Source organism: Eptesicus fuscus, chromosome 15 (assembly GCF_027574615.1).
Source record: "Eptesicus fuscus isolate TK198812 chromosome 15, DD_ASM_mEF_20220401, whole genome shotgun sequence".
Lineage (NCBI taxonomy): Eukaryota > Metazoa > Chordata > Mammalia > Chiroptera > Vespertilionidae > Eptesicus > Eptesicus fuscus.
In genome coordinates, this window is record NC_072487.1 from 50,108,790 (window position 1) to 50,386,784 (window position 277,995).

At 47.2% G+C, this 277,995-nt stretch overlaps 15 protein-coding genes, 1 non-coding gene and 1 pseudogene across 30 annotated transcripts; 9 read left to right on the top strand and 8 right to left on the bottom strand.

The window, feature by feature from the left end:
* The first annotated feature begins 13,027 nt into the window (after positions 1-13,027).
* LOC103286612 (phospholipid-transporting ATPase FetA-like) lies at positions 13,028-69,494 on the top strand. Its single transcript, XM_008142162.3, has 27 exons — positions 13,028-13,073; positions 14,871-14,929; positions 18,253-18,366; positions 19,191-19,289; positions 21,461-21,522; positions 24,430-24,502; positions 24,819-24,889; positions 25,910-25,992; positions 27,520-27,678; positions 29,702-29,790; positions 42,105-42,301; positions 44,506-44,714; positions 46,563-46,606; positions 48,876-49,041; positions 51,286-51,474; positions 52,085-52,200; positions 56,382-56,546; positions 57,844-57,955; positions 59,136-59,241; positions 59,626-59,773; positions 60,311-60,494; positions 63,129-63,352; positions 65,505-65,588; positions 66,937-67,182; positions 67,358-67,499; positions 68,278-68,408; positions 68,509-69,494. Exons 1-27 carry the CDS (start codon positions 13,028-13,030, stop codon positions 68,692-68,694), a joined length of 3,504 nt encoding a protein of 1,167 aa, XP_008140384.3. The 3' UTR covers positions 68,695-69,494.
* Positions 69,495-79,128: 9,634 nt separating this feature from the next.
* Positions 79,129-129,532, top strand: RUSC2 (RUN and SH3 domain containing 2). Of its 3 annotated transcripts, none has more exons than XM_054727124.1 (12): positions 79,129-79,380; positions 116,915-119,005; positions 123,559-124,185; positions 124,686-124,871; positions 125,026-125,166; positions 125,958-126,034; positions 126,226-126,400; positions 126,490-126,595; positions 127,291-127,337; positions 127,735-128,551; positions 128,631-128,768; positions 128,851-129,532. In XM_054727124.1, the coding sequence occupies exons 2-12, from the start codon at positions 116,983-116,985 to the stop codon at positions 129,050-129,052; spliced, it is 4,539 nt and encodes a 1,512-aa protein (XP_054583099.1). In that variant the 5' UTR covers positions 79,129-79,380; positions 116,915-116,982; the 3' UTR covers positions 129,053-129,532. The 3 variants fall into 3 exon arrangements, with proteins under 3 accessions (XP_054583099.1, XP_054583100.1, XP_008140153.2); XM_054727125.1 differs by lacking the exon at positions 79,129-79,380 and adding an exon at positions 102,037-102,063; XM_008141931.2 differs by lacking the exon at positions 79,129-79,380 and adding an exon at positions 108,153-108,177.
* Positions 129,533-129,664: 132 nt separating this feature from the next.
* Positions 129,665-131,461, bottom strand: FAM166B (family with sequence similarity 166 member B). Of its 2 annotated transcripts, none has more exons than XM_054727126.1 (6): positions 131,400-131,461; positions 130,821-131,044; positions 130,524-130,732; positions 130,282-130,333; positions 130,009-130,206; positions 129,665-129,753 (listed from the first exon to the last, which is right to left on the bottom strand). In XM_054727126.1, exons 1-6 carry the CDS (start codon positions 131,459-131,461, stop codon positions 129,665-129,667), a joined length of 834 nt encoding a protein of 277 aa, XP_054583101.1. The 2 variants fall into 2 exon arrangements, with proteins under 2 accessions (XP_054583101.1, XP_008140155.2); XM_008141933.3 differs by having other exon boundaries at positions 130,009-130,138; positions 130,477-130,732.
* A 10,060-nt stretch (positions 131,462-141,521) lies between these two features.
* Positions 141,522-147,134, top strand: TESK1 (testis associated actin remodelling kinase 1). Of its 2 annotated transcripts, XM_054727114.1 has the most exons (10): positions 141,522-142,931; positions 143,055-143,176; positions 143,306-143,354; positions 143,829-143,975; positions 144,282-144,364; positions 144,532-144,622; positions 144,874-144,957; positions 145,109-145,198; positions 145,334-145,448; positions 145,994-147,134. In XM_054727114.1, the coding sequence occupies exons 1-10, from the start codon at positions 142,722-142,724 to the stop codon at positions 146,872-146,874; spliced, it is 1,872 nt and encodes a 623-aa protein (XP_054583089.1). In that variant the 5' UTR covers positions 141,522-142,721; the 3' UTR covers positions 146,875-147,134. The 2 variants fall into 2 exon arrangements, with proteins under 2 accessions (XP_054583089.1, XP_054583090.1); XM_054727115.1 differs by lacking the exons at positions 141,522-142,931; positions 143,055-143,176; positions 143,306-143,354; positions 144,282-144,364 and having other exon boundaries at positions 143,836-143,975.
* On the top strand, positions 145,037-145,117 carry MIR4667 (microRNA mir-4667). The gene has a single exon (NR_129055.2). It is a non-coding gene; the product is annotated as a microRNA mir-4667 (primary transcript).
* A 73-nt stretch (positions 147,135-147,207) lies between the features above and the next one.
* Positions 147,208-154,432, bottom strand: CD72 (CD72 molecule). The gene is made up of 9 exons (XM_028146116.2): positions 154,351-154,432; positions 154,121-154,228; positions 153,538-153,609; positions 152,931-153,020; positions 152,263-152,628; positions 149,360-149,493; positions 148,475-148,590; positions 147,680-147,817; positions 147,208-147,410 (listed from the first exon to the last, which is right to left on the bottom strand). The coding sequence occupies exons 1-8, from the start codon at positions 154,430-154,432 to the stop codon at positions 147,685-147,687; spliced, it is 1,101 nt and encodes a 366-aa protein (XP_028001917.2). The 3' UTR covers positions 147,208-147,410; positions 147,680-147,684.
* A 16,781-nt stretch (positions 154,433-171,213) lies between these two features.
* On the bottom strand, positions 171,214-172,314 carry SIT1 (signaling threshold regulating transmembrane adaptor 1). The gene is made up of 4 exons (XM_008142158.3): positions 172,184-172,314; positions 172,039-172,097; positions 171,867-171,928; positions 171,214-171,772 (listed from the first exon to the last, which is right to left on the bottom strand). The coding sequence occupies exons 1-4, from the start codon at positions 172,264-172,266 to the stop codon at positions 171,539-171,541; spliced, it is 438 nt and encodes a 145-aa protein (XP_008140380.3). The 5' UTR covers positions 172,267-172,314; the 3' UTR covers positions 171,214-171,538.
* A 38-nt stretch (positions 172,315-172,352) lies between these two features.
* CCDC107 (coiled-coil domain containing 107) lies at positions 172,353-179,712 on the top strand. Of its 3 annotated transcripts, XM_054727425.1 has the most exons (7): positions 172,353-172,829; positions 172,953-173,026; positions 177,487-177,632; positions 178,955-179,018; positions 179,108-179,198; positions 179,273-179,385; positions 179,467-179,712. In XM_054727425.1, exons 1-7 carry the CDS (start codon positions 172,477-172,479, stop codon positions 179,694-179,696), a joined length of 1,071 nt encoding a protein of 356 aa, XP_054583400.1. In that variant the 5' UTR covers positions 172,353-172,476; the 3' UTR covers positions 179,697-179,712. The 3 variants fall into 3 exon arrangements, with proteins under 3 accessions (XP_054583400.1, XP_028001916.2, XP_054583401.1); XM_028146115.2 differs by lacking the exons at positions 172,353-172,829; positions 172,953-173,026 and adding an exon at positions 177,223-177,404 and having other exon boundaries at positions 179,467-179,711; XM_054727426.1 differs by lacking the exons at positions 172,353-172,829; positions 172,953-173,026 and adding an exon at positions 177,223-177,404 and having other exon boundaries at positions 178,958-179,018; positions 179,467-179,711.
* LOC114231745 (U6 spliceosomal RNA) lies at positions 176,344-176,461 on the top strand (annotated as a pseudogene).
* Positions 179,713-179,882: 170 nt separating the features above from the next.
* Positions 179,883-183,299, bottom strand: ARHGEF39 (Rho guanine nucleotide exchange factor 39). The gene is made up of 9 exons (XM_008142156.3): positions 183,141-183,299; positions 182,886-182,980; positions 182,524-182,644; positions 182,150-182,268; positions 181,603-181,673; positions 181,226-181,354; positions 180,830-181,059; positions 180,484-180,572; positions 179,883-180,304 (listed from the first exon to the last, which is right to left on the bottom strand). Exons 1-9 carry the CDS (start codon positions 183,297-183,299, stop codon positions 180,289-180,291), a joined length of 1,029 nt encoding a protein of 342 aa, XP_008140378.2. The 3' UTR covers positions 179,883-180,288.
* Positions 183,300-191,312: 8,013 nt separating this feature from the next.
* Positions 191,313-196,868, top strand: CA9 (carbonic anhydrase 9). The gene is made up of 12 exons (XM_054727041.1): positions 191,313-191,631; positions 192,130-192,132; positions 192,429-192,458; positions 192,706-192,876; positions 193,043-193,185; positions 193,270-193,362; positions 194,383-194,449; positions 195,370-195,527; positions 195,718-195,862; positions 195,990-196,016; positions 196,451-196,526; positions 196,668-196,868. Exons 1-12 carry the CDS (start codon positions 191,313-191,315, stop codon positions 196,732-196,734), a joined length of 1,299 nt encoding a protein of 432 aa, XP_054583016.1. The 3' UTR covers positions 196,735-196,868.
* Positions 196,869-197,844: 976 nt separating this feature from the next.
* On the bottom strand, positions 197,845-205,550 carry TPM2 (tropomyosin 2). 4 transcript variants are annotated; one of them, XM_008141925.3, is made up of 9 exons: positions 205,238-205,550; positions 204,696-204,821; positions 201,455-201,588; positions 201,245-201,362; positions 201,079-201,149; positions 200,864-200,939; positions 200,302-200,364; positions 200,063-200,132; positions 197,845-197,993 (listed from the first exon to the last, which is right to left on the bottom strand). In XM_008141925.3, exons 1-9 carry the CDS (start codon positions 205,349-205,351, stop codon positions 197,911-197,913), a joined length of 855 nt encoding a protein of 284 aa, XP_008140147.1. In that variant the 5' UTR covers positions 205,352-205,550; the 3' UTR covers positions 197,845-197,910. The 4 variants fall into 4 exon arrangements, with proteins under 4 accessions (XP_008140147.1, XP_008140149.1, XP_008140150.1 ...); XM_008141927.3 differs by lacking the exon at positions 200,864-200,939 and adding an exon at positions 200,543-200,618 and having other exon boundaries at positions 205,238-205,548; XM_008141928.3 differs by lacking the exon at positions 197,845-197,993 and adding an exon at positions 198,738-199,067 and having other exon boundaries at positions 205,238-205,548.
* Positions 205,551-210,133: 4,583 nt separating this feature from the next.
* TLN1 (talin 1) lies at positions 210,134-240,602 on the bottom strand. The gene is made up of 57 exons (XM_008141924.3): positions 240,469-240,602; positions 234,897-235,059; positions 234,556-234,653; positions 234,175-234,304; positions 233,934-234,086; positions 233,531-233,673; positions 233,312-233,439; positions 232,531-232,591; positions 231,788-231,892; positions 231,314-231,469; positions 230,439-230,540; positions 230,195-230,271; positions 229,784-229,964; positions 229,496-229,609; positions 229,275-229,383; positions 228,840-229,048; positions 228,577-228,675; positions 227,418-227,585; positions 226,949-227,243; positions 226,294-226,460; positions 225,333-225,461; positions 225,040-225,156; positions 224,825-224,938; positions 224,487-224,621; positions 224,203-224,331; positions 223,919-224,021; positions 223,588-223,796; positions 223,093-223,212; positions 222,730-222,927; positions 222,423-222,562; positions 222,144-222,237; positions 221,968-222,057; positions 221,734-221,856; positions 220,560-220,703; positions 219,968-220,129; positions 219,591-219,731; positions 219,316-219,497; positions 218,991-219,123; positions 218,697-218,798; positions 218,438-218,608; positions 218,199-218,348; positions 217,987-218,088; positions 217,788-217,907; positions 216,914-217,060; positions 216,617-216,783; positions 216,330-216,513; positions 216,115-216,240; positions 215,899-216,015; positions 212,946-213,131; positions 212,718-212,825; positions 212,122-212,227; positions 211,800-211,924; positions 211,566-211,691; positions 211,393-211,455; positions 211,100-211,282; positions 210,840-210,968; positions 210,134-210,711 (listed from the first exon to the last, which is right to left on the bottom strand). The coding sequence occupies exons 2-57, from the start codon at positions 235,024-235,026 to the stop codon at positions 210,586-210,588; spliced, it is 7,626 nt and encodes a 2,541-aa protein (XP_008140146.2). The 5' UTR covers positions 235,027-235,059; positions 240,469-240,602; the 3' UTR covers positions 210,134-210,585.
* A 68-nt stretch (positions 240,603-240,670) lies between these two features.
* On the top strand, positions 240,671-244,669 carry CREB3 (cAMP responsive element binding protein 3). Of its 4 annotated transcripts, none has more exons than XM_054727199.1 (10): positions 240,671-240,722; positions 241,146-241,283; positions 241,370-241,517; positions 241,592-241,659; positions 241,774-241,863; positions 242,632-242,738; positions 242,847-242,915; positions 243,818-243,905; positions 243,989-244,073; positions 244,154-244,669. In XM_054727199.1, exons 2-10 carry the CDS (start codon positions 241,155-241,157, stop codon positions 244,456-244,458), a joined length of 1,089 nt encoding a protein of 362 aa, XP_054583174.1. In that variant the 5' UTR covers positions 240,671-240,722; positions 241,146-241,154; the 3' UTR covers positions 244,459-244,669. The 4 variants fall into 4 exon arrangements, with proteins under 4 accessions (XP_054583174.1, XP_008140145.2, XP_054583173.1 ...); XM_008141923.3 differs by lacking the exon at positions 240,671-240,722 and adding an exon at positions 240,902-241,065; XM_054727198.1 differs by lacking the exon at positions 240,671-240,722 and adding an exon at positions 240,902-241,065 and having other exon boundaries at positions 242,632-242,714.
* Positions 244,538-256,843, bottom strand: GBA2 (glucosylceramidase beta 2). Its single transcript, XM_008141922.3, has 17 exons — positions 256,247-256,843; positions 252,875-252,966; positions 252,466-252,581; positions 249,482-249,700; positions 248,503-248,742; positions 248,165-248,267; positions 247,870-248,023; positions 247,654-247,779; positions 247,285-247,457; positions 246,947-247,051; positions 246,640-246,747; positions 246,391-246,542; positions 246,169-246,275; positions 245,877-246,019; positions 245,680-245,795; positions 245,401-245,592; positions 244,538-245,109 (listed from the first exon to the last, which is right to left on the bottom strand). The coding sequence occupies exons 1-17, from the start codon at positions 256,579-256,581 to the stop codon at positions 244,834-244,836; spliced, it is 2,757 nt and encodes a 918-aa protein (XP_008140144.2). The 5' UTR covers positions 256,582-256,843; the 3' UTR covers positions 244,538-244,833.
* Positions 245,756-261,074, top strand: RGP1 (RGP1 homolog, RAB6A GEF complex partner 1). Of its 2 annotated transcripts, none has more exons than XM_028146109.2 (9): positions 245,756-245,817; positions 257,630-257,764; positions 258,297-258,433; positions 258,708-258,791; positions 258,883-259,032; positions 259,310-259,456; positions 259,665-259,792; positions 259,984-260,173; positions 260,671-261,074. In XM_028146109.2, the coding sequence occupies exons 2-9, from the start codon at positions 257,649-257,651 to the stop codon at positions 260,892-260,894; spliced, it is 1,176 nt and encodes a 391-aa protein (XP_028001910.1). In that variant the 5' UTR covers positions 245,756-245,817; positions 257,630-257,648; the 3' UTR covers positions 260,895-261,074. The 2 variants fall into 2 exon arrangements, with proteins under 2 accessions (XP_028001910.1, XP_008140141.1); XM_008141919.3 differs by lacking the exon at positions 245,756-245,817 and adding an exon at positions 256,945-257,236.
* On the bottom strand, positions 261,017-262,323 carry MSMP (microseminoprotein, prostate associated). Of its 2 annotated transcripts, XM_008141921.3 has the most exons (3): positions 261,982-262,323; positions 261,671-261,779; positions 261,017-261,300 (listed from the first exon to the last, which is right to left on the bottom strand). In XM_008141921.3, exons 1-3 carry the CDS (start codon positions 262,109-262,111, stop codon positions 261,120-261,122), a joined length of 420 nt encoding a protein of 139 aa, XP_008140143.2. In that variant the 5' UTR covers positions 262,112-262,323; the 3' UTR covers positions 261,017-261,119. The 2 variants fall into 2 exon arrangements, 1 of the variants encoding a protein (XP_008140143.2); XR_008558294.1 differs by lacking the exons at positions 261,671-261,779; positions 261,982-262,323 and adding an exon at positions 261,438-261,518 and having other exon boundaries at positions 261,212-261,300.
* Between the last annotated feature and the right edge of the window lie 15,672 nt (positions 262,324-277,995).

The following is a 277,995-nucleotide window of genomic DNA, read 5'->3' on the forward strand; positions in this document are numbered from 1 at the left end:
AATGGTAGAAAACTTCCCTAACCTGGTAAAGGAAAAAGTCGCACAAGTTCAGGAGGCACAGAGAACCCCAAACAAGAAGAACCCAAACAGACCCACACCCAGACACATCATAATTAAAATGCCAAAAATTAAAGACAGAGAATCTTAAAGGCAGCAAGAGAAAAGAAAACTTACCTACAAAGGAGTTCCCATAAGGCTGACACCTGATTTCTCATCAGAAACTCTACAGGCCAGAAGGGAATGGCATGAAGCACTCCAGGTAATGGAAAGCAAGGATCTGAGACCAAGATTATTATATTCAGCAAGGCTATCATTCAAAATAGACAGTCAAGTAAAGAGATGCCAACACACACACACACACACACACACACACACACACACACACAAAGGCTAAAAGAGTTCACCACCACCCAGTCAGCATTACAAGAAATGCTAAGGGATTGCTGTAAGGGACTGCTGAGAAGAAGAAACAGAGAGAGAAACCTAGCCATACAGAATTAAAATGGCTATAAATAAGTACCTCTCAATAATAACCCTAAATGTAAATGGATTAAATGCTCCAATCAAAAGGTGTAGGGTAGCTGAATGGATACAAAGCATGACCCAACTATATGATATCTACAAGAGGCCCACCTCAAAACAAAAGACACACACAGGATGGAAAGTGAAAGGATAGAAAAAATTTTCCATGCAAATGGAAAAGGAAAAAAAAAAAAGCTGGAGTAGCAATACTCTTATTCGACAAAATAGACTTTAAAAGCATCATGCTAAGCAAAATAACCCAGTCAGAGAAAGATAAATGTTATATGATCTCACTCATTTGTGGAATATAATGAACAACATAAACTGATGAACAAAAATAGATCGGGGCGGCGGGGGGGGTGGATATACTAGAATATAATAGAAGTAATTCTGTTATTTGCAGATTTTTAATATTTCCTATAACTTGTGATATAATACTAAGTATAGTTTTGGCAGTATTATTATACTTAAAATCCTTTTATTCTTGAAATATTAAGGTTTATTGCATGTAACATTATATTTAAAATAGTTTTTCTTGAAATTAAAAAAAAAACTGGAAAAATGAAAGACTAGTAAAGTAAGGAAAAGCCAGATTATGAAGTGGAATTTAGATTTTTTTTCTCCTGAAGGCAGTGGTAGATTTTTAAGCAAAAAGAGTAACAAAAAGACAGTATTTTAGAGAGATCACTCTGTCTAGGTAATAAAGTTATTTGAAGTGGTGTTGCAATGGAGGGTGAAAAGGTGCAAAATGAGACAAGGCTAAAGATGGTAGCCTGAACTTAGGGAGAAACTTTAGGGATAGAGGGAAGTAGATGACTATTCCAAGTTAACTCTATTAATGAAGGAGAATGTACAGAATTTCATGATTCATTACAAGTGGGAGAGTGAAAGAGCATTGTCAAAGATAACTCTCAGATTTCTGGCTTGGGCACATAGGTAAATCGTAGGACTAGTAACTGATATTAAAGACCAGAAATATAAAAGCACAGATTTTGGGTATATGACAGGTGGGAAAAGAGATGGTGATTTCAGTTTTGTAAATGTAATTTTTTTTTATTGTGGTAAAATACACATTAAGTAAACTTTGCCATTTTACCATTTTAAAGTGTACAGTTCAGTGACATTAAGTATATTCACAGTCTTGTGCAACCATCACTACCTAGTTCCAGAATGCTTTCGTCATCCTAGCCCCATTAAGTAGTCACTCATCAGTACGTGTAGATTTTGAGGCATTTATGTGACATCCAAATATAGATGTTAAGTAGACATTTGGATATGTAGTATTGAAACCCAGGATAAAATGTTAGGCTCAAGGTATGGATTTTTGAATCATTAGCATGCAGATAGGGAGCTCTTAACCTGGGGCCACCATTGATTTTATATATATATATGTATATATATATTAATTGAAATCATGGGGGTAATTAACAAAACTCAGAAAAAATGACCAGTGAGGAAACAAAAAGAAAAAAGAATGAGGATGGAACCCTGGATAATATTGAAGAGGTTCAATGGGTGTTATCTTGAGTATAAGAAATAAAATTCATGTCTGCCTCAAAATAGGTAAAGGCTTTTGAAGGGCAATGGTATTTCCTACTTGTTAGTTTTACCTCACTTGGTTGCCTCTGCCCAACACATATTTCACAAATTCATTCATTTGTACTCTTAAATAAATTATCTCCTTAGTTTACTAGTCATACCTTTTTTCTTACTTAGTCTTAATTGGCCATTAGGTTGGTGGGGTATCATTACAAGGTCAATAATAGAGTTAGCTAAGTTGTCAACAAATGTGTGTGTATCTTGTGGATAAAGCAGCAGTTCTCAAAGTATGAGACTAGAACCAACAGCATCAGCATCACCTGAATTTGTAAGAAATGTAAACCGTTGAACCCCACCACAAGAATGAGAAACTCTGGGGTTGGAACCCAGCCTGTCAGGTGATTCTGACGCATTCTAAAGTTTGAAAACAGCTGTGCTAGACTTCTTGGCCAATTTTTTCAGTCTATAAATAAAACCGGGGTTCCTAGTTCTGTCTTTAACTTTTATATAATAAAATCTGGATGCAACATTTTGCAATGTCTGATGAATTAATTATTCATGAAAAAGTTGTCTTGGAACATTCTTATCCATCTGTGACCTTCACCATTCTGAATTATAGATACAAATATTATTTCCTGCATATTATTTTCCCTTTTGGTGTACAATAGTCATCTTCAATAATATACATTCTAAACTGTGAAAAGGAAATAATTATTTCTGTAAACACCCTTTCTTACCCATCCAGTTCTTTGTTTTGGAATCTCCCAGTCTTATGCTGAGTCATATCCTTGGCTTTGGAGAGTATGAAATGAACCTCACTGAAATTACATCATTCTCTCTTCTCTACCACCATCAAGAATTTTTCAACTACATGGCCTTGCTTAGAGATGCAGTGATTATATACAAATCTCTTAGGTTCAGTAGCCATAGTCATGAAGAAACTAGAAGCTACAGACTGAATTTGGAAAGAATTGATCTTGGTCATCAAGGCCAATTGAGGGAAGTTTTCAGCTTTTGCTAGTCCAAGGGATAAGCCAGGTAATACAGTATTCTATTTTTTTATATATATATTTTTTATTGATTTCTTACAGAGAGGAAGGGAGAGGGATAGAGAGCTAGAAACATCGATGAGAGAGAAACATCGACCAGCTGCCTCCTGCACACCCCCCACCGGGGATGTGCCCGCAACCAATGTACATGCCCTTGACGGGAATCGAACCCGGGACCCTTCAGTCCGAAGGCCGACGCTCTATCCACTGAGCCAAACCGGTTTCGGCAATACAGTATTCTAATTGTCTCTGTCTTTCCACGAAGTTTGTACACGAATTGAGGGCATGGATGATGTTTTATTTATTTTTGCATCTTTGACCATGTCACAACAATACATACTCTGCACTCAGTAAACACTTGCCAAGTTTAATTCAGAAGTTAGATAAAGATTTTAATTGTGGCTCTACCTCTAAGCCACTTCGAGTTAATTGACCTCTGATTTCCTCATCTCTAAAACAGATCTAATAAGTTTTGCACTGTCTCCTTCCCAGTGTCTTTATAGGAATTTAAAGATAGAATATATATGAAGTACTCTTTAAAAGTCTAGAGAGCTCTGTAAAGGTGAAATTACATAACAGTTTTGATTCAGATGCTCTCTACCTTAGAGGAATAATTGGTTCATTCTGAATTGTGGAGAGAAAACTCAGCACAGTGAGCTAGAAGTCAGGTGATCCTTATCCTAGTCCTGATTTCCTTTAAATTCTTTGGATCTTAGTCTCCTTTGATCTCAAATGAGGAAGCAGAGATCAGATTGGTTCCCAACCTTGGCAACACGTTGGAATCACATGGTACCGAAAAATACTGATGCCTGGAAGCCACTCCCATATATTTAATTTAATTGGTCTGGGGGAAATTCTGGGCCTTGAGATTTTTTTTTTTTAATTCCCTGTGTGCAGCCAAGGTTTTGCATTTTTTAAATCAGCAAAACCATGCAGTTAGATAAAATCTTACACAAAAATCCAGGCTACAACATACATACCAGTGAAGCTTCTGCAGTTGCTGTCTTAGGACATTAAGTTCCAACCGCCAATCCCTTTTTCTTGTGTCCCATTTTAGAATTCATGCTTCATGGAGCACTGTTAGAAAACCATTGTAATAGACAATTTTCCAAATAGTTTACAGGTCCAAACAATGTTATGATCTTTTGCTTTCTCACGAGAGCTATGTTCTATGTTTTTCTTAACACCAATTTGGTCCATTGTCAGACTGATTATTATGGAGGTTAGCTTTCCATTTACTTCCTTCTGATTACCCTAACTCTTTTGCCTGAAGATGATGAGTAGTCTAAAATTCTTGCTGCCACCCTCCCCAGAGAGTCTGATCCCATACATCCAGGGAAGGAGACAGGTGTCTATGTTTTCCATGTCTCTTTGAAACCGTTGGTCTATGGACCACACTTTTGGGAAAGATTGCTCTAAGAGTTTGTGGGTCAAACATAAATAAGGGATGCTGAAGTGTTGGGACAGATTAATGGATTCCCCCCTGAGCTCAGTGCCTGATCTATCAAAGAGAAGCATCTGGGTATTTAAGACTTTAAATTCTACTCCTTATTTGACCATAGTTCTCAGTTACTTCCCTAAAAACCTGCTTCACAACCATCTCTTCATCTGTGGCCAAGTCTATAAAGAGATGATATAGTATAGTAGTCAAGAGCAGTCAGGCAAGCAGGGATTCAAATCTACCACTGTAACTATCACGTTCTGATTGTATGATCGTGAGTAAATCACTTAATCTTAAGCCTCAGGGTATTTATTTGTAAAAGAAGAAGAAAAAGGGGAAGGGGGAGGGGGAGGAGGAGGAGGAGGAGGAGAAGAAAAGTGCCCTCTTTCTAGGCCCTGGTGTTAGTGAAAATTAAACAATTTAAATGTGTAAAGCACATAGTAAAGTGTCTAGTACACAGTAAATTTTGATAAATGGTAGGTATTATTATATCAGCAGGACCTGGACTGACAAGGAGTTTTTTGTTTTATTCTTAGGTGGTGTTTCTCTGAGATGAAATACATAAAACTTTATATTTCAGGTAAGTGCTCAGCTTATATCTGCTGAGATATCCGGAGTTCACCAATCAATAATGGTATTTGCTTACTACTACACTGTCCCATGTTCCACCCACAAAGCCAAGAAATTGACCGCTTGTGCTCTCAGAGCATTCATTAAAGGATTGAATGAAGCTCACCAGGAAACATTTTACAATTTTGGATCTCTAAGAAATTTCTTAGTGCAAAACACACTTCCCTCTGGATGGGCTTAAGACTATTTTTTTTGCTGTAAAGGTGTGAAGAAAAAAGTTATAATGTTGAACTTGAGATTATTATCAAAAGTGGTTATTACCACTGATGATATTACTTCACATTTGAGAGTAATGCTTGAATGTTCTTTTTAGAGGGAAGTGAGAGGAACATTCTACCTGAAGACTTGAGGCAGACAGGTATGTGATTTAATTTTGAAGTTGTTTAAAACAGAAAGCTATGATAACAATGGAGGAAGTGGTTTTTTAAAAATACATTTTTATTTTATTTATTTTTTAAAATATATTTTTATTGATTTCAGAGAGGAAGGGAGAGGGAGAGGGAGATAGGAACATCAATGATGAGAGAGAATAATTGATCAGCTGCTTCCTGCACACCCCCTAAGTGGGGATCAAGCCCACAACCCGGGCATGTGCCCTTGACTGGAATTGAACCCAGGACCCTTCAGTCCTCTCTATCTACTGAGCCAAACCAGTTAGGGCTCAGTTCTTTTGGATATGTACACACAAATGGAATTGCTTGATTATATGATAATTTTAATTTTTAGAGGAACCACCACACTGTCTTTCATAACAGCGGTACCATTTTACATTTTCACCAACAATGCATAGGCGTTCTAATTTCTCCATATCTTTGCCAACACTTCTTTTCTGTTTTTGTTTTTTTCAATACTACCCATCCTAATGGGTGCAATGAAGCATGTTTTGAACACAAAAACCTAGAAAGATACCCTGCAGCTATGGTACATTTTAAGAGCCTTTTAATGCAACAGTGTATGGAGAGGGTACTATTAAGGACACAGGGTAGAATCAGATACCAATAACCACCCATGCTGGATAAAGTTGGTAATCTCCTCATGAAAATTAAGGGACCTCCAGATATATAACCAATATACAAAAATCAATAGTTTTCTTAATAGCAGTAACCAATTAGAAAATATATTGGAATAAAAATTCTATTCACACTTGCAACTTAAAACATGTAAGAATAAATATAAAAAGAAATGCACAAAAGCTATATGAAGAAAACTGTAAGACTTTATTGATGGACAAAATCATGGCCTGAATAAATTGCAAAATATAGGCATTCTGGGTGGAATACAGAGTAAAAGCCAAGGTCCTTACATTAGCCTTTTAGACCCTATAGACCTTTCCCCTACCCTCCCTGACCTCCTCTTCTACCACTCTGCTCCTTACCTTGCTGTTCCAGTTAGTCTGACTGTTCCTTCCTAATGTTTGTTGTACTTATTCCTCTGATTTAAGCTCTTTCTACAGATAGCCCTTTGGCTAATTCTCTTTTTCAAGTTTTTGTTCAGTCTCAATATTTCCATAGGCCTACCTTGATCACCCTAGCACCTCCTCTCACCCTCATATTCATAATCACCCTTATCTTACTATTATTACCCCCTTTTAATATAGCATTTATAATTTTCCAACATAATTTATAATTGTTTATTATTTTATTGTTTCTTGCCTACCTTTACTTGCAAAATATAAGTTCCACAAAGATAAGAATTCTTTGTCTGTTTTGTTCACTGATGTATGTCAAATGCTAAAATGACTGGTACAAAGTAGGTGCTTAGGTGCTTAATATATATTTATAGAGTGAATGGTGAAAATTTTTGATGTTGAAAATATGTCCATTCTCTTCAAATTAATCTACAATTTGAAGGAATTCAATCTAAAAGTAGCACAGGAATTTTTAGGACATGACAAATTGATTTCAGTATTCTTTAGGAGAAAATGTAAGAATAGCATAAAATAAAATTTTTAAAGAAGGACAAGGAAATATTTCCTACTAGATATCAAAACATAACCATGAACAATGATTACCCCTGGAGGGAGAAGTGGGAAAGAGGGATGTGGTGAATATTGTGAAAAGAATCCCTAACTTAAAACAAAACTCAAGTTGCGGCACATTCTACAAAACAACTGTTCAAGTAACCTTCAAAAGTATTAAGATAACAAAAAACAAGAAAGAAATGAGGAACAGTCACATGTTGGAGGAAATATACAACTAAATACAATGTGGGATCCTGGAATTAAAAAAAAAAAAAAAAGTACATTAGTGGAGAGAATTGGTTAAAAAATAGTTTATGCACTTCAGTTAATAGCATTGTGCCAAGGTTAACTTCTTAGTCTGTTCATGGGTCTGTGGTTCTATAAGATGTTAACATAAGAGTAATATGGGTGAAAGTTATATGGAAATTCTCTATGCTATTTTTGGAAATCTTCTGAAAATTAAAAATTATCTCAAAACATTTTTTTTAAATACTACCCAAATTGTACTGACTCTTTCAATAAGGGTATTTTAAAAATTACTTTTATAAGTAATACAGGAAGAGTATTTCCTATACAGTTGATGTATTCACTTAAAATTTTTAGGCCTTTTGTAATTATATATATTTTTTTAATAAATATTTATTGTTCAGATTATTATAATTGTTCCTCTTTTTTCCCCCCCATAGCTCCCCTCTACCCAGTTCCCACCCCACCCTCTGCCCTTATCCCCGCCCACTGTCCTCATCTATAGGTGTATGATTTTTGTCCAGTCTCTTCCCACACCCCCGACACCCCTTCCCCCCCGAGAATTGTCAGTCCACTCCCTTTCTATGCCCCTGATTCTATTATATTCACCAGTTTATTCTGTTCATCAGATTTTTTATTCATTTGATTTTTAGATTCACTTGTTGATAGATATGTATTTGTTGTTCATAACTTTTATCTTTACCTTTTTCTTCTTCTTCCTCTTCTTAAAGAATACCTTTCAGCATTTCATATAGTACTGGTTTGGCGGTGATGAACTCCTTTAGCTTTTTCTTATCTGTGAAGCTCTTTATCTGACCTTCAATTCTGAATGATTGCTTTGCTGGGTAGAGTAATCTTGGTTGTAGTTTCTTGCTATTCATCACTTTGAATATTTCTTGCCACTCCCATCTGGCCTGCATAGTTTCTGTTGAGAAATCAGCTGACAGTTTTATGGGTGCTCCCTTGTAGGTAACTAACTGTTTTTCTCTTGCTGCTTTTAATATTCTCTCTTTGTCTTTTGCTCTTGGCATTTTAATTATGATGTGTCTTGGTGTGGTTCTCTTTGGATTCCTTTTGTTTGGGGTTCTCTGCGCTTCCTGGACTTTTAAGTCTATTTCTTTCACTGGGTGGGGGAAGTTTTCAGTCATTATTTCTTCAAATTGGTTTTCATTATCTTGCTCTCTCTCTTCTTCTGGCACCCCCATAATTCTGATGTTGGTACACTTGAAGTTGTCCCAGAGGCTCCTTACACTATCTTCATATTTTTGGAATCTTTTTTCTTTTTTCTTTTCTGGTTGGGTGTTTTTTGCTTGTTTATATTTCAAATCTTTGACTTGATTCTTGCGATCCTCTAGTTGGCTGTTGGATCTCTGTATATTATTTTTTATTTCAGTCAGTGTATGCTTAATTTCTAGTTGGTCCTTTTTCATATCCTCAAGGGTCTTGCTAAATTTATCGGCCCTTTCTAGAAAGTTCTTGAAAAACCTTATAACCATGGTTTTGAACTCTATATCTAGTCGTTTGCTTTCCTCCATTTCTTTCATTTGTGACCTGTTTCTTTGTCTCCGCATTTTGGCTGCTTCCCTGAGTTGATAGAGCGGCTTTGTGTGCTAGGTGTCCTATAGGGCCCAGTGGCTCAGCCTCCCCAGTTACCTGAGGTGGACACTCTTGGTGCACCCCTTTGTGGGCTGTGTGCACAGTCTTGTTGTAGTTAAACCTTGATTGTTGTTAGTATCACTGGGAGGAATTGACCTCCAGGCCAATTGGCTGTGAGGATCAGCTGTGTCTACGATGGGAGAACTTCTGTGCTGGAGACACCCTTATGAGACAAGACTTGCTTCAGTGGGGCTTTGGTGCTCATTGAGTCTGCCCCCTGAATATGTCCCTTATGGATCTGAGGAGTTGTAATCTGGATGGTCCTACTCTGACCCCTGGGTACACTGGCTCTTGGATCTCCAAGGAGGTGCTAATTTAGCCTCTGCCTGAGGCCACCCAGCAGGAGCTATGGAGAGATCTGCAGATTCCTCTTCTTTGTTTGGGTTTTGGAGGTGCCCAGACGAAGCCCAGATGTGAGCAATGCAAGCTGCTGCAGGGCCTTGGGCCTTCTATTGGATGTTCTGGGTCTCACTGACTCAGCTGCAGTTTGTTAGTTAAGTTTAGAATTAAAAGGACCAGGCTATTCATATGCAAAAGCCTCTGCGCTCAGCTTGGATGGGGTGGAGTCGCAGGGTGGAGCAAACAGCAATGGCTTCATGGAGCGGGATCTCAGGGTGGAACAAATGGCAATGGCTTCCCGTCAGCCCTGTCCTAAGAGGCCCCTGGGTCTCAGTGTCCCCCGGTAATCGCTGCAAGCACCTCTGAGAGAAAGCCACCCTCGAGTTCCACCTGCTGCCAGACAGTCCAGTTTCTCCCCGTATGAGTCTGGGTCCTCAGAGTCTCGCCCAGAACTGGAGTTCAGAGCAGTCAGGAGCTTTTGTCTCCCTCCCGATTGAGAAAGGCAGTCCTCTCAGTTGCCAGCCCTCTCCGTGCGCACACCTCCATACCTCTGCACTTTACTTCCACAGCTCCTGTGAGTCTCAGTGTGCTTTTCTCTTTCCTTCTAGTTGTAGAATTTCCACTCAGCCAGCCTTCCTGTCGTTCTGGATGATATCCATTTTGTCTTTTAGTTGTAGTTTTGAAATTGTTGTGTGAGGCAGCAGTTCAGGTGTTTACCTATGCCGCCATCTTGGTTTCTCCTCTCTGTTATTATATATTGAATAGATACAAAGTTTATAACGTGTGTAAATTGTAAAGGGCAACAATAAGATGAGCACAAGTGTGGCTGGAAGCTCTCAGTATGCTTTTCTCAATCCCTTGCCTCATCCCTCTCTCTAACTTCTATTCTGAATTCTATATGTTTTATTCTCTTGCTCCTTACAGGCTTACCATGAAAATATGTATCCCTAATGATATAGTTTTGCATGATCTTTAACTTTATGAAAATGAATTAGTACTGTACATCTTTTTTTGCAATTTGTTTTTCATAAATATTATATTCCTGAGATTTAACAATGTTAATGTGTATAACTGTAGTTCACTCATCTTCACTATTACATAGCTTTCATTGTATGAACATACCACAAGTTATTTCTCTATTCACCTTTAATAGCTATTTGGTTGGTTTCAAGTTTTGCTGTTATGATCAGTGCTACTGTACAACATCCTTGTATATGCCATTTTATGAGAGTTTCCCTAGGGTATATACCTACATTTTTAGGGTATATACCTAAAAATGTAGGTATATACCCTAGGGAAATATATGCCATTTTATGAGAGTTTCCCTAGGGTATATACCTAAAAATGTAGGTATATACCCTAGGGAAAAGGTATCAAAATAGGGTAAATGTTCCATCAACTTTACTAGGTAAGACCAAATTGTTTTCCAAAGTGGTTATCTGATTTTTAATATCACCAATAGTATGTAAGTGTTCTGGAAGTTACATTTTCTCTTTAACACAATATTATTAAGACTTTAAATATTTTGCCATTCTGGCAGGCATATATATTAAAATTATAAAGCACTGCCATTTATTGATTGACTACTTTGTGCCAAGCAAAGTGGCAGACATTTTAATACCTTATTTAATTTTATCCTCTCTCAACTCTTCCTCTCAACCCCATAATGGGAACTAATGCTGTTCCTAGTGTGTAACACATAATTACCCCTCAACCTCTTTCTGAAAATTTTATTTCTTAGTGGGTCTTTCTCTTTCATGTATCTGCCTAATTTTTTATTTCCTGTTTCTTTAAAAAATATATCTTTTTAGAAGAAATTTGGGGCACGAAATAGTTAATAACTTATCCCAAATCACATTATCATTATTTAGTAGCCAACTTTGAAATAAAACCCAGTTCTCTGGCTCCTAATCCTTCTCCCCCTCCCACCCCCCGCCCCTTTGTCTCTCTCCCCCAACCCCATCCCATTTGTTATCTCCCTTCCCTCACATTCTTCCATCCCTCTTCTGAGATTAAATGTACTTTCCAGTTGGCTGCTATGTAATGTGATGTGCCTGCAGAGAATGTCACAAGATTGGGTGAGTGTCTGATTCCAGCCAAACAGTCATTACTCATGTGCCCACTGGCTTAGTGCCTTCTAACCATTTCACATTCTAAGCTGTGCTACTGTGTGGATTTGGCCCGACTGCCCTCTCAAAACTGTTTGATGGCCCTGCAGGGATTGGAGAGAATCCAGAACTTCAAGACATCCCATCCTTGGCTCTCCTTTCTCAGCAGCAGTAGGAACCCCAAGCCTATCTCGGGAGTATAGGCAGCTGAGAGTAGGACTGGGTGCTTAGAGAATGGTGATATTAGAACTACTAACATTGGGTAGGAGAACACCGATTCTATCGACAGAAGAAATAGAAACCTTAGGTTGGGGTACAAAACTTGTAGCTAACAAGCACAAGTGAATTTTATTTGGCCTGCACAATGTTTAATTTTCTTTTTCGTATTTGGATACTTTTATAGAAGGCATGCACTCACCAATTTGTCACAATACCCAGCACTTTATTTTCTACTGTTTCACACCTAACTGCTGTTAACTCCCTGACTCCTGACGTTATTTGATGCAACTGTATCCTTAAGGAAGTCACTTGGGACTCACAGAGGGCAGAACTGGAATCTCATTCTCATTCCAAAGTGATCATAGTTGTCCAGGGTTTTGTTGTTGTTTTTCTGGCAGTTGAATATCTCTTGGTTTCCTGGGAATCCCTTTTACTTGGACTTTTTACACTTCCCTCAAGTGATTCCTGCCCCACCCTCCCCCATCTAATCTTGTTTGGGATGATTAAGATGAAAATGCCTGTACAGTTTTCTAGTCTTGGCTTATCCACACTTAGTGAATTAGGAGACCTGAAAAATATCGATTAACTAAAATATACTTTATTGGCCTTTTCTGAATTGGGTTAAGGATGGAGAGAAAGAAGGGATTTTCTGAGTAGCAAACTCAAGGGATTTGATAACTTTTAAGAGGTTAAGGAACATGACTCTCACATATATAAAATGAACAGGTATCAAAGATTTTATTAAACTCAATAATTTATGAGGAAGCAAGTAAGATGTTAAGACCACTTGAAGTGAAAATATAGGAACTAAGCATTTACAGTCCTAAAGTCCATAAATCATAACCTTTGGAGTTATCTTTTTCACCAGATTTAAATATTTGTATCTCTACTGAATAAATATATGTAAGTTAACCTCTGCCCTACAGAGTTATAGTATAGTCCAGGCAGTAGAAAACTAATCAAAGGTGTAATCCCAGAATCACACCGAAAGATCACCTAATAATTTCTTTCACCTGTTTCCACGGTTCAGATAATTTGTCTGACAGATTGTAGTCATCAGTTTAGACTTAGTTGCCAGGAACTGGAATCTGTTTCCCAAGCTTTGAAAATATAACTTTATGTTGAGGACTTATGAAATGAATTCTAAAATTTAGCATATCTATCTTAGAGGTAGATTATTTTCAATTTCAGAGATCAAGTTCCTTGTTACTTAAGAACATGTTTAAGTAAAATATTATTGGCATGAGAAATTCTCATTCTAAATATTTTTATTTCCTTTACAGAAATTGTATTGAATTATAGTTGGTACTACTCTGCAATGTCTATATATGAAAGCCGGAGTGAGGAAAGACAAAGTGGTGGAGGTAGGTGAACTCAGAGATATCTAATTCTGCATGTCATTATTATTGCCTCTAAAAAATGTGTGCTTGCATATAACAGATAAACAGACTATCCAGTCTACCAATCAAACTGCCAATCTACTAAACAACTGACGAGTAGAGGAAATATGCTTCACAAAAGTAAATACTTTGTACTTACTAGTGTAAGGTCTACTGTTTTGACATCTGAGAATTCTAACTGGAGTAGTTACAATCTCTCATCTTTTGTACTTTATTTGGAAGTTCACCAGGAAAGTATGTATTCCTTTTCCTCTCCCCACCCTTCCCAACCGCCTCCTGCTGAAAAGAAGTGGTCAATGTGAAAAGAAGTTGCCAAGGCAGATAAGGTTAAGCTTTGCTGCCTGTTTGTGGCCACAGCAAATGGATATGGCTATGGTGTCAGGAAGTATTTTCATTTACTTCCATGCTTTCCTTCGGTGAAGCCAAATACTAAAGGGAACTGGGGTAATCACACCCAAGCCAGCTTTCAGAATGAAACTGCCTGACATGGGAAAAGGTAAATTTTTTAACATAAAATTTTGAAAAAGCAAGCCAGAATGTAGTTATATATTTCAGCTTTCTTTTGAGGAATAGAGAAGGTGCAGATAATGAAATTAGGTCACTGATTTAAGGCCACACTCTATGTTTTTTACTTTCTGTCATTGTGCAGTTGTCTGATTCCTGGAGGAAGCCCATTCTAAGGGCACAAGCCTGAGTTACAGAAAGAAGTCCATTCCAAGTCACAGGCCCTAGTTTCAGGAAGAGAAAGTCAGTGAACTCCCAACCAAGGGAAAACCAGGCAGTTCTCTCCTATTCTCATACCTGCTAAAGGAGAAAGGGCTGAGGAAAACAAATGAACTGACCAATTTCTCCTGCATGTTCTTATGAACAGAATAATAGAGAGCAGAATACTGTGGGGAGTAGTAAATTCAAGGCAAATGAATTTTGTAATCATCAATAAAGACTGATTTATTTATTCATCAAATATTTATTGATCACAAAATGAATGCCAATGACCGTGTTACATGCTGGCAATACAGTGAGATGCTACTTCACATCCACTAAGATGGTTAGAATAAAAAGCAGGCACTAACAAGTGTTGGCAAGGATGTGGAGAAATGAGAACCCTCATACATTATGCAGGGAATGTAAAATAATGCAATTATAAAATAATGCAACTGCTGTGAAAAACTATTTGGTGGTTTCTCATAAAGTTAAACATAGACTTGTCATATGACCCAAAAATTCTACTCCTAGGTATATACCCAAGAGAAATGAAAACATGTCCACACAAAAACTTGCACATGAATGTTTATAACAGCCTTGTCCTGTTGCCTTCAGAAAACTGAAACCCTTGAGAGTTTTATTTTTATTGTATTTCTTGATTCTTTTTTTTTTAATTCTCACCTGGGGATATGTTGTTATTGATTTTAGAGTGAGAGGGAGAGAGAGAGAGAGAAACATTGGTGTAAGAGAGAAACATCAATTGGTTGCCTTCTGTAAGCACCCCTACTGGGGATTGAACCCACAACCTGGGTGTGTGCCCTAACCAAGAATCAAACACATGTCCACGTGTCCTTCAGTGCACGGGACAATGCTCCAACCAGTTGAGCCACACTGGCCAGGGTTTTTTTGATTCTTTGAATAAAGAGACAAAAATCCCATTTTTAAACAGATATCCTCAACAAGAAAGTGTGAGGTAGTGAATCTTCACTAGCAGCCAGCATCCCAGACTGATCTGCAGAGAAGCATCCTTCTCATCATTTCTCTCCTCTTTCTTAGAACAAGAGAGATATCTGCAAGCCAACAATGAAGAATTCAACAGTATGTTTGGATATCCAGTGAGTATCAGGTCTCTGGCTATTTCAGAAGGGTGCTGAAATCTCCCTCTAATATTCCCCTTTGTTGGTGGGGCAGGAACTTCATTGTAGATGTAGATCCTATAACTTAGGTTCTGCTTTTTTTCACATTCCTATACATTGAAGGCTGGTGCAGTGAGGGCTCAGAACCAAAATTAATCCAGTGACCTAGGCTCAGGGAATAATATAGCTCATATTTTGGGTTTTATATATAACTCCTGGAAAAGAAATACTTGTTGATTTTTCTAACACAGATGAAAGCATAGATCCACAATTTTTTTTTCTTTTAGACATCTATTATAATACATATAGATCTACCTAATTCATTTAATAGCAGCATAGTTTTCCATTATATTGATACTAGAAGCCCAGTGCATGAAATTCATGCATGGGTAGGATCCCTAGGCCTGGCCTGCAATCAGGGCCAATCAGGTTCCCTGCCTCCCAGCCTCCCCGCCTCCTCCTTCCCTCGCTCCACTCCGCCTCAGCTGCTGGTCGCCCGCCATGTTCCACGCCACCCCCTGGTGGTCAGCGCATGTCATAGCGAGTGATCGAACTCCCAGTCTCCTAGTCGAACTCCCAAGGGGACAATTTGCATATTAGCCATTTATTATATAGGATACCTTAATTTATTTTACCAGTTTCCTATTGATGAACATTTAAAATGTCTTCATCACCCTGGCCATTGTGACTCAGTGATTAGAATGTCGGCCCACAGACTTAAGGGTCATTGGCTCGATTCTCAGTCAAAGGCACATACCTTGGTTTCAGGTTCATTCCCCAGCCACAGTCGGGGCACGTCCAGGAGGCAACCAATAGTTAATGAATAAATAAACAGATTTGACTGATTCCATTTCCCTGACCCTTCCCAGTGTTCTTTCCTCCTATTTCTCTAATTTCTTCCATTCCTACACTGTTTCCTCTTCCAAACCCCTAAATACTGATTTCCATTATGTACTTGGCCTTCTGTTCTCCTCTATTCCCCCATTTAGCCATCAAGCAAGTACACTGCCCAAATAAATAAAGAGCCCAAATTCCACCACTACCACCTCTATCATGCTTAAATTTTATCACATGTGCCAAAATAACTAAACACTGAGGAAGTTCATAGTTAAGCAGATGTTCTACATTCTTGAGATATTGCTTCTGACTTGGCATTTAAGAGTAGAACAAAACACTCTAGTTGCCAAGTTAGTGAAGAAGTACTGATACTTCTGTCTTGAGACAGAATCAGCATGGCTTTTGTCTTCATTTGCTAAACAAATGCTACCTAAATGAAATATATTAATTAGCTATAAGATCAAATGAATAATCAATAGTAACAGTCAGCTGATTCAGTAAGGCAAGAGATGAAAAGGTCTTTGGGTCCAAGTATCAGAGCCATTTGGACTTAGACACCAAAAATCCAAGGTGTCTTATCTTACCTAATAATAGACAAACATGTAAATTGACCGTACCCCCGCTTGCCCACAGCCAATCAGGAGTGATTATGCAAATTAACATGACAAAGATGGTGGGTTAATTTGCATATGCAGGCATGGGAGCAGCCAGGAGGGGCGGGATGCTTGCTATGAGGAGGATGGGGGGGAGTGGAGGGAGTTACAGGAGTGGTGCTCTGGCCGGGAGTGAGGATTTGCAGGCTCTTAGGCGGCCGGGAGTGAAGCCAAGGGAAGGAAGGCCTATTCTTGCATGAATATCTTGCAACGGGCCTCTAGTAATAATAAAAGAAAACTATTTCTATGTTAGAATAACATACTCTCAGGACTAGAATGGCCCTTATAGATCATTTAGTTAGAACTCCATGCAAGACAAACCTCTGCGCTTCTCTGGGAATAGATCTTGTTTAGTTGTTTTTCAGCTTCTACTAGTATAGCCCAACATAGGGCTGTGAACAGAGCAAGCCTTGAGAAATGTATAGTGTGCAATTGATTGTTAATTGGAGAAATTATGGAGAAAATAAAGGAAAAACACCGAGGAAACCTTAGTTTTGGCTTGGATCTCTAAACTCCTAAGTGCTAAGCTATTTGACCAGTTTCTCTTCCCTTGGGAAATAGGCCTTGGGCAAGTCTTGGCTGGGTAGCCTATCTAGCCTTCCTGGGCAAGGTTTCCCTCAGGACTGAATGATTTTGGTTCTCCAAGAGGACGCTGATGTCTTCCCAAGGCAGGGCCCAGCAGGGTTCCTCATACTTGAGTAGTATCTGTACTCCAGGCCTGTAGGTGGGTTTATTCTTTTCTTTCGGCTTTATAGATGGAGGAGGTGGAGGAGAAGCCCTGTTCATAGGAAATTACTTGGTCTCATTCTTCTGCTTTTCTTGAGCGCTTATATTCAAGCTCTGACATCTTAGGTCAAATGACTGTAGGCTCAAAGATAGAAAGTAAGATGGTTCTGTCAACATCTTCAGATTGAGACTGAAGAGGTAGCAAGTTCCCATTTTCACTTAGCAAAATATAGCTTAGATGTAGGCCAAAACTATTCCATCCATCTCTCTCAGGACAATTAAGGGGCAGATGATTTTCTAATGCTGACAGCAACCAGTGTCGGAACCTTCAGTGAGCTAGGCGTGAAAGACAGTAATTTGCTTTTGGCATTGACATCCTTCAGCAATGAAACCAGCATGTAAAGACACACAAAATGAGTTTTCCAGACTAAGAAAACCTTCATTAGAGAGGAGTGGAGCAAACACAAATAACTTGCCTACTTAGAAGTGAGGAGGACCTTAGAGGCCAGAGGGTAAGATGAAATAGAAGGATTTGTGATTCTAAGAAAAGCAAGTATTTGGATGGCTACACAAGTGGACTGAATCTCAGGGGACAGCACGATCCCAGCTCTGCAACTAACAGTGTGATCTTCAGCAAATAACTTCAGTGCCTCAATTTACTCATCCTCAGGTGATCATATTGTATTCCCTCATAGGGTTGTTTTGAGGATTAAATAAGTGGCTACATATAAAAATGATTTAGAACACTGCCTTGTAGGTAATAAACATTCACTAAGTGTACGTTTTTATTGTTGGTTTTATCATTATCAATAGTGTCAATAAACAAAGAATTCTCTCCAGTGCAGAAATACCTTCTGCCTCCCAAAAAAACCCCATATCGATCAGCCTTGACATCTTTGCATCCTCTGGACCGCTCTAGGCCTCAAAGAAAACATTGCAGGAGGGGGAGACAACTACTTCTTTCCTTCCTTTGGTAGGGGGATTGTGGCTTTTCACCATTTCAGAATGGCCGTGGTCCTTTTTGTTAAGCCTGGGAGGTGGGGGTCTTTTGTTCCTCTAATTGTGCTTGTTTTCTTTTACTCACAGAACAATACCATCAAGACCTCAAAATATAATGTCTTTAACTTCTTGCCTCTGAACCTATTTGAACAGTTCCAGAGACTCGCCAATGCATATTTTCTCGTTTTGCTAATCCTACAGGTATTGCCTTTGTGACCTTTTCCACAGAACATTTTATCAGCCTCTCTGGGGTCAGGTTGTATAATCCGTCCTTCTCATCCCTAAACTGAGAAATGCCCTCTTGTCATTAAGTAACAGGCAAGTGGATGGCTGGGATCTTGGGCCAGTCCTCTAGAGTAGCTTTGGTCAGGATTAGCCAGGATGAAACAAGCCTCTCCAGGAGGAAGGAAACAAGGTCACTGGATCCCAAGGAAGGGGAACCCCTCATTATGGCTGCACGGCCACAGTTCAGCCTGACCATAAGAGGCTAAAGACTCTTCACCCAAACCGCAGCTACATCCCTATTCCTCCATCTTGTCCCAGCCTACCTGACAGAAAGTTAAAATGCACGCATGCTGCAGAAGAGCATGGTCTAGAACATAAGCATATCAGCACAGAGCAAGGAAGTAGGACAGGGTGGGCCCAAATTAGGAGAGAGGGACTGATCATCTCATTTCCTTGTGCTGAAGAAGTGTGGGAGGGTCTATGTTTTTCCCATGTCCACTCTTACCCGCCTACCCCCAGCACCCTCATTTTCACAGGAAAAATGGCCCTTTGCCATCAAGACAAATGTGGTAGAGTTCAGGACACATAGGTAGCAACTGATAGTCTCTTCTTTTTTCCTTAGTCCTTGGGAGATGTTTACTTATATTTGGGGATTATCTGAAGGCTGCAAACAGTGAAAAGCAACCAGGATAGTTGAATTTATTATGAAGCTATGGAGATGAAAATGGTGTTGTGGGAGGGGGAAGTATATTGTCCTTTAAGCTTTCTGACCCAAGTTTCTCTCTCCTCCCCTCTCACAGTTGATTCCCCAAATCTCCTCCTTGGCCTGGTACACAACTGTGATACCCCTGATAGTGGTGCTGTCCGTAACAGCAGTGAAAGATGCCATCGATGACATGGTAACATGGCTTTCTAGGCCTTTAGTTCCTCACTACCTAGTCAGGCTGGGGGACAAGGACTTCCCAGAACTATCTAGTGCTAAGAAGAAGTATTGAATGGAGAAAGGAATATGTAATTTCCATAGGCACAAGATTTGTGGTCTATGCATGGCCAGAAAGAGGCAACGCAAGGTCATTCTCTGTCTTCCTATTACCACCACTCAGCCCCTTTTCCAGGCTTCCTTCCTTTTTTTTTTAATAACTCACCTCTTCTTCCACTCCCCTCTTAGCTTTCTCTGGGTTTGCTCTCATCCTTCTTTCTCCATTCCCTCTTCTCTTGTTTTTATATCTATCTTCCCTTCATCTTTCGGTCTCCTCCTCCCTCTTCTTCCTGTTCTCATCTCCCCTTTGCACATTTCATTTCTCCTCTCCATCTCTCCCTATTTCCCTTTCCGACTTTCAAACTTTTTTTTTTTTTTTTTTGGTGTTTTTTTTGTTGTTGTTGTTAATCCTCACTTTTAGGGAGAGTGGAAGAGAGAGGGAAAGACAGAGAAACATTGATGTGAGAGAAACACATCCATTGGTTGCCTCCTGCACGAGTCCCAACCAGGGCCCGGGCCAGGGAGGAGCCTGCAACCAGGGTACATGCCCTTGATCGGAATCGAACCTGGGACCCTTTGGTCTGCAGGCTGACGCTCTATCTACTGAGCCAAACCGGCTAGGGCTCAAATTATTATTTTTTAATATATTTTTATTGATTTCAGAGAGGAAAGGAGAGAAAGAGAAAGATAGAAACATCAATGATGAGAGAGAATCACTGATCGGCTGCCTCCTGTACACCCCACACTGGGAATTGAGCCCACAACCCAGGCATGTGCCCTGACTGGGAATTGAACCGTGCCCTCCAGGTCAACCACTGAGCCACATTGGCTGGGCTCCCTTTCTGACTTTCAATGCTATTAAGTATACACCGCCAAGAACCCTCTGGTTTTAGAAAGCTTTATGACTCTTCCTGTCCTTGGAGGGAGAAACTCGCTCTCAGTGAGTGCTGCATGGCTTCCTCTTTGCTCCTTACAGCAGGTCCTGCATAGAAGGGTAGGGTGAGGACCCAGGACCATGTCTACTAGTGGGATTTGGGAAGCCAGTCCTGTTGACCTGCTTGCATCTTCCATAAGAAAGTTCTGATTTTACCAGAATAGATATTTAGAGCAAAGTTTGAGAGAAGGATGTTTCTCCAGCTCTTTAACTCTGTAATTCTTTAAACCCAGAATTAGCACATGGTTTAAATTTTGATTATGATTGAAGTCACAATGCAAAAATGTTACTTTTATTTTTCTATAACTAAACTCAATGTTGCTGGTAACAACCACCCTAGCCTTTTTAAAAAACAAAACACTTAACTTACCAATTCAGAATAACCCATTTACTTCTGGTTTAGAACTCAATCTCTTTAGGATAAATATTCTGACCAATTCAGGATTCTCTCTGCCTCCTTCCCAGTCCTACCCTTTTCTCAGGGAGAAATCTCAACTGAAAGGAGGGGATTCATGTGAGTCCTAGCACCAGGACATACCCTGTATTTGTCCCCCTTCTATTTGGTCTTTGCATAGATGACTGAGCAGAACTGCTATTGGAAAAGTTTGTGGAATCCTAATTGCATCCACTGTAGGCTTCTGAATGTGGACCATGGTTGGGGTGGGATGGGAGTATACTTAAGGATAATTAGCTTTCCCTGTACCTTCCAAGGAGTATGAGACTCCATTCTGCCCATGTTTTTCCATTCTCTCCTCTGTGGCCTTTGATATAAGCTGTTTGTTCTCACCCCCTGGGCTTTGGCTTTTGATCTTTAAAGCCAAGATTTTCTCTCTTTCTTCTCCCTTGGTTCTTTTTCAGAATTCCCTTTTCAGCTTCTCAGAGACAATCAGCCTCTCGGCCTGGTTTGTTTGTTTTTTAATGTTTTTTATTGATTTTTAGAGAGAGAGGAAGGGAGAGGGATAGAGAAATAAAAGCGTCAATGGATAATACTGGAATGACTTTGGGGGTTGAGAAAAATTACAAAGAGGGTGAACTACATTGGATAATATTTCAAAATATTAAGTTTCTACATGCCATTTGCTCAATTCTGTTACCTGAACTTTGTGTGTGTGTGTGTGTGTGTGTGTGTGTGTGTGTGTGTGTGTGTGTAATTTTAGAAAAGGCACCAAAACGACAATCAAGTCAACAACCGTTCTGTTCTGGTCCTGATGAATGGCAGGTAAGTCCTTCTAGGGAAGCTAGTTTAGGTAGGACCGGCTCGGGAGAGGGTTGGCCTTGTGAACACTTGATGTGCTGGGGGCTTTGGAAAGGTAGTTCAGGACAGTAAAAAGAACCTCAGATTGGACATAAGAAGAGTTTGTTTCTAGGTCTAGCATACCCTGAATGCACCATATGACCTCAGACCTCTCTGGACCTCATATTTCTTATCTATAAAGTAGAGATCATATTCTCTACCTTAGAGGATGTTTATGAAAATAAAAATGAAATAATATATATTACAGCAATTAATAAATTGTGACATGGTATTAATGTGCAAGTGGTTATTATTAGTGCTGTGGTCAGCATGGAGACCTCTCTCTTTAGAACCTCAGTGGATTCTAATATGCCTTATTGGCCATTCTTTCTGTAGCCTTTGGCCAGACCATCTTTTTTGTTAACCATCTAAAGGAAGTATTGGCACTGTCCCCACTGCTGTGGTGTTTGGTCATAGCTATCTCAAGTGTTAGGTCAATGTTTATATTGGGTGGGGTGTTGCAAAATTTGAGCAATTCACTTATGGAAGGAATGGAGAGAGGCAGGAATAATTCCTATATAAAGCAAAATATGAAAACTGTCATAAGAGGTACAAAAATTATTATAAGAATTAATAAAAATGAGGAATCATAGCTGGTTAAAGGAATCAAGGAAGACTTTTGGGAGGTGTTGTTTGTGCTAGGCTTTAAGAGATGGGGAAGAATTCAACAAATAGAGATTATATCAGAGGAAAACTGACCAGTGTGTGCAGAAGCAGGTTGCAAAGAAGTACAACTCTGAAGGTTCATGATTGAGGTCCAGTCTTTTTTCATGTAGGCCTTATAGAACACCCAGTAACTATCGTTTTAATCAGGTAATTCTATAGTGTGAAGTTCTTGGAGATCTAATCCTTTTATTTATTGTGGTTGCTGATCCTTACTCAAGATGGATTATTTCCTCAAGTGTTTTGATGTATTGAAGCCTTTCATAAGTACCACCAAAAAAGGCAGTAGAGAATCAAAAGAACATTTTAGAAGAACATAAATAGAGATAAAAAGAAAAGACAAAAGTGAGTGTTTTAGAAATTTACAAGGCTAGGGAGTTACTGATCAAATGAAGTAATTTGGGCGCTTGGGTTTTGTGAGATAATTGAAGAATTTGTCAGAGGGTGGTGTTGTGGTGGGAGTTCACAAGCAGACTTGACTTAGTCTCCCAGGGAGTGTCTGATTAATTGAATATTGGCAGTGAGGCTGGTTGTTGAAACAGTCTATATTCCAGAAGTAGCTTTCTTCAGAGCACATGGGTCTGAGCAGAGCGGCTACTGTAAAAGTTTGTCTGTTTTGCAAGTTGTGATTTCTGTTGTTTTTATTCCTCAATAATTTTGGTTAAAGCACATCTTAGTGGAACTTTCTTTATGGGAATTCTAAGTGGCCTGAGCTCAGGTGGTATCCCTCCGAGGGGTTTTTTGTTTGCTTTTGCAAAGTAACTCATGGGTATCACCTTCCCCCGTGCTTCATGAGGTTACAAATCCTCAGGGGAGTCCTCCACTCTCTGGCCCCAACCCTCCAGGGTAAAATAGACAAACTTTCTTGCCAATGAGTTGATTTTTTTTAGACCACTTTTTTTTCTAATGGTGTTGCCCTTTCCAGAGTCTTGGCTTATGAGGGGTTCTTAGTTCCAACCCTCTGCCTCTCAAGATCCTAAGGCTTAATCTCTTGGCCCTTTGGAGGTCTAAAGTAAAACTCAAGTTATTAATTATTAATACTGACTGGCAATCCCCTCCCCCACTCTGGGCAACAACAGCTTCAAAACATACTTCTGTTTTGAATTTCAATCCTGTTTTTTTTCCTGGCTCCTCACTTTGTGTTCAATATAGCCTTGCTTTTGAAAAAAAAAAAAAATGTTGGCTTTATTTTATCTAGCACTTCTAAGTATTTGTATTAGGAAAAGTACCAGAGTGTTACGGAACTCCAGGAAGTAACATTCACAAAAAACAGAGAACATAACATAAATGATCTCCTCTGCAGTCCAAGCAATGCCTTCCCTATCTATATGACCAAATTTTCTAAACCAAAAGTTAGAATGAAATGCTTGGAAATTTAAAATGTACTTATGGCACAATAGGACCGAATATTTTAAATTGGGAGGGACTGTCTCCTCCTCTCCTGAATCTGGGACACATGGTTGTTATAATATCCAGGAACAAAGTAGTAATAGTTTGACAGCTCCTGGTATAACAAAACATATATAACAATACGTAATATAAATATACATTATATACATGTAATATAAATATACATGATATAACATTTAAAATTTTTATTTTAAAAACATACATTTAAAAGGTAATATATGCAAGCTTTTATCTACAGGAGAAGCCCGAATTCTGTAGTGCTGTGTTCTACTGGTGAAAATCATGGCAGACAGAATGCCAGAGAACTGGCAAAAGTGAATGTTGAATCAAGATAAAATAAAACACTCAGATGTTTTTCTCCAAAACTTACAGCTACTACCCTTTAGTACTATTGCCCTGATTTGAAAATTAGGAACAAAATAAATAAACGTACTGAGACTTATCTGCATAGAGATGATACTTGAAACCAAAGGAAAAAGGTTCAAGGATATATAAATTGTGATTTTGTAACAACATAGTGATTATGTTTATATTATAAGATTAAAATAAAGTTGGATTTGAGTAAGATTTAAAGAAATATAACCCTGGAATTTGAAGAAAAAATTGGGCCATATTCTTGATTGTAGTAGCGATGCATCACAAACTGATTTGGTTGTCCTCTGAGCCTTAAGTTCATCTCAGCTTCTTTTTTCTTTGATTGTCAAAACCGAACTTTGGGAGAATTCTCAAAGCAGGTATTCAAGGGTTATTTTCTTATAGGATGGAGAAGAAAAAATGGATGAATATCCAAGTGGGAGACATAATAAAATTAGAAAATAATCAGCCTGTCACGGTGAGTATCTCTTCGGGCTTTTTCTCTTTTGGCTTAAGTGTGTATAAGGGAACCCTTTTAGCACTTGTACAGCCACTGCTTTTAGGGACTCTCATCTGCCTCACTTTGCATGCAGAGATCAACAGTTCCTGTGATAAGAAGCTTGTTCTTGTCCCTTCTCACCATAGCTACAGACAGTGTGAGACTAGTTCTGGGAGAGGGGTATATGGTAGCAGTGATGGGTCCTAGACAAAGAAAGTAACTGCTCTTGTCACATTGGAATGTTAAAAGTCCGCCTTCCTGCTTTCCTTATTTTCTCTGACTTTTCTGACCACAGGCTGATATACTATTGCTCTCTAGCAGTGAGCCCTACAGTATGACATATATAGAAACAGCAGAACTGGATGGGTAAGTATTCCCTCCTAATGGCCCATTAAGGTGATTGAGGCAGCTTAGAGGATTTTTCACTGAGGGAGAACATGATGCCAAGAATGAATTGTATTCTCAGGTGGAAGTACTAAAGAGGCTAGAAATATCCAGCCAAGAGAAGATAGGAGGCCAGACTCTTGGGACCTCAAGTCTAAGGCTAAGCTCTTGATAGCATTAACTGAGCATTCACTGGGCACAGAATCTGGGCAAATAAACTTCATATTCTATGCCTGTATTTAATAATGCTGAGTGACAGGAAAGAGGTTAACAGAACTTTAAATTTTCAGAATAGAGTTCCAAAGTTTCTGGGGCCAGTATGGAGGTAACTATTTACTGATAAAACACCATGTTCTATAAAGGATTTAAGGTAGAAATTCATTAGCATACAAAAGCTAAGGTCTTAGGATGATAGAGACCATCTTCAGAGAGCTTGCTCTATAAAGTTTTGAATGGATCTGCATTCTCACAACTATTCCTCTTGGTGCCCACAAGCTTTTTGAAATATGGCTTCTATTTTTGCTTCTGTCTCTGTGCATTCCTATATCAGCAAATGGTTAATTGGGATCCCCTCATGAGTTCTATAAATATTTATGAAGTGATTAGTTTGTTTACTTGAAGGTGTGTGCAGGTTTTTATCAGGGCATGCTCCTTATTCTTGAAGGGAGCAGGGGCCTCCTCCACATTGTTTTGTGATGTCTCTTCAGCTGCTCTAGAGCATCTATCTATTCAGCAAGATCTTATGGGTTGTTTAAAAGAATTGTGGTGTGTTGCAGTGAGAGAGGAGAGGGTGTGCTAAAAATAGCTTCCTTGTAGAGCCATTCCACCTCAATACTGTCATTGAGAGAGAATAGTAGGAGTGACTCTTACAGCTCAAACCTATAGCCCAAGTTCTGTTGGCATTATCTATTTTCTAAAACTCCATGAAGAAGTAGGAGAAACTGGACCTATACTGCTGTTGTGTATGTGTCCTGTATGCTGGTTCTGTGTGTTTTACTCTAGTGAAACCAACCTGAAAGTGAAGCAGGCCATCCATGTTACCAGTGAAATGGAAAATGACTTGAATCTGCTTTCTGCCTTTGATGGTAAGTTAGCATATAGGTTTGCCCGCCCAAATTTTTGTCAGTATAGGAATGGTTCAATAAAGTATTTATATTCATACAGTGAATTCTATATAATTTTTTAAAAAAACAATATTCAAGTTGGTATTTATTGACATGGAAAAATATTTGTAACACTAGAGGCCCAGTGCACGAAATTCATGCACTGGGGAGGGGGGTATCCCTTAGTCCGGCCTGCACCCCCTCGCAGTCCAGGAGCTTTTGGGGGATGTCTGACTGCCACAGAGGCAGAGGCTGGAGAGGCTCCCGCCACCACCACTGCACTCGCCAACCATGAGCTTGGCTTCTAGCTGAGCAATGCTCCCCCTGTGGGAGCGCACTGACCACCAGGGGGAAGCTCCTGCGTTGAGCATCTGCCCCCTGGTGGTCAGTGCGCATCATAGCAACCGGTCATTATGCTGTTTGGTCAATTTGCATATTAGCCTATTATTATATAGGAACTAGAGGCCCAGTGCATGATTGAATCATGCACGTGTAGGGTCCCCTACATGCTTTCGCTTTCGATCTCGGGGGAGCTAGGTGCCTGTTCACTGGTGCACCAGGTCTTTCAGAAACCTCCGCCCTGCCAGAGGCTTCTGAAAGGCCTGGTGCCTGAGCGGACAGGCACCCAGCTCCCCCGCTTTTGATGGTCCGCGGTGGGACGTGAGCTCGCTGCCCCAGAGGCCCTTTCTGTGCCGCAGCACAGCCATGGCGCAGACGCTGAGCTCGAGCTGCCGGCCCAATCAGCCACCCCGGCCACCCCGAGTCCCGCCCCCCCACGCCTCCTGGCCAATCGCGGGCATAGCGAAGGTACGGTCAATTTGCATATTTATCCATTATTAGGTAGGATAGCATAGTCATAAATGGAAAAATATTACAATAGACTGTGCTTAGTATATATAGCATAAATTTGTTGTTTGAAACATATGTTTATGAGTACAAGTGTAGAAAAAAGTTGAAGGATGTACTTCAAAAGGTTAATAGCACTTATCTCTAGGCAATTGGTGAATTTTACTTCTCCTTTCTTCTTATAATATTATATACATATTTACAAAGGGCATATTTTGCTTTACTAATCAGGAACAAGTCAAATTATTTTCATTTTGAAAATACTAGGTTTGATTTTGAGGTGGTGTGTTTTTTTTAGGTTTGCTTTAAGTTAAGTAGTTTTAATTTTTTTTTCAGATTCAGAGCTCATATGATCTAGCAGTACTGATAGTGATAAGTTACCATGTGGGTTTTTGTCATCTGTGACTCTCTCTGGATAAGCCATGTCACAAACAGAATTACTCTTCTCTGATGCCCAGAAACCACTGTCTGCCTTTCTAAAGGGAGCTGGTGAGAAATGGGCAGCATCTGAAATGGGGAGAAGATAGGGAAAAGATGTGTATGTATTTTGAAAGAGGGATATTCTTTCCTCTTTTATGTTAAGCCTCCTTCTATCCTATTAGGAAAGGCTTATTTATAGAACCAGCACTCTTACTCCTTTTTTTTTTTTTTTTTCTTTTTCAGGAGAAGTGAGGTGTGATGCTCCCAATAACAAATTGGGCAGATTCACAGGAGTACTAACTTATAGGGGGAAAAACTACCTCCTGGACCTTGATAGGCTGCTGCTCCGAGGATGCATCATCAGGAATACAGATTGGTGCTATGGCTTAGTGATTTATACTGGTACGTCTCCCTGAGCCACAGTTAGACCCCAGCCTGCTGGATGTAGATGTAGTACTCAGGTATATATCAGAACATTATGGCTTTGAGACAGATAGAAAGGGAGGTGGATGGGATGGATGGATGGATGGATGGATGGATGGATGGATGGATTTAAAAAGAAAACGTTTTCCCCCAAGCAATGAGTTGCCCGCATATCAACTCTTCCTTTGTTAGAGGAAGGCTTTGTGTTCCAAATCATAACTGGACACAAGAGAAGGAGTACATATAGAAGTACACATAGAATTGGCCTATGAAGAGGGAACTTGTAAAAGGGGAGAGTATACATGTGGACTACTCCCCTGAGGAGAGAATAAACACAGAGCTCATTATGGAGAGGAATGTAAACTCTGATGTGAAGGGTTCATGCCAAAGAAAAGGCACATGTGGATCATTAGCAGTGGCCTTTCTTGAGATGTCATTTAGGATCCAATCCCTTATACTTAATGAAGGATTTTCTCGGGTTATGATATGGTTCAGGAAAATGGAGGAACCTTCTGTGCTACTCTATGCCCTCGGTGACAGTGGGCATTGCTGACAACAACCATAGTGGGATAGCATTCTGAAGGTAGCATCAAGGAAAAGTTACTACAGTGAATTCTACTCAACTCAGAGCTCCCCTTCTAGAGAATTTACTCCTAGACTGGGGATCCTAGATGCCTCACTTCTGTGGAAAATAATGGGATCCAAGCCCTAGAGAGAAGCTTAAGAGTCCAGGGAGGCCTTGGTGGAACTGTCTTCATTGATTCTTGACATATAAGGGGCAGCTTCTAGGCTACCTAGTCCCAAACTCAAAAGATTTATAGACTTACTTTTTTCACTGTACTTAACTACCCACACATATTGCTATGCATAAAAAGCTCATTTTCAGCAGAACGTTTTTTCCTTAAAGCAACAGCTGTGAAGTTGCCAACCAGCACAAAGCTAGTTAAGATTTCCCTCTGACTCTTGGTTGCATGATAGTGAAAAATCTCTGGGGACTTTGGGGAGTTCAGAACAGAGGAGCACTGATGCCACCTAGAGCCTCTCAAGGTATGCAGGGCAGAACTGAATCGCTATTCCTGCTACATGATGTGTCAGTTCTACTGTGATCTCCACACTCCCCTTGAAACCTGGGGAAGGGGCAGTCTTTCTACGAACCCTTGGAAGGTACTGTCCTTTGTAGCTTTCATTCTCTCAGCCAACTTCTCATTAGTTCCAGCCCTTCAAGGAATGCTTAAGAGGAAAGAATGGCATAGCTTATGTACTGCATAAGTTTGTCCACATGCCAGGGAAGTTTCCGCTCCCTCATATGTAAACATTGATGAAATTCCTTTATTAGAATAAGTATAAGACTAATAATCAAATGGTAAAAGGCCAGAGAAATTGCTACTTACACTTCCTTCCAAACCTCTTATGTTTTCTCTGCAACCATATCGCTCTAGTAATATCCAATTCATATCCAGTAATATCCAATATCCAGTAATATCCAATTCTAGTGCCTGTGGTCATTAAAAGCTTTTTACTTCTGCTTACTATCTGCCCTGTCATGAAGAAATATGGACTTTCTGTCTCAGCTCCAAAGAAGGCTCAGATCCCCAGCTTCCAACTCAGAAATCATTGCCTTTTCCTTTCTCCCTTTCTCAAATAGAAACTTTAAATAAAACTTGGTTCAACAGTGGGTTTTCTAAAAATAAAAATCTCCTTATCAGAAAATCACTTTTTTAAGCTAAATAAACCAGGTGGCACTAAGAGAGAAGCTGTGACTTTTATTCTGACTCAGCTTATCTGTGAAAGATTACTTTGCAGAAATACTTGGAGTTATTCTTAGATACAAATTTTCTATTCTTTGAGTTACTGCACCAACTATGAGCCTTACCACAGGGCTTTCTCCCTGGCACTGAAAAGAGGTTTGATTAGATGACCATAAAGGCACATTCCAACCCAATGTCAAGCCTCTGGGTATATTCAGTAATTCTAAGAGCTGATGTCTCCCTGTTTCAATTAGGGCCAGACACCAAATTAATGCAGAACAGTGGAAAATCCTCTTTTAAACGGACACACATAGACCATCTCATGAATGTCCTTGTGCTCTGGGTAAGTTAAAGACTTTCTTTGTATTTCTTTATGAATAGACATACTTCCCTTCCTGCCGTGGGAGTAGCTGGTATTTTCAACTTGGGATTTAGTTCTTTGAAAGTCTCAAGCAATATTTGGGACCCCCACATACTAAAGTCTGAAGTAGAAAAGAACAGAGCCAATTGATAAGGAATTCTCTAGTATATACCTTTGTTGTGGAGGATAGTCATGATTTATTTAAGATGGATCAAGGGCCTCGAAATTAAGACGTGTTTTTATTTTCTCATAACCAGTCTTACTCATGACCACTTTAACAAAATCTTACATGGCTAATAGAACCCCTTACTTGAACTGATGATTTTCAAACTCTTAGATGAACCTAAGGCAGGGGTGGGGAACTTTTTTCTGCCAAATGCCATTTGGATATTTATAACATCATTCGTGGGCCATACAAAATTATCAACTTAAAAATTTGCCCGCTATATTTGGTTAAACATTTAATTAACTCACCCCTGATGGCTTGGTAGGGCCAGACCAAATGATTTCGTGGGCCTCATGCGGCGTGCTGGCTCCACATTCCCCACCCCTGGTCTGATGGCTGCTGCAGGGGGAAGAGAGGTGATCAGTTAAATTTTGTCCTGGCTTCCTCATTCTAAAGGTCCTGCTTCAAAAAGAGCAGCCTTATGTTTATCAGTTCTGTAAGGTTTTGGTTAGAAAATAGAGGATTCTGCTGCTAAGAAATTAAATCTGGAAAGCACGACAGTAGAAAATAATCAGCCTTGATAATAGAAGTTTAAATTGAAGACTAATTAATCAATTACTTTATTTCCATGCTACATATACAGGTTGCCTTTATTCTTGTCAGATATAGACAGATTAATGAAGAAATTCTCTGCATAACCAGGCAGTTCTAGTGCTGCCTATACTTAATTATATGACTTTTTAAAAATATATTTTATGGATTTTTTACAGAGAGGAAGGGAGAGGGATACAGAGTTAGAAACAGCGATGAGAGAGACACATCGATCAGCTGCCTCCTGCACACCCCCCACTGGAGATGTGCCTGCAACCAAAGCACATGCCCCTGACCGGAATGGAACCCAGGACCCTTCAGTCCACAGGCCGACGCTCTATTCACTGAGCCAAACTGGTCAGGGCAATTATATGACTTTTTGTTTTTAATTTTACTCTATTGCTTAGACTCTGAAAATTCAAAAATGCCTTTTCTTTCTGTACATTTCTCATAAATATCTGAATTATATAACTACCCGTCCTCCATTATTTATTATGAGAAATAGCACATTTCTTTTTCTAAATCCTTTGAATTTAGTAAATAGGTTTTAGAAAATTAGGAAAGTTTATTCAGCTTTGAGACCAAAAACTCATATTCACTATCTTTCTCTTTCTATTGCTGTTTACATAGCTTTCAGCAGTTGAAACAAAGTGACATTTTCTGGTTTCTTAATGAGGAAGACAATCACAGTTGAGAAATTAGAAAGGCGATGTAGGCAAATATGCCTTTGATAATATAAAAAACATATATCATTAGACACTTAACAAGGTCATTTACCCTAGGTTTGTCTTCAAAACAGCATGTCTCCCATATGCATAGGAAGGTTCAACTACCTGTTTACTTGTCTTAAGCGTAGTGATAATAATTGATATCTGTATAGAGGTATTTTATTTTAATTTTATTTTTTTTAAATATATTTTATTGATTTTTTAAAGAGAGAAAGGGAGAGGGATAGAGAGTTAGAAACATTAATGAGAGAGAAACATCGATCAGCTGCCTCCTGCACACCCCCTGCTGGGGATGTGCCCGCAACCAAGGTACATACATGCCCTTGACCTGAATCAAACCTGGGACCCTTCAGTCTGCAGGCTGACGCTCTATCCACTGAGCCAAACCGGTCAGGGCTGCATAGAGATATTTTAACTTTGTTTATAATATTTTCATATTACTCACTACCCACAGCCTTAATACATCCATAAACAATAAGCACGTGAAGAAGTGTTTTACCTATTTGACAAACGTGGAAATTGAGATACAGTAAAGATAAATATAATAAATAAAATCCCACAGAAAAGTAATGGCAAAGACAGGTCTATCTATGACTCATCAAGTTATCAAGTCATATTTACTGAGGATTTATTATATAGCTAATACATGCCAGATGTGGTGAGAATCATAAGGATGTATAAGACCTAGGACTAGGCCTCAAGTGTTTTAAGTTCACATTTGGGGGGAGGGGAGGGCATAAAAATGTGCCAGATACTTTACATACATAGTTTTATTTAATAGTCACATCTATCTACCTAGGCATAACTTTTCAGGGTCAATGCTATTTCTGCAATAGTTGCTGTCACCTTGAGGAGTCAAAATTAAAACACATAACAAGTCCTGTTTAACATGGCAGATTGACCACATGTGAAGAACATATAAAATGAACAGGAGGGGATGTGGGCTAATAGTCAGAATAGTTCATTTTAAAACTGCCCATAGCCCAGCTGGCCTGGCTCAGTGGTTGAGCATTGACCTATGAACAGGAGGTCACAGTTTGATTGCTGGTTAGGGCACATGCCTGGGTTTCGGGCTTAATACCCAGTATGGGGCATGCAGGAGGCAACCAATCAATGATTCTCTCTCATCATTGATGTTTCTATCTCTCTCTCCCTCTCCCTTCCTCTCTAAAATCAATTTAAAAAAAATTTTTAAACTGCCGATATAAAACAACATGGGCAACAATTGGCCCTCTGTACCATTCTATCACACCTATCACATAAATATAGCAATAAATGTATTTACCTTCCAGTACCAAATAAAGTGCTATCTTCTAATATGGGTGTCATTACTTCTGAGTAAAACCCACTTTATTTTAAACTTGAGGGCTCAAGTTTTCCTGCAAGCTCCTTGTGTAACCTAGGGTGCACCTGTCAAATCATACATACTGCCTACCTTTTTTTTTTTTTTTTAATATATTTTATTGATTTTATTACAGAGAGGAAGAGAGAGGGATAGAGAGTCAGAAACATAGATGATAGAGAAACATCGATCAGCTGCCTCCTGCGCACCCCCCACCGGGGACGTGCCCACAACCAAGGTACATGCCCTTGACCGGAATCGAACCCGGGACCCCCCAGTCCGAAGGCCGATGCTCTATCCACTGAGCCAAACCGGTCTCGCATACTGCCTACCTTCACAGAGCTCATGGTTCCATCCTCTCACTCAGGGTAGTGGCCTGTTGGGAAAGCAAAGTTATCCAAAGGAAGTAAAACCAACCAAAGGAACACACTACTCTTTTACTCATATTTTTAAGTGGACTAGAGAGAAATCAGGAACACAGGAGGAGGATAAGGATGAACAAATAGAATAACTGACCTCGGAATAAACACATTGTATTTCAGGAAATAGAAAAGAAAATAACTTTCAAACAATTCTTATTATTCTTAGAAGAAGCAATTGCATGAATAAAATAAGAATAGTTTGCTAGCCCTAGCCAGTTTGGCTCAGTGGATAGAGTGTCAGCCTGTGGACCGAAGAGTCCTGGGTTCAATTCAGGTCAAGGGCACATATCTTGCTTGCAGGCTACTCCCCAGCCCAGGCCCTGGTCAGGACTTGTGCAGGAGGCAACCAATCGATATATTTCTCTCACATGGATGTTTCTTTGTCTTTCCCTCTTCTACTCTCTCTCTAAAAATTAATGGAAAAATGTACTTGGGTGAGGATTTAAAAAAAAAAAAAGAATAGTTTGCTAAAAATAAGGGTGGGGGGAAGCAATCAGTGAACAACAGAAAAGAATTTTGAAAAGTAAAAATTGCTGAAATTAAAAAGCCAATAAATGGGCTGAAATAAAGAGTCCAAGAACTATCCTAGACCATAAAACAAAAAGACAAAGAGATAGAATATATGAGGTAAATACTTTTTTATTTTTATATATTTTTAAATATATTTTTATTGATTTAAGAGAGAGGAGGGGAGAGGGAGAGAGAGATAGAAACATCACTGATGAGAGAGAATCATTGGTCAGCTGCCTCCTACATGCCCTACATTGAAGATCAAGCCCGCAACTCCGGCATGTGCCCTGACGATCAAACCGTGACCTCCTGATTCTTAGGCCGACACTCAACCACTGAAGCATGCTGGCTGGGCAAGATAAGTACTTTTTTGAATGGCAGGCCAAACCAGGTGCCTCCAATTTATCTACCAGGAGTACCAGAAAGATACTAATAATTTCTTATGATACGACTCCTCCTTCCTTTGCCCTAGGGACTTCATGCTTTAATAAAACTGGTTATTTTGGCATATTTCTAGCAGGGTGCAAAACAAATGTGTACCGGTATAATTGTTATTTTATATTAACTTTATACATATGATTGACTTAGCTTAAAAATAGTTTTATGATTTTAGTTACTTAAGCCATTTGGTTATATAATTTGTGACAGAAAAATGTGAAGCTAAAGTCATTGCTAAGCTCTGAATGGAAATAACATGCTCAAGAAAATTGATTGCCTCTACTTTATTATGTGCTCAAAATAGATAATTAAAAGTACTAAGCATTGAACTTGGGGTTAAGTATTGTTGCTTTAATCTAGTATATTGTTTATAGGAAGCAAAGCAAAGGTGGAATGTTGAAGAGAAAGAAATATTAAGATGTTTTAAAATACTCTGTATTGCTACTGTTTGGGAATGTACCCATTTGTGAGGTCCAAAAATAAATTTTTAATGAAATAAAAAATAAGTAAAGTAGCCACCTCCACCCAACATCTTCTCTAATCTATTAAACTTTTATTTTCCTCACAGCACTTACCACTAATTACATTATGTTTTCCCATTTCTTAACGCTTCTGCGGTCCACCTGTCTCCACACGATTATAAACTCTCTGAGAGTAAGGACTTGTCTTTTGTCACCACTGTGTTCTCAGTCCCCAGAGCTGTGTCTGACACATACTAGGAACCTCATTTTTATTTGTTGCATTTTTGGAAATAGTGAATATCTGAGCTACCAAATTAATGAGCCTCTAAGGCAGAAAATGTGTCATACTCATCTCCATGTTCCTGGGAGTGCCTTGCATAAAGTAGAGCTCAGGAAATATCTTGGAATGGTTATTAAATGAAGATATGTCCTCTAATTAGCTAGGTTCTTAACAGCTTAGCAGTTTTGTTTATGTGGAATTTTTGCTAGGACATTGTACATGTAGTTAGATATAATACACTCACATTTCTCAAAGCTGAAGCAGTAAACCTTCCTGATTTAAACACTTTTCCCCATTTTTTGGAAATGTTTCTTAGGGGGAAATCTGGCAGACACCAGAAGCATGTTTAGCAAAGCGGCTTCCTGATGAACCCACAGCTAAGTGGGGTTTGACCCCTTTACCTCTCCCCAGTGACCACAGCTCACAGTGATAATGCTTTCCTGCACCCTAGTCTGTTAAGTAGGAGCGTATTTGTGGGGCAAAGAAGCAGAGTGGTTGAAATTAGAATGATGCCAGAAATTTAGGATATACTTCTGGGGTAAGGCACAATGAAAAAAGCACAGATGTGAAAGGCCAAAGAGATAAGGAGTACTTTCTTTTTACAGCCTGCCTGTGAAGCCTGGGAGCCTCACTGTGACAGTGATGGCTTTAGTCACCTTTGTCAAGAGTGACAAAACTGAGTGTAATTTCAGCTTTTGCTGGAACCACTTTTTGCTAAGTGAGAGGCTATCTGCACTTCTGGGGTCTGACTGGCCATTCTTGTTTCTTCCTATAGGAAGGGAGCAAAATGAAACACTAAGAGATAAGTACCAATAAACTCCATCACAGTAAGAAACTCAGAACATCTACGAGGGTTTAGAAAGCTTCAGGATAGCAGGAAAAGCTGAAGGAATGAGGGAAGAGCAGAATGTATCCTACCCCTGCGGGGCCTCATGCTGATGGGGAAGCCCTGCCCTCTGGGGCTTGGTCTGATAGTGGTGCTTTTCCTTTCTAGTGGCCTAATCTGAGCAGAAAGATCTGGTTCTGGGGAACTCATAGTCTAACAATGGAGACAGGGCACATCTCTGGAAACTATGGGTAATTGTTACCCAAGCAATAGGGATGGAGCAAAGGTGTTAAAGTCACCTTATAATCTTCTACAGCTTTGGAGGGTTTAAAATTATTTATCCTAATAATGTATAATAAATAAATTATAAATAAATTAATATTTATAAATATAATAATTTGTCCTAATCATTTTACCTTCCCCATTTTTTCCCAATGGAGCTGATGAAGTAGGCCTAACAAAGTGGCAGGTAGAGGAATATAGTCTCAGATTTCATATTGGCCACATAGACTATCCAAAAAGGAAGGCAAAGCCAGTAGAATTCATCACTGGGTTTTGATATGCACCATGAGGATACCCTTGCTTTCTTAAGACTCAATGAAGAGGAGGATGAACCTGGCCAGTAGTGTGGCTCAGTGGTTGAGTGTCAACCCATGAACCAGGAGATCAATGTTCAATTCCGGTCAGGGCACATACCTGGGTTGCAAGCTCTATTCCCAGTAGGGGGCATATAAGAAGCAGCTGATCAGTGATTTTCTCTCATCGTTGATGTTTCTATCTCTCTCTCCCTCACCCTTCCTCTCTGAAATCAATTTAAAAAAATTTTTTTAAAGAGAGAGAAGGATGAGGAAGTGGGAGTAAGATTGAGAAGGAAGGGCTGTAAAGGTCTCTTAGAGAGACCTTTATCTCAAAGAGCTGAACTACTCAGTATGAATCTGCATTAAGCTCGGAATAAAAGCAGATTTTCTTCCGTTTTATCTCAATCCTCCTCTGTTTTGTTCTCCCCATCCATCACCCATCTCTCAAATCTCATGTATTAAATGATTTCAAGGATTTATTGCTAATTTTTATGTAGTTATGTCTTTAAATAATATCCTTTAAAGGTATATATTAAACTGTTTACAGATAAAGTTATATAATGTAATAAATTTGCTTAAAACAAAAAGGAGGGCAGGAGAAAAAGAGGATTGGCTAAAATAAGACTGTCCATGAGGTAATAATTATTGAAATTGGGTAAAGGGATACATAGGGGTTTATTGTACTATTTATTAAAATTTTAATCTTATTTATTTATTGATTTGAGAAAGGGAGAGAGAAAAACATCAATTTATTCATTCATTGTATGAATTGTTGCTTCTTGTATGTGACATGACTGGGAATCCAACCCACAACCTTGTTGCAGCAGGACAATGCTCTAACCAGCTGAGCTACCTGACCAGGGCTTATTGTATTATTTATATACCTTAATATGTATTTGAAATTTTTTATAATAAAACGTTTTTTAAAATTTCATTTTCTGAGAATGCTCCCAGTTAGACCTGCTCCTCCTGCCTTTCTACTCTTGTCTTCAAATACTTTCCATAAGTGATTAAAAGATGAGACCTCTGGCCTTAGCCGGTTTGGCTCAGTGGATAGAGCATTGGCCTGCGGACTGAAGGGTCCCAGGTTCGATTCCGGTCAAGGGCATGTACTTTGGTTGCGGGCACATCCCCAGTGGAGGATGTGCCGGAGGCAGCTGATCGATGTTTCTCTCTCATCGATGTTTCTAACTCTCTATCCCTCTCCCTTCCTCTCTTTAAAAAATCAATAAAATATTTTTAAAAAATGAGACCTCTGATCACATAGCAGTGGGCATGGGTTATTTTCAGATCGTCACACTTTGTGCCAAAGGGCACAGGTTTGAAGATCATTCAATAGACTTAGACATGTTCACAATGTCATTCGTATATCCTCTAGAGGCATGAGAGCATGTAATGCTGGTAGAATATAAAATTGTATAACCAATTTGGAAAATGTTTGATAGTTTCTTTTTTTAAAAATTGATTTGAGAGAGAGAGGAAGGGGGAAAGAGAAACATCGATTTGTTGATCCACTTATTTATGCATTCATTCGTTGCTTCTCTTATGTGCCCTGACAGAGGTTGAACCCACAACACTCCAATCATCTGAGCCACCTGGCCAGGACCCGCTTGGTAGTTTCTTAAAAAGTTAAATATAAATTTATTATAGGACTCAGCAATTTCACTCCTAGATATTTACAAAGGAAATAAAAACAAATGTCCATGCAAAATCTGGTACACAAATGTTCAGTGCAGTTTTGTTTGTAATAGTCAAAAGCTGGAAATACCCAAATGTCCAATAAAAAATAAATTAATGAACAAATTGTGTGATATCCATACAATAGAATACTACTCAGCAATAAAAAGAAATCAGCAATTGCTGAGTGAAAGAAGCCAGACAAGAAAAGAGTACCTGTATATAAAAGGCTAAGTGACGGACCATATGTTTGTCCAACCGACCAGCTGGTACATATGATGCGCAATTTAAAAATAAACGTTGACTCACGCATGCACAATACATATAAAGCTCTCACTGGCATGCGTGTATTTTGATCTATCATTGTCCATTGTGAATTTGGTTGGCACTTCTATTATAGAGAAAGGGCGAGTAGGGATATTAACCCTTTGCACTTGCTTGCTTTTTTCTCCATTCCTTTATTCTACTCGGGATTTAATTTTTTAAATACCCCAGATTTTACAAAGCACAGCAGTAGAATAAAAAACTGGAGTTTATTTATTTGGATTTTTTTATATTTCAAATTATTGATACATTCAAAGAGTATAAAAAGAGCTGCTACCGATGCTAACCGTGTCAAGTCACACTCGACATCGAGTGCAAAAGGTTAAAATATTTCTTCTTATTAATTTCCTTTCAATGTGCACGAATCTGTGCACCAGGCCACTAGTATACTGTATTATTTCATTTATATAACTTTAACTTTTTCAGCTTTATTAAGATACTAGAGGCCCAGCACGCACAATTGCGTGGCTCCACCCACCCACCTGCCGTGCTCGCAGCCGGGCCTGCCTCATCGCACCCTCCTGCCAGCCATCTACCCGCCCACCGGCCACCAGCCTTGCTACAGGGGAGGGCCCGAGAGGTGCTCCATGCACCTCATAGTGACTGATGGTTTTGTCGTTTTGGTCGTGACGCCTCTTTTATCATTATGACAAGAGACCCATTGCATGAAGAGATTTGTGCAATAGGCCTTCCTTCCCTTGGCTTCCAGCACTGGTTTTCCTCTGGCACCTGGGACCCAGGCCTTCGCTCTGGCCGGAGCCTGCCATCTTTATCTTCGCTGCTTTGCTGCAGACTCTGGCCAAAGTCTGCCATCTTCACTGCAGACTGCTGTCTTCATCTTTGCTGCGGACTCCAGCTGGAGTCTGCCATCTTCATCTTCGCTGCAGATCTGAAGTCTGCAGTCTTTATCTTCGCTGTGGCCGGAGTGCCGCTCCTGTAGATCCCTTCATCCCCGGCCCTTCCTCTCATAGCAGGCGTCCTGCCCCACCCTGCCACTCCGCGCCTGGAGCAGCTGGACGGCCACCATCCTTGTCCTTCTAATTTGCATATTCCCTCCTTATTGGCTGGTGTGCGTAGCAGAGTGATGGTCAATTTGCATGTTTCTCTTTTATTAGTGTAGATAATTGACATATAACATTGTGTAAGTTTAAGGTATACCACATAATGATTTTATATATGTATATATTGTGAAATGATTATCATAGTAAGGTCAGCTAACACATCAAAATTATGATTTTTTGTGTGATAAGAACTTTTAAGATCTACTCTTTTAGCAATTTTCAAATATATAATGATTGTTAATTGTAGTCAGCATACTGTACATTACATTCCTAAAACTTATAAATAAAAGTTTGTACCCTTTTACTACCTTCACCCATTCCCCCTCAACTAGCCCTGGCCTCTGGTATCTACCAATCTGCTCTCTGTTTTTATGAGTTTACATTTTTTAGATTTCATAGATAAGTGAAGTTTTACAGTATTTGTCTTTGTCTGATTTATTTCACATAGCATAATGCCCTCATGGTTTATCTATGTTGTCACAAATGGCAGAATTTACTTCTTTTATAGCTGAATAATATTCCATTATATGTGTATATATAATACCACATTTTATTTATTCATTCATCTGTTGATAGACACTTAGATTGTTCGCATGTCTTTTTAAAAAATATATTTTTATTGATTTCAGAAAGGAAGGGAGGGAGAGAGATAGAAACATCAATGATGAGAGAGAATCATTGATTGGCTGCCTCCTGCACACCCCCTACTGGGGATCAAGCCTGCAAACCAGGCATGTGCCTTGACCAGAATCAAACCTGTGACCCTTCAGTCCACAAACTGACACTCTATCCACTGAGCTAAACCTGCCACAGCTGTTTTCATGTCTTGGCTATTGTAAATAATGCTGCAATGAACATGGGGGTATAAATATCTCTTTTTGTTGTTGTTAATCCTCACCTGAATATATTTTTTTCATTGCTTTTTAGAGGAGTAGAAGGGAGGGAGAGGAGGGAGAGGAAAGAGAGAGAGAGAGAAATATGAGAGACAGATTGATTGGTTGCCTCCCCACAAATGAGGCTAGGGATTGAACCTGCAACCCAGGTGTATGCCCTAGACCAGGAATCAAAACTGCAACCCTTGCCCCTGCTGGTTTGGCTCAGTAGATAGAGCATTGGCCTGTGGACTGAAGGGTCCCAGGTTCGATTCCAGTCAAGGGCACATGCCCAGGTTGCAGGCTCCATCTTCAGTGGGAGGTGTGCAGGAGGCACCGATCTCTCTCGTCAATGTTTCTCTCTCTCTCCCTCTCCCTTCCTCTCTGAAATCAATAAAAATATATATTTTTAAAAAGCTGCGACCCTTCTGTATGTGAGCTGACACTCTAAACATTGAGCCAGGTCGGCCAGGGTAGGGGGTAGAAGTGTTGTTTTTGTGCCAGTGCCATACTGTTTTGATTACTATAGCTTTGTAATACAGTTTGAACTCGGGAAGTTGTAATGCTCTGTTTTTCTTTGTCAAGATTGCCTTGGCTATTTTGAGTCTTTCATGGTTCCATACACATTTTAGGATTGGTTTTCTATTTCTGTAAAAATTATAACCTTGATGGGGATTTCATTGAATCTATAGATAGCTTTGAGTAGTATGGACATTTTAACAATATTAACACTTCCAATCTATGAACATGGGATATCTTTACATATATTTGCGTTTTCTTCAGTTTCTTTCAGTAATGTCTAATTCCCACTTGGTCATGATATATGATTCTTTAATGTGCTGTTGAATTTGCTTTGTTACTATTTTGTTGAGAAGTTTTGCATCTATGTTCATCAGGAATAGTGGCCTGTAGCTTTCTTTTCTTGTAGTGTCCTTGTCTGGATTTGGTATCAGGGTAATGTTGGCCTTGTAAAGGAGATCTGGGTGTTATCTCCTCTCACCAAAGTTCTTTTCTAAACATAGTTCTCAGATTTATCGTATTTCTTTGCTTCCATGCTCCTCCATGCCTTTCTCTCTTAACTTAATGGCATGAAAATTGCTGTTATCTGGAACAATACTCTTGGGTAAGAAGGTATCATCTTTAATCTCAACTTTGCCTCCAGGCAAAATTCAATTAGAAAGAATTATTGGGACTTGTGTGTTTAAGATCATAATCTTACCTCTTCCTCTTTACTTTCTAAAAGTAATAGGCTTTTTCAATCCTTTGATGACCCAAATTTCTCCCTCTTTTTTTTTATTTCTGCTTATAAATTGGCCAATTATTTCCCTAGTTCAGCTCTTTCTTTGGTACCTTGTCAAAGGCAGTCAACACACACTAGTATTCTAATTCTTTCTAGCCACCTTCCTTAGAAGCTATAAGGCTCAGCAGGTCTGTCTTCAAGTTTTACCAAAGTCTTTATTAATGTGATTGCCATATTTAAGCCTTTTATAACAGTATCTTACCACCTACCTAATCCCAGCTGTTAAGCCAGTGCCCCACATTTTAGACTTTTGTTAAAGCAGCATCTCACTTCAATAATGGAGTGATTTGGAGGTTGGGTTCTTGAACTGGTTCAGACCTATCTCTCCTAGATAGGTTTGCTAAATGACTTTAGGCAAAATAGTTTCCCACTCTTAATATCAAGTTCCTCATCTATTATTAAAAGAGGGGTATTATAAATATTAAATAAAATAATATATGTAAAGTACTTAGCACAGTTCCTGGCACTTAACTATTATTTAATATATTTTAGTAATTAAATGTTAAATATTATTTAATATATCATATCCCTTCAAAACCCCAAGGATAGCTCCTGCTGGGCTTTCTCCTGAATACTACCACCTACAGCACTTTCCCCATAAGCTCCCCCACCCTTCAAGAAGAGAGAGGAACTTTGTTGAGATATAAGGCTTCAAAGGGCAGAACTGAAGTAGCATATGCCTTGGATGAAATGTTAATTCTTTTCGTTTTTGTTTTCTAGATTTTCCTGTTTTTAGGCTGCATGTGTTTTATCCTAGCAATTGGGCATAGCATTTGGGAGAGCAAGAGAGGCTACTACTTCCAGGATATTCTGCCATGGAAAGACTATGTCTCTTCATCGTTTGTGTCTGCCATCCTCATATTCTGGTCCTACTTCATTATTCTCAACACCATGGTGCCTATTTCACTCTATGTCAGGTAGGCTTCTTTGATCACTTTGGGTTATAGGAGGAACTGACTCATAATCCCTGATGAACTCCCCAACTACAGTGTGAACTTTTAGAAAGCATAGACTGTGTGCTCTTTAACCCACTACTTTCCACAGTGCCTGGTGTACAAAACACTCTGAGAATCATCTAGAGGTTGCAGAAATGTTTTCTATGTCCAGAATACTGTGCTAGATACTATGTGGGTTATACAAAAAGAAATTTGTCCTGCCCTCAAATAACTTATAATGTAAGTGACTGAATTAGACATACAAGCACATGAAATAACTAGAAAAAAATACACACAAATTGTGTGATGCTAAAGCATAAACCAGGCAGCCCCTAGTTTATCAATGAGATAGAATCCAAACATTCATTAGCAGTGTGAATAACTGATTCATTTGAATCAGTCATTCAAAACTCAGAATCCGTTTCCTATAGAAACAATGTGAGAAATGGTAGATAGATGTAATTGTGACCTAAGTTCTGCTTCCTAAAAGTTGGAGAAGAGAAGAAGAAGGCTGTCTCCTCTCCCCTTTTCATTAGTACCGTGGACAAAAATTGAAACAGTTAAAAGTATTTACTCTGATTTCCTTTTTTCTATTTTCAACGTTTCCTCTCACATACACACATCTCAAACATTTTCTCATCCTTCTTTCCAGATTTCCTAAAACCTGCACTGTGGCATTCCAACCTGAAAAGCATCCTACATAATTAAATTATCTTGTTAAATTACAAATATTTGTTGAACACTTACTATGAGCCACATACTGTATTAGATGCTAGAGAAAGAAACATTAACAACAAGGCAGCCCTTTAAATAAACTTACAGCATAGCCATGGAAACAGATACTTAGATAAATAATTATGGTACAATATAAAAAATTATATAATAGTAATACGTATGTGAATGCTATGAGAGCCTTGAAAAGGAATGGATTAGTTCTGCCTAGAAAGGCTTAGGTGTTTACAGAAAAAGGTAATAAATTCATAATTGAGAAAAGAATAAAATTCACCAAGCAGAAAATAGGAAAAGAATATTGCAAGCAGAAATATCAGCATATACAAAGTTTTGGAGATTTTTTTAAAGTTTGATCTGGTCGTAGAACAGTGAACAATCTAAACTAAGATGTTAGATGGTAGTTTAGGATCAGATCCAGGAAATACTTAATTGTCAAGCCAAGGAGTTTGGATTTTATCCTAAAAGCAGCAAAGATCTTTCTAAGGAAAGAAATAATGAGATTAAATGTTTCTGTTTAGAGAGATTGTGGCTGCTATTTATGGCCGGTGTGGTGAAGGAAGTGGGGGTGACAACAAATGAAGAGAATAAAAAATGTGGGTCTGAGCACCTCCTCCCTCAAACAAACAAACAAAAAAATCCATGTTGCTCAATGCACCTCAGACAGGGTTGCTAATGAAGCAATCTAACCCATATTAAGTATGAATGATCATAGGAAGAAGGTACCTTGATAATTTTCACTGTTTTAAAATGAAGATGCTTTATGTTAACCATAAAGAATCTTTAAGGCATCTTATTTTTCTCTTTATTCTCATATCCTCTCTGTTACCTCTGAATGTGACAAAGGCAGTAGGGAAAAGTCAGATAAAATGAAAAGAAGGCGATTAGGGGGAGAAGCTACCCTATAGTTAGGTTGTTTCTGCCTGGAAATTTATCAGAGGGTCAGCTCCTATAAGCTGTTTCTGGTTTTCATTGATCCTTCCCATCTTCTTCTGAAACAACAAAGCTCTGAGTGTTTCAAGTTTCTTTCTCTCTCTCCCAACAATGGATTTACATGACAGCAACAATAATCATCTAATTAAGCCTGGGCAGCCTTTTATAAGTTAGCTCTTGCAGGCCTTGCATTACTGCAGAAGTTCAACATTTGTGACTTTTCCTAGGTATGTTTTGGAAGAAGAAAGAGTGAAAAGGGAAATGCCCCAGCAAAAGTAATCAGGTATCTCTGGACCCAGATGGTAATGCTTTGTGTGATAATGGTCAAACTCAGAATGACAATGGGTTGGCTGGTAGCAAGGGTCCTGTGATCCAAGATTGATTGTAAGTTCCCAAGGAAGACACTCTGATATGATTTTCAGATGCTGGCCCTGGCCTACCACAGGACTGGTAAGGAAACCAGGATAATGTATTTGTTTGTCCTACTCTGATCCAGGACCCTTCTTTTCTTGCTTTCTCCTTAGTGTTGAGATAATAAGATTGGGCAACAGTTTCTATATCAACTGGGATCAGAAGATGTTTTATGCGCCAAAGAACACACCAGCACAGGCGTGTACCACCACTCTTAATGAGGAGCTCGGCCAGGTCAAATACCTGTTCTCAGACAAAACAGGGACCCTGACTAAGAACATCATGGTTTTCAACAAGTGTTCTATCCATGGGACACTATATGGTATGCATGTCTTCTTGCTTTTCCTGAGTCCTGGAGAACTACTTTGCAGATTGTTTTCAAGAATAATCAAGCTCTAAATTCACATTTGCCTCTTATTCTCATAGCCTTCTCTATTCACTAGATAAAATGTAAAGATCACTTAGCCCATTCAGTTCTATTCAAAAGTATTTAATTAGTACCTTGTAGATGCAAACTATCATGTTAGACTTTGGAAATATCAAGATATACAAACTTAATCTCTGTCCCAAGGAATTTCTGATGTCTTGGAATGTCAGTTCACTCTCATATTAAATCAGATAGAGAAACCAGCATATTACTGTAGCTACTAATTTCGGATTCTCCCTCAGGCCAATAAACAGTCTTGAGAGAAGCCTTCAAAGTGTAGTCAGAGTTTGCTCAGTATCTTCCATGCCCCATACCTCGTTTATTTCATACCTTAATCATAAGCTTGTTTTTGTTATAGTATTAAGGCCTCATGTGTGTGAACATTCATGCCCAGTGCACTAACTAGCAGAGATAGGCAATCACACCTAAAAAGCTAGAGCCTGTGGGATGTCTTCTGGGATGATGAAAAAACTTTGAAACTAGAGAGATGTGGTAGGTACACAATATTGTGAATGCACTAAATGCCCCTGAATTGTACACTTTGAAATGATTATTTGTGTGTTACATGAATTTCTCCTCAACTAAAAAATAATTAAATTTTTTTCATTTAAAAGAAAGCTAGCACTCTAATATTTCCTATTACCCCTGTCAAACAAGGTTTATTTTTGGATGAATTGATTTGGGTGAGGATCTTATTCTCTGGCTTATTGTAAGACCATACCATTACTAGATAAGGTTGAAAAGGATCATAGGTGTTTCTGTGCTTGGCCTCAGAATGCCTCCCACCCCCATTCTGTCTGTACTATCGACTGACCTAGATCCTAAACATTCTAGCTCTATTTTCAGATCTCTCCTAGGTAACTTTTCTGATTGGAGAGCTTCCTGAGGTATGAAGTCTCTCATAGATCCAGTGACTAACCTCCAGCCTCCCCTCACTCTCACTTAAGGGAAAAGAGTTGGGACCCAAGCAGATACCTTCTTCTTACCGTGGGCTTGAGGAAGGAAGCTTACTGTAGCACTGAGGACTAGGTGGCCTGAGTGGGTTCCAGGCAGCTTGACTGCAAGTCTAGGATAATAGAATCAAAAGGAAAAAAAGAAAAAAAGAAAAAAAAAAAAAGCTTTTTAAAAATCCTTCTTTAAATTACCATGTAACCCGGTCACTTCATTCCTAGGTGTGTACTCCAAAAAGTTGACAACAGAATTCAAGCAGATAGATATATGTTAGTGTTCATTGCAGTACTATGCATAATAGCCCAATAGTAGAAACAATTCCTGTGTGCATCAACAGATGAATGGAAAACAAATTGTGGCATATCCATACAATGGAATGTTAGTCATAAAAAGTGAAGTCAGTGATAAAAAAAGGTAATGAAGTTCTGACACATGCTACAACATGGATGTTCTTTAAAACATTATGCTAAATGAAATAAGCCAGACACAAAAGAAAATATTGTATGATTCTTTGGAATCTATAGAATAGGCAAATGTATAGAAAATACATTAGAAGTTACCAAGGTCTGGGAATAGGGAAGAATGGAGAGATTCTGTGTAGGATGCTGAAAAAGTTTTGGATATATAATGGTGATAGTTGCACAGCATTATGAATGTAATTTATGCCACTGAATTGTACACTAGAAGTGTTTAAAATGGCATATTTTATGTTATATATATTTTACCACAAAAAAACGTTAAACTTTTCTTTAAAACCCTTGTCAAGTCTCTGCTCTTTTTACTTGCTAACAGGTACTGTCTATGACATGTATGGACAGAGGGTGGAAGTCTCTGAGGTGAGTGATTACAGTTCCCTGTGAAATGCATATGGGAGCTGAGAGAGGCCTTGGTACACGGTGGCATCTTAACACAAGTTGGGAGGCCCTTAGTCCCTGAAATATTAAAGCTTTTATTGGCCCCATAATATCAGAAAGCATTATATAAATGACCTATGTTTATTTGAGGAGATTTGGGTTTGTGTTTTAAAATGAAAATGGCTTTATTGGTGGGGGGGTTGTTTCTGTTAAAAAAAAAAATCTGCGCTCACTTAAAAAAAATTCAAACAATACAGAAATCTCTGAAGAAGAAAGTTAAAATCATTTAATCCTGTTTAGGTAACCAATGTAACATATGCTTTTCCTATGTATATATACACATACATATAAACCTAAATATGATAGATTGATAGATAGATAGATAGATAGATAGATAGATAAGAAGAAAGAGAGAAAGGGAGGGAAGGAGAAAAGAATCATAGCATACAGGCTATTTTCAGCCTCTTTCTACTCACTTAACACTATATTGTGGTCCTCTTTCCATGTCATCGTCATTTTGAATGAGCGTTGTATCCAATTGTATTGATATTCCTTCATTTAACCAAGACCTATTTTTGTTCCATTTTGTTTTGATATTATAAATAGCATTGTGGTAAGCACCCAATACACACATTTCTGTCTCCTCTTCTGATAAGTATGTCCTTGGAATAAAGTCTTAGAAGTGAAATTGGTTGATCAAAGGGTAGCCACATTTTTATTGCATTTAATATTACCATATTGCCCTTCAGATAGATGACATCAAAATATAATATATGAAAATCCATTTGTCCCCTATCTTTGTCAATACTGGCTATTAACAGTGTTTTAATATTTAGAAATTTAATTGATGAAAAATGATATCTCATTTAATTTACCTTTCTTTGATTAATAATCAGGTTGAACTATTTTTATGTTTATTTTCCTTCCCGATCACTTTATTGCCCATTTAAAGTTATTTTGTGAACTGCCTGTTCACATATTAATGCAGATCAGCCTCATGCCTCCCTCTTCAGTTTATCTCTCCTCACACACCAGCTTCTAATTTTAAAGAATGTGCCAGTACAAGAACCCAATTCTAGAAAAGCCTCAGGGGATGCTATGTAATGATTTATCTTAAATTACTGAACCCACAAACTTCCCAGAGTTATAACTGTAGTTGGCCAGGTCTAGGGCTTGGCATTGGACCTGACTATACTTCCTTACTGCAATGACAAAACTCTTTCTATATGGGATATAGAAAAAAGCCCATATAGCTCACTACAAACTCCTCTTACCCCAGCAGAGCATCAGCAGGACAACTGTGTCTGTATTTGACATATTGGATCCCAGCCCAAGTAGTACCACAACTATAAAGAACTGGAGAAATATCCTTGAGAGTTCTAGTATGGACTAGAGAAATCTGTTAATATCACACTCCGGGGGATAAAAGAACCTCAGAGTCAAATTAAACCAGAAAAAAAAGATAAGAAAAAGATGTTTACCCAAGGTGGCTACCAGCAGCCTAGCTGAAATGGAGAATGAGAGGCATGTCTATCTATAGGAGCCAAGGTCATAGCCAGGAAAATGGTAATTAATATTAAGTCCAAAGACTGAGGCAAAGTCAAAGACCATGCGGATTAGAAGCAGAAAGGAGTCAGATATGCTGGCAGGTCAAGTAAAATGGTTTAAAGTGAAATCTGGAACAAGTGGCATGTACTGAAGAGTCCTTGCAATGCAGCCTTGCCTGTATCTTGCAGTATTCTCCTCTAGCCTCCTTGTGGAGTTAAATCAGAATAATGTAACACAGTGATATCACTGACCTAATACCATAGTGATATCAGAACTCAGTTCTATTCCCAGCTCCCCAAATCAGGCAGAGGACAGCTACAGACAACACTTTTTTCAGATACCATTTACTAATAGAGCGCAGTTACCCCCTCCTGTCCTCAGGTTTGATTATCATGGATTTTGGGACTTGGAAGAGTAAAGACTGAAGCTGGCCATTGATCATTCGTGGTAGCTGAGGGAGAAAGGGAGTAAGAAGCGTCTGCCAAGCAGTGCTCAGCTTGTCTCCTGTGGGATGAATTTTTTCTGGCCCAAATGAATGGGTAGTCCAGGTCAGAGCTAAAAAGGCCTTAGAAACCAGTCATCTTGCTTTTCTCTTCCCATCTTCCTAAAAGTTCTTATCACGTTACAGAAATTGCTCCCAAATTGACCTTTTACAAAGTGTCAAGCTGCTGCTGAGAAGTTTGTTCTGGCTTATGTGTTCCAGAAAACAGAAAAGGTCAACTTCGGCTACAACAAACTGGCTGATCCTAAGTTTGCATTTTATGACAAGACGTTGGTGGATGCAGTAAAAAAGCGAGATCCTTGGGTGCACTTGTTTTTTCGCTCACTCGCATTGTGTCACACTGTCATGGCAGAGGAGAAAGTGGAAGGTGAGAAGGGGCCCGAGGCCTCACGAACTGAGAATATGTCATAGAGTCTAGGCTGGTTGGAGGTGGGGGTGGTTCGTTATCTTTCTTAGTCTAAGAAAGAACTTTCTTTTTTAATGTTTATTATTATTATTTTTAATCCTCACCTGAAGATATTTTTTCCATTGCTTTTATATGAGTGGGAGGGAAGTGGGGGGCGGGGGGGAGAGAGAGAGAGAGAGAGAGAGAGAGGTAAGAGAGAGACATAAATTAATTGCCATCTACATGCACCCCAACCGGGGCCAGGGATTGAATGGATAGTCAAGATAAGTAGTGAGCTCTTAGTCACTGGAGATATTCAAGTAGAAAACAATCTCTTGGTCTTAAAGAAGATTCAACCATTGGATAGAGGTCAGACTTGTTGCTATTTAGGGAGCTTCTAATGTTGAGACTAGGTGATATTCTGTCATAGAGTCCATCTGAATTATCCCCAAGATCAGTCCCACTGTCTCTGACAAGACTTCCTGAAAGGTGAATAGAATTGTCCTTTTGTTACTTCATAATTTAAAGGAATCCCCACATATCCTAGTTTCTTTAGTAATGAAATACAGGGTGGGGCAACAGTAGATGTGGATATGTGAAACACAGTTTATTCTTGTATTATCATTTATTATTGTATTATTTTCTACACAAACAACTATAAACCTACTTTTGCTTCACCCTGTATAACTATATTATCCAGGAATTTATCCAAACCTTTTTTAGAAAAAATGAGAAATGACCAGTTATAAATTAAGAAGACTTTTTTTCTTAACAAAAAAGAACTTAAGCAACTGAATAAATCACATCCTTTAAAGTTAATATACTCTTTATATAATACTTCTACTTGATTACTTTACAGTTTTATAAATTGTTTTCATTTATATTATCTCCTACAATCTTTACAACGGCCCTCTGAGGTAAGCAAAAAATGAAAAATGAACCCAGTTTTCAAGGAAACTGAAGCTAAAAGAAATTAAAGGACTTTCCTAAAATCCCATAAGAATGGCAGAGATGAGATAGGAACCCAAATTTCACGTCTCCTGACCCCATGAGCTCCCACCCCACCTCCCCAGGCCTCACATTACAAAAGCTGCTATTGCTTGGAGCATATTTGGACTTTGTTTACTATACCTTGAATGACAAAGAAATACAGTAGAAAATAGTCTTATTGTCCCAGAGATATACCTTATGGCTGACCTAAAATTATACTCCCCACCTACCTCATTCACAAGTATAAGACTCTGATTATTAATAACTTTTTTGTTTTTTCTAAATATATATTTTATTGATTTTTTTACAGGGAGGAAGGGAGAGGGATAGAGAGTTAGAGACATCGATGAGAGAGAAACATCTATCAGCCGCCTCCTGCACACTCCTTACTGCGGATGTGTCCGCAACCAAGATACATGCCCTTGACCAGAATTGAACCTGGCACCCTTGAGTCCGCAGGCCAACGCTCTATCCACTGAGCCAAACCGGTCAGGGCTTAATAACTGTTTTTAAAAATTAAGTTGTCCTTCAGAAGATAAATAATCCAAAATATATCTCAGGTTGTAGTGAAAGAGGAACTAAAAGAGGAACTCAAGAAATGTCTTGAGTAATATCAGATTGAAAGACTGATTGGACAAAGTAAGTCATTTAGCTAGTCAAGATGAGAGTTTCAAAGATGACAATACTCATTCATATATATTTTTTAATTGTTTATTAAACCATCAATATTATTACCATTTAGCAGTATTTATTTAAAGTTTGGCCAGTCTTATACAGGAGCACTTTATGCAGGACCATCTGAATGAAACTCACAGAGGAGATCTGTTGAAAATTCTATTTCTTGGGCCCTCCTCTGAGATTTTGTGAGTCTGGATTAGTAAGTTTGGGTAGGCCAAGGAACTTGCATTTTTAACAAGCCCCCTAAGCCATCTTTATCCACTAAAGGTGGAAAATAACTACCTATGTCTTTGTTCATCTGCATATGTTGCATGTACCATGTACCTCTGTAATACTAACTCAGGTCTGTGAAATGAGTTGAAAATATTGGAAAGAAAACAATTTGACTTGTTCTATACAACCTGGCCGTTTAGGGCCAAACTATGAGGAATTTTTAAAGAAAAATGTCCCCTCTTGGGCACCGTCTTTATGTAAACCCTTTGGAAGACAGTGTCACTTCTGGGTGGACTTCAGTTGCACCTCTCTGTGGGCTTTCGCTGCTCTCTCCTCTCCTGCCAGGTGAGCTGGTATACCAGGCTCAGTCCCCAGATGAAGGTGCCTTGGTTACTGCTGCCAGGAACTTTGGCTTTGTGTTGCGTTCCCGTTCGCCTGAGACAATCACGGTAGTCGAAATGGGAAAAACCAAAGTCTACCATCTGCTGGCTATTTTGGACTTCAGCAATGTGCGCAAGAGGATGTCTGTTATTGGTAGGTGCCCCTCCCACTAGGTCCTCTCTCCTTATTTGTCTTTCATATACTTTTACACATTGACTTTCTCTTTACACATACATGTTTTCTCCCACTCACATGCCTTCTCACAGGTACCATGCCTCAAATACTAACGCACAGCCATTTCCACTTTCTCTGTTACGTATCTTTATATTTAAACACAAAGGGGGCTTGCTACCATATGTAGGGGCCCTTCTTTAGTGTTCCTGAGTAGTGCCTTGTAAAAACCCTTAAAGCTAAGATAAAAACAGAATAAATCTATAAAGACTTAACCTGGAGTAAGAGATGGGGGCAGAAATATAGGGGAAATTTATACTATCTTTTGCTCAATTAGTTTGGGTCATTCTTCATCCTTGGTACTTACTAGGTGTGAGCCTTGGTATGGAACTCAGACTTGAGAAGCTAAATGTGCATCTGCATCAGTCTTCCATAGGTGATATTTAACCCATGGAAGAACTGATTTCATAAAGTGCTCTCTCATTCTCACCAACCTTCACCACATCACTTACCTGCTATCCCTCAGTGGCCCAGACAAGTTCTTCTAACAGTGGGCCTATATGGTTACTTTGCTTGGTTTGCTTATTCTTAGTGAGGACACCTGAAGATCGGATAATGTTGTTCTGCAAGGGAGCAGACACCATCCTTTGTCAGCTGCTTCTTCCATCCTGTACACCCCTCAAAGATGTGACCATGGAACATTTAGATGTAAGTGTGTAGGTTGTAGGGGAGGGAAGCTGAGGGTGGTTCTGTGTACCTGGATATGTGTCCACATGTGTCCCTCTGTCATATTTCTATATGGGTGTATATTGGTGTCTGTGTCTCTTTAATTGATGGAAGAATAAAAACTACCTCAATCTGTGGGATTATCACTGACCACATTGTCAAGGAGTTGGAGGCACAGGATCTCAGGAGCATAACAAGGATTATGTCGGTGGGACCACTTACCACAATCAGAATAGTTCTAATTCCTGGCTTTGGAGGTCTCATCGTCAGACCTATAATTTGCTTCAGAATAGGTCTGCTGGTATGGGAGGCCCCATCCCACCAGCCATGATGAGATTAGATTGTTTTTAGGGCACGAAGCAGAAATCACCAGGCCTGAGCTGTTTAGGGGACTGTTTTATACCATCCTCTGTTGACTACAGAATTAGAATCTACCTCCCCTCTACCTACCCCACTCCATATCCAACTTCTTGGATTTGAGATATATCAGAGAGTGGCTCCAGTGTGCTGGCACTGCGAAGGAAAGCTAAATCCTTATTCTCTGGGGTTTCTACCCTTATACCTGGATATATAGAGGGTTGGGGGAATAGGACATGGAATGGGATGAGGAAGAGGTAGATCAGAAAAAAATATTTAAAGAGGAAATATATTAGAGAACATGCTATTTGGGCCATTTTCGCTTGACTCTATATTTAACACATAGTCAGAAGTCTGAACAAATGGCCAATAAGCACATGAAAGATATTTAGTGTCATTAGCCATCAAAAAAATACAAATCAAAACCATAAGATACTACTTTACATCACTGGGGTAGCTAAAATAACAAAGATGACCAGACAATAGTAAGTATTGACAAGGACATAGAGAAATTTTAACCTTCATACATTGCTTATGGGAATATAAAATAATGGAGCCATTTTGGAAAACAGTCTGGCAGTTCTGGATAATATTAGGTGTTGAGTAATATATGACTCAGCAATTCCCGGCTAGGCATATTTCCAAGAGAAATAAAAATATACATCCACATAGAAACTTATACACAAATGTTCATAGCAGCATTATTCACAATAGCAAAAAAGTAGAAACAACCCAAATGCCCATCAATGGATGAATGGATAAACAAAATGTGGTGTATTCATACAATGAATTATTCAGGCACAAAAAGAAATGACAGCACCCTGGCAATTGTGTCTCTCAGTTGGTTGGAGCATTGTTACATACCCTGAAAAGTTGCAGGTTTGATCCCTGGTCAGGGTATGTACAGGAGGCAACCAATTGATGTTTCTCTCCCATTGTTTCTTTCTCTCTCCCTTCCTCTCCCTCTAAAATCAATATATATGTCCTCAGATGAGGATTTAAAAAAAAAAAAAAGGGGTGGGGATGGCATACTCATACATGCTACAATGTGAATGAACCTTGAAAGCATTGTGCAAGAAGCCAGTCACAAAAGGCCACATGTTGTATGATTTTATTTATATTTCATGCACCAGGCCACTATAAAACTAGTGGCCTGGTGCATGAAATTCGTGCAGGGCCAGGGAGGATCCCTCAGCCCGGCCTGCACCCTCTCCAATCTGGGATCTCTCAGGGGATGTCCGACTGCCAGTTTAGGCCCTGTGGGATTGGGCCTAAACTGGCAGTCAGATATCCCTCTTGCAATCCGGGACCTCTGGCTCCTAACTCAGAGCGCCAGTGGGTCTGTCTTTATTTATTTATTTTTTTAATTTTTTTAGGGCAAAAGTCTATGATTTTTTTAAATATATTTTATTGATTTTTTTTAAATATATTTTATTGATTTTTTACAGAGAGGAAGAGAGAGGGATAGAGAGTTAGAAACATCGATGAGAGAGAAACATCGATCAGCTGCCTCCTGCACACCCCCCACTGGGGATGTGCCCGCAACCAAGGTACATGCCCTTGACCGGAATCGAACCTGGGACCCTTGAGTCCGCAGGCCGACGCTCTATCCACTGAGCCAAACCGGTCTCGGCTATTTTATTGATTTTTTACAGAGAGGAAGAGAGAGGGATAGAGAGTTAGAAACATCGATGAGAGAGAAACATCGATCAGCTGCCTCCTGCACACCCCCCACTGGGGACGTGCCCACAACAAAGGTACATGCCCTTGACCGGAATCGAACCTGGGACCCTTCATTCCGCAGGCCGATGCTCTATACACTGAGCCAAATCGGTTTTGGCAAAAGTCTATGATTTTTTAATTAAAACTGAAAAACTGTCAGGGACAGGAATGACAGAGGACCCATCCTATGTGGATGGGATCCTGGGGGTGGGGAGTGGGGAATATTGTTGACACAGTTGTCAGAATTCAAATAGGGTCTGTGGATTGAACCTTAATACCATTTGAATGGAGATTTCCTCTCGTGGTTGGGTGGAGAATTGTTATGTAGGAGTGTCTGCTTTTGGTAAATACACAGGGGAGTATCCAGGCATCCTGTCATGTGTAGAGCATGCTCTCAAACAGCTCAGAAAAAGACTGGGGGAAATGGGCATATATGTGTATAAATGCACACACTCACTCACAGTCTAACCTTGCTATTTTCGACTCCACCTTTGTGCACCTTCCTACTTGCTAAGATCTGTAACTCCAGAATCAAGGCTTGCAGAGCTTCCTTGGCCTTTGGGCCACGGCCAGGGTGCAGGAACCCTGCAGACAGGCCTGCGGGCACAGTCCCAGCTGAGGTCCAACAGGTGCCACTGTTTTCTTGTTTCTGCTCCAGTATGAGAACTGGGGTCTGTTTCGCAACCGGTTCCATTGGGGCTTTGGCATTTCTGTGCTTCCTGGTGGCGTCTGGCTGTGTGGGATGGCCAAGCTGGGTTTGATTCCAGTCAAGGGCACATGCCCAGGTTGTGGGCTTGATCCCCAGTGGGGGGTGTGCAGGAGGCAGCTGATCAATGAGTCTTTCTCATCATTGATATTCCTCTCTCTCTCTCTCTCTCTCTCTCTCTCTCTCTCTCTCTCTCTCTCTCTCTCTCTCTCTCTCCCTCTCTCCCTTCCTTTCCCTCCCTCCCTCCCTTTTTCTCTGAAATCAATAAAAAATATATATTTTTTAAAAATAACTTGTCAGTGTATTGTTAAGCTTGCCAACTCCTGTTATCAGTATCCCATGCAAAATCAGTTTCTGCCATATTTTTTTCTTCTTAAGAAGTTTCTAAGATCTTCTCTCAGCCTCTGTTTCATAGCTTCACCTGCCAACAGTACAGAGATTTAAAAAATGGCATTCCTTACATATACTGCCTTATGTTAATTTCACCTGACAGCTAACATCAAGCACTGGGAGTTACACAGGGAACTAAGAGCAAAATATCAAGATGATAAATTCTATTTCTCTTTGTTCTTATAATGCAAAAGTGAATTGTTTTGAAGCTCGCTATAACAGTGATCATGTAGAATTGTTATTCATGTGCAATTCTCAGTACACAAAATCTGCTTCTGACCCACCCTCAGTTGAGTTCTACCCTAAACCACCCACATTCTCACCCAGCCCTCCTTGTGACCAGGACTATACTTCTGTAAGACAGCCAGCTATGGTTAGGATATATCTCAGTGGCCATGGAGTAAAAAGATGCTAGCTCACCCAGAAAGCATTTCAGCAGTGGCCTCACTAACACTGCTGAGTCAACCAGCTGTAGACAAATATGTAATATGTGTGCTATTTGAGATGTTCATTGAATGCTTAATGAAGGAAGTCAGAGACAGGAAAATAAAATGAATGTATGCTTGTCAAAAATAGAAATACCTTTTTATAACGACTTTTTTTATAAGAACTTTTTTCTTTTTACTCCCTTCATTTGCATATTGTAGACATCATTAACTTCTCTTTATGGGCTGAATTTTACAGGAAATAAATCTAGAAGACTTGGTTTCTCCTATGGTCGCACTGCAAATTAACTAATTACAGATGGAAGCTAAAACCTTCTGTCAGTACTCTCAAACTTTGCCCCCAACTCTGCTGGCTCAGTCCTTAAAGACATTTTGCTGAGAAAGCTCAGCAGTTGCTTTCTGGTTAGGGTAGGTACTTGCCCATGGTACTAACTATTAAACCCTATTTTGCAGATAGACAGGGCCTGTGGAGTCAGTTGCCGCTCCCTGGACTTAGCCCCAACCCAGCCCAGGTCCACTCAGTGCACATACATGTCTTCCAGGAATTTGCCAGTGAAGGCCTTCGCACCCTCATGGTGGCCTATCGAGAACTGGACAAGTCGTTCTTCCATACCTGGTACAGGAAACACAGTGAAGTGTCCTTGTCTTTAGAGGACCGGGAAAGTAAAATATCAAGTGTCTATGAAGAGATTGAAAAGGACTTGACGGTTAGTGGGAAGAAGCCAGGGACAGACACGGGCACGATGGGGGATGGTGGTCAGCCAACTGAGCGAGGGCTCTGAGAGTGGCTGCCAGCAAAGCAGTAGCTTCAGGCTCTCTCTGGATACTGGATACTGAATCCAAGCTAATTCAGAATATCCTGGATCTTTGAAATCCATAAATAATGAAAAATGCACTAGTTATAAATTTCATCTTTCTGGCAATGTTTCTTTTCTTTTTTAATCCTCACCCAAGGATATTTTTTCCATTGATTTTTAGAGAGAGTGAAAGGGAGAGGGAGAGACAGAGAGAAACACTGATGTGAAAGAGCCACATCGATTGGTTGCCAGGGCCAGGAGCCTGCAACCAAGGTACGTGCCCTTAACCAGAATCGAACCCGGGACCCTTCAGTCCGCAGGCCTACACTCTATCCATTGAGCCAAACCAAGTAAGACTCTGGCAATATTTCTTATCCCAAATTTGCTCACAGAAGCTAAGTCATCTGGGAGAAATCAGGATCTGAATAAAGCACAGATTATATAGTCCAGAACTAATTGATGGAAGACTTAAGACAAAAATATTCTCTCATTCATTTGGCATATTTATTAAATTCCTCCTGTATGCCAGGCAAGCCAAGCAGGTCTCTTTGGGATTAATTTGACAGAAGAAATGGCAAGAACAAAGATCCTGAAACAGGAGCAGGCTTATCTTGTTAAATGAACAGCAAGACAGCTAGGGTGGCTGGAACAGCGCAAGTAAGGAGAGACTTAAAGGACATGAGACAGAGAAGCATTTGAGGACCAGAAGCTTTTAATATAGCTCTTTCCCTTTTCATGGGTAAAGGCCTTAAAAACCTTAGAGGGCTGTAGTAGGTACAAACAAAAGAGGTCCATCCAAGCTCTTGTAGGGTTGAAATAAAAATTGGAATGGGATGTAGGGGGTCCTTTATCTGGAACCCACAGCTTTTGGAGACCAAAGGCAGGAAGCATGCTGTGAATCCAGAGAGAAGTGAAAGTATGTTGAGAAACAAATGGTTTAGAAGTGGCACACAGCATCATGTATGACTTGAGCAAGTCTTTTCCCTCTTGGTCCCTAATAGTCTGTTTCCAAATTTGATTTCAGTGTGTGGTTGAAAAGCTCCATCTGTTGAGAGGTAGAGTGTGCTGAGTTTTATATTATTGGGTTCCTCATGCCAGGACAGGGCCAACTTACTACAGAGGATGCTGAAGTGCCCGTTGAATTGTTGGGTAGCACTAAATGCTGTGACTCTCCTTTTTCCTCACTTGTTGCTATCTCTGTCCGAAGCTCTTAGGGGCCACAGCCATAGAAGATAAGCTGCAAGATGAAGTACCTCAGACAATCAAAATGCTGAACAAAGCCAAAATTAAAATCTGGGTTTTAACTGGAGATAAGCAAGGTAAAGGGGAGTACCTCACCTGACCAATCATGTTCCCTATCCACCTTAGCCACTTCTTCCTTTTCTTATTCATTTATTTGAAAAATACCTTATAACCCAGGTCAAGTCCATTAGGACAATTCCAGTCTTACATACAATTTGCTAACTACATACTAAATGCTGGTTACTGTATTAGGCAGAGGATACAGATGTCTGTCATCGAGGAGCTCACAACCTAAAAATCCTAGAGTTGTCTTTGACTATACCCTCTCTGTTGTCCCAAAGATTCATTCTCTCACCATGTCTCATCAGTTCCTCTGAAAATCCTCTTGGCGCTGTCACCACCCTAGTTGGGCCTTTGTCCCCCTGCTGGCTGAAACTTCTCTCTGTTTCTAGCCCTTATTCATTTTAGTATAACCTACAAACAACCTAAAACACTCTGCTTTTATGTTACTCCGCTGCTCATGTCCCTGCAGTGACTCTACATGGTAGGTGGACTCTACTGTCTGGCCCTGCAGACCTTGATAACCTATTGCCTACACATCCTTATCTCCATCCTAATGCAACCATTCCCTCCAGTATGTCCCAAAACAAACTAATTTCTCCTGTAGAGCCTCTGTTTGAGTTGTGTCCCCATTTGAAATGTTTTTCTTCCCCTAGACAAGTCTTATTCATCCTCAAAGCCTTTTCCAAGAAAGTTTTTCTGACAATTGCAACTCTCCTCTGACTATTAATACCACTTTCATCCAAGGTTCAGGACTTTTTTTTTCCTTAGTATAAATTTATTCTGAATTTCAGATTTCTTGATGTAAAGGAAAGACTACAGCCTAAACATCTCAGTCTCTCATAAAATCCAGCATAGAAATGTGCATAGTTCTATTCAAGGAAATACATCCTGATTGCCTGCAGAAGTGGATACAAACTGAAATTGCTTTAAGAAACAGGAAGGCTTTGTAGAGAAGGCTAAGCCAGAATAATTCTAGTTATCAAGAAATAACTCACAAGCCTCTACCAAGTAGACAGTCTTCTGTCTGACCATGTTTGAATATGGTCTTCACTGACTTGTGAAAAATGCACTTTGCATCCATGGCAAATGTGGACGAACGGGCTCGGTCGCCTACTGTTAGTGTCCGTGTAACTATATACTGTGAAAACACCCTGTTCCGGTGAAAGTGTGACCTGTGTTCCCCCTTCCCTGCAGAGACTGCTGTGAACATTGCCTATGCCTCTAACATCTTTGAGGATGAAATGGATGGGCTGCTTTTTGTGGAAGGCATGGATAATGAGACTGTTGAGAAAGAACTCAGGTATAGATGAGAGAGCTGCCACAGCCCATCCCTGAACACAAGAGTTCCCACCCACCTCTTCACCTAGTAAGACCCCCACACCACCAGAAGGAATAGAAGAGAAATGGAGGAGGGGGTAAAACAAAAAACCTAAAATACTTGAGAGAATTTTGTGAATAAGCATTAGGGTTCAAGAGGTTGGAGTGTGGGGGTAGGGTGGGGAGGTGAAGTGTGGTGTGTGAATGGTCAGGGACCTAAGGCAGTGGCAGGTCTCAAGTCGGACATCCTGGCTGGTGCTTTTCAGAGGCTCTATGTCCATTTTGCCCACTTTCACTCTGGGGTACATTTTCCTTCCTAAGTTCTGGGGCTTCAGGTCAGACACTGACCACTCCTCTTGGTTTTCAGGTCAGCATTATACAAGATGAAACCTGAGTCTCTACAGGAATCAGACCCAATAAACAGGTACCTCGCCACGAAGCCCAAAAAGCCTGTCAGGATACCTGAGGAGGAGCCCAGTGGCAACTATGGCTTGATCATCAATGGCTACAGTCTGGTGGGCAACACAGAACTACAGCTCTGTTCTCTTCCTCCAAGGAACTTTTCTCCTAGGTCCAGCCCACTTCAGGGAAATTTCAAGACCCATGAGTCACCCCATTCCCCCTCCTTTCAAGTGCCCTTGCCTGACAAACACCTTTCCCAAGCCTTCTCTAGGCTGGAATAATGGGGGGGCCGGGGGGGAAGCCAAGAGTACATTCCTTCCTTATCCAAATTCTTTACTACTGATGTGGCCTGTCACTTAGGGGAAGGGGGTAAGTGAGCAGAACCAGGTCCTCCAAAAGGAAATTTGGCTTTATAGCCCAGTCAACTGATTAGACCCAGTGAGAGACCCTGACTGGTTTCCTGCTGGAGGCTGGGTCAGATGTGAGGTTGCCTAGGATCCTTGGGATAGAGCACCTTGGGAACAGCTATGCCTGATTTCTCTCTGTAGTACAGGAGAGTATGGAGGGAAGGGACAGGGAGGGGCCTAGAAAGGTCCTGCCCTGAGAACCTTTTGGGCAGCCTGAAATGTGGATGTGCCCTGATGCTGCAGGCCTGTGCTCTAGAAGGGAACCTGGAGTTGGAACTGCTGCGAGCAGCATGCATGAGCAATGGGGTGGTCTGCTGCCGGATGACACCCCTTCAGAAGGCCCAGGTGGTAGAGCTGGTGAAGAAGTACAAGAAGGTGGTGACACTGGCCATCGGGGATGGGGCCAATGATGTCGGCATGATCAAAGGCATGTGAGCCCCCAGGCTTGCCCTTTCCTTCCTCTATTGGCAAAACTGATCTGGGTGACACCGTGTTACTGGCTCACACTCCTGTATATAATATACTATATTGTACATTGATACTGTTTTTCAACTACATTCATGCTCCTCTATACCTGCATTCCCATTTATTTACACACTAGAGGCACGGAATTCATGCACGGGGGTGGGGGGGGGGGGGAGGGACGGTGTCCCTCAGCCCAGCCTGCACCCTCTCCAATCTGGGACCCCTCAAGGGATGTCCAACTCCCTGATTAGACCCAATCCTAAACAGGCAGTAGGACATCCCTCTCACAATCCAGGACTGCTGGCTCCCAACTGCTTGCTTGCTTGCTTTCCTGATTGCCCCTAACCGCTTCTGCCTGCCAGCCTGATCACCCCCTAACCACTCCCCTGACAGCCTGATTGATGCCTAACTGCTCCCCTGCCAGCCTGATTGCCCCTAACTGCCCTTCCCTGCAGGCCTGGTCACCCCTAACTGCCCTCCCCTGCAGGCCTGAGTCCCCCACAACTGCCCTACCCTGCAGGCCTGGTTGCCCCCAACTTCCTTCCTCTGCCAGCCTGGTCACCCCTAACTGCCCTGCCCTGCAGGCTTGATCGCCCCCAACTGCCCTCCCTTGCAGACCTGGTCCCTCCCAAATGCTCTACCCTGCTGGCCATCTTGTGGTGGCCATCTTATGTCCACATGGAGGCAGCCATCTTGTGTGTTGGAGTGATGGTCAATTTGCATATTACTCTTTGATTAGATAGAATAGAGGCCTGGTGCACGGGTGGGGGCCAGCTCGTTTGCCCTGAAGGGTGTCCTGGATCAGGGTGGGGATTCCCTTGGAACGGCCTGGGCGAGGGGCCTGTGATGGTTTGCAGGCTGGCCACACACCCCAGTGACACAAGTGGAGGCCCTGGTATCTGGGGTTTATTTATCTTCTATAATTGAAACTTTGTAGCCTTGAGCAGAGCCAAGCCTCCTGCTCACTCTGTGGCCACAGCCATTTTTGTTGAAATTTATTTATCTTCTATAATTGAAACTTTGTAGCCTTGAATAGAGGCCTGGGCCAGCCAGGGCAGCAAGGAAGCTTGGCTTCCTCCATTGCCGGGGGCAACTCAAGCCTCCTGCTCTCTCCAGCTCCGTGGCCTCTGCCATTTTTGTTGGGATTTATTTATCTTCTATAATTGAAACTATAGCCTTGAGTATAGGCCTAGGCTGGCCAGGGAGGCAGGGAAGCTTGGCTTCCTCCATTGCCAGGGAAACCCAAGCCTCCTGCTTGCTGCAGCTCCGTGGCCGCAGCCATCTTGGTTGGATTAATTTGCATACTTGCTCCTGATTGGCTGGTGGGCATGGCCTGTGGGTGTAGCAGAGGTATGGTCAATTTCCATATTACTCTTTTATTAGATAGGATATATACATCAACCCATACCTAGAGGTATGCATGCACATTTAGATTCATTTCCTTAACACTTACACACATATAGATACACACAGCTCCCACAAGAACCCATGCATATATACACAGAACAGGCTGTGCTACTATACTACCACACTATCTTTCTGAGATGGCATCAAAGCCCACAGAAAGGACCCCTGGACAGGAGTGATAATCTCCCTTTTTTGAAGGCTTTAGGCCTGAGCAAAATTAGGCTGAAGACAGGGCCATCCAACCAGGAAATTAACTGAGAGGCCCAGTGCAGGGATCTTTTCCTCCCTAAGGCAGTGTTCTAGAGAGCTTGCCTTTACTCCTCTGGCTGGAAGAGAATAGCAGACTCACTGATTAATACTTTGGACCAATAGAAACAAATGGCTGAAACTGGTTTTAATTTCAGCTGAATATTGTTAGCCTCCAACAGCTTGTAGTTCTGTGAGATATGGACAACATCTTGAGGTCCTCCAGTCCAGCCTCCCTCCACACAGGAAACACTAGCAGATATTCTACTAGGAAGTGTTCTTTCTCTCTCCCCCAGTTTCTAGAATGTATCTGTTTTTTAGGACCTTAGAGTTTTTAATTATCCATTAAGCAATGCAATAGTTTTGTGCCAGAAAAAAATCAATGAATTTGACCTACACCACAACAGACTAATTAAAAGTTTTAGAAATTTCCATGTTATCTTTTTTATCCAGAAAAAGTCACCTTAGACTTCTTGAAGAACAGTAACAAAGTAGTAGACCACTTATTACTCCCAACAGTTGGATTTTAGCTGCTTAGATAAACTTAAATAATTAAATATTGTGTTAGATTGGCATCCATCCTGCATTTCTCATTGATTTAAGTGGCTTCAAGAGATATGAAGAAATGTTTACCTCAACATCTGGACAGTAAGACAGAGCCCAGATGGCTATAGCAGGTGGTAAAAAACCATTCAAGACCGTTTCTAAAACTAGACATGACAGGCGTTCTTGAGCAGCAGCATCCAAAACAGTGCAGATGAAGGAGCTGTTTTCTGACTTGTGGGGCAGTCCACTAAGGAGGAAAGGCTGCACAAAGTGCCATATGGAGCTGAGTCTAACTGTTTTCCAAATGTAAAATAAGGGACTTATACAACATGACCTCAGCCTTCCTTTTACACTTTCAACATCTGTGACTGAGAAGCTTCTGGGGTTTCTTTTGCAGCTGCCCACATTGGGGTCGGTATCAGTGGCCAGGAGGGAATGCAGGCCATGCTCAACAGCGACTTCACCTTCTGCCAGTTCCACTATCTTCAGCGTCTACTCTTGGTCCACGGCCGCTGGTCCTATAATCGCATGTGCAAGTTTCTCAGCTACTTCTTTTACAAAAACTTCGCCTTCACTCTGTTGCACTTCTGGTATTCCTTCTACAGCGGGTTCTCTGCACAGGTAGGAGGTCAGGTGGCATTTCCCACTTTGGTAAACTGGGTCTGCTCTCGTCATCCCCACTTCAGCCAGCTCAGACTTTTTCTCCTCTAGAAACCAAATGTCTGACATGCTGCCGTCCATCTGTAAAGCTCCTCACCCATGCCCACCCCATCTCCAAACCCTACACTTAGCCTTAGATTTCCAAACCCTAATTTATCTGGCCTGGCTCTGATTTGGCCATGACTCCTACCTTCAGAATTCTCCCATAAGATATTTTCAACTTTTTCCTGACAGAGACCTAGAGTTTCCAAACATATGTAATGGGAGTTTTTCTTTCTTCCTATTTTTTTAAGCATTCAAAGTAATCTTTATGGAACAGGCTAAGCCTCAAGGGGCCTCTGGGTCTTGCCAGCAGGCTGGTTATGTGTTCACCTATAGCCATACCTGGAAACACAGCTTCCCTTTATTTCTCCTTCCCCAACCCAACACCCCCCTCCAAAAGAAAAAAAAAAACACAAACCCACACCCTATCTTTGTTCTAATGATTTTTTTAAACTGTAAGGGAACGTTTATTTAGGATGCCTCAGAGGCAGAGGAGTGAGCCGTAGAAGTGGGCTCAGGATCAAGTTAGAGAGACAAAAGAAGGCCTCTTGGAGCACCTGGGAGAAGGGGGAGAAGGGAAGGGCTCAGGTGTGCTCCAGAGAGACCCCACTGGGTCCTCCATCCTGAAGGCTTTTATTGGAAGGTAGATGCATCAGCTTTCCAGGTGTGTCTCCTCAGCGTCATGGTCTCCACTGATAGGTCAGCACCAGAGCAGAGGTGGTCATTAGTCAATGCAGCTGGTCCTGATGTCAGCCGTGGCGTCAGTCATTCCATCTGGTTTTGCTACTTTTCTGGCTCTGAAACTGAAACACAGCTGAAGGCTAGATGTCATCTCCAGGGATTGATAGTTAAGGGAGTGGTTGTGCAAGGGCTTGTAGTTTTGCCCGTTGCTAGGCACCCTCTACACCTGGGCTATCATTTCTACTCAGCTTGTGCCTATCTAACTGCCTACAACAGTTCTGCAGATGAAAAGGGGGTGCTATAATAACTCATACATTTCTAACTGGGCAGATCATGGTGGTTAGTCACATCCCAGACCTATAGCTTCTTCAGTGAAATGTTGTTAAGCAAGCCCTGTGTATTTTCTTGTGCATCTAGGTCTGCTCTAATGAATTACTGTATTTTCTGGCGTATAAGACAACTGGGCATATAGAAGATTTTCCTGGGTTAAAAAGTCGTCTTATACGCCGGGAAATACGGTAATTCCCCATTTGAATATGAAATCTCTCCCACAGTAGTGGGGAGAAGTGACACCTGGATTTTGATATTCCCCAAGGAGTCCCTTTTCCTATGAGAAGTTTTCCTATAAGAAGTTTTTCAAGAGTCTCTCAAAAGATTCCCAAGAAAAACATCCTCGGGAACAATTCTCTTGGGAGAGCCCTACTACCTCTGTTGCCTTTGGCTCCAGGAGAAAAGGACTAGACAGCAGACAGTTGTAGACTTGTATACCTGCAGTGTCTAACAAAGCAGGTCTCGTTTGTGGGAGGTGTAGGTGTATGCATGTATGTGTTGCTGCTGACCTCTTGTGGCTAGTAAGGAAAGGAGCCCTCTCTAGGCCCTAGGATGGAGCACCTAGATAGGGAAGGGTCAGTAGGTCTATCCTATCCTGCTTGCCAATGTTAGAAAGTGTCCAGTGTTATAGAAGCTACTGAATGCCATAAAGCAGATAAAGAAAAAAAAACAAAGGTTTACATTCCTGAGGGGTATAGCTAGCATTCCCTAGCACCCTCCAGGTCCTTTCTGTGCAGGGAGGGGGCAGTGCCCGTCATGGTAGGGTTGGTCCAAATCAACCTCATAAGGTTGGCCACAAACAAACTTGATATAGCCTTGCCTTAGCCTGGTAGTCAGAGTTCTAGGTAGAGTAGGACCAATAGAGACTGGAGTCAGCCATCTCAGATTTCTGAAAGTCAAATCCTACTTTAAATTAGGGTAGTGATGGTTAAGTGGAGAGGGGGAAGGCAGCGGCGGGGGGTGGGGGGTGGGGGCGGGAAGGGCTGCTTGGGACCTGGGAGGTGGAGCAGGGACTTTGAAGAAGAGGAGAATCTAAGAAATCACCTTGGTATCCTTCCAGACAGTTTATGATACCTGGTTTATCACTTTCTACAACCTGGTCTACACCTGCCTCCCGGTCTTGGGCTTGAGTCTATTTGACCAGGTAAGACTAGCAACAAGCCTTAGTCAGAGCTGAAGCCCCTGGGCCCTTGAGGAATATTCCGAAGAGTGAAGAGGACAGAAAGAGCTGGGCTGTACATGTGTAAATGGAATAATTTCCAGAGCAAGGAAGGGGGCTCATCACTGGAGAGGTATCATGGGATAAAGAATCCTCCTCAAAAAAAAAAAGAAAGAAAGAAAGAATCCTCCTCCACATAGACTAATCATCAGTTTTAGAAATCCAAGCTTTCTTGTGTGCATTTTATCTTCGTAGAGAGTAACATGGAAATTGTGCTGTATAATAATTTGAGTATGTACCAAAGTAGTGAAAGGAAATAGTCATTGGGGCAGGACTAGATAAAGCAAGGGACTTTAAGAGAGGAGAGACCCATACAGAGATAAGGAGATAAGCCAATGCAGGGAGACCTAGATGAGGGTTCTTGAAGTCTAAGCATGGGGGTATGGGTATGATACCTTTGGATTATAGGGAGTCAGCCCAAGGGAGCCATCTGTCCCTGTCAGAAATATCCTGGGCATTGGAGGTCCTGGTGCCCTACCTCTCTCTCCTCTTCTACCTCAACCTCCAGTCCTGGGCACATGGAATAGAAAAGGAGTCTCCAAAGAGGAATAAAGTAGCTGAAAGAGGACATTATGGGATCATGGTTCCCAATCTCCAGCAGGGTAGGAAGGAAAATTCACCATGACGTAGCTGCCAGCCTCAGAGGAGCAAGAGGGATGAGTTGGGTCACTCAACAGTCCTAACTAGCTTTAATGGTCTAATTCTAGGGATCCACAACCTCTCAAAATAAGCCCCAAGCTTTGTTATCCAGAGTTTCAGATTTAGGAGAAGAGGATGATCCAATGTCATCCATGTAGAGAATCCTCTTACCTGAGTCACCAGTAGCCATGGGAATGTGAGAGGCATCACAGAACATGGATACTTCCCATCAACTCTCTGGTCCCCATTGGCTTCCCCCTCTCCTCCCACTGGAACACTTAAAACTGGGGACTCATATCCCAACTGCCTCCCCCACCCCAAGATCCAATCCTCCCTTCCAGCTATCCCAATCCTAATTGCCTCCTTTCTTAAAGTCCCCAATCCTTATTGCCTCTAGGTCCTTCCCACCATCTTGACCTTCTCCTAGCTTTCTTCCACCAGCTAGATCCTTGCCTAGAGAGTAGGACTTCAAGCAGTATCTGTGGTCACTGATCTGTACTCTGGTCCCACTTCTCAAGTAATCCATGAGGAAGCTCCTAGGCAGCTGGCAGCAGATTCAGTATGGGGAGAAGCCTCTACTCTGATGGAGATGGGACCTTCCTGAGCCTTCCTCCTTACCTTCTGGTGTTTCCAGGATGTGAATGAAACATGGAGCCTACGCTTCCCAGAGCTGTATGAGCCAGGCCAACTCAACCTCTATTTCAACAAGAAGGAATTTTTCAAGTGTTTAGTACATGGGATCTACAGTTCCTTCGTGCTGTTCTTTATACCTATGGGTACCATTTTCAACTCGGTGCGCAGTGATGGGAAGGAAATCTCTGACTACCAGTCCTTCTCCCTGATAGTGCAGACCTCCTTGCTTTGGGTGGTCACAATGCAGGTGTGGACGGTAGTGGTGGGGGTAAGGGCATTGGATGGGGAGGCTGTCTGGAAGAGAGGGAGGGAAGCAAGGAGGGAAGGTGGGAAGGGAGAATCCTCTATTATAGAATTGGAGAATGGAAGTGGCTGATAGGTCCCAGGTTATAGAATATTGCACATAAGAGGGTGTTTTTCAGATTGCCCTGGAGACAACCTACTGGACGATGATAAATCACTTATTCACCTGGGGTAGCCTGGGTTTCTACTTTTGCATCTTATTCTTCCTGTACAGTGATGATGGCTTGTGCATAATATTACCCAATATCTTCCAATTCCTAGGTAAGGCTCTGTCCAGTGTGTGTCTGGGGGGAGGGGGCGGGGAGGTAGGGTGGGACATTAATAAATGTTTACTAAGAAGCTATTACTATGCGCTAGGCTCTGTGGAGATAGACAGAAGCAAGACATGACCTTTGCCCTAAAAGGACTCAGAATCTAGCTAGGGGAACTATTTTACCTTATAGAGTTTGAAGACATTTTCAATTTCTTATCTAATTTGATCTTTACAAGCATCCTCTGAGGTAGTCAGAGCAAAAATTATTAGCACCATTTTAGAGACTGAAGGTTTTTAAATTTTAAATGACTCAAATCTAGGTCTCCTGGTTCCTAGTCCAATATTCTTTTCACTGTGGGATCCTGCCTTATTGTCTCCCATATTAATTTCCCTTCTCTCTTATTCACTCTGATGAGGACAGGGAAAGTATATACGTAGATGTAGCTGGCTCCCACCTCTATCAAGCCATTCATTTCCCTCCTCCAAAAGTCCTCTATCCCACTTTTGTGTCCAGTCCAATGCTCTATTATTCCTATAACCAACCTCCAATTCTCATGTCCTGCCCGGCCTTTAGAGGGAGACAAAGGCATGTGAATTCACAGTGACTTTGGTTGTAAAAAGGGCCTCACTGCAATCCTTTTGCATTTATATTATTTCTGAGGAGACTAAACTGTCCCCAAATCAATAACTTCCTTCTTTGGACTGTAGAGGTATCTAAGTTCTGGCTGACAGCCCCTTCCTCTATGCTCTGGTTCAGCCTTTCCCCTCCTGGCTCATTGTTTGCAGGTGTGGCAAAGAACACTCTGAATGTGCCACAACTGTGGCTGAGTATTATGCTCAGCGTGGTCCTCTGTGTGTTGCCTGCCATTGGGTACCAGTTTCTCAAACCACTATTATGGCCCTTAAGTGTGGATAAGGTGAGTGGAACAGGGAATCTACTGAGATATAATTCAATTCATGACCCTCTTTGCCTTTGCCTCTGTGGATAAAAACCCTGTCCCCCTGCTCTGGCTATAGGTTTTTGACACAATTCATGGCATGAGACATCCACTGACATACCCAGTCCGGAGTAAACTGAAAATGACAGGCTCTCGACGTTCTGCCTACGCATTCTCCCATAAACAGGGCTTTGGGCCCCTCATCACTTCTGGCATGTTTATGAAGTCCAAGTGGCCCAAGAGAAACATTCCTCATAGAAAGTAGAGGCCTTTAGGGAAACCCCAAAGGAGTCAGTCACTGCTCTTCCTCCCTTGTTTTCACCTAACTTAGTAAGGAGGGCTTAGTTCCCTGGGAAAGCAGCATAAACCTGTGCTTCCACTCTCACTCCACGGGCTCAGCCTCTTCATTCCCTAGCAGGCTGTGCCCAGGTAAGGCAAAGAAAGGTAAAGAAAGAGCTCCCAGATATCTGTCAGAGTTGCAGCATTTCAAGAAAAAAGTGACTTTAGGCCTCCCTTCTATCACCCCTTCTAAGTTTTAGTCCAGACAAGCAAATGTGGAAGTAGTGGGTTGAGAAGGGCAGTGTGAGGAAGGGAAAAGAAAATGGAACCTAAGAATCCAACTAGGGGTCCTGTTTTCCATACTCAGAACAACCATTAACCTTGCTAGAGCCCCACACAAACAGTCCTATTCAAGCACCCTTCTCAGGTTTATCTGGGGGACTCAGGAAGTCTCTTGTTGGCCTTGGGTAACAAAAGGAGGAGACATCTGTAAAAATAATGGTCATAAGAAGCTGAAGGAGAGTATCTGGACCAAAAAAATAATTCTTTAAATGGAGGTGGTTCTTGCCTTAAAGACAGTTCAAAATTTTGCCTTCTTCTCTCTTTGATGCCTTTGACCCAAAAACTGATACTTTTTTGGGCCTTAGAATTGGGAAGAAGAAATTTCAGAGGATTAAATCTTTTCTTGAGGGGATATAGCCATAATTGGTGAACATTTGTCTTCATTCATAAAATTATTTTGAGAATAAATTGTATTTACTTGTGAAATTGTTTGTAAAAAAGTTGGTGGAGCAATAAATTGCTTATTTTGGAGTGGAGAGGTTTGTATGGTCTGTTGGGGCCCCAGGGACAATAACATGGTCCAAGCAATATCATTGAACCACAAACACCCTTCTCCCCCTTCAAACTAAACCAGCATTTCCCTTACCCTTTTCTCTCCTTTTTAAAACTCCATGCCACTCTTCTGCCCCCTGCTGCTAAACTCTTTCTTGACCTCAGCATGACCACAATATTTCACCATACAGCTCTATCCCCTTAGCACACCTTAAATGAACCTAATGAGCACTAGGTTCCCTGCTCATCCTTCTCTGTACACTTTTCCTGACTGCTTTTATCCAGTCTCATGATACGTTTACCAACAAAAAGATTCTCAATGCTCTCTCTATCCAACACCTCTCTTCTGAAATCCGGATCCATTTACTAAACTGACTCTGAGACCCTTCACTTAGTTGAATCTCAGGAAACTCACACTCAACCCACCAACCTATAATTACAATCCCCCCCAAAAAAAAAAAAATTTCATCCCAGTGTGCTACCACCATCATTCCAGTCACCCAAGGCAGAATAATGGGAATCATCTTATAGTCTTCATCTAGTCTGATGTCTAATAAGTCATGAAGTCTTGTGAATTCTCCATCTTTATTATGTCTTGTTTTCCCTCCATTATTACTACCATTGCCCTTGGTCAGACTTTAATCCTCTCTCGCCTGTATTGTTGCATAAAATCTCCCAACTCATCTTCCTGGCTTCTTCCTGTCCAAAGCATCCCCAGATAATCTGTCTGAAAGGCAAACTTGATCATGTCAAACCCCAGCTTTGCATCCTTTAAGGGCTTCCCATGTCTTCTGGATCAAGTTAAAATTTGGGCATTTTATCATTGGGCCCTCTTTAGCCTTGTCTTTCACTACTCCCCCTTCTGCATTCTATTTCTGTCCTTCATGTTATCAAACATGCTGTTCCCATATCCCAAAATGCTTTCCCTCACCCCCTTCTTCATCTAGCAAACTCCTAATCACCCTTCAAAATTCAGAATAGTTGGAACTAGATAGAGGTGGTGGTTGAACAACACTTTGTACTAAATGCCACTGAACTGTATACTTTAAAATGGTTAATTTTATGTTATATGAATTTCACCTCAATTTTTTTAAGAAGCTCAGATTAGGCATTGTCTCCTCCAAGGGCTTCCCCTAATTCCTCAATGTGATTTATATACCTATCGTACTTATTCAATTGCTCCCCTGTGCATACCTCTATCATTGACACTTTTCACAGGGCATTTTAATCATTTATTTACGGTCTATTCATAGCATGTAATGGGCCTTTAATAAATGTCTGTTGAATGAATGAACAAATGAAAGAATTGAAATCTGCTTCTCTGCCTATTTTTCTCGTTTCCCTAAATAGCACCACCACCCAATAAATACCTCAAACCAGAAACATGGAAGTCCTTCTGGACTCCTCCCTGGTGTTCCTCTAATGCAGTGATGGCGAACCTATGACACGCGTGTCAGCACTGACACGCATAGCCATTTCTGATGACACGTGGCCGCATGCCAAGGATGAAACATTTGCTGCTCCTGAGGATGAAACATTTGCGACTAGAGTCTTGGAGTTAGTTTTTTCCTTAGAGTGACACACTACCCAAGTTATGCTCAGTTTTTTGGCAAAGTTTGACACACCAAGCTCAAAAGGTTGCCCATCACTGCTCTAATGCAATCCATTCTGTTACCAAGTTCCACTTACTCTGTCTTAGAAATGTCTTCAGATCTTTCCCTTCTTATTCATCTCCAGTTCCATTGCTTTCATCATTTCTTGCCTATTACATGGCAACAGCCTCCCCTCCGGTCTCCCTGCCTCTGACTCTGCTTCTTTTCAATTCATTATCCACACCACAGAGAATGAGCTTTCAAAAGTACAAATCAGATCATGCCATTTGCCAGTTTAAAATTCTTTAGAGACTCTTCACAACTTCCCTACCTTGGTGCTGCCTACCTCTCCATCTTTATACCCTCATTTCTGCCATACCAAACTATACACAGTTTCTCAAATTTCCCATTATCTTCAGAAGCCTTTATGCTTTGGATCTCTCTATTCTGTCCTGTTAGTATACACATCCCTCCTTCATCTAGCTAATGTCTACTGCTCTTCACTCCCAGTTTTGGCCGCTTCCTCTGGGAGACTTCACTGACACCCAAGCTCCTATTCACCAAATCACCTTGTACATCTCCCTTATTTTTATTACCAAGAGTTGAATGTATTTTCACTCACATGCCTATTTTAATTGTGGTTTACTTCTCTGCTAGGCCATGATGATCTCCTTGGGGGCAAGAACTTTGTGTCATTTTTGTATACCTATCACCCAGGAAACTGCTAGCACTTAGATTGCTGTTTTTCAATAAATGAGTAAATGAATGAAATCTACCACCCCTTATTTGTCCTAAACTTGTCTCTTACTCTGTTGTTGTTTTTGTGTTTTTTTTCAAAATGAATCTTATCCTTTGGCATCTCGTTTCCAGTTATACTTTAGGGGCCTTTTTTATGAAACATGGTTACTCATGGTCTCCCATTTAAGAAATTTGTACAAGTACAATTTGGACCAATAATATTCTCCTCAAGACCCTGAACAATTGGCATCCTCTCCCAGTGGTTTATATGCATCTTGGGAAATCTGAGTCAGTCTCTGCTGAGGATCCAAGACATTCCAAAGTGAGGTATGATGACCATGCAAGACTTGCAAAAAGGGGTCTGAGCCTTGGCCGGTGTACTCAGTGCACCAAAGGGATATGGGTTCAATTCCCAGTCAAGGGCACATACCTGGGTTGCAGGTTTGATCCCCAACCCTGGTCAGGGCACGTGGCACGTGCAGGAAGCAACTGATCTCTCTCTTTCTCTCTCTCTCTCCCCCCCTGCCACTCGCTTCCACTCTCTCTAAAGTCAATGAAAAAAAATATCCTCGAGTGAGGATTAACACACACAAAAAAAGAGGTGTGAGATTAAAAAAAAAATTGTAGCACTTAATGATCTCACCCACCTTGAGAAAAGGGCCAGAAATTCAGACATTAGAGAGAGATCTTTAGACAGACTTGCTAGAGGGCTTTGAGTCCCCCACCCCCACCCCAGTTCAATTCAAGTTGAGATAGTTTTAAGGAAATTACTTGGAGAGATTGATATGATTAATGTGTTTGAGGGGCTCAAGAGAATTCATACCTGACATAACTGGAAAATCTAAAAAGCAAGAGAACAATTAACTATTTGTTCTCTGGCAGAGCAAGTCAAGGTGGCTATCGTGAGATAGGCCTAATATTCCCATTGTCTTTCAGGACAAAGGGATACATGGGTGCTCCCCATAGACCAGATATGGGCCACATAAGAGACCTAGTAGGGTGTCTTTATCTTGTCAGAGATAGCATCTGAAAGGTCAAGGAGACCTCAGCAGAAGGAAACATGAGATAATGCTGTTAAATGCCTACAGATTTCTAATTAGATAGAAGGTTGTCTGAGGGTGGGGTTGATTTTCTGTAAATGAGGCATGGGGTAAATTTTCTATAAATATACTAGTAGCCTTGCGCACGAATCCATGCACCAGAAGCTCTCTGCGGGGTCTGGCTGCTCCACACCTGCTGTCCAGAGGCTCTCCGTGGCAGCAAGCATTCCGTCAGGCTGCTCACGCTGCCCGCTCTCAGTGGCTGCCTGCCCTTACCTCCCCCCTGGGACTGGGGGACTCTGGTGGGGCTGAGAGGACTGGGTGCTGCCATCTTGTGTCTATGGGCACCGCTATCTTTGTGACAGAATGATGGTTAATTTGCATATTACCCTTTTATTAGCTAGGATTTTTTGTATTTTTATTGATTTCAGAGATAAAAGGAGAGGGAGAGAGATAGAAACACCAATGATGAGAGAGAATCATTGATTGGCTGCCTCTTGCATGCCCCACACTGGGGATTGAGCCCACCACCTGGGTATGTGCCCTGACCGGGAATTGAACCATGACCTCCTGGTTCATAGGTTGATACTCAACCACTGAGCCACTCTGGCCAGGCAAATTTTCTATATCTTGATTTTATATCTTGTATACATTTGTCAAAACTTATCAAACTATACACTTAAAATCTACATTTTATTGTAAATTATATTTCAATAAAATTGATTTTTTTAATGCCTAGAAATTTCTAAAGGAGTTGTAAGTGACCAATTATGTAATACTGTCAATAATAAAAAAATATATTTTTTAAAATATATTTTATTGATTTTTTACAGAGAGGAAGGGAGAGGGATAGAAATTAGAAACATCGATGAGAGGAACATCGATCAGCTGCCTCCTGCACACCCCCTTCTGGGGATGTGCCCACAACCAAGGTACATGCCCTTGACCAGAATCGAACCTGGGACCCTTCAGTCCACAGACCAAACCTGTTAGGGCAATAAAAAATATTTTTTAAAATATATTTTATTGATTTTTTTACAGAGAGGAAGAGAGAGGGATAGAGAGTTAGAACATCGATGTGAGAGAAACATCGCTCAGCTGCCTCCTGCACACCTCCTATTGGGGATGTGCCCGCAACCAAGGTGCATGCCCTTGACTGGAATCGAACCTGGGACATTTCAGTCTGCAGGCCGATGCTCTATCCACTGAGCCAAACCAGTTAGGGCAATAAAAAATATTTTTAAGTAAATAGTAAGTGAATCCACTTTCTACAACTCTGAAATTAAATTTTTATATAAGCATAGGAAATTAATTTTACTCTTATTAAACCTTTATATATATTATGAATAAATATTATAAGCTCCTTAATAAAAAAAAAGAGTGTAGGTATTTATTTTTCTTGAATGAGTTATATTGAGCATTATAAACTAATAGATTTTACTTAAAGAGAATTGAAGTTTAAAACAAATAAAAAACCCAACTAACTGACAATCATAGACTTTAGAGTCTATGCATGAGTAGTTATAATACAGCAGAAGACTTCTGGGAAACTGAAGGAAAAGAAATTTGAAAATGTTTTATATAAGCTATTAAAATAGCTGGCTACATACTCCTTTATATTTAGAAAATGTGATTTTATTAGTGAACACTCTAATAGCAATGATTTTTAAAAGACTATTTTTCCTATTGGTAAAAAAGATAAAGGGAATAAATTCACCTAGGTATTTAAAGTAACTAGGTATAGGAGAAATCTCCACCAACAGGGAGGGACTCTCCGAAAAACCTCCAAAAGGGCTCCTTGAGAAAGAGTTGGCTTTAGATATCCACCAAGCACTAAAATTAGTTTGTGATACTATTAGTTGAGTAAGAACCTTCCTCATCTCTTCTTCCACCATGCACAAAGCCTGGAGAAAGAGAGATAGCAAGCTGGGAAAGGAGAAGAGATAGTGGGAGAAGGTAGACATCCAGGCGCCACCTCCATTTCCCACTCAACATGGCCATTTGCAGTAAGGTCAAGATGAAAATGGGAAAAGCCTTTATTTTATTTGTTTGTTGTTTTTAATCCTCACCCAAGGATATTTCCCCATTGATTTTCAGAGAGTGAAAAAGAGAGAGGGAGAGACAGAGAGAAATATTTATGAGAGAGAAACATATTGATTGGTTGCCTCCTGCACACACGCTGACCAGGGCCCGGGGCCAGAGAAGAGCCTGCAACTAAGGTATGTGCCCTTGATGGGAATCGAACCTGGGATCCAACGTTCTATACACTGAGCCAAACTGGCTAGGGCAAGCCTTAATTTTAAAGTCTGAAGTTTAAAAATCATTTCATTAGTCTGGCCACTTTAATAAAGTTTCATTCCTGGAGACAGCCTCACGAGGGGCTTTCTGAAGCTGGGTTGGTCCTCCTTACATCAAGTCCAAGTTTACATGGGCCAGGTTTACACTTGTTCCTCATCTACAGTCTCTCAGGAACAAGGAGAGATCACAGGACCATATGGTTCACCTGCACCTTTTTCTTTAAGAATTTGTGGGGGAAATAACCTTATTTATCACTGCCAGAAACAGGAAAACAAGGGAGCATTATCCTAGCCCCAGCATTTCCCTGCAATTCTGGCCCCAGGTCCTCTAAGATCCAAGCAGAGGGTTTTGGAGAAGACTCGGCATTTGAAGGATCCTGGAGTCATCCTAGACTATTGGCTCTACTCTACCCCCAACCCCACCCCCAATGACACACTTCATTAAAGTACTATAGATTCTATACCCTAAACTCCCTTGAATCTATCTCCTCTTATCTAACCCCTCAGACGCTGCCCTAATTCAGGCCCTCTCACTTCTCATCATAATTACCTAACTGGCCTCTTTACCTTCCTCTAATTCAATATTCACACTCCAACTAGATTGAGATTTCCAGATTGCAATTCTGTTCAAAATACTAGTAATAATGCAAGATGTTTCTGCCCATAACAATGCAAACAAATCCTGTTTCCAGTGCTGCAAATTAACTTTGGTAGAAAATGGACATTTCTGGAAGTCAAATCCTCATTTGAACTGATTTTAGTATCTTGCTGGTTCCCTCATTAATTAGTGAGTTTAATATGTGTTTATTTTACATTTGTATAAGACAAGATTTTACCTTTTTGGAAATTATCCCTTGACACAAATAACAGGAAGTAACCCACACTTGCTGCATGAGACTGTATGAATGGATAGAAGGATGTGTCATCAACCCGGGGCAGGAATCAAGTTGGGCTTCAGTAAGACATGGAACAGGCTGCTGGGAGGCCCCAAGAACCTGGGACCCGTCTTTTTGTGTCTTGACTGGGCTCCTCTTTATACAACCGACTGAGTCTTCTTAGCAAATAGTTTATTTGCTACTCAGGCCATTTGGCAAGTTAAAGATAGTCACACACAGTTTTCAAATTTCCATTATAAGTCTAAGCATGAGTAAGGGTGTAGTCTCTCCCCAAGTCCACATTCTCAGGGAAGGGATTCTAACTGGCCTATCATCATCATCATACCTAATAAAATGGTAATATGCAAATTACCATCACTCCACTACACCCACGATTGGGCCGGCTGGAGGCGCGGGGGGCGGGACTCAGGGTGGCCGATTGGCTGGCGGTAGGAGCGGGGGGCGGGGACTCACGAGTCCCCGCCCCCCGCTCCTCCCGCCCACTTAAATGGCCAGCGCTGCTTAGGCCTGCGCTGCGGAAGATGCTGGTGGCGGAGCTCGGGGTGACCGATTGCATGGCTGCCGGCACCAGTTTTCCGCCAGCAGCAGTTTTCCTCTGGCCACCCGCCCGATGGGAGCGCCTCCCGATCTGAGTTCCTCTGGGGGTGGCCGATCTTGCTGGCGGGAGGCGCTCTGATCGGCAGGTGGCCAGAGGAAAACTGCTGCTGGCGGATAACTGGTGCCGGCAGCCGGGTGAAGGAAAAGTCTATTGCACGAAACTTGGTGCAACGGGCTCCTAGTTTTGGGATAAGTCTCCTCCCTGAACCATTTAACTGTACAAGCGTGGCTTTTCATTGGTCCCCCTGCTGGTAGTCCAAGCCCTCTCCACCCTCAGAATTTTATTTCTAAAGTTTGTATTTGATTTGCCATTACTGCCTCCACATAAAGCCCTTCAGTGTCTCCACTGCTTACTGGTGAGTTCCTTAGTATGTCACAGGAGGCTCTTCAACATCACTCCCCTGACCATCTCTGCTGTGCCTCTCCATTGCACCCACACCTCCATCATATCAGTTATTTTACCCCTTTGTTCTTTGCTCAGGCTGCTTCCTCCACACCCTTTATCTCCCACTCATTCTTTAAAACTCAGGTCACATCACTTGGGTGAGGCTGGATGATGCATTACACAAAGTGACATCTGCTTTATTGACTGTGACCCAACAAGCCTGTGAGTGCCCAGAGCACAAGGCACAGTCTCTAACTCCTCCACGGAGCATGGTACCTGGCGTGCTTCTAATAACTATTTGCTGAATGACCACCTGCCCCCACCCCGCCTTTAGCTAGAGGGAGGAGACAGTAGGATCCTCGATGTCTCACACACACCCTGTCTACCTTACGGAGTGGGAAGCGCATGAGTTTTGTTAAAGAAAAATTATTCATGACACTTGTTAAAAATGGTAAGGCAGGCTTTATTTAAGGACTATTGTGGTAAGTTTTGGGACCACTGCAATGAAGTCTTGCAGTGGAGGAGAGATTGAGCTCAACTCAGATCCCAACAAGGACAAATAGGGATTTATAGCCAAGGAACAAGGGTAGGGGTCAGTGAATGAAAAATTAGTCTTGCGCTAGCCAGTTTGTCTCAGTGGTTAGAGCATCAGCCCACAGACCGAAGACCTGCAGGTTCAATTATGAACAAGTGCACATACCTCATTTGCAGGCTCAATCCCTGGCCCCTTCAGGGTGAATGCCAGAGCAACCAATCGATGTGTCTCCCTCACATCGATGGTTCTGTCTCTCCCACTCCCTTCCACTCTCTTAAAAAAATCTGTGGAGAAAATATCCTCAAGTGAGGATTAAAAACCACAACAAAAAAGAAAAGTAGTCTTCATCTATTCAGGCTGTTACAATACTACCAGATAGGGTAGCTTATAAGCAATAATAATTTTTCAGCTCTGGAAATTGGAAGCCCAAAATCAGAGTGCTGAGTAGGTTCTTTTCCCCCCAGGTTGCAGACTTCTTGTAGGATTGGACTAGGAAGCTCTGTGAGATTTTTTTTTTAAGACATTTTTTATTGATTTCAGAAAGGGAGAGGAAGAGAGAGAAACATCAATGATGAGAGAGAATCATCCATGGGCTGCCTCCTGCAGGCCCCACACACCCAATCATGTGCCCTTGACTGGAATCGAACCCAGGACCCTTCAGTCTATAGGCTGATGCGCTACCCACTGAGCCAAACCAGCTAGGGCAGCTCTGTGAGATCTTCATGAGCACTAAACTTACTCATGTGGGCTCCACCCTCATGACCTCATCACATCCCAAAGAACCCCATCTACAAATACTACCACCCTTGGGTGTTACGATTTCAACATATGAATTTTGGACCATAGCACTTGGTCTAACATTCATGTGGACCATAGCACCCAGACCATAGCAATCACTAAGAGGAAACGGTTTCCTGCTAGACTGATTCAACAAAATTCTCGCTGACGCCAGCCCAGGGCGCTAAGATATCCAGGGTGGTCAAATCTAAGGATGGGGAATCTTCACTAAACTGACTTACCAGGGTCCTTGCTCAAACTGGATTCTACAAGGCCAGCGAGGGAAGCCTAAGTCCAGCAGAGGTCTCAGAAGGGCCTGACACAAGTTTGGGTCAAAGGAGAGAGTTTTTGTACCAGGGCTTCTTAACCCTGGCTTACACATGGGGTGCTTTCAAAATTATCAAAGCCTGGGCACCACCCCAGTGATGTTGATTCAAATCGGTCTCAGCCGCGATCAGGCCTCAGTTTTGTCGTTTTTCAATTTTCCCCAAGAGCTCTGGCAGGATTGCTCGTCTCCGTTGGAGGCGGAGGTGGCTGAGCCGCGGCACCTGCCTTGGAAACCAGCGGGCCTGCGCCCGGGGTTCCAGGTTCCTGCCCACCCAAGCCCCGCTCCGGCGAACACCACCCCGAAGGGGCGGGGCGCGGGCGGCAGGAGGCGGGGCCCCCGCCGGAGCCCGGCCGCTCCCTCGCGGGAAAGCACTGCGCGTGACTCGCTGCGCCCTTCCCGGCCGGAGCCGAAGAGGTCGGCGAGCACCCGGAGCCTAGGGGGTCAGCCCCGCGCGCCGTCCGGAGGGGCGGCTGGAGGGCCGTCCAGAGTGGACCATCGGCCTCGCAGCTGCAGGGGGACCGGGCGTGACCAACCCGCCTGGAGAGGAGGGGGGCGCCGGCCTGCCCGGCTGCAGCGCAATCTCTGGAGGGTGCGAGCCGCCGCCGCCGCCGCCGCCGCCGCTGCAGGATCGACCACGTGAGACGAGAGACCAGGTAGGGAGGCCCCTTCGCGGCCAGCGGGGTCCGGGCTACCCTGCGCCCTCCCTCCCGAACGACCCCTTAGAAGAAGGCCCTCTGTCTGCCCGCTCCTCCAGCCCTCGGCACCGCCCTTCCCTCAGCGCCTCCCGCTCGTTCCCTCATCCCCATCCTCCCGTCCGCCCTGACCCTCTGGACCCAACCCATCCTCCGTCCTCTTCCTGACCCTTCGACTCTACCACCCACGGAACCTGCAAACACCTCTGCCTTTGGGAGTCACCCCAGGTCCGGCCCAACCGTCTCCTCAAACTGTCCCTTCGGAGCCACCCGCTCAGCTGACGCGCGCCCAGTGGCCGTCGTTGTGCCCGTACCTACCTCTGGTGCCGGCCTGGGCAGCGCCGAGGCCCCGCCTGCAGCGCCGGGACTGCGGCGGGACCTCCGCACGGCCAGCCCCAGCCGGTCCCCTGCGCTCCCCGCCCCGCGGTACCCGGTTCCCAAGTTGGGATCTGCCGGGATGGGAGCTCAGGTGCCTCCAGTTTACCTCGCGGAAACCTGTGGCCTGGCCGTTCGCCAGCCCCCGGCCACTGCGCTCACCTGCTGCGAAGGGCACCGGGATTCTGTTGCCCCGGACCGGCTCGGTACCGCCGGGCCGCCCCTGTGGACCCCGGGGGGCCGCCCTGGAGGCGAGGACCGCGCACTAATCATTTGTACCCCCAGTGCCCAGGACAGTGTGGGACACGTGGTGGCGCTCAGTAAATACTGGATGGTGGATGAATAAGTGAATGAGCCCGATGCAGAGGCTGTGAGCAGAGTGCTTGAGTGGGACAGGTGTCACTAGGCACAGGAAAGGGTAAAAAAGGAAGAGCTTTGGGGGTGGGGGGGGGGTACTTGCCGTGCTCATATTGGGAGCATAAAACGGAATATATTCAGTCTCTCAAGTCATGCATCTAATTTCACTTACATACTAGCTTCTGTGTATCAGCTGTTCCCACTTATGTTCTACTTACAAAAAGAAAAAGAAAAAAGAAAGAAAGTCAGGGCTGGGGCTGCAGAAATGTATTGGTTAGTGCCTTAGAGGCTGCCCAGATAATCTGGAAAGAGCTTTGCCCAGGTGAACCACTCCTCTTGCCAAGAGACTAACTGCTCCCTCTGGGGAAGGATTCTGGAGGCTGCCACCGCCTGTAAAGCGGACTCAGTGTAGCTGGTCAGCGGGCGCTTCGGGACAGGTCGGAGGAATGAAGAACCTTAGTTATTTTACCCTTTAGCTCCTGGCTTCCCACCCCGCACCACCACCACCCCACCCCCTATCTCCGTCGGGAGGGATAAACATCCCAGGCAGGCCTAGTGTGACAGATATCAAAGATTCCTAAATCCTGCTGGAGTATAATCAGCCCATATGGGCCATTTATATCTCAGCAGACCAGAGTCAGACAGGGATTACCACTAAATGAGCAGTGTCAGTAATAAACAAGAACACGGGCCTTTTAACGATGGAGTTCTCAAAGAACGAGAGCCTGGGACCTGTTTTTTACTGATTCCTGGGAAGATGACCTAAACAGATTCAGTTTCCTGAAGGTAAGACAGGGTTCAGACCTCAGTTTGGGCCCAGGTTCCGTGGGGGGAAGTAGATAACATTGCTGAGTGATAAAACAATAGCTAGAAAGTTGTAGGAGTTTATAAGCTTAGAAGTAGTTAGTTGCCTGACTAGGAGTGGCATTATTGTAATTAGTAGGTAAAAATAGTGATTAGAGTTCTTAGGCCACAGTGATATGGATTATGGGGGAAAAGAGGGATCCCACCACCTATCCCTGCTATTCTGTTAACTGTGCCCCATCTGCTGTATGGCCATAGGGCACTTACCACCATTGTTTCTCTTCGGCTTTGAGCCAAAGGCAAAATCTGATTTCCTCTGATTTTTTAGGTTACGTGTTTAAGGTCCCTCTTTGAGGCCAGGCCTGCCAAACAGGAGTCTGGGTATGTTCCCACCCATTTGTAGCTTTGATTTATCCCTCTTCACTTTCCCTTTTTCTCACCCTCTGACCCACCTTTATAAGTAAATCTTGGATCATAAAAACCTAAAGCAGGGAGGAGCTCCTGAGCTGGATTAATGGGCATGGTGTCTGGAAATCAATACCTTTTTTTGTAATCAATACATTTTAAAAAAGGTTTTTAATTGATTTTTAGAAAGAGAGAAACATCGATGTGAGAGCAAGACATCAGCTGCTCCCTGCACGCCCCCTACCAGGGATCAAGCCCATGGGGGTGGCGAATCAAACTGGCAACCTTTGGGTGCATGGGAGGATGCCCAACCAACTAAGCCACAAGGACCAGGGGGGTAATGAATACATTTTTAATGAGCTTTTCTGTTTTCCTGTGTAGGTTCCCTGTTAAGATCTCAGTATCCCCAGAATACTCAGGATTGTGTGACTTATTTTCTCTTCAACTTCCAGTACTTCAGAGCATTGCCAGATAAAATACAGGATGCCAAGTTAAATTTAAATTTCAGATGAACAACAGTGTGTCCTGTATTTTTATTTGCTAAATCTGGTAACCCTCGTTCATGAGGAGCCTTATGCATTCTAATTCTCTCTAGGACAGTAACTCACCCTTTTCTTCTGTTACTCATACACAATGACTGAGCACTCTATCAAAAGTCACTTGACTGAGATGGCTCATTTCATGTTAGAGTAAGGGCAGGCTCTGTAGACATAGTGTGATTGGTCTGTGTTGAGGTTACCCAGAAAACACCCACACAAACATTGGCATATGACATTGTAGTGCCTGTCAAATTAGTTCATCATTCAAAATGAGCATATTATTTTGAGTGGCCAGATATTAACATTGTTGTTGAGAGAGACAGCCATAGGTGAGAGTGGGGCGAGAGGTGGATTCTAAAGAAAAAGTATAACTTAGAGCAGAACCTCTCGTTTGCCACATTTATTTGTGTGTGTATGTGTGTGTGGTAAAATACAGAGTGTCCCCCCAAAATGTATATACACTTTTACAGCTGATAGCTCAACTTTGAAAATGAAATGTATTTTAATACACACTGCCTTTACAATTATTCAAAGTGTGTGTATACATTTTTTGGGACACCTATATACATAACATAAAAACTTACCATTTTTTAAAATTTCTTTACTGATTAAGGTATCACATATGTGTCCTCATCCCCCATTCCCATCCCAAACCCCTCCCCACGTATGCCCCCACCCCCCTGTTGTCCGTGACCACCAGTTAGGATTATATGCATGCATACAAGTCCTTTGGTTGATCTCTTCCCCTTTCCCCCACCCTCCCCTACCTTCCCTCTGAGGTTTGACAGTCTGATCAATGCTTCCCTGTCTCCGGGTCTGTTTTTGTTCATCAGTCTATGTTGTTCATCATTTCCTCTAGATGAGTGAGCTCATGTGATACTAGAAATACACTTATAAGAACCGAAAATGAGACAAGCAATAATGGTTATGCAGAGAGGCGAATGAATCAGTCTGTAGTGAGTTTCTTTCTGGGCCAACAGTTCTTTTGAGTCCTAATTTCAATGTCAAACAGTTCCTTATGTGTACATGTCAGCAATGATATTTCAGTTCTGGATGGTGGACAAATGGTCATGATGCAGGTCCGACCCTCTCTGGTTTGGTCCTGGGCAACCTGCAGCAACGCACAGCTGCTGACTGCTAGTATGGCAAGGCATCGTCAGCGTCTTCCATCTCTGGACTGTTTCTCTTCTGTCTTCATGGCTGGAGCAGTCCTGTCAATTCCTCTCTGTTGCAGGAATCCACATGGTCTTGGAGTTGTTTTCTGAAAATATACAAATATATGCTCGACCAAAAGTTAATAAAGGAATATTTTCTATAAATTTGACTTGGGATCCTTTTTCATTTTTTGCCCAAACGATTTTCCTTTGGCTTGTTTTGACACCATGTGCGTTTTTCATGGGTGTCTTGCTATTAGCATTACAAGTTAATTTTCTAAAGTAAAAATTTTCTAGATGTAATTTACTTACAGGATATTTTTCCTTACATGATATTCTTCAAAATTTACCATTTTAAACCATTCTCAAGTGTACAGTTTAGTGGCATTAAGTACATTCACATTGTTGTCCAACCATCACCACTATCCATATCCAGAACTTTTTCACCTTCTTAAACTGAAACTCCATACTCAATAAACAATAACTCCTCACTCCCTCTCCCCCAAAACCTCTGGCAACCACAATTCTACTTTCTTTCTCCATGAATATGACTACTCTAAGTACTTCATATAAGTCAAATCATATAGTATTTATCTTTTTGTGACTGGCTCATTTCACTTAACATAATGTCTTCAAGGTTCATCCATGTTGTAGCTTGTATCAAAATTTCATTTCTTTTTAAGGCTGAATAATATCCATTGTATGTATATACTACATTCTGTTTATCCATTCATCCATCCATGACATTTGTGTTGCTTCTGCCTTTTAGCTATTGTGAATAATTCTGCTCTGAACATGAGTGTGCAAATACCTGTTTGAGTCTCTGCTTTCTTTGGGGTATATACCTAGAAATAGAATTGCTGGATTGTATGGTAATTCTGTATTTACTTTTTTGAGAAACTGTCATACCATTTTTTGTAGTGGCTGTACCATTTTACATTCCCACAGCAATGTAAAGGTTTCCAATTTGTCCGCATCCTTGCCAACACTTTTCTTTTTTTTAATAATAGTCATCCTAATGGCTATGAAGTAGTATCTCATTACGATTTTGACTTGCATTTCTCTTCTGACTAGTGATTTTGAACATCTTTACATGTGCTTATTCACCATTTTTATATCTTCTTTGGAGAAAAGTCTATTGAAATCCTTTGGCCATTTTTAAATTGGTTCATATGTCTTTCTATTGTTGAGTGGTAAGAGTTTCTGGATAGAAATCTCTTTTCAGATGTGTGATTTGCAGATATGTTCTGTGGATTGCCTTTTCTCTCTTTGTATAGTCCTTTGATACACAAAATACCCCACTGACAAGTTTTAAATTTTAATGAAGTCAATTACCTATTTTTCTTTTTCTTCTTTTGTTACCTGTGCTTTTGGTGTTATATCCAAGAAATCATTGCCAAATTCAGTGTCATGAAGCTTTCCTCCTATGTTTTCTTCTAGGTGTTTTTATACTTTTATCTCTTATGGTTAGGTATTTGATCCATGAGTTAATTTGTATATATAGTGTAAGATAAAGGCCCAATTTCATTCTTTTGCATATGAATCCAGTTTTCCCAACACCATTTGTTGAAAAGACTGTCCTTTCTCATTACATAAACTTGGCATTCTTGTTGAAAACCATTTGATCATATATGCCAGGGTTTATTTCTGGGCTCTCTGTTGTATTCCATTGGCCTATGTCTGTCTTTATGCCAGTACCACACTCTTTCGATTACTGTAACTTTGTAGTAAGATTAGAAATAAGGAAAATGAATCCTCCAACTTTGTTTTTCTTTTTCAAGATTGTTTTAGCTATTCAGGATCCCTTGAGGTTCCATATGAATTTTAGGGTTGGATTTTTCTATTTTTGAAAAAAAAATCATTAGGATTTTGAAAGGGGTTGCATAAAATCCATAGATTGCTTGGGTAGTATTGACATCTTTTTAAAATTATTATTGTGGAAAGAACACATAATGAGATTTACCCTCTTAACAAATTTTTAAGTGTACAATATATTGTTGACTATTAGTACATTGTTATGCTGCAGATCTCTAGAGTTTATTCGTCTTGCTTGGCTGAAACTTTATACCCATTGAACAGCAACTCCTTACTTTCCTCTCCTCCAGTCCCTGGCAATGACAAAATAGACTTTAAAACAAAGGCTATAGTAAGAGACAAAGAAGGACACTATATAATGATAAATGGAGCAATCCAACAAGAGGATATAACCCTTGTAAACATTTATGCACCCAACATAGGAGCACATAAATATATAAAGTAGATCTTCATGGACATAAAGGGAGAGGTTGACAGGAATATAGTCATAGTAGGGGATTTTTCTTTTTTTAAAATCCTCACCTGAGCATATTTTTCCATTGATTTTTAGAGAGAGGGAAGGACAGAGAGAAATATCGATGTGAGAGAAACACATAGGTTGGTTGCCTCCTGTACGAGCCCGACCAGGGCCAGGGCTGGGGAGTAGCCTGCAAGGGGAGTAGCCTGCAACTGAGGGGCCCTTGACCAGAATCTAACCCCCCGGGACCCTTCTGTCTGTAGGCCAATGCTCTATCCACTAAGCCAAATAGGCAAGAGCCGTAATAGGGGATTTTAACACCCCATTGACATCAATGGATAAATTTTCCAGACAGAAAATCAATAAGGAAACAGTGGCCTTAAATAGCATACTAGATCAGATGGATTTAATTGATGTCCTCAGAGCATTTCACCTCAAAGCAGCAGAATATACATTTTGTTGTTGTTAATCCTCACCCGGGGTTATTTTTTCCATAGATTTTTAGAGAGAGAGTAGAAAGGAGGGAGGGAGGGGGACGGAGAAAGAGAAACATTGACGTGAGAGACGTGAGAGAGATGTATCGATTGGTTGGCTCCTGCATGCGCCAGACCAAACAGGGCAAGGGGTTGAACCTGAAACCCAGGTATGTGCCCTTCACCTGGAATCGAACCCAAGTCTCTTTGGTAATCAGGCCAATGCTCTAACCACTTAGCCAACACAGGCCAGGGCAGAATATACGTTCTTTTCAAGTGCACATGGAACATTTTCTAGGATAGACCACATGCTAGGACACAAAACAAGTCTCAGTAAATTTAAGAAGATTGAAATCATATCAAGAATCTTCTCTAAGAATCAGGGACTCACACTTTTAATCCTGCCTATCTATCTTGATGTGTGGGCAGTGGCTCTGGTCACTAAACTCTGTTTACCCTTCTAGAACTGAGGTCTGCAAACTGAAGCCTATAGCCAAATCTGGCCCACCACCTTTTTTTTTTTTTTTTTGTAAAGCCTGTGAGCTAGAATGGTTTTTACATGTTTTTAATAATTGAAACAAATCAAAAGAATAATGTTCTATGACAGGGAAAATGAAATTTAAGTATCTAAAAAAAACTGAAAAACACAAAGATGTGGAGGCTAAATAACATGTTACTAAACAATGAATGAATGAACAGTGAGATCAAGGAATAAATTGAAAGATGCCTTAAAACAAATGAAAATGAGAACACCACAACCCCAGGTCGATGGGACACAGTGAAAGCAGTCCTAAGAGGGAAATTCATAGTATTACAGGCCTACCTCAAGAAACAGCAATCTAACTACACTTAAAGGAACTAGAAAAGGAACAATAAACTAAGCCAAAACTGAGTAGAAGAAAGAAAATAATAAAAATCAAAGCAGAAATAAACAAAATAGAGTCTAAAACAACAATACAAAAGTCCCATGAAACCAAGAGCTGGTTCTTTGAAAAGATAAACAAGATTGACAATCCTTTAACCAGATTCATCAAGAAAGAAAGTGAGAGGAACCAAATAAATAAAATCAGAAATAAAAGAGGTGAAGTAACAACTGATACCAAAAACAAAACAAACCAAAAGAAAGGATTGTAACAATATATTACAAACGACTATATGCCAACAAATTCAACAATCTGGGTGAAATGGATAAATTCCTAGAAACCTACAATTTCCAAAACTGAATTTGGAAGAATCAGAAAATCTGAATATCAGATTACAACTAATGCAATCAAACCAGTAATCAAAAACCTCCCAACACACCAAAGTCCTGGACCGGATGGCTTCAAAGGTAAATTTTATCAAACATTCAAGAACTAACAAAAAAGAAAGAAAGAAAGAGAAGAAAGAAAAAGAAAAAAGAACTAACACCTATCTTTCTCAAACTATTCCAAAAAATTCAAGAGGAGGGAAGACTCCCAAGGTCATTTTATGAGGCCTGCATTAACCTAATTCTAAAACCAGATAAAGACACTACAAAGAAAGAAAATTACAGGCCAATATGTTCAATGAACATAGATGCTAAAATTTTGCTAACAAAATATTAACAAATCGGATTCAGCAATACATTAAAAAGGTCATACACCATGATCAAATGTGTTTTATTTAGGGGATACAAAGTTGTTACAATATCTGAAAATCAATAAATGTAATACATAAGCAAAATGGATAACTATCACATGGTCATATCAATAGATGCAGAAAAAAACATTTGATAAAATTCAAAACCCATTTGTGATAAAAACTCTCAGCAGAGTGGGAATAGAGAGAACATACCTCAACATAATAAAGGCCACATATAATAAACCTAATTTTAAAATGGGCAAAGGACCTGAATAGACACTTCTCCAAAGAGGATATACAGATGGCCAATAGATATGAAAAGATGCTCAACATCACTAATCATCAGAGAAATGAAAATTAAAACCACAATTCGATATCACCTCACCCCTGTCAGAATGGCTATCATCAATAAATCAATAAACAACAAGTGTTGGCAAGGATGTGGAGAAAAGAGAACTCTCAATGTACTTTTGGTGGGAATGCTGATTAGTGCAGACAGTGCAGAAAACAGTATGGTGTTTCCTCAAAAAAAGTAAAAACGGAACTGCCTTATGACCCAGCAATTTCACTTCTGGGAATTTATCCAAAGAAACCTGAACCACTAATTCAAAAGAATATATGCACCCCTATGTTCATTGCAGTGTTACTTACAACAGTCAAGATGAGTGGATAAAACAGCTATGAGAGGCATTTTTACAGTTTTGCTAGAGAATTTGGGAAAAATTGGGGACAAATACATAGAAATTAAATAAACCAAAAGAAAGCCAAGTATTAAAAGTTACAAATTAGCTCTAGTGGGTTTGGCTCAGTGGATAGAGCATAGGCCTGCAGACTGAGCATGGGTCCCAGGTTCGATTCCAGTCAAGGGCATATGCCTGGGTTGTGGGCTCAATCCCCAGTAGGGGCATGCAGGAGGCAACCAATCAATAATTCTCTCATCATTGATGTTTCCATCTCTCTCTCCCTCTCCCTTCCTCTCTGAAATAAATAAAAATACATTTTAGAAAAAAGTTACAAATTATCCTATCTAATAAAAGAGTAATATGCAAATTGACATCACTCCAACACACAAGATGGCTGCCCCCATGTGGACACAATATGGCCGCCACAAGATGGCCAGCAGGGGAAGGACCAGGTCTGCAAGGGAGGGCAGTTGTGGGTGATCAGGCCAGCAGGGGAGTGCAGTTGGGAGGGACCAAGCCTGCAAGGGAGGGCAGTTGGGGGCGATCAAGCCTGCAGGGGAGGGCAGTTAGGGGTGACCAGGCTGGCAGAGGAGGGAAGTTGGGGGCGACCGAGCCTGCAGGGAAGGGCAGTTGGGTGGGACCCAGGCCTGCAGGGGAGAGAAGTTGTGGGGGGGACCAGGCCTGCAAGGGAGGGCAGTTAGGGGTGACCAGGCCTGCAGGGGAGGGCAGTTAGGGGTGACCAGGCCTGCAGGGGAGGGCAGTTAGGGGCAATCAGGCTGACAGGGAAGCAGTTAGGCATCAATTAGGCTGGCAGGGGAGTGGTTAGGGGGTGATCAGGCTGGCAGGCAGAAGTGGTTAGGGGCAATCAGGAAGGCAGTCAGGCAAGCATTTGGGAGCCAGCAGTCCTGGATTGTGAGAAGGATGTCCCAGATTGGAGAGGGTGCAGGCTGGGCTGAGGGACATTCCACCCACCGCCCCCATGCACGAATTTCATGCACTGGGCCTCTAGTGTAGTGATAATAATGATAAGAATCCACAGATTACCAAGTCATAGTAAAAACTGGACATTAATTCTATCAGAAATTGTGGGTGTAAAAATGCTAACATTTTGTCTTCCATACTAGGAAGTCAAAAGAATGTTTTAAATCAAGAAATAATTAAATAAGCGTATTATTTATAAACATGGACATAAATACTAGATGAGACAGTTAAAAGATTTGAAAGTAATGGTCTCTGGAGAACAGGACAGAGGTGGAAAGAAGAAGAGCTGAGGATTTTTTTCTTCATAAACTTTATAGTACTATTTAACTTTGTAATCAATCATGTGCATATATTAATTTAATAAAATATATTAATTTAAAAATCCCCTGTCATCATATTATCCTCTAGGTACTGTCACATTTCTCTATTCTAACAGCCAATCTTCATTGGTCACCAGCTGTCTGTTCTAGTCTACATTCACTTTTAAAAAAAAATTTTTTTTAATTGATTTGAGAGAGAGAGAGAATAAGGAAGAGGGATAGAAAGATAGAAACACTGATGAGAGAGAAACATTGATCAGCTGCATCCTACTGGGGATTGAGCCTACAACGTGGCCATGTGCCCTGACCAGGAATCGAACCAGTGACCTCTTGGCTCATGGGTTAATACTCAACCACTGAGCAACACGGGCCAGGCTATATTTACTTTTGTGCACTCTCCTGTCTAACTTCATTTCCTACCACTCCCCTGAAATTGTTTATGTCAAGATCACCAATGAACTCTCAGTTGTCAAATATGATGGTCACTTTAGCCTGCATGCTTTCTTTCAGTTTTTCTAAGATACCCATCACTTTCCTGCCTCAGGGCTTTCAAATATGTCATGTTGTTCCCCACTCTTCTCCTGTTTAACTTCTTTCAACTCACCTTTCAAGGCTCAACTTAGCCATCATTTTACAAGTCCTTAATCAGTCTTAACTAGGTCCTCTTAACACCCTGTGCCTCCTTTCATGGCATTCATTAGACTTTGTAATTATATTTTTGTGTGTGTGATAGATGGTAAACTCCATGAGGGCAGGGATAATATCTATTTTGTTCACCACTGTAATCCTAGCAATAGCCTCAATTCTTTGCCCAAAGATTGAATTAGTAGCTCTTGAAAAAAGGTGTTAAAGGAGGACCTAGAATTAGAGCCCTGGTCGTAGGAATTAGAGGAGAAAATAGACCAGAGAAACTTTTCTGACACAGAAGCTGTGGGACGTGGGGAGAGGCACATGGTGTACATGTCTGGAAGTAATTAGACTTTTTAAGGAGAATCTTATCAGACGTTTAAAGGAGAATGTTTATGGGGAGGACTCACGTTCAGGTAGTCATGTACCTTAATTCACTGTGTTCACTGGGAAATTCTTGACTCACAGATAACTTGCACATTTTCTCTAACCTTCTTCCTATGTATTCCCTTGGGATGTTTCCAAGGGAATACATAGGATGTTTGCAATTTATAGGAGAACAAAGAACAGAGCCATGAAGATTAAAGAATTTGAAGTGGCATGCCTAATGGGGAAAAAAAAAAAAAAGGCACTAGGTGTGACACACAAGATTCCCTGGTGTAAATTGGTAAATGGAACAAGTGTGTGGTCTCAAAAAGGCCATAGGAGGGACTTCGATTCAAGAAAAGAGGAGAATCCTGATTCATATTTATCATAGTTGCCACTTACTGAGCCCTCACTGGACACCAGCTCAGTGTACTAGATGTTTTCTTTATCTTCGGACTCCCACCACCACCACCCTGTACTAGTAAGAGAGGTATTATTATCCCCATTTTACAGGTGAAGAAACCCAGGCTAAGGGGGATCAGATAACCTGCCCAGTGCTACAGAATTATCCCTGAAGAGCAACCTTTTCTTAGTTCTCTAAGTTGACCAGAAAGAAACAAAAAAAGTGAATGGCCTGAAGCCGGAAAGAGCAAAGGTTCTATGAACAGTAATTTGTTAGCTGAAGTGAGTTCATGGCCTTAACGTGTATGATGTAAATAGGGATTGAAATCCAGCAAAATGAATGGGAATAAAAATGGAGCTCAACTGAGAGCAGGTTATTGAAAGATTTTAGTGACTCCAAGGGCCAGAGATTTCAGTTCACATGTAGATCATTTCAGTTGCCAATTCAGTGTAAGCCGGTCCCTGATTAATAAACATGCTACTGGCCTCCCTGGACAGAGCTGGCTTTTATGGATGTACTGTCTTTCCTTTCAGTGTAGCACATTCCAAAGGCCTATTTTATAGTTTGTATAATCAGTTACTGAATTTGTTTAGTTTCCCCAGGTGAACTATAAGCTCCAGGAAGGCAGGCACCAGTTCTGTTTTGCTCACATATTCCAGTGCCTAACGTTTTGTGGGTGTTCAGTTAATAGCAAGACTTTGGTATCTGCTGGAGGTTCTCAGGGCCACGAACAAATTCCTCCCTACGTCTGCCTAAAGCTGGGAAGGAGGCCCTTCCAGACCCTTCCTTGTTGGTGTACTTCCGGGTTAGGCTTTTAGATTCCCCAAATCTACCTACTTTAGGTGGGGCCCCAAAGATTTGATGCCATGTGGCTCTGGTTTTGGCAGTGGGGCTTGTCCTTGTTCTGAGATTTTTAACAATAAATGTATTGTGCCCTAGCCGTTTTGGCTCAGTGGACCAAAGGGTCCCGGTTTCGATTCCGGTCAAGGGCATGTACCTCGGATGCAGGCTCCTCCCCAGCCCGGGCCCTGGTTTCTCTCACATTGATGTTCCTCTCTGTCTTTCCCTCTCCCTTTCCCTCTCTCTAAAAATCAGTGGAAAAATATCCTCAGGTGAGGATTTAAAGAAATAGATAAATAAAATAAATGGATTGTGCTATATCCTATCCCCAGGGGAGTTGGGCGGGGCCACAGCTGAGGGGCAGTGGGAACACAGAGTTACTGCTGTCTGTGCTAGAACCTCCCCAGAGATGCTCCCATGGAGGTTGGCTAATCAGGAAATTCCAATCCCTTTTCCTGAAACTCTAAGCAGCTAGAGGAATCTCTCCAGCTGGAGTTGGAAAAGCTCCCAGCGAGGAGAGCTGTCTTATGTAACTTTATAGACTGACTGCCCCTTTTCTGGGAAAAAACAAACTGTTTCTCAGCGAGTGCCGGGCTTTTTGGAGACATGTCCTGCATTCTTTCCTAGATGCTCATCAGCCCCATTGGAAGCCGAGTTGAATACTGGTGAGGCTGAAAGGGGAGAGATGAAGAAAGAGGGAGAGAAGGACGACTGTCATTCTGGCGGGAACCTTCCATTCTGGTTCTCACTGTGGCTCCCAGCTAGCAGTAAAGGGAGCGTCGTGTGGGGTGAAGGGAACTCGGGGAGAGGAGGTGTCCCCGGGCCCACTTGCCCTGCACATTCCAGGAGCCCACTGTTTGTCCTCTTAGCACCCCAACCAGGAGGACTGCAGCTAGGTGTGTGCAACTATGTCCACAGCTATAATGACTCAGATTCCGCTCTGGAAAACAATTTTTCCATTGTAGTTTGGTGAAAATTATTTTTGTCCTTAGTTTAGTGAACATTTTAAGCCGCGTGCCAGGCTCTAGGCTAAGTTAAAGGATTACAAAGATGAACAAGACAGTCTCTATCCTTAACATACAACCAAGGAGGAAAGAAAAAAATGTATATAAGTAGTTATAATATACTTCCTTGCTATATAGTCCTTTGCACCTTATGTAATTCGTGTATCCTTAAATCTCTTATAAAGGTGACCATCAGGTTGATGTCTACTGTGAACTTCCGTGCTAGCTAATTTAAGATAAACAAAGTTACAGAAAATCTCCCCTTTTTTAGGTGCGACCATTTGTTTCACTAAAGTATTCATGAAAGGGGCAGCCACAATTTTAAGAATATTCTCATTTTCCTTGCTTTTATTTCCATAATTTTCTAAAGCTAATAAGGCATTTTAGAACTTTGAGTGTAACTTGAATCTTTCAAAATAACAAATAGCTTTCTCAATGAATTATAATTTGCCCTACGGCATGCCTCTGTAGCCTTTGCTTCTTCCCTGAAATAGGGTGTTAGGCACTTAATATACATGTTACCTTGGTACAAGTATTTATCTTCTTTTGGGCTGTAAGTGTGTGTGTGTGGGGGGGGGGGAGTCCTCTCTCATCTACTGTGTTAAATATGATCCATGAGGCCTAGGCTTTTATGAGGATCCCAGATGGCCCAAAAGATTCCATTAGCCCATTTACTGCCAGAATATAAGATATTCAAAAAGAAGAAGAAAAGTTTGTATTTTAAAAAATAAAAATAGGATCCGTTTCATACCATGAAGTGTACTTTATAAATTGCTTTATTTAGAAAAACCTTTATCATGGACATAGTTTCATCTCAGCAACTATTCTAACACAATATTTTTATGTTTCATAGAGTATTTCATTATGTGAATTACCTCAATTTATTTAATCAATTCACTAAATTAAAATATTTTTAATTTTGCTTTTATAAATGGTATTTCAATGAATATTCTTATGTATATATCTCCATGTGCTTTTATCATGTTATTTCTTTCAAATATATTCCCAATAAGTAAACTAAATAGTATATTTATTTCAAATATTGATGCATATTGCTTTGCTTGCCCTCCTGGAAATTCCATTCATTCAGCAATAATAACCTACTATGTATACCAGACATTGTGCTAGGTTCTGGGGATGTAATCTATAATAATAAAAGCATAATATGCTAATTAGACTGGACATCCTTCCGGACAACCTTCCGGACGGAGCCCCCGCAGCTGCGAGTGCCGAGCCCCTTGCACGAATTTCGTGCATCGGGCCTCTAGTAGTAAATGATGATAGACAGGGTTTCTGCCTTGTGGAGCTTGCTTTCTAGCATTAGAATTAGAAGCTAAATAAACAGTTATAAAACCCAGTCCAGGGAAGTGCAAAGGGCTTTGGGAGCATATAACCAGGGCATATAATGTGGTCTAGGAAGAGCCATGAACTTGTGAGTTTCAGTTTAAAACCTGAAGGATGATTAAGAATTAGCCAGACAAATGGAGGGCCCTGTTCCAGTCAGTGTAGAAGTGATGGTGTGACTAGAACAAGGTAGGCGTGGCAAAAGATGAGAGTGGAAAGTTAAGTTATGAAGGTGAGAGTATATCTTTAAGGAGTTTGGATTTTATGGAAAGCCTTTGAAGGGTTTTTAAAAAACAAGAAGGTGATATAAATAGACTTCATTTTGAAAGGATGGTTCTGGGAAGGGAGACCAGGTTGGAGTTGATGTAGGAGTTCAGACAAATGATAAGTATAGCTAGGTCTTGGCTAGTAGCATTGGGGATAGAGAACAGTGGACATGGTTAGTAAGACTGTGGTTATTGGGATGTGGTAGGATGTAAAAAGTGGAAATAACCCAAAACTGGTAACTTAAATAAGATGAAAATTGATTTTCTTTCCTAACAAAAATTCAGAGGTAGACGATCCTGGGCTGGGATGGCAGCTCCACGGTCATTAGAAACCCTGGCCCCTTCCAGTTTTTTGTGTGGTTATATACCTAGTCCATCTTTATAGACCGAGATGGCCACAGCAGCTCCAGCCATCACCCCTACTTTCCTAGCATCAGGATTGAGGAAGGGAGGAAAAAGGATGCAACCTGTTTATCTTTTAAAAATTACCCAGAAGTCTCACAGACACTTCTACCATAACTTAGTCAAATGGCCACACCTACCCCAAGGAAGTTCGAAATTTGGAATTTTAGTTGGGCAAGCATTGTACCCAGCTGAATATCAGAGTTCTATTAATTTGAAAGAGAATGGATATTTGGCAACTAACAATCTGGGGTCTGGGAATATGGAAACTACAATTCAGCCAAATTGTTTACAAGATAACATTGATTACACAAAAAATACATATACCACTATTGAAAAGTGACTTCTTTGGCTACTAGGCAAAGATTTAACATATTAAAATCCTGTTTATTGTTGTTGTAAAGAATAAACAAGGGTTAGCTCAGATAAGGCCCCAGCTTAAGTGTGAATATGGCTGTATTGATTTTATCTGAATCACTACCATGCAAAGTTTCATGCTTGTAATTTGAAGCACCTTGTCATTCACTAATATTCAGACTATAGAAAAGAGCAGACCAACAGATTGGTGCTATCCTCCTATCTAATAAAGATGGAATATGCAAATTGACCATCACTCCGTGACAAAGATGGCAGTGGCCAGGCCTGGATGCAGGCATTCTGCCCCGCCCTGGCCGCTCCGGGCCACTAGGCAACGCGCACATGCAGGAGCGGAGCGGCCGGGCAGGGCGGGACGCCTGCTGTGAGGGGCGGGGCATGAAATGGAGGGAGCTACAGGAGCGCGGCAGGCCGGAGCGAAGGTGGAAGGCAGCGGCCAGAGCGAAGGCCCGGGTCCTGGGTGCCAGAGGGAAGCCAGTGCCGGCAGCCAGGGGAAGGAAGGCCTATTCTTGCAGGAATCTTCGTGCATCAGGCCTCTAGTTTAGAATAAAGTTTAAATAGGACCTAAATTTGCTTAGGCATTTGCTTATTGTTCTTCTCTACCAAGAATATTAGCAATATATTATAATGGAAAGAGCAAGAGCTTTGGAGTGAGTCAGAAAAGAGTTGCAAGTCCAACTCCCCTGCTTTCTAGCTCTGTGATCTTTTTTTTTTTTTACAAACCAAGAAAAGTAAATTTATTTAAATTACTAAAATAGCTTTTAAAGTCATTTACGAATCAGCTGCTATAATTATTTTTCCAGAGAGGTAAGCAAAATTAATTACTTAAAAATTATTTTGGTCAGTGAAACATTTAATAAAAACAATTTGTTTCTCCATATAAACTCTGTGATCTTTGATCAAGTTATCTCTGCAAGAGCCTCGGTTTCCTCAACTGCAAAATAGGAATAATAGTATTATTTTGCAGGGCTATTGTGAAGAGTAGAAATTCATTTATAACAAACATCTAATATAGTGGGTAGCATAGTAGACAATAAATAATAGCTATTATTATTATAAGTATTAGTCTTTAGCTACAAGTCATGATCATTTCCTTCTAGTCTGTGGTGTATGCAGAAGTATAACTCCAATGATTCCTGACACTTTGCACAATGTTCTTAGGTTGCTTCTATAGCAGTTTGATCCCTGTTTACAAAGCCTGTAACTATTTGTGGTAAATCCTAGATTTGCAGTCAGCCCGAAGTCTTTGCTCAAAATGAGTTTCCTTGCTATCCACAACCATACCACATATAGAAGCAGGCAGGGTGGGGAGGAGACAAGGATTTGGGACCTGAGCCAATTCAAGTGTGGGTTTGGGGAGGGCGGGGAGAAACCTGTTAGAGACATGGGGTAGTATTATTAAGCAAAAATAGATAAAGACTGTTTATGGCTCAGTCTGCACTCCAGAATGATAATGCAATAAACTAAATTCCACAGATGATTTTTAAGCATTTTATATGAGGGGAATTAGCCAGTCTGTCAGCTCCAATGCAAATAACCTCAGAATACCTCCCTCACATTCCTCAGTGGCTCCTTTGAGGGGACCTGCCTCTGAAATGCAGGCATCAGCCCTTCATGAAGAGGAAAGAGGATCTCTACACAGGCCCAGCAGAGTCAGAATTTTGCGTTAGAGATGTTGAATAGACAGGCCTTTAAGATCTAGTGTAGAGGTCAGCCCACAAACTGCGAATAGTATTTACATATTTAAAGAACTGTTTTATGTATATATGGCAGAACCGTGGCCCACAAAGCCTAAATATTCACCATCTGTCCCTTCACATATTTACTATCTGGCCCGTGCCAGATAGAGTTTGCTGAATGGAGGTGGCTCTCACCAGAGGCTGCAGGATGTCAGAACATCTGTTTTGAATCCCAGGTAGGCATTTGCAGAAAAAAGAGGCATCAGCATCAACAAAGAATAGATTTCTATTTCTCCTCTCCAAAAGCTCTGGAGACCTGGCAAACTAACCCCATACTGGGGATTGCTGGGCTAGAAAGAGTGAAGGCTTTTGTTGGGTTTAGAATACAGCATTCCTTTGTTCTAACTGAGCAGTGGAATGCATCCTTTCATTAACGTTGCTTTCTCGGGCCTGCAGGCTAAGTCCAGTCTGTAAGTACTGCTGCTGAAAGCCCTATCAATGGAATACAAGCCTCCGATCTGTGTCCTGGGCCGAGGCATAAGGGAGAATTAGGTTTGTCAATGGAGTAAGTAGGTAAGTGCAAGTGTTTCTTTTTGCTTGCATATTTCTACTTTCTCTATTGCACATTAGCAGAATTTAATATTTATGTCCATGGAAGCAGATTCCTAACTGCTTCAACTGTTCCTCCAACTGCAGGTGGGAATTACAGTCCTGAAAGACAGGAACTGCACCTCCAGGCCCAGGCCAGGTTCACTTCTCCACATGGCCACTATGACCCTGAAGAAGGAAAAACTGACAAGGCCAGGGCTTTCTACCGATATGCATGAATGACCATTGTATTTCTGAAATACTTTGGTCCAAAGAATTTACAGCATTCATTTACATTTCTTGCTACCTATTATTTTAATTGTCCAAAACGTTTCCCTTGCCACATTACCAGAAGGTGGATACAATTAGCCCCTTTTCTGACGGTAAACTGAGAGCTTTGAGAGGACAGTACCCTGCCCCCGGATGACCTAGCAAGTCGGAGAAAAAGCCAAGAATGAAAGCAGTGTTCCTCTCCTTGGGCATCCTGCCACTGTCCTAGGCATGGGTAGCTTCCAGATGGAGCTGAGATCAAACCCCATATCTCTCGTGATCAAATCTGGTTGTTTCTGAGGCTGTATTGTTGTTCTGATGACTGGATGGATAAGCCTTGAATGACAGGGAAAAATGTACTGAGTGAGTGGCTCACCAGCCTACCTTCCTTCCAGCACCCTGGCTCCTCAAGAAATGGATATGTTGTGTCACTGCCAATGGTTATGAGTCAGCCACAGGCAGGACAATGATGGAGTCACCCATTGGTCCTGAGCTCTAGAGCGTGGCTGCTTTCTTTGTACTTCAGCATTCCTACCTGGTGTGTGGGACATTTTTGTCATTCCATAGCAGTCTGCTGTGCACATGGCCCCTCAGCTGGCCAGTCTGCATCTATTTACATCAGCTGTCCAGCTGTCAGCCTCCTCACACCCGTCTGCCTAATGGGACGAGATGAAATCTGTGTTAGGAGCTGCCTTTCAGGGCAATGAGTGGGATATCCACAGAGTTCCAGGTACTGTTGTCAAAGTGTAAGGCCTCTGGGACCCCAGTGTCTAGGACTTGGGGGTAAAGAGGCTTTCAGGGAAAATTTTCTGGGCACTGGCTCCTGACCACATGAGGGCTGGTTTCTTGGTGTTTCTATCCTATTGAGTCATGTCTAGGAAAGAAGTTCTGGCCAAGTCAGTTTTCAAGGGATTTGATATACCTGCTAAAAACTCTGGGACTAATGGCTGACAAGGCAGAGCTTCTGGAAGTTTGCATACCAATCTTTCCTTGATTTAATTCAGATTCTTTCACTGCAACCAGTGTGTGTGTGTGTGTGTGTTTGTGTGTACGCATGCGCACCCTTCCAAAACAATGTTTTAGGTTTATGTACTATACAGGGCCTGCCTGACTCAGGAGAATGCTATAAACAACAGCTCTCAGCCCAGCTGGCATGGCTTATCGGTGGACCTGTGAATCAGGTGGTCACAGTTTGATTCCTGGTCAGGGCACATCCCTAGGTTGTAGGCTAGATCCCCAGTGTGGGGCGTGCAGGAGGCATCTGATCAGTAATTCTCATTATTGATGCTTCTATCTCTCGCTTCCTTTCTGGAATCAATAAAAAATATATTTTTTTTTAAAAAGCACTCACCTGACATCCAGCTGGTTCCTTGGGACCAGAAAACTAGACGTATGACAGCTCTTTCCCTTTCCCCTTCCCTGTCCCTGTTAATAGTGAACTGTTCTCAACAAGGCTCGCTTCCTCAGAATCCAACTTAGCATCCTGAAGAAGCCTGGGGCCACTCCTATAGCAGGAAGCTGCCCTAGATTTGGGCAGTAACCAGTAGAACTTGATACTGACGCCAGAGTGTAAAAATAAACACCTCCTACAGTGCTGTCTTAATCCATTGGCATCAGAGTTGCTATTATTAACCCATAGGCCTCACAGGCAGCTGTGATGGGCAGACAACAGCCTGGACAGACCTATCCTGCCAGCTTGGGATCAGACTGTTTCTTTGCTACACCTACTGGGATCTGATCTGGGGCCCCTGGAGAAGCACCATTAGTCTGGGAGCATGCCCCACAGCAGGTAATACTAGAGATGAATTAGTATCTTCGGTTTGGGAAAGCCTTCGGTTCCCAGGGCCAGCCTGGCAGTCCAGAATATAATTGACATGGGATGACTAATTCAGTCCTACTGCTGGGAAGGGAAAAAAGGAACATGACTCTTTCCATTTCCTTTGGCTCTTTTGTTTTATTTTATTTTTTTGTTAATCCTCACCCGAGGATATTTTTCCCATTCATTTTTAGAGAGAGTTGGAGGGAGGGAGAGAGACAGAGGGTCGGTAGATTGCCTCCTTCACGTGCCCTAACCGGGCCAGGTATCGAGCATGCAACTGAAGTATGTACCCTTGACTGGAATCGAACCTGGGACCCTTCAGTCTGTGGGCTGACGCTCTAACCACTGAGCAAAACCAGCTAGGGCTCATTTGGCTCCTTTAAAGAGATGTTGCCTGCTGGTTCCTTGGACCTAGAGCCTTTAGGTTTTCTGGGAAGTTGGGAAAGGAGAGAGGAAAGGAATCCATTGGTCCCCTGCCAAAGATATAATAATAATAGTTGACCATGACTGAACACTTACCATATGCCAGGCACTTTACATACAGTATCTTATTTGATTCTACCTCAAGCCTTTGAGGGAAAATACCATGACAGCTTTACAAATGAGGAAGCTGAAATTTAGTGAAGTTGAGTAACTTCCCAAAGTCTACTGCCAGCAAGCAGTGTGTCAAATTGGACCCAGACCCATGTGCACCGTGCTCTGAACATACAGAACCTAGGTTCCTGAGTGCTCAGGACCCAGGCCAGACTCCAGGCACCTGCTTTAAAACGTTTTTTGCTTAAGTAAACATCAGTTTACTCTCACTTTAGTCCTATAACTAAAGCAAACATCAAATAACGACACAGGAAGAGTCTTTGCTGCCACCTGCTAGTAAGGTAGCCCCAGTGCTGTTACGAACACGGTGAGCGGGACTTGGAGACGGTCGCCTCGTTAGGAGATATGTCACCTCTGGGAAAGGCTGTGACTCTGAGGAGTCTCAGGGACAGTGACTCCCCTGCTGGGAAAAAGTCCAGACTCGAACCTAGGAGAGCAAGGCTTTGAGGGTTTCTAGTCGTCACACTGAGGGAGGAGTGTGCTCGAATGAAAATATTTCCTTGAAGGGCCTCTCTCTTTTCTTTCTCTACCTCCCCACCCTGTCTCCACAACTGGCTTGTGTAATTCAATCTAGATTCTTCTCATACCCTACTCCACTGTGCACTTGTGGCCTTTTATTTACCGCTTTTGACGGGCTGATTGGATAGCGGCTTACCAACCCGCCTGCCTCTCAGTCCAGTGCCTGGGGGGAGGGGAAGCAAAGAACTTGCTTCCTGGAGCCAAAAGGAACAACCAAAGGAAAAGCAAGCTAGAAGCCACTGGCCCTCACTGAGTTGACCACCCTGAACAGGCAAGGAGAAGCATAAGGGCCTCTTGTGCCCCAGCTAACTCCCTCCTGCAAATACACACTTGAGAACTGCATCCAAGCACAGCAGCCCGTGGTAGGCCTGTCCGCACCCACTCCTGCTAATAGTCTCTCATCGCTTTGCTCACTACACCTAGCGTTAGGCGGCTTTCTCTCTCCATCTCTTTATCCTGTGGGCCTCATTCCCTGCTGCTTCCTCCATCCTCTCATCTGAAGAACTCAGTCTGTCAAGGCAGGAGCTAAATCTTTCCTAATTCTCTGTAGTCTTCCTCTCTCTCCCTAACATGCGTCCTCCATAGAAATGGGATTTACAGCAAATTCTCAACCTCTAGAGACTTATGACTGTACAGTTGGAAGCCAAGCAGTGTGTGTGTGTGTGTGTGTGTGTGTGTGTTTATGTTTATGTTGAAAGGGAGGACAATTATTATCACCCTGCATAAGAACCTTCCCTTGAGCTGCAGGTTTTAACCTGACTTGGTTTGTAAAAGAGTTTAAAGGGACCTTAGGAGGTCATCTGATTCAGCCCTCTGCCTCCAAACAGGTATTGAGTTGGGCTACGGAGGGAGTCAAATGGTTGACCTAATGGAGAAAGGCATACAGTGGCTGGCAGGATCAGTGGAAGAGAAGAATTTTTTTTCTAGGTATAATCCCCTTTTGAGCAGAGAGACCCTGGGACAAAGTTGAGTTTATTGTCAGATTTTTATGGAATCAAGGAAAGCAACCCTTTACAACTCAGTGAGGTCATGGCCTCTAGCTTATTCTTTTCCTGGGTGTAACTCCCAGTGATGCAGCCTCCATCACTGAACTGGGGTCTTTGGAGCTTTGGACATAGCTGAGCCTAAGAAATATAAGGCTTGGAACCTATTGGGGTTCCTCCCTGTTAATGTGAGAAACATTCAAATCTGTAAGGAATTCTTGAGAGTTTACTCGAGCCAAACTGCCTACACTTGGAGGAAGCAGAATCTCAACATCTTCAGAGAATGCTCCGAGAAAGACAGTTTTTTCACCTTGTTTTATACTTTACAATCAAAAGAGGAGCAGAAAGTGGGTTACATAAACGCAATTGGTGATAGATTAGGGAGGTGGGAGAAAGCACAGTGGGGAAACCTCTGGGATTGGATAAACAGTAAAATGATAGACACATACTTTTTTCTTAGGTGGGTGCAGGACAGTTGACAGTCACAATTACCAGATGACAGTAACAATGAGGGAATCTGTGGTCTGCACCTGGTGCCATTCATTGTGCCCTGAGGGGTCTGCAAAAAGGGAAGTTACACGTTACCCTGACGTTCCACAGGTGTGTTACCTTAGATGCCAAAAGACAGTAGGCTCGGGAAAGATCAAAGTTGATCTTTGTCAGGGAAGATAGCAGCTTAGGACATGGCTACGCACCATCCTTTGTGGTTACTTTAGGTCTCTGAGTTTGCAAGACCGCCATGTAGGCCTTCCCTGAGTTAGTCAGGTGAGCATGCGGCCCCTTTTTGTCCACATCCCCTGGATGTTCTCTGTCTGTGGCTCTGATGGCATTAAAGATGCCCGCATCTTTCCAGTTCATAAGAGAGGAGATAAACGTGGGGGAAAGAAGAGATGCCCAGACCATGTGGCTTTAGGAAAGAGCCCGTTCTACTTTAGAGCCAGGCTTCTTCCAGGAGGTTGGTAATTGACTTTTAGGAATCAACGTGTAGCTGAACCGTTCTGGAACACTGTTGAGAAGCCAACAGCAAAACAAGCTCTGTGCTTGGAAAGAGGACTCTGTATCCGAGAGGCCTGATAAGGAAGCAGCTGGGTGTGTCTAGGTCAGCCCTTCAGGCTCGGTCTCTTTCCACACTCCCAGCAGCTGGCTGGCCTCACTTGGAATCCACAATAACACAGCACAGTTCCAAACAGTGGCCTCCTCAGCTGGGAGCAGCGACACACAACCCGGAGGAAAGGCGGATGAGCTCCTGGAAGGTGGCCGCTGCTCCATTTGTAGACCCAGCCTCCCGGGGGGCCAGGTGCTCGCCGGCCTCTAACAGCCGGTTTGTTCTTTCCTTGCAACTCAGCCCAGACAGCCCCAGGGTCACTATTACCACGAATTCTTAAATCTCCACATTCTTTCAGCATCTTTCAGCACATTTCAGAGGCAAGTACTTGTCTCCACTGAATCTTACAGCCCATAAACACCTAGAACTTTGGTAGGCAGTTTACAAACTGATTTTCCAAATTCATGCAGAAAGATCATTTCTGTACTCAGGAGTCAGTGTTGTTATTAGTGCAATTAATCGACATCATTTCCCAAACATATTTGATTTGAGAGCCATGAGGAAAGAGAAGCGATGCTTTCTAACAGTTAATCATCTGTCCCAGTCCCCAGTTCTCCAACCCCAGCACACCATGCTCAGTCTTGCCTTTGTCCAGGTTTTCAGAATCTCTTCTGCTTGGAGTGTCTGGGCCTTTAGGCCTCCCCTCCTTCCACCAGAGTAGTTCTGTTTTGTGTTGGCGCTGAAAAAGTTTGAAACCACTGCACTAACCCTTATCTCACATCCTGAAACATCGTTCTTGTTGCCCTGGCCCAGTGGTCGGCAAACTCATTAGTCAACAGAGCCAAATATCAACAGTACAACGATTGAAATTTCTTTTGAGAGCCAAATTTTTTAAACTTAAACTTCTTCTAACGCCACTTCTTCAAAATAGACTCCCCCAGGCCGTGGTATTTTGTGGAAGAGCCACACTCCAGGGGCCAAAGAGCCGCAGTTTGCCGACCACTGCCCTAGCCCTCTCCAGAGGCACGTTGGCAATGATTTTAACAAAATTTTGAGCCACTCAAGTTGGGCTTTTAATCCTGAACATCCATCATGGTGCTTTATACACAGGATGAGCCAGACAGTACTTGTGGCTTGCTTGTTTATTTGATTGATTGACTGATTGACTCCTGAGGTGATACTAATTAATGACCTTGGGAAGCTTCTAGATCAGAGAAGAGTATATAATATATTGTAGTTTATTTTGATTTGTTATACTTTGAGCACTTCTGACTTTTCCCGTTGGAATCAATCATGCAGTCTGAGATGAAAACATGGCTAAAAGGAGTTACCTAACATAGGTTGTTGCTGGTGTAGAGAATACTAGGTCAACACAAGCAAAAGTACTTCCTGTTGATTTCCAAAGAACATCCTGACGTGAAAGGTAAGCAAAGTGATTATTGGGAAAGACTAGGGACAGAGGTCACCTAAGATTGCATAGATCATGTACTTTTTTAGTACTGTGCTTTCACTAAAAATTAGCCTGGGTGATTTTCAAAAATACTTCATGTGGGAAATGCAGATCTTTTTCTTTTTTCTTTTTTTAAATATTTTGTATTGATTTTAGAGAGGAAGGGAGAAAGAGATAGAAGCATCAATGATGAGAGAGAATCATTGATCGGCTGCCTCCTGCATATCCCACACTGGGCGTCGAGTCCAAAATCCAGGCATGTGCCCTGATTGGGAATAGAAATGTGTCCTCCTGATTCATAGTTTGATGCTCAACCACTGAGCCACACTGGCTGGGCTATTTTGTTTTTTTAATTAATGAACGTTTTATATACATTTAGATTTTTTTAAAAGTCAAATGATAGAAAAAGGACATTAGTGGGAAAACTGGCAAAATCCAAATAGCCTGCAAGTTTAGTCAATAGTAATGTACTTGATGTTAACTTTTTGTTTTGGCAAATGTACTATGATTATGTAAAATGGTAGCATTAGGGGAGCTGGTTGAAGGACATTCGGGAATGCTGAACTATCTCTGCAACTTTTCTAAAAATTATTCCAAAATAAATAGTTAATTTTGAAAAGGTCTTCACAATGAAAAAAAAAAAGCAAATAGTGCTAAATCTGGACAATTGGAACATCAAAATCAAGAATATCAGCAATAGATTATGACCCATTGAATTTTAAAAAAGGAACCCCAGAGTCTGGACTGATATCAAATAAATAATGGAAGGAAGGAAGGAAGGAAGGAAGGAAGGAAGGAAGGAAGGAAGGAAGGAAGGAAGGAAAATCTTTCTTACATTAGAATGCCAACTAATAAATGTAGAAGGAATAATAGAAAATCGTTATCTTTCAACCATCAGAGTAAATTACCAATTCAGTCAAAAATCATCAATGGATGCTAGCATTTCTGTAAAGCATTTACAGTTTGTAGAGCACTTTCACACACTGTTTTGAGTAGGCTACTGTTAGATCCATTGCAGGAGGTGTGATGTATCTCCCTTAGTCTCCACATCCTTTTTATCACCTAATGACTCCCCATAAAATAGGCTGGGCCAGGCATAGGAATGCTCAGTAACCAATGATTATATTCGTATATGTTTTATTTTCACTACCCCTGGATCTCTCTAATAATCTCTTGCTACTAGCTTATCTTTGAGATTTTTATCCTTTATTCAAAACATTTCCCATATAGCTGATATGTATTCTGTATCTGACATTCTCAGTATCTGAAATTCTTGCAATTTAAATGTATTATTTGCTGTTAGCTCTGTCACTTGATCATAGTATCTTGATTACATGTATATTCATGATCTTTGATATAAACTAATTTTTGCTTGCTCTTTAATTTTGAGAATCCCATCAACATAGTTGGGGATATTTTCCTCCAGAGAAGATCTCTTTCCGCCTCTGCCAAAAGTTGTAGGGAACCACCAATCCTGGCTCACTTGAGCTTATTTTGAGGGTCTCAGCTTAATGTGGAAGTCTCAGATTTAGCTGCCTCGCCTTGCTAGTGGTCCAAAGCTTGTCATTCTGACCACACAATTAGAATGCTTGGGAAATTGGCCCACGAGGAACTCTGGGCCTCCACATGATCTCACTCATCTAGGGGAAAATAATGAACAACATAGACTGATGAACAAGAACAGACCCAGAAATAAGGAGGCATGGATCAGACTGTCGGGCCTCAGAGAGAGGGTAGGGAAGGGTGGGGGTAAAGGGGAGAGATCAACCAAAGGACTTGTGTGCAAGCATATGAGCCTAACCAGCAGTTAAGGACAACAGGGGGGTGGGGGCATGTGTGGGGAGGGGTGTAGGATGGGATTGGGGGGATGAGGACAAATATGTGATACCTTAATCAATAAAGAAATTTTTTTTAAAAAGAAATGGTTAGGGGAAAAAAGAGTTAACATAGTTTGTTTTTAAAAGAATCTTGGTGTTGAAAACAAAAGAAAGGGGGAATTGTCTGAGGTTCCTGGGTTGACAATGTCAGTGATGGCTAAGATAAAATACAAAGTGATCACTCCATTTTAAAATCCTTACAGCAGTATATGAGGGTTCCAATTTCTCTGCATCATCAATACTTGTTATTGTCTGTCTTTTTTATTTTAGTCAGTCTAGTATGGTAAAGTGGTATCTCATTTTAATTTTGATTTGCACTTTCCTAATAACTAATGATATTGAGATTCTTTTAATGTGCTACTGACCATTTGTATGTTTTCTTTGGAGAAATGCCTATTCAGACCCTTTGCCCATATTTTAATTGGGTTGTGTTCTTTTTATTGTTGAGTTGTTGAATTTTTAAAATGTTCTGGATAGACTTTCCTTATCAGATATGTAATTTGCAAATATTTTCTCTGTGGGTTGTGTTTTCACTATCTTGATTGTGTCCTTTGATGCAGAAATGTTTTAAATTTTTTTGAAGTTAACCTTACTATTTTTTATTGTCTAAGAATGTGTTGCCTAACTCAAGGTCATGAAGAGTTATTCTTTTTTTTTCCTAAGCTTTCTTTTTGTTTTTGACATCCAATATGATTTTATTTTAGTTTCAAATGTACAACATAGTGCTTCAACATTTATATAATTTGTGAATCGGTCCCCCAATATTTAATGACACCTTTTTAAAATTGACCTTTTTTTTTTTTTACATGAACAGCAGGGGTCTTCTCGTCCAAGCCTTTTGAGTCAGAACTACCCACCACACATTCATTTACACTCAAGGCACATCTCTTTCTGGACTATTCTTCTTGAACAAGACTATGACTAACCACCTTCTATATACCAAGCACGATGCTAGGTTTTATAAGGAACACAAAATAAAAATTATACTGTCCTATGCACTGAATATTGGCTGCTATGTTCCTGGCCAGTGGGCCCAAGCCTTCTTTCTAGTGACCTGAAATCCAAGGGCATGGCTCTGGAGTCCAGATAGTGGTCAACGCTGGGAGGAGCCCTACGCAGGGCGAGTGCTTAGGCGAGCCCAGCTTGAGACCACCTCTGTGTTCAAGGGTGGCAGCAGGGGGCAGTGGCATGAAGTGGACAGACATGCTGCTACTGACTGTGTAACTGGCTGTGGCTGTGGCTTCTCTCCTGTTGACTGATTCCCACAAGCCTGGCCCAGAACCTGAGGAGGGAGAAGCAGGGAAGGCTTAAAGGGCTCTCTCTGTAGGTCTACAGGCAGAAGAGATTCTTTTTTTCTTTTCTTTTTTTCTGACCTAGGGGAGAGCACTTCCTTCCCCTAGAAAATCCTGTTGGCCTGGATGGATGCTGCCTCCCCACAGACCATACTCAGCACTGGCCAAAAACTGATTAGGTGAGAGGGGACGGTTCTTCTCATTTACATTAGCGGACCCTGTGTTAGGGAGCCCTGCAGCCATCGTGGTCCTAAGGCTCCCTACCGCCCTGTGTGTAGCGGAAGCTTCTGACCCGGTCTTCTCTCTGAGACGGACCCCATTGCTGAAGGGGCTGAGTCTAGGCGGGCATCCCCTCCGTAAAGACCGGACTTGGTGTGACTGCTTGTCCCCGCAGCCTCCCTGCAGGGCTTCGGGAACCCCGCCCGGCTGGCGGCTCCACCCCAGGCTAGTCTGGAATCCCAGGGAAAGGAAAAGGCTGGAAAACAAGAAGTCCCTTAGAGTGGACAAAAAGAGCAGGGAGAGGTTTCTGGCTAAAATCTACAAGGAGCGGCCGAAGGAAGGAAGGAAACTCTACGCCTCTGCCCAGGCTTTTTCCTGAGACTCTTTAAGGACGAGAGGAGCTAGGCCCCGTGCTCTCCCTGATTTCCTTTGCTGCCTGGAGAGTTCCCATCGTGCAGCGCCGACTGCCCTCGGAGGCCGTCTCCTTTCTCCAGCCTCCCCCTCCCCTAGGCTCAAGGCCCTCGGGGACTGACAGGGAGGGAGGCCGAGCGGCGGTGCTGTGGGCGCGCCTGCTCCTCTCCCCTCCTCTCCCTTCCCCCTTCCCTTAGCAGCAACGTCACCGCAGCACCAGCGGCGGCAGCAAGGATATTGGGGCTGGGATTGCGCAGCCTCCTTGCATTAGCAACAATGCCATTGTGTTAACAGAAATCAGACCTTAAGACACCAGCCCCGTCCCCGCTGTGTGGCCCCCGCAGCCGGAACTGTCAAGGTAGCGCTCGGTCGGAGGGCAAAAGGAACAGCTTGGGGTTCCGCGCGAGGCTCCGGACAGAGGTATGGCTCCGCGGAGCTGGGGGAGGGGCGGGGCGCGATCGAAGGATAACGGATCAGCACATTCGGACCCTAGTTTCTAGGATTGGCTTTGTCCTTCCTAAAAAGAGAGTGAGATGGAGCATGAGAAGCAGACATCAGACAAGCTCATCCATGCATAGATTTGGGCTGTGGTGCAGAGATGGGGAAAAGCAGGGGCTGGGCTAATGCATTGTGTGTGTGTGTGTGTAGAAGAAGAGCCTCTGCTTGCTTTCTGGGCTTTTCTAGTGAAGCTGCTGGAGTGTGGGTCCCGGTGGAGGGGTCAGATCTAGGAAACAGAGGCTTACTGGGAGGAGACAGCACCAGAACCATTGCAAGTTTATGATGGAGAAGAAGCAAGGATCCATGCAGCTTTCAGGAGGAAGGGCTGGGAAGCATGCAGCCCATCCTTTCTTTCCACGCAAGCACGCATGCACACCGACACACATACTGTATCGTCTGGCACTATGGGAACCACCAGGCTCCAGGAAGGATGGATGGAGTGAAAAAGAATGTTGGCCAAGAGGCTCCACAGCGTGGGGGAAGGAGGGGAAGGCAGGCAGTGTGATGCCTAGGGCACCTGACCTGTTATAATTAATCTTCTTATACAGACTTCGATTTCTAACAGGAAGAGACCTAAGCATAAGCTGACATTCCTGAATTCACCCTCCTGCTCTCTTCCCTCCGTTCCTGCCCAAGAGAGGACCCTGGCAGGAAAAAGGTTATCAGTCCTACTGCGGCTCCTCCTGGGACCTCAGGTCAAGGTCAGGTTGCTGCAGAGCAGCAGCTGAGTACCGCTGTCTTCCCCATCGTCCTTTAGGAGGCCAAGAAGAGAGGGGAGGGGTTCTATGACTGAAAATGCTGATGATCAAAGTCAGGGAAACCTGTCTTTGAAGTTTAGGAACATTTTCTTGCCCAGAGTTATCCTATTACTGAGCAGATAGAAAGAGTTCCTTAAATTCTCATTTCCTTTGACCACCTTAGTGGGAGATTCAAAAACATATGCTAAGCCCTGGCCGGTTGCTAAGTGGTTAGAGTGTCAGCCTGCAGATGGAAGGGTCTCGGATTTGATTCCTTGTCAAGGGCATGTACCTCCGTTGCAAGTTCTCCAGTCCCAATAAGGGCATGTTCGGGAGACAACCAATCGTTGTGTCTCTCTCACATCAATGTTTCTCTCTCTCTCCCTCCCATTCTCTCTAGAAATCAATGGGAAAAATACCCTCAGGTGAGGATATTGCATAAATTAACCTAATTATGCAAATATATGGTTGAGGAGTATACTGGGAAGTTGTAAGAAGGTGTTAGTTCCCAGGAAGCACTGAGGAATATGAACTTCAGAGCAGGGGAAAGGGTTTGGGGAACTGTGAACGGGGCAGAGACATGAGGGCTGGGAACTAGGGCCAGATGTGGGATTGAGGAGTGTTATTAGAGCCTGGGGCAGTGACATGAGAGGGACAGTTAGATTAGAAAAAAAAAAGCGAGTAAATGCAAATTATGTAAGACGCTCTTATGAAAAGAGCTCTGCCACCTTCTTGTTTCCTCTTCACCTTTATTAGGGCTCACGGGCCACAGTATGAAACTTGTCTTGTTATGGAACAGACAAGTCACTCCCAGGAAAGAAGTCAAAGGGATGTGTTCTTGCTAAATGTGGTATTTGAAATAAGTCAGCTGTACAATATATTCTCGTTACATTCTTAACCGAGCAAGAAAAAAAAGTCCAAGGTGAGGATTCCTGCGTCCCATCTTAATTGTGTCATTTATTCACAATGATCTTGGGCAAGTCATTTTCTTTTTCTGGGCACCGATTTCCTTATTTTTTAAAATGAAAGTGGTTCTGCCACTTTGGTGAGTTGTGAGGATCAGTGAGATGACATACGTAAAAAAGGGCATGTGAAAGTTTGAGGGTGGGGGAAGCGTGGATATAAAATCTCGTGAGATGCCTACAGAACTTCACCTTAGTTGGCTGAACTAGAGTTGTCTGTGGAGGAACGATTGGCAGGTATTTCCCTTGATTGTGTGGAAATCAGGAAGGAGTAAGACCCCTGAGATACAAAAATATAAAATAAAATATAATCAACCAGTGAAAGAGTTTTATACTTAAAATAGGATTTAGTACGACCTAAATGAAAAGCTAAAACTATACAGTTTTTAGGGGAAAAAACAGGAAATTTTATTTATGGTCTTAGGATTGGCAAAGATTTCTTAGATGAGACATAGAAAGCTTTAACCCTAAAAGAAAAAAGAAAAAAAGATCAATGAAACTGCATAAAATTAAAAGTTTCTTTAAAAAAAGTTTCTATTATTTTTAAAAAATAAAACCATTAAGAAAACAAAAGGGCAAAGCCACAGGCTGAGAGAAGATATTCTCAACACATAATGGGTGTCCCCAAAAAATGTATGCACACACTTTGAATAATTATAAAGGCAGTGTTTATTAAAATACATTTAATTTTCAAAGTTAAGCTATCAGCTCTTAAAGTGTGTATACATTTTGGGGGGACAACTTGTATACCTGAAAAAGACTTATATCCAGAATAATTTTTTTAAAAAAACTCCTAACTTCAATAATAAAAAAAAAAAGACATGTCAATTTTTAAATGGATAAAATAGGAGTCAACAAATAACAAGCACCTACTGTGTTCCAAGCACCTACTGTGTTCCAAGCACTATGTGTGGGTTCTGGGGACATAGAGTTAGCTGTATCACAGTTTTTGACCTCAAGGACAGTCTGGGGGACAGATATGTAAACATGATATAATAATACAACTGTCAGAGCCCTCCAGCCAAAGGTTCTTCATCACCTTCCATAGCCATTTGTTCCTTATCCCTGGTTGAGAAGATCAGCTTTCTGTCTAGACTCTGTATGTCACTATGTTTTTCCATTTGAATGCATGTATGACCCAGTAACAGTTTTGTGGGTCAGAATCATAAATTCTTATGTGTGTATACTTGTGAATGCCTCTTGAAAATGGTGCTTTAAAAAGGGGGGAAAATATTCATTGAAGATCAAGTGATGGCTATAGCCCATAGGTACACCCAAAATTACTGCTATATGTACAAGAAAGCTTTCTATGCTCCTGCTAGTCCAGACCTTGGATTATGGCCTGGGTCCTAGGGAAACCTAGTACCATATGTTAAGGGGAAACCCCTCCCCAACCCCTGAACCACGGTATCTGTGGTGTTTAAAGGAGAAAAAAACTGTTTGAATTATGTACGTAATGGGTGTTTATGGTATACAAATTAGAAAATACAGACGAAACAAAAGAATAAAATTAAAAATAATCCAAAATCACTCAACAGAGATAAGCATTGTTAACATTTGTTGTATATGCTTTTGAATTTTCTTCCATGCATACCACTGTGGTCTGAATGTCTGTGTCCCCCCAAATTCATATGTTGAATCCTAACTCCCAAAGGTAATGAGAGTAAGAGGGGGGCCTGTGGGAGGTCATTAGGTCATGAATGGGATTAGTGCCCTTATAAAGCAGGCTCCAGAGCGAGCCCTTGTTCCTTATGCCCTGTGGGGACGCAGCAAGAAGGTGCCAGGATGGACCAGAAGAGGGCTTTCACCAGGACACAACCAGGCTGGCCCCTTGATGCTGTGAGAAATAAATGTCTGCCTTTTATAAGCCACCCCGTCTGAGGTACTCTGTTATAGCAGCCTGAACTAAGACAGATTAGATATATTTATTTACAAAAATGGTGTCAGACTGTACGTGCTGTTTGTGATCTGCTGTCTTCACTTAATATTTTGTGAACATTTTCCTAAGTCGATAATCATATTAACACATTATTTTAATGATATCCTGTTCTGTACATTTTTAAGTTGACTATTATTGAAATTTTAGGGTGTTTACAACTTCCTGTTATCTTTGTGGCATATATATTTGAGCCCAAAGTTTTCTCGGCAAAGGAATAGAAAAGATGGGAGGAGTGAAAGGAAAATGATCTCATAGCAAAACTTTAAAAAATCCATTTTATCTCTCTCTACAAAACCCCACGCTTTAAGGTGGCTGTTCCTCTCTTTTCTTTTTTTTTATAAATCTTAAAACTTTTTTGTTTATTTGTTTTTTAATATATATTTTTTAAATTGATCTCAGAGAGGAAGGGAGGAGAGAGAGAGAGAGAAACATCAATGATGAGAGAGTATCACTGATTGGCTGCCTCTTGCAGGCCCCACACTGGGGATCCAGCCCGAAACCTGGCATGTGCCCTGACAGGAAATTGAACTGTGACCTCCTGGTTCATAAGTCAGCTCAACCACTGAGCCACGCCAGGTGGGCTGTTCCTTTCTTTTCTTTTCTTAAAAATATATTTTATTTATTTTTTTTACAGAAAGGAAGGGAGAGGGATAGTTAGAAACATCGATGAGAGAGAAACATCTATCAGCTGCCTCCTGCACACCCCCCACTGGGGATGTGCCCGCCATCAAGGTACTTGCCCTTGACTGGAATCGAACCTGGGACCTTTCAGTCCGCAGGCCAACACTCTATCCACTGAGCCAAACCAGTTAAGGCATGTTCCTCTCTTTTCTTATTCTCACCTTTCTCTCTGTAAATGCCCAGTATCCTCCACTGCTCAACACTGGTTCCCTCCCTCACCTCTCCTTACCTCTCTCTTCCCATAAACTCTACTCCTTTTTTCTATTTTAAAAAATGTTTTAAATGACAGCTTTATTAAGTTATAATTCATATGCCATAGAATTCATCCTTTTATAAAATAGAGAGATTATGACATACCATAAAATTCCTTTTTTATTTTATTCACAGACTTGTGTAACCATCACCACTGTCTAATTTCAGAGCATTTGAATCACCCCAAAAAGAACCTCCATGCCCATTTGCAGTCACTCCCCATCCCAGGGTTCCAGTCCCTGGCAGCTACTCATTTACATTCTGTTTCTGTTGAATTGCCTATTGTGGACATTTCATGTAAATGGGCTCATACAACATCATACAAAGAAGCCTTTTATGACTGGTTTCTTTCACTTAGCATTTTAAGATTCATTCATGTTATAGCATGTATTAGTATTTCATTCCTTTTATTGCTAAATAATATTCTTTTACATGTATATACCACATTATGTCCATCTATTATTAGTTGATGGACATTTGTATTGTTCCCACTTTTTTGGCTGCTGTACATATTTATAATGTTGCTATGAATATTCATATACAAGCTTTTGTGTAAATATATGTTTTAATTTCTCTTGGGTATATACCTAGGAGTCGGAGGGCTGTCTCATATGGTAACTTTATGTTTAACATTTTGAAGAACTGCCAGACTGTTTTTCCAAAGTGGCCACATGGCACCATTTTACACTGCTGCAGCAGTGTTTGGGGTTCCGGTTTCTCCACATCCTCACCAACATTTGTCACTGTCTGTTATCTTAGCTAACATAGTGGGGGTGAAGTGTTGTGATTTTTCTTTCTCTAATGACTAATGATATTGAGCATCTTTTCATGTGCTTATTGACCATTTGTAGGTCTTTGGAGAAATGTCTATTCAAATTCTTTACCCGGTTTTTAATTGGGTTATACATCTTTTTTCTATTTAAATTATTTATTGTTTAAAGTATTACATAAGTCTCCTTTTTCCCCCATTGACCACTCCCTGGCCACCCACTCCCCAGCACATCCTCCCCCCGCCCCATCTGTGTCCATTGGTTATGCTCATATGCATGTATACAAGTCCTTTGGTTGATCTCTTATCCCCTCACACACACCCCTCTGCCTTCCCTCATAGGTTGCACAGTCTGTTCAATGCTTCTATGACTCTGGTTCTATTTTTGTTCATCAGTCTATGTTGTTTATTACATTCCATAAATGAGTGAAATCATGTGATATTTTTCTTTCACTGACTGGCTTATTTCGCTTAGCAAAATGCTCTCCAGTTCCATCCATGCTATTGCAAATGGTAAGAATTCCTTCAGCATAGTAGTCCATTGTGTAAATGTACCACAGCTTTCTAATTCACTCATCTGCTGATGGGCACTTAGGCTGTTTCCAAATCTTAGCTATGGTAAACTGTGCTGCTATGAACATAGGTGTGCATATATCCTTTCTGATTGGTGTTTCTGTTTTCTTGGGATATATTTTGAGTTTATTTTTGTGTACGGTGTAAGTTGGTGGTCTAGTTTCATTATTTTGCATGTATCTGACCAAATTTCCCAGCACCATTTATTGAAGAGGCTGTCTAATATTTTTTTAAAAATATATTTGTATTGCCCGGCTGGTGTGGCTCAGCGGCTGAGTGTCGACCCAGGAATCAAGAGGTTGCTGGTTCGATTCCCAGTCAGGTTACATGCCCAAGTTGCAGGCTCAATCCCCAAATAGGGGGTGTGAAGGAGGCAGCCGATGATGAGATGTTTCCATCTCTCTCTTCCTCTCTCTCTCAAAATCAATAAAACCTATTTTTTTAAATAAAATATATTTGTATTGATTTCAGAGAGAGAGGAAGGAAGAGAGAGAGAGAGATAGAAACATCAATGATGAGAGAGAATTATTGATCATCTGCCTCCTGCACACCCCACCCTGGGGATCGAGCCCGCAACCCGGACATGTGCCCTGACCGGAATCGAACCATGACCTCCTGGTTCATAGGTCGACACTCAACCACTGAGCCACGCCGGCAGGGTCATTTTTTTTATTTTTTTATTTTTTATTCCTCACCTGAGGATATGCCCTACTGGTCCTAGAGAGAGGGAAAAGGAGAGAGAAAGAGAAATACCAATGTGTGAGAGAAACATTGATCGGTCGAGTCCCATACACACCCCCACCAGGGATGAACCCACACCCTAGATATTTGCGATGAACAGGAATCGAACCAGCAACCTTTTGATGCATGCATGGATAATGCTCCAACCAAGTGAGCCACACCAGCCAGGGCAGATTATACATCTTTTTTTTTTTTTTTTAATTGCTAGGCTTCTGATCAGAAACCTCTTATCAGATTTTGCAAATATTTTTTCCTATTCTGTGGGGTTGTCTTTTCATTTTATTTTCTTGATGGTATCCTTTGAGGCACAAAGGTTTTTAATTTTTATGAAGTTCATCTTACCTTACTTATTTTGTCACTTATCATTTATGTTTTTGGTGTCATATCTAAGAAACCATCGCCTAATCTAAGATAACAAAGATTTATTCCCATGTTTCTATAACTTTTAATATTATAGCTCAGTTTAGCCTCTCTAGTTTCTGCGTTCCTCCATATATACTCATTACCCTAATCCACACAAATAAGCTTAGAAGGCCAAAATAAAGGAGCCTTCCTCTCAGAAAGGAAGAAGAAAGATAAGTACTTGCTTTTAAATTTTAATGTAATTTAACCTAACACACATAGTTATATCATACTACTGTGTCCCTCACACATGTATTTATTAGCCATTTGAATTTTTTAATCTCATGTATTACCTGTTCATGTTTTTGAGCATGAACTTGCCTAGCTCTTTATTGTACTTTACATGAAGAGCTGTGATCCTATGATCTAAATGAGTTAAATTTTTAAGAATTGGTAGTATTAAGAGTTTAACTAAATGAGTCTAAATGATGGGGGATTTAGACTCATGGTGGATGAAAGGAAAATGACAGGAATAAAAGGGAAGAAAGAGAAATGAATGAATGAGGAGTCAGAGCAAGTAAAGACTGTTAGGATCTGAACTTGGTAGCACAGGAGACTAGAACTTGCCTAGTCTGGCCAGGAGACCAGAGAAGCTCAAAGGGGGCTCTGTGTTCTTGGAAACCTTGAACAAGAGAGAACCTTAGCCTATCAGAGGTAAAACTGGGGAGAGAAGATTTTCTAAAGGATCCCATAATGAAAGTTATAGGCTAAAACTGAGCAGAATTTGGATACTTCAGAAGATCTATATCCTGCGCTAGACAAATATTAAGAATGTATTATGCCTCTTATATTTGACCAGGTCTATGTGATGTTGTGCTAGATTGATAGAAAGGAGATAAAAATAGACCCCACCTCCATTGAGAAGGAAGAAGTTGGCATCAGCCATACTTGCAGTCACTCTAATGCCCACCTTGGCCTCTGCATTCAAGAAGCGTCAATACAGTAGTAGGGAGAGTGAGGATCTTAGCCCACAGTCATCAGAGAGCGGCAAGTATTCTGCGGTTTAGGAGAGGAGAAAAGGAGTCTTAAGATGACATAGGGGTCAAATGACAGAGTATACCTAAAAATACTTTTCTTGCAAAATTATAATTTATTGCTATTAGGACATGATTTAGAATTTGTGATTTTCTCCTCATCTGTAAAATTCCGTGCTGTAGCTGTGTCTAAGGCATCTCTGTATCCCCTTAGTGCTTAGCACCATATCAGACATCCTAGTGGTGTTTTCTTAGTTGCTTCACTATTCATACTTTTTATTTTTACTGAGGATTAGTCATTGTTTACAGCTAAGAATAGGGTCCTTGATAAGAAGAAAATGCTGTCCCTGAGATCCCCAGATCTTTGTATGTGGCATTAAAGAGGGCCTGGCTCACAGTGGACACATGGCAAATTAAAATGAAGGGGGAACTCAGGGCTGGACCTGTATGATGCAGAAAGTGTGTTGGGATACCCCTTGTCCTATTGGGCTGTGATATCAAGCTCCATCTGGACTCTGAGTCTTTTCTCCCCTTGGGCTTTTCTTCATCTGAAAATCATACGAGGAAGGGCATGTCTCAGACTTCCAGGGAAGTGACATTAGCTTCCCTTTCTTTCCCTCTCTCTCCAGGTGCCAAGCTCTCCTGATGAAATGCGTTCTGCCCCATCGGGCTCCGGGGGCAGTGTCTGGTGCTGTTGATGCCCTTGTTCGAACTTTCCAGAATGGATAGTCCCCCAAAGCTTACTGGAGAGACCCTCATCGTCCACCACATCCCCCTGGTACACTGTCAAGTCCCAGACAGGCAGTGCTGTGGGGGAGCAAGTGGAGGTGGTGGGAGCACAAGACCCAATCCCTTCTGCCCACCAGAGCTGGGCATAAGCCAACCGGAACAAGATCTAGGACAAGCTGACTCCCTGCTATACAACAGTCTGCACTCTGCTCCAGGGGGATCTGCACGGTCTGCAGACAGCAGCACCAAGAGCAGGGGTCGGGATGGAAGAGGCCCTGGGGCCCCTAAACGACATAATCCCTTCCTGCTGCAGGGGGGCGTGGCTGAGCCAGGACTTGGTGACTTATATGATGACAGCATTGGTGACAGTGCCACCCAGCAGTCCTTCCACCTGCATGGAGCTGGCCAGCCCACTTTCCATCTATCCTCTTTCCAGCTGCCACCACCTGGCCCCAGAGCCGGCAGGCCATGGGGGGCAACGCAGAGTCGGGCTGGAGTGGTGGAGGGGCAGGAACAGGAGCCGGTGACAACCTTGGATCCCCAGCAGTGCAGCAGTAACCACTGCTGCCGGCCAGAGCTGGAAACGGAGACCATGGAGCTGGATGAGTGTGGGGGACCTGGTGGGAGTGGCAGTGGAGGTGGAGCCAGTGATACCTCTGGCTTTTCCTTTGACCAGGAATGGAAGCTCAGTTCAGATGAATCCCCAAGGAACCCTGGATGCTCAGGCTCAGGACCCCAGCACTGCCGCTGCAGTAGCACATCCAGTCAGTCTGAGGCGGCTGACCAGTCCATGGGCTATGTGAGTGACTCCTCCTGCAACAGCTCAGACGGTGTACTGGTCACCTTCAGCACCCTCTACAACAAGACGCATGGCAACTCCCATGCCAATCTCAACTCTGCCCCACAATCTTGCAGCGACTCTTCCTTCTGCAGCCACTCGGACCCTGGCGCCTTCTACCTGGACCTGCAACCCTCCCCGGCTGAGTCCAAGATGTCTTATGAGTCCCATCACCCTGATAGTGGAGGAAGGGAAGGGAGCTACGGTTGTCCTCATGCCTCATCTCCTGAGCTCGATGCCAACTGCAACGCCTACCGCCCACACTGTGAGCCCTGCCCAGCGGTGGCTGACCTCACAGCCTGCTTCCAGAGCCAGGCCCGTCTTGTTGTGGCCACACAGAATTACTATAAACTTGTCACCTGCGATCTGTCCTCCCAGTCATCCCCGAGCCCCGCTGGCTCTTCCATCACCAGTTGCTCGGAGGAACACACCAAGATAAGTCCTGTGCCCAGCTCTGCCCCAGACCCTGGCCCTAACCAGCCCTCGGAGTATTATCTATTCCAGAAGCCGGAAGCCCAACCAGAGGAACAAGTGAGGCCCATGGAAGCTGAAGCTCCCACGGGCCCCACTGTGATTGAGGGGCAAGTCTACACTAACACTTCACCCCCCAACCTTGGCACTGGACGTCAGCGCTCTCGAAGCTACGATCGCAGCCTGGAGCGTAGCCCTCCTGTCCGCCTGGGCTCGCTGGAACGCATGTTGAGCTGCCCGGTGCGCCTGAGTGAGGGCCCTACAGCTCTGGCTGAGCCCAGCTCCCCCCCTAAGCGGGTCACCTCCTTTGCTGAGCTCGCCAAAGGCCGGAAGAAAGCTGCAGGCTCTGGCTCCCCGCCACTTCGAGTGAGCGTTGGGGACTCCTCCCAGGATTTCTCACCCATTCAAGAAGCCCAACAAGATAGGGTGGGCTCGCTGGATGAGGGTACTCACTGTAGCCATAGTCTACCACCCATGCCCCTGGGGCCAGGCATGGACTTAGTTGGCTCAGAGCCCTGGTCCACCCAGGTCTATCAGGGCCCCCAGTCCAGTGAGATGCCACCTGCTGTCCTCAGAGCTTCTGGGCAAGGCTCCCTGATGCAGCTGATGGATCCAGGCTCTGCTCTCCCAGGGAGCCCAGCCAACAGCCATGCCCAGAGGGATGCAAGAGCTAGAGCTGACGGTAAGGAACCTAAAGGATGGAGATTACCCGGATAAATGCATGGCCTCCTCAGTGACAGGGCCCTGTCAACCACCCCATCCATATCACTAGCGATTCCTCAGCCTAGACCAAGCATCTTTCCAGTCCAGGGGAGAAGGAGGTTAGAGGATAAAAAATGCACTGAAGAGATAAAATCGACAGAACTTAGAGGATGATTGGGAAAGGAAGCACTCAGAAGATTGTGATTCTGAGCCTGGATAACTGGAAAGATGATAGTGTGATTAGGGACTGCCAACAGAATTAGATTTACTGGAAAAGGGATGAGGCATGAGTTCAGTTTGGGACATATAGGGATTTGCAGTGCTTACGGGTTACGTCTAAAAGCCGAGGACAGTCCAACAGGCAAACCACACTGGGTATCAGTGTAGCTCATTCTTTGATCAGGCATTGTAGCCGCTCTTCAAAGAGCCTGAGAGCTGACACTTGGCCTTTAGGTCTAGTCCGGCTACTTCCTATTTATCTTATAATATGTAAGTAGTGATTTTATAAAGACTCTATGTTAAGTGGGTGCTGGTGATAGAGAGATGAGAGGGACAGTTTCTGTCCTCAAGGAATTCCAACCAAGGATGGAAACAGGAAAGTGAAATGCAGAGATGGCGGTTTACAGAACATCTGAATCGGAATGAAATGCCAGCGAAGGACTGCTAACACAGTTTACATTCAGGCACAGTCTGGAAAGACAATTAGGAGTTAGCTTTGTGCAGGTCTGTAAGGTCATCCTAGGTCATAGAGTAGTCTGCACAAAACCACAGAGGCACAGAGTAACTTGCTGCTTTCTAGAAACTACAAATAATTGAGGATAGCCCTAGTGGAAAGTGATGGAACCACTGAAGGATTTCAATCAAGAAAGTGGCTTGTTTGTTTGTTTGTTTGTTTGTTTGTAACAGCTTAGCCTGTTTTGATTTGCCTATTAGAAAGTTCATTGGTTGATTGGGTGAAAGGTAGATTGGAAAGGACCCCTGGAGGTCAGGAGATCACCATGATGTGGGAGAGTCATTGGAATAAAAGTGGTAGTTGAAGCTATGAGTGGATGAGAGCATCCAGGAAGAATGTGTGAAGCTATAAAGGGAACAAGGATAGAGCCCTGGGGATACCATGATTTAAGGGTGAGCAGAGCAACCCTCAAAGGAAACGAAAAAGCATTAGGCAGGAAAATATAAGGAAAACCAGGAGAGAGCAAAGTCACAGAACCAGAGGAGGAGAAAGTTTCAAAAAGAGTTAGGTTCAACCAAATGAGTTTTGAAGAGAAATCACTAAGAGTAAGGTTGATAATCCTAAAAGCAATATTTGGGAGCAGTGAGGGTGGAAGCCAGATCTCAGCGGGTCTGGAAGAAAAGGGAAAAGGCGGGTAAAGGGGAATTTTCTGTGCTGCAGCCTTAGCTTGGGTGTCTTAGCTTAGCAAAGGAAAGGGGTTAAAAAACCATAAATAGTATTATCTCTGCCATTATGGAGACACAGTCCAGCAAAAGACTTCATACCTAAACATACACAAAGGAGCTGCCCTTGGGAGAGGGAATAGAAGGGGAGGGAAGATGCAGGTCAGAAATAGAGGGATTAGCCAGTCCTTTGGAACCCATTCCCTTCTTAGACTGCAGTATCTGGTGGGCATATGTAGGCACAGGGGATCCTGTGGCTGGCATTCTGAGGGCAAGAATACTAGTAATCCTGGTCAGAGATGGGAGGAGAGGCATTGGAAGTGTTTTCTGTCAGATGACTTTTTGCATCAAGATGGTGTGCGTTCCATAAGTCTCCAGTGACCTACCACAGGGGTCTTCTCTTGATTCTGTAAAAAAAAATTAATAATAATAATAATAATAATAAAATGAGTGACAATTCAATGAATTCATAAATGACAAAAGAAGCTGAGATCTCTTTGAGATCCTGAGCAGCAAAATCAAGATTCAGAAGGATCTTACCACATCTGGAAAGAACTGATAAAGCAGGGACCCGCGTGAAGTTTGATGTGTGAGCTATACTTGAGTTATTTGGGATATTTAATTGATTGCATACTCAGAATGAATCAGCAGTTTTGAAGGATTTTCAGAAGTTACGACGACTGGATTTATTCATAGACTGCAGAGGGGAGCTGATAGTCCCCCACTCCTCTGAACCAGTTAGTGCTCACCTGGGAGTTCCGGGCCCTCCATTTTAAGAAGAAATTGAGACTGTGGGGTTGTGTCACCTACAGAAGAGCAGACTTGGGTGAATGTGGCCTGTCTCTGTCTCCAATTTTCTTAAGGGTTGTCACGTAGAAAAGTGAGAAAACTTATTCCCTGAGGGTAGAACTGAGACCCACTCCTCACAATAATCCTCCCCCTTCCCTCATCATATTCCTCTGCCTCAAACTCGATCCTGGGAACTTAGCAGGGAGGATGCTTAAAGAGTAGGATTAAGTAGTCTAATTAAAACAGTCTTTACATAGGAGGTATGTAATATAGGTAGGGTTGAGAGGGCCCAATCTGATAGCCAGGGTCAGCTCAGCCTTGAAATCTGATATTGGAATAAGTGGAAAGGAAGAAGACATTCCCAGCAGGAAAGGCAGCATGCTTGAAGATGGGCCTGCGGCGGGAGCGGTGGTGTAGATGAGGATGGCAGGTGTGGGAGTTTGAGCGGAAGAAGCCTAATCTGTGGCCGGTGTGGGCACCTACCTGACTGAGAAGGTTCCACTTTATTCTGAGGGCAGTTGTGGCCACAGGGGATACAATGAAATTGGTACTCTAGGAAGCAAGCTGATAAGAAGATTTTGGACGCAGTGAGGCTAGCCTTAACCGAAGGTTCAGTGGGGATTCACTCATTTAACAAATCTTTATTCATTACCCACTATGTACCAGGCTGTGTTCTAGGCACTAGGGTATAGCAATAAAAAGCTTTTTAAAACCTGCTTTTCTGGGGCCCTTACAAGAAGTAATAGACAATAAACAAATAAGATCATTTCTGGTGGTGAAAAATGCTGAAAAGAAAATGGCAACAGGGTATTGAGAGTTACTGTCCAGAGGGGCTGCGGTGTGGAGAAGGTCTTACTGAGGAGGTGGTGTTTGAGCTGATGCATGAACGATGGAAAATTTCAGGCAGAAAGAAGAGCAGGTGCAAAAGGCTCGGAGAAGTTAATAAACTTGACATGTTAAGGACCGAAGGCAGTATGGCTGAGTCTAGTGAGCAGGGGAGAGTGACGACGGTTGCTCTCTAAGCACTGACCGGGGATGACAGGAGAGTATCATTTGAAAGTGTCCCCTGGGAGTGATTCTGAAACACCTCCCTAATGGGGTTGTGGTCACGTCCCCTTAAGACTCACCGAAGTAAATTGATGGGAAAAGATGAGGGCTAGGAAAGCCCAGCCTGATACCATTCCATGGGCAGTGCAACGTGGTAAAGAGAACATCAGCCCCAAAGTCAGACTCTGGCTTAGGCAGAATTCTAGCTCCGCCACTTCCTAGTTGTGTGAACTTGGGCAAATGACTTAATCTCTTGAGTTTCCAGTATCCTGATCTGTCAAGTAAGGATGTAATTTCTGCCTCACAGAGTTGTTGAGCCACAGAGCTGTGCTAGTGAGCCACACCCAGGGGTTTAGGCCGTGTGGCTGCCTATAGCGCCACCTTGTGTTTGTTCAGATATTTGCAGCATGCGGTGTTTCATTAGAAGCACCACCCATGCACAAAGACAGTGACTGGAGTTTTGGGTTTCGTTCTGAGCCCCGTGTTTTGAGGGACATGGACCTGAAGATTGGCTGGAAGAGCAGGAGAGGACCACTCTCGGGAATATGTGAATGTGTAGAGGGAGCAGATATGCACTCTGAGGCTCCAATGCCTGGATCATGTAGGAGCGAGGTGAGGCGGGGTGACAGGAGGTTGATTCTGGCTGCAAGTAAAGAAATACTTTATTATGGCTAGATTTGCCCAAGAATGAGATGTGCCTACTTGGATGGAGATAGGGGATGCCGAGTGAAAGTTTGAGGTAAATAACATCTTGACCCTGGAAATCTGTGGCTTTGACTCCAAGTCTTTGGGCCTTAGAAACAGAGAAAACAGTAGTTCTGCCTAACAGAGATGGAAGTCGTCAGGAGAACGGTGATGGATGAAGTGTTCTAAAATAGCCAATTTTAAATGAAAGCAAAACCCTAAAGCAGAGTGATGGAGGGATCATAGGAAGGTGGGTTCGGGAGTATGAATGTCTGAACTTGAATAATACGGGGGAGAATGTGTAAAGTGAGATGTAAGAATTGAGCCTTCAGATATACCCACCTTTGAAGTCAAGAAAATGAAGAGTTAGTGAACAGCCAAGAATACAAGACAGTTCCATTTCATATCCAGTAGGAAAAGCTTGACAAAAGAAGGGGGGAGCCGTGTCATAGTCCACAATCCTGGATTACCCCAACCCCACTCAATTCCTACAACCCAGGTCTTGCCCACCTCTTTCCCCTTCCCCAGGGAGCGGCATCTCCTGTCTGCTTCTGTGCTTCCTCTCATGTGGTATCAGTGTCTGTCCGTCTGATTCCTTCTCCATCCATGTTGCCACAGGGGGTGGTGCTGAGAGCCGACCAGTCCTCCGCTACAGCAAGGAGCAGAGGCCAACCACGCTGCCCATCCAGCCCTTCGTGTTCCAGCACCACTTCCCCAAACAGCTGGCCAAGGCCCGGGCCCTCCACAGCCTTTCCCAGCTCTACGGCCTGTCGGGCTGCAGCCGTGCACAGCAGCCTGGCCCCCTGGCTGCCCCCACGGCTCAAGTCCCTGCCTCAGAACCTTCAGGGGAGTCACAGGCATCCACCAACAGAGGTGCCAGGAAAGCTGGACCTGAGCCAGAAACCTCACGACCGTCACCCCTGGGCAGCTACTCCCCTATCCGGAGCGCTGGCCCCTTTGGGCTCAGCACCGACTCTTCTGCCTCCGCTTCGTGCTCCCCTCCCCCGGAGCAGGCCATAGCCACAGAGAGCTCACCCCCATGGAGCCTCTCCTGCCCTGCTGTCCAGCCTGCCGCCTCCCAGCAGCCCCAGAAGGAGGATCAGAAGACACTGACCTTGGCTGAGTACCGGCTCCATGGAACAGGAAGCTTGCCTCCTCTGGGCTCCTGGAGATCTAGCCTCAGTCGAGCAGAGAGCCTGGCCCGGGGAGGTGGTGAAGGCTGCATGGCCTCCAGGCCCAATAACGGTATGAGCGTCACAGCCTGCCCCCAAACAAGTTGGCACCACCCCCCTCTTTGAATAGTTTCTTATACTCCAGCCTGGGATCTGAGGTTAAAATACTTGCATCTCGCCCTGACGTGTTTGGCTCCGTGGATAGAGCGTTCGCCTGCGGCCTCAAGGGTCCCAGGTTCGATTCCAGTCAAGGGCATGTACCTTGGTTGTGGGCACATCCCCAGTAGGGGCTGAGCAGGAGGCAGGAGGCAGCTGATTGATGTTTCTCTCTCATGGATGTTTCTGACTCTCTCCTTCTCCCTTCCTCTCTGTAAAAAAAAAAAAAAAAAAATTATTTATATATATATATATATATATATATATATATATATATATATATGTTCTTCCCCAACACATCTGTGGATAATATGTATTCCTAACCCTCATGTTATACACGGGCCCCCTGGGTGGGTATGAAATGCTGTCTCCTGCTAATTCTTTCCTGTCTCTTCTGCTAACCTGTTCTGCTTTCAGCCAACCACCTATCCCCTCAAGCACTCAAGTGGCGGGAATACAGGAGGAAGAACCCACTAGGGCCACCTGGTTTGTCAGGGAGCCTAGACCGAAGGCCACAGGAAGCTCGGCTGGCCCGAAGGAACCCCATCTTTGAATTCCCTGGCTCCCTCAGTGCTGCTGGCCACCTGAACTGCCGGCTGAATGGTGTGTGGGCAGGTCCCCAGGATACCAGGGCAGACTCTGCCGGAGCTGGGAAGGGCTGGAGAAGGGGTCAGTCTGCGGGGTATAAGGCACAGAACTGAGCTGCAACTGTTGGAAAGAGAGTTCTTGGGACTGATTTTTCTCTTTTTTTTTCCAGGTCAAATGGTGAAGCCGTTACCACTGACCTGCCCTGACTTCCAGGATCCCTTTTCCTTGACTGAGAAGCCTCCAGCTGAGTTTTGTCTGTCCCCAGACGGCAACTCAGAAGCCATTTCCATTGACCTTCTTCAGAAAAAAGGTGGATATTACCCCAGCTCAGGCCAGGAATTCTGTTGTCACTACCTATTTGTGCCTGTTGCCCTGCTGTCTGGCCCTCCCTACCTTAGAATTCCAGGTGCCAGGAAGGAAGTAGCACAGGCATTGGGGCGAGAAGTCTGTGTACCATGTGCCATGAGTGTGTACAAGTGAGAAAGGGTCATTGATCAGATGCTTTGGAGTCAGGCTCCAGTCTCTTCTCTCCGGGAGCTTAGTGAGGGAGCCTGCATGTCATAAATAAACGTCCATGTGCTCTAATGGGGGGGATTCCGTTACCACAGGGCCTAGAGGCCAGGGTAAATGTGATGGTAACATCTAGTAAGATACGGACTAACAAGGAATCAAGCTATTTAGCAAATCAGAGACCATAAGAGAGAGCAGTTTCAGTGCGATGATGTAAAGATTTGGCATGCCCTTGTTGGTCACCGGTGTGAGAGGCCCTGGATTTTATCCAGCAGTCAGTAGCCTGGTGTCTCAGAGTGGAGAAGACAGATAGATTGATCAGCATTGGAGTAAGATGGCAAGGAAGTTAGGACTTTGAGGGTCTCAGTAATGTAATCATTGAAGTGGGTCCCAGCTGGGGCGTGAAAACAGGAGGGGCTTGAGAACCGGGAAAAACAGGAAGTGGCCTGGGCCTGGTGCCTTGATGAGACTCGTGTCCAGGGACAGAGAGAGAGTGTAAGGAAGCCCTTCCTCCTCCCACGGAGGGTTCAGTCCCAGCTGAGTTGCTCAGGGACTCTTCATGGAGCTGTGACATCAGATTCTCTCTTGCAGGGCTGGTGAAAGCTGTTAACACTGCAGTGGACCTCATCGTGGCCCATTTTGGCACAAGCCGGGATCCTGGGGTGAAGGTAGGCAAGAAACCGTGGAGAGCCGAGCTCCACCTGCTGACCCTCCCCTTCTCTTGCTCTCTTGCATCTAGGACCCAGAGTTGATTCTTAGGAATGGGGATCACAAAGAAGCACCATAAGGGCTAAGAAGGTCAGAGAGGACCAGGGTTGGACTTCCAGTGATCCCCTGTACTTCCCTACTGCATCCACAGGCAAAGCTGGGGAACAGTTCTGTTAGCCCCAATGTAGGCCACCTGGTTCTGAAGTACTTGTGCCCTGCGGTCCGGGCGGTGCTGGAGGATGGGCTCAAGGCCTTTGTGCTGGATGTCATCATCGGGCAACGTAAGAACATGCCGTGGAGTGTGGTCGAGGCTTCTACACAACTAGGTAAGTGCTGTGTGCAAGATGGGGACCCCAGGGTGAATTTAGGGTCCCAGAGATTGGGCATGTGACCTGCAACTCTGGCTTCCTCCCAGGCCCATCCACCAAGGTCCTGCACGGCCTCTACAACAAGGTCAGCCAATTCCCAGAGCTCACCAGTCACACCATGCGCTTCGACGCCTTCGTCCTCGGCCTGCTCAAGTGAGTGTGGTGGCGCAGCGAGACCTGCAGCCACCAGCCCTCCCCCTGGTCGCGGCTGCCTCTGAGGAAGCAGCTCCCTACCTGAGACAGACAGGGGGCTGTGTGGGACCTGCTGCCAGAGCGCAGGCTCACTTCTCTCCACCTAGCTACAGCCTCTCAGTAGATCAGTGTTTTCCCGCCACACCCACGATCCTCCTGCACTGACACCAACATGGGCTCCTGCTTTTACAAATCCACAGTCTGGCTCCTTTGGAAATTAATCTGGTTCTGTTTCTCTGGATATTGTAAACCCTGCTCCTCTCAGTTCCAGCAGTGCTTCCAAATCCTGCTTGACCCTAAGTCCACCTTGGGATCCGTGTCATAGTATTCTCCTTTCTCAAGCATGGGCCCAGGTCATCCCCTTCGGCTCTGTACTCTCACTCAGGAGCTGCCCCGACTTCCTGGGTCTTGTGCAAAGTGACTCCATTCTAGGAGCAAGCGACTGGTTTGTGAACCACATGTTCACCCCCTCCCTACATCTTCACTGGCTTGTCAGAACTACATGACATAAAATGAACCAGGTAGCATCCCTGCCTAGAAAGGAGACATTCACCTGTAGTCTGCCCTGTGTCTGACCCCTGTGTCTGTCTCCTTTGCACCTTATGATCTGGCTATGCCCACATAAGACTCAACTCTCTTCACCTATCTCCCTACAGCATCCGGTCCCTGGAGTTCTGGTTTAATCACCTCTATAACCACGAAGGTAATGCCCCGAACCCTGCCCTGTCTTGCAAACTCATCATAGGCCAGGTCTCACAGGCTCAAGAGGGAGGCAACAGCTGTCTTTTCAGATGCTAGAGGTGGAGAGGGGGACCATGCAAAGCTTGGGCTTCTACCAGAGTCCTTCCCCACCTTCGGCTGTGGTAGAGCCTGGCAGTCAGCGGGACACTCGGGCCATCTGAACTCGCGGCTGCCACTTAAGGCCGTGGAGTTAATGCACCGCAGCACTTCGGGAACCGCCTACCCTGTGGTGCCTCTAAAGAGCACGTTACAGCCTGCGCAGCCCGATGCAGTGGCTCTGCCCAGGGTGCCTTTCAAAGGCCACCCCAGGCCAGGCTCTGTTTTCCTGTGTGGCTCAGTCCCTCTCTCTTTCTCCCTAGATATCATCCAGACCCACTACCAGCCGTGGGGCTTCCTGAGTGCAGCGCATACTGTGTGCCCTGGCCTCTTTGAGGAGCTGCTGCTGCTGCTACAGCCCCTGGCCCTGCTGCCCTTCAGCCTGGACTTGCTGTTCCAGCACCGGCTGCTGCAGAGCGGGCAGCAGCAGCGGCAGCACAAGGAACTGCTGCGCGTGTCCCAGGACCTGCTGCTGTCCGCCCACTCAACGCTGCAGTTGGCCCGGGCCCGGAGCCAGGAGGGCCCTGGGGACATGGACGGCGCCGCCCATGGGAAACGGGTGAAAGGTGTGGGTGCCCCAGAAGGGGGAGAAGATGAGGAAGAGGAGGAGACAGAAGAGGTGGCAGAGGCAGCTGGGGGCTCCGAGCGTGGCAGGGCCCGGAGCGGGCAGGCTGGTTGGTGGTACCAGCTCATGCAGAGCTCCCAGGTCTACATTGACGGCTCCACTGAAGGTTCTAGGTTCCCCCGTGGTGGCAACAATAGCTGCAGTGGCGGCAGCAGTGAGAAAAAGAAAGGGGCAGGAGGTGGGGGGCCACCCCCCCGAGAGGGAGTAGTAGAGGGAGCTGAGGCCTGCCCTGCCCCTGAGGAGACCCTTGGCCGAGACAGGGGCTGGCCCTTCTGGATGGGGAGCCCCCCTGATTCTGTGCTGGCTGAGCTGAGACACAGTCGGGAGAGAGAGGGGTCTACGGCGCCCCCAGCAGAGAGTGAGGAAGGAGCCTCCGGACCGTCACCTGGGGGCATCAAGTGGGGACACCTCTTTGGATCCCGAAAGGCTCAGCGAGAGATCCGGCCCACAAACAGGTGAGAGGCAGCCCATAGAGGCAGTGGGGAGCCTGGTCTAAGCCAGGGCTCAGACAAAGCCCTGACTGCTAACCCCTAGGCTACCCTCGGACTGGCTGAGTCTGGACAAGTCCATGTTCCAGCTAATGGCGCAGACAGTGGGTGCCCGCCGGGAACCAGAGCCCAAGGAGAGCCTGCAGGAGCCACATGCTCCAGCCCTGCCCTCCAAGCCTCCATGGTGAGCCTGGGGGACTGAAGGACTAGGGACGGGGTTTGGTTTTGGGTGGGGTTTCTCTGACCTCCATTTGTTGTTTCTCCAGCGAGGTAAAAGCACTGTGCCACCATCTGGCCACAGGCCCTGGACAGCTGAGCTTCCACAAGGGAGATATCCTTCGAGTGCTGGGGCCAGCCGGAGGAGACTGGCTGCGCTGCAGCCGTGGCCCTGACACTGGCCTGGTGCCTCTGGCCTACGTGACCTTGACCCCAACTCCAAGTCCAACTCGTGGAAACAGCCAAAACTGAGGTCCTGTGCATGCTGGTGGCCTCAGGGACCCTCATAACCATCAGACTCAGAGCCTGAGAGTCCCTCCCAAGCCCTCTGGCTTGGCTGTAGAGAGCAGACTGAGAGCTGGGGCCATGTATTCCTGTGCTCAGTATTAATTACCCCACCCCACCCCCCCCCACCCCAACTGTCCCATGACCATGTCCAGACCACCCAGGAAAGGAGGGGAGGGACGCAGCACTGGGCTGCCAGGGTTCCCCCGGCCCATCTGGGCCAGCCTTTCCATGGGTACAGACAGGCATGTCCCTGTGGATGGCGGGGACCAGAAGGCCCATCTGCAGGGCTCCCGGGCCAGGTAGTGAGGATGACGGGTGACAGTGTAGGGCCAGATCCCTAAGCTCCCAGATGTAAATAGGCTGTGGCCAGTGCCTGGTGGTCAGAAGAGGGAGGAGCAGCCCAGGCTTCTGTTTATGTATTTATTTATTTATTTATTACACCTATTAATAAAAAAGGTGCTTGGCCTCCAAACCATTCTCTCTGTGCCTCCCCCTACCCTCCAGCCCACCTCTCTTTCTTCCAAAAGCATGGCTGGGATACATGAAAAGGGAAGAAAGAACTTGAAGTCCAGGTACCTACGCCACGAGCTGCTTCTGGAAGGTGCTGAGACCCAGGGCATCATGGGTGAGATGGCCATATGTGCGGCCAAACTGGAACTTATATCCTGTGTGGTCAAGAGAGTCTGTCACATGTAGTCAGTGGCATGGAAAAGCCATTTATAGCTCAGCCAGTTGCCTAGACCCTCCAAGCTGTCCTCCAAAATCTGGTCCTAATTCCCCACTTTCTGCTCCCTCAGTTTTCTTTTCTGCCCAATGATAAAGCTGAACTACATGACCTGAGGTCCCCAAATCTATTCTTTCCAACTACCAAAACCACCTCCACCCGTCACACACACATGCGCGCGCACACACAACCTCACCTGGCACGTAGCCCCCGTAGTTAGGTAAAAGACCCAGGTTCTGAGGGTAGATCCTTGAAAGTGGGGGGAGAGGTTTGAGACCCTTCTGGGATTTGCCCTCTGAGCACATCTGTCCAAATTCCTGCAGTGCCTGGTTGGTGAGCACAGGAAAGCTGGAGCCGAAGAGGAAGCGGGCACGGGGCACATAGCCAGTGAAACCTGGGGAGTGGGGATTCTGGGTCAGGACCTCCTGGGGGCCTCCCCACACCTTTAGTCATTACCACCTCCCCTCACCTGACATGAAGAACTTGTGAGGATCTCCGTCATCCATCGAATAGGGGGAAGCCTTGTGAGGGGAGTTGACAGAAGAAAAACGGTGCTGTCAAACTTAGCCCCCATGCTCTGACACAAGCTCCCAGGGAGTGGAGCTGGCAGGCAAGCCCAAGTCCCCAGCCTACACAGAGGTACAGCTCCCCACTCCCACCACACTGCACCCTCCCCGCTCCCCCCAGCCTTCTCAGCCTCACTTGTCCTGCCTCCTGCCCCAGCTCTGCCCCCTGCGCCTCCAGCTCTGGCTTCGGCTTTGGCTCTGATTCTTGGTCTTCCTCCACTTCTTCTCCCTTGACCTGCTTTGACAGCTCCTGACTCCCTGGTTCCCCGTGCCACTGAGTGAACTCATTCAGAGCCTCAGCCCAGACCTGGTTGCAGTTCTTGGCAAAGATGAACTGTGCCTGGGGGATAAAACCTGGGTGGGCAGGGGGCAAAGAAGACCTCTGTTAGTGTTAGGGACACACATTCAGGGACGGGGCACCTGTCTATCTCTGTGTACATACCTGTGTACCCAGGGATCATGCTGGAGCTGAGCCTTTTGTGCCCACACCTGACAGGCAGGCGTCCACGAGGAACCTCGGGAGATCTTGGAGGCCGAATGGGAGGCAGAAGTGTGCGGTGGGCAGGGGGCCAGGCTATGCCAGGAGCTCCCCGAAGTAGCTGCCCCGTCATCTGCCCATAGGTCTGGCCCATGCCGAACCGAAGCAGTGGGCAGTGTCCAGTGTACCTGTAGCACAGGACTCACCCCCTCATCTCTAGACTCCCCTGCCCACCCTCCCCAGAGACAGAAGCAGAGAGCTCTGAAGCCCTGATCTTTTCTGGACTCGGCTGGTTGTATATTTGGAGCAGGCATCTCCCTCCGCTGCCTCCCTTGTTACCATGGAAAAGACAACACAGAGCTTTGTGGCAGCCCCAGCTACTATTCCTTGCTTTTCATTTTCTCTCCACCATAGAGATCCCAGCCCTGGGCCTCCTGCACAGGTGTGTCCACTTGGCCCCCAAGGTCCAGGTGCACGACTCCTAGATCCCTAAACCCCTGTTCCCAGAAGCACGCAGGGCTGTGCTCTGGGTAGAAGTCTTACCCCGGGATATAATGAGGTTTCTGAGGGTTCAGCCCCGGCACGAAGGTGCTGGCCATAGCCATGGGAACACAGGCAGTCTCTTTGGTTTCCCTTTGGGCAGAGGCTCTAGGCTGTTTACCCTGTGTCCAGGGCTGTGGGGCGGAGCCAGGGGCAGGGGGTGGAGCCAAAGGAAAGGGGCGGGGCAAAGGGAGGCGAGAGGGGAGGGGGCGCTAGTGTGATGATTGCCTGGCCTGGGCCAAAGCCCTCAGAACCTGAGAGCAGAGGCTCACAGGTCCCCAGAACAAGTGCAGTCCTGCCACATGGGGGCAGGGAAGAGTGGCAGTACAGCCTCCCCACTCCGGGACCCAAGGAAGGCCTGAGGTGGGAGAGCGAAAACTGTTAGGTCTCTTCAACTTTATCTCAAAAGAGGACCCTTCCTTCTTAAACCCTCATCTGAGCACCTGCCTGAGGAGACGTGGACTCTGCTCTTTGTGAGTCTTGACTGAAGGTGATGGATGGAGTTCATTGGAAAAGAGGGTCTCTGAGAGGAGCCCAGAGGGGAGGTGACAGGAGGAAAACGGAAACTAGAGACCTCTAGGCAGTGTGAACTCGTTAATTTTCACTAGTATAACTTGACATTTATTGAATACCTACTATAATCTGGATCAGCATCCATTCAACAAATATGCCTGCCACTCTCTGCTAGTCACACTGCATGGTGGCAGAATGTGTACTATGTAGGAGTCAGAAAAGCTAAGCTTCACGTGACTTTGGGCAAATCATTTACTATCTCTAAACCCCACTATCGTTTATAAAATGCAGATACCATAGTCACCCTGCCACTGTTGTGAGGCTCAAATTAATGTATGCAAATGTTTTGTAAAAATTAAGACCATGAAGCCAGATTGGGGGGGGGGGGTAGCGGGAGGGGGGGTAGGGGAAAGAACATGAACAGAAGGTCAGGCAATCCTGGGCTCCTAATATCTTGTGCCCTTGAGCTGACCTTACCTTCTCTGAGCAGGTGACTTAACTTCTTCTGAACCTGGATTCTCTAAACTCTAACATGAAGGTTAATATAACATAACCTACCAAGGTGCTGTTAAGGATAAAGTCAGATAGTGTGTGAGAAAGAACTTGGCACACGGCTCCTAAAATTTAATTTCCTTCCCTATTGTCTGGTGTTGTCTCTAAGCTTCTAATACATATGGGAAATCAATGAATGATTGGTAAATTCAGTGGATACAGGTTTTTGTTTTGTTTTTTACTGTGGGAGCTCAATGGACAGAGATATGAGGGTAATGTTGAGATTTAAGATTAGGGGGCAAATTATATGTTAAGAAAAGAATTCAGATTGTAAGAGAAGTACAGACCAGGAAGAAGAGATCTCAGAGGGAATGGAGATTAGAACTCAGCTCTGGGCCGGGCTGGTGTGCTCAGTGGTTGAACATCGACCTATGATCCAAGAGGTCACCAGTTCAATTCCTGGTCAAGGCACATGCCCGGGTTGTGGGCTCAATCCCCAGTAGGGGGCATGCAAGAGGCAGCCAATCAATGATTCTCTCATCATTGATATTTCTATCTCTCTCCCTTCCTCTCTGAAATCAATTAAAAAATGAAAATAAAAAAGGACTCAGCTCTGGGGCCCAGGCAAAGCCAGCCAGTCCACCTTTCCAGGAGCCTCTGTTCTTCTCCCTGACCCCAGACTGTGACAGAGCCTGGTCTGACTAAGCATAGGTCACTGACCTCTCAGGAATTGGACAAGAGCGCTGGGTCCCAAGGAATACATGTCATGTGCCCCACTGTTCTGCCAAGGACAGCCTTGGTATGTGTTGTTTAGAGCTAGAGTTGTAGGGAACTTGACACACAGTTAAGGAAATACAGCAGCGATTTTCAAACTTTTTCACTTCATGGCACATAAACTAATCACTAAAATTCTGTGGCACGCCAAAAAACACATTTTTGCTGAACCAACCCAAAAAATAGGTATAATTTTGATTCATTCACATTGGACATGTATTGTTGTGTTGGCTGTTGTCATTTTTTTATTTGACAATTTAAGGGAAAAGAGGTCAGTGCCCTGGATTAAGTAGCCAGGTATTGCATGTTTCAAAAATTCTTGTGGCACACCAGAGTAAGGGTGGGAGCTGAGAGGAGAGCCCAGAATAGCAGTACCGTGTCAAGGTTAACAACCTGGGCACTTGGATTCTGTAGCACACTGTTAGTTGCACACCACATACCTATTCTCACCCCCATCTTCATTTTTCCTGAAGGAACCTTACTTTTGTTCTACTGAGCAGCCAGAAACTTCAGGGAAGCTTGGAGCCAGCCCTAGGAATGAGTCTGAATGAGTCTTGATTAGTCGAAGCCCATCATATTGGTCCTGTACCTCTTGTCAATGATAGGCTAACCTGAGCTGTGGCATTCTGGCAATATGAAAGGAAGTCTGGGATGAGGGAAGGTCGTGGAAGAGTTTCTTTGCTCTTAAAAAAAGATGCACAACAAATTAAAAAGATAGAGATGGACAAGAAGGAATGATGGCCCTCGTCGGTTTGGCTCAGAGGATAGAGCATTGGCCCACAGACTGAAGGCTCCCGGATTTGATTCCGGTCAAGGGCACAGTTGAGGCTCAATCCTCAGCCCTGGTTGGGGCATGTATGGGAAGCAACCAATCTATGTGTCCCTTTCACATTGATGTTTCTCTCTCTGTCTCTCCCCCTCCCTTTCACTCTCTCTAAAAATCAATGGGAAAATATCCTCAGGTGAGGATTAACAACAACAATAAAAGAAGGAATGATGTATTTTCCTGCCTCTAGAAGTTCTGTGGATGTGATGATGGAGCTTTGGCAGGCATCATGAAACCGTATGGAAAGCTAAGCTAAGGATTTTTAGTGAATCAGGAATAGAAACACGATAAAGAATATTTCAAATGAACAGCCATGCCCTGGCCGGTGTGGCTCAGTTGGTTGAGTGTCTGCATGTGCACTGACTGGTTTAAGTCCCAGTCAGAGCACATGCCCAGGTTGTGGGTTCGATCCCATTTAGGGTGCATGCAGGAAACAAGCGATCAATATTTCTTTCTCCCTCTCCCTTCCTCTCTCAAATCAATAAAAACATTTTAAAAAAATAAAATGAAGAACCACTATTAAACTTCATCAAAGAGAAAAGCTAGAGCCAGGGTTGGCAAACATCTCACTCGATGAACCAAATCCAATTAATTGTAGTCACTTATGGGGGTGTTACTGTGAGGTTTCTGGAGTAGTGTCCTGGCTTAGCGGGGAAAAGTACTAAGGATTTGCAGTGTTTCCCAGGGTCATAAGATGGATGCCAGCATACAGCATTGATAGTCCTTCACGTTAGACAATCTTAGACTGATCACTATCACCTTTATATCCAACATTATAGATGGTGTACACATTGCATGAAATAAAAATAATCATAAATGTTAAGAAAAATGTTATCTGCTTAACTCTAAAACACTGAGAAACCACTGAAAAACAATGATAAGTAATCAGAGTACTGTAAGACATCTTATTACATGAAAAATATATTCAAATGTCAATAGCTTTCTTATTAACTATCATTGCCAATTAGATGACACATTGGAGGACTACTTCCAGCATTATGACAAGATAGGTGATCTTCAGAAGATTTGTTGAAAGCAAGTCAAATATAGGTCATTGTGTGTTTGCTTTTCAATAATTTTACTAGATTCTAATCCCTAGAGCAACCACTAAGGAATTATCTAAAACATAAATATTTTTAAAACTCAGGACAATTAGAATAGTATGTTAAAAGTATTTATTTCAACCAAAATAAGGTAATAAAGGAGGAACAGAGGAATAAAAACAAAGCTAAGAGGTCATGAGACAAAACATATGTCCACATGAAAACCTGTATATAATTGTTCATAGGAGCAACATGTATAACAGCCAAAAAGTAGAAACAACCCAAATGACCTTCAACTGATGAATAAACAATCATGGTATATTCAGACCGAAACATCAGCCATAAAAAGAAGTAAGTACTTTTCAACCAATGGTTGTTGGTGCCAGTTCAACGCCAACAGGAATGCCCAATTTGGGGTGTGGTGAAAAAGGAAACTTTTTCCAGTGCACACAGCTCAATTGTGATACAGCACAGCTGTAAGAACTGTTCAATAGTGTTACGGCTCAACTTGGAAGCAGCACAGGTGGCCCTGGAGCGAGGCGGCCCTGGGGAGGCGGCCCTTGGGTGAGGCCACTCTCTGACTAGATAGCTCTGCTCTGCTCCACTCTGCTCTGGCAAGATGTCTTTGATGTTTCAGCTCCAACGGGGGAAATACAGTCTTCAGTCTTTGGTGGAAAGAGAAAGTGAGCCACAGAGGAGCTGACTTGTAGAGAGAAGTCCTCACCCCTGATCCCTGATTGGTTCATCCTTCTGCAAATGAGGGCTCCAAATCTTCAACACAAGTTTGGTCCAAAGCCACTGTCCTGATTAGTCATAAATGGAGCCACTCTGATTGGTCAGTAAAGATGCTGATGGGGGATGTAACTTCAGTTGGGTGGGGTAAGCCTCAGTCCTATGGATTGAAATACAATCCTAGGATCTCTATCAGGCTGGCTCAGATGGCAGAAACACTGTGTAGGCAGGCACTTCAGTGTGGGAGGCAGTATGGAGTGCACTTTGTGAGAGAGACCCTGTTTAGAAATGGCCGCTAGGCTCTGCTTTAAAATTTGAGCAGTTAACCCTGGCCAGCATTGCTCGGTGGTTAGAGCATTGACTGTGCATTGGAGTGTCTTGGGTTCTATTCCCAGTCAAGGGCATGTACCTGGGTTGTGGGTCTGACCCCTGTTCCCCCGCCTCCCCTGCCCCCCGTTGGGGCCCATCTGGGAGACAACTAATCGATGTGTCTCTGTCACATCAATGTTTCTCTCTTTCTTCCCCCTTCCCCCTCTTTTCACTCTCTAAAACTCAATGGAAAAATATCTTTACTCCTCAGGTGAGGATTTTAAAAATTGAGCACTGTTAGCCACCAACTCTTCCTTTTTTTTTTTTTTAATTAGGTATGATATATAGTTATTTTTAATTCTTTATTGTTGCAAGTATTGCCGAAACCGGTTTGGCTCAGTGGATAGGGCGTCGGCCTGTGAACTGAAAGGTCCCAGGTTCGATTCCGGTCAAGGGCATGTACCTTGGTTGCGGGCACATCCCCAGTAGGGGGTGTGCAAGAAGCAGCTGATTGATGTTTCTCTCTCATCAATGTTTCTAACTCTCTATCCCTCTCTCTTCCTCTCTGTAGAAAATCAATAAAATATATATATATTTTTAAAGTATTACATATGTCTCCTTTCACCCATTGACCTTTCCCAGCCCGCTCCCTGCCTCCAGCACAGGCCCTCACTCCCTTACTATCTGTGTCCATTGGTTATTCTTATATGCATGCATACAAGTCCTTTTGTTGATCTCTTACCCTTCCCTCCCACCAACCTTCCTTAATAGGTATCTTCTGCCTTAACTGGTTTGGCTCAGTGGATAGAGCATTGGCCTGCAGACTGAAAGGTCCCAGGTTCGATTCCGGTCAAGGGCATGTACCTTGGTTGCAGGCACATCCCCAGTAGAAGGTGTGCAGGAGGCAGCTGATCAATGTTTCTCTCTCATCGATGTTTCTCTCTATCCCTCTCCCTTCCTCTCTGTAAAAAATCAATAAAATATATTTTTTAAAAATAGGTATCTTCTTCCCCCACGGTCCACATACTGGTACCTGCTATAACACGAATGAACCTTGAAAACACGTTAAGTAAAAGAAGCAAGATTCCCATACTAGCAGTTAGCAGCTGTGCATCACTGCAGGTTGCCCAGGACCAAACCAGAGAGAGTCGGACCTGCATTACCACCATTTGTCCACCATCCAGAACTGTAATGTCAGTGCTGACATGGACACATAAGGAACTGTTGGACATTGAAATTGGGTCTCAAAAGGACTGTTGGCCCAGAAAGAAACTCACTACAGACTGATTCATTTGCCTGTCACCATAACCATTATTGCTTGTCTCATTTTCGGTTCTTATAAGTGTATTTCTAATAGCACATGATCTCACTCATCTAGGGGAAATAATGAACAACATAGACGGATGAACAAGAACAGACCCAGAAACAAGGAGGCATGGATCAGACTGTTGGGCCTCAGAAGGAGGGTAGGGTAGGGTGTGGCTAAAGGGGAGAGATCAACCAAAGGACTTGTGTTGCAAGCATATGAGTCTAACCAGCAGTTAAGGACAACAGGGGGATGGGGGCATGTGTGGGGAGGGGGGTGGGATGGGAATGGGGGGATGAGGACAAATATTTGATACCTTAATCAATAAAGAAATTAAAAATAAATAAATAAGTAGAAAATAAATCTCTAAAAGCGAAAAAAAGAAGAAGAAGAAGCAAGATACAAGGTATCATATGTTGTATGAGTCTATGTATGAAATGTCCAAAAAGAGGCAAATCCATATAATCAGAAAGTGAAATAATGATTGTTTAGGGCTGGGGGTAAGGGAATTAGCACATCAAGTTTCTCCTTGGGATGACAGAAATTTTCTATAACTGATTGTGGTGATAGTTGCACAACTCTGTGAATAAAAACCATTCAATTGTACACTTTAAATGGGTGAATTATATGGTATGTGAATTATATCTCAGTATAAAGCTGATAAAAAATAAAATTGTAAAATACCCCCCAGAACAACCAAAATCTAATGTTAAAAGAAAAAGAAGGAAAGAGAGTGGAAGAAAAATCAAATGGGGTTTATTCTATAAATGCAAAGTCAGTTTAACATTAAAAAATTAGTGTAAAGTATCACTGTTTAGAAATCTTTTCTCCCTTTCTACCACCATCTCTACAGACAGGATAGTTGGGCGTGGCCCTATGACTTTCTTTGGCCACTGGAATGTTGACAGACATGGTGTGATCTAAATACATGAAAAGCAGTTGCTAAACTGTGTTTATCTTCTTGCCCTGCTTCTATCACCATGAGAAGAACATGCCCAAGCTGTCCTGCTGGTTCTGGGAGAAGTGAGAAACAGATGGAGCCCAATCCCAGTTTAGAATGCTGACCCCAGTCAACCTGCAGGTTTATGAGAATAAATAATTGCAGTTTTATGCCACTGAGTTTTGCTAGGGTTACTTACATGGCACTTAAAAAACAAACAAAAAAACAAACAGCTAATTGGTATAAGTAGCTACAAAAAAAAACCTACAGTAAACATGAAACTTAGTAGTGAAATGTTAAAAGCATTCTTTTCAAGATCAGGAACAAGATTCGAGGGTCTACTGCACTACTTCACTCAACATTATATTGATGCTCTTAAGCAAGGGAATAGAAATTAAAGGTACAAATATCAGAAAGAAAGAAATAAAACTATAGAAGATTTTCTATTTGATTCTGAGTGAGATGACAGAAGGTTTAAAGCAGAGAGATAAAGTGATCTGACCTGCACATTAAAAGGAATATTTGGCAGCTGTGTAGAGAATAGACTGGAGGGAGAGAAAGGTATAAGCAGAAAGACCAGAGAGGAGGCTACTGCAACAATCCAGGCAAGAAACTGGTGGACTAGGCTGGTTTAGAAGCAGTGGAAATGTGCGAAGCAGTCGGGTTATAGATAGATTTCAAACGGACAGCACATACAATTTGTTGATGGGCTAGATATGGGATAAAGAGAAAGAGAGGAGGCAGGATAACTGAATTGTCTTGCCTGAGCACCTAACAGATTGGATTTATTGAGATGGGGAAGCCTTAAAGAAAAGCTGGGGAGAGGGGCAAGATTCAAGAGTCCTATTTTGTATTCATCAATTTTGAAAAGCCAACTAGATAACCAACTGGAGATGATGAATAAGCAATTGGATATAGGAGTCTAGAGTTCAGGGACAGATTGGGTGGAGAGAGGAAAAGTGATAGTCACTAGAATATAAATAGTATTTACAGCCTTGGAATGATCTACCATGTATGTGTGTAGAGAGAAGAGAAGAGGTCCAATGATGGAGCTGTGGATACACCACTGTTTAGAGATCAGGAAGATGAAGAAGGAACAGCAAAAGAGACCTAAGAAGCCAATAAAACTAAATGAAGAAAGTAATTCAATATATGATAATGGTGTTATGGTTACATAGAAAATGATCTCAGCAGATAATGCTAATGAAGTGTCACAATGCCTGAAACCTACTTTCAAATGGTACAATAAAAATTATACCTGAGCCCTGGCCAGTGTGGCTCAGTTGGTTGGAGCGTCGGCCTGCGGACGCAAGGGTCCCAGGTTCGATTCCGGTCAAGGGCATGTACCTTGGTTGCGGGCACGTCCCCAGTAGGGGGTGTGCAAGAGGCAGCTGATTGATGTTTCTCTATCATCGATGTTTCTAACTCTCTATCCCTCTCTCTTCCTCTCTGTAAAAAATAAAATAAAATAAAATAAAAGGTACATGAAGCTGGTACTTTTACTCCGACAGATCACTGAGAGCAACAGTACAACTGAGGCATGGGTCTCCAACAAAATGAACTTACTCTCCCAGGTAAATAAGGGCCCATTGTTCTGTTCCCTGCTTAGGTCTGACATTTGCCATCATAAAAAGTTTGAAAAACACCAAAGGATCTTCTAATAGGCTAACTCAAGAAACAATTAAAATTTATCTTAGCAGACCCCTCTGCACTATTTAATGCTGTGCATTACTGCATTCCATTTCCCTAACCGCTCCATCCTTGGATTCCACGGCACCAGGCTCTCTAAATTCTCTTCCTGTCTTTTAGCTTGTTTCTTCTCAGTGTCCTTTGTGGACTTCTCTTCCTCCACTGCCCTTTAATGCTGGTTTTCCCCAGGATTCCACTGCCAGCCTATTTCTCCTTCTGCGCACTCTACTTGGACGATGGCCTCCACCCTCATGGTTTTACCATCACCCCTTTGTTTATGGAAATCATTTACCATTTTTTACTCAACCTTTCCTCCTCCTGGATTTTTTATCCCAGTTAATATCTCCCCATCATCTAAGCTAGAAATTTAAAAGTTATCCTGGTTGATGCTATTTCTCTCCCCAGGACCGACTTCTGATACTAATCAATCAGCAAATTTCCCCATACGGCATGGATGTGTCCTCCTTCCCTTCCCTGTTATCCCTATCCTAGTTCAGCCCCTTATCGTCTCCTGACTGAGTCATGGTCAGAGCCTCCTTCCTCATCAGACTCCCTGCCCCCATACAACCACCACAGTAATCTTTCTGAAACTGGCTTCTCTGCTTGGGAATTACTATCATCAACTATAATAATTCTCAAATTTGGATAAAGGGTCAGATACGTGTCAAAGTATCTATTATAAGATTATGTAAACGAAATGAGGCATAAATTCCTAGCATTTATCCATATCATACTTCTATAGAAAGCAAATTTACCAATTAAATAGTTGTAGATGCTAACATTAATTTAATGCGAAGAATGAGTTTCTTGGGCTGAGGCCAAATTGCCTCTGGAAGAATGGATGTGATGCACAAGGTCCAGCCAAAGGTTTCTCCGGATTGGTCCGTCTCCGCTGGCTCCGGAGGACCGTGATCTCTCCGGTTCTTCCCTCCAAACCGGTGCAAAACCTTCCCTGGCCTTCTCCCGACCCTAATGCTTCTTCTGTCATTGAAGACTGACTTTATTCTTTTCTCATCCGCCCTTGACAAGGAGTACCTGGTCCCACCTCTCATAAACCTGGGACAGACCTCTCATTTTCCTCCCAGCTTACCACAGAAACAGAAATAATGCTTCAGAATTTTCCCAAAGCGCTCAGCCCCGCTCCTTCAGGGGCGTCCGGCCGGTTTCACTCCCGAGGCCCGAGGCCTCCACCCCCGCCGCCCTCCATCCCGCCGCTAGGTGGCGATCACCCACGCCCAGCGCCGCTCGTCGGGGAGCCGCCACCGGTATGCAGTGACGTCACCCGCCCCTGGCGATGATTGGCTACTTCGCCGGAGGAGCCAGAAACGAACCGGAAGCGCAGGGGGACGGCGAGTGCATGGGGGAGGGGGGGGGAGGGGGGCCCGCGGCGATGGAGGCGGCGGCTGCAGCGCCTCCTCCTGCCTGAAGGGGCAGAGCGGGCTCCTGCGAGCCGGAGGGCGGAACCCGCCGAGGGGTCAAACCGCCGGGGGCGGGGCCACACGGAGGGGAGGAGCCCAATGGCCGGTGGAGTCCCTCTGAGAGGTGGGGTCTCGCTGCGTGGCCGGAGCACCCAGAGGAGGGGTGTCCCCTGAGAAGTGCCGGGGCGCACTGACGTCCGCAGGGCGATGCTGAGGGAAGGCCCCTCGGCTGGGGAGGGGGTCTCGGCGAGGAAGCCGGGGGTCTTTGAGGGCCAGGGCCCCTGGAGGGGCGGCGTTTGGCCAAGGGGTAGGGTCTCGCGGAAGGAGGGGCTCCCCTGCCGGCGGAGACTTCCGTTTTGAGAAGAAGGGTCCCGGGGACGGAATAGTGCGAAGGTCCGGACTGTGTGTCACTAGGCGGAGGCTCTGGAATTTGAACTTTGTTCGAGGGCGCCGGCAGGGAGTGAGGAGGAGTTGGCGCCACAGGGGGGATGGGCCGGGCACGGGCTCCCTGCAGCCCGAGAAGGAAGGACGTCCCGGGGAGTCCGGAGGTCTGAGGTGCAGGGTGGAGAAATGGGGGGAGGCCGGGGAGATGGACTGGCGGCGGCCTTAGGTTTGGGCTGGCCGTGAGGTCCATGGAGCCCAGGAAGCGAGCGGTTTCCCGAGCCCGGCCCCCAGCTGACAGTGACCGGAGGGTGGGAGCGAGGACAGGGCGCCCCGGGCGGCTGAGACCTTGGACCTGCGCGTTCGCACCACCAGCCCGCAGCCGCCTTCAGTTTTTCGGCTCTGGCCCCAGTTTGTTCAGTGAATCCGGACGCCCAGACCCCTCGCCCGGGGCGTCCCCGCCACCGTAGGGGGTGCGCACCTGGGGGGCGTGGCCGCCGCCGGGGGCCGGGCTCCAAGGAGTTAAGCGGAGGCCCGCTCGGCCCCGCCCCCGGCAGGCCGCGAGCCTGAGCCCAGCGGTGCCGCGGAGCCGCCGCCGCCGCCCGCCTCCGCCTGCGGGGAGCCCGCCTGCCCGCCGGCGCCCGGGAGCGCCGCCGCCGCCGCCGCCGCCCGGCCCAGGCCCAGGCCCAGGCCCTGCGCAGAGCGGAGCGGCGTCCCCGGGGCCCAGCGAGCCGGCACGGCGGGGGCGGGTCCGGGGTCTTCGGCGGATCTTCCCTTCTCCGAGGCGGGAGCGGGAGTCCCGGCGTCCCGGACCCGGCTGGGCCCACTCCCATGGCCAGCGCGGCTTGTCCCGGGCCCAGGGACCTGGCCATGTGAGGCAGGCCCGGGCTGGGGGCCCGGCCATGGCCGGGGAACGGCCCCCGCGGCGGGGCCCAGGGCCCGGGCCGGGAGAGGCGCCGGGGGAGGGGCCCGCGGGCGCGGGGGGAGGCCCGGGCCGGGGCCGCCCCTCCTCCTACCGGGCCCTCCGCAGCGCCGTGTCCAGCCTGGCGCGCGTGGACGATTTCCACTGCGCGGAGAAGATCGGCGCCGGCTTCTTCTCGGAGGTCTACAAGGTAGGACCGGCCGAGAGGGCGGAGGGGCGGGACCAAGCCTCGGGCGGGAGGCTGGAGCTAGGGGGCCCGGACGGGGCGACCCGTCCCACCTGCGCGAGACTCGCCGGCCCCTGACACCCCCAGGTGCGGCACCGACAGTCTGGGCAGGTCATGGTGCTGAAAATGAACAGGCTCCCCAGTAACCGGGGAAACACGCTACGGGAGGTGCAGCTGATGAACCAGCTCCAGCACCCCAACATCCTAAGGTGAGCGGCCCCAGCCGCTTGCTGGGAGGCTTGCTGGGATAAGGGGAAAGATCCCGCCGGAAAAGTGGAGACTGCGGAGAGGCCCAGTATCTTACAGCCTCCCCTCCCACCTTCCCTCCCCTCTAACAGGTTCATGGGGGTCTGTGTGCACCAGGGGCAGCTGCACGCTCTTACAGAGGTGAGAATGGGCCAGGAAGGGGGACCCCCACGCCACCAAGGGGAGAGAGATCAGGCCTGTGCTTCTGCTGAGGAACAGTGAGAGGCAGCAGGACCTCCTCCCAGGGAGTCTTCCCTAAACTTCCCCTTGGGCAAACCACAAAGGCCCCAGCTGTTCTCATCCTCTCCAACAGTGCTGTCCAGTAGAACTTTCTGGTGATGAAAATGTTCTGTATCTGTTCTGTGCAACACTGTGAGCACGGAAATGTGGCTAGTCTGAGAAACTGAATCTTTAATTTTATTTAAACTTACTACCTTAATTTTAAGTAGTTGCACATGTGTTGGATAGGACAGCCCTAGAATATGAATTTGGAACCCTAAAGCACAGGCCCACTCCTTCTGACCTTTGTGATCCTCCCGAGTGTCCCCTGGCTTATAAGTGGGAGACTAGAGACTGAAGCCGTGACATCCATGCCCCTTCTCCCACTCTGCCCAGTATATGAATGGGGGAACCTTGGAACAGCTGCTCAGCTCTCCTGAACCCCTCTCCTGGCCTGTCAGGCTCCGCCTGGCTCTGGATATTGCTCAGGGCCTGCAGTACCTGCATGCCAAAGGAGTATTCCACCGGGACCTCACATCCAAGGTAGGCTGGCCAGACAGGTGGAGGCATGAAGGGGGTTTTGAGACTTCTGGGTTGTAACTAGCCTATGGATGTTAGAATGTGGATAAGTATGGTAGGATGTTAGAGTAGCAAAACATTGGGGGGTTGCTCTGAGGGGCTAAGTACCATGCTGTGTTTGGAGTGATAGATGATGTTGCAAGATTGGAGTGCACTGGAGAACTGGGAGAGGGTTGGGGTTATTCTGGAGTGACAGAGGTTTGGGTTACAGATTGGGAGGTCAAAGAGCAGAAGGTGATAGGTGTGTGGGATACTATATGTGTATGTCAGAATTGTCTGATCCGTCGGGAAGGCCGAAGCTTCACAGCTGTTGTGGGTGACTTCGGGCTGGCTGAAAAGATTCCTGTGTACAGGTGAGCTCCTGCCCCTGTCCCCCCAAACCTCCCAGAAGGCCCCTATCTAAATGAAGCCCCCTGGGACGTTTCCCCTGGGGTGGGGAGAGGGCGCTGGCCTCGTCTCTTTTTGTTTGGGGAGGATGTCTGAGTGGGATGTTTCTGACCACTCTGCCCCTGCCCTGCAGGGAAGGGGAAAGGAAGGAGCCATTGGCTGTGGTGGGCTCCCCATACTGGATGGCTCCAGAGGTGTTGAGGGGTGAGCTATATGATGAAAAGGTAAGATATCAACCCTTCAGATCCCCAAGGTCTTCAGAGACCCTTGAGATACTCTTATAAGTTCCTATCCTAAGTTCCTCAACAACCCTACCCGATATTCAGGAGGCCCCCAAGACACCCCCTTGCCCCTCACAGGCACCCCTCAAACACATGGAAACTGTCAAGACTCCCCGGTGAATTCTGACATATCCTAACTAAATTCTGACATGAAAACTGGCAATTCCTCCCCCTAACATTATCTCCTACCCCAGGCCGATGTCTTTGCCTTTGGGATTGTCCTCTGTGAGCTCATCGCACGAGTACCTGCAGACCCTGACTACCTACCCCGTACTGAGGTGAGTGATGTCTCCAGGTTTGAAAAGGAGGACCTCCAGACTGGGACACTTACAACCAAGAAGGGTTCCCTGGAACTTGAGGTCCTGATTGGGGGCGGAAGGAGAACCCAAGGAAAGTTCACTTGGAGGCCCTTCCTTTCTGTCCCCACAGGACTTCGGCCTGGATGTGCCTGCTTTCCGGACCCTGGTAGGGGATGACTGCCCACTACCTTTCCTGCTCCTGGCCATCCATTGCTGCAGTGTAAGAGCCTCCCCCTCCCCGCCCTCCGCCCCACCCATCAGCTGACAAGGCTGTCCTGTCCCAGGTGATGGATGGAGAACTCAGGGACCCGCTTTTGGAGCACTGAGTGAAGCTGCCCCTGTCTCTACCCATCAGATGGAACCTAGTGCTCGTGCTCCCTTCACCGAAATCACCCAGCACCTGGAATGGATCCTGGAGCAACTGCCTGAGCCAGCCCCCCTCACCAGGGCTCCCCTGATGCACAATCAGGGTAAGTGAGCATGACCTTGACCCAACTGGAGTCCTTTTGCCTCTCTCCTCCTTAGAACTCAGGGAATCATCTGGGGAAGACTAAGTGCATTTATTAGTTGAGAAGGCTGGGGATAAGGGTGAGGGTGAAAGGACATTTCAAAGAAGATAGTTTTCTAATTCTAGAGCTTTAAGGAAGGAAAAAGGTAAAAAGCAGCTGGAGGTGACGTCTCCTTTCCAAAGCACCCCGTCAGACTCCCTTTTCTAAGTTCTAGTCCCACCAGCCTCCTGGTGAATAATGAGACATAGAACAAGGGTGGGGAACCATTATTCTGCCAAGGGCCATTTGGATATTTATAACATCATTCAACAGCCATGCAAAATTATCAGCTTGAAAATTAGCCTGCTATATTTGGTCAAACATTTAATTAACTCGCCCTTAATGCCTGGCAGGGCCAGACCTAATGTCTTCGTGGGCTTTATATGCCCCACGGGCCGGATGTTCCCACCCCTGCTCTAGAAGCTATCAATACTGAGAAGAGTGATCACAGACTTCTCTGTTGACAGGGTCTGTTCCAAGAGGGGGTCCCTCTGCCACGCTTCCCAGGCCAGACCCTCGGCTCTCCCGAAGCCGATCAGACCTCTTCCTGCCCCCATCACTAGAATCACCCCCCAACTGGGGGGACAATCTGACTCGAGTCAACCCCTTCTCACTGCGGGAAGACCTCAGGGGTGGCAAGATCAAGCTCCTGGACACACCCAGCAAGCCAGTCGCCCCCTTGCCCCTTGTACCACCATCACCACTGTCCTCCACCCGGCTGCCCTTGGTGACGACTCCAGAGACCCTGCTCCAGCCTGGAACACCTGCCCGTCGCTGCCGCTCGTTACCATCATCCCCTGAACTCCCCCGGCGCATGGAGACAGTACTGCCAGGTCCTGGCCCGCCCTCGGCGGGTCCCTTGGCTGAAGAGAGAATGGAGTGTGAGGGCAGTAGCCCTGAGCCAGAACCCCCAGCTCCCCAGCTGCCCCTGGCTGTGGCCACAGACAACTTCATCAGCACTTGTTCATCAACCTCCCAGCCCTGGTCCCCGAGATCAGGACCTCCCCTTAACAACAACCCCCCAGCTGTGGTGGTGAACTCCCCACAGGGCTGGGCCGGGGAGCCCTGGAACCGGGCCCAGCATAGCCTGCCCCGGGCAGCGGCCCTGGAGCGGACAGAACCCTCGCCGCCCCCTTCAGCTCCTCGGGAGTCCGACGAGGGGCTACCCTGCCCTGGCTGCTGCCTGGGCCCCTTCAGCTTTGGCTTCTTGTCCATGTGCCCCCGCCCCACACCAGCTGTTGCTCGCTACCGCAACCTGAACTGTGAGGCGGGCAGTCTCCTCTGCCATCGAGGGCACCGTGCCAAGCCACCCACACCCAGCCTTCAGCTGCCTGGGGCACGCTCTTAGCAGTGGGGCCTCCAGCTTCGGCCTTCAGGATGCCCTGTGAGGACTGCACATGCTCGACAGTGCCAGCCCCTGATGGGCTGACCAGCTGCTTCGTGTAGGGGAACCTCAGCATGGACTCAAGGGACAGAACATTTCCTCTCCAACCCTGGGCTTGCTGTCCCAGGGGGATCACACAGCATTGCTGACACACGAGACTAACACGTGCAAATTATTTAAAAATATTTCAATAAAACTGCCTGGCTGGCTCCGGGCTGCCCCTATCCGCTCAGCCCGTGCACCCTCCTCCCCTCAGCCCCCCATTCCACTACGGGAGGTTCTTGGAGGCCAAAATCTCTTCTGTACCCTTTTCCCAGGAATAGTCCAGTTTCTGGGACAGGATTTCAAGCAGGCAGCAGGCTGCCTAGAAGTGCTGGGCATAGATGAGCCCTTGGCCGGGCACTATCCAGGCAGATGAGGAAATGCTGGCGAGGGAGAATCCTAGGGCCTGTGGCTGCAGGTTAGGGACGAAGGGCACAGGCTCTTGTTGGCATGAGGATCTGGAAGAGTAAAAGATCAATGAGCTCCACTGCTGACTGTCACTAAGAACCCGCATCAGCTCCCCGACAGTCACATCACCAGCCTCCCTCCAGTTCCAGGCCTTCCCTGCCCCTCTCCCTGTGCAACACCCCCTTACACAAGTGTACCAAGCTCCCGGAGGCTGTGGACGTGACTCATTCCCAGGAACATGTGGTGCCCCACCCCCTCCCAGCAGCTGGACCCCTGCTCTGAGCCCCTGTCCTCCCAGCCTCCCAACCCTCACACTTACTCAGCTCAGTGGTAATCTGGACGCCTAATAGATGCCATCTCACAGATGCAGGGAAGAGAAGTAGCACACTCTGTCTGGTATTGGTATCTTAGCCACTTGTTTTGTACAGAGGGACATTTTTTGTTCTGACCATGATACCTAAAGCGTGATAAGATAGAACTGGGATAGGTCCTGGCCCCCACCTTTTCCCTCCCTCCTCTCCCCTTCCCCTGCATAAAACTTAACCCAAGTCCCAACACACCCTCCCTACCTAGGGCCACATTTGGGTGTGGGTCAGGAACAGATGTCTGGACTCCAACCCAAAGAGCCTTTAGGACCAGGGGAGGGGAAAATCACCCAAGGTCTTAAAGATGGGAATTCCAGTTAGGGAACTTGTGGCCATCCTGTTTCAGGGTCCCTGGGGTTGGTCCTCAAAGTTACCTCACTGCCCCTTTACTCCCCTGAAGCAACTCTGTGCCCCAAGTGGTCCTGACTGAGAAAGCACACCCGTTTGGGTAGCCTTTTCACGGGAGTGAGAACGCCAAGGCTCTTACTGACTGTGAAGCCCTAGCTTCTGAGAGAAAAATGACATGGATTCCAGTCTAGTAATTAATAAAGCGTGTGCCAGGGTCTGCTCTCGGGGTAGAATAAAGAACAGAATGCCCTAAAGAGTTTGTAATAGAGGAAATGGACGGGCAGGCAATTTCAATATTGACTTGTGAAAGGTTTGGGAGCAGACCTGAAGGGAGATCTCATTACTATGTCTTTTTGAAGGGATTATAAAGTTGAAGATCCCCAAAGTCCTAACAAACTTACCCAGAGACTCTTTTAGCATCAGTCCCGTCCCTGTCCTTAAACCTGTAGTCAATCCAGTATGAGTCAGACGAATCAATTTGTTCCAACACCTTATATAAGCTGCTGCCATAAAAACCCTGAGGGGAGATTCAGAGATGTGTGGAGATTGATGAGAAATAGAGGAATGGGGGGGAGGGGTAAAAGAGGGAACCTGGGCTGATGGAAGAAAATAAATAGGGAAACCCAGGAGCTTTTTATATATAAAAAGAGAGGAAGGGAGAGGGAGAGAAAGATAGAAACATCAATGATGAGAGAGAATCATTGATTGGCTGCCTCCTGCTCACCCCCTATTGGGGATTGAGCCCACAACCCAAGCAAGTACCCTTGACTGGAATCAAACCTGGGACCCTTCAGTCCGCAGGCCGAGGCTCTATCCACTGAGCCAAACCAGCTAGGGCAACCTAGGAGCTTTGGCAAGAGAACTGTGCCCATCTTTGGTGACCTTCCCCTGCATCCTCCAAGTGCCACCCTGCAGATGCAGGCTCACCCTGCAGTCCCCCTCCCAGCTGGGTAAGAACTGCCAGCCTGTGAAAGGGAGTCATTCTGGGAGCTGCTATAGCCACAAGGAAACAATCCGTACAATCCAGCCCACCAGGTCTGGGGCCTCTGCCTGCGGGGTCACAACAGTCAAATGCTTTGTTAGGCAGCCCAGAAAGCTGAAATGAGAAACAGGTAAAAGTAAAGATGGCTCATAAGTCAACTCTCATCCTGGGGGCTGCCTGAAGCACTACTGAGAAGCTGCCCAGAGAAGGAAGCATGCCATTGTGCACTGCCATTCCTGACGGATGACATAGGTGCCTTTACCTAATAGTACCCATGGCTGTCTGTAAATAAAGGTATGCTTACTGAATACTCAATCCTGGCAAGGTTGGAGGACAGAGAATTACAATAGCTTTGGCTGTCTTCCCAACTTCTTTTAATAAGTGAGATGTAAAAGCAATTCGTCGCCATCAGTATCCATCCCAGGGGACAGCAGGTGTCTAAAAAACAGAAAGAGTGTGACAGCACAGCACAGACCCAGAGGGAGATCTCCACACTTGGAATGAAAGTGATGCTCAGCGACCTAGTTGCTAACAGTGGTCTCCAGTCTACTCTCAGCCCCTTCATTGACTTCTAGTCCTTGATCTTCGCAACCTTTCCGGAAATGCCAAACTTGCGTATACTTAGTAAAAGCCTTAACATTCAACAACTTTACTCCTAACAATCCGGGAGGTTTATTTTAATAGGGCTAGCAGTACCATTCCCAAACACACCTCAAGCTGCCAGCCAACCTCCTGCCCTCTCCGCTCTTCCACAACTAGGCAGCCTTGGTTCCCATTTTGCTGAAATTGTCAGACCTTGATGTGAACTCTCTCCATTTCCCTTCCCTCCACCTCAAATGTGTCTCTTCTCTGTTTCTCTTTTCCTGACCATCCATAAGAAATAAACAACCCACTTTCCTTTTTTTCTTTTTTTAAATATATTTTATTGATTTTTTCACAGAGAGGAAGGGAGAGGGATAGAGAGCTAGGAACATCGATGAGAGAGAAACATCGATCAGCTGCCTCCTGCACACCCCGCCACTGGGGATGTGCCCGCAACCAAGGTACATGCCCTTGACCGGAATCGAACCTGGGACCTTTCAGTCCGAAGGCTGATGCTCTATCCACTGAGCCAAACCGGTTTTGGCAACAACCCACTTTCTTTAACATTCTACACCTCAATCTGTGCTCCTGACCCCAGCCCACCTCTCTCCCTGCTTTGTTCCATCAGTACTACCCCCATCACTCAAAAACCATTCCTTCTCCACTAGCTCCTTCTCTTCTGTCTACATTTCCTCATGTGCCCACTCAACTACCCTCTGGAATTATAGTCCTTGCCCCACCACCAGACTGCCCTTTGTAAATCAGTAATTTATTTTTAAATTATTTTTCCCACCATCATTTATCCCCCATACACCTTTTTCCACCTCCACCCTCCCTCTTCCCTAGTATATCAGTAATTTAAAGGATTAAAAAAAAAAAGTTGGTCTGGTCAAACTGAAGAAGGTGAGGGGAGAAGTGGTATGCTGAAAGGTAGGCAGGGGTCTTGAAAGCCATGTTAAGGGATTTTTTTAAAAATATATTTCTTTATTGATTTCAGAGAGGAAGGGAAGAGGGATAGAGAGATAGAAACATCAATGATGAGAGAGATCATTGATCGGCTGCCTCCTGCACGCCCTCTATTGGGGATCGAGCCCACACCGGGCATGTGCCCTTGGCCGGAATCGAACCTGGGACTCTTCAGTCCGCAGGCCAACGCTCTATCCACTGAGCCAAACCGGCTAGGACAGGGATTTTTTATTTTTATATTCCAAGGAAGAGAAAGTCAGTGTGGGGTTTTACATACAGGAATTTTGCTCACTGCCTATATTCCAATGCCTGGGCACAGTGCTGGGCATATAGTATGTATTCCATAACCTTTGATTAATTAATTAATTAACTGGGATGATATGCTCAGATTTTTGTTTTTAAAGGATTACCCTGGCTGCAATATGAAGGGTGGAATGAGGGTGTAGGGGGATGTTTAGGGGAAACATCCAGCAAGCTGTTGCAGTTATCCTTGCAAGAGATGGGGGTGGGCAGAAATATAAGTGGATATGTAGACTTGGGGGCGGAAATGGAGGGCATTCCTCTCTAACGGAATAGGGCTTCTGCTGAAAGCGGGAACAGGCAGTAGGGTAAGTTCTCGTGGAGAGCAAGGCGACCACTGCAGAGTTGCCAGGCAGCGCTGAGGCCCCAGCCGAGGTTGAAACCAGAGTTTCAAGGGCACCGAGCAGAATGATTGCACAATGTGACACCTGGGTGCACGCACGGCAAGGTGGGCAGTGGCGTTCCTCCAGAGCTGAGATATGGCCAGTCAGGTGCACCAGGACAGTGGGACAAAGGAGTGAGTGATCTAAGGGACGGCCCGGAATGCAAGAGGGGGAGAGAGAGGTGAGGACAGGTGACAGCTGCCAGGAAAGGAAGAGGCAGGGTTCTCCATGGGGCGGAGAACTCAGTGAGGCTGAGGAAGTGTGGGAAGCCTGGATGGAGCAGGCAGTAGTGGTCAGAGTGGAGGTCTGAAACCGTCCTTTCAGCAGAAGAGCAGTTTGGGATGCTGAGCTCAGGGGCAGCTGTGGGAGTGGGTGGCAGCGTGGCATGGAACTGAGGGTCACAGAGATTAAGATTTGGAAACAGCCTAGGTGCCCGTCAGCAGATGACTGGATCAGAAAACTATGGTACATCTACACAATGGAATACTATGCTGCCATAAAAAGAAGGAATTCTTACCATTTGCAGCAACCTGGATGGAACTGGAGAACATTATGCTAAGTGAAATAAGCCAGTCAATGAAAGAACAATGCCACATGATCTCACTCATTTGTGGATAATAAAGAACATTACAAACTGATGAACAAAAATATAGATACAGAGACAGTAAAGCATCAAACAGACTGTCAAATTACAGCGGGAAGGTTAGGGAGAGGTGGGGGAGATAAGAGATCAACCGAAGGACTTGTATGCATGCATATAAGCATAACCAATGGACGCAAGACACTGGGGGGTGAGGGCATGAATGGGAGTGGGGTGAGGGGGGCAATGGGAAGATATGTACATGTGTAATACCTTAATAAAAAATAGAAAAAGGAAAAGAAAGAGTAAAAAATAAAATGGGGCCTGGGAGTGTATGCACATCATCTCCATCCCTCACGGCAGACCCTCCCACCTCTCCTCACCCAGAGCAGATACCTGAGGGGTGGTGGTGTTCCAAGCCGGGCTTCAGCATTTCCGGCAGGCAGAGCGGCTTCAGCTTATCCTGCAAGCGGTTCAGCCTCTCCTCCACGGCCCTCCTCTGCGTCTCCTCGCTTTTCAAGGCCTCCTTTGCCTGCTCCCAGCTGGCCAGCCAGGCCTGTGACTGCTCCTTGACAGCCTGGCAGTCCCGCTGTTCCACCTGCAGCGCCTCCTGCGTCTGGGCCAGCTCCCTCCTGGAGCCCTGCAGCTCCCGCTCCCGCTGCCCCAGCTGCGCGCTCTTCAGGTGCAGCTGCTGCCTCAGGCTGCTGTTGGTGGCCTCCAGGGCCCTGCTGGTGCGCTGGAGCTGCTGGGACACCTGCAGGTCTGTTGGGCCAGAAAGAGAGATCTGGGTGGCATCTTCCTCAGCCGTGCCCTGGTGCCCTGCGATCCAGCGTCAACCCTTTTTCTGTTGCTGGCAACTTTCTGCTGAAATGTAAGCTCTGGCCGCCTGGAGTTTCAGGAGTGACTGGACTAGGTGAGGTCACTTTAGAGCAAGACCAGGCTGGACACCAGACCCAAAGCTTAGGACGTGGTGGTGGTAACTCCGGCCCCTGCTGAGGGAGGGCAGCTGTTGGGGGCAATAAGGGAGGGGGTGTCTGGGGAGGGGGGGTGGGAGCCACACTCACAGCGCACTCCCAGGGAGATGGCAGCCATCCCCAACAGCAGGCAGGTGAGGAGCAGGCCCAGAAGGAGGTATTGCGAGCAGGTTGGATGGCCTGTGGGAAGGTGTGGCAGGAGGCGCAGTGAGCCCCAGGAACGAGTTTACAAACCCGGGGAGCGGCGGGTATTCTTGGGAAAGGGCCTTCCTCGGAGGACGCGGTGAGGCAGGCGCGGTGGTCGGCCGGGCGGCGGGCTCCGCAGGCGGCGCGGGGAGAGCCCGGAGTCAGGGCCGGGCTGTTACAGCGGGGAGGATGGGGGGCGGTAGGAGCCCCTAAACCCCAGGCCCAGACGGAGGCACCCAGGGCGTACGTGATGGGGACCATCCTGGGTGCGGAGTGGGGAGAGGGTCTGGGTCGACCCCTCAGAAAGATGGGGTGAAGGGGGCAGAGGAGGGGGTCGCGGGGCTGCCCGGGACCAAACCAGAACCCCACCCCCCGGGGGCCCAGCACCACCCGGGGGCCCAGCACCACCCGCCGGCCGGGCCGCCAGCACCCCCACCCCCACTATCCCCGGCGCCGCGCCCCCGGCCCGCCCCGCCCCGCCCGCCGCCCGCGGGGAGGGCGCGGTACTCACCGCCCAGGAGCCGCCAGGCTGCGGGTGACGTCACGGAGCTCCAGGCCGCGGCGGGCGGCTCCGACTGCACCCCTGCGCCGGTGAGCGAGTCCCGTTAGGAGCCGGGAGCCCCGGAAACGCCCCTCTGCCCCCCCGCCCGCCCACTCCCTCCACCGCGCGGAGGCCCCGGGTCCCCGCGCCTGGCGCTGCTCTCCCGCCTCCCGCCCGGCCCTCCCGAGTTCCCCGGCTCCCCGGACTCTCTCCGGCCGGTCCCGAGTCTCCCCCGCCTCCCCCAGACCCTCCCCCGCCCTCCGGAGTCTGCCCGCCCCACCCCGCTCCCAGGCTGCTCGCAGCCCTGCCCCCTCCCTCCCGGCCCCCACTCCCTGTTTCCCCTGGAACGCCTCTCCCCGCCGGGCTGCCCTGCGCCCCACTTCTCCCCAGGGGATCCACCTCCCCCTGGCTGCCTTTTATCCGGGGCTCCTTCTCTTTCCTGGGAACCCCCTCCTTTTCCCAAGGATAGTGTCCTCCCAAGACTACTCTGGACTCCCCAGCTCAAGGCACAGCGCCCCCACAAACACCCCTCCCCTCCCTGGGCCCTCCATACCGGCCTTGTCCCCTAGTCCAGAAGGGGCCAAGTTGGAGGCCCCCCCTGAGATTGTGGGCACTTGTACGTTCTCGTAGGTGAGCTCCCCGTCATCGTCAGCCTCTGGGTCTGTAGAAGAGAGAAGAGGGGCCGAGGTGGGAGTTGGGAATGGGGGCCTGAGGGGTGGGAGGGGTGGGGTCACGAAAGAGGTTGGGGATGCAGAATCCAGGAGACCCCTCCTCTGCCCTTACCCTGTCCTAGCTGGCTGGAGACTCTCTTCTTCAGGGGAGCCTTCACAAACCGCAGGTCTGCGTAGGTGACAGACTCGGCCATGGTCTTGGGCACCTCTGCCCCACCGTCTCCCTTCTCCCCTTCTCTTGTCCCTCTGCCCTCTGCCCCTTCACACTCTTAGGCTCTGCGGTTCCTCCGTGACTGTACGGCTTAGTGCGTGGCCCTGTGACTTCTAGTCACAAAAGAGGAAGATGTGAGCAAGTCTCAGACAGATGGGTTCAGTGAAGCAGATGGCATCCTGAGCGCTGACCAGAGGGGCAGGGGAGGGGAGACTGAGGCCCAGAGCATGGGGCTGGGGCGGGGGGGGGGGGGGTGTCACAGGACCGCTGCTCACGCAGGCCTGCCCCTGCGCCCTCTCTCTGTCCCACCGTCATGGAGCCCAGACCCGCTTGGGCAGTGCAGAGCTCCAAATGGCCTTCCTCTGACCATCTCCCCTGCCGTGTCCCGTGCCTCCTCCCCTGGCTGCCGGGCCCAGAGGCTTTCTCTGTGTAGTCAGAGCTCTTTTGTGCCCAACTGACCCGGAGGATCTCCCCAGTCACTGCTCCAGGGCGGCGCTTCATCCTCCCCATCAGATTGGGGGGTTGTCGTATGGAGCCCTAGCTCATCATCCTGGGGTTCCCAGTAGGTATCAGTTCCCGGAAAAGAGTCTCTGATTTTTGGGACTGATCTCCTCATCAGTTTGGGGACTCCCAGGGTGCACCCAGCTCCCCTCCTGCTGTGGGTCCACAGAGCTGCCAGGTGTCCCACACTTAGGGCGTCTCACTCCAAAGCCCTTCCTGGGAACGGCAGTCTTTGGAGGATGCAGAGAATCTGGGACCACACTCCCCCCCCCCCCTCTGGCACCCCAGACTCCACAGCCTTTCCTTGACCCCTTCCACCCTTGTTGCCCTACTGATCACACCTGTGGCAAGTCAGCCCCTTCTGGGTCCCCTCCTGCCCCCTGCTGGGCTCATGGCATCTCCTGTGCCCCAGCATCTGAGTGGGATCCAGCAAGCTGTCCCTGAGGCAAGGGCTCTGAGCTCGGACTGGGCTGGGGTGGGGATGAGGGCACCCCCACCTTGTGCACCCCTGGAAAAGCCTGCAGCACTAACCACTCACGCACCCTTGTGGGGGACCAGGGGGCAGGCAGCAAAGGAGTTGCATAGGCCCGGAGGGCTGCAGCTTCTTAGACAATGGGAGGCAAAGGAAAGGAGCAGAGCCGGGTGCAGACTCTGGACTGGTGAGGTTTTGATTTTTCTTGGCTTCGTTTTGGTTTCTTTCTTACTTGACTAGTAACTTCTTCCTTTAAAAAGTCCCAACATTGTCCCTTCACACCCATCCTCGAGGAAAAAGGGGCATTTATGGGGAAGGCCAGGGGCGGATGGAGGAGAGGGAAACCAGGGGGAGCAGGAGGCGGCTGATGAGCTATGCTTCAAAGGTGCTCCCTGATTCTCTTTTACGGTTGTGACTTAGAACGTGACCCCCACAGGGCCTACTTATGGGGGTGGGAAGAAGTTGGGACAAGACAAGGTATGGGTGGGGAAAACCCACCCCTAGTGGGTGACATCCGCCCCCTCAGAAACACCCCCCTGCAGCTGCGGGAGGAAAGGGGAAGGCGACAGTTCCTCACCGCATGCTCACAGCCTGCAGTGCGGTCAGTGGTGCGAGGAGGAGCGCGGTGACGGGCCTGTGGGTCTGTGGAGAGCCCTCACAGGGGCACCCAGCCTGCCCAGACACTGCCCACTGAGGCAGACGGCACGCTTGCCACCTGAGGATTGTGTCTCAGGGAGAGGCAGGTGTGTGTGTGTGTGTGTGTGTGTGTGTGTGTGTCTGTGTGTCTACGAGAGTGTGTGAGTGCAGGCACCACAACCCCGGCTCTTTGTGGTCTCTTAGGGATGACTGTGCGCGGCGAGCCTCTAAGCCGGCCCGGAGGGTTAAGCACGGAGGATTCTGTGGGCTCACGGGTGCCTGAGCTAGCTGTTATTTTTTTCTACAGCAGGGAGTTTTCAGAAAAGTCTTAAGAGGTCGTGGGGACAGATTCTACAAACATTTCCTTTTTAAGGCTCACGGTTTCCTAAGGTGTCCCTGCAGCTGTTAACTGTCCCTGCTTGGTTAAAGTTTCCAACAACCCCGTGCCCTCCCCTGACACCCGGTGGGGGCCTCCCTCCCACAACAGACAGAGGCGTGCTGGTGACTCCCTGGGGGCCTCGGAGGCCCGTGAGAGTGAGTGGGAGGGCAGCGCAGCTGGTGGCAGCGTGTGGGAGGGCGCAGTCAGGGGACTGAGTCTGTGGTGTACAGGCGGGGGCAGCGTGTGTGGATAAACCAGTGGCGGGCACACTTGCAGAAGTGCTATACCCTACAGATAGGGCTCCAGCTTTCAGAACCAAACTCCGTGAGCATGGCTTGGATGCCGGGTAAAATGCCAAAACCAAGCTTCCAGTACGTGCTTCAAAAACTAGCCAGCCTGGCTCAGTGGATAGAGCGTCATTCTGGGGACCTTTGAAGGGTCCTGGGGACTGAAGGGTCCCGGGTTCGATTCTGGTCAAGGGCACGTGCCCGGGTTGCAGGCTCGCTTGCCACTAGGGGGCGAGTAGGAGGCAGCCGATCAATGATTCTCTTATTGATGTTTCTATCTCTCCCTCTCCCTCTCCCAAATCAATAAAAATATACTTAATAAAAAAGAATCAATGGGCATGCTGCCTCACTTAACCCTTGGAGGGGCTTCAGAAGGGAGAGTGCCCTGTGGAACCAGGAAACTGCACACCCACAGTGGCCTGGCTGCCTTAGGTAGGCTTGGCCTAGGTCCCCCTCCTCTTTGGCTCTTTTGGTGATGGTTGTACATCTCCTGATGACAGTCTGCCTTCCCTTCCATCAGAGACTGTGTGGTGGCCTTCTGTTGTGAACAGGGATGAGACCAGGTTCCTTCTCTTTCCCCACGCGGTCTCTGCAATATTGACACTCATTACCTTTCAAAACTGGACACCGGGGAGAACATCTGAGCTGCACCTCACCTGCCCACATGTCAGCAATGCCTGGGGCTTTTAAGAGCTGAGGGGCCAGTGCTGGACAGCTTTTCCAGGACCATAATACCACCTGCCGCCCCAGAGGACAAACGCCAAAGCCCATTTCTTGCCTTCTCCTGACCGCTGCTGCTTATCACAGGGAGTGGGTTGCTAAGGTGACGAGAGGAGGGAGCCAGCTATGAGGGCGTCCGGAAAGAATCTGCTGTGTTAAAGGGGCTCATCTAGATCCACTTTGGAGAAGTGCAGCCACCATCAGGAAGTCAAGGAAGCCTCTCGGTACCCTGAAGTCACGTTATCTCTGTCTTATTATTACCTTAACCCACTGGCTCCAGGACGCCCAAGCTATGGATAGGGCATGGTGGGCAGAATAATGGCCTCCCCAAAGTGTTCACACTCCAATCGCAGAACCTGTGAATCTGCGGCTTCACCTGACGAAAGGCAGTTTGCTTCAGGGAAGAGCCTTTAGATGGGGAGACCATCCTGTCTTTCCTGGTGGGCCCAATCTAATCAAATGAGTCTGTGGGGTTTTTTTAATCTTTTTTTGTTGAAAGTATTACATATGTCCTCTTTCCCCCACCCCCCCACATTGACCTCTCCCTGCCCCCACCCCCCCCCCACCCCCCAATCACATGAGTCTTTGAAAGGGAGACACTTTCAGGACCATGGGGAGAGAGATTCTGCCCTGGAAGAAGGGGCGGAGATTTGGCATGAGAAGGGACTCCACCCAAGTTGCTGGCTTTGAAGGTGGAGGAAGGAACCCTGGCCCAGGAATGCAGGTGGACTCCAGGAACTGGAAAAGGAGAGGGAACAGGTTTCCCGACAGAGCCTCCAGAGAGCTTGCCAACGCCGTGACTTGAGTCCAGTGAGACCTGTCAGACTTCTGACCAACAGAACTAGGAGATGAGAAACTTGTCTTCTTTGAGCCACTAAATGTGTAGTAATTTATTACAGCAGCAATAGATGAGTTTCCCGAACTGTAGAAGAAGCATGATGTAAAGGAGAGAACATGCTACTATGGACCAAGAAGACAGCCCTGGCCACTGTAGGCGACTTTGGGTGAGTCACAAATTTCTATCTAAAATATGGGATTGTCTCAACAGTGACTGACATAAATCAAGGATGTGACTGCTGCCTATATAGTAGGTGTAGATGTAGCAAAAGCGTCTTCAGAAGTCTCGATAACTTCAAGTCAAGAGGGAGACCCGTGAGCCATCTTCTCGCACCATGAAGGAGATTTGCAGCCCTTGGATCACTGAAGCCAACGTGTGTCCGTAGGTCAGTGACTTGGCCCAGGCCTCTCTTTGGTCCTGTCTTGAATGGTGACACAGAAAGCACATTATAGATGCTGATGGTACGGAGCTAGGAGCTATAACAAAACAAACAAAAAGCGAGTACGCCAAAGGGAAACTCAAGATTCAAACATTAAGACAAGGAAAAATGAGCCCTAGCCGGTTTGGCTTGGTGGATAGAGCATCAGCCTGCGGACTGAAGAGTCCCAGGTTCGATTCCAGTCAAGGACACACGCCCGGGGTTGTGGGCTCAATCCCCAGTGTGGGGCGTGCAGGAGGCAGCCAATCAATGATTCTCTCTCATCATTGATGTTTCTATCTCTCCTTCCTTCTTCTCTGAAATCAATAAAAATAAAAATAAATTTTAAAAAGAGCTTACAATTGAATCAGAATTTTGTGAGGACCAATAAAAACCTTATTTAAAAAAAAAAAGACAGGGAAAAATGATGGTTCCAAACCACAGAACAAACTGTAATAAAGATAAATAGTAACAGCATTTATTTAACAATGAAATTTGGAGTTCAAAAAATAAATTACAGAAGCACGGGATGGAGGGGGTCTGGCTTAACAAAGTTTATGTACAAGGTCTGAGGAGAAAGGCAGTTATCGGGCATTTCGGAGCTCAAAGGGGTCACAGTGAGCCCAACGCACTTAGCACACAAATTTGGAAACTGGGCTCAGTAGGCTGTAAGTTACTTATGAACTAACCTCATGCCTATGAGGGAGGGCTTGTGACAAAAGGTGGTCCCTTAGGACTACAGCACTTTAAATATATGTATATTGAAAGTATTACATATGTCCTCTTCCCCCCCATTGACCTCTCCCCGCCCTCCCACCCCCCAATCACATGAGTCTTTGAACTATATATATATATATCTGATTTCAGAGAGGAAGGGAGAGGGGGAGAGAGCTAGAAACAACAATGATGAGAGAGAATCATTGATTGGCTGGCTCCTGCACACACCACCCTGGGGATCAAGCCTGCAACCCAGGCATATGCCCTGACTGGGAATCAAACTGTGACCTCCTGGTTCATAGGTCAAAGCTTAACCATTGAGCCACGCCGGCCAGGCAGGACTGCAGCACTTTTACTAAATATGTCACACACTGTGCCAGCCACACTTACCAGCCCCTTGGAAGGGGGTGATTCCTGCTGATGAGGCAGCCTTAGGCCCCCAAAATTGTATGATGTGACCCCCAACCCCTCTGACCTCAGGTGTTTGGGCAACTGACTCAAGCCTGTGGCCTATGGGGTGGCCTGGCCTGGAAGTCAGAATTATAGAATTTTCACTCTCAGGAATTTAAATGGGAGAATATGGAGATGACCACTCAGTTCACAGTGGGAGCTGAAGGTGAAAGGGTGCCTAGAGCCTACTTCTGTCCACGGAGTAGAGTCCTCCACACTCAGCACTGCGCCTGGCTCCCGTGTCTCCCACGTTTGGAGGGGATTGCCGGCAAGGGTAATCGAACCTGGTTATCATGAGGAGATAGGGTCGCTGCTACATCATGGGAGCAGGTAGAATGTCTGCCAGGGGGTTCACGGGTGCCCTTGGTGCTCCATGCCCGGTGATTCACTGTCCACACGTGGGCAGCTGCAGCCACCACAGCCTGAAAAGGGCGCGGTACTCGGGGCTCAGAAATGAAAGTCCGGCTCAGCCGGCGTGGCTCAGTGGTTGAGCACCGACCTATGAACCGGGAGGTCACAGTTCCATTCCTGGTCGGGGCACATGCTCAGTTTGTGGGCTTAATCCCCAGTGTGGGGTGTGCAGGAGGCAGCCGATCAATGATTCTCTCTCATCATTAATGTTTCTATCTCCCTCTCCCTCTCCCTTCCTCTCTGAAATCAATTAAAAAGAAAGAAATGAAAGTCCGGGTAAGCCACCAGCCGAGCCATCTAGACCAGTATCTAGTGCTGCCCGAGAGTGAGGAGCCGGCAGAGGAGGAAAAGGAAGACTCTCGGTTGCAGCCTCAGAACCAACCGCAGCAGTGGGGCCTGTAGCTTGTCCCACTGTCCCTCCTGGTGTGCATTTCACTCCTCTCCCCACTCCTCCTTCTCTTCTGAGAAATTGTCACCTCAAAGAAACAGCGACAGCCTGAACGTGACGAGGGGCATGAGTGGACCTGAGCAATGCCGGAGCACGCGGTGCCTCAGCCATCCCTGTCGCCTCAGGCCTTACCCTTCGGGACACACCAGCCTGACTGCCAACTGCCAGCATCTTTGCCTGCAGCTTTTCTTTGCCAGCGGCTCTGCCCCCGCCCACGCCAGCCAAAATCAGCCTCACCAGAGCAGCTCTCAACCCATGACTGGTGGGAACTGGTGTGAACACACCAGGAACTTCGCTCCTGTTGGGAGGGTGGGGACAACTCAGGATACACTGGGTCTGAGGTCCCCAGTGGTTTTGAGACTGTTTTCCACTGTGAATATGAAGTGATATCTCACGCCCTGGCTGGCTTGGCGCAGTGGATAGAGTGTTAGCCTGCGGACTGAAAGGTCCCAGGTTTGATTCCGGTCAAGGGCTCCTGCCTGGGTTGCAGGCTCAATCCCCAGTGGGGGGCATGCAGAAGGCAGCCAATCAATGATTCTCATCATTGTTGTTTCTATCTCCTTCTCCCTTCCTCTCTGAAATCAATAAAAAATGTATTTTTTTTAAAGAGTGGTATCTCATTATTACTAGTACATTAAATGGCATGTCCCTGACTCCTAGTGAATTTGAACATAGTTTCATGTTTGTTAGCCAGTTGGATTTGCTCTTCTGGGAATATTAGATCCTTTGTACATATTTTTCTCCTCTTCCACCCACAATCTTATTTTTGAAACATTTCAAGCCTAAAGGAAAATTGAAAGAATAACAATGATTATTTATATGTCCTTCATCTAGTACAGTGGTCGGCAAACCGCGGCTCGCGAGCCACATGCGGCTCTTTCACCCCTTGGGTGTTCTAACGCCACTTCTTCAAAATAGACTCACCCAGGCCAAAAACCGACTTCTGCGCATGGGCCACGAAGTTTCAACCGCACTGTACGTGCGCGCCCGCACGTGGTATTTTGTGGAAGAGCCACACTCAAAGGGCCAAAGAGTTGCATGTGGCTTGTGAGCCGCAGTTTGCCGACCACTGATCTAGTATGTCAGTCAAGACTCAATCAAGCTGTTCTCACCACATAAAAGAAATGACAATTATATGGCATGATAGGGGTTAGTTAACTATGGTGGTAATCATTTCAATATATAAATGTATCAAATCAACATGTTGTACACCTTAAACTTACACAATGTTATGTGTCAATTATACCTCAATAATAATATATTTTATTGATTTTTTACAGAGAAGAAAGGAGAGGGATAGAGAGCCAGAAACATCAATGAGAGAGAAACATTGACCAGCTGCCTCCTGCACACCCCCCACTGGGGACATGCCCGCAACCAAGGTACATGCCCTTGACCTGGAATCGAACCCGGGACCCCTCAGTCCACAGGCCGACGCTCTATCCACTGAGCCACACCGGTTTCGGCCATTGTCTTTGCTTCTGATGTTGGAGCTTGGAGTCTGCAGGGCAGGAAGGCAGGAAGGGGAGGCAGATGGAAAGTGGGGGAGTGGGGATAAGCCAGGACCCATGGGGACAGACTGGAACCCGAGTCAGTCTCACGCTGCCTCCAACTCTGGTGGTGTGAACGTCCTGCAGGAGGCTCCATGGCTCCCTGGAAGGCGAGCCCGACCACCGCGTAGGCACTCAGTCAGGACCATTTAGTGTGTGAGCCTTCCTTTTCCCAAGGAATTAAATTCCATGTTCTCGTATATACAAGCACCTAGTTTTGGATTCCTGTTTTATTCCACTCATCAATTGTTTTCCCTTCACTTATTGATTTGATCAAGTGGCCTTCTAGTATGTTCTGATAGTTGGTAAGGCAAAATTACCTTACTTTTTTTCCTCTTAAAAATATTTGTTTTTGACTCTTCTTTGAGGTGTTAATTGTAAATATTTTAACTGCATACATTCTTTAATTTTTGGAGAATTGATTTTTTGGAGAATCATTTTTTGATGATACATTATCTTCCAAGCAAAGGAAATGGTTGATTTCCTGTTTATCCCAATCTTGCTTTAGGTCTTTGAATAATGTTGCATAGCTTTCTTCATGAGTACTATGTGTTTCTTGATTAAATTCACATGTAAAACTTATAGTTATTAGGGATGTAATGTACAACATAGTGACTATAGTTACTCATACTGTATTGCATATTTGAAAGTTGCTAAAAGAGTTGATCTTGCCCTGACCGGTTTGGCTCAGTGGATAGAGAGTCGGCCTGCGGACTCAAGGGTCCCAGGTTGATTCCTGTCAAGGGCATGTACCTTGGTTGCGGGCACATCCCCAGTAGCGGGTGTGCAAGAGGCAGCTGATTGATGTTTCTAACTCTCTATCCCTCTTCCTTCCTCTCTGTAAAAAATCAATAAAATAAAAATTAAAAAAAAGAGTTGATCTTAAAAGTTCTCATCACAAGAAAGATGTGTAACTAGGTGAGGTGATGGATATTAACTGGACTTGTGGTGGTGATCATTTTGTAATATATACAAATATTGAATCATTATGTTGTGTACCTGAAACTAATATGTTATATGTATTATATCCAATTTTTAAAAAATTTACCTACTGTAACACAGTGATTACAAGGATAGTCTCAATGCCAAACTGCCAGGATTCAAATCCCAACTCAACATATTACCAGCTAGCAAATCACTTAATTTCTCGGTTCCTCAGGGTCCTTTTCTGTACAATAAGAATAATAATAGTGATCTATCTCAAGAGAGTGTTGTGAGGAATGATTGAATTAATACAAAGTGCTTACAATGGTGTATAGCATTATGGTGACTATAATTGTTGTTATCCTAAGACTTTATAATTCTGTAACTGTAATTTGAATATTTTTCTGATTTTCAATTTGAGATGCTTATTGCTAGAGAAGGAAAAGAGCAGTTTATGTTTTTTATATGTTATACTTTTTACTGAGTTTTTTTTACTAGAGTTTTTTAGTATAGTCTTTTGAATTTTCTGATAATACAATCATATCAGCAAAAAAATAGTTATAATTTTTCTGATGATCATAACAATTTATTTTCTTGTCACTGAATTTGGTAAAACTTCCAAGATATGTTAAATAATAATGATGATAGGCAAAATAAAAATAATTTATTTTGGTTTGTTTACTTTAACAATATTTACTGTTAGGTTTTAGTAAAAAGTCTTCATTACATAATAGCAGTTTTCCTCTTTACTTAGAGTTTCTCTTAGGAATGTTATTAAGTTATTCTGGCTCTATATATTAAATATGGGACCTTTCCTTCTTTTACTATAGTCTTAACTAGTTTAACTGGCATGAAAAATATTATTTAAGGTTAGATAAAACTCAGTTGTGGTGACATTTGAATGCAGTCTTTAAAAAAGTAGATCTTTAATAATCTTCTCGTCTTTACTAGGAGAGGTTGAACTCTTAAAGCTTTCCTATTTCTCTCGGGTCAACTTTGGTAATTTATATTTTTCCTGAAATGTATCCATTTCCTCTAAATTTTCAAATTTGTTGATGAGAAATTTTAAGTTTAATTTCTTTATCATTTTTTCTCTTCCTTATCTGTAATGATGTTTTTGTTCTCATAACTAATCTTGTCTGTTTTTACTCTCTTTTTCCCCCTACTTGGGCTTGCAAGAAGTTAATTTTATTAGCCTATTTAAGAACATTTTTTTAAAATATGTTTTCATTGATTTTTGAGAAAGAGGAAAGGAGAGGGAGAGAGAGATAGAAACATTGATTGGCTGCCTCCTTCAGACCTACTGGGGATCGAAGTTGAAACTGGGCATGTGCCCTGACCAGGAATCGAACCAGTGATCTCCTGGTATATGGGTCGATGCTCAACCACTGAACCACACTGGCTGGGCAAGAACATTTTTTAATTTATGTTCTTTAATACTTTCATTTGTGTTTCATTTCATTCATTTCCATTTTTATTATATCCTGATTATTTTTTGTTTCTTTTCTTGTTCTTTTTAAAATTTATTGAAATAAGTACTACCTCTATTTTTCCTTTATTTTTTTTTTAAAGCTTGCTATCTTTATGACATTTCAGGGATATATAATACAGAGTAATTGAGAAGGTTTCTGATATTACACTGCTTTTTCATTCAGCATTTAAATTTTGTGAACACAATAGTTTTGTTATTTTTTAAAACCAGCTTTAACATATTGTACCTTACATCCAATACCTTGTGGTGGGTACATGATTGAATATCTTTGTCAAACTCATGGGATTGTACACTTAAAATTGACCAAAAAGTGGCCATCGCCCCTGAGGTTCCTGCCTACTTCTTGGCAGGCGATCCTCACACCACTTTTCACCTGCCATTTATTGCCCTGGTTGGATATCAGTGTTAGCACTTCTTCTGCCTGGTGTATCTTTACCACACCCTTATTTTGCATCTTTCTTTATCACTTTTTAAGGATTTTTATTTTAAGTAATATGGACCAGAATTTGATTTATAAAAAAATCTGACAATATTTTAATGGAAATGGAAAAATTCAGCCCACACATATTTATTGTAATGAGTGATGTATTTGAGTTATTATTTCCATCTTAGTTGGTTTTAAATTTTTAAACATTGTTGTGAACTCTTCTTTTCTTTTGCTGGACTGAATGAATAGCTATTCATCCCATGCCCCCCCTCCCTTCTTGTTAATTTGTAGCTTGTCATTCTATTAATAGTCACCATCCTTTGCCCTGTTCTCTTAGACATATGACTCTTCTAGTATGTGAAACGTACTATTTCACAGAACAACAACTATTTCCATCATGCTCTGTTTATCTCCTACTTCCTCCCCACCCTAATATATATGGCCTTAAATTACTTTCACTGCCCTTCCCCCGTCTTCGCTCATCCTCCCTACCTTAGGTCTTGGAGCACTTACCTTCCCCTTCTGCTCACCAGCTGATTCCAGAGTTCCATTGAGATGATTTAGTACTTATTAGAATTTCCCTTACAGTGTGTCCCATCTGTTCCAAGAGTCCTTATTTAGCATTTACATTACATGTTATAAATATATAGGGCTATAGATAGAAATTATAGTTCATGGCTCATTGCTCCTCACTGCTTTTTTTCCTCTTCATCTTCCCCTATGTTCAAGTCTCTGTTCTGATTCATTTGTTGCTTCATTAGTCTTTTTTTTTTTAAATCCTCACATGAGTATATGTTTTTATTGATTTTAGAGAGAAAGGAAGAGAGAAAAAGAGAGAGAGAGAGAGAGAGAGAGAGAAACATTGATCAGTTGCCTCCCCTATGCATCCTGACCAGGGATTGAACCTGCAATCCAAGTATATGACATGACTGGGAATCAAACCCACAACCTTATGGTGTACAGGACGATGCTCCAACCAACTGGGCCACCCAGCCAGGGCTTATTAATATCTTAAAAGTATTTCTCAGCCTAGCCCCTTTGGCACTCTCACATCAATGTTTCTCTCTGCCTTTCCCCCTCCCTTTTACTCTCTCTAAAAATCAATGGAAAGCCTTAACCAAGTCGAAACCGGTTTGGCTCGGTGGATAGAGCGTCGGTCTGCGGACTGAAGGGTCCCGGGTTCGATTCCGGTCAAGGGCATGTACCTTGGTTGCGGGCACATCCCCGGTAGTGGGTGTGCAGGAGGCAGCTGGTTGATGTTTCTCTCTCATCAATGTTTCTAGCTCGCTGTCCCTCTCTCTTCGTCTCTGTAAAAAAATCAATAAAATATATTTTTTTTTTAAAAGAAAAAGAAAGCCTTAGCCAGTTTGGCTCAGTGAACAGAGCCTAGGCCTGCAGATTGAATGATCCTGGGTTCCCAGGTTCGATTCGGGTCAAGGGCAAGTACGTTACCTGGGTTGCAGGCTCCTCCCCGCCCGGGCCCTGGTCAGCACATGCAGGAGGCAACCAGTCAATGTGTTTCTCTCACACTGATATTTCTCTGCCTTTCCCTGCCTCTTCCACTCTCTCTAAAAAATTAATGGAATAATATCCTCAGGTGAGGATTAAAAATTAATAATAATAACAAGAAGTATTTCTTAGATGAAATACTCTGTGACTTTTGCAAATCTTTAAGACCTATCTTTCGCTTCCTTTTGGCCAGAACCGCCATCTTCCAGTAACTCGCCAAAATGACTGACACAAAGGGAAAGAGAGAGGCACCGCTGTGTGTTCTCTAGGCCTTTTAGGAAACATGGAGCTGTTCCTTGGCCACATACATGCGAATCTACACGAAGGTGATATTGTGGACATCAAGGGAATGGGCGCTGCTCAAAAAGGAAGGCCCACAACTGTCACCATGGCACAACTGGAGGAGTCTGTCACCAGCATGCAGTGGGCCTTGTTGTGAACGAGCAAGTTAAGGGCAAGATTCTTGCCAAGAGAATGAATGTAGGTATTGAGCATATTGAGCATCTAACAGCCGAGACAGCCTCCTGAAACGTGTGAAGGAAAAAGATCAGAAAAAGAAGGAAGCCAGAGAGAAGGGTACCTGGGTTAACTGAAGCGTCAGCCTGCTCCACCCACAGAAGCACGCTTTGTGAGAACCCATGGGAAGGAGCCTGAGCTGCTGGGACCCCTTCCCCGTGAATTCATTGCATGGTAAGTGGGAAAAAATAAAAAAGACTTCTGTGCTGGTAAAATATATCTATCTTTCTTTCTTCTTTGGCTGGGTCTAGGTTACAGGCCTTTTTTTTCATTGACTCACATTCAATTTTTTTTGGTCTTTTAACTTCCAGGGTAGCAGGTAAGAAGAAAGAACTTTCTTTTTGCCTGAAAATGTGCTAAGCTTCCCCATATCTTACGAGCTTATGAATTTTAGCCTTCATATGGCTAAGTGTGTGTCTTTTCCTATCAGTCCAGTCTGGAACTTAAGTCTTTGTTTAGCTCAGGGAAATTGAATCTATTATTTAATGATGACCTCTCCTCTCCTGTTCCTTATTCTGAAGGAACTCATAGAAGTTAAGTTTCCTGGGTCTGCTCCAATCTCCCATCTTTAACCACATGATTTGCATCTCCATATTTTTGAGATACTTCATTTTTAATTTTCTAGACCTGTTACATTTTGAGATACTTCATCTTTAATTCTCTAGACCTGTTTTCAGGTTTTAGCAGTACATCCTCTCCTGTGATTTGTCTATGGAAATTTTGGGTTCTGATTTTCTAGTTCAGGGAAATCTTTTTTGTTTGAGTTTTACACATTTTTCAGTCAGAGATTCACCTGCTTCCTCCAGCAGGTCTCTCTGCCCTCTGGCTTGCCTTTCCCAGCTTCAAGGGCTGACAAATTCAATCCTCCACTGTTTGTTTGTTTTTTGGAGAGTAGGGGAGGCTCAGCAAAGCCATTGATTGTTCCTGGAAAGCAGACTGTTGCTGGGACTTGCTGCGTTGCTCTTGGCTCTGAGGCTCTTCTCCAGAAATTTGTCCTCAAATTCTCTGCCAAGAGCTCAGCAGAGCCCACTTAAAATTCCCCGCCTAGCCCTGGCCAGTTTGCTCAATGGTTAGAGCATCAGCCCGTGGACTAAAGGGTCCCAGGTTTGATTCCCAGTCAAGGACATGTGCCTCGGTTGCAGGCTGGATCCTGGCCCGATTGGGGCATGTGCAGGAGGCAACCAATGGATGTGTCTCACACCAATATTCTCTCTTTCAGTCTCTCCCCCTCCTTTCCACTGTCTCTAAAAAAATAAAAATAAAAATGGAGCCCTAGCCAGTTTGGCTCAGTGGATAGAGCATCGGCCTGCGGACTGAAGGGTCCCGGGTTTGATTCTGGTCAAGGGCACATGCCTCAGTTGCAGGCCCTGATCAGGGCTCCTGTGGGAAGCAACCAATCTGGGTGTCTCTCTCACATCAATGTTACTACTATCTGTCTCTCCCCCACACTTCCACTCTCTCTAAAAATCAATGGAAAAATATCCTCAGATCAGAATTAATAAAAGAAAAAATAAAATAAAGGTCCTCAGCTATAGCTGAGAGTTATCAGAGGGAGTGTGAGGGGGGAGGTCTTCATAGGGTTGCTACATGCGCAGAATCCCCTCACTCTAAGTGGTATAAGTATTACTGATAAAGTGATAATCACCAAAAGACTTACTAGTAAAATCGTAAGCCATTATTAGGAGGTCAGAACTCAAGAATTGCAAGAGATAGAAAGTCTAACTTAGACTGACTGACTAAGCAAAAAAAAAGGATTTTATTAGCTTGCTTACATAACCAAGAAGTTCAGGAAGCAGATCTTGCTCTGGGCATGGCTGGATTCAAGGTTTCAAATGAAGTCATTAAGACTTGGTCTCTCTCCATGTCCCAGCTCTGTTACCCTCCTTGTAGCCAAAACCAAGTTGAAAGTTTAGACTCATTTTGACAGAGTGCAGTGCAAGCCAAAGATGGAGGGGCCTTGGTTGGGTGGCTTCTGAGGCTCCTCCCCACCTACAAATAAGTGGTTAAGAACTTCCTAACATTGAACCTCTTTGACAATCCCAAAGACCCTTCGTCTTTGGGTCTTGGGCTTATTCCTGTCCTCCCCGCTGGGATCTCATGAAGAGGGGTGGAACAGGATCCCCAAAGGACCCTTGTGGCTTCCCCTGACCTGCTCTGGGATTCTGCTTGGGACAGGGCACTCCTTCTGGCTGGAAACAAACACCAGTGAGGCAGGGAGGGCACCAAGGGAAGCACCTGGAGCTCTGGAAGGGAGCAAACTCCCAGGTATTTGGTAAAGTGAGGCCCTCAGCCAGCTGGAGAGATGTGGCAAGGGGGACCTCAGAAGGTGTTTGAGGTGCATCGGCTGCCCCACATTAACCTTATTTATTTCCTAGGTTAGGAAGTTGCCACAGACCTGGCGTTCAGTCGAGATCCTAGGCTAGGGCATGAGCCTTCAGTGACAGACACGATAAGAAGGTCAGGCCCTAACGGGTTTGGCTCAGTGGATAGAGCGTGGGCCTGTGGACTGAAGGGTCCCAGGTTGGATTCCGGTCAAGGGCATGTACCTTGGTTGCAGGCACATCCCCAGTAGGGAGTGTGCAGGAGGCAGCTGGTGGGTGTTTCTAACTCTCTATCCCTCTCCCTTCCTCTCTGTAAAAAATCAATTTTATATATATATATATATATATATATATATATATATATATATATATATATATATATATATTTTTTTTTTTTTTTTTTTTTTTTTTAAAGATAAGAAGGTAAAAACCAAAGCGTTATAGGGGAGAGAGAAAGCAGAGGATCCAGGCTTCGGAGAATGGAAGGAAAGAGTTCAAGTCATACCCAGCTCCACACGGAGGGAGCCCGCTACGTTCTGGGAACGCGGGAGGCACCCAATGCTCCGGGAGCGACGGAGCCTATAAACTGGGGCGGGGCGAGGGGGGGGCGGGGCCGCGAGCCTGGAGACTTCACCTCCCAGCATGCCCCGGACCCGGCAGCCTCGCGCCTGCGCAGAGGTGGTGGCGAGGCCGCGTCCCGCCGCGCGGGGGCGCTCGGAGCTCGGTCCTGCACCGGCGGGAGCCGCAGAGCCCGGTGGGAGAGCCGGTCTGGGTCGGGGGTCGTTTGCGGCCTCGGCTGCGATGGCCGGCGAGTCCCAGTGGTGACGCCCTCAGCCCCCAGGCCGCGGACACGTTGAGCGTCTGGTGCGCAGCAGCCTTCAGAACCCCACATCCCGCTGCGGGCGGCTCCCGCATCCGGTACCCGCCCCGAAGCCACCTTCCCTCCCACACAGATCCAGCTGCCTTAACCGCGGCCCCGGCTGCTTCTGGGGAGGCGCCAGTGGGGTGCTCAGGTCCAGGAACCCCAGGGCACTGGGTTACTGTGTGTCTGTGTGTGCAGAGGAGGCCCCTTGTTGGCACCGCCAGGCCGGTCCCTGCCTTCTCTGGGGCGCTAGGAAGGAGAGAGGTTTGGCGAAAGCCTCAGGTTCCCCTGTCTTCTGCCCCTCAAGCCTCACGTCTGTCGGACCGGCCTCTCCAGAGGCCCTGGGAGGAGATGGTAGACCACAGGTGTGGGGTGCAGCACAGTTACAGAGCCCATGGAGAGTGGGGCAGGGGCTGCTGAGCGTGCAGGCTCCAGGTGATGGGAGTTGGGGCGGTGCTCAGTGTCAATTCTGGGGACGTTCTAGCAGCTCCGGCCTCCGCCCCTGGCACCCACCCCTGCCCTGTTGATGAGGCTGCCCCCCTTGGGCCCTCTTCCCCAGCCAGGCTCCCCTGGGAAGTGCTCTGTGCAGACAGCAGAGCTCCCACTCCCACTCTGTGGGGTCTACTGCAGGTCTGTGGCCCACTGAATAAAGTCTAGACACTTTTTGAGGAATTTTATTTTAAAACTTGGGGACACAACAGAGGCAGCAGGCTGGAGACTGGTATTCTCCTGCCAGGATTCTCAGACCAGAGCCAGGCTTGGGTTCTTCAGGTTGCTAGGTTCCAGGATCCCTCCCCTCCCCCCTCGCCCCCCCCCCCACCCGTGGCCTCCCCAGGGGTATACCCACCCAGGTCCTCTTAGGCTCTTACCCCCTCCCCCACTGCCCACTTCCTGTGTCGGAGGAGACACTGAGGTGTCAGGGGTACACTGTATGAGAGCAATAGTGGGGAGGACCTGGTAAAACTCCGGAAGGAGGAGGAAGCGAGGAGGGGGCCACAGCCTCTGCTTTCTCCATCCTCAAGAAACGGGGGGCCTGCTTTTCCCCTGAGATATCTCCCTCGGGTCAGACAGGAGGTTTGGGGAACATCGCCTCCTGTGACCCGGTAATGGCTGACTGTCTTTGGGGGTTTGTTGGGAAATAGTCACGACCCGAACAGGGGAGCAGTAACCCCTGCAACAGAGGAAGCCGGGGCGATGCCAGGCCCTCCATCTCAGCTGGGTGCAGTCTGGCTGTTGGCGTAGGCCTGGTCTGGGAAGGAAGCCCGGGCTCTGCGGGTCTGGGCACACACGGAGGCATAGAGCTCCGGCTCCGGGCCCGAGGCCTGGGGCTTCGGCTCAGAGTCCAGCACCACCTCTGAGTATTTGATGGGGGTTCCAGGGCTCAGGATGCGGCCCTGGGGAGGCCGCAGCTGCAGGCTGGTATAGCACATCGCCTCCTCTGCAGCCTGGAGATGCAAGGCTGTTAGAAGTTCACTGGACCCTTGAAAAAGCGCCCCCCACTTCCTTCCCTCCCCTCTTCCTCAGCAACAACGGACTCACCCTGGTGGGGCCTCCAAGTGTTGGATCCTGCTGGTCTGGCCCTGGTTCTTGAGACAGTCGTCCTGGGACAGGTAACAGAAACCTGGTCCCTTCTTGTTCCTCCTCCTGCAGCCCTTCATCCCACCCACCCAGGACCTGTTCTCTGTGCCTCTCCCCTCTGCCCGTTTCCTACCTGTCTTCAGATAATGCAGGTTCCCATACAGGGGGACCTCTTCCACAGACCCTCCAGAACTGCAACACAAAGTTTAGGGGGTCAGTGGGGACCTCTTGTTAGGGAGAAATTGTCAGTTACCCCATTTCTGTTTCCCCCCACTCACTGTTCCTTTCCTGGGTGGTTCCTCCTCCAGCCACTACGGAATCGGGACAAGTGTGCAGCCATCGAGATGAGAAGCAGCAGCATCACAGCCCCTAAGAGGGCCCACAATCCCCAGGCCTTGGTGAAGGAGGGAATTCCTGTGGATGTGAGAGAATAGAGGGGTGGGTATTACTGCCCAGCCCAGCCCTCCAGATCCCAGCAGATGGGACCTGGGGCCGCGTGACCCCTCCCCCTGTCCCTGCCCCGCCCAGCTTACCGGGCCCTAGCTGATCCGTGCAGTTTGCACCGCTGCTCATGACTATTGATGTGGGAGCCAAGTCTGCAAGCATCGATCGTGCCGCCCTGAGCCTAGGCGTACGCCTGGCTTATGGTCTGACAGCCGCAGCAGCCCCCCTTACTCCCACCCCTCCCTGGGCCTGGCCCCCACAGCTCATCATCCCCAATACTGGTGGTGGCAAAGTCGCTGGTTTCCGGGGAGGAAGGGGGAGGGGAGGGATGAGTGAAAGAACTGACACCGCCCAGTGCCTGCACCTGCGCCACCCAGCAACTCCTGAACTTCCGCAACTCCCCACCTCACGCCCCCCTCGCCCTTGGCCCTGTACCCCCTCTGGCCAGAGAAGAGAGAAGAAGGCTTTGCCACTGTGTAGGTGAGCCCATGAAGACTCCCAGGGGGGGCAGAAGTGGCATGAGGCAGGACCCACGAGACAAGGAAGGCAGGCTTTATGACAGAGATCTCCTTATGCCACAGGGTACCTGACTTTTCTCTCCAGTTCTGAGTCTCATGAGGAGAATGTGCTCCTGGATGAACATGCTATAACATGGAACAGGATTGGGAGATCTCCTGGTATGTACCCTCTCACCACACCCTAAGGTTGATCCAAGGTGAACGTGTTAGGATGACCATTGTCATGTTATTATCCTATACTAGGGGCCCAGTGCACGAAATTTGTGCACGGGTGGGATCCCTAGGCTGGCCGGTGATCAGGACCAGTTGGCGCCTTCTGGCTGCCAGCTGGCCAAGGCCTTCCTTCCCTGGTTGCCGGCTGCCTTCGTTTCATGCCACCCCCTGGTGGTCAGCACACATCATAGTGAGCGGTTGAACTCCTGGTTGGTCAAACTCCCAAGGGGACAATTTGCATATTAGCCTTTTATAATATGCAAATTGCCCCCTCAGGCAGTCATTCAACCATGAGTTTGACCGCTCGCTATGACATGCACTGACCGCCAGGGGGGTGGTGTGGAACATGGTGGGCATCAGTGACCCACTGTGACCTCTCGCCGGCTACCTGGGGGAGGGGGTGATGGGGACAGAGGAGGTGTGGTGAGAATGCAGGGTGTCCGCTGAGCTTGCTCTCACTCCCCCTGCTACCCTCCCCCGGGACGCCAGGGCTTGCGCCCCCCACTCAGGTGCCAGGCGCCCATGAGGAGCCCGCCCCGCACCCACATGGTCTCTTCTGGGTGGGCCAGGCTGCAGCCCCCGGGACCGCAAGGGCCAGTCAGGCTCCCCGTGGGTTCGCACAGGAGCCACTCTGCGAGGCCAGCCGGGAGAGAGTGTGCTGCCCACCTGGGTTCCGTGTGGCGCCGCTGGACGGCCCAGAGGCCCACGCTGCACTCCGGCCCATGACGTCTGGCCGCACTCACTGCATCTCTGAGTGGGGACTCGGGTGCTGTGACTCAGGCAGAGGGGTGGCACGTGGGGGCCCGAGGGCCCGGGTGCTGCCCAGGGCCCAGAGGTCAGCTGGGACCTGCCTGTCCACACCAGATGCTTGTGCTTCGATCGCCAGCCAGGCTTAGGAATCACACCCATGCACGAATTTTGGTGCGTGGGTGTGATTCCTAATTAAATGAATGTACTTCATTCATTTAACACACATGTACCAGTACCCATCACTTATGTGCCAAGCTCTGGAGATACAAATATAAAGTGGGCCTCTAGTTCTGCTTTAACAGTTTGGGCGCAAAAAAGCTAGTTTCCTCCCTCTCGACCCACTTCATCCAAATTGTCCTTAAGAACTACCAATCGCAAAAGGCAGTTGAATTAAAGAAACCTCTGCCCTGTGCTATCCTGATATTGAGCCCTGTCTTTGCACGTGTTCACTGCAGGGAGTAGAGTACCTGCCCCGCCCAGAGACAGCCCAGTCAGTGGAGGCTATTGATGAGGGAAGAGGGAGTTTAAGTTCTGAATTTAAACTTTAGACCAGGAACCAGAAATATGTTTTGTCTGTCCCATACAATGTTTTTGTTTTGTTTTGTTTTTAACTTTTAAAGATTGCAGTAGTGTGCCAAGGAGGGGGATGGCATTAGAGGTCTGATCCTCCAGCTGCAGGCAATAAGAGGGTTATCATCTGTAGAGAATTTTAAGACAAAACCAACTAAAAATTGGTCTCCATTTTATTACCACCATGTTCCAGCAATCCTAAAAAATGTCAGTAATAAAGTACTCCTCTCTGAAAAAAACGTTTATAGATCCAAGTTCTACATTGTTGTGGTTTCTGATGAGCTTTCATAATATACTAGCTTCAATTAGCACACTTGTATTACCTATCCTTTAGAAAACATTGTCATGTACATGGAAGTTCATCTAGAGAACTCCCAGTTACACAATTGGCCCCTGACAGAAGCAGATTCATCTAGGTGTGTTTAAATCTAGAATTAGTTCTTAACAGTTTGGAGTTGTTCAAGTTCTCTTTGAGCATAATCTCTGTCTCCAACTTCTATGATAGTACATATTCCCATAGTTAGCCCATGGATTTATAATAAACAATAAGTAGCACAATGATTGTAAAGTCAAAGAAATTGAACTTGAATTACTTTATGTCATTCCAGGTGACCTCTCAGAGTTTTTATTTACATTGAAAATTTCTGGGATTTATTGTGAAATGGAATTTTTTAAATCTTTGCCAAACATCCTTATGATTACTTTTTCCCTAACTGTTTGCATGTTTGTTGCTTAATATGAAGAAACTTGAAAAAATTTTAAATTGATTTTTAGAGAGGGAGGAAGGCGGAGAAAAAGAAACATTGATGTGAGAGCAGAACATTAAAGGCTGCCTCCTGCACATCCCCTACTGGCGATCCAGCCCACAACCTGGGCATGTGCCCTGACCAGAAATAAAACTGTGACCTCCTGGTTCATAGGTTGATGCTCAACCACTGAGCCATACTGGTTGGGCACTATATATAGTTTTATACTGTCATGATTATATCAGATATTCAGTTACACAAATAATTCAGTCTGAATTTCTGACCCTTATTGTTAGTTTATTTTGTGGTCCTTATTATTTGTTTCATTTCCTGATTATTAATGAAAATAATTTTGTCCTATAGAAGAGAATTTTAAAAACATGATCCACACAGGTGTCAAATATGCCAAATATTCCTTGTTAACATTTTACAACAGAGATTTCAAATTTTAAAAATCCCAATTTGTTGAATTGGGGTGAGGAGGTGTAGAAATCAGAATATCTGGCAATAGTGGGCCCAACTTCTCTGAAGGCAACAATCAGTTAGCAGCCATTTATCGTATTATACCCCTGTCCCCCTCTCCTCCTCCCGGAACCACTTACTTACATTGACTACACCAACTGGCTTCGAGTCAAGGTTTGGAGTACACTGTTCTGACACCCAGGCTGCCTCATGGTGGTCAACCACTAGACCCCGGTAACTCCCCTGGGTTCGGGTCTTTCCCTGCAGTGCCCCCTTCCTTTCTGGAAAGACAGGAAGATACACCGCATTTTATTCATTTATTTAACACGTGTACTTCATTCATTTAATACACATGTACCAGTACCCATCACTTATGTGCCAAGCTCTGGAGATACAAATGTGAGTGAGAAATGGTTTCTTTCCTCTTCAAAGAGCTGTTGGTCTAATCAGGAAGAGGACCCTTTAGATCCCAGACAGTTCTAAAAGATAGTGTGGAACAGCGGGAGACTGCCTAAGTCTGCCTGGAGAAGTCAGGGTCGGCAAGAAGTGGGAAGGCCTGGAGGTGGGGTGACGTGAGGCAGATGATATGGAGACAAGCAGAAAATGGTTGGAATCGCCGATCAACAACACTTAACCTTCACGAACCTGAGTTTCCTCATTTTTAAAAAGAGCTTACTTATATTTAACTGTTGGATCGTTTGAAAACATTAATTTCCTTCAACAAGGATTCATTGAGTGCTCGCTTTGGCAGCACATATACTAAAATTGGAAAGATACAGAAAGTAGCATGGCCCCTGCGCAAGGTAAACACTCAAATTTATTAACCAATGTCACCCCAATGGATTTAATTTTTAAAAAAGGAGTGTTTGCTAGAGCCATGTGCTGTGAATAATTATGGATTTTTTCTGGGTGGGCCAAAAAAATGGATTTTTTCCAGCTTTACTGTGAAATAATTGATATAATAGTGGCACGATAGCGGCTAATGAATACACAAAGTTAATGATTGTGCATTGAGGCATTTGAGCTGACATCTGTGGCTGTTACCTGTCAGTTACCTGTCAATCAGCAGAGATTTGTAAAATGCAGCCGCGCTGAGAATGAGCCCCGTGTGGTTAGTGCGCGGAGACGCACCGCCTGCGTAACTAGAGGAGATGACGGACGCCGCCCCCGCCACGCGCCCGCTCAGCTCTTCGCTTCTTGGCGGATTGACAACGAGAAGCGGGGGAGGTCTACGTGCGTGCGCACGCGGCACTCTCTGCCCGCGGTCCGGGGACTTTCCCCTAGGCGCAAATGAGGAACCGAGTCCTCCGTCTGTAGCCTAGGTAACAGGCCTTCAGCGCGAACTACGGGAAGAGGGCTGACTACTCGGCCCTTTTATAGGTCCATGAAGAAATCTGCCTTTTAGTTAGGGTGAGAAGATTGGTGGTTTATGAAATAAAAACCACTCTCTGGAATAATCTTCTAATACTTCCGGAGGTATTCTGGCTAATATAGATTAGAATAAATAGAAAAGAAATGAACTAATTTAGGAAAATTTGGCCAATGGTCCTATGCAAATAGCGCTTGACCCCGCCCACACTATGTGGGCATGGTCTTCTGGGGCGGGCCCAGCGAGGCCGGCGCGCCTACCCATGAGCACTGGGGCGCTCCGCTGCCCAGCGCCGCAGGGGCCTTAGTCTGTCGGCCTGCAATGGCGAGCGCGGTCTCGCCCGCGGGTGTTGTGGGGCTACTACTTGTGTCTGCGCTGCCCGGGGTCCTCGGAGACCGCTCCAGCCCCGACCTCCGGGCACACCCAGGTACCAGCGAGGGCTGCTGGGGGGAGGCTGGGATTGCCCTGGAGTCCCAGCCCTATTGACCCTGCTCTGCCCTCCTCCGCAGGGGACGCCACCCAGGTCAGCCCTAAGGCCACGGAACCCCGGCGGCCGCCGCCGCCCAAGGTCCAGCAGGAGCGGGCCCGGGCGTGGCCTTTGGGGGCGCTGTACACCGCAGCCGTCGTGGCTTTTGTGCTCTATAAGTGTTTGCAGGTGCGGGACGACCAGTGGTGGGGATGCCCCGGGCCTGAATTTCCCCTGGGGGCGTTATGGTACCAAGAACAAGAGACATCTTCCGGTGATTCTATGAAATGAACAGTAGTTCCTTGGCTTTCCAGCATTAGGGGGTCATTTTGAGCATCCAGCCAGGTGATGGATGTGAAGGGCACATGGTAAATTGTAAATAAACATCACGTGTAGTCTTCGCAACAAGCCAGTGAAGAGATTAAGTCACTTGCTCAAGGTCAGAGCCAGTAACTAGTGGAGCTGGGATTTGAACCCAGCAAGTGTGGAGTTCCAGGTGAGATTCCAACCTTGGCACAAGAGGTTGGTTACTGTAGCCAGGTGTTTTTTTGAGTTCAAGGTACCAAGCAGGCTCATGTTCTTGGGAAGGAGGCCCTGAAATAGGAATTGACAGTACCTTTTGGTGGATGGAAACTGTTGAAATGCAAAGTAGTACCTCCTAGGGCTGTATATCCAGCCCTGGCCCTATCACTCAATTGCACCGGGAAATAGAGGGCTCCATTCTGGAGGGGATGTAAAACTAGAAGGGACAGCTGATCATGATCCCAAATAGACTTGACAAGCTAGGATAAAGGACTGAATTCAATGATGAAATTTAACAAGGATAGATAAATTCTATGCTTGGACCCAAATATAGTCTAAAAGAAACATAACAGCAGCAGTTCATTGATTGGCTAATGAAGTTCATGTGTGTGATGTGACAACCCATTTCCTAAATAAGTACTATGTGTTTATCTTATGATCAGAACATTCCTGGAGAACTTTACTCTCTTTGGGGCACTGATTTAAGAGCTCAAGTTCAGTAAAGCAACCAGAGAAAGTCATGTCAAATGAGCCCTGTCTGAAAAAGATTGGTGATATTAAGCCAGAGAGGACGTGGGGAAGCGAGAGAGGGCAGGGGTGGGGGGGAATAACCATTGTTTTCAAATTCCCAAGGGGCTATCATGTTGAAAAGACATGATTTTGGAAGGCTCTTATCAGCACAGTGAAAAGTAGAGACATGAAGGATAGTTTTTGGCTTTGTATATAAACTAACAACCAGAACTTGATCAACCTGGAGGGAGCTGCTCTTTTCCTGGAGGTGTCAGAGTAGACTGAATGACCTTGTGAGGGCGTACTGACAGGCTGCTTCATGTCCTGGGTGAGGAGCTGGACTAGATGGGATTGTGATTCTCTGAAGTAAAAATCCAATAGCTTTCTCTACCTCAAATTATCCTCCTCCTCCTCTCACTGGCTTTGGAGACAAAGGGTGGGGAGCCTTGTTGCAGTATCTCCATTTCCTCCTTCTGCAGCAGGAGAAAAATGGGGCTCCTGTTCTCCCAGAAGAGGCAGGCAAGAAGGAATCATTGCAGTCAGGTGGGTTTTGCAGAAGTCTTGCTTGGTAGGGAGTTAGGGGACAGCAGAAGCTGAGTAACCATTGCCCTCCTTCTCTCCCTTACCTCCAGAGCAACAGCTGGCCCAGTTGACACAACAGCTGGCCCAGACGGAACAACACCTGGACAATCTGATGGCCCAGCTGGACCCCCTTTTTGAGCGGTAAGGAGAGCAATGTGTGGCAGGTGAGAAGTGGGGACATAGACGGGGCAGCCTCTGAGGGGACCTATCCACAGCGTGACTACTCTGGCCGGAGCACAGCAGGAGCTTCTGAACATGAAGTTACACACCATCCACCAGCTGCTACAAAAGAACACGCCCAGCAAGGGTGTGGAGGTTCCAGAGCCAGGTAACAGGCTGGGGGTGAGAGTCTGGTGGGGGTAGAGACAAAGTATCTGAAACGGGAACACACCTGACCTTCCCCTCACAGAGGCTAGCCTGCCCTTTCCTGAGGACTCACGTATGAAGGAGGAAGACGAGGAGGCTGGTGACACTCAGGCTGGGGAAGAGCCCCTAAACTGGAGCACAGAGACAAGGAACCTAGCTACTCCTTGGGGAGCGGAGCAGGGGCTGAGGAGAAGATGCAGCAAGACTGCGGCAAAGGGCCCCAGTCCCAGCCCCCTCCAGGAAGGTTTAGTAAAACAAAGTCTGTTCCTGTGATTGGATGCTCCCGTGTGCTTTTTTCATCCCAGCTGGTCACACACACACCCATACTAGGTGCCTAGGAACAACTGGCCCTTCTTGAAAAGCTTCCCTTATTAGGACAAAACGATGCTGCCTCCCAGGGTGAGCGCGGAGAAGACAGAGGGAGCTCCAGTTCTTTTCCTTGTACTCCCGAGGCCCCGTCAGGCCAGCCTCCGGGCACAGACATCCCTTTGCTCATACACACAGCTGAAACAGGCCTTTCAAAGACACAAAAAAAACTTTACTTAAATCCAGTAGGAAAATAAAACTATAAAAATAGCCACATTTGCAAAGCCATAGCCTTGATAAACGACTGGCCATAGACATAGCACCAAGCTCATCAGCCCCAAATCCCCTCATCTGTGCTGGAGGGGCTGGTTCAGTGGAGGTTCACATGGGTCAGACTTGGTTTCCTGATTCTGAAGAGCTGGTCAGATAACCCAGCCCCAGGCAAACACAAAACGACCCTTCTCAAAGCATGAAGAGTTCTGTGTTTTGTTTAGTTTTGTGCTCCTGACCCTGACCTATTCCCTGAAGTATTCTGGGTTCTGGAATTCGTAAGATTCTTCTAGTTCTTCTGGCTGCTGTGGAGAGAAGACAGTTCAGGTATTGGCATGAGTACTCTAGTCATACTCTAATCAGCGACGGGGGAGGGGTGGTGGGGTGGTGTCCCGAAGACGTAGGACATGAGACAGGATCAGAGCTGCTCATCTCCTGCTCCTGGGCCTCATCCCAGCACCTACCAAGGACAGAGACAACCTACCTGATGGCCAAGGTCAGACTGTGGTACCAGCGCAACAGCTCCTCCTGGTCCGTGGACATAAGCAGTAGCTTCTCACGAGGAAAGGACAGCTGGGGAGAGACCACCTCTTAATGCATGGCTCAGAAAGGTCCAGGCTAACGCTGAAGGCCTTGCTGCTCCCATGGGGTCACTCAGGACTCATGTGAGAACTAGATATGAACCCAAAGACCCAGTTATCCTCCCTCAGTGTAGCTGGCCCAATTCCTATGACAAGAGTCCAGGCCAAGGAGATAAACAGGTGCACAGGTGTTTGGGGTATATGTACGGCCTCTCCTACCTTCCCTAGGACTCCCACCTTATTACTTACACTGAGCAGTCCACCACAAGGGCCCCCCGAGTGGCCAAAGACCCTTTGGAGTTGACACTGGGCCATGGGGTAGACGGCCCGGCAGACAAAGGTGCCACTCTGCAGCAGGTGCAATGGGGGCCGAGGCTTGGCCACGACAAGCACGTCAGAGAACAGGAAGAACATTCGGGGCCGAGGTTCCCCACGGGGAGGCACTACCAACAGCCAGCCCTGGCGGAGGAACCAGCGACCTGGGGGATGAGAGAGCCGTTATTCTAAGGCAGCTCCAGGACCATGATCCGTGGGCATAAAAGAAAAGGGAGGCTGAGGAAACCGGGTACGTGCTGGCAATATAGCGGAAGAGGGGTGAGTAAGAAAAGGGCAGGTTGAGGGCGAAGGGGAAAGGATGCAGACTACCTGAGGTGAGCCCTTTTGCCCGGCGGCCGCTGAGAAGGGCCTGGACACGCCGGAGGTGCTGGTCATTCTTCTGTTTCTGACCAATGGTGTGGACTCTCTGGGCAGCCTCACTTATCAGCCGAGCAGCCCCTGGAATAACATCCCCAACCCCATTCCCAGCACATCTTTGACTCTGGGGACTGGTGGTGGGGAAAGGCTCCTCCCTAGGGAACCAGGGTGAGGGTCTAACTTGTTGAAGAGCAGGCAGGACAACAGGAACATCGTGTACATGTCAAAGGAAGACAGGGTCATACCAGACATTGTTGGAGGTCACAACCCAAAAGGGATACAAGAAAGGCAGCCTTCTGTCTTTGAGTTTTGGCAGAGCAAGAACATACGTGTGAGCTGTTGGTGGTCAGGGCTGTTGGGACTTGTGTTTTCAGCCAAAGCAACAACAAGGTTTTCATACCTAGAATTAGACAGTTGAAGTCTATGAGGGGACGTAGAGCTGGGAAACATTCCCTCTGCCTGACACACACATCACCCTTTACACATACTTCCACTGCAAAGCCAGGAAAGATCTGCTCTGGCTCTGTATCCCCTCTTTCAAAACCTGGCCTCACACCACATCACCCTTTCCCATCCCACACTGAAGAGTCAGGAGCAGACTCTTCAGAAATTCTAAACTGGACCAGCCTCTCATCTCAGCAGATTCTTCCAAGTGCTGTGTCACTGACCCATTGCAAGCCCCGCGCTTCAATGTAGAGTTCCACAGCCCCCGCTGAGGCTGCAGACTCCAGGTACTCTGGTGGGTTCTCGTTTACTCTTGCAAAAAGGATTTTGGGAGCAATTTGTCCCAGGAGAGAGGCATTGGGATAGACCCCATGAGTCCCACAAAGGTGAGAGACTGAGAAAAGCTGGCTGAGTCAGGGGGAGTTCACTCACTGCTGAAGCCTCTGCAGAGGTAAAGGGAGCAGGTCCTGGAGCTGAAGGCCCCCAAACTCAGGGCGGCCTTCCTGAAGCCTCACGAACCTCCGGAAACGTTTGCTTTTCTTTAGTTGTTCCTGGAGTGAGGGGGGGAGGGTTGGCAGCAGAGAGAGAAGCCACTCCTTACATTGTATTCACCTGTGTACACATCCCCAGCCCTCAGCAAGCTGTGTGCTCCCGAGAGAACCCCTGTCTCCCTACAGGGAACTTAGCACAGAACGGGACACCCAAAGGGCTCTACAAATGCAGGGACAGTTTGAAGTCTGGGTCTCCAGATGGAGAGGAAATGTATGGGGCAAGAGAGGAAGGACTTGAGGTCACCTTCAAGTTACCTGCAGGGTGGTCTGGGACCTCTCTGCGTTGGCAGCAAACTGGGTGTAGAGCTCCAGGTGGGGGCAGAAGCCCTCCAGCCCCTGCCCCCAGTGGCCTCCTTCCAGGCGGGGAAGCAGCTCTCTGCGTGGGTGAGGACAATAAAAGAGCTGCCAAAGAACTGCTCAAGCACCGCATTTCATTCTCCTAACCCTGACCCGTGGGTAGTGCTGTTACCCCATTTTACAGGTGGAGAACCGGGGCACGGGGCCAAGACCACAGGTGAGGTCCCTGGCAGACTCGGAATATGAGCCTGGGTCCCTCCGCGCAGTGCCAGAAGCCAAGGCGCTCCCTCCTTCCCTCTCCCCACGCCCCTTCCACTCACTGGCTGGCGCCGTAAATGAGCTCCCAGGGCCCAAACAGGGCCTGGCGCTCCGGCGGTCGCAGGGTGCCCTTGGCTCTCAGAATCCCCACGAAGTACTGCGGAGAGAGAACGCGGCTAGAATCTGCAGAAGTCTGCCCAGCCCCCAAATGCAGGAGGACAGAGCAAGACCCCCGTACTCGGGATCACCGACCTCGCAGAGACCCTCCCAATCCCTGGGCTCCCCGCCCCATTCGAGAGGGCACGCGGGGCCCCCACCGTGGCCACCAGCCCCAGCTGCTCCTGGTAGCGCCGCTCGGTCTCCAGCAGCTCCCGGGCGGTGCAGGCGCGTTTCCGCTCCCAACGGGCACGCTGCTCTTGCACCGGGCACCGGGCCCTGGGCCCCGGGTTCTCCATGCCTAGCTGACCGGTGGACATTTCCGGCCACAGCCCGCCGGAGATTCAAATGCCAACCGCTCAGGGGCGGGGCAGCGTGGAGGAGCGCGCCCCCTGGCGCCGGGAGGCTACGCGCAGGACGGAGCATGCGCGGCGGCCTGCCAAGCAGCGTCCCGTCTCCGTGAGGGCCTCGCCCCACCGCCAGGGCGGCGCTGTAGGTACGTGACGTCCGTCGGAGAACAGCCAAGTGGGGCAGGTGAGGGACCTCCTGAGTGGGTCTAATTGGGGCAGCAACCTAGACTTTGAGCCAGCAGACTTGGGGGTGCAGACACTGGCAGGGCCTGTGTCCTATCGGTAGAATTGGGAAAGGCGCAATAGTTGCAGTACATATTCTGCACTGGGTCCATGCCAGACGCTGGGGTTCAGTCGTTTCCAATGCTTCTTTACAATTAGGGACTCTCACTAGTCAAAAAGTTTGAAATATTTTGGCCTCCAGACAGAAGTTTATAGGTTTTGCCGGCCCTCAGTGGTTGAGTGTCGACCTATGAACCAGAAGGTCACGGTTTGATTCCTAGTCAGGGCATGGGTTGCAGGCTCGACCCCAGTGTGGGGTGTGCAGGAGGCAGCCAATCAGTGATTCTCTTCATTGATGTTTCTATCTCTCTCTCCCCCTTACTCTCTAAAACATATATATATATTAAAGTTTATAGGTTTTAAGTTACTAACTTTGTTTTTTATTCCAAAACTTACAGCCAATTAGCTTCCAGTCAGCAGGTGTCAATAACTAACACAATGGTTCTGAATTGCTTAATTATGGCCAGTGGCAAAAGCCTGCAGTTGATTAGCCTGTGATACCTAGTCAAAGACAGTATATAACAGATTTTCCTTTTTTAGCTCTGGAGGGTCAATTGGCAGTGCCTTTTTGTCAGTATGTATGTGAAATTTTAAAGTGTGCCTCTCTAATTGCCTAGCAATGCATTCTAAAGAAGTAGATATGTGGACAAGATTATATGTGCCAAGATGTAAAGCACAACATTGTAACAACTGATAACCTAAATGTCCAAAGGTAGTAAATTGTCTAGGAAAAATGTGGTACAGCCATTTGAAGGAATAATAGGAAAGCATTAAAATGATTTTAAAAAGCTATCAATATAGCCCTAACCGGTTTGGCTCAGTGGATAGAGCGTCGGCCTGCGGACTGAAGGGTCCCAGGTTCAATTCCAGTCAAGGGCATATACCTTGGTTGCGGGCACATCCCCAGTAGGAGGTGTGCAGGAGGCAGCTGATCGATGTTTCTCTCATCGATGTTTCTAATTCTCTATCCTTCTCCCTTCCTCTCTGTAAAAAATCAATAAAATATATATTTTTTTAAAAGCTATCAATATAGAGAAAGGTACATAGTGTATTGCTGAGAGAACAAAAGCAGACTATACAGATGTTTGCACAAGATGATCTCATTTATGTATAATACTAGAGGCCCGGTGCACGAAATTCGTGCACGGAGGGGGGTTGTCCCTCAGCCCAGCCTGTACTCTCTCCAATCTGGGACCCCTCAAGGGATGTCCGACTGCCCGTTTAGGCCCGATCCCTGGGATCGGGCCTAAACGGGCAGTCGGACATCCCTCTCACAATCCAGGACTGCTGGCTCCCAACTGCTTGCCTGCCTGCCTTCCTGATTGCCCCTAACCGCTTCTGCCTGCCAGCCTGATCACCCCCTAACCACTCTGCTGCCAGCCTGTTTGCCCCCAACTTCCCTCCTCTGCCGACCTGGTCACCCCTAACTGCCCTCCCCTGCAGGCTTGATTGCCCCCAACTGCCCTCCCTTGCAGGCCGGGTGCCTCCCAACTGCCCTCTCCTGCTGGCCATCTTGTGGTGGCCATCTTGTGTCCACATGGGGGCAGGATCTTTGACCACATGGGGCAGCTATATTGTGTGCTGCAGTGATGATCAATCTGCATAGTACTCTTTTATTAGATAGGATAGAGGTCTGGTACAGGGGTGGGGGCCAGCTGATTTGCCCTGAAGGGTGTCCCTGATCAGGGTGGGGTTCCCTTGGGGCGTGGGGCGGCCTGAGCGAGGGGCCTGTGGTGGTTTGCAGGCGGGCCACGTCCCCTGGCGACTCAAGCAGAGGCTCTGGTATCTGGAATTTATTTTCCTTCTACAATTGAAACTTTGTAGCCTGGAGCAGAGCCAAGCCTGGGGTTCCCTCCGAGGCCCGCAGCCATTTGTGTTGGGGTTATAATTGAAACTTTGTTGCCTTAAGTGGGTGGGCCCGGCCAGGGTGTGTGGAAAGCTTTGCTTCCCCTGTTGCTGGCGGCAACCCTGGCCTGCTCTCTCAAGCTCCATTTTGCCGCCATTTGTTTGAATTTGTTTACCTTCTATAATTGAAACTTTGTAGCTTGAGTGGAGGCTTAGGCCTGCAATGGCTGGCAGAAAGCTTGGCTTCCTCTGTTACCTAGGAAACCTTGCTCTCTGTGGCTGTAGCCATCTTGGTTTGGGTTAATTTGCATACTCACTCTGATTGGATGGTGGGCGTGACTTGTGGGTGTGTCGGAGGTATGGTCAATTTGCATATTTGTCTATTATTAGATTAGATATGTGACTAAAAGGATAAAACAGTGGTTTTTATCTCTGGTGATGAGATTGAGAATAACTCATTCAACAGATATTTATTAAGCACCTACTCTGCCAGGTACTGGATCATTGAGACTAAAGGGGTGGTGAATAGGACTTTCCTGCCTTTCCTAGGTTTTCTGCTTGAGCTTGCATGCATTACTTTGTAATCAGGAAAAAAATATGTTAAAAAGTCAGGTTTTAGACAGACTTTAGACCCCATCCCTATTATTCTGGACTCCTAGGAATCTGGGCCCAACGCCAAGAACCAAGTTACTGTCAGGGATCAGAGGTCTCCTCTAGCTCTCTGACATTCTAAACATTCTGAAAAAGGAAAAATGCTGGTCTTAGATCAGGGAGAAACAACTTGATGGGCTTGGTGGAGGAAAGAGAGAGTTTGGGTCAGACTGTACCTTGGAATGGGTCCCAAGGAGACTGGTGATGCCGTATAGTGCGAAGCCTGGTCTCAAGAGAATGTGGGACGGTTTGCACTAAGATCTCACACGAGGAAGGGGACAGATAACCCCATGGTGATGGGTATCACCATGAGCCCAAGTGATGAGAACAGCACAGCACCTTGCGGTGCAGTGGTGGTGGGTGTGTTTGGGTGTGCGCCAGTGTGTGAGGGTGCTTTATAGAGCCTACTGTGAGCTCAGATGGGGGAGGAAGAAGAGGGAAATGTCACGAAGACACACTGAGTATAACTAGAGACAACTGATTTGGACAGTGAAATATGGCCTCTGCTTGTTATTGATGCTGATAGTCTAGCATGGCAGACATGGTAAGGAGTCGCCATAAAGTGAGATAAACATTACAAAAGATGTATAGGCTTTTATGCGGGCAGGAGTGACCCCATCTAGGAGTCAGGGAAGGCTTCTTGGAGGAAGTAACAATGTGAATTGATACCTGAAGAAAGAGTAAAACTTGGTGGAGCAGGGTTGTCAGTAGAGTAGAGGTGAGAGAGACAAACTGCCTGCATGAACAAAGTTTGGAGATCACACACACACACACACACACACACACACACACACACATGCACACAGTGCATTCAAGGAACAGCTAGAAGTTCAGTAAGATTAGAGCATAGATTGCAAAGGAGAGAGTGATGAAAAAGGAGACCAGAGAGACAGAGAGAGGCCAAGCCATGGAGGGAATTTATGCCAGCAAGACTATGTCATAAGTAAGTAATAGTAAACTCAAAGTGGCTAAATGATATCTTATTAGCTTATGCAACTGAAAGGTCCAGATGCAGGTAGGGTTAGCTTAATCCAGCAACTCAATAATATCACCAAGGATGTAGGATGTTAATTAGGCAGGTGCTTATGGATGAAGAGTCCAACCCCATTTTACAGGTGGAGAATGCGGCAGTGGGTAGATCCTCTGCCTTCAGAGAGTCCTCTTCTGGTTCAGTCTTCATGCGAGGCGTGTCCTCCTCTCCAGGGAGGTCCTCTTCACTGGGCAGGTCCTCCTCGCCCACTGGATCATCCAACATGGAGAAGAGTCCAACCCCGGGATACTTGTCTGTCATGAACTTGTAGAAACCATGGAAGTGGATTAAACTGCCTACAAAGAATATGAAGAGGGAGAAGGGCCGAAGGCATGAGAATTTCCAACACAAGCCCATTTCTTCTCATTCTGTGCTAAAAATGGCTAATATCAGTTCTACAATGGCTAATGTCACAGTGGGCTAAAGGGTGGTCCCCAGGAACATATGTCCATACCCTAACCCCAGCAGCCTGTGATTATGAACTTATTTGGAAAAGGGGTCTTTGCAGATGTAATTAAGCTAAAAAATCTTGAAATAAGATCGTTCTGGGTTGTCTTGGTGGACCCTAGCCAATGGCGCGTTCCAAAAAGAGGCACCGTGGGGAGACAGGGAGAAGGCCATGTGAAGTTGGAGGCAGTGATCGGAGTTATGCAGCCACAGGCCAAGGAGTTCCTGGAGCCGCCAGAAGCTAGAAGAGGCTCTAAAGCTTTCAGAAGGAGCAGGGTCCTGCCAACACTCTGGTTTCAGATTCCTGGCTTCCAGAGAGAGAGAAATTCTGTTGTTCTGAGCCACCCAGTTGGTGGTAGTTTGTCACAGAAGTACTAAGAAATAACACAGATGATGAGGTCGGCCTCAAGGCCCCAGAAGGGCTTTGATCGGTCTTTGCTTCTAATCCCTGGCTGGGGAATGGGAGGCTTTTTCTCCTCCCCACCAGCAAATAGCTCCCGCCTCTGCCAACAGACCCTAAGGACCAAAGACTTGGCCTTAAATAAGGTTGTGCACCAGGTCGGGGGGTGCCCCAGTCAATCAGTCCTGAGTACACTCTGTCCCAACCTGGGGAGGCTCAGGGAACAAGACTCTGGGAGCTCAAACCTGTTTTGGAGTTTGGCAGACTCCCAGCTGGGAAGGTATGATCCCAGGTCACAGTCCACATTCCCCACCCAGACCAAAGACACAGTCACACACAGAGACAGAGAACTCGAGAGAGAGGCAGCGCCACGCAGAATGCATGTGGGAACAAAGGGAGACCTGCACCTGGACCCAGATCTGGACTCAGAAATGCTGAGAGAAAGCAGCAAAGGGGGCAGGGAGATGTGTGGACGCACAGAGAAATATACAAAGAGGTCCTGACAGAGACCTAAAGAGGGAAAAGATGGAAACATTCAGACTATTTGGAAAGAGGGAAAATGAAATGAAGCTGGGATCAGTGTTGAAGAAAGATGCCCAGGCACAAGGACCCCAGACTCCAGTTAGCATGGTGTTTCTGTCTCCTGTGCTTCCCATACCCTCTTCCCCCTCAACTACATTACTTGTTTCCACATTCCATCTTGTCCAGGTGGGTCCATTCAATTTAGATATTCCCATGGACCTTCCATGTGTCAGGGGCCCACCAGGGTGCTGACAACACAGCTGACCAAATCAATGAGTTGATCATCCAGTGTGCACACTGGATCAACTTGCCATCGATGGAGGGCTCTTGCTTTGGCTCCAGAAATGGCAATCTAGATGGTTAGACTAATTACTTTCTAAAAGGATTGCTTCAAGGACAGCTGTTGTTCAGCCATGTAAGTTTTTGGTGTACAGTAGAGCAGTCACTCTGACAAGGCATAAAACGGGGTGCCATAAAAATGTGGTATCATGTTCCTGGAACGGTTGTGGCTCAACATGCACAGGTCATGGACAACGAGCTCCTTTCCCCGGGGGCAAGGAAGTCAGCTTAGTCAACTGGGTTTTCTCAGGTCCAGGCAAGGTGATCTGCCGAGAGAAAAATACTCAATAGTAGCTGTTGAATAATAGAATGACTCAATCAATCAAATACTGAACCCTGCCTTTATGGAGCTTAAGGTATTAGAACAGATAAAATGTCATAAATCATCTTAATATGAATTCGATGGTGGGCAAGGTTATTAGCGAGGGCAGACAAAGCACTGTGGGGGCTGAGGCACCAGAAATCTCTTCCTATAGTGCAGAGTTAATCAAGAAAGACTTCCTGGAAGAAGTGGCCTTTGAGCTGAGCCTTGAATAATAGAAGGGATTTAGACAGGGCAGATAGTGAGACTATTTAACATGGTAGTGGGTGCACAAACACTGATCCATCTGAGTGGAAGCTGGCTCAGGCATTCTAGTGGGAATCTGGAGCCCTGCTGTGATAAGAGGTCAGGAGGAGGTTGGGAGAGTCCCCAGGAAGGAGCGGGGGTAGCAGGAGCACTCTGGAGTGAGGGGCTAGTTACCCACAGAATTAGAACTAGTTCAATATATTTAATTACCTTTTATAATCATACAGATGCACAATACCTACTGAATGTTAGTGTCAGTTATGAACCTTCTGAGATGGCCTTACTCTGATTTGGTTTGTCGAAGCCATAGGGGCCTTACTACAATGTGAGCTACAGAACAGTAGAGCTGTTTCCAGTCCAACGCTGTATCCCTGGGGCCTAGAACGGTACCTGGAGGGTTGGAGGAGGCTCAATAAGTGTTCGTTAACTGAGTAGGCAGGGACTGGGAACCCCAAGCCCATATTGGGGTTCTCTCATTTGTCTCCTAGCACCCACTCTCCCCTTCCAATCCATGCTCCACACCAGCCCTCAACATGACCTAATATGGGAATTACATTCTGTCATTCTCCCAAAATATTTGATGCCTCCTCTTTGCCCAGAGTACCATCCTCCCCATTGTTATTACTGAATTGAACTTCTACTTCTTCACAGCCCTGACCAAATTTTCCTACTTCTGTATTACTTTCTGAGGCAGAATTCATCTCTCTCCCCTAAATCTTATGGTAGTGTTTGCCCTCACTCCCTAGACAGTGAGCTCCTCAGGACAGCAGCTGTGTCTCAGTGGTACTTCTAGACCAGTGCCTGACATATGTTATATACTGAATAAATATTGGTTACCTATAAGAGTGAATGGCTGCCCTGGCCAGTGTGGCTCAGTTGTTTGAGCGTCTCCTGGTGCACTTGAAGGTTGCCGGTTTGATTCCCAGTCAGGGCACATGCCTGGGTTGTGGGCTTGATTCCCAATAGGGGGCATACAGGAGATAGCTGATCAATGATTCTCTCTCGTAGATGGTTCTCTCTCCCTTCCTCTCTCTCTAAAAAAATCAATAATGACGTATTTTTAAAAAATCAATTAAAATTTTTTTTAAAAGGTGTGAACGGCAGGCATTCCCAGTAGTGAGAACTATACGAAGGAAGGCGGTTATTTTGGGAAAAAAATGAATGGTTTAATTTGGCTGGCATATGAGGGACAGTAGGAAGAGATAAGATGGGAAGGTATCTTGGGTAAGATTTTGCAGGGATGTGGAAGTCAGCTAAAGGGAGAAGATGGGCAGATGGAAGATACTTTGATAGACAGTAGGAAGTCAATGAAAGTTTTTGAGCAGAGGTGTAATATGATGAAAAACAAGTTTACTTTAAACCCATCAGAGTCCCTCTCATACATATACTCAGTTTTCCATTCATACTCAAATTAACCTCCCACCTACCCACCTACCCCGCTCCCAGCGCTCCTGCAGCAGTTTGCCCTCCCCCTTTCCCTGCTCCCTGGCTGGGCAGGGGATGCCCACAAGGTCTGCTCCCCTCTCCCTGTCCTTCCCCTTCCCTGCCTGGGGCTGGGAGGCGGGCCAGGGTTAGCCGAGGCTGGCAGGCAGCCTGGTGGTGCCAGGGAAAACCTGTGCAGTGCCAGGCGGTGCCTTAAGTTCCAGGCTTGCACCCTGACCCCGATAACCTTGTGCCTGCGCACACACCCGCCCTCACCCCACCCCAATCCAGGCTATGGTATCGAGGAGGGGGCACGGGGCCAGGCAGAACGGAGGGACTTTGGCTCCATCCCTACAAAAGGGCGCTCTGTGAGTCAGCCTGCTCCCCTCCAGGCTTGCTCCTCCCCCACCCAGCTCCTGTTTCCAATGCACGTACACCCCGTACACACCGTGTCTGGGACACCGTACAGTCAGCCACATGGCTCCCCTGTGCCCCAGGCCCTGGCTCCCTCTGCAGATCTCAGCTCCTGCTCCAGGCCCCACTGTGCAGCTGCTGCTGCTGCTGCTGCTCTTGGTACCTACCCATCCCCAGAGCCCATCCCGGATGCAGGGGACTCCCTCCATGGGAGGAGATTCATCCGGGGAAGATGATCCAGTGGGCGAGGAGGACCTGCCCAGTGAAGAGGACCTCCCTGGAGAGGAGGACACGCCCGGCATGAAGAGTGAACCAGAAGAGGACTCTCTGAAGGCAGAGGATCTACCCACTGCCGCTCCCAGCAACACCCACAGGAACAAAGGTAAGCGGTCATCAGCCCTCCAAATCTAGGCTCCAGGTCTGTGCTTCCGTTCACCAAACTGCCGCCCAGGCAGGGATCATTCGGGGGAGAGCAGCCTGTACTCTGACAACCCCAGCCCCAGCGGTCCCGGTGATACCAGACCCTTTCCCCTTTTCAGAGCTGAAAGGGCATGGATGGGGAGACAGAAATGAGGCCCAGATGGAAAGAGATAAGTAGGAAGAGGTGGGAAAGAAAGGGGAAGGCTGGAGAGGAGCAAGATACTAGAAACATAAAAAAAGAGAGAAAACGTGGGTAGAGAGGAGTAAGAGGATGAGGGGAGCGGAGAGGGAAGATGGGGGCTCCGGAGGAAGTGCGGGAGGGCTTGTGGAGGGCACCTCAACTTCAGTTTACCGGTGAGGAAACGGACCTGGGAAGAAGGAAATAGCCAGTAGGGGCCCTGGTATCTTGACTCCCAAGCCAGGAACTTTGGGAAAAAGAGTTGGAGACCAGAAAGGAAAGAGGGTTGAGCGGGGAGGAGGGACAGGTAAGGGAGAAAGGAAAGATGCTCTACTGATTTGGGCTTGGGACTGAGTCAACCCCCCCCCCTTCCCGGTCCCCCCATTTTACTAGCACAGTGGCTGCAAACTGGTGGGCCAGCAGGATCTCAGCTTTAGGCATTTCTGTTACCGGCTGTGCCTCTGTAAGGAGTCTGGGTTTGCGAAGCCCGGCTAGTGGGGGGGGGGGGGGGCACCTCGTTCTGGCCAGCGGGGAGGGTCTGGGCTCAAAGATCGCACTCCTAACCCTTCTCATTCATGCAGGGAACGACCACAGCCATTGGCGCTATGGAGGTGAGACAACCGCCCCCCCGCACAGGCCCAATCTGGGCACCCACGCCTGCTGACCCGACCCCCAGCCATCGCTGAACTCTAGTCCTGGGCGTCCCACCCACGGCATCCACCTCGGCCCGTCCGGACGCCCGATTTCTATTTCCCGCCCCAGTGTCTCCGGACTCCACCTCTTCACTTTCCCTGCCCCACCTCCCTAGAAGTTCCTGATCTTCCCGCTAGACTTCCTGTCCATACTCTGCCCCCGCAGGCGACCCGCCCTGGCCCCAGGTGGCCCCCACCTGCGCCGGCCGCTTCCAGTCCCCGGTGGACATCCGCCCGGAGCACACGGCCCTGAGCCCCGCCCTGCGGCCCCTGCAACTGCTGGGCTTTGAGCTCCCGCCGCTCCCGGAGCTGCGCCTCCGAAACAATGGCCACACCGGTGAGGCGGCCCCGGGGCGGGGCCTCAGCGAAGGGGCGGGAGCTCTCCGGGATGGGGGACGGCGGGGCCTGGGGAAGAGGGACCGTCCCCGCGATGCTCGGGGATTAGGCTGGCTCTCAGGGCCGGGCCGGAGCCCGCTCACCGGCCCGCCGGCTCTCCCTCGCAGTGCAGCTGACTCTGCCTCCCGGGCTGCAGATGGCCCTGGGTCCCGGGCGGGAGTACCGCGCCCTGCAGCTGCATCTGCACTGGGGGTCTGCGGGTCGCCCCGGCTCGGAGCACACGGTTGGCGGCCACCGTTTCCCTGCCGAGGTGAGCGTGCAGCTGTCCGCCGCGGGGCGAAGGGGGGCGCCGGCGAGGGGATCTTGCCCATTCCCACCCACCTGTCCTCTCCAGGTCCACGTGGTTCACCTCAGCACTGCATTTGCCACAGTCGACGAGGCCCTGGGGCGCCCAGGGGGCCTGGCCGTGCTGGCCGCCTTTCTGCAGGTACGAGCCCTGGACGTCCCCCACACCCGTCCTCCCCATGCCCCCAGGCTCAGTGTATTTTCCCCCAGAGACCCATCCCAGCACACTCACCCTGGCACCTGCTTACCCTCATTCACTCATTAGTTCATTCATTCAACACCGCTATGAGGGAGGCACTGGGCCTAACAAAGGATTCAGAAGCTGTGGGTCCTTGTCTCCAACGAGTCCACAGCCAGTGACCAGTGACGGGCGGCCCATAGGTAGACATACACAAAGGACAGAGTAAAAGAGGTGGTCAGGGAAGGCTTCTCGGAGGAGGTGAAACCTGAAGACTTCACTAGTGGGAAAGAAAAGATGTTCATGCAGAGCAAATGGTATGTGCAAAGACTCAGAATATGGCCCACTCAGGGAATGACAGATGCAATAAAGTGGACATCAGGAAGAGTAATTTCTTTAATGCCTCCATAACAATAATATCCCCTCTGTGAAATGCAACCAAGTCTCAAGAAACATTTAGTGACCTCTTTTCTTTGGCCCTGGAATGATTAAGACTACATACACAGTGATTAGAGGAAGCTGGTAAAATGAAGAGACCTTGAGACACGTGCTAGGCTCACTCACACCCTAACTGACTCCTTAACGCTAGCCTCAAAGCACAAAGTTCGGAGAAGTGCCTCAGAAAGAACATGTCCTTGCTCCAAGTCAATCACATGGATTATTAAGGTGAATGCAGAGGTAACATGAGTACAAAGGTCATTATGGTTTTTAGGAGTGGGGCCCAGGTCATGCAGGCCTTGTGTCTTAGTGATCCACCCTCCTCCCCCTCCTCCTCCAATTTGCCATTGCAAATTAGCCTGCAGAGCTTGTTGGGTTAGTTTGCAGAGTAAGTCGGCTCTGAGTAATAATACATAAGACTTTGTGTTTCCTCCAGCATTCTCAGAGCTGAGAAATGAGGGAGGACTCTGGGAACCACCTCACCTTCAGGCCTCTAGCCCCGGCCCTTGATACATGTATTACCTGTCCTGCACTGTCATCTCCTAGGAAGGCCCGGAAGAAAACAGTGCCTATGAGCAGTTGCTGTCTCATTTGAAAGAAGTCGCCGAGGAAGGTATGGAGATGGGCCTCCCCCACAGGAAGGGTTGATGTGTGAACTGGATGACTATGATCTTGATAATAACGATGAAGTTAAACAGAGGCAAACACGCAAAGGCAAACTTCTGCCCACAGGTTTTATGGTTTAAAACCAAACACCGAATAAAAAAACAAAATAAGACAAAAACCAAATAAGACCAAAAAGTTTGGGACTTCTGGGGTTGAGTCTGGGGAGCTCAAATTTTTCTGAGAACTATCTATTCTTCGTAAGCATCACATATTTTCATTTATTTATTTATTATTTTTATTTTTTTAAATATATTTTATTTATTTTTACAGAGAGGAAGGGAGAGGGATAGAGAGTTAGAAACATCCATGAGAGAAACATCGATCAGCTGCCTCCTGCACACTCCCTGCTGGGGATGTGCCCACAACCAAGGTACATGCCCTTGACCTGGAATCGAACCTGGGACCCTTCAGTCCGCAGGCCGACGCTCTATCCACTGAGCCAAACCGGTCAGGGCTATTTTTTAAATTTTTTATGGAAAGTCTGCATGGCTCGGAAGTTCAGCTGTAGCCAGGAGTCCTCAGGTCCCCACAGGGAATCGGAGGGTGTGGAGCTATGGAGGTCAAAGAGGAAGGGAGAGGGAGAGAGAGAGAAACATCAGTGATGAGAGAGAACCATTAACGGCTGCCTCCTGCCCGCCCCGCACTGGGAGCAGCTAAGGCGCAGTTCTCTCCCTCTGCGGGGCTCCAGAGCCCTTTGCTTTCTCCCCGTTGTCTTGTGCCGAGTGTGGGGAAGGGATGCACTTAGTGAGGCAGTGGTCTCAGGGAACTGAGCCAGCTTGGCTTCCGCGATATGAAACTGTATCCCTAGACCCAGAGCTTTGGAGGGGGGCCATCTGGGTGAGATTCCAGCACGGGTCCTCTCCGCAGACTCAGAGACTCGGGTGCCAGGACTGGACGTGTCTGCACTGCTGCCCTCCGATCTCAGCCGCTACTTCCGATATGAGGGGTCTCTGACCACACCCCCCTGTGCCCAAGGGGTCATCTGGACTGTTTTCAACCAGACAGTGAGACTGAGTGCTAAGCAGGTGGGGGCTGGAACATGTGGGGATGTGGGGATGTAGGAGAAGGGGACCAGAAAGAGGAGGCATAATGAAAGGGCGGTGTGGGAGAGAGGGGGGGCATGGAGGGTGGAGACCTGTGGTACTGACTATGAACAGGCCTTTAACCCGCTTCCTTGTCTTGGGCCCTCCTTCCTCTGTCTAATGACCTCCATAGCTCCACTCCCTCTCTGACTCCCTGTGGGGGCCTGAGGACTCTCCGCTACAGCTGAACTTCCGAGCCACGCAGCCTCTGAATGGGCGAACGATCGAGGCCTCCTTCCCTGCTGGAGGGGAGCGGACCGCTGAGACTGTTCAGCCAGGTGCGGCTTCGTCTGGTACCCCGTGTTGCTGTTGCCCAGCCACAGGTCTCTCATCCTCCCGTGTGCCCACATTTGTCTGTCGCTGGTGGTCACAGCCCCGGCTCTAATGTCTCCCTTTTCTCTTCAGTCCACCTGAACTCCTGCCTCGCTGCTGGTGAGTCTGCGCCTCTCCTCTGGCTCCTGATGCTGGGGACAACCCTGGGCACAGTTTAGTCCCAGGGGCTGGTCAGGATCAAGTCTACTGCCCTTCCTTTTCTGCAGAACAGACCTCCAAACCCGATAGGACAGTGTCAGATCACAGTGGGGGGGTCTTTTATTGGCAAGAGTTGGTCAGAATGAAGCTCCCAAAATCTAGCATGTCCTTCCCAAATGACCTCTTTTACTTCATTTTTAGGGAGGTAAAAAGGTGCTTATTTCCCCCCTTCTTGTGTATCCATCTCCATCCCTTTGCTGGGCTCTTCTAGATTCTGATATGCTGGGGCAGCTGGAGAATTTAGGGCTGGGTTGGGGATACAGGCATAGGGAAGTGGGCCCTGAGGGAACCCTACTGGCTCTCACACCCTGAGGCAGTCTCTCCTCTCCCTACAGGTGACATCCTGGCCCTGGTTTTTGGCATTCTCTTTGCTGTGACCAGCGTTGCCTTCCTTGTGCAAATGAGCAGGCGGCAAAAGTATGTATTGTACTGACCCTGTCCCTCAGGCACAACCCCCACTTCCTGTGGAGAGTCCAGAACAGCTTCATGCAAATTGCACACAAATGAGCTGGGCCTGGGCCACTTTTCTGATTAGGCTTCCCTGTTGTGTAGACATCCAAGTGGGACCAAAGGGACCGTTAGCTACCATCCAGCAGAGGTCACCGAGACTGTGGCCTAGAGGCCTGGAACTTGGAGAATGTGCAGAGAAGCCAGGCGGAGGAATCGGAGGGGAGCTGGAGACTTTGGTCTGTCTGCCTATTACACCACTTCCTTTTTAATCACCAAAGATTTTTTTTTTAATAAATGTTTCTAATAAAATATGTGGAAGGTAGTTTTGTTCCCCAAATCAGGATAGTGCATCCATTTCCTACTGCTGATATAACAAGTTATCACAAACCCAATGGTAATGTGAATTTATTCATTTAGACTTCTGGAGGCGAGAAGTCCAAAATGAATCTTAAGGGCTAAAGCCAAGGTGTTGGCAGGCCTGGACATTGATAAGAGAATCTTTCCTTGCTTCTAGAAGCCAAGCATTCCTTGGCTTGTGGCCCCTGCATCACATTACTCCATTGTCACATCTCCTGCATCCACTTTTGACCCTTTTTGCTTCCCTCTTCTAAGGACCCTTGTGATTACACTGGCCTATTCAGATAACCCGGATAATCTCCCCATCGCAAAAATCTTAGCTTAATCACAAGGTCCCTTTCCCATGCAAAGTAACATTTCACAAGACTAGGGTGTGAACATCTCTGGTGGTGGGGGTCATTCTGCTATCAGGAAGGGGGCAGAAATGACTGAGATTGTTGAGATGATCATGTGTGTGTGTGTAGACCAGTGTATGGAACTGGGAGTAGGGCAGGCTCAGCGTCGAGGCTTAAAATCACATTGAGGCTTTGGGGCTTTCACCTGCTCAAGTAAAATCTGTGTAGCTTTGCAGTTTTGTCTTCAGGTTATGTTGTCTGGCTCAGCCACCTGCTGGAAGGGGGCAGTGATGCTGATAGCAGCTCCTTTGCCCTTTGGGGAGTAAAGGCCAGAATGTAACCCCAGCCCGACTGGGCCGCTCTGCTTCACACAGCCTGTTCACCACCCCTCCTAAATGAGCGCAGTGCCCCCACCCCCTGGCTACCATCAAAAAGGAAGTCTTGTCACAGAGCACAGAACCAGGCCCTGCTCCTCAGGGGCCCTTCCGACTCCATTGCTCCCCTCGGGCATCATCTCAGCCTTCTCCGCCTTGGAAAACTACCACCACCATTGCCAACACGAAAGAAAGGCTTACAGGGCCCTGCGATGCCAGTAACATCAGTTTTATTGGGTTGGGCGGCAACTATAGCCTGGCTGGAGGCAGGGCCAACCCTCACAGGTTGTTGAGTTCCAGCAGGGTCTGGTCGAGGGTCTGGTGAATCTCCACGTTCTCCTCCTTGGCACTGGCCAAGGTCTCTGTGAGAGGAAGCAGCACATGAGGAGGGGGAGGGGGGACACCAGGGGACAGACATGGGGAGGCATGGACAGGGGGTGTGACATATAGACATGGAGTGGGTTGGAGGCACATGAAGACACAGCATTCAGGGAGCTGGGGACCCCCTGGAAGGGGCAAATGGATGAATTGACCAGGATGGACATGGATGCCTCACTCAAGACTCTGGGGTTATGGAGGTGGGATGGGAAGGCCTAAGTCATAAACTAATTTACCATTCTTCTTTAGAAGGTTTAAGAGAGTTGGAAACAGAAGGAAGGACAAAGACTGAGCCAGGAAAGAGAGGGACAGACAGACAGACAGACTCGAGGCAGAAAACAGACCTGCAGTGAAAACCCCACGTTGCTGGCATCCAACGTTTTTCCAAACTTCATCTCAGACCTTTCACAACCTTCTTACCCCTCCCCTGCACGTCACCACCCCATTTCCCTTCGGGTCATTCCTTGAGATCCTGGAACCCCAGCTTAGCGCTCCAAGGTCAGTGGCAGGCCTGGGTCTGCAGAGGCACCAGAGAGCTCAGGGTGATTGATGGAGTCATACCATGCCCACATGCAGCAGTGACAGAGTGACAGACTGTGCGTGCCATGCAGAGGGGATTTTGGTGTGGGCCACAGAGTTTTGTGTCACAAGATTGGGGTATCTATAAGAGCCGAGGTCTCAGCAGTGCTCTTGTGGGGGTAAAGGAAGTGCTCTCTGGAGGACAGGAAAACAGCGCGGAGACCAAGTTGAGTTTATTAAGCAGCAGAGAGAGGTAGAGGCTGGAGGGTGGAGTGATGGGTAGAAGGAAGAAGCAAGTGCCAGGGTAGGCAGCACGCGTGACGGGTGCTCCCCTAGGCTGCGCCCAGCCTGGCTGTGCAGTATTGGCAATTTTTCTCCTCCTGCCTGATCCCTCCTCAGAGAGAGAATAGAAAGGGGAGGAGAGAAGGGGCCGAGAGGGCCACACTGGTGAGGGGCTCAGAGAGAGGTGATGTCATTGAGTGCGTTGTCCAGTTCCTCGCTGATGGCCTTGTACTTCATCTTCTGCGCATAGACTTCGTCTGGAGGGGGTCCAGAGATGGGTGGGAGTGTGGGGAGAGGGAACAGGGGAAGAGGAAAGGCAGGAGAGAGGATAATGGAAAGAGAGAACGAGAATCAGAGAGAGGTGGGCAAAGACAAGTGAGAGAGGCCAGAGAGCAGGCTAGACAGTCCTCAGGGCTCCCCCCTCCCTTCTCTGTACCCCTGTCTCTTTTGTCCTTCTCTGTACCCTAAATTGGTTCTTCTGCCAGGAGTTGCTGCCTCCTCTGGGGACCCGGGGGCACAGTGCTTTTGATAAGCAGGCGTGCTCGCTTCAAGGGAAGAGAGTTCAAGCCAGAAAGACCTAAAGTCTTACAAAGTTGGAGATAAAACGGAGGCTTGCCTGAGAAGGCTGGACGCAAGAGAAATTGGAATTGTGAAAGTGAAGGGTTATCGTACGTCAGGAAGGAAAGTCAGTTCTAGGCACGATGTTGGTGATAGTGAGAAATAGCCTTAGACTAGCAAATACCTGCATGATTGTTTACACCAAATCTAGCTTAAAGTAGTACTTTACATCAATGTTGTCTGGCACACCTAGATAGTAAGCCAAATAGCTCTCTATGCCATAAAGACGTCTCTGCGATATAGCTCTCGTGTGTTGCACTTGGAGACAGACTTGTCTACATCAGTGCTACTCAAAGTGTGGTCCGAGGACCAAGCAGCAGCATCAGCTTCACCAGAGAGCTTGTCAGATGTACAAATTCTCCAGCCCAAAGTCAGCAATCATTTCGGAGCAGGACCCAGACATCTGCCTTTTAAAACCTCTGGGGGATTCTCAAGCACGCTCAAGTTTAAGAAGCACTGGAGGGGTAGCTGGTTACAAGTGCTTAACCGGTAGGCACTGAGCACCAGAGTGTGCGGAGTCTCAGGTGGTACAACCCTAGTTTATCGGTCACAGATATAATGGGAGGCGAAGAAAAGGGATGAGCTAACAGTCGCAGGGAGTGCCGTTTGGGGGTAGAGGGGACATCTCCTTTACCTTCCAGGTCATCGATGGTTTTCTCCAACTTTGCCACAGACCTTTCGGCAAACTCGGCTCGGGTCTCAGCCTGGGAGTAAAGGCAAGATGCGGAAATGAACAAAATATGAGGCCCTCCCAGACACTATCACTTAAGTCAACCTTTTCTTCTATCCCGACCTCCAGATTCCCTGCTACAGGCAGTCTCTGCTAGGGACTGTGGGGCTTGAAGGGGAGGTGGGGACTGGAAGGACTCTCACCTCCTTTAGCTTCTCCTCCAGCAGTTTGATCTCCTCTTCATATTTATCTTCTTTGGTGGAATACTTTTAGGGACATACACATGCCATTAGTAGATTGCCTCCACAAATCCTTCATTTCTCCTGAGCCCCGAAGGCTACTCATGATCTCACCTCCATGGACCATCCAGCCCCACCCTGCCTGGGCCCATCGCCTCCCTCCCCTGCAGGACCCCATCCTCACTGCCCCTCTACCCCCCTCTACCTTGTCTGCTTGGGCTTCCAGGGATTTCAAGTTGTTGGTAACAATTTTCAGCTCCTCCTCTAGGTCCCCACATTTACTGCAGGGGATGTGTGGCAGGGTGGGGTGTGAGGGCACAAGTGGGGGGAGACAGTGGAGATGGCACAGCGGGGGAGGGGGAGGAGAGAAGAGAAGAGCGAAGTTGTGAGAGTGACAGCAGGCAGAGTTTGGAGGCCCCAGGCCCTTCCCGACCCCCCAGCAGATGAGAGAGAGCAGCCTGAGATGGAGGGGAAGGTGAGATGAGAGAAGGCGCTATTGCCCAGAAAGGTCCAGAGAGGTCACTACCTCCTCCTCTGAGGCTATCAGGGACTTGAGGGCCTGGTCCATGGTTCGAAGTTCCTCCTCCAGCTGCCTGGCTCGGCTGGGGGCAGCGGGTAGGGGTCAGAGGACAGGACCTGTCCCTATGGCCCCAAGTCTGAGAAACTGCTTCCCCACTGTGCAGAGTGCCCCATAGTCATGGGCTCAGGCTAAGTTTCACTCCCACCCCAGGGTAACCTTACCTCTCAGCCACCTCAGCTCTTTCCTCTGAGCGCTCCAGCTCTCCTTCCAGGATCACCAGCTTCCTGGCCACCTGAGGTGAGGCAGGAGAGAAGGAATAGATCCCTGGTGAATGACTGGGGGTGTGTGGAGCTTGGAAGCGAGAAGGAAGTGGAGCAGGGCTGTCACCTCCTCATATTTGCGATCTGAATCCTCAGCGATGTGCTTGGCCTCCTTCAGCTGCATCTCCTGCAGCTCCATCTTTTCCTCATCCTTCATGGCTCGGTTTTCAATGACCTTCATTCCTCTGAGAGGCAGAGAGTGGGGTGAGGGTGGGGTCAGGACCAGCAGAGACAGCATCCCCCTTCCCTGGCTCAACCCTGAGGACCCCCTGCCCACCTCTCGCTCTCATCAGCTGCCTTCTCAGCCTCCTCCAGCTTTTGCAGGGCTGTAGCGAGACGCTCCTGCGCCCGGTCCAGCTCCTCCTCTACCAGCTGAATGCGGCGGTTCAGGGAGGCCACATCTGCCTCGGCCTATGGGTCAAAGGTGAGAGATCAGGCAGGCTTTGTCTACCTTGGTATGTGGTGGATCAGGGAGGCTCCAGAGGATGGTAAGATTCTTATCAGAAAGAACCTAGGCTTCTGTCTTCCTATTTTTTACCCTCTAACCAACCATCTATCTTCTGCCCAGACTCTATGCCCCAGCCCCAAATATGCATTCCTTGACAAGCTCCACTCTCTGCTACAGGGCCAATGCAGGCACTGTGCATAGTTAGGCATGCAGCTCTGTCCCCTCAGAGAACATTCCAAGTGCTGGGACCAGGCCTGAGGCAGCCCTGACTCCATAGCAAGGCCGGTCAAGGTAAGGGAGTGGAGAAGAATCAGGCCAACCTAACATAAAGCTGCCAAAAATAGCCAATCATAGAATCAAGCTCAAGTGATGTCACCAGTTGCCAGGCAGGCTCCCAGCAAGGGGCTCTGGAGGAAAGCCAGACCTGTATGGGACATCCAAGGCTGTAGAAGGGGTTCCCTGGCAAGATGAAGAGGCAACTGGGGGCAGTGCAAGGGCAGTGTGAGTGATGGGTACTCAGACACTGATCCTAAAATACAGCGGCAAACCATGGAGGTTTTGGAGAAGTTCCATGGGAACTTGATATCCTGAGAAAAAGAGAGGGCAGAGCGAGAAGGAAGGGCTCCAACAAGAGAAAATGAGAGAAGCAGTCTAGTTTGGAGTTAAGAGTATCAGCTCTGCGTTAGACTCTTCTCTGGAGCCACGGCTCAGCCACTCAACACTTGTGTGATCTTGGGCAACCTATTTAGTCTCTCTAAGCCTCCGTTTTCTCCTCTTAAAATCCGAGTTGACAATAGCAGATCCTTCTTCATAGACTGTTAATCAACAGGACAATTGGGGCTTATATAACTAAACAGGTTCTCTAGCTCCTTGCTAGATCCACTAAACGGAGATCTCCAGGGCAGGAACTTGAAAATTCCCCCACCCCCACCTTTTTTTTTAAAAGCTCCTAAGCAATTCTGATGATTTGGGGGAAATAAAATAATATGCAAAAAGCACGTGAACACATTGCCTACATTTATGGTGTGTGGACACTTATGCAGAGTCCACACACCATAAACGTTAATTATCCCTGGTGCTTCCTCAGTCACAAAGACATAGGGACCCCGAGGTTTAAGATTGGAGAGGAGAAAGGATCAGCGTAGAGCCGTGGTCGGCAAACTGCGGCTCACGAGCCACATGCGGCTCTTTGGCCCCTTGAGTGTGGCTCTTCCACAAAATACCACGGCCTGGGCGAGTCTATTTTGAAGAAGTGGCCTTAGAAGAAGTTTAAGTTTAAAAAATTTGGCTCTCAAAAGAAATTTCAATCCTTGTAGTGTTGATATTTGGCTCTGTTGACTAATGAGTTTGCCGACCACTGGTGTAGGGGAAGAAGTGAGTGAGAGGGAGGAGAGGGGTGGCAGCACTGGGGACAGAGGGGGTAGAACGCAGGTCCTGGTGGTACTGTAGGGCGAGGGAAACAGCACCATATATAGAAAGTAGTAGCTTGTCCTCCAGGTGCTGAAGGCCACCTACAGTGACAAGAGCCCATCATGGGCACAGGGCCGGATGACTCAAGGTGGAAGGACTCTGGGAACAGCACTGGGGGTTGGGAAGCATGACATGGGGGGGGGAGGGGCAGGGGGGAGAGCGAGCCGACTCTAGAGAGAGATGAGACTCTGTGAAAGGAAAACTCTTCATGATAGTGAGGTGACAACTCTGGGAAGTCCTGGGATCCTCATGACAGGACTGCCATTGACCATTTTCTGCTTTTCAAGCTCTTCTCGGTTATGGATGCTGCTTTCTAACAACAGCCCGGCACTACTGTCCCCGCTGGACAAACAGAGAGCAGGAAAGAAGGGAGACGTGGAGGGAGGACCTGTGTAAGTTAAGTGTTGTGTTCAAGGTCACAAAATAAGTTTGGGCAGCTTCCTTTCCACTCCTGGCACTGCTGCCCAGCTTCCCCAGCTCTGTCCCTGTCCACCCTTCTTCCCTCCAGCCCCCACCCAGCTCCTTGAGTTTCCAGCCCTGCCTCCAGCTGCACCGGGCCTTGGTTATTTATAGAGTATCAGATGCCCAGGGTTGTCTTTGCGAGCAGCTGCGGGTCAGTTCCCTCCCAAGTGCCAAGGCTGGTGGAGAACCAAAACCAAAGGCTGGAGGTCAGAGAAACCAGCCCGGGGTGGGCAGAGGAGGGGAGGGAATTGGGAAACATGGATAACGGTCAACACAAACAGTAACGCCATTTCTGATCTCACATTCAGACCATGCTTACGCTAACCCCCCCATCCCACCAACACATCGATAGGCTCATCTTAAACTTAAAGCAATCCTGGGTACAAGGCAAACGGGGAAACTGAGGCAGAGAATGGTACAAGTAACCATGTCCAAAGTCTTATGACTATTCTTTTACCTCAAGGTGGGGATTGGGAATGACAGGAGCTAGAGAAGTCTGGTTAGAGAGTGTGGGGTGGGCAGAGACATCTGAGTGAGCGAGGCCTGCCAACGCAGCTGTCCTGGCACTTGTGGCCCTGTCCCTTTGCCCTGTGGCCTGGCATGGTCTTGAGGCTGACAACTTAATGAGGGTAAATAAGGGGCCCCAGTGCACAGCAGGGCTCCCGGAGCCAGAGGTCAGGGCCAGGGAATTTCTAATGCCCCCCCAGGAGTGTAACTCAAGTCAGGCCCCACTTTCAGATTCCTCTCCCTCTCCCCCTGCCTAACAGCACCTACACCCACACCCCACAAAGGTAGCTGTACGTCTCCTCTCCATTTTCGGCTGCAGGATTAATTGAGGGGGATGGTGAATTCTTGTACCACCCACCCCCACGATGACTCACTGATCACTGTATGTCGAAAGAGCTGGAGCCAAATGGAATTACAAGGCTACGTCCTCTGGGGGAAGTGGTAGGTGGTTTTGATTTACCCACTGCCTGGGATTATTTGTGCAAGCTTGCCCTGGCCCGGGTTCCCGAGGGAAGACATTTCTGTCCTGGTGCTGGAATATCTAGGTCCCTTCTCCCTTCATTCCCATGTCCAGGACCCCCTCCCAGTGTGCAACCCCCCCTCCCCTTCGCCCCCCCAGGTCCACACTCACATCGGTGGCCTTCTTCTCGGCCAGCTCCAGTTTCTCCTGGGCGTCCTTCACTGCCTCGGAATACTTCTCCACCTCATCCTCCGTCCCTTTCAGCTTCTTCTGGAGGGCCTGCTGTTCCTCCTCCAGCTGGAGAGAGAGTCCCCGTCAGCCAGGCCCAGGGCCCCGGAGGAGGCAGGGGTGGGTGAGGGGGTACTCAGGGATTTAGAGGCTGTCAGGGAGGAAGAGGGATAGCAGAGGAGAAACAGTGCAGCCAGGAGAACTGAGCGGGGGTAGAGAGAGAGTTTCCAGCCCCAAGAAGCAGGGCCCATCATTGTTCAAGGGCAGGATGGAAACTGGGGGGCTGTGGCTCCCGGGGTTATGGTGGGTACGATGAAGCCTGGTTCTGGCTAGGTCCCTAGGGGTATGGTGAAGGTCCAATCCCCGGCTGGACGGGGAGAGAGCCTCAGAGAGCAGTCCCTCGGGTGAGGGACACAGGGCAGAGCCTCCCGCACCCTCGTGGGGGGTGCGGGTATGGGGCTGTGCTGGGCCCTGGGTCCCCCCACCTGCTTGCAGCGGTCCTCGGCTTGCTTCTTGTCGGCTTCGGCCTGCTCAGCGCGGTCGATGGCGTTCTCCTTGTCCAGCTTCAGCATCTGCATCTTCTTCTTGATGGCGTCCATGGCTGCGGCGGGGGGCGGGCCGGCCGGCGGCGGCGGTGCGGTCCGGGAGAAATGGGCTGGCTGTGCGGGCCGGGCGCGCGGGCGGTGGGCGCGGAGGACCGAGCGGGACTGGGACGGTCCGGCCGCGAGGGAGCCTAAAAGGCCGGGAGGAGCCGGGCGGAGCCGGGGGCCGGGACCCTCCCCCGCCGCGACCCAAACCTTGTAGGGGCAGAAGCTCTGCCTGGTCGGGGGGCGCGGTCGCCCCCGGCGCCCACCCCCTCGGGACCGCCCCCTCCGGCCCCGCCCCGCCCTCCCCCGCCTCCCCTCCAGGCCGTCGGAAGGGAAGGTAGCGGGGACGGTCCGGTAAAAAAACCTACCCTGCGGCGGGGAGGGGAGGGGAGGCAGGGGAGGGGGCCCTCGGGCTGGGGGGCTCCGCGCTTCCTCCTGAGTGACAACCCGGCCCGGCGGCGGCAGCTGCGGCCGGGGCCCCCGGGGCTATTTCGGGGCGTGAGCTCACGGCAGCTGCCCGGGCGCAGGGACCGGTGTGCCCCCCCTCGGCTGTAGCAGCCGCTGACCTTAATTTAGAAGTTTCCTGTAAATCCCCCCCAGATTAAATGTCTCTTGGGAGGAGGGGCCCCTCCGCGGCCCGAGTGCCTCAGTTTACCCTCAGGCCCCAGACTCTGGGTTTGCGCGGCCGACGTGGTAAGAGATCACGGAGGGCCTCCCCGGGGGCCTTGGGGAAACTGAGGCAGGAGGGGGAGCCCCGAGGCCTGGGCGCGCCCCGGGTGGCCGCCCCCCGGGAGGGCGGGCGTGACCTCTCCTGCCCTCGCTCCCCCTCCCCCAGCCTCAGCCCCCAGAGCCAGGGCCCCTCCTCTGCGGCCGCCCGGCGGCTGGGAACCCAACTCCGCGCCCGGCCCGCCCCGCCCCCACGTGCCCCGCATAGTTTCCACGCGGCTGCCGCCGGGCGGGACACGCGCGCCGCCCGCCCTCGCCCCCACCCGGGGCGCTCCCGGCCCCCGCTCCCCGCTCGGCCCCGCGCGCCCTCCCTTCCCCCCGCGGACTCGCCTCCCTTCCCCCGAGGCCGAGTTTAAGCCGAACTCTCTTTTCTGCCCTTTTTTGGGATGTTTCCCCGTGGGGGGGGGGGCTGGGGGGCGGGGCAGGCCGGGGCGTGGGGGAGAGCCCCTGAGCTGCCGGGGGCCGGGGGCCGGGGGGAGATGGCCCCCCTCCAGTCCACACCGCGAGGAACCGCCCCCGGAGCCGGGTCCGGGGGTCGGCGGTCGGAGGCGCGGGCGCGGGGCTGCGTTCGCCTCTTCCTCGGGAAGGCGGGGGGGGAGGAGGAGGAGAACCGCCTCCGAGTGGCGGAGGGAGGCCGGGCCGAGGGCGCCTGCGGGGCGCGCTTCGCCTCGCTCCCCGGGGGCGCAGGGGCGGGAGGCCTGGCTGGGCGGGTGGCGGTGGGAACCGTGGGAACCGTGGGCCCGGCCTGGGCCGGGGCTGGGGCGGGAGGCGGGGAACGTAAATGTATTTCGGTCTGGGTAGCTGCCTGCTGCTCTACTCGACCTCTTGCTGTTAACTCCCTCCACCTCCCTGCTTTCCCAAACCCAGGACGGACACCTGTTCATCCCCAGCCTCACCTCCTACACAGGCTTGTACTTCATGCTGCATTCCCATTGGGCCTCCGCAGGCGCTGGGAATAGCCATACTTTTCTTAAAGCCTCTACCTTCTGTGCATTCTGCTCCCTCTCCCCAAAATGCCCTCCCCTTAGCTGGCCTTCAAGACTCAGGTGGAGTGTCTGCTTTTCTGGCTCCTTCCTCTTTCGCGTCCTCCCCGGGATGGGTATATGCTCCCGGCGCAGGCTCCTTGCTTCTCATCCAAGTCCCTCTTATAGCTCTTCTCCTACCTGTCTGTCTCCTCCCCTGGTCTGTGAGTCCTCCAATTCTGAATCCCCCATGCCTAGCAGAGCATCAGGCAGAGAGTTGGCACTTGGTCAGCATTTGCCAGGTGAATTTTTTTATGCACTGGGTCCCAGATACCCCAAAATACCAATACGATGTGGTTTGGGCTTAGAACCCCTTACACTCTTAGACATGGAGTGGCATTTGAAAATCCAAAAAGCGTTCGTTGAAGTAGGTTACATCTATCAATATTTACCGTATTAAAATGGGAACTGAGAAAATCTTTAAGTATTACTTCATAGAAATAAATCATGTTAACATGTTTCTCATGAAAAATAACTATATTCACCTCCCCAAATTAGTGAGGATGGCAGTTATTTTACATTTTTGCAAATCTCCTCAGTCTTTGGCTTAATAGAGGACAGCTGCATTCTCAGAATCTACTGGGCTTTCTGTCTGTTGCTATACTTTGGTTTGAAGTACTATATATGAAGAAAATCTAGTCTCACTCAGAAACATAGTGAGAAAGAGAGTGGTATATATATATATATATATATATATATATATATATATATAGCCTTTTCAGGTATTTGTGGATATTCTTGCTCTCACACCAACACTTGACAAATGGTAGTTTCTCAGAGGTTAGGTGCAATGTGGAGCCTGAAACCATATCAATAGCCTTTTTTCCTATTTTACATTAAAGTCCAGTGGTCTGTATTGCACTTGGGTGGTTTTACCCAGGGATAATTTTGTAACATCATGCATCGGTCATGTGGAAAATATTGATTCACTGAGCTATGCAAATGTTGACACATTTGAGTATATGTTATCATTTTTTTAAAATCACATTTCTGAATATCAGGAGTGGTTTCAACAGGAAAGTATGTTTCAAGTTTTGGGATGTTGTGAAGCTCGTGGTAGCAGATACAGGTTTTCAAAATTCGAATTTTTACTTGAAAGTTCCAATTCTATCATTGGCACTAAATACTGTCAGGTTTTTCTCTGAATTGGCAGACTCACTTTGTTCCTTTTTGAGAAAAGGTCAGCCTGCTACCCAAGTCTGATAATCATGGTCATTCTTTCAAGTCAATGGGGAGTTCCATGAAAAAAAGCAGTTGGTTCAGCTCACAGCTCAACAAACTGCTTTCCTCAAGACACTTAGTCATACTCTTGTGTCTAGCAGAAGCTCTATGCCCACTTCCCAGCTCATCACAGAGAATATTGAAGACTTGTTACTCCAGGAATAAGATTTAATAAAATTAATAAGGTCTCACTGCTTCATTAAGGACGTTCTTAAGTGAAACTAGCATTTATTTGTTAAGTTGCTAGTGCATGGTGGTGAGAATACGATGACTATTAGTACACTGTCTTGATTTGTGCTACGGCAGTTTACCCACTAAGGTTTTTACAACATCAGTACAAATGTTGACACTGAAAAAGGAAAAGAATGTCTTAGTATTACTATGAAAATAATCTTGACCTTATGGGATCCCTGAAAGGGTCGTGGGGACCCCTATGCCTGAGGACCACATTTTAAGAACTGCTGGTTTAATGGGTACTCAATTCACTCCCCAAGGCATCACTAGTGAGAGTGTGTGATTGGGGACGTGGAAACATGACAGGGAAGTGGTAGCAGGAGTGAACAGCTGTCCTGGGCTCATAGCTGGAGTTCCCAGTCTGGACTACCACTTGCTGGGGCGGTTGGAGAAGGGATTTGAGCTCAAAGATCCTCAACTCACTATGCTAGGACATTGAATCTGGGCTTAGAGGGCCACAGCAGTGTGTACTGGAGTTGCCAGTCCCCTGCGTCAGGGAGGTGATAATACATCTCTATTTTCCAGTGCTTAGCACGGGCATGGCTTAGTAAATATTGAATGAATTAATCACAGGTGACAGGAGCAAGGGTAGGAAGTTGGCACCTTCCTTAACGGGCTGCCCTGGGGAGGACAAAGTGATTCTGTCTTCTTTATACTGACTCGAATGGGGTGGGAGTAGATGCCATGGCCTCAGGAAGGTTAAAGGTGCCCCGAGGAGCAGCAGATGGGTGGTATTTGTGTTCTGTTTGGAAGGAGAAGCAAGGGAACATATTGGGCAGCAGGGTTGGTTCCAGAATCATGCATGAGAACAGTGGCACTCCTACAGGATCTGCCAGGTAGTCCAGGCAGTGTGGGCAGAGGGGGCGAGTGCAGAAGGAAGTGGAAGCTCCCATCTCTCACCTCCCTCCTCCTGGACCACCTCCTCCACTGAACCTCCAGATCAGCTGGAACAGGGCTACCAGCGCCGGCCTGGCCACTAGGGGAGCTCTGCTCCTAACTAGACAGCCTCACACCTGGGTCAAGCCTTTTCAGATCCTTTTCTTCTGGTGTTCTAATCTAGGCAGTAGGACAAGACCTCAGAGGGGCTAGAAGTGCCCCAACCCAGTCAACAGAACCTACCTAAGGCAGCCCCATTGGATTTTTTTGCTTGTTAAATGCCTCAACCCAACCTGTGGCCATAATTCTCTTAGGCTCAGATACTTGTATTTTATAGGCTTATTATTTTTAGCTTTTGAAAATTCAGATTTGGCCAAGGCTGGATTTGTTCACATACTCTGAGCAGTTATGAAGGACAGAGTGTCCCTGGTAGCCACAAAGCACCGTGGCAGCTGCTGTCCCTGCCACAGAAGACAGACACAGGTGCTGGCCAGTGAAACAGGGGACAACAGAGTATGACTTCTCAGGGACAGCTTCCCGACTAGGATGGCTTTAGGGACCTGGGTGCAAGGAGGAGGGAGGGGCCTCACAGGGCAGATCGCCATCGTCTGTTCCACTCCATTCCCGAGTCAGATCAAGCTGGTGGCAGAACTCAATCCCATTCTCTCCCCGCTTTCGGGGGGAAACTCCCATCTCCTCATGAAGCCAGGCAGAGTCGCAGGCAGAATCACCTTTATTGGAGCATGACCTGTTTGAGGCTTCTGACCCCACAGCCCCCATAGGTAGCTGGGGGTGCAAGAAGGAGGATAGTATCAAAAAAAGACGAGTAGAGCTGAGGCTATGGGGACTTGCCAGAAGCTGCTGGCAGGGTGGAACGGGCTGGGGCCTTGGCAGGTTCAGATTGAGGTACAGCAGCGTTAATAATACTCTTAGAGCGTTAATACTCTGGGGAGGGGCAGGCACTTAGGGGGCCTTAGGGCACGAAGGCACTTGGAGTTGGGAGGGGACAGGGGATGTGCGGCAGGACCAGGCAGGGCCAGGCCCGGGGTTTGGCAGGCACTTTGGGGAGTGCTGGGGTTGGGCAGGTCGGGCCCGACAGCCCAGAAGGCTTTGGTAGTGGCAGGCACAGTCTCTGGGCTGGGTCTGCGTTAAATAGAAGCGGCTGCGTTAGTGCTCGTCTCGAAGCTCTGAAGGCAGGAACTTGTACTGTTGCTGTCGGATCTGGGCCAGCTTCTTCCGCGCCTCTTCCAGCTCCCGTTCCTTCCGGAGCATCTCTTCCTGGGCAGCAATGATCTGAGGGATGGAGATCAGGAACTCAGGTCAGCGAGTGTGTGCCGTAGGGTACAGGGTAGCTGGGACCAGCACAGGCCACGCTGCTGCCCTGCTGACGGTGTCCCTCCCAGCGCCCGGGCAGAGCTCACCTGGGCAATGCCCCCGACCATCTTCTCCTTCACCACCACCGTCTCGTTCTCCTGGTCTTCAAAGGCTGCTGCCTTCTGTGCTGCCTTCACCAGGTTGTCCGAGGCTCGCTTCACTGCATTGCCGGCAACCTGGGCAGCATGAGGTTGAGAATTCAGGTGGTGTTCCCAACCGAGAGTCCCTCCACAGAAAAGCATGTCTTCAGGGTGCAATTTAAAGGAGCACAGCCCAAGGTACAATGGGATGGGTTAAGGTTCCTCACCTGAAGCCGTTTCATTGCCTCAGAGTCCTGGTCAGCCTTGACCTTGCAGGCCACAAGGAGCTGGGCTGTGGAGGCGGCGACCTGCTTGGCTGAGGAGATGAGCTTCTCCTGGCTGGCGTGGCCTTGTACAGCTGCATTGGCTGCCTCACACAGATTGTTGGTGGCTGCAGCCACCATCCGAGCCTAAAGTGAGGAGACAGGATTAAAATGTGCCTCTTGCCCTGGTCCACCCCCTCTCTAGCCTTGTCAAGCCTCTCCAGCTCAGAGGGACCTAGTGGGTGTTGTACACTCACAGCAGAAATGAGGCCCTGGGACCACTGCCCGTCATCCAGTGCGTTGGCGGGAATGGCGCCCACCTGTGGAGGAAGGAGGAGAGCCTGCTGAGACCTGTGCTCTCCATGCCTGTAAAAGCCTCCCATTACAAAGCTGCCGCTATCCCGGTACTTCCAGGTATCGAAGTACTTACCTTCCCCTGGGCTACCAGTTCCCTCTGGGCAGCTGACGCGGCCTTTACCAGGGCACTGGTGGCTGCTGCAATGGACTTGGCAGCTTCCAGTATCTGCTCCTCAAAGTTCAAGGACTCATCCGCCTCCTGCAATGGAGACAAAGGTTTCAGAGAGAGATGCAAAGTCAGAGGGGGTCGAAGGTGGGGACATTATGCCATTAGGAGGGTAGGGCAGAGGGAGGGAGCGGGACTGACCTTGGGTTTGGCCCGGGGCTTCAGCTGCTCCAGCTTTTTTGCTGCAGCCTCAATGGCGGCTGCAGCTCCCAGGAGCTCATTCTCAGCAATGACCGTGGGGTCCTCTGGGTCCACCCACTCTGTTCCTGGAGGGATGAAGGGGAAGGAAGGGGGAAGCCAGAGCAGGGAGGTCAGTGGCACAGGGCAACACGGTTAGCATCACCAGGCCCCTGGTACCTGTGGGGACTAGTGGCAGAGGCTAGCGCAGAGCAGTCCAACCGGGAAGCAAGGCTCTCCCACGACAAAGGTCTCCCTTTGCTCCCTGCCCCTGGTCACCCCTCACCTTTCATGGCCTCAGCAGCCTGAATGAGCTCAGTGACTGAACCAGCTACACGCTTTGAGTGTCCTGTCAATTGCTGCTTCAAATCTGGGCTTTGCTTCTGCAGGGTCTGGGGAAGAAAGGGACAGGGAGCAGAGAGCATCAGATTTTAGCTTCTACTCCGACCTAAAAATGGGGCAGACCGTGGGCTCCCGTCACCATCCCTAAACCACTCCACACCACAGCCCTCAAACACCACACTGCCTACCCAGGTGCGCTCTGCACACGAGGTAAAGACAGAGGCTGCATGTCACTCACCGGCTGGCAAGGAGCAGGAGAATGATGAAATGAGGAGAAAGAAGAGATGATGAAGGTAGAGAAGGAGGAAGTCAGATGGGAACAAAGGAGATAAGGAAAAAAAATAGGAAGAGGTGAGTGGGAGAACCACAGAAGCTAAGAATGATGGGGCCCCGGTGGAATGGAGGCTTGGAAATAAGAACAGGTTTGGGAAACAGGATGATGGGGTGGGAGGAGACTTATTAGAGAGCTGGGTCTGAGACATATGGCGAGGACTGTGCATTCAGGAAGCTGGTGTGAGGAGCAGGAAACTTCCTCCTTACCAGGAGCACATGGTCCAGCAGTTCCAGGTAGCCATTGGCGCATTCCCGGCCATAGTGCAGGGCTCGAAGCCGCACATCAGGGGCCACTTCTGGGTGGTAAGCAGCTTCCTATACCACAGAGTAACATGGTAACTTTAGGATCCCAAAGAGCCTCAGGTCCCCCAAACCCCTGTAGTTTCTCCCCTACCATGCTCTGCCCTAAAGCTGCCTCACTGCCAGGGTTACTACCTTGCAAGCCCGAAGCATATCTGCAATAGCACGACGACTCAGATTGGCTGTGGCAATGACATCCTCCTGGCGACAGGAGTTGCCAGCAGCAACAGCTTTGGCTGTTGCCATGGTGATGCCCTTGGTCATTCGGATGAAATCTTCTGGGGTAGAGGTCTTGGCAGGTGGCTCTGGGGAACAGAAGACCTGTTGGAACAGAAGAAGAAGAAAAAGTTTACAGGGAGACTGTAAGACAATGTACCACTTAGGTAATCTGGTTCATTCATCCCAGTGTTCACTCAACAAGCATCGCTGAGTACTTATTGTAGGTCAAGTCCTGGGAGAAGTTCACACATTGATGGCTAATATAATAGCAGGCAGCTGGTCATCATTTCTGACTGGAGTGATTGGGGAGGGTTTGCTTGAAATTAAGGAAGCAGCTTTTGAGGTGAGTTTTTATTCCTAAACTGCAGAGAAGCCTTGAAGGGGTGAGTGGCTGAGGTAGGGCAAGAAGGAACTGGGGTCCTAAGAGATACAGGTACCAGAGGTGCACGCTCTCCCTCCTGGGAGCATGCCTGCACCTTCCCCTCCTCCTCCCCCTCTCCCTCCCCCCACAGGCATGCATCTACTAAACTTTAAGGAACCCCATGAGGCTTGCAACCAGAGCAGAAATGGGCAGTGGCAGTTTGTCCCAGGCAAACCCCTTGAACCTGTCTCAAAGGCCCCCTTTTCTCTGACTAGAGAGAATTTTAGGTAAATGGAGCCTGTGAATACCCAGGCTATCAAGTGGGACAGTATTAAGGCTGGTTCTAGACCAGCGGTCGCCAACCTTTCGAACCTCATGGACCACCATTGGTCCGCGGACCACCACCGGTTGGCAACTGCTGGTCTAGACTACATAGATGGTGGAGAAAAGGGTGTTGGGGCCTGAATATCAGACCAAGGAACTTAGAATTTTACATAATATGTAAAAGTAATAAGAAATATTTTGATTATGCGTCCCTCCAACAATTATTAGAGATCAGCTAGGTGGCAGATTCTGTGTGAGGTGCTAGGGATGCAATGGGGAAAAAGATAGACAAGGTCCTTATTATGATGCAGTTTATATTCTAGTTCTGGATACAGATAAAAAAGTAAGTAAATAAGCAGAAATGCTAAAGACTGAGATTTGGGTTGTGAAGGAAAGGAGGCGGATGCTGTGATGAGAAATAAAAATGAGGTCCTGTCTGGCCAGTGTGGCTCAGTGGTTGAGCATTGACCTATGAACCAGGAGGTCACAGTTCGATTCCTGTCAGGGCTCATGTCCGGGTTGCCGGCTTGATCCCCAGTGTGGGATGTGCAGGAGGCAGCCGCTTGATGCTTCTCTCTCATCACTGATGTTTCTATTTCTCTCTCCCTCTCCCTTCTCTGAAATCAATAAAAACATATTTTTTAGAAATATGATTAAAAAAAAAAAAAGAGGTCCTATTGCAGATAGGTGATCAGGGAAGGCCTCTCTCAAGAGCAGACATTGAAGCTGAAGCCTGAAGGACTGAAAGGAGCCAAATGTTCAAAAAGCTGGAGAGAAGCAAGTGCAAGGGCCTAGAGTGGAAGAGGGGTACAGAACAGAAGAGCGGGACAGAATGGGCTTGGGGAAGTCAGCAGGAGCCAGGGGTGGCCATGGCGAGTAAGGAGTGTGAATCCACCACAGAAGCCAGGGAAGTCACTAAAGGCTTTCAGTAGTAAAGTGACATGATAACATTTATATTTTAAAAAGATAATTCTGACTGCCGTGTAGAGAAAATGAATTTGTGTGTGTGTGTGTGTGGGGGGGGGGGGGGGGTGAGTAAAGAAGCAGGGCGATGAGACTGAGGCTATAGCATAAATATAACTAAGGACTGATGATGGTTTGGATGAGGTGGTGGTGGTAGAGATGAGGAAAAGAGACAATGAGATCTGGAGGGAGCATTAACAAGACTTGCTAATGGGCTTAGATGTGGGGGACAAGAGAAAAAAACATTAAAGCTGGGTTTCTGGCTTTAGGAACTGAGTTACTAACAGGTGACATTTCCTGAGATGGGAAGGACAAGGGAATCATCAGGTCTGGGAGGCAGAAAGGGAAAAGTTTCAATTTGGACATCTCCAATTAGAGATGAAAACAGAGTATCAGAAGGATGAATTCAGAAGTGAGAAAGATGAGTAGGAGAGGTGAAACTGCCAGAGACTACAGGCAGGGAGACCGTGAAAACGGATGGAGCAGCCCCAGTGAGGGAGGGCGAGCAGGAAGCTGAGTGAGTGCTGACTGGGCCTGGAGAAGAAAGAATGGAGAAGGGTAGTTGGAAGGACTTGGCAATGGCCTGATATGGTGAATAAGGCAGTGAAGTCAAAGATGACTGAGGGAATCTTATGCCTGGGAGGTTGTTACCACCATCAACAGGAAGGAAGCAGCATGTCAGGAAGAGCTGGCTGGAAGGCACTGCACCCCGGTGCCAATGTCAACCAGGCCGTTGAAAATAGCTAACCTCAGAATTGGAAGTCAACTTCTTAGAGGACAATAATGAAAGCGGTTGAATTTGCCAAGGAGAACAGAGGAAGAAGGCTATCTGTACCATGTGGGGACGGCCTCTTCGTTCACTAGGCTGAAGGTGATGCAATGACGACTACAAAAGAGATGTTAGAGAAAAACTAGCGTGCCGAAAGCCAAAGGAAGAAGGAATTCTAAAGAGAGGCTCATTACCACACTCAAATGCAGCAAATAGGCCACTGTGACGGGAGAAAGTGGGAGGATGGTGGTGAAAGAAGACAGGTGTAAAATGCTGAGGAGTACAAAGGTGAGGAGGGGAAGCCCTGAGGGTAGCTCACTTGAGAAGTTTGGCGATGAGCCAGGGGAATGTGTATGACTGTTTACATTTCTGTGAATACACGTGAGGTACAGCTTCAGTCTCGCACGATCCCTCTCTGACTGGAGGCCCTGCAGCCCCGGACGCGTGCTCACCGCCAGTTCCTGCCGTATGTGCTCTGTGGTTGCCTCCAGGGCCCGTGTGCCTTTGGTAGCCTCATCTTCCACGGCTTTCACAGTCTTGAGCAATGATGTCACATTGGTCACCATCACCTAGGGGTGTCAGAGGAGTGGGGAGGGGGTCATTTTAAGGAACAGGAGGGCGCACTTTGATCCATTCCCTCTCCTGGGGTTGTGCTCGTTCTCTCCAACCTTGGCGGAGTTCTTGAGCTGCCACACAGCAGGGTCATCCCCCACTTTGCCGGCTGCAGCCTTCGTTGCACTGATGAGGTCTCCCAGGGCCTTGGCCACATCTTTCACTGCGTTGATGAGCACCACCTGCGGGGAGAACAGAGGGTCTGGTCTGTGGGAGGAAAAGGGGGAACGGGAAGTGGATCTGACCAGAATTAGGGGTGCTAGGTGGATACCTGGGTCTCAGGGTCCTCAGCTCCCAGGCTGGCTGCACCCAGCTTGACCACATCAGCGAGGCGGGTGATGGTGGACACAGAGGACTGGGCGGCCTGTGCCAACTTCTCCTGGCTCCCAGCGGCATTCTGCACCAGGACCTTGGTGTCCTCCACCAGCACCTTCGCGGTCTTCAGGATGCCCTCCCTGAGGGAGGCCCAGCCCAGTCAGCTCTCCTCAGGTCCCCTGCCCTCGAGCCTCTTCAGGCCTCATCCCACCTTACCCCTCTGAGACCCCATTCCCTCCTCACCGGTGGTCAGCAAAAGTTTCAGCACCCTCGCGATTGAGTGTGCCGGCTGTAGCAAACATGATGGTGGTGTCCAGGTCGGCAATGATGCCGGACACAGCACTGGCCGCTGTGATGCAGGCCTGGGTGCCACGATTCCCGGCTTGGAGTGCAGCCAGCACGTGGGAGACCTAGGGGAGGGGCGTCACATGGTGACTGTGGTTGGTCACTGGGTGCCTGGGAGAAGGCACAGAGGAGAAGGCTGGGAAAGGCTGCAGGGTTGGAGGCCAGTCCCCAATCTGCATGGATGAGCGCTGTCACCTTTTCTGAGACTCTCCGGGCACACTCGATGAGTTCCTTTTTGGTGTAGGCGTCACTGGGGCTGCACTGCAGGGCGCCTGCCTTGGTGACCAGAGCAGAACAGCCGTGCCCCAGCTCCTGTACCCGGTGCTTGATGTGGGCACCTATCTGTGAGCAGATGGAGAAGGGAGATGGGTTTTACCAGAGGCACAGACGTTTCCACTGTGCTTGGAAGAGTCACCAAGTACCTAAGAAAACACGCATCGCAGCACAGACTTTTCCTGTTTCATATCCTTTCGACAGGAGGTCACCTCCTACACATGGATAATAATAGCACGTGGGTACCGGCTGGTGAGGATGGTGTTAAGCAGTGAAGAGGAGTGGAGAAGCACTTTATGCTGGGCATTTGAAATCACAAGGCCATGGATTACAACTTGGCCTATGTGGTTGTGGAGGGTTTTGGGGTGGGGATTAGGTGTGTCTTGCTGAGATCCAATTACTAGCTTTCTTGGAAAGCCAGGAGCTTAGGGAAGGAAGGGCTTCATGGCTCTGCAACAAGGAAGAACTGAGAAGGGCACACAGACTTGCAGCAGAACAGAGCAGCAGCCATAGGCCCAGAAGAGGTTTGGCAGAGGCAACAACAGCAGACTGGGAAATCCTACATCCCAGGCTGTCTCCCCCATCCCTGTACCCGAAGGCTCTGAACCTGTCCCCACACAAAGCTCTGATGGCTCTTTAGCGAAATGGCCCTGAGGGTGTGTTCATCGTTCTATGAAAGACTAGAGGGAGTTGTGGGCACGACAGCCACAAAGGCTGACATGACGGGGACAATGGACATGCCAGTGGGGTTCTCTGTGAGGAGCAGGGGGAAGGTCACAGCTGCTTCCATGTTTACCTCTTCGTTTTCAGCAGCAACTGCTGCAGGCTTGGCCTGTAAGGCCAGACGTCCATAGTCACTGGTCAGCTGGTTAGCGAGAGGGCCCAGCTCCTCAGGGCTGGTGTTGGACTTAGTTACCTGGTAATAATGGAAAGGGTGAAGTTAGGTCCAAACTCAGCTCCCCGAGGGCAGTCCTCTTACACTCTTCCAAACTCACCATCTCTTGAACGGTGACAGCAATGGCTTTGGCTGTCCGCACCATAGTTGTCTGGTAATCCACGAAGGAACCTTCTGGTTCACCCATTGGTCCTTCATCTAGCTGAGGGGGAGAATGAGGGGAGGGGAAAGATTGTCAGGGTCTCTGCCACTGTGCTCAGGAACCCTGGCCCAGGGTAGCCTCAGTGCCCACAGGCACCCCAAGACGCTAACCTGGTTGATGGCCTGGCTGATGGAGTCCACCATGCCACCAACGACCCCAGCAGCACTGGCTGCCTCATTGAGGGTTGTTGTCAGGTCCTCCACAGCCTCTGTCATCATCTGCACAGCCTCCTCCAGGGCTTCCTGGGTGTGAGCCGCTTGCTGTGGGTTAGAGGGAGTGAGTGGAGGGCGGTCCTGTTCCTGCTGCTTTAACCACTAACTAGCAGCCCCTCCCTCCCAGCCCTCAGTACCTTGGGGTTGCCGCCAGCCTCCTTGGCTGTGTACAGCAACTGCAAGGCAGACTCTGCCAAGGTCTTAGTCTGGTCCAGGAGTGCCATCTGCTGTGGGTGGCTCAGGGTCTTGGAGGCAGCACCCACTGCAGCCAGGGTGAGTGGCTCAAAGTACTGCGCCATCTGAGACACCTGAGGCCAGGGGTTGGGATGGTGGTCAGCTGGGCCAGGCACCCTCTCCCACCTTACCCCCGGAGCTCCCACGTGTCTCCCCAGATACCTTGTGTCCCAGCTGGGAGGCTTCAGCCCGGGCAGCACTGGCCAGTGGCTCAATAAGATGGGAGATTTCCTGCACTGCAGTGAGCATCTGAGTGTGCAAGGCCTGGAGAGGAAGTGGACGTTAGCCTGGGACCTGGACTAGGATCCTCTGCTCGCACAGACCCCATGCTTCCTTCCATACCAAACTAACTCCCCTTGGCATGTTGCAGCCTCTTGAGGTCTCAGTGAAGCCCATTCCTGAATCCCTGTCTTCTCTCTTCTCAGATACAACCTTTCACATACCCGCTTCCCTTACCTCCTGAGAGATCCCCTCTCGGGGAGCAAGCTGCTGGCTGACGGCAGCAAGGGAAGCCTGGTCGAGGTCCCGCAGACAGCTGTTCAGAGCTGCGATGGCCGCCTCACACTCCAGCTGCCCTGGAGCCTTGTCCCTGCAGATACATCACAGGCTCTGCCACCAAGAACATCCCCTAAAACAAAGCTAGCCTATCTCTCCCCGTATCCTCTGACTCCGACAGCAGGTGTCCCGGACACTGTCCCATCTAATGGCATCTCAGCACCCACCCCTCCATTCTGCCACAGTGCATATCCCCCATCACACCGGTTCTCCATCCCCTCAATACCTCATGCTTGTAATAAGCTTCTTGATGGAGTCCGAGACAGTTCGGGAGTGGCCAGCCAGCACTGACCAGCGTGGAGGGTCCCGGGGATTGACTGCCAGGGCTCGAGCTGTCTGGATGAGTCCCCCAGCACTCTCCAACATTGTCTTGGCAGAGATCACAATGGGCTCCATGGCAGCCCGGCCCTGGGAAGAGGAGGAGGAGAGAGGTGAGTCTCATGACTCCCAAGGAGATGAGGTGGCAGCTGGCCCATCAGTCCTCCCTTCACGTTGCCTCACCTCAGGGCTGATCTGGGCAGGAATGCTGGCAAACTCAGGGTTGGATGCAAAGGCACTCAGGTTGTCCACAGCCTCCAGCAGAGGGGCTGTGGCTGCTTGGCACTGGGCACGGTTCTCGTCCGTGAAGGCCCCATCTAGCGCCTGCAAGTGGGTGACAGGGAGGCCCTCAGGACGGATTACAGGCAAAGGAGGTGAAGCCCAGGTCTCCCTCCTGGGCTTAGAGGTGTGGGCACAGGCGGGTAATGACCAGTAAGAATAGAAAAGGGCTTGGGCTCAGGAAGAAGGGATCTGGTAAAGGCCTGGGGGAATGATGGTGGGGGGACTCTGGGGAAAGAAGACTGGACAGGTCAGGGAAAGGCTGAGAATTCAAACTGAACCTTGATGGTCTTGACAAGATTGGCTGTGCTGTTGGCCACCTCCTTGGCTGATTGGACAAACTGGCGCTTGGCAGTAGGATTGGCTGTACGAGCAGAAGCCAGGCGGCAGCTGTTACACAGTGCCGAGGTGTGTTTGGCCACAATGGTAGCTGCAGAGAGCACCTGGGGAGACAGACACGTGAAGAGCCATGATGAGGGCAGGAGGGAAGGGTACACACTCAGGGAGGAGCCACTTTGGGTTGGGGGATGAGAGTAATACCTTTGGAAGTCTAATTAGGAAAGATGTGGAAGACAGAGATACCCAAAATGAACAGGGTGTGAGGGAGGGGGTAAATAAAAGACAGGAAGACTAATGGAGGAATTCTAATAGGGTCCGTAGGAGAGTAAGTTCAAGCATCTACAGAGTAATTGAACTCAGCAGTAACTGAAAGAATGATGAGAAATGTGGCAGGAAAAGACAGTTACCCAAAGAGAAGCTGTGTGTGGGAGCTGAGAGATGGCTCTCTGCCCTCCCCGTTCCCCATGGGGCCAGTCCATCCTGGCTCAGTATCCTTTCCCAGATTTGCCCATAATACCTGTTCCCTTGAGTTACCTGGGCTTGGGTACAGCCAGGCTCCCCTAAACTCTGACAGGCCATCTGAATTGCCTGGTTTGCACGGGCAAACTGTGTGGGCTCCACCAGCCCTTGCTGTCCAGCTTGGCTGTTGGGGTCAGAGACACCAACTAGATAAGCAGCCTGGGGAGAGAGAAATTCAGGGTGAGGAATAAAGAATACTCCTCAGGTCGGAATCAAATAGTGATAGTGGGGAGAAAGGAGAGTAGGAGTAAGTTTAGTGATTGGGGTTCTATGTGAGTAGAAATATTAATAAACTATACAAATTAGGTATTCACAACTTAAGTTATTAAACAATATTAATAAAGTGGTTATTAACAAGTTAAACCATCACTAATAAGTTATTAACAAATTAAAGGTATGTGTAAACTATAGTGACACTATAGAAAGCTCCCCACCCCACCCCCTGCATGCAAAGCCTCTTTTAAAGACATAGTTCTAAAACTATGGAGGTCAATAGGCTAATTAACATTTACAATTCCTCCAAGCTTCAGAGATTTGGAGAGAGGAAAGGGTGTAATGGTTGCCAAAATTTCTGTATGCTTGGAAAACTATCATAAGGCTTGGTTTGTACTTCGACACATGATAGCTTTGCTTTTTCCTCTTCATGCTCTTCCAGAATAAGTCAAGCCATTTAAAGGCCACCCAACACAAAAGGGAACAGGAGCCAGGGGAGACTGAGGGAGCTGGACGGCAGGCTTTTAAGTCAAAATGAGGAACTCTCAAGCTAGTATTAAGAATTCATACACTAAAGCAAAATATTCTCAGTTACCACAGGTTGTTTTATATTTTATAATGTAGAAAAAGGCAAAGTTAAATGGTAACTCAGATAACTGGAAATTTAGTCACTGGTACTTTAATGAAGTAATAATTATGTGAAAAATGATGGACATATGCTAATTAGTATATACCAAGAAAGCGAGGGCTGGAAAAGGCCCAGTGTTGGACAGTGTAATCATAACCCAAAGCACCAGGGTTCGGGGTGACACTGATCAGAACTGTTGGTGTTCTATGATTACTGACAAATCTCTGTACTCCAAGAGGGATAAAGAACCCGTGTCCATAGAGTCGGCTTGGTAAACAGAACGTGTGTCAGGCTGTGAGGAGGCGGGGTGGGGAAAGCAGGGGCATCCCAGGAACCGTGGAGAATGACCTGTGCAGCTGCCTCGGTGAACCCACAGAGGGCCTTGGAAGCTGTGGCAATGGCCTCTCCGAACTCTGGCAGGTTCCCATTCTTGGCATTTTGGGAGATGCCAGTCATGGCCTCGCCCAGGACCTGAGGAACAGAGGGTATCCAGGGAGTCAGGTTGTGTCATCAGTGGGGCAGAGCAGCCCCTGGATGGTTCCAATTCCTGCCCTGCCCTCCGGGGTTCCCGGCTGCCCTTACCTTTGAGTTCTCCATTACGCTGTCCAGGCAGCCAAAGTAGGACATGTCACTGATGGGCTGGACTGGGTTCTCTAGGAGTTCCCGCACCGTCTGTGCAGGTGGAGAGCCAAGTAAGACACCTCTCTCACCCCAAACCCGGAACACCGTCCCCAACCTCAACCCTGCCAAGCGCCCACCTCCAGTTCTCGCAGGGCATTGTCACACTCTTTCTGGCCTGGTGCCTGCTGGGTGCACATGGTGATGAGCTGGTTGATGCTGTCAGTCACTGCCCTGGAGGAGCAGAGAGTTCAGTGAATGGGTGCACAGGTCATCATTCCTGGGTCCTATATATACGGGGAGTCTCTAGCTATTTCTCTTCTGTATGGGACCACTTCTAAGCCAGGGACATCTCGTGAAATGCCCCTTTTCCCAGTCTCTCCAATGTCCTAGGGCTGGGCTTCCCAGCTCCTACTTACCGGGCAGCTGCAGCCAGCTGACTCTTGAGGTTGGGGGCAGCCGGGTCTGTGGACAGGGCCTTGGCAGCCAGAAGGAGTTTGCTTGAAGACATGGAGATGCCCTTCAAATTGGACACAACCTGGGTCCGGTCCTCCTGGCTCTGTTGAAGGTGAGGAAGTCAACAGATTGTCCAGTCCTTTCTTACCTGTCTCTAAAAGGTATCTTCTGTCCACACTCAAGTACTGCTAGAGACTGGGGAGGGGAGGGAGCCAGGAGCAGGGAAGGACTCCGTGGTCACACAGGTGTCTTATCTAACCCTCTTCATACCGGAGCCTGCCCGGCCATCTCCACGCCAGCTTCCAGGAAGGTGCTGAAGTCCTGTCCAAATCGACCTGAGGCTCGAGCCAGGTCCTGAGGTGTCCCCCGAGAGGCCTGCACCAGCTCTGTGGCTGCCTGATTCAGCCCAGCAGCTGCTTCATTCAACCGGCTCTGAGCTTCTTGAAATGTCCCGGTGCTGGGAGGAAGCTGCAGGGTCAGAGAGACATCAGATGCAAGAATGTGAGGGAGAACTTGGTCAAGGAATGCTGGGAGGTGGGCCCAGAGCCTGGGAGCAATGAAAGGGAATAGGTCTGGGAAGTCAGGCTCAAGGACAGGTCTAGAGATGGAAGGAGAAGCCCCCAGGCCTCCTACCGAGTCACTGAGGAGTCGCTTGCTGGCATCTCCCACTGCTCGCAGGGCGTTATCCACATCTCGCTGGCCAGGGAGGCAGCTGACACAGCGGTTCAGTGCCTGGGTCACGGCCTTAGCCACCTGAGGTAGGAAGGAGATGAGGTGTCAAAATGGAAACCATTTGGGAGATCCCCTCCTCTACCCATGGGACACAAAACGTAACTGCTCTACTGCCTCTGAAAGTGAAAGGGGAACGGGGGTGTTGTAGCTGAGTAGGCTGAAGTTAGGGTATCAAGTAACAGCGATCAAATTCCCCAAACTTGGTGTTTAGCTGGCCCCTGCCTCAGCCTAACTGAGACACTTGTGCTAGGATGGAGAAAGGGCGGGGTCCAGATCTCAAGAGCAGACTGGAGAAGCTGTCCCTTTGTCAGTGCAGATGAGGCTTTGCCCATTGGAGTGGGCCTTCTCCTGGGATCTGGGGATGAGGGAGGAAGGAGCCCCTTCCCAATACCTGACCTGGGCAAGCCGCTGCTGGTTCTCAGGGTCTCCTGGATGGCCAGTTGCCTTTTTTGCCTCCTCAATGAGGCTGCTGGCCTTGTCCAGGACATCGCTGGCCGTGTCAAGCACAATGGCCTGCACCGCAGGATCCGATGTCAGGGCAGCTACGCCCCTAGCGGCCTGGGCCAGGGACCGCAGTCCTCCTGCCACGTCCCGTGCTGCAATACCTGGGAAGACAGGAGAGGAAGGAAGGGGGTAAAAACCCCTTCATCACCAGGCCCCGTCTGTGATCCAGCTCCTACTCCCCCGTACCCCTCACCATATGCCCATTCTGGCCCTGCCCACAGACCTGCATAATTCTCATTGCCCTGGGCAACCTCCCCCAGCAGCTGGGCGATGGCAGAGCTCACTGCTTTGGTGCTGTTGCCCAGGTCCTGGGCACATTTCTCCATCTAGGGATAAAAGGGGAGTCTCAGAGGTGGGGGAGCAGAAACAAAGGGAACTGGGAAGAGGGAACTTGAGAAGCTACTTGGGGACAGCCAGCAGTTAAATGAAATTCTGGGAAGCTCTGGGGCATAGGTGGGAAGAAAGACTTCAGGGTTTGAGTAAGAATAAGATCTTAAGAATACTTACCGTCTCCCCAGGTAAGGGTTTAAGCTTGCCGTCTCGAGCAGCTGCCTTCACCTCCTGTAGGTCTCTCTCTAGATTCTGTACCAAACTCAGAGCAGAATCCATCTCCAAAGGCCCACATGCTTCCTGAGCCTACAATGACATGGGTGTTTGGGATGGAGGAGGTATCGCTAGGTCCCACTGGTGATTCAGGTTACACGATTATTCCCGTTTTAGGTTATTCTCCAGATTCCCCATTATCCCAGGACTCCACCCTCATCTTCCAAAAAGACAGCCAGCTCCCATACCTTCTGGGCAGCGGTGCGGAGCTCAGCCAGGGCGGTGCCGAGGTTTTTGGCGCACTGACTCAGCTGCATGGCTGAAGCCTGGTCCTGAATTGTGGGCACTGAGGCCTTCGCAGCTGCCACCATCTTCCCGCCTGGCTGTAGGGGAAGAGGTCGGCAGATTAAGGGCGCCGTCCTTCCTCTGGGCTCGGTACAAGGACTGATGATAGTCAGGACGCGGTGAGCATTTGGGCTGAGTGCTGGGACAGAGGCTATGGGCAGAGGTTTAAATTGTGGGGGCTATAGGGGACACAGGAGGGTGGGAAGGATCTGGTCTGAGAGGTGGGGAGAGGGTGCCTTGCCTGAAGGAAGCTCTGGCTGGCAGCAATGAGTGCTAGCTGGGCACTGGGACTGTCAGGCTGGGCCTGGCTCCCTCGGACGCCTTGCACCAGCAGTGGAATCTGCTCTGCGACAGCCTGTAGGTGAAAATGTCATGACAGTCACCCCCGCTCCCCAGGCTGGGGGAAGTCCCTCCTCTCCCACACCTCCTCCCACCCCAGGCTTCCTGGAGTCTCACCTTGCAGCTCTGCACCAGCAGAGGCTGGGGGCCAGCAGAGACCTTGGGGGTGGAGGCTGCATGTTGGGCCGCAGCGATGGTCTGTGTAGCCGAGGCTGCAGCCTGTTTGGCTGCGTGCTGTGAGGATGGAGTAGTCAGGACAAGCCCCGGGCATTCCCATACCCAGTCCCTGGCCTACCCTGGCCATGCCATCCGCCAAGGAAATATTAAGTGACTCTCTTCACACGTCCCTCCCAGTTTCAGTCCTCCCACTGCATGCATACTCTTGCTCCTGGTTTATTTCCCAGCCTCACCTCCAGGCGTTGCACCAGCTTTTTCTTGATGGCATTCTGCGCAGCCGCATTAGTCGCCATGCGTAGGCCCTCAGCTGCCTCCCGTAGCCGCTGCTGCTGCTCCTCACTGTCAGGGTTGGCAGCTGCTCCCTGAGAGGTGGAGGGAGACAGTCGGCACCCTCAATAAGCTCTGCTCTGACCTCTCCAGACTCAGACTTCTTCTCCTGAAATCCTATCTAATGTCCCCACTGAAAGTGATCACCACTGAGAGGAGCCCTCAGGCAAGGGGATGGGAAATCTGAGGTGGGTTCTGGATTCCCTTGGGGATGCTGAAATCCCTTCTTTAGGTGAAACTGTTTCGTTTCCTCTTTGGGGAAGGGATCATATTCCTCCCCACACTCTCTACAAAATCCCACTGGCAAATGGGGGTGAGCAGGACTCTCTGGGACAAGAATGCAGTCTGGAGCAGGGACCTCAGGAATACCAAAGCAGGGGACCTGATTACTCCTGCAAACTGAAACAGCCCCGAGCCCAGGGGGCTGCGGAGTCATTTGGCTTCTTCCTGATGGTCCTCTGCACCCTGTGTTCCCGTGTCCTACTGCTTTGTCTTTGCAGTGCTAGCAGCGGAGGCCCTGGGACTGAGGCCTATGAGCATTCACAGGAGAGACCAGGGAGCAGAGGACCCAGGCAGATGGTGGCAGCAAAGTCGGGAAAAGGAGAAAGAGCAGACCTTGGACTCAAAGGAAGAAAAAGGGTACAGTTGCCAATCAGGCAGCAAGGACTCTGGGAATCATACTGGCTGGAAGCTTGGGCCACCGTCCACCAGCAGCCTAGGGACATATTTACTTCCTAAGAGCTCCTGTATTTGTTCTCTCGTATTTTCTGCTTCACCTGGGTCTCCCCATCAGATGAGGGTGACCGTCTGGACTGGTCTACTTCCCTTCAGGGCCCGGTCTGGGAGTCTGCACAGAAGTCTCTGTACCTTGGCAGCCTCCACCATCTTGGCTGTGGCATCAGCCAGGATCTTGGCGGCGCTTAATAGCTTGCGGGAGTTCTCCAGGTCACTCTCCCCTTCGGCATCAGCCTTGATGGCATTGACCAGGTCGGAGGTGGCTTGGGCCAGGATGCGGGCCTGTCGTACCATCTCACCTGAGGGGACAGGGCACAATCAGGTGAGGACCCTGTCCTGTGCAGGACAATGGTGCAGACAAGGCAGAGATGAAGCTTTTAGTGACCATAAGGAGACTGGGGAGAAATTATTGAGAGATTTCCTTGGCATTATTATTTTCTGGATTTAGGATCTTGGAAACAAATTTCCCAGTGGGCTTTGATGGGAGGGGAAACAGTCTTCAATGGGTATTTTCAGCAAATAGGATGAGACACGTTTTGTAAAGGCTTTACGGAGTGATGGGGTGGAGTAAAGTGCCTAAAGCCGCTTTCCATTTGCTTTTATATACACTTTGGTATACTCTTCAATGCGCCTCGGAAGGCAGAGCAGGGGCTCTGTTCCTGCAGCACAGGAACCCAGTCTCCTGTGCTGAGTCCTCAGGGGGAGGTGGCAGGTCTGCAAGGGAATGGCCAATGGGCTTGGCGAACCTCACTGGGGTTCTCTGTCTTCCCAGGAGTAGTGTCCTTACCAGCATCGCCCATGGAGCTGAAGATGTTCTCGGTGACAGTAAGGATGGTGTCAGTGGCCTGGTCATAACGGCCAGCAGGCCCGGCCCCAGTGGCATGGGCCCTCACGTGCTGCAGCAGTTCATTCAGGGCCTGGGTGACCGCTGTGGCTGCCGCCCCAACCCCCCTCAATAGCTGCCCATCCTCTGTTGCTGCCTGGGAAGCGGACACACAGCCCTCCACAGCTTTGGCTACCAGTCGTCCGGCCTCCACCAGCTGCTCTTGGCAGACAGGTGAGCTGATTGTAGGTGCCACCACCTGTGGGCAAACTGAATGTCAGAAACGAAGGCAAGGGAAAGGAGTCATGAGGTGGGGTGTGTGTCACTGGGTTGGGTAATGAGACCACGGGAACCAAAGACATAAAATAAGAGGCTCTTGTGTGGGTGGCAGCACCAGCCTTCGGCATGGGCTACAGCAACCTCTGGGACTCACCTTGGTACAGGCCACCAGCTGGGAGGTGGACAGGGCACACTGAGTTGCCGCAGCAATAACCTGGGTCTGAAGACCTGAGTCCTCTGTCCGCTGGGCCACACTCTTGGCCTTGAGGACCAGGGCAGCTGCAGCACTTGCCACGGCCTTGGCTAGCTGCATCAGCACCTCCTGTGAGAGAAAAGCGGTCAGCAGGGCCTGAGATCAGGCTTGGATCCCTGGACCCTTCTCAGAGGCGTAAGCTGGTTCATTATTCCCGCTGACTCCAATCACAGGACAGTATGCAGAAGCAACCAGAACCTACCCCAAGCCCCTGCCTTGAGCACCCAGTAGAACAGAACCCACACCGAGAGAAACAGAGCCTACACCACAGGGAGAAATGTGCGAGGCGGATACACTCGGTCAGCGATGGGAGGGAAGGGCAGCACTGTTACAGTGGGATGGACAGAGGAGGTACTTTTGAGGGTCCCTCTCATCCCCAGCTTCTTTTCTTCATTTCTTCTCAATCTTGGTTGGGAGCAGTCACCCTGGAGTCTTGGGAACAAGTCCCTGCACTACCCTCCCTGATCCCATTTCCCAAGCCCTGCCTCCCTGTCTCCCATCATGTCCTGCTCCCCAGGAGGCTGGGGGAGAGGTGCAGAAGCGAGTGTATGCGGCTCAGAGGACAAAGCTGGGAAGGCCCAGGCCAGAGGCCGTTACCGTGGGGGGATCGTGGGGAGATCGAACCCCAGACCCTCTGGGTGCACATATCTGCATGGGAAATCCAGGATGACAAGTCAACTGAGGAAACTGGCATAGGGTGGGGAAGGGGCTAGAGGAATAGTGTCCTCAAGGTGGTAAGGCCTAAAGGATTGGAGGGGTTTAAGATGTCCTCGAGTTAGGGCCGGGGTTACGTATGGGAAAGATAGGGAAAAGAGGACAGGTGGCTAAAATATATCATCAATTAGGACCAAGGGTGAACCAGTTAGTAGGTTAGGTTTGGATTCAGAGGTTCTGAATTCTCATCCCTAAAAAAGGATTGGAGGTTCCCGGTATCATTCCTGCAAACAGGTTCAGGTTGGCTCTGAGGGGTCAATTCAGAGCAGCAGGACTAGGAACTGGACTCAGGATCAGAGGTCACCGCCTAGGAGCTGGGGTTCTGGGGGTTGGGTAAGTCACCAACCTGGAAGTGGGGGTCAGTATCACTTTCCCCAATTTGCTGCAACAGCTCCCCACTGGCCTGGCCCACGTTCCCAGCTGCTTGCAGCAGGTTCTGACGGGGCTGTGGAGAGTGAACACCAGTCAGAAGCTGCCCAATCCCTGCCCACATGCCCATGGGTCCTACATGCTCAGGGCTCCCGCACTTCCATCCTGTGACTAGAACTGTCCCCTCTCCCTTGGGCTCGAACCCTCTGTCCTCCTCCGCTCCATCCCGTGGCCCCTGACCTCCGCGCTGGCTGGCTGGGCGCTGCGCAGCAGTTCTGACACTGCGCCTGCGAGGCCCTTGGCTGCCTGCAGCAGGGGACGGCCACTGCTGCCTTCGTCCTCCAGCAGGGCGGCCAGCAGCTTCACGCCACGGGACATCTCCGTCAGGTTGGAGGAGATGGTGGTGACTGCGCAGCCCACTGCGGTATAGTCTGTCTCAGCAGGGTCCCCTGAGAGGAGGAAGGGGAGCACGTGTGAGCGGCAGGGCAGACTAGACGATGGCTGGGAAGGAACACAGTCACAGGCACGCAGTCACACACGTGTCCTGAGAGAGACGTCACACACTGTCCCTTCCATGAGTCAAGGTGCAGTCACACCCGAGCCTGTCGTAGTCGTGCCTGCACACGCTCGCCCTCCTCCGAACCCACCACACAATGAGCTCGGCCTGCAGCCTACCTGCTGTCAGGTTCACCACGGAGGCAGTACCGGCTGTGATGGCATCTACCTGGGAGTGGATCTCATGCTTTGATTCATCCATCTTGTTCTTCCGCCAGGCCTTAGAGGCCTGAGAGAAAGAGAAACACACCTCAAGATCTGCTCTGTTTTGATGAATCCCAACCCTGTTCCCTGGAGTCCCAGCTTCAGTACCACTGACCTCTCCTCCATCCCATACTCACAGCATCCTGACCCAGAGGGGGCAGAGTGTCGAAGTCATCCAGCGTGGCCTGAGCGGCCTGCACAGCCTGCATGCTGGAGTTGATGGTTCCCGTGAGTGCCTGCTGGGCCGAGGTCTACAAGGAGAGGAGGGCGAGGGAACACTTAGAGCGAAGAGAAGGTATGTGAGAACTTGAGGCCAGGGAGGGGAATACAAATAGGGACAGGGGAAGAGACTGCCTGACGTGGGGCGGGGCCCAGCTGCGTTTGGGGGCGGGCTAGCATGGTGGTGGCAGTGGGGGCGCTCTCACCAAAGGAGGCATGTGTCCTCGGTGCATCTGGCCACTGGTAATCTGCTGCTGGGCAGGTGGCATGCTGCCCACCTGGAAGTTCTCAGGACCAGAGGCTCCAGAGCGCATGATGGCAGGCAGGGCCACAGAGCCATGCTCCACTTTCCCCACCCGGTTATACTGCTGCTGAAGGACTGTCGACCTAGAGAGGGGACACGCGGGGGAGCACTCAGGCCTTCTTCCTCTCAGGCCCTTCCCACCAGCTCTACTGCCTTCGCAGGGCCTGCGGTCTGGGTGGTGTGTGAGGTCTCCTTACAGCCTTCGACTTGTTACAGGACCGCTCTAAGTATCCCACACCCCGCAACACTATGTGGGGTCAAGGCCGGCCTTCCCCGCCCCTGAAGGATGGGATCAGCCCGGCCCCCTTCGTACTTTTTGGGGGACACGGAGTCCTCTAGCATAGTAGACTCCTCATCTCCCTCCATCCCAAAGTGGTCTTTGCTTTTTTTCTGTAGAAAGGAAAAAAGGAACAAGAGTTAAAGAAGAGGAGGTGAGGAAAAGGCAAACTCTTTCCCCCCCAATCAGCCATTATCCAGAAGCTGGGTCCCATTTCTAACAGAGCAGCGTGGGGAGAAGGTAAAGGAGATAAAGAGAAGGCTGGTGGGGCAGTGCTCACCTTCTTAAGGATGATATCTATGTAGCCGGCGATGAGCTGTGCGATCTGCTCCCCCTCAGTTGTCTGTACTGAGTAGTAGCCATCTTGGTAGTCCCCGAAATCCTAGGGTGACAAGGCGGGGGGGGGGGGGGGGGGGGAGGCTCAGGGGGAAAGCCTGGTAATCTATCCTGGATGGAAAAGGGCAAGATGGGAGCCCCAAGGTCGAGCTGATGGGGTTTCTTCCCAGGCCAACAGCCCTCTAGGACAAGCTTACCTCATTCTACTTCTCCATCTTCATCAATCTCCTATTTCTCTATATTCCTCATTGGAAGGAAATATTTTACTTCTGAGGAGTGGTCTTTATGCTACACATGCCATTTAGGAAATCTCTTTTCTCTCAGGGTAATAAAATTAGAAGGACACTAACATTTACCATTAAATGACCACACCTGTAGGTTAGCACCAGTTTTGAAAATTGAAAACTAGCATTTACTAATTTCTCTCATTAGGGCACTTTGTCAAGTTGGTATCAGTTTCAATTCCTAACACCAAAATATAAAGCCAGAGGGGGATATTACAGTGCATGGTTGCTGCGGAAAGAGGAAAGGCATGCTTTCTATCACCTTTCTCTCCCCTCTCCCCATTTCCTGTGATCCCAGTTTAATGTTTACAATTTTGCTCTGTTTATCTTAAAGAGTGCGTTTCATTTAAACGTCACCTCACTCTCTAGGAGTCTCTCCTTCACTTTAACCTCCATATTCTGCAATAGTTCCAAAGGTCTCCTTTTTATCTGGAGTCACATTCAGTTCACCTGCCCCAAGGGAGGTGGGAAGACCTCCCAGCTGCCCATTCTCTGAAAACTCCAAAGCCCTGCCCTCTGAGCCCCCCAGGCTCACCAGGGTGAAGCTCTTGGGAGAGGCAGCCCAGCGTTTGATGTTGGTGAGATTCCATTCCTGGATCACCTCTTTGGTCTTCTCATCCACTCGCATCACACACTCCTTAGTGATGCCCAGAAGTCTGGGCACCAGCTTGTTCTTTCCTTTCATCTTTTCCTGTGAGGCGGAGGTTGTTGTTGGCGTTAGAGGTCAGAGGTTGAATGACAAGTGAGTGGTTAGTTCAGATCAGGACCACAAGGGGGTGCTGAGGTGGGCAGGAGCGCTAAACTAGGGTGTGTATGGATGGGCCCAGGACAAGGCTACTTTAGGGAAAAGGAAAAGGGAGGGAAAATAGAGGGTAGGGAGGGATGTGGTGGTGGAGAACTGACAACAGGCAAGCTTTCACAAGGTAGAGAATGCTGGGAAACGAGACTAAGGGCAGGACCAGACTTAAGAGCAGAAGCAAGGAGGGCAGTGAAAAGGTCCATAACCCACCTTAACCAGGAAGAAGGAGACACCATAGGTCTTGAGAGAACGGGCTAGCTTGACGTAGCGTACCTTGGCCTCAATCTCACTCATCTGTCCACAATTCTTGTGTGCCTTAGAGCATGAAATGAGAAAAGATTTAACAAACTATGGGGAGGATAATATCACAGACAAGGAGTTAGGTTGGGATGTTAACTGTAAGGGAGAAGATTAGGGGGTAAAGGAAAGGTGAGGGAGTGCAGAGTATGAGAAATGAGAGGGTGAAGCGTTGGGGCTGATAAAGGATCTGCAGGAGCAAAGTTCAAGGGATACAGGTAAGGAACTTGCAGACATTCTGGAGGCATGAATGGATAGTTAGGAAGTAGGTCAACTAGATGGCCTTTTGGGCTGAATATTCAGAGTGGGGATAACACCTTACATTTGTACAAAGACATACTTTTCACAGTGATTTCAGCTATCCTATCTCATACGATTCGCCTATCAACCCTACGCAGGGTAGGTACTGTTACCCCATGTTAGAGGTAAACAAAAGAAAACAGGAATATTGAATTGAATTCCACGGCAAATACAGTGATGGAGCTGAGACTTTAAGCCCAAGTCTTCTGCTTTCTTGGCACAGGAAAGGTGGGAGCACAGCGTGGTGGGTAGAAGCGAGGTGGGAGCAGATGGGAGGGGGCAGGGATCCATTTAGTCAGTAGGATTAAGCAGCAAAGCTCCCACATCATCCCAAACATTTCCCCGTCCCCATTCACCTGAAAGATCTTACGTTCTCCCTTCTGCTTCACATACTCCTTGGGCAGGAAGTCCTTCAGGCTACACCAGAAAAGGGAGGGTCAGCATGTAGTGGATGGCATCAGGGACATAAGGGCCATGACTGTGGGCCTAGGGGTGTGAGGAGATGTCTAGGACAGTGTTAGCTTTAAGGAGAAGGAAGACTCTGAGGGAACAGAGTCCGAATTGTTCCTGAAATCGAGGTGACTTAGCATTAGCTCTTGAATGCAGCCTGTGTCTCTCCCTACAGGGAAAGGGGCTGAGGGAACTTGAGGTGGAGGCTCCGTCCCTGAGGGAAAGAGGGTCAAGAGCATGATTTCAGGGAGCCAGGAGCAGAAGGCGCTCACTAGGATGACCATGCCTGTAGGAAGCTGAGGAGGCGCCGCCAAACTCTACATTCTGGGCAATACCAGAGGATGAAGACTGGAGACTTTTTAAAGCTAATGTTCCTGATGAGTAAAAATGTACCCTATGTTTCCCTCTGGCTACTGCAGTAGAATTCTCCAGAGACTCTCAAGAAAGCTATATGCCTGCTTCAGACATACACAGCAGGGGAAGAGATCTGAACTATATTCATATTCCACATTGGGTCAGGAAGGAGACAAATGGCTGATAGAAGCTAAAAGGGTACCCATGTGGTCAAACCCTGGCACCTCAGGAGAGAAAGTGGGGTGAGAAGGCCTGGGATGGAGACAGACTATTGGGGCCACAAAGGCAGAGAGTCCTGGGCGCTGACGGGGGGGTGGAATGTGAGTCACTCACTCAAGGAAGCCCGCCTTGTGCTTCTGCTCATTGTGGGGCCCAAACTGGATCTGGCATTGGAAACCAGCAAACTCGCAGGCCTTGTCAAAGGAGACAGGGTGGGAGCCATTCAGGATATCATCTCGTGCCTGGCGAGCAGAGGGAAAGGAGGTGAATGTTGTGTGCCCCTCACTGTCCCCTCTCCCGCCCTCCACTGCCCCAGGCAAGTCCTCTCCACACCTGCACATAGAGAAGGTTCAGCTGTACAGGGTCCCGGGAGTCCACGTTCTGGTCCGAGTAGAAGAACTTCCTCCGCAGCAGAAGCGTCTCGTTCTCCTCCACGCCTTGTTCCCTCAGTGTGCGGCCGTGGTCCAGCCAGTTCACTGGGACACAGAGTCTGCTCAGTGCCGAGCCCCATGGCCCCTGTGCTCTCTCTGGCTTTTTGTCTGTTCATTTCTTCATCTCCTACCTTCTCTCGCTCATAGGCTAAGTTCTGTGCGTATAGGACTTTGTTTGATTACTGATGCATCCCCAGTGTCTAAAGCAGTGCTTGCAAAAGCAGGTGTTCAATAAATAAAAATAAATGGCTGACCCCTGCCACCCTGACCATTTCTAGGGCCCACTGTTTTCTACTTCCGCTTACACTCATCATCTGTGTGCAATTTCTGCTTTAGTTTCTCCATCTTCTTTTCGTCTCGTAGCAGTGTCTTGTCCTTTCGTAAGGTGCCTGTCACCTCCTCCTTTTTCTCTTCCATCAGCTCCCGAACCAGAGAGTATTCGTCATGGTTGGTGATGCCTGGAGGAGGGAGGGAAGGAGGGAGGGGTAGGTAGCTGCATCTTTTGCCAGAGTTGGAGCCTCCCTCCTGAGCCCTCAGCCCCCTTACCGATACGGGCGCAGATAGTCATGAGCATATCCGTGACGGTCTTAGAGTCATCCACCATGATAGTCTTCACAGTCCCATCCAGCATGCGGATCTTCAGGGGCCTCTGCTTCTTCCTGTACTCCATGGTGTCCTGTTGGGGCAGGAATAGGAGATAGGGGCCCGCTTGAAGCTAGAGGCATTACTTCCTTTTAACACGGCCAGAGGGAGGAAAGATTACAAGAAGGACTAGAATGGCTCACTCAATATCAGGGTATTATGACTGCTTGTAATAGAAAGCACGGGAGGGATCAGAGACAACAGATGTGAGTGCTGAAAATAGGAGGTGGAACCAGGAAGTTGATGGAAGAGGATGTTGGTGATCCTTGATGCAGTGATACTCACCCCATTTCGGAGCATGTAGTAATCCAAAGCTTTCCCGGCCTCCAGCCATATACCCTTTTTGGGGTCATCATCTGACAGAAACAGCCCAAAGTCGCTGGCTAAAAGAGAGGATGGATCACCTCAGACTTATGAGGACCCCGAAGTGGCTGAATGGCTGCATCACTGCCCTCACTATTTCCTCAGGGACTCCGGGCTAACAGGGGAGGGCGGGAACCATGGAGCACAGACCTGAGGGGTGAGTAGCCTGAGGGAGCAACAGGGTCATCCCTCAAGGCCAAGAGCCTGGGAACACAGAAGGGACCGAGCAATCCTGCCCCAGCCACATGGGTAATCAGACTCACGAGGGCCAGCTGGTGCCTCTGGAATACGTTCACGGATCATGCGACAAGCATCGTACACCATGGTGGACGGCTCGAACTGCATCGTCTTCACCACATTCCCAATGCTGATCTTCAGCGAAAGCGCAACCATGGTGGCAGCTTCTCTTCTCCAGCCTGGCTACACCTGGCCCATGGCATCAGGGTGTTAGGACACCCTCACAGGAGGAGAGAAGGTCTCCCACATGGAGTCCCAGGGAGGGGTGTTTTTGAAAGGGACTCACCAAAACAGACAGTAATGAGGCTGTTTTTGTTTTATTTAATAATTTTAAAGAGTGAAAGATTAGTTATATCAAAAGGACCCGTCCTAACCATCTAAGACATCTGAAGGAGAAGCTGGTGTGCAAGGCGCAAGAGCAGGTCTGGAATTCCATGTTGCCTGGGACAGCGCCCTGTCCTCACCACTAGAATCTGTGCCTCCTTTCTTTCTTCTAAGTGTCTCTCTCTTGCTCCTTTCCCAGCCCGACTCTGCCTTGTTTTCATCGTTTTCCTGGTTCAGTCTTTTTCTGTCTGTCTCACATGGAATCCTGCTTGCTGGCTTTTCCCTGTCTGGAATTTTCAGAGCTCTGCCCTGACTCATCATGTGACCTTCTCTCACAGCGTCAGCTTCCTTCTCTACAACGTGAAGATGTTATATTAGATAATTCCGAAGGGCTTTTGAAGCCTGCAAACACTGGCTCTGGCTAGTCTGGCAGGAAGACCAAATACTGGCTGTTCAAGCCGCCTAGACGCACTCCTGTCCCAGCTTTCCTCTAACGTGAGATGTTCAAGGAGCTTTGCCCATATTTGGCTTCCCTGGCAATCAAGCTAGAATAGTGACCCTCTAATCCAAAGGGATCTCAGAAATTATCTAATCAACTCTCCAATTTTGCAGAAAGAATCAGACCCTGTTGAAGAAGGGTGCGGGGGTGGGGGGGCAGTTTCAAGGCAGGTCAGAGAAAGAGCCCGGTTCTTCTAATCCAGTCTCTGCTCCTTCTAAGTCAACACATCCTCACAACCCCTCCTACACTCTCCTCTTCAGCAAGTCCTCCTCAGACTCTCCCTCCGTCTCCGCTCCCTCCCCGATGGTATTTTCAGTGCTTCTCAGGATACTAGTCCCAACCTGCCCGCCACCGCCCTCCTGGCACCAATTCTTAGTGGGCTGGAGGAGCCACTAGAAGCGGCAGGTGGCGCACAGTGCACGGGAAGGGAAGACAAGTCTGCCTGGCAGCTGATGATGTGACCCAGCTCCGTGAGGGGATTGGCTTCTTAACTGAGTGAGCACATCCAGGCTGCCCGGTCACCTCCTGGTAAATTGCTAGCCCCAAGTGGGATAGCAGGATTAGGGGCAAAGTTGGAAGCAGAATTAGGTGTTGGGATACAGAAGACAGCTGAGTACCAGAGAAGTTGGGAAGGGGTATATCTTTTGGGGTGAAGAAGTTAGAAAGGATGGGATGTAGGGGACTGAAAATTTAGGTAGAAACAGGAGACAAGGAAGGGCCTGGGTTAGGGTCTAATGGACCATTTTGACATCCTCAACAGCCGAGAGTCTCAAAAGAGAGGAAACCACGGCTCGCTCTCTCTTTACTGCCAAACAAGAGAGCACCCTCCCAGTCTCCCCAGTTCCAGCTCTCTGCCCACCTCCCCATTCCTCGGGCACTTCTCCCAGTAGGTGGACAGACCTGGATGTGGGGGTCTCTGGAGGTTTGGAGCGAAGCTGGTGGAGGAGTCAGAGGAGCCGAGGGCAAGACTGAAAGGACCCTCCACCCGAAGCTGAAATTGCACATCTCCCCCCCATTTCCTCCGGACATATGGGCACCCCCTTCTTCCTCAAGTACGGAAACCTCTGGTGAGACCCCGATAAGGGAGTTGAGTCATGCCTACCCCTACTCCCAGGCTGGTCCTGAGTGGACATCCACAGTTACAAGAGGGTGGGGAGGAAAGGGAACGGAGGAGTGAATTGAGGGTGATGAGGGCATAGAACAAGGCCCCTGGAAGTATACCTAGTTCCTGCTCTGGCCTGAGAACTTTCTTACCCTTTCCATGTTTTATGGAGGAACAGCAACAACAACACCCCCTCCTCCTCATGTCCCCCTCCCAGGGAACTCCTCCTCCCTCAAGACATTCCTGAGATACATTCCAGAGGAGTTGGGCAATTGGAGTGGGGGGGGGGGGAATGGAGAACAGGAGGTCAAATCCCAGCAAGGAATGGAATGTAAGTATACTGGGGATAAGGAATTTGGGGCACATGGAGAATACAGTCAGAGCAGATACCCACAAACAGACGTGCAGAAAGATAGGGAGGGAGTTACAGGAGGGACAAAGGGAGAGAGAAAGCTACAGAGTCAGAATGGAAGAGGGTTGGGGGAGTAACACTCAGTCTGTTACCAAATTTGGCTTCTGAGTCCGCAACCGCGAGGAGGGGGAGTGGTGAGGGTTGTGGGTGAGACTGACATATCCGGCCTCAAGTTGCTGGAGGCTCATTTCGGGCTGGACTGGGCAGCTAAAGGTCTGGACCTGACCTCTCGCAACACAGCCTCTCCTCACCTTTACCCTTATCCATGCACATTCATTCTCCCCAAATATACCCCAAAAGAGCCTATGCACAGAGCTTTTTTCCACAAAGCTACTCACACTGTCTCTAGATACACATTATCTCCAAAGCACAGCCCCTACACAGATCCCATCACAACCACATTATCTTCCCATAAAGACCTCATGCCACACACACAGCTTCCCCACAAACACACCTCTATCAGCAAGCACAACTGTCGCCCCACATCTCTTCTCCCCTTATGTAGATATTCTCCCTCCATTCACCCAGCAAGCATTTCTGAAGTCCCGGTGTAGGGAAGACCCTGGGAACCAAGAGTAAGCCCTACCTAGTTTTTGCTCTCACGGGGCTCCCAGTCAGATTAGTGGATAAGTTAAGCACAGAATTGTTATTAGAGGGCAGGATGTGGTCAAAGCCAAGAGGTGTGTGCTCAGGGGAGGATGCCTTCAGGTTAGGGAAGGAGGACCAAAAAGACTCCATGAGAAATGTCCTTAGAAGTTAGGATTTTAAAAAATAAAGGTAATATAAAGATAACAGTGATCTATCTTTTTATTTACTATATGTCCATTGCTTGGTATACATAATTTCATTCAATCCTTACAACAACCCTGCAAGGTAGGTGTCATTATTTCCATTTTTACAGATTATAAAACTGAGGTTCAAAGACGTGAAACACGTCTTCAAGGTTACTTGTCCAAAGTCACACACCTAAGTTGTGAAGCCACGATCCGAACCCAGGTCTCTCTGACTCCAAAGCCCAAGCTCTCCACTATACCAGCCGCCGATGAGTCAGGGGCAGCATTCCAGGCAGAGAGAATAGCATAAGCAAAAGGTGAAGAAGCAGGAAGTCACGTAGGAGCATTCAGGGAAGTGAGTAGACAGGCTGGCTGAAGCACAGGGTACCTGCAAGGGAGCAGTGACGGGGAAGTCAGGGTTAGATGACAAGGCCACGGAGGACTAGAGAGAAGTATGAGGGATGTGACCTACTGGAGGGTAGCAGGCGGCTCAGGGAGGCTGTGAGTAGAGAAGGGAAATGGCAGGACTGGACTTTAGAAAAACAACTCTGGCAGTTACCTTGGAGATTAGAAACTAGACACTGCGTTTGCACAAGTGAGAGGTAATGAAGCCAGAGATAGAATAGTGGAGAGAAGGATGTCACTCATTAGAAAGTTTAAGAGGCAGAACAGACAGGACCTGATGACAGTATGTTCTGTCAACCACCAGGGACCAGAACCCAAAGGGCCTGGCTTCTTGTCATTAATAGCCACTCAGTAGCTGGGGCAGCTGGAGTTTCGGTGAGAAACTGGGAAGGGGGAAAGGAAGGATCAGGCTGAGCTGGGAATGTGAAGATGAGGCTGTGGTTAGGGGATGTGGTCAGGCTGCGGGGAAAAGGGAACCGGGATGTGGTTAGTTAGTACTAGGTAGGGGCAGAAGGTTAGTGCACTGTGCCAGATGGGTACTAGACTTATTGGTGTGATCACTTTGTAAGGTATATAAATGCCTAAACACCCTGTTGCACACCTGAAATTAATACATGCCAACTGTAATTTAAAATAAAAATCAAAAGCATGTGCATACCTCCTCTTAAAATTAAAAAAAGAAAAAAAAAAGAAGAAGGGATGGGGTTAGTGAGTGTATCGGGCTGGAAATGGGGAAGACAAGGTATAGAGGGAGGCTGGGGAAGATGGTAGTAGGATAATCAGTCACCGGATCAGGCTGGGAGAAGGGGAAGAATAATTATGTGGACAGTGGCTAAATCAGGGAGTGATGAAGTGAGGTCAGAGGCTAGGCCAGGCTACAGAGGCTGAGAAGAGATGGGGCTGTGGTCAGTGGCTAAATTAGGCTGGGATGGAGGAAGAGTGAAGGGACACTGGTAGTGTCTAAGTAAAGCTGGAGTTGTGGAGGGGGGATGGGATGCAGCCAGGGACTGGGTCAGACTGAGTAAGGGATAGTGCTATGGTCAGTGACAGGGTCATGCTGGGAGTGACTTGGGGGTGTGGTCAGTGGCCTGGCTGGGCGTGGGATCTGCAAGACCCAGTTTCCTCTTTGGGTCTCATTTCCTCTTTTCTGTTTGGGGAGTGGGGGAAGGGGATCTACAACTAGACCAAGAAATTAAGGAGGCTCAGAATCAGGGGATGGCACATAGCATGGACCAGGGTTACTTGCTAGTTCTGTTGGGCTGGGTGTCAGCAGATGACTAAGAAGCATGCAGATGAATGAGTGAGTGCAAATGGTGGGAGAGCGCTATGAAGTGATGGGAAAGCTCAGATTTGGAACTGTCAATTCCTTAAATTTTACTTCCCTCAGGTCATCTACCCTGACCTCAACCACAACCTTTAGAACTGACCCTAATTCCTAACATTAACCTTGACCTTCATTTGTTTCCTGTTTCCCAAAACCGGCTTTGACATTTATCCCTTTCCTGACCCATCCCTCCACTATTTAGTCCTAAAACTGACTATGCCAATGGTTCTCTAATCCCTAAAAACTGAATTTCTAACCAATTCCTGTTGTTGACCCTGAACGCTGACTTACGCTGGCCATCCTAGAAAACAAAATAATGACCTTAATCTAAACTTTACATACATCCAACCGACCTGACACACTAGTAACTCTAAATTTTTAACCCGGGCTCTATAACTTATAAAGTAACCTTGATTCCTAAACGCAATTCCACCTAATCCCAGGTTCACCCAAAGCTTTCCTACCCACATGCTCGCTATCGGCAAACCTCAAAGCCGATCCCCGCCCTGCACCTCACTGTCACCCCATTCGCCATCCTCCCCAAAACGTATCCGAGTCAGAGGATTGCTCCCAGCAGGGCCTGGCTCCCGCACAAGGGTCTCCTTTAAATTCCGAGCCCAAGCCAAAATAGACTGGACGCTGACCTCTCCCAGCCCCGAAACAGGAGGCGCAGGAGAGTCAGGGGCCCCGCCCGCCCGCCTCCCGGGCCTGGCCTCGCGGCCCCACCCAAGAGCTCCCGCTCGGCCCGGTCGGACGTACCTGCGCTGCCTGGCTTACGCCCCGCCCGCCGGCCCGCTAGCCGGCTCGTTCTCCCGGTGACTCTCGAGATCCGGCCTCGCCCTCCCTTCGGCACTCTCTAGGCCACTTCCGTCCCCGGAACGTCCCCCACCCGTGGGCGGCGCCCTGGGCCCGCGCTCTATGGTTGCGGGTGCTGCAGGAAGCTGCTCTGGCTCCAGCTCTCGGTGCTCGGGATCCCACCGAAGAGCGGCCACCTCTCCCAGCAGGAAGCAAGGGTGCGGCGCAACCCGGGGGGGAAGCGCTCGAACTGCGCCCGAGTTCCCCTTTAGTCTCTGATCCTCCGTTTCCTTAGCCGGGGGCGAGGGCGGAGCCAGGGGCCCAGAATGCCCGCCCTCGGGGTGTGAGGCGGCGGCGGGGACGTCCCCTCGATTTGCATAGCTCCCGGGACGTGGCGCCGCACGGAGCCCACTTCCGCGTTACCGGGAACTTCAAGTCCCGGAATGCCTCGGGGGTCAGCGCGTCACTTCCGCTGTGTTGGAAGCTGTGGATAATCCAGACTGGGAGGCGGAAAGCCGGCTGAGGAGGGAGTAGCGGAGAGGTGGGGCCGTCCGACAGTCGGTGGGTACTGTGCGTGGGATTCGGGGTTGGGGCCCGGTGGAGGGGTGAACTCCTGTGTTTCTGTCCATTTTCTCCGGTAGATTTCCCATATGGAGCTGGCGTTGGACCCGGGTGAACAGGACCTGCTGGGCTTCCTGCTAGAGGGAAGCGGAGATTTGGGGGCGGCGCCCGATGAGGTCTTGGAGGCTCCACCGGACTGGGAGTTGCCGCTTTCAGAGGTGGGTGGGGGCTCTGAGTCCGGTTGGGGTGTTCAGGGGACGTGGGTGGTGATTGGTCAAGGACTGTTCATTTGAACCCTGTGCAGGCACTGAGCGATTGGGACGTAGAGGATTTCCTGAGCTCCCTGCCGAGTCCCCCAGCATTGAACATTTTCAGCAACTCTAATAATCCCTGTCTTGTCCACCATGACCACACCTACTCTCTTTCACAAGAACATGTTTCCATAGATCTAGGTGAGCATGAAAGAGTAAGGTTTGGGGGGAAGGAGAGGATTCATGGGCCTGGCTATTCACTTTCCTTCTTGCAGCTAGTGGGAGCTGTGGAAAAGAGGGGATCCCGATGACTCCACTGCACGTGGAGGACCCGGCAGAGCAGGTACTCAATTTGATTTACAGGAGGATTATTCCCGCATTGCAGAGGTGGGGCCGGATTCCTCATTCCTTTCTGACATCCCCTTGCTCCTCTGCTGCCCACCTTTCCTAACCCCAGGAGATTGTTGGGCTGATACTGACAGATGAGGAAAAGAGGCTATTGGAGCAGGAGGGGCTTACTCTGCCTGAAACACTGCCTCTCACTAAGGTAGGCCTTCCATTGGTCAGTAAAGGCTGGAGGGGGGTTGTGAGTCCCAAGTTCGCCAGTTCTGTTAATTTTATCAGTAACTTGAAAAAGGACTGAAGTGAGAAACTTAGCAAATTTGCTGTTAATAAGAAACTGGGGGATGTAGTTAATATGCTAGCTAGATGCAGGGGCAGATCCTGGTTTTGTGGAGCTTACACCAAATTTCCGTGTTCTCTTTAAGAGAGACTTCAAAAGTGTTAGTGCATTAGTAGTATTATGGCTACTAAGAAGTTGAATGGGGTTTGGAGGCTATATCAATAGAGGTATTGCCTTTAGAAGGGCAGTTCCTATCTTGTTCTTCATTATACTGGCCAGACCACATCTTAGTGTCCAGTTTTGAGCCCAGATATTAAAAGGATGTGGTCTATTCTGAGATAAGTGAGTTAAATTCTTGCCCAGATTAACTGAGGAAATGTTGAGTGCCTCAAAATAGCTAAGGACCATTTAATTTGTTCTGTATGGCCTCAGAGATTAGGTATTAGGTAAGTGCAATGGATGGAAGGCAGGTGTTGGCTCAGGATAAGGAAGATTTTTAATTAATAAAATTGTTAAAAATGGTCTGGCTTGTGAGGGTGTTAACAGCTGGTCCTTGGAGGCATTCAGCCAGAACTGAAGTGCCTATTGGTAAGGGAAGCTGTAGAAGGGATTCCTGCATTGGGAAGAGGATTGAACTCAGTTACCTTCCAACTCTTTGATCTGAGACCCCCCCCTTTCCTTGTATTCTCTCAGATGGAGGAACAAGTTCTGAAACGAGTGCGGAGGAAGATTCGAAATAAAAAGTCTGCTCAGGAGAGCCGCAGGAAGAAGAAGGTGTATGTGGGGGGTTTAGAGAGCAGGTATAACGGGAGAGGGACTCTGGGGTTGGGGGAACTAGTAGTTGGAAGTGGGAGGTCTTTTGAAGAGAGGATACAGGCCATAGCCCCACATCCCTGTTATTCCCTCAGGGTCTTGAAATACACAGCCCAGAATCTGGAGCTACAGAACAAAGTACAGCTCCTGCAGGAACAGAATCTGTAAGCACCTCTCTATAACATCACCCCTTTTCCTGCCGTCTCACTTTTTTCCTGCTCCACACTTGATTTCCAACCGGCCAGCTCCCACATGCAAGGTCTGATTCTTTGCCCTTATTTGGTTTCTGATTCTAAGAAGTTCACAGTAATGGGGAATAAATTCACACATAACAAAGGATAAGTATCAAGAAAGACAAGAGAGCCCGGCTGGAGTGGTTCAGTGGTTGAGTGTCGACCAATGAACCAGGTCACAGTTCGATTCCTGTTCAGGGCACATACCCGGGTTGTGGGTTTGATCCCCAGGGTGGGGCATACAGGAGGCAGCCAATCAGTGATTCTCTCTCATAATGGATGTTTCTCTCTCCCTCTCTGAAATCAATAAGAATGTATTTTAAAAAAAGAGAGTAAGAAAAACCTCATGGGCAGATGACATTTAATAATAGATAAGATTCTGGGAGTTGGGGTTGGGGTTATAAATGGGGAGGAGCATTTTAGGGAGAGAACACAGCATAGTTCAGTTTGGCTGGAACCCTAACATAGGTGAGTTGGGTCAGAACGTAGAGAATCTAGACTGCCTGGTGAGTGTTCTGTGTGTAGCTAATTAGGCAGTGTAGAACCACTGACTATTTGCTAAGGAGTTTAAGTCAGGGCAGGGCAGAGGTGTGTATTTGTTTTAATGAGGAACTTTAGTCATTTTGTCCACAGAGAGGAGGAAGTCTTTTGCAAAAATAGGACATAAAGAGAATTACTGTTTTTAAGTCGCTCTCATGTATTCAGAAGGTATACATGTTATTAAATTTAAATTTTTAGAGGATCTAGTGCACAGATGGAGGGGTGGCCTTAACAGAAAGGTTTCATTGTATCTCAGGTGCCAGGCTAGGGCTGCTAACTGTCCCATCTTCTAGGTCCCTCCTGGATCAGCTGAGGAGACTCCAGGCCATGGTGATTCAGATCTCTAACAAAACCAGCAGCAGCAGCAGCACCTGTGTCCTGGTAAGGATGGTGATGAAAGGAGATCCTTCTTCCAGATGGGTGCAATCCAGAGCTCTTCATCATTTCCTTTTCTTGTGTTCCAGGTCCTACTGTTCTCCTTCTGTCTCGCCCTTGCACCTGCTATGTACTCCTCTGGCACCAGGGGGAGCCTGCCAGCTGAGCATGGAGGTGAGGGGCTTGAGGATAGTATTATGGGTGAACTAGTGGGAGAAGCCTGGCCTGCTTCTAAAGAGTCTTTTTCTTCTCAGTATTATCCCGCCAGCTTCGTGCCCTCCCTCATCAGCTGGAGCTGTCTGTCCTGCAGTCGGAGGTACCAAAGGATAGCTCAGACCATGAGCTCCAGGCTCCTGGCAACTCCTGCTGCCTGCCCTCCCACATGCCTCAGGCTCCTGGCACAGAGCCTCCTCTGAAATTGCCACTCCCTGATCCCTTTTCAAAGTTCGCCTGCCTGGGTCCCATCCTTCCCCTGCATGCAAATCTCACAAGAGAAGAGGGATGGCTCCCTGCGCACAGCCCCGTATCTGTTATCTTGCAGGGCAGATACTCAGGCTAGGTGAAAATTAATAAGAGAAGGCTACTTTTAGCTTCTGTGCCCTGTCAGGATGCCTTAGGGCTCCAACACACCACACTTACCATCTTTCTGGGTCCTTTATTTGTACCCATGTATGTCTATCACCCCCATGAATGGACCTGGGGGAATCAACTGACCTTGAACATTTCATGCAGTGAGGGGATGGGATGAGGAAATAAATAAGTGATTCTGATGCTTGGGTTACCTTCAACTCCTTTCCTGGTGTGGTTGGGTGGGGAGAAGGGAGAGGGGGCATGATTGTCCTAGTGGCTCAGGGTTGCAGAAGACTGGGTGATAGGGAAGAGCAAATGCCAGGTGGGATTTATGTTAGCGCCTCCCTCCCATAGTTCAGGGGGCTCACTCTGGACTTGGGTTTGCCATGACTTCCTTTGGTCCGAGTTTAGACCCTGTGCTTAGTCCTGTGCCCTGTTCAGCTGTTGGTCTGGAGGCCTTTTTATGTTGCTGCTGCAGGGCCAGCTGCATGGCCCAGATGCTCAGTGGCCGCATGTAGGCCAGAGAGCGGAACACTCGCTTTTGGCAGTATGCCTCAGGTGTCTGGAAGCCCAGGCCCAGGCGCTCCCACACAGTACGGTAGCAGCCTTCAGCTGTCTGGAAGCCCTCCCAAGTCAGGCCCTGTAGGGAGAGATGGCAGTCACATTAGTTGGCACCCCCTGCATGGTCTCTTTAACTGGACAGATGGAGGCAATGGGGTCTCTGCCCTCAGGCAGTTCCCAGCTAATGGGGGAGATAAATTTAACCCTCAGGCAGGTGACTGAAGGCAAGAGATGGAATGCATGTCAGGGAAAAGAGGGAGGCTTTCTAGGTGAATAGATGGCATGGGTTAGGCAGTACAAATAATTGAGGGCTAAGGAAGTGCTGGGCCATGAGACAGATGGTGGAGAGATGGGGAAAGCAGTGCATTACCTCCTGGATCATGGTGGCTGCCAGCCCATAGACCACGCCCACCCAGACTTCATCAGACTGGACACTGGATCTATCAGGGACACCCTGGGGCTGCATCCCATTCACAGCCCCCATGGTCCCTCCTGCAAAGGCCTGCACATTGAATTCAAAGATAGTTTGGAGAGCACGAACCACGTGTTGGGTAGGAAATACCTAGAGGGGCAAAGGCAGAAACACGGTTTCTTAAACTTGCTTCTTCCAAGAAAAACCCACCTGGTTCCTTCTCCTAGTCTCTCTCACCTCAGTTTCTCCTTCTCCTAGGCCACTAGCCCTCAGGAACCACTGGCCAGCACACTGGTCAGACATGATGCTACAGGATTGAGGCCGAGAGCTGCAATCATAGTTGTAATAGCGGCCTGGAGTGGAGGAAGGGCAAAAGTAAGTCTCTTTGTGTTCCCATAGCTGCCTTAAGACTCCTTAGGAATACCCCAACTCACCATTCCATAGCAGTCTCTCATAGGCTTGCTGGCCCCGGCTAAGGATGGAAGAAAACTTATCTTGAATGTCCTGTGTCCCACACAGAGCAGCCATCTGGACCATCACAGCCACAGCTGCCAGCCACAGTCCTCCACAATAAGCACTGATCAGGAAAATGGGTTCAGGGGTCACACTGGCAGCTCCAGCCATTCCCATGCTATGTTACAGGCAACAAGTCACCCTTCCTTGGGCTCACAATCCCTTAGTGCTTAGTTGCCATCTCAGGCCCCCTGTAAATCCCTGTCCCCCAACCTGGGGCCTGTGGTGACCCAAGCATCATAGGTCTGGTCTGCATAGCCTCCATTTTCAATGAGTCCATCTTGGTCCTTGTCAAACTTCATTTCAGACTCCATCACGGCCTAGAGAGGGACCAAGAGAGGGAAGACCTAGATCCTAAGGAAAGACAGCAGCCAGCTCTCTGTCCCCAAACACCAGTCATGCTCCTGGACTGGCCACTGTACATGCATCCCTTACCAGACACACAGGCCACATGTCCCTCAGGAAGACCTGGTCCCCCGTCAGGTAATAGTCCCGATAAACCTGCAGCACAAACTTCAAATTCAGGTCCTTCCAGTCAGCAGTGTCATGGATCACATACGCATTGACCCGGAGCCATGGCTCGTCATCTGCAGGAGGGAAAGGAACCTGGTTTATCTGCGTTGGTGGTAGGGTAGAGGGTGCAAAAGTTGAGGGAAGCAGACCTTGAGGTGGAAGGACTTTTACCTGGGTCCCCAATGTCATGGGGGATGACGTTCCTCCTTTTCACAGGTGCCATTACCCCACTCATCAGGTACCGTCGACATGTCAGGTCTTCCCCAAGTGTGGCCAGAGCTGGGGGAGCAAACATACAAGTGCGGGGGAGAGAATGGGCAGTCTTGGGGTGGTGTAGAGCTGTGGGTGTGACCCCAGAAGGAAACCAGTAAACAGGGTATAGGTATATTTTGGGGCGAAAAGACAATGTGAGGGACCACAAAGGTTCAAGGGTCGGGGGAAGCTAAGGGGGCAGAAGAGGCATAAAAGAGACCCTCACCCATGTCATACTGCAGGCTGAGCTCGAGTTTGGGCCATAGCATGATGAGGGCGAAGGAAGCGTAGAAGTGGACATCATATGTGTTGTACATGCGATATTCCTGGCCTGGAGGAATGAGGGATACACACTGTTGCCAGAATTCCTCTTGGTATTCCCCTCCCTACTTAGCTTGTCCTCTGGAGTTGGGGGTGGGGCACTGTCACACTCTATACCTGCCAGTTACCCCTCATCCCAACCAATGACCTGGCCAGGCAACACTTACCGTCCTGCCTGGTGGTAGGGCACTAACTGGCCTCACAGATACAGCCTGCCATACTATGGCCACCAGCAGCCCGTACCTTCAAGGTAGCCAAATCGACCATACTCCGTGAGGAGGGGGCGGAGCTGACACATGCTCCCTCCCAGCTCCTCCGGTAGGGAGTCCTCAGGAACTTCCAGCCATACTGTGCCTCCATCAGCCAGGAAGTATAGTTCATTGAAGAGTGCAGATTTGTACCAGGCAGGCAAGGACCTGGGGAGTCAGGAGGAAGTGGTCTAGTAAGTGTGGCCCTCCCAGGAAAGGAAAGACTCTGGGGTTCAGTTGAGTGGGGGCACCAAGTGAAGCCCAGCTCAACTCTGCTGCCTTTGGTGGGTGGAGAGTGAATTAAGGAGTCCTAATTGGAGTGTGAGTGCCTGGGAGAAAGGGGAGAGATGGGCCCCATTGACACCTGTCATCCAATACTGGGCTCTGCCAAGCTGAGATCCTCTCTTCCCAGTCTGCGTATTGGCACAGTGCATAGTGACTGAGGGCGGGTGCTGCATCACCATCTGAGCCAAAGAACCTTGTATATCGCCTGGGGTGAGAAGAAAGGGGAGGGATAAGAACATGGGCTCCAGGTCAGACCCTACCACCTTGGATCCCTATACTCTCTCTGTCCCCTCACCTGTAGTAGACCTGGCCCTGAGCTCCAAACATGATTCTGGGCATGTCCCAGGCCAGTGAGAACTCCAGGCGGCACCGGCCTCGAGGTGGCAGCTTACTCGTAACACACACAGCCCCAGCGATGCCTACCCCTTTCTGCGAGAGGGTGCTTCGACCTGAGAGAAGCACAGAAACCTCCTTCATCCCCAAGGATCCCAAAGATGGGAGCAAGGCCAATTCATTACCAGGCCTCCCACCCTGCTCTCAAGACAGGGACAACCTCTTTCCCACCACCTCCCTGTTAGACCCCCCATCACCAGCAGGGGAGTCCAGCTGTCCATCCTGAAGTAGATCCTGCCACACCTGCTGCCCAGTGCCGTCAGGGTCAAAAGCTGTGATGTGGGTTACCGTCGTGTCTGCCTGTTAAAGGGCCAAACGCTGTGAAGGGAAGCTCTAAAGAATGCTGGCTTCCAAACTGCTCTAGCTCTTGTTACATACTCCCACCTCCTCCAAGTTCCACAGGCTTATGGGCTGTGGTGAGAGTGGGACTCAGGAGTTTAGGAAATGAAGACCATGGTGGGATGGGGTGGGCTCTGGGGCCGGCTGGGAGTAGGGGTTTGGGTTAAGGCATAGTACAGGACAGGCTGCTCCATACCGTGAGTCGTGCAGCCACAGCCATCGTGTAGGGATTTGGAAGGGTTGGATGATGCAGCAGCAGCCCCCGTATGGTCTCCCCATTACGCTCCAGACAGAAGGGCTCATTCCACAAACCCCCTGAGGCATCGTCCCCACCTCCCAGTCCATTCCGCATGGAGAACATGATGGACACATCCAGGGCTTCATCGCCTTCATTTTCCACATCCCACACAAAGACTCCTACAGGCAGACTGCTGTCCTGGGAACAAGAGATCAGACTCAGATGGTCCGAGTGTGGCTCCTCCTGGGCCCACTCCCCATGATCAAGCCTCGTACCAAGGACCTGACTCAAATACTCCCAATATATTCTTTAAAAAAAAAATTTTTTTTTAATTGATTTCAGAGAAAGGAGAGGAGAGGGGAGAGAGAGAGAACCATTGATAAGAGAGAAACATCAATCAGCTGCCTTCTGCATGCCCCCTACCTGGGCATGTGCCCTGACTGGGAATCAAACCAGTGGACTCCTGCTGCATGGGCGATGCTGAACTTACTGAGCCACACCACCTGGGCCTCCCAAAATATTCTTTTTTTTTTTTTTTAATATATTTTTATTGATTTTTTACAGAGAGAAAGAGAGAGGGATAGAGAGCCAGAAACATCGATGAGAGAGAAACATCGGTCAGCTGCCTCCTGCACACCCCCTACTGGGGATGCGCCCGCAACCAAGTTACATGCCCTTGACCGGAATCGAACCCGGGACCTTTGAGTCCGCAGGCCGACGCTCTATCCACTGAGCCAAACCGGTTTCGGCCCAAAATATTCTTGATTTCCACTAACATCTCCCCATATTCCCAGGCAGGTTATCTATCAGGAGACAGACCAGTTGGGCAGTGGTCCTGGAAACCGAGTATGATGTTCATGCTCCAACCCCTTTCACAGGTCATGGAATTTCCAGCAGAGACAGATCCAGGGAAGGGAGGACAATGGAGGAATCTCACCTGGTAGTCATGGGGCAAGATGGGTGTGATCTGGCGGCAGGTGAGGGTGACATTCTGGCCAGGAAGCTGATAGACAGTCCAGGCTCGGGGATAGAGGGCATGGTAGAATGCAAAGAACCCACACAGGCCCCAGTTCCAGCTGCGCAAGACACTTGGGCGCTCCACGGACAGGACTTGCTGGTACACAGTCTGCCCTTCCCGACGCAAGCACACTGTGAACTAAACCAAGAAAGAAGATAGGCTAGAACCTGGTAATCCACAGGCACTTCACACTAGTCTCCCTCTCTTCAAAGTAGCTCCCCCGTTTCCAGAGCCTGCAATGGTTACCATTGCGTCACAGCCTCACTCAGCCCCAGGCCTTTCCCCCAAGCTCAGTGAGTCACCACCAAGTCTGGCCTCCTTCTCCATCTATCTCCCAGACTTCCTCTCCCTTCTCACCACTGTGGTCTTCTTGCCCTAAGCCAGGCCCTCACCATCTCTGCTTTTACCCTCTATCCCTACTCATCTGGGTATCATGATCTTTCTTATAGACAAATCAAGATATGTTAGTCCGTGTTTATGTTCCAGTGACTCCCCATGGCCTTCAGACTAAACTCTTCTACCTGGATTTCAAGACCCTGATCTGGCCTGTCCCTGCTCATTAGACTCACTACCTGTTGAAGTGCCTATATTCTGGTCATATCAAATACTGTATACCTGGAGCACACTACATTTCCTCCATGCCTTTGCCCATGCTCATTCTAAATCTGGTGAAACGCCCCCGTCCTTTTAGGCTGAGGCCAAATGCCATCTCTTCTCTTCAATCGTTGAGTCATTCTCCTGTGTATCCCCCTATGCCTCTAATACGTGACAATGTGTTCATTGACATTCTGACTCTGACTGCTCCATGGGTTGAGGGCAGGGACCCTCTAGTTCCCTGAGGTCCCCCTCTCCAGCTATGACTCCCAGTCAGTCAGGCAGAGTTGGCATGAGTAGGAAGAGAAGGGCAAAGTCTGCAGCAGTGTCCCTCTGTGCTCAGTGTCTCTCTCATTTTGGCATTGATGTGGTCTCACAGTGTCTATTTTCTCAAAGTCCCCTAGTAAAAATTTAAGCTTGCCCGGCCGGTGTGGCTCAGTGGTTGAGTGTCAACCTATGAAACAGGCGGTCACGGTTCAATTCCTAGTCAGGGCACAAACCCGGGTTGTGGGCTTGATCCCCAGTGTGGGATATGCAGGAGGCAGCTGATCAGTGCTCTCTCATTACTGATGTTTCTATCTCTTTCTCTCCCTCTCCCTTCCTCTATAAAATCAATAATATATATATATTTTTTAAATTTAAGCTTTGCCTGGCCGGGTGGTTCAGTTAGTAGGAGTAGCATCCCATACACCAAAAAGGTTGCAGGTTCAATTCAGTCAGGGCACATACCTAGGTCACCAGTTCAATCTCTGGTTGGCACATAAAGGAGACAACCAATCAATGTTTCTCTCTCCCCGTACCCTTTTCTCTAAAAAAAAATCAATAAAAATATGCCCTCAGGTGAGAACTTGGAAAAAAAAAGATTTAAGCTTCTGGAGGGTAGGGCTATGAAGGGTTGATAGCTCTTCCCTTGGTTCAGAGTATGTCTGATATTTTTAAGCATATATATAAAATAGTTTTATGTTTTTTTGTAATAGTAGATAATGGTTAAGACCATGGCTCTTTTTAAAAAATACGTATTTTTATTGATGTCAGAGAGGAAGGGAGAGGGAGAGAGAGAGAGATAGAAGCATCAATGATGACAGAGAATAATCGATAGGCTGCCTTCTACACATCCCACACTGGGGATCAAATCTGCAACCCGGGCATGTGCCCTGATCAGGAATCGAACCGTGACCTCCTGGTTCATAGGTTCATAGGTTCGACACTCAAACACTGAACCACAAAGGCTGGGCAAGACCATGGGCTCTTAACCACAGAGGGAACTGAATCCAGTGCTTCCCTTTACCAGCCCATATGATCTTGGGCACGTTACTAAACTTCTTTAGATCTTAGTTTCCTCTTTTGTAAACGGGTATAATAATACACTTACCTTATAGGATTGTCTTTAAGTATTAAATATTACACAAAAATTCTAACACATGTTAAGCATGCAATAATTACTTTTAACTGTAGAGTCATGATTCTGGAAGGCATTCCCATTGGGATACCTGAGTGATGAGCCAGAAAGGAAGCTTGGGACCATTGGGCAGGGTTGGTAAAACTAACTAGGAAGGGCATTGTCATTAATTGGACTCAACGTCTGCTAGTCATTTCTCCTTTGAAGATGAGCTGAAGCTGAAGGCATCCCTTAGACAGGAAACAGGAACTTAGTGGACAACTCAACATGAGAGGTCACTAGAGAGAGATGATGAAAAGTAGATCACATGCCTCTGGCAATCTCAGCCCAGGAAGGAACAGAGGGAAAAGAAGCAAAGCTTCAGAAAAGGGAAGAAGGCTAGAAATCTGCGTTGGGAGATGAGGGGCTTCCCAGGCCCTCAGCCAGAGAGACCAGAAGAGTGATCACCAGCAGAGGAGCTGGCCTCTGGCTGAGGGCTGGCAAATCAGGGTGAGCAGCTGGTGCTTTATATGCATCTGTTTTCCTCATGCATTTGCAGACATTGGTTTTGTTTTCCCTCTGGTCCTACCATGTGTTCTTTCAACCAGGTGAGTGCTCTGGGGATTCTCTGCACTCTGTCGCTGAGTACGGGCTCAGCTAGTGGAGCTGGGGCAGCACGTAGGCAGGAGGCATTTATTGGAGAAATGGAGGGCACAGAGGTGCCAGGGCTGTCAACTCTTTCAAGGAACGTGTACTCTGTGAGTGTCTCATTCCTATAGTACACAGGCTGGGCACACAGAAAGCATCCTAAAAGGACTTATTGGACTGAACCATTTACACATCTGCCTGCCACATCCTACACTGGCCAAGAGGCCCTTCCTGGCGTGGGGAGGTACTGTCTTGGCCCTCTCCTCCACCACCTGGTTCTTACTTGGTCAGCAATGACTGTCCGGTGCTGGTACATTCCAGGATTAAGCTGCCAACGACAGAACTGGCCTCTCCAGCCTCGGGTTATAGTGCCTCCCCCGATGCCACCCAAGGGACAACCTAGAAAGAGAATCAGGACCATTACTAGGGTAATGGGTAGAGGGAAACAAGCCCATTTCTCACTTCCTAGACTATGGGGATGGGTTCTTCTAAAAACCATGGGAATATGAAATCAACATGTACACTTTAACTTACACAACATTATATGTCAATTATATCAATAAAGCTGGGGGGGGGACCCCTAAGGGATGGGGCAGTGAAGCTTGCCTAAGTGGAAACATCTTTGCCTCACTCTGTGCCCTCTCTGGAGGCTGCGCCCGCTCTGAACAGGGCAGAGCTGGGGTGGGGCTCACCATAGATCTGTCTCAGGGGTACACAGTTGATGAGGTCGATGAAAGGTTTCTTCTTCTCCACCTGAGTCTTCCGGTACCACCACTGCAAGTACCTGAGGAGCAAGAGGCAGTGAGAATGGAAGGGTTGTGGGCAGTGCCTTCCTGGCTGCAGTCACCTACCTCTTTCTGGACGCCCAGCTGTGATTTCCCATCACATGTTCTAGGGATCCAACACCTTTGCTCCCAAACCTCCTCCTTTCAACTTCTCTACAGAACAGGGTCCCCTCATCTCCCCAGTCCCCAGCTTACAGTGTGGGACTGTCTTTGTTTCTTTTCTCTCTTCTCCTCAGGAGCTTTCTGATCTTTCCTCACCTCTAACTCCACTGCCACTGCTTTACTTACCCCGGCAGCTTTTGTCCGAGGTGTTGAAAGGGCCAGTTATGATTTCTAAGCTGTAAGCTTTGTGGTTTTGCTCTCTTGTAATATCCCAGTAAAGTCTTAAAAAAAAACCTCCACATTTCCTTGGGCTTGTCACAGCTCTGTGTCCCATAGGCAACTGATTCTGTTTGGGATTCAATGACATCTATCCTAGACCATCTTCTAATCTTACTTTCTTGCAACCCCTGCCCTGCAAGTCTCTCTCCCAATTCTACTCCCTACCCAGCCATTTTATATTCACTATTCAAGTGCAACACTTACAACCATGCACTTGTGTAAGTAATCCTTCTGAGCCTCAGTTTCCTCATCTACAAAACGAGGATACCTCCTGCCCTACCAAACTACCCACCTCATGGAATGAGCAAATGACATACTAGGTAGGAAAGCCATAAAGTGGAATACCTGTGTCAGGTATGATCATTACTTGTACATACACTATCTCAATTCCCAATCAGATGCTGCCTTGTTATTTCAGTGTTCCTCACGTGAGTCTCACATACTTCTAAGTTCTTTGGGGAAAGGGACAGTGACAAAGACTAGTTGATTATTATTCATTGCTTCAAGCACAGGGCAGGGCACATGGTCTGCAGTCAAAAAATATTTGCTGAATTTACATATGATTGTACAAACAGTGAGGCATAAGAGATGAACACAGACAGGAGCAAGGGGAGGAGAAATGTGCATAAAGAATAGGGAAGCTACATTCCGGGGGGTAGGAGGAAAGGGAGGGAAGACAAAGGATGAGATGATGGGAAGGCAGATGATCCTTCCCGAAAACTTAGAGGAAACTGGACTCTGAAACTAGAGGCCAGAAAGGATTGGTGAAGGGAAAGAGAGTGCAGTGGGCATTAGGGCAATGAGGAAGAAATGCAAGATATGAGGATAGGCAGAACAAAGGAGTATCTAGTATAGAACTGGCACTCAAATATTTATTGAATGAATGGACTCTGTCTGGAAGGGAGAGCAATCAAAACTGAGTTCTTACCACACTGAGGCCTAGAGAACTCTGTCTTTTTGGCGCTCCTGATTAGAGTACCCTCAGTTCAGCTTTCTCCTAGGTTTCTCCCATTCCCTGAATTTAGCAGCTGACCATTCTTGACCTATTTGGCCTTTTCCATAATTTCAGCCCCAACTTAAGAATTATCACTCAGAATTCTTCCTTGTCTCACCCCTGCATTCTCCCCAGTGCAAGACCTCATCCCATTCCAAAAGCCTGTGTCAGTGGCCTGCGCCCTATCCTGATATGGGAAGCCAAGGTCCGGGGGCCTGAGCATAGCGTCAGGCCTCTGACTCAGCTCATACATAGGGACAGAGGGGTAGGATACCCACCTGCTCTTTTTTTAAATCCTCACCTGAGGATATGTTTTTATTGATTTTAAAGGGGAAAGGAGAGATAAAGAGATAGAAACATCGATGAGAAACATCTTTAAAGAGAGAGGAAGAGAAAGAGAGAGTGGGAGAAACATCAATGCCGTATGTGTCCCGACTAAGTATGTACCCTGACTGGGAATTGAACCTGCAACCTTTTGGTCTATAGGATAAATACTCCAACCACTGAGCCCCCATCTGTTCTTGACCTCAATGTCCCCACCACATGCACCCCAAAGTGCTTCTCTTAGCAACTTAGCTCAGAGACCCATCCCCTCCCAAATAAAACAACATTGTGTCTACATTCTATTCTGACACAAAGGTTGAGCTAGGGATGATTGTTCTCTGGTGCTGACCACCACAGTTACTAGCAAAGGAGAGGCATACCTAGACGGCAGACCCTTCCCACCCCAGGGCTGGGGTTAGGTAAATGGACTCCCCACCCCAACCCCAAAGCACTGAATGGGAAAGGAAAGGATCCATTTATTTATTTATTTATTTAGTTAGTTAGTTATTAAAATCCTCACCTGAGGATACATTTTTTCATTGATTCTAGAGAAAGAGGAAAGGATGGGGGATGGAGGAAGGGAGGGAGAGAGGGGGAGAGAAAAAACAACACATCGATGTGAGAGAAACATCCATCAGTTGCCTCATGCACGGGCCCTGACTGGGAATTCAACCCTCGACCTTTCGGTGAACGGGTCGTCACTCTAACCATTGAGCAAACCAGCCAGGGTAGGGAAGCATGTCCGGGCTGGGTTTCACAGCCTTCAAGCCTCCCTCCATGGCTCTGTTTACTGTAGAATGACTCAGGATGATCTGCTTTTTGCCCTCACATCCACCTGTTCCTGTTAATAGGTCTTGGTCTCTCATCTCTAGTTTTTTAATTCGGTGGGGATCTAGAGGAGTTCTACAGCCAGAGTAAGCTCTTCGGATGTCTGCAATCCGTGGGTAGGGAGTGCGGGGTCGAGGGAGACACCAGGGCAGGCTCTGGAGGGCTATTCCTAAGAGCTCTGGGGACACCTATGGCAGTGCCTCTCTGATCAGAGGGCCAGCCTACCTCAGAGTGGAGTGAACAGCACTCCTCATCACCCTCTCAGGATTGAGAGAGCAGGCAGCCTTGGAACTAAAGCGTGATGGGTGCTGGACTGTAATGTGGTGTGCCTAAGTGAGGTACTGAGAATACTCAGCTGCTCAGGGGATTCTGAGACCCACCCCCTCCCAAATAAAACAACATTGTGTCAGTACCTCAGCAGCCACACTATCCTTTCCTATCCTACCACAACAGAGAGTTAACTCCAAAGACCAATCATTGGAAAGGAGGGAGTATGTGAGAGGGAGCTGAACGGGAAAGGCTGGCTGCAGGCCTAGATGTTTCTGCTCGTTCCTACTAAAAGGCGGGTTACTGGGAGTAAAGGGTTGCAACAAGATGTGACCTGGTCTTACTCTTCAAAATCAAGGCTTAGAATATGTTGGGGATAAAGGCCACTTGACTGGGACAAGGCACATACCTGCTTTCTCACCCCTTCCCCCTTCTGCTGGAACAAAGTGAAGTCTACGGTGCTCTAGGCAGTGGGATCTACTCACCTCAAGCCCATGCCCAGATGCTTGATCAGGTTGCTTAGGGAGATGTCATTGGCATTAAAGGGTTTCCGCTTCTCAGCAAACTCGTGAGCCAAGCAGATGCGCCAGCCTAAGGAAGGCACCTGGTAGCCCTTAGCTTTCCCCTCGTAGGAGGCCATCAGCTGCCCAGGGTCCTCCGGATTGCTGTAGCCCAACTCATTTTGGGATGGACTGGCCTCGGGGCTCTCGCAGTCAGTAACCTGCACAGCCTCAGAGTCTCCGGTATCTTTAGGGCAGTAAACCCGTGGATCCCCTTTGGCACAGCTGGTCTGCTCCGAGGCGGGGACTCCGGTCCCCATGCTCCCTGGATCCTGGGTCCCCACGACCTCGATGGCCCCAGGTCCCGCGCCTTCGGATACAAAGTATCTCGCCAAACAAGTGCAGAAGCGGGTGCCGATTGTGGTTAGGTGCCGTCCCGGAGGGTCGGCCGCTGGGGGAAGCTGCGGTGAGCAGGTGTCTCCGTGTAACCCGGGAGCGGTGGCTGCAGCTGCGGCGGAGGCGACAGCAGTGAAGCCACCTCGAGCTCCCCGTCGTCGTCTCTCCGGGGCCTGGGCGGGAAGGGTCGGGCCTCGTCGTCATTGGGCCGCGATGATGAGCTAGCCCGGCCAAAGGGCGACTACTGGGCCAGCGGGAAGGGGAGGGGCCGGCCCGCGAGGCACCGCCCCCGGGACCGGCCTGGGCGCGCGCGGCAGCCTCCGCCTCGTCCCCGGGCCGCGGCCCCAGGTCCCCCGGGTTGGGCGCCGGGTCCCGCCGGCCGGGGACCGTACCGCGCCCGCGCCCAGGTGCCAGGCCGTGGGAAGGTGACCCACGGCGGCAGGGCGCGAACCCCTTCCGGTCCGGCCCGCCGGGTGCTTCCGGCAGGAAGGGGCTCGGTCCCGGGAGGGGGCCGAAGGGAAGTCCCGCCTCTACCGCGGACGCCGTCACTCACGGGGCCGGGCCGGGAGGGGCGGACAGGTGAGGGCCTCCGTGCGCCGAGACCCCCGGTTTCCACCTGGCGAGGTCCCGGGGCTGCGGGCGCCAGATGATGGGTGTCCGTGGTCTGGGGCCGGGACGCGGAGCCTTGAGGGAAGGGGGGCAGAGGCCGGGCTGGGGGTTCAGGGAGGCGGGGGACTAACCAGGTACTGAGAGGAGGGAGGGCAGCTGGGACCCGGAGCGACGCCCTCCGCCTGGGCAGCGCCGAGCCAGCTGGCCCCCACCTCCCATCCGCCTCCCCGCACCCAAGGGCAGGCGCTGCCCCCCGACCCCGTGGTGCTGGCCGCCGGTCTTTTCCGTCCTCACCCACGGGCTCCACGCAGGCACCCCTCCCTGCCGTGGGACTGACTTCTGACCCGCTTTGTTTCCTCCTAGGTCCGACTCAGGAGCTGACATGATCGAAGTAGTGGCGGAGCTGAGCCGAGGTCCTGTGTTTCTGGCGGGGGAGGCGCTGGAGTGCGTGGTGACTGTCACCAACCCTCTGCCCCCCACCGCCACCTCAGCCTCCAGGTGGGAGTGCTGGTTCTGAAGAAGTGGTCCTCTGGGAGGAAGCCAGAGCTCAGGGTGCCCTGTAGCGACACCACACCTTCCTGCTCATTGTGCTGTCATTGCAGCAGGGGCTGTTTAACCCATGGGGTTGACATAGCCCTCCACTCTCCCGTCCTCCCTCCTCCCCCATTCCCTTTACCCACAGTGCACTTCTCTATTTAGTGGTCTCTTTTTCTTTTTATTGAATATATTGGTTAATAAAATTATATAGGTTTCAAGTATGAAGTTCTATAATATCATCTGTATATTGTACAGTGTGCTCACTACCCAATGTCAAGTCTCCTGCCACCATTTATCCCCTCTTTGCCCTCTTCTGCCTTCCCCACACCCCTCTTCCTTCTGGTAATAATGGTTTCTTTAGGGGGTCCTGGATTTCCTGGCCCTAAGACAGCACCTAACCATGTTGGTCTCTAGACAGTGTGGTAGGGCATTTGGGAGAGCTTTGGTGAGGTCAGGAACTCCCCGCTGATGCCTCCCTTCCTTCCTCCCATAGTGAGGCTCTGGCCTGGGCCAGTGCACAAATCCACTGCCAGTTCCATGCCAGCGAGAGTCGCGTAGCTCTGCCTCCCCCAGACTCCAGTCAGCCAGATGTTCAGCCTGAGAGCCAGACTGTCTTTCTACCACACCGAGGTTAGAGGTGGGGCATTTGGTGGGAATGGGGTGATTGTCTCCGAAGGGTGACTTTTAACTTGTTCCGGTGGGTCATTATAGTCTCCGTGCCTTGGGGGTATGGAGGGATGCAGTTGTGCTTTGGGGATGTAAGACTGTTGCTATCTCCCAAGAAAAGAAAATAGCTTACTGTGAGCTGTCATTTGTTGGCAGTGCTTACTGCCCCACCTGATGTGCTAGCCTCGTCTAGTACTGGACAATGGGGCCATTCAATGGCAGTATTGATCTCTTTTAGGTGAGAGGGGTCAGTGTATCCTTTCCACTCCACCAAAAATCCTCTTCTGTGACCTGAGGCTAGACCCTGGGGAGTCCAAATCATGTAAGTGACTGTCTCCCACCCCTTCTGAGGTTCCCGGAGGGAGGACTCTCCTGGCTGCCTCTGGCTGCCCTGACTGCTCCTTCCCAACCAGACTCCTACAGCGAGGTGCTGCCCATAGAGGGACCGCCCTCCTTCCGAGGTCAGTCAGTTAAGTATGTCTACAAATTGACCATTGGCTGCCAGCGTGTCAACTCACCCATCACTTTACTCAGGGTCCCCCTGAGGGTTCTTGTGCTGACTGGTAAGTAAGGGTTCCTGGGGGGAAGGGCTAGGGAAGAGCCTCCCCAAAGCAGAAATGGGGTTCAGAGAGCTTGTGAGAGGGGCTGGAGGGAAGCTTCCTGGTCTCAGGGGAGGTGCGAGGGGGTTGTAGCGGGAGGGCTCTGGAGAAGAGGTTTAGATGTGTACCCCCGCCATGACTCCCCTTACCTTCAGCCCTCTCAGGTTGGAGTCCAAAACCCAACTTCTGCTCTTACCTCTGTTCCCTCCCAGCACTACTTCTTTGCTCATTTTCTTTCTAGGCCTTCAGGATGTCCGGTTTCCCCAGGATGAGGCTGTAGCCCCATCCAGTCCATTCTTGGAGGAGGATGAAGGTGGGAAGAAGGATACATGGCTCGCTGAGCTGGCTGGGGAGCGCCTCATGGCTGCCACATCCTGCCGCAGCCTCCGTGAGAGTCCTTTCAAAATTGTCCCACCCCCTCCTTCCCTCATAGTATTCCTGTCTCAGGGGCGAGTCCTCCCAACTGCCACATGCTTCTAGGATCCACTGATATCTCACCCAGATTATAACGAAGAGCCCCACCTTTTGGCTTCTGGCTCCAAGTTCTAGACATTCTCCAGTGTGGGCTCCAGGCTTACAGTGTCCTGTTTCCCCAGATCTATACAACATCAGTGATGGCCGAGGAAAAGTCGGGACATTTGGCATCTTCAAATCTGTATACAGACTTGGCGAGGACGTGGTGGGAACCTTAAACCTAGGGGAAGGAACTGTAGCTTGTTTGCAGGTGAGAAGGGAGAGGGGCTTAATGGACGCTGGGCCTGAAGGGCTAGGGTAGCAGAAGGGCCTGCATAAAGAGGGGTGGTATGTGTAAGTGGATAGTGGGGTCTCTGGTAAAGCAGGTTGAGGTTGGGCTGCCCTCTCTCCTGGAGTCAGCAGTTCCCAATGCCTGCTAGCACACACTTTTCTTGCTCCCAGTTTTCAGTAAGTTTGCAGACCGAGGAGCGTGTACAGCCTGAGTACCAGCGGCGCCGTGGGGCAGGGGGTGCCCCCTCTGTGTCCCATGTGACTCATGCCCGGCACCAGGAGTCCTGCCTACATACAACCAGAACCAGCTTCTCCCTCCCCATCCCTCTCAGCTCCACCCCAGGCTTCTGCACCGCCATTGGTGAGACCCTGACCATTATCGGAGGTGGGGAGAGGGAGCAAAATACTGTTCTTAGGTACAATGTAATGGGTCCTGATTCCTAACACTCAGACATACCCTGCATCCAATTTCTGACCCTTAACGCTCTATTAGCTCTTCAACCTGTTTCCTAGATGCACTGACTCCTAAACGCTTAACAGCTTTGGAGCTCTCCTTCCCTACCCATTCTCACGGGACCTGTGATTCACTGATTGCTGATTCCCTAGTCCCTTTACTTTAGGCTATCAAATCTTGACTGTCTCACATTTGGACTATTAGGTTCTTGACATTGCTGTCCTTATTGTCATGCTCTGGTTAACACACTAGCTTACTTCAAAAAAAACCCCTCCATCCTAGCTCCCTGTCCTGTGATTTCTCCCCCTCCTCCCAAATACAGGTTTTTGCTAATTTGCTAACCATACCCTGTCATTGGCTTTTAATTCTAGCTTCTAATGCCTCTGTCTATGTCTTTATTCCAGTGTCCCTGAAGTGGCGATTGCATTTTGAATTTGTAACATCCCGAGAACCAGGTTTGGCGCTCCTGCCTCCTATGGGACAGCCCGAGCCTGTCACCTGGACAGGGCCCGAACAAGTGCCTGTGGACACCTTCAGCTGGGACCTCCCCATCAAGGTGCTGCCCACAAGCCCGACCTTGGCCTCATATGCAGCCCCAGGCCCCAGTACCAGCACCATAACCATCTGACCCCGGCCCACCGCAGCACTCCTTTCTTCAGGATCCTGAGAACTCAGCACCTGGACTCTAGTAGGGCCCATTTTTCCCACCTGGGGCCCAATGGCACGGACAATGAGAAGCAGGCTTCCAGCTGTAGCATTAATTTATTTATTCAGAATAAATTGGCAGCTGCTAGTGGTTTCCCTGGAAGTGGCAGCAGCAGTGGGCAGTCAGCAGAAGGGTGATCAGTTGAGTTTAGCTGGAGTGGGGAGCAGGAGCCCCAGGAACAGGGGTATTAGCCGAGCCCCACTCTGGGTCAGGCCCTCCCCCTTTGCAGGGCAGCCGAGGGTCAGATTTTTGTACCAGGGAGAATTGGCAGGTTCCTGCCTCCTGTCGTACCTCACACTCAGCAGGGAAGTCGATGGGATGCTGGGACCTGGGGACCCAAAGGATGGGGAAGGAGTGAGCACAGTGAAGGGCCACCCTTCCCTCCCCACATCCCCTTTCTCCCAGCAGTCCTCCCACATCCTCCCTTAGGGCCCCTTTGGTCCCCCTAACGAAATTCTCACCTACCATAGTTGGATGTTTTTTCCATTTCATAGCAGCAATATTTTCCTTCTAGATCCACCCCTCCCTCCCTCACTTTGTAGCCTGAAGCTTTCTCTCCCACACTCTTGTTGTTACCTTCAGGTTCAGCCAGCCTCATACTGCTATTCTGTTCATTCTAACGTGACAGACTCTAGCCGTGCCCTGGCCATCTCTCACATCAGAGCCATTCTCTCTGGCCATTGTTTGTGGTCACTCACGTGTCACAGCAGCCCACACCGACAGGATGCAGGCAGGTGCAGTGGAAACAGTCCTTGCGGAGCCAAGACTCGCCCAGGGTGAAGTGTTTCCCTTCATAGTGGCAGGGGGCTAGGGAAGAACAGGAGACGTCAGCGGTTAGGGGAGCGGTGGCGGCAGATAGGGTCATCCTGGAGTAGGAGAGAGCTAAGGGCACACCCTCCCCATATTTAGTCTCCTGTTTCTGAGTGACCCCGGATCACCTCTAAGCCCCCCTCCAGCCAGGGAATGCCCTCTGCTCCTTTGCCTTTCCTCACGCCTCACCCAGCGTTACCTTGAGCTTGGAAGTAGCATTTGCTGTGGACTCCTGGGTGCTGAAGGAGCAGAGACATCACCAAGCAGATGATCCCCCAGCCTCGCAGGACCCCCTTAGCCTGCCCATCCCACAGCATCCTTAGGGCCATTCCTGGAGCACAGCCCTTTTGGACCCTCTTGGCTTCTGGTCAGGCTACTCCGGTCTTGTCTCCTTGGCTTTTCTTTGTTTCTCTCCTTGAGCCTTAGTGTCTGTCTTTCCCCGTGGGCTCCTGCCTCACACCATCTCCGTGCCCTCTGCTCTCACAGGCTTGGAGATGTTTATAAAGTGAGGACCCTGGCCCCCTGCTGAGGAGAGCTGGAAAAGCTGTAACTCTGTTTCCTGGGGTGAGGGCATGAAAACAAGAGGTCCAGCTTTAACAAGCTGTGAGAGCTGATTCATGCCCCTGCACAGCTAGGGGGAGGGAGGTGGCCATGGAAGGGGCACTGGACTGGGCACTCCCCCAACAAGGAGGTGGGAGGGGTGAGGGCCCCCAGGTGGTCCCCAGATCTCTTCTCTGACCTGGAGAGAAGGAAGCATTCCACCATCTCCCACCCCACCCCACAATACCACACACACTCTCTCCAGGGGTGGATATGCTGGGATCCCTGCCTGGACCGGAGGGAGGCATTTCCTGGGGATGGCTAATCCTGTGCCCCAGCCAAACCGAGGAGCTGCTGTAGGGTGCGACGGCCAGAGGCTCCAGGAGAGCAAACAGGCACCTGGAGTGGAGAGTGTTTCTCTCAGACCCTAGGGCAGGGTCCCCCTGAAGTATCCTAGAGACATGGCTGCCCCTCAGAGATGGGGGTCAGGGGTAGGTTGTCTCTTTTCCACAGGCATCCGGAGATGGGTTCTCCATTGTTCATCACCCAAACATACAGCAGATACGCGATCTCCCCGACTGGGATGGTTCTTTCAGAGGAACATTTCCTCCAAATACTCTAACGTATGAGCCACCCCAGTTTCCTGTATGTTATGGGGTGAGGACTTGGGGATTCATCCCCTGACATCCTCTTTTGGGTTTCCTGCAGGTTGTGGAGAACCCAAGATGGGTGATTAAGAGCAAAGGTTGCAGAGTCAGACTACTTGGATTCAGATCCTGACTCCACTTAACAACTATGTGACTTTGGGCAAGTTACTTCACCTCTCTAAACCTGTTTCCTTATCTAGATATTGGGATAGTACTACTCATAGGGTTGCTAAGAATATTAGATGAGATAATGCATGTTATCTGTCCCCAGCACATAGCCCTCAGAAAATATTAGCTACTGAGGTTGGTGCTCGAGCTCAGAGACAAAATGGGTAGATATTCCTCTAAATGACATTGAGCTTCTGCTATCAGCAGGCATAGATTTGTGTCCCTTTCACACTCATGCTCCATGTCATCCCTACCCCCTCCTTCAAAAACTACCTCCAGGAGCATTTTGGTTTTTGGTTTTTGTCTTTGTATCTTTGAAATTCTAAGTGTTTGGTTTGAGCAACAGTGTTGCTGATAAAACTCTTTTCCCTGGTCCAATACCCTCACTTCTACCCTGGGAAGAGATCTTTTCTTATCCTACCAGCTTACTTAGTACTCCTGCTTTCTCTTATGGATTTTGATCCATTTCTTCGCATCCTCACTCATGCAAACTCTCACGTTCTCCTTTCTGATTACTCTAACGCTGGCTATCTCTTTGGTACTAATGTCCTCTGGCTAAACTAGATTTCTTTCATTTTTCTACACGCCACAGGCTCCTATTCCAGGTATTCCGCTCCTACCTACAGGGCCAATCACTTTGGCATGTATTTTATTTTTCCATCCAAGTCTCCAGTCCCATTTACTCCCAAGACTCCCCGTCACCCAGTGGGTCAGATACAACTACTCTGGCTGACGTTGTAGAAGGTTACCCTGCCTCTCACCTCTTCACTATTCAGAAGCAACTCATCAGTCCACCTCAAACTCCCTCTCTGTCCTCTTCCAAGGAGACAGCTTAAGTGGAAGGAGATACAGACTGTACACACATTCACCCTTGTCAGGCTGATAGCCTTTCCACTTTAGAGGAGTGCCAAGAGAGAGGAGGAACCTCATGGTTGAAGCAGGGTGCCCTGATGTAGGCTGACGTGTGGGAGGCATGGCCTTGGACTGCTCCCTTGGCTGGAGCAGGTGCGTTAGAAGGCCTGTCTACCACAAGGGCCCAGCAGCCTGGTCAGTGGTCAAGAGCTCTGCTGCTGCCTTTGGGCGGGAGGGACACTAGCTGACACCTGAAGTCTGGGCCATAGACCACCTTCTGCTCCTGCAGCCTGGAGCCAGCCTAATAGGGGTCGCGCTAGTGGAGAGCTAGAGAGCAAGCAGGTGGTGGCGGTGATGCTGGAAGGCGAAGGGGGGCCCGTGGGGATTGGCATTGATGGGGTGTCATGGGGACAGAAGTGAGAACTGTCTGTAATGAAGATGAGGTAGGAGTAGGGGGCTTCTGGGAAGAAAGGTTGGGGCGGGGCCAAGATCCCTCTCCCAGAGTTGAGGAGCGGCGGGGGGAGGTGTTGGTTGAATCCATTTGCATGTCTATTGGGGTGTGTGTGCGTGCGCATCTGTGTAGGTTCTTGGGGCTGGAGGCCCAGCTTCTGAGGGGTGTGTGTGTGTGTGTGTGTGTGTGTGTGTGTGTGTGTGTGTAGGAGAGTTAGTACTTAGGGCTCAACCCCGCGATTCCTGCGGCCTCGGAGATGCCAGTTGAGGGGGCGCCTCGGTTGGCGCGAGGGCGTTTGGCGCGCGCCGCCAGCGCAGGGACAGAAAACATCCGCCGGAGGCCCGGCCGGGCAGCGCTCCAGCAGCACCGGGCAGGTGCGCGCGGTGAGGAAGTGAGCGCATTCCGGCCCCCAGCCGCCGGCCAGCCCTCCGGTGAGTCACCGCTGACCCCCACCGCCTTGGCCGGATAGGAGGGATTGGCTGCGGCCGCGGGGAGATTTGGGGAACCGGAGTTCCAGAGGGGTGGCTGCGGGGAGCACCCGAGAGAGGTGGGGAGTGGGGAGGGGGTGCTGAATGCCCAGGTTCCCGTTTCGCCCCAGGTGGGAAAGTCCTGATAGAGGCCGAGTGCAGAGCTTGGGCCTGTGGAGGCAGGCAGGAGCGAGCCCCTGGGAGCACGTCCTGGAACTGGGAGAAGGCCCTCGCGTGGGGAGGGGAGGGGGCCCGGGCAAATCGGAGAATCCGCGTCCGGGAGGCCCAGAAAGGTAGGGAGGGTTGCAGGGCTGCGGAGACGCAGTGAGGACGGGCGAGCTGCAGGACGACACCTCGCCAGTGTAGGCCTTGGCCAGCCAGAGCCTGTAGGTGGAAGGAGACTGCCTTGTCAGGTAGGCAGGTGGGATGGCCAACCTCTAGAGAGAGAAGATCGGTCAGGAGGCCTGTGCACTGGGAGGGTGAAGAGCCGGTTTAGGGAGTAGGGAGTGAAGGTTATTTGGGTACCGTTGTGGCTAGGTCATTAAAGGCTTAAAAAAATAAATAAATAAATACACACACACACACACACACACACACACACTTTTATTGATTTCAGAGAGGGAGAGAGAGATAGGAACATCAGTGATGAGAGAGAATCACTGATCGGCATGTGCACCTACCAGGAATCCAATGGTGACCTCCTGGTTCATAGGTCAATGCTCAACCTCTGAGCCAGGCCAGCCCAGCTCACTAAAGGCTTTGAATGCAGGTGTGAGGAATTTGGTTTTGTTCTCTGAGTAGGGAGAGTAGTGAGCGGCTTAAAGGCAAGGTTATTTGTATCTAGCTTTATTGCCTGCCATTAAGTCTTTGTAAAAAAAAAACAAAAACATTGATTTGCAACTTTTTATAGTTACTTTAAATTACATGACCATATTTATCAAACAATTTAAATCTGTTGAATTTTTTTAATAATTGAAAAATTTGACTCAGTATTTGTTTTGAAATCCAAAGTGAAGCTATCAAGATGTTATATAGTGTTGAGTCTTCCTTTGTCTTGCCTCCAATTCCCCCTGGCTGATTTGACTGAATTCCATGTCTTTAATGTCTCCATTTTCTATATCAGTAGCATAGCCCTTCTAGTTTTCCTCTCCCTCATATTATGGTCTTTATTTTTAACCTTAATTTTTTTTTTTTTTCTGTTCAGTCCTTTAACTTGCCCTATGTATCCTGAACCAAGTAAAACATTTCTTGGGATGGAGGCACTGAGCTGCAATGTACAAAGACAAGTAACTCAGCTTTACCATTTATGTTAGGTTACATACTATCTTCTGTGTATTTGTGTGTAGCTACAAAGTTTCTATATTTACCCTGTGGCTGATAAAGAGAGAAAGCTAAAGCAGTTTTTAAAAATATATGTATTTTTATTGATTTCAAATAGGAAGGGAGCGGGGAGAGAGATAGAAACATCAATGATGAGAGAGAATCATTAATTGGCTTCCTCCTGCATGCCCCCTACCAGGCATGTGCCCTTGACCGGAATCGAACCCGGGACCCGTCAGTCCCCAGGCTGTGCTCTATGCAATGAGCCAAAGTGGCTAGGACCTAAAGCAGTCTTATTCATGACAGTATTTCTACCGCATAGCAATAAAGTCCAATTTCTCTTCTAAAATGGTATTTGGAATTTGTCTCAGAAACTCATTCTAATTTTATTATGGTCTTTATAATTTACGTTATCTTGGGCCAATGGCAATTATAAGGATTAGGATCTCTATAATTTATTTTTAAGATTCTTAAACCCTGCAGTTGCCTTTGGCCCCAAACGAGAAAATCTGGGTCAGTTAATTAAAAAAAAAAAAAAAAAAAAAAATCCCACTTCGAGCCCAGTTGCTTTCTCCTGTGCTGTTTCAGCTCCAGCCCTACCTTATTCCCAGTGGCCTTTGCCTTCATTCCTTCTTTGCTCTGCTGGGCATCTTTAAAGGAAAACTTCACACCAACTTCCTCTACTATAAATTCTCCCTCCCCTCAACTCTACACTTCTCTTTGCCAACATACACCACCGCTTCTTCAGTGAATTTTTTTTTAAGCTACAGCCCTTTCTGGCTCTTTTCCAGCTTTAACACTCTTGTTGAAATCTCTTTTTTCCTCCTTTCTCTTTGGGAAGACTTCAGATTTTTAAAAGGTAATGCTTTATTTATTCTGCATGATCCATTTCTATCTTCTTTGCTCTTCTATCACTTTTTTCTTATTCTGGATTGTTTGTAAATTCTATCATGCTTGCTTTCACCAAGGCTTCGGCTTTCCCTTTGTGATTAAACGGTCTTCTAGATATAGCAAAAGATGCTTATGTTTCCTATTTTTCCTATAAGAAAAAAAGTTTTCAAATTCACATCTACTTCAGTCTCTTTCCCCCACATTCTGCATCCAGAAGCATGGCCATTATTGTAAAATCGACTGAAGCCTGATGTTGGGCAGGGCACTGTATAATGAGCTTCATAATCTTAGTGTCAGATTCCTAAATGCTTGCCAATAATAGATGTTTTGATGTGTGTGAATAAACGTTCTCATGTACACACACACAGACTAAAATGCACAGATAATAGAACCGTAAGTCAATATAAGTATAAGAATACGGCCCTGGCTGGTGTGGCTCAGTTGGTTGGGCATCTTCCTGTGCACCAAGAGGTCACTGGTGTGATTCCCAGTCTGAGCATGATCCCCCGTGGGGGTCCTGCAGAAGGTAGCTGATGAGTCTTTCTCTCTCTTCCTCTCCCTCTCAAATCATTAAAAAAAAAAATAGTGGTGCTGGGCCAATCTCCAGAGACTCTATTTAAAAAAAAAAAAAAGACTATGAATATGTGTTTAGTATATTACATTATAATCAGATCAAGTGTATTTTCGGGTGAAAGATGAGGATGGGTAAGTTTATAGCTGGGGTAGAAGTTTAAGAGAGCATCGTTTGGCATTCTGTATTCAGACTGGAGAAGGATGAGAGGAGAGTCATTCCTGTGAAGATGAAGAGACTTCATGAAAGAGGCTGTGTTTCAGGAGCCGAGAGAGACTTGTAAGGCTGTGATGAATGGTAGCTGGATGGGATGGAAGGGCCAGAGTTTCAAGAACATACAGTTGCTATCCCCAAACAGGCCAGTGTTCTCTCTGGCAGAGAATATAAAAAGATGCTATGGTTATAGTTTGGATTTTGACTATAGTTACGTTTCTATTAATGACCCATATTGAAGTTTTCCTACCCCACCTCTTACCACTGGAACCATTCTCACCAGATTTTTCTGTTTTTTTTTTCTTCTTTTTTCTGCTTGCATTCATAATTAACCGCCCCCTAATTTAACTGAATTTCCTATTTGCTTTTATTTTGCCTGTCTCCTCCACAATCTGCTTATTGCAGTAGTGACTTTTAAAATCCCATTTATGAGACTCTCACTTTTATCTCATTTATAAATTGCTCTTAAAATTATAGACTCAAACTAAATAGACAGAATGCATCTAGTTCTTATCACTGAAAGATGACCAGGTAGGCTTTGCTTGATTGTCTCCCCTGAAAGGAATGCGTTACTTCCTCCTGCGGTGGGGGCTGCCAGTTCTCCTGCTACCTAGCTTTAGTTATCTCATATTTTCCCTTAGTTTTGCTTTTTGAAACAATATAGAAGTCTTTCTTTTCGGTGTGGCAACTCTTTAAAGATTTGAAAGGGGTTTGTATTTTGTCTGTTTTTTTCCGCTCCAGCATGTCCAGTAGAATTTTCTGCACTGATGGAAATGTTCCCTGCCCGTCCTGTCTAATCATTAGCCACCAGCCCCTTGGAAATGTGGCTAGCGTGATGTGACTACGAAACAGAATTCTAATTTTACTTATTTAAATTTTAGTTATTTAAATTTAAATAGCCAGATGAGGTGAGTGACTCTTGTGTTAGCCAGCTCTAAAAACTCTGGAACTTAGTACTTTGTCACATGGCTGTCTTTTGGCTGTTCCAAAAAATCTTATGGTCACCTCAAACACAGGGAAAACACGCAAAACTGGGCTCTTGTTCTGTTTGGAGGCCAGTCTTACATGTCACAACCTAGAAAAAAAACACAAACCTAACCTCTAGAGTCCTGATAGTATCAGTTTTTTTTTAAAAAAGTATATATTTTTATTGATTTCAGAGAGGAAGGGAGAGGGAGAGAGAGAGAGATAGAAACATCAGTGATAAGAGAGAAGCATGGATTGGCTGCCTCCTGCACTCCCAGCTAGGGATCGAGCCTGCAACACAGGCATGTGTCCTGATCGGGAATCAAACCGTGACCACCTGGTTCACAGGTCGACGTTCAACCCCTGAGCCATGCCAACAGGCGATAGTGTCACTTTTTATTGACGCTTTCTTAGGAGGGGTAAAAGATGAAGGTTTTATGTCATCTTCCATAACTCAAAGCAAAATTTTAAAAATTCCTTATTCAATCTCTCTCTTTCCCTAAGAGAAAGAGCCCCTAAAGTTCCTCTCTATAATGGCTGCCAAATCCCTCCCTTCTCTTTTCTCTTTTTTCTCACAAACAACTTCGCTCCTCTTTGAACCTTACTCCTCCATTCTCTGTGAGCACCCGTCTGCCCTCTTCCTTTTTGAGGAGAGCCCTTAGGTGTTTCTCCAGCTCCTCTTCCCTTTTATTGTCTCAGTAAATCCAGGGAACGTGTGGACTCGTCTTTCTTGGGGGTGATTGTGGCTAGAAGGTCATACGGTAAATAACTTCTTTTTCTTTCTCACATAATTCTTGATTTCCTTCTAGAAGTCCTCTCATTTTCTTTTTTTTTTTTTTAAATATATTTTATTGATTTTTTACAGAGAGGAAGGGAGAGGGATAGAGAGTTAGAAACATCGATGAGAGAGAAACATAGATCAGCTGCCTCCTGCACACCCCCCACCGGGGATGTGCCCGCAACCAAGGTACATGCCCTTGACCGGAATCGAACCCGGGACCCTTGAATCCGCAGGCCGACGCTCTATCCACTGAGCCAAACCGGTCTCGGCTCATTTTCTTTTCTTATTCAGCATTCTTTTGCAGAAGTTTCTCTAACATCTTTTCATTCCAGATCTATGCTTAACAGGTCCTAAAGCTACTTCTTCACAGTTCCTTTATCCATTTGTCTTTTAAAATTATTTTGTTTATATATTATTTTTAATAAGCTTATCACCTCTTGACCAGCCTTCTACATTGCATAGGCTGCCTCCACCGGGGGAGCAGCATTCATTTCCCACCGCTGCCATCCAGTGCCCTCCTTGCCTTGATTCCCTTCTCTGCTCACCATTGTTGTCCATGCATCCCTCCCTTATGGTCTGTTCTTCTCATCTCCTCCTTGTCCATGTTTTTTATAATGTTCACCGTTTTTAAAAAATCATTTTTGAGTTCTCATTTTTTCCAGGGGATCTCTCATAAGTCTCTGTACTGAGACATAAAACTGCGGGTAGCATTGATCTCTGTGGATTGGGGGTGATGGGATTGAGGGGCAGAATATCCTCTCAACCACGGCATAAAGTTGTGGGCTGGATAATCTTTGGTGGGGAGGGGAGACTACCCTGTGCACTGCAGGATGTTTAGCAGCACCCCAGCCTCTACCCACTAGACATCAGAGGTTCCCTCTCCGTTGTGACAACCCAAAGTATCTCCACACATTGCCAGATGTGCCCTGGAGGGCAACATTTCCCCACCCTCACCTCTTGTTGAGAACTACTGTTCTAGAGTATCACCTTTCTGAAGTTGATAAAGGGTTATACTTTTTCTTCCCAATTTGTGATTTGTTTGCTTAGCCTAGATTTTTAAAAGTGTGGTCTTTGTCTTACTTGGTAGGAGGGAGCCTCTTAAAATTGCAGGTTCCTGATCTCATCCGAGGCCTACTGAATCAGAAATTCTGGAAGGGGAATCTGGAAATAAAATTTTTACAAGACAGTACCCCCAGGCCCTTCCCAAACAGGTAATTCTTATGCCCTGGGCTTGACCCTCCTGTGGTATAACTGCTGCATTACCCACATTTTTTTCCTGCAGGTCTTCCTGGTGCTCCAGCTTTGCTTCCGCTCTTGGCCTCATGATGCCAACACAAATAGGGAGGCCTCAGGTTACCCGGACAACTGGAGCACAGGAAACCGTAAAAGTGCAGCCCTCCCACAAGGAATCAGACTGTGGCCATTCCCGCTTGCTTTCACCGTAGGGACTCGGTCATACTTCCTACTCCCCATTCTCCAACTACACAGTATGGCAGATACATAGCCCCAAGTCACAAACCCTGATTTTGCAGACCTGGTAGTGGAATATGGAATGAATGGGATGAAGAAAGGCGAATGAAAGATAAATAAATATCACATGATCTCACTCATATGTGGGATATAATGATCAACATAATTTGATGAACAAGAGTAGATCCAGAGACAAATGGGAGGGGAGGGGAGGGGTTAGAGAGCAACCAAAGGACTTGTATGCATGCATATTAGCGTAACCAATGGACACAGACACTGGGGTGGTGGGGACTTGCTGGGGGTGGGAATGGCTGGGGGGTGGCGAGGTCAATTGGGGAAAAAGAAGACTTATGTAAAACTTTAGACAATTTAAAAAAAGGTGAATGAAGCTTTTTCACATTGATAGTCCATGTTACCTTGATGATAATTGAGTTTTGTACTGGCTAGAATTATATTCCCCTGAAAGTTGATAAGATTATGAGCTATAGAGTCACTTGTATTTGCTTCATTGGACCTGGAGTCTTGGATCTCTTTGCATTCCTGGCTAGATGTTTTTACAATTTGCTTTGGGTCAAAGATTTAGCAATCTACTTCTTTTTTTAAAATATATTATTGATTTTTTTTACAGAGAGGAAGGGAAAGGGATAGAGAGCCAGAAACATCGATGAGAGAGAAACATCGACCAGCTGCCTCCTGCACACCCCCCACCGGGGATGTGCCCGAAACCAACGTACATGCCCCTGACCAGAATCGAACCCGGGAACCTTTAGTCCGCAGACCGACGCTCTATCCACTGAGCCAAACCGGTTTCGGCTAGCAATCTACTTCTGATACACTGGGAGCAGTGTATTTTTAGCAAGAAAAGAATAGTCAACATATAATGAATTTGGGTTCTATTTACTTTTCATTACGAAACTAGACATTTAAAGGAAGATTCTCTATTTAATACGTCATAAGCATCTATAGATGCAAGCGGCAGACCTTTTTAAAATAAATTCAAAATATTGTGGCAGTTAACTGGTTAAATCCACAAGTAAATGAAAATCTACTTGCATTTAGATGCTTAGAAACTGTTGAATTGATCCAAAACCGGAGTAGGCGTGGACCAAGCATGGCAGGTCAGAGCAAGAGAGAATCCAGGTTGATAAGGCAGACTTGATAGCTCTTTTCAAACAGTTGAAAGACTGTCCTGTGGAAGGGGTTAGATTTATTTGGTTTGGTTCCAGAGGTGGAATACAGACCTTTATTTCAGATGGTAGTGATGGGGGACAGAATTTGGCTTAATAAGGAAGAACATTTTAGTTAGAGGACCTCAAATTGGAATGAGCTGATGTCAGGCAATGAATTATTTGTGACTGAATTGTTTATATAGAGGTTAGATTATCATTTGCACAAGGTTTGGATGAGATTTTGGACATTAATTTGAGTTTGGTCTATAAAGGGAAGTGGGCAAATTTATTGGAAGTCAGTTCATCCTTTCTATTATATGATTTTGTGGCAGCTGTTAAAGTCATTACTGTTTTCCTGGGTACCTCTCTTTGCTAATTTGACCCCCTTGAGTCATTGAATATTAGAGCTGAGAGTGGAGTCTTTAGAGATTTATCAAATGTAGTCCTCTGGCAATTCCTCAGGAATGCCTCAAGGGCGGCTGAGAGGTGAAATTAAGGATAGCTGGCGCTATTAGCTGCTTAGCCATGCTTCTGTAAGAACAATCTTGCTTTGAAAAGTTTTTTCCAGAAAAAAAAAGAGTTCTGAAAAATAATCTTAGAGGCCCCAGTAGTTCTTCATTTTATTGACAGGCAAACTGAGATATGGGGCAGAGAAGTGCCTTGCCAAAAGGTCACATAGCTAATAAATTTCACAGTTGGAATTCAAATCCAGCTTTTCTAATTCCAATCATTTGTTGTTTTTTTCCCCCTCTACTAGTCTACCTTCTTATAATTCAGTAAAAGTTTCTCTCCATTTCACTGGCCACAACTATAGTCCAGAATTTTATTTCTTCAGCTCTACTATTTCCTATTCATCACTGAGCAAGTCTCCCTGTTATCCAGTCTCTCCTTCTTCTGGTCTATATCATATACACTGTTGCCATGTTATTCTTCATGAAACATTGTCTTCATCATGAGATTTTCCTGCTTTAAGAACCTTCTCCATATTGCTGAAAAGAACTTTTCAGCCTGACACATTGTTAACATTCTTTAGGATCTTCATTGTTCAGCTAAGTTGAGCCCAAATCCATCCTATTATGGGTAATTAATGGGCCAACTAATAGTGAGATTAATTGAGCCCCACCCTATCTCTAGACTCTAACTTTGGCAGAATTTTTATGTGTACAGTTTTAATCAGGAGTGATGAGAAGATACAAAAGAAATAGAAGACTAGAAAAAAAAATAGATCAGATCTCATAAAAAGAAGTTGCATAACAATGTTTTATATAATCCTATTTATAGTACACATACATACATTTTTAAAAAACACCAAGAATGAGATGTATAGAAATTTGAAGAAAACACCAAATTGATAACAGACCTTAACTTTGATGAGGTGGATTGAGAAAGGAAAGGGGATGAGGAGGAATAAAACATATATTTAAAAAAATATTTCTTCCAAGTCTATGGCTTGGCTTTTTATTTCTAATGATTTTTAAAAAGTGAATATTTCAGTCTCATCATGGCTTCTATATTGCCTTTTTATTTTCTTTATGGTGTCTTTTGAAGAGCATAAGTTTCAAATTTTTGTGAAATCTAATTTTTTCCTTCTTTCTTGTATGGCTATTGCTTTTTGTGCCCTACATAAGAAATATTTGCTTACACCAAAGTGACAAAGGTTTTCTCCTGTGTTTTCTTCTATATCTAGAAGTTTTAGCTTTTATGTGTGAGTCTTTTTATGTTTATGATTCATTTTGATCATTTTCTTAACTTCCTCCTCGCAGCACAACAGGTGCAATAGGAAAAGACGAATCTGAAATGAAGATTACCTCTCACAAAACAGACATAGTAGGGTATACTAGTAAACATTAGCCTTTTCTTTGTATTGTCTTCATCTACTATTTATTGAGTATTAACGATTCGTTAGTAAAATAGATATCAGTCACCTACTGGATCAGGCGCTGGCAATACAGTGATGAAAAACACTAGACAATGTCCTTGCTCCGTGGAGTTTACGTTGTAATGGGAGTGGTTGTGTTTTAGTGAACATCCCATTGTATGATTGGCAAAGTCAAGAAAATATTATTGTGATTCCTCAATTGAAGGAAGAATTTCAGTTCCTTGGCAAATGACTTTATCTTCCTGTATGATAGAGCAGGAAGAACCTTTTGTTGAGAAAAGGGACTCAGGCTACATGTAGTCAGCTACAGTGCAATGTGGGGAGTGGCATCATAGAACAGGGTGGAAAGTCATAGTAAGTGAGCTCATGCTTCTGTTACTGTTGAGGAATAATGACCAGACTTAATGCTCTCTTCTTTAAGACAAACAAAAAACTTTCTATTAATTTCAGAGAAGAAGCAAGAGGGAGAGAAAGATAGAAACATCAATGATGAGAGAGAATCATTGATCGGCTGCCTCCTGCTCACTCCCAACTTCGGATCGAGCCTGCAACCCAGGCATGTGCCCTGCCTGGGAGTCAAACCACCACCTCCTAGTTCATAGGTCGACGCTCAACCACAGAGCCACACCAGCTGGGCTCTTCTCTTTTTTAAAAATAATCTTTTTCTTTTTCCTTTTTCAAATTGTAAGAGGAAGTTATTTATTTATTTATTTATTTATTTATTTATTTATTTATTTATGTATGTTAATCCTCACCCGAGGATATTTTTCCACTGATGCTTATTTCCACCAATATTTCATATTTGCTTTTTTTTAGGGAGAGTGGAAGAGAGGGAAAGACAGAGATATATCGATGTGAGAGAAGAACATCGATTGGTTGCCTCCTACACGAGCCCCGAGGGCTCGGGCGGGGAGGGGGAGCCTGCAATCAAGGTGTGTGCCCTTGGAATCGAACTCAGGACCCTTTGGTCTGCAGGCCGTTGCTCTGTCCACTGAGCCAAACTGGCTAGGGCAATACTCTCTTCTTTTTTTTTTTTTAAATATATTTTTATTGATTTTTTACAGAGAGGAAGAGATAGGGATAGAGAGTTAGAAACATCGATGAGAGAGAAACATCGATCAGCTGCCTCCTGCACACCCCCTACTGGGGATGTGCCCGCAACCAAGGTACATGCCCTTGACCGGAATCGAACCTGGGACCTTTCAGTCTGCAGGCCGACGCTCTGTCCACTGAGCCAAACTGGCTAGGGCAATACTCTCTTCTTTAATTAAGCAAAAACAATTTGTTTTTTGGTCAAGTCCCATTTTTGATATCTTTTTTCTTTCTTTCTTTCTTTTCTTTTTCTTTTTTTTTTTTTTGCCAAAAGAGTTCACTGATAGTATCTTCAGAGAACTGCTAGACCTCTTTTCTGGTGGCCAGAGCACCCGCTATCGCTATAGCTAACCATTCACATTTTCTTTAAAACAAGTCATGCTCTGTGTTAGTGATACCACCTTTCATCAAGCCGCGTCAAGTATCAGTAATAAGTGCTACTTACTATTAATCTTGATAAACCAGTATTAATATTAAGTAACCAGGTAAATGATGTTAATTCAGAGCAGGTAAGACCTCTATAGCCTAGGTGACGTTCATAGAAGAAATAAAGCTTGAGCTAATTCTGAGAGATGAGTAGGATTTTGGTAGATACAAATAAAGAGGGCAGATTAACTTGGATGGATGGATTTGAGGAAGAAGAAATTAACGATTATTCCTGGGGTGGCTCCCCTATCATCTATCCAGAGCAGACATTATTAGTCGATCATGCACTCATTCTTGCTGAGCATGGGCACAGACTGGTAAGCCTGGAACTAGATATAGGAGGACAATGTAGACTTTAAGTGGAGAGAGATTTTGAAAGAGGCACCGGTGAGACTTATTGAAAATGTCTGACCCTGGAGGCCAAGATGTGGGGCATTTTCACGTGCACCGGGGAAGCCCTTGGTGCAGAGACTACAGGAACAGTTTCTGTTGTGTCTGTGCTCAGTACACAGACGTCGGAGAGGTGTGATGGGCATCACGACCAGACTCAGAAAAATAATGCTAGGGGAAGACAGTGCAATGTATTCTACCACAGGGCACCACTCAGGCTGTTTTTAGCCTGAGAGGGCTCCTAGAGTTATTCCAGCTACAGAGCTGGGCCATGATTGCCAGCAGTGTGAGCAGCAAACAGGGTAAAGATACATTGCCCTGGGTATAGGAGGCCAGAGCACCACTTGCTCAAGTTCAGCTCTTTCCTGCTTCCCCTCCTCCATCCAGATCCATCTCAGGCAGAGAAGCAGGGGAGAGGCAGCGATCTGAGAGACCAAGGAATTTTTATTCAAGGGAGTCTGAGCAGTGCCTTAAAGACTGTTTAAATGATCAGGTCAGACTGTGTTAAACTGATCTGAGGACTTCTGAAAGGTGTGGTATCAGCACCTGTGAAGATGTAGTAGACCTTTAGGTGAGTATCGCGTACCAGTCAACTCATCCCATCTCTGATGAGGTAAGGCAGGAATGATGCAGGCCTGTGTACCTGTTTCCGTCTGAGGTAAGTTAGGATAGATGCCAGAGGCATGTGGCCTAGCTGAGCAGGTAGCTCAGTGCCTGCAGCCGCAGGGGGACTGCTTACTCATGTGTGCCTGCCTCAGCACCAAGTGTCCCAGCACCGGCCGCACCCATTGCCAAGGAAGAACCATGTGGTTGAAACCCACCCACTATACCTGATCCCGTCAAACCTGTGAGGACAGATTCTTGGAGCATTTGAGGACATTCTTCCTCAAATGCTCCAAGCAGTCTTTCTGTCAGCACCCACCTTTAAAAAAAAAATCTGTATTAAATTTTGAGAAAAGAGAAATATTGATGTGAGAGAGAAACATCGATCTATTGCCTCCCACACGTGCCAGCAACTTGGGTATGTGCCCTGACCAAGAGTGGAACGCGCCACCTTTTGACGAATGGGACAATGTTCCAATAAACTGAGCCACACCGGCCGGGGCTCTTGGCACCCACCTTTTATTTCTCCTCATCTGGAGCTTTCTACCATACGCTTTTGTCCTTGCCAGGATTAGTCAGAAATTAGCCAAAAATTGCTGTCTTTTTATTCCAAAAATCTGTAACCTTTATGTTCTGAGTACTGGATGCCAAGGGGTGCCTGTCGCCCTTCTCTTATTTCGGGACCTCTGACTAACATACCAAGTATATGGTATGAGTATAAAGAATGAATTTGCAAGCCCAGTGGTGTATTGCATTTCCTACATAGGAGAAGCTTAAGGACAGAAATCTGATTGGAAGGGGCGGGAGGCAGAAGATTTGTCTTGAAGGTGAGTCCACAGAGTAATGTGATTTGCTAGGATTGACCGCCAGAAAAGTAAAAAATATGTGGTTAATAAAAATATGTACTTTGTTGCCTGAATGGTGTGGTTCAGTTGTTGAGCGTCGACCTAGGAACCAAGAGGTCACAGTTCGATTCTCGGTCAGGGCACATGCACAGATTTCGGGCTCAATCGCCATGGGGGTCGTGCAGGAGACAGTTGATCAATGATGTTTGTCTCTCATCGATGTTTCTATCTCTATATCCCTAAAAATCCTCTCTCTCTAAAAATCAATTAAAAACATATTTAGAAGAAAATATGTACTTTATTCATATAAGCGGGCTTTGTAAATGTGGAATCTAGGACCTTTTAAAAAGTCTTCTGTTGGCTAATTATTTCATTTACTTAGTTTCTTGCATCCCCAAACAAGGTATGACACCATTAACCTGACCATTTTAGACACGTGCTTTGCTCACTATTTTTCTATTTACTTGGTTTA

Excerpts from the sequence above, each read along its gene's own strand:
- RUSC2 (XM_054727124.1), top strand. The coding sequence starts at position 116,983 with ATGCCCTTGTTCGAACTTTCCAGAATGGATAGTCCCCCAAAGCTTACT. Across the intron at positions 127,338-127,734 it reads TCACCTCTATAACCACGAAG|ATATCATCCAGACCCACTAC; the intron begins GTAATGCCCCGA and ends CTTTCTCCCTAG. Across the intron at positions 128,552-128,630 it reads GAGATCCGGCCCACAAACAG|GCTACCCTCGGACTGGCTGA; the intron begins GTGAGAGGCAGC and ends GCTAACCCCTAG.
- CCDC107 (XM_054727425.1), top strand. The coding sequence starts at position 172,477 with ATGACTATTGATGTGGGAGCCAAGTCTGCAAGCATCGATCGTGCCGCC. Across the intron at positions 179,019-179,107 it reads GAAGGAATCATTGCAGTCAG|AGCAACAGCTGGCCCAGTTG; the intron begins GTGGGTTTTGCA and ends CCTTACCTCCAG. Across the intron at positions 179,199-179,272 it reads CTGGACCCCCTTTTTGAGCG|CGTGACTACTCTGGCCGGAG; the intron begins GTAAGGAGAGCA and ends ACCTATCCACAG.
- LOC103286612 (XM_008142162.3), top strand. The coding sequence starts at position 13,028 with ATGTCTATATATGAAAGCCGGAGTGAGGAAAGACAAAGTGGTGGAG. Across the intron at positions 60,495-63,128 it reads TGATGTCGGCATGATCAAAG|CTGCCCACATTGGGGTCGGT; the intron begins GCATGTGAGCCC and ends TTTCTTTTGCAG. Across the intron at positions 67,500-68,277 it reads CAATATCTTCCAATTCCTAG|GTGTGGCAAAGAACACTCTG; the intron begins GTAAGGCTCTGT and ends CATTGTTTGCAG.
- GBA2 (XM_008141922.3), bottom strand. The coding sequence starts at position 256,581 with ATGGGGACCGGAGTCCCCGCCTCGGAGCAGACCAGCTGTGCCAAAGGG. Across the intron at positions 248,024-248,164 it reads ACAGCTGGACTCCCCTGCTG|GTCGAAGCACCCTCTCGCAG; the intron begins GTGATGGGGGGT and ends TGCTTCTCTCAG. Across the intron at positions 245,593-245,679 it reads TAGGAGAAGGAGAAACTGAG|GTATTTCCTACCCAACACGT; the intron begins GTGAGAGAGACT and ends TTGCCCCTCTAG.
- RGP1 (XM_028146109.2), top strand. The coding sequence starts at position 257,649 with ATGATCGAAGTAGTGGCGGAGCTGAGCCGAGGTCCTGTGTTTCTGGCG. Across the intron at positions 257,765-258,296 it reads ACCGCCACCTCAGCCTCCAG|TGAGGCTCTGGCCTGGGCCA; the intron begins GTGGGAGTGCTG and ends TTCCTCCCATAG. Across the intron at positions 259,033-259,309 it reads GAGGGTTCTTGTGCTGACTG|GCCTTCAGGATGTCCGGTTT; the intron begins GTAAGTAAGGGT and ends TTTTCTTTCTAG.
- CA9 (XM_054727041.1), top strand. The coding sequence starts at position 191,313 with ATGGCTCCCCTGTGCCCCAGGCCCTGGCTCCCTCTGCAGATCTCAGCT. Across the intron at positions 194,450-195,369 it reads GAAAGAAGTCGCCGAGGAAG|ACTCAGAGACTCGGGTGCCA; the intron begins GTATGGAGATGG and ends TCCTCTCCGCAG. Across the intron at positions 196,527-196,667 it reads CTTGTGCAAATGAGCAGGCG|ACATCCAAGTGGGACCAAAG; the intron begins GCAAAAGTATGT and ends CCTGTTGTGTAG.
- TPM2 (XM_008141925.3), bottom strand. The coding sequence starts at position 205,351 with ATGGACGCCATCAAGAAGAAGATGCAGATGCTGAAGCTGGACAAGGAG. Across the intron at positions 204,822-205,237 it reads CCGAGGACCGCTGCAAGCAG|CTGGAGGAGGAACAGCAGGC; the intron begins GTGGGGGGACCC and ends CTCTCTCTCCAG. Across the intron at positions 200,365-200,863 it reads TGATAGCCTCAGAGGAGGAG|TATTCCACCAAAGAAGATAA; the intron begins GTAGTGACCTCT and ends TGTCCCTAAAAG.
- SIT1 (XM_008142158.3), bottom strand. The coding sequence starts at position 172,266 with ATGCTGCTGCTTCTCATCTCGATGGCTGCACACTTGTCCCGATTCCGT. Across the intron at positions 172,098-172,183 it reads AACCACCCAGGAAAGGAACA|TTCTGGAGGGTCTGTGGAAG; the intron begins GTGAGTGGGGGG and ends TTTGTGTTGCAG. Across the intron at positions 171,773-171,866 it reads CACTTGGAGGCCCCACCAGG|GCTGCAGAGGAGGCGATGTG; the intron begins GTGAGTCCGTTG and ends TTGCATCTCCAG.
- ARHGEF39 (XM_008142156.3), bottom strand. The coding sequence starts at position 183,299 with ATGTCCACCGGTCAGCTAGGCATGGAGAACCCGGGGCCCAGGGCCCGG. Across the intron at positions 181,060-181,225 it reads GGCAAAAGGGCTCACCTCAG|GTCGCTGGTTCCTCCGCCAG; the intron begins GTAGTCTGCATC and ends CTCATCCCCCAG. Across the intron at positions 180,573-180,829 it reads CTTGTGGTGGACTGCTCAGT|CTGTCCTTTCCTCGTGAGAA; the intron begins GTAAGTAATAAG and ends GTCTCTCCCCAG.
- TLN1 (XM_008141924.3), bottom strand. The coding sequence starts at position 235,026 with ATGGTTGCGCTTTCGCTGAAGATCAGCATTGGGAATGTGGTGAAGACG. Across the intron at positions 220,704-221,733 it reads TCACCGAGGCAGCTGCACAG|GCTGCTTATCTAGTTGGTGT; the intron begins GTCATTCTCCAC and ends CTCTCTCCCCAG. Across the intron at positions 211,456-211,565 it reads AACTGGTAGCCCAGGGGAAG|GTGGGCGCCATTCCCGCCAA; the intron begins GTAAGTACTTCG and ends CTTCCTCCACAG.
- MSMP (XM_008141921.3), bottom strand. The coding sequence starts at position 262,111 with ATGGCCCTAAGGATGCTGTGGGATGGGCAGGCTAAGGGGGTCCTGCGA. Across the intron at positions 261,780-261,981 it reads ATGCTACTTCCAAGCTCAAG|CCCCCTGCCACTATGAAGGG; the intron begins GTAACGCTGGGT and ends GTTCTTCCCTAG. Across the intron at positions 261,301-261,670 it reads GGTGTGGGCTGCTGTGACAC|GTCCCAGCATCCCATCGACT; the intron begins GTGAGTGACCAC and ends TTGGGTCCCCAG.
- TESK1 (XM_054727114.1), top strand. The coding sequence starts at position 142,722 with ATGGCCGGGGAACGGCCCCCGCGGCGGGGCCCAGGGCCCGGGCCGGGA. Across the intron at positions 143,177-143,305 it reads CAGCACCCCAACATCCTAAG|GTTCATGGGGGTCTGTGTGC; the intron begins GTGAGCGGCCCC and ends CCCCTCTAACAG. Across the intron at positions 145,449-145,993 it reads TCCCCTGATGCACAATCAGG|GGTCTGTTCCAAGAGGGGGT; the intron begins GTAAGTGAGCAT and ends CTCTGTTGACAG.
- FAM166B (XM_054727126.1), bottom strand. The coding sequence starts at position 131,461 with ATGGCTATGGCCAGCACCTTCGTGCCGGGGCTGAACCCTCAGAAACCT. Across the intron at positions 131,045-131,399 it reads AAACCTCATTATATCCCGGG|GTACACTGGACACTGCCCAC; the intron begins GTAAGACTTCTA and ends CCTGTGCTACAG. Across the intron at positions 130,334-130,523 it reads GGGCAGAGCTGGGGCAGGAG|GCTTCCCCCTATTCGATGGA; the intron begins GCAGGACAAGTG and ends TCCCCTCACAAG.
- CREB3 (XM_054727199.1), top strand. The coding sequence starts at position 241,155 with ATGGAGCTGGCGTTGGACCCGGGTGAACAGGACCTGCTGGGCTTCCTG. Across the intron at positions 241,518-241,591 it reads ACATGTTTCCATAGATCTAG|CTAGTGGGAGCTGTGGAAAA; the intron begins GTGAGCATGAAA and ends TCCTTCTTGCAG. Across the intron at positions 241,864-242,631 it reads AAACACTGCCTCTCACTAAG|ATGGAGGAACAAGTTCTGAA; the intron begins GTAGGCCTTCCA and ends GTATTCTCTCAG.
- CD72 (XM_028146116.2), bottom strand. The coding sequence starts at position 154,432 with ATGGCCGAGTCTGTCACCTACGCAGACCTGCGGTTTGTGAAGGCTCCC. Across the intron at positions 153,610-154,120 it reads TGGACTAGGGGACAAGGCCG|GGGTGCAGTCGGAGCCGCCC; the intron begins GTATGGAGGGCC and ends TCACCGGCGCAG. Across the intron at positions 153,021-153,537 it reads AGCCTGGCGGCTCCTGGGCG|GCCATCCAACCTGCTCGCAA; the intron begins GTGAGTACCGCG and ends ACCTTCCCACAG.